This window comes from Pristiophorus japonicus, chromosome 10 (genome assembly GCF_044704955.1).
Source record: "Pristiophorus japonicus isolate sPriJap1 chromosome 10, sPriJap1.hap1, whole genome shotgun sequence".
Classification (NCBI taxonomy): domain Eukaryota; kingdom Metazoa; phylum Chordata; class Chondrichthyes; family Pristiophoridae; genus Pristiophorus; species Pristiophorus japonicus.
In genome coordinates this window covers 118553051-118796843 of record NC_091986.1, presented here as the reverse complement: position 1 = coordinate 118796843, position 243793 = coordinate 118553051, and the positions used below count along the sequence as shown (strand labels likewise).

The 243793-nt window shown below is 46.3% G+C and overlaps 2 protein-coding genes across 6 annotated transcripts; one reads left to right on the top strand and one right to left on the bottom strand.

Annotated features, from left to right (window-relative positions):
- Positions 1-10726: 10726 nt before the first annotated feature.
- Positions 10727-80264, top strand: LOC139274614 (ankyrin repeat domain-containing protein 42-like). The gene is made up of 12 exons (XM_070891292.1): positions 10727-10733; positions 11820-11983; positions 18751-18858; positions 26406-26525; positions 26905-27040; positions 50255-50455; positions 57965-58090; positions 62032-62137; positions 64793-64962; positions 71327-71453; positions 72652-72793; positions 80009-80264. The coding sequence occupies exons 1-12, from the start codon at positions 10727-10729 to the stop codon at positions 80129-80131; spliced, it is 1530 nt and encodes a 509-aa protein (XP_070747393.1). The 3' UTR covers positions 80132-80264.
- A 3087-nt stretch (positions 80265-83351) lies between these two features.
- ccdc90b (coiled-coil domain containing 90B) lies at positions 83352-148191 on the bottom strand. Of its 5 annotated transcripts, XM_070891482.1 has the most exons (10): positions 147963-148051; positions 146865-147012; positions 146433-146552; positions 120296-120399; positions 114541-114642; positions 102283-102324; positions 102102-102173; positions 100317-100370; positions 92906-93020; positions 83352-84319 (listed from the first exon to the last, which is right to left on the bottom strand). In XM_070891482.1, the coding sequence occupies exons 2-10, from the start codon at positions 146902-146904 to the stop codon at positions 84261-84263; spliced, it is 708 nt and encodes a 235-aa protein (XP_070747583.1). In that variant the 5' UTR covers positions 146905-147012; positions 147963-148051; the 3' UTR covers positions 83352-84260. The 5 variants fall into 5 exon arrangements, with proteins under 5 accessions (XP_070747583.1, XP_070747582.1, XP_070747585.1 ...); XM_070891481.1 differs by lacking the exon at positions 146865-147012 and having other exon boundaries at positions 147963-148191; XM_070891484.1 differs by lacking the exons at positions 92906-93020; positions 146865-147012 and having other exon boundaries at positions 147963-148191.
- Positions 148192-243793: the final 95602 nt, after the last annotated feature.

Genomic DNA, 243793 nt, shown 5'->3' with positions numbered 1-243793 from the left:
AGCCTCCACAGACGAACAGACCCTGGAAGAACAGGTTTGCAGGTCAGCCTCCACAGATGAGCAGACCCTGGAAGATCAAAGTTGCAGGTGCGGGCCTATTGCTGGGGTGCGGGCCGGCGGGGCGCTGCAGGCGAGAAGCGGGAGGCCTATCGATATCCGGGGGGTCCATGCGAAACAGTCGAGCGGCGATAGCGGCTGGGATGGTGACGGCCACGACAGCCGCGGGAGAGGCAGCCACGGCAGCCGCAGGAGGGGCGGCCATGGCGGGAGCGGAGGCTGCGGTGGCAGCGGGCGCAACTCGGAGAGACGTGAGGCAGAGCGGCGGATGCGGCAGCAATCACGGAGCGACTCACTATGACTGATCGAGTCCAGGGAGCCACTTCTGCAAGAGGGATTGATCTGGGCCGTTTTGCATTTTCATGTTGTGTATTGCTCTGGTACATTAAATGTATGATAAGTACAATGGTGCACTACAGAAGGCGCTGTGGTGGGAGACCTGAAAGTACCTGCATGAGGCAGTATAAAAGGCTGCCCACCACAAATGTGGAGCACTCTGAAGCTGTACAATAAAGGACCAAGGTCACAGCAGTTAGATCAACACCAGACCGTGTGGAGTCAGTGATTTATGTGCTACATACACTACAGCTATCCTGCAATTCCTACTCTGACTGGCACGTGGCATTGGTAGCAATCCTGAGATTACTACCTTTTGAGGTCCTACTTTTTAATTTAACTCCTAGCTCCCTAAATTCAGCTTGTAGAACCTCATCCCATTTTTTACCTATATCGTTGGTACCTATATGCAGCACGACAACTGGCTGTTCACCCTCCTTAAAAAGAGATTCTAGCATTTTCCCTACTACAGATGTCAGGCTAACTGCTCTGTAGTTCCCCATTTTTTCTCTTCCTTCCTTAAATCGTGAGGTTACATTAGCTACATTCCAATCTGTGGGAACTGTTCTAGAATCTATGTAATTTTGGAAGGTAACAACCAATGCACCCACTATCTCTATAGCCACCTCTTTTAAAACCCGAGCATGTAGGCCATCAGATCCAGGGGATTTATCAGCGTTCAGTGCCATTAATTTCTGCAGTACTATTTGATACGTCCTTACTACACAGTATAAATGCACACGAGGCCCATGCTTGAGAGAAGGTCAGTCTGTGACCTGTCCTTTATTCTTTAGCACTCAAGTGATGAAGGAGGGTGGAGCTTCCCCTTTTATACCTGAAGGTCCAGGTTAGGAGTGTCTCCCACCTAGTGGTCAGTGTTCTCACGGTGTACAACTTAGGTCAGTTTATACATGGGTTACAATGCTGGTTGAATAGATGACATCACCTCCCCCCCCAAAGTCTTATTGGGATCACAGGTTGAGTCTCTCTGGTGGTTTACGCTCCTGAGTTGGGGCTCCAGTTGTTGGGCGCTGGCCTGAGTGTCTGCTGTTTGCAGTGCCTCAGGCCTGTCCGGACTGCCCACAGTGACTGGGCTCTCCTCCCTTTGGTTCCGGTGTTCGGTCACCTGTGGTGGAGTGAACTCTATATCGTGTTCTTCCTCTGCTTCTTCTATGGGGTTGCTGAACCTCCTTTTTGTTTGATCCACATGTTTGCGGCAGATTTGTCCATTGGCAAGTTTAACTACCAGAATCCTATTTCCCTCTTTGGCAACCACAGTGCCTGCGAGCCATTTGGGCCCTGCAGCTTAGTTGAGGACAAAAACAGGATCATTTACATCAATACATCGCGCCTTCGCATTCCTGTCATGGTAGTGATATTGTGACTGGCGCCTGCTCTCGACAATTTCTTTCATGGTGGGGTGTATAAGGGATAATCGGGTTTTGAGCGTCCTTTTCATTAGTAGCTCTGCGGGTGGAACCCCTGTGAGCGAGTGTGGTCGGGATCTATAGGCCAACAGGAGGCGTGATAAGCGGGTTTGTAGGGAACCCCCTTGGAATCTGAGCATCCCCTGTTTGATTATCTGCACTGCTCATTCCGCCTGGCTGTTTGAGGCCGGCTTGAATGGTGCCGTTCTAACATGGTTAATTCCATTGCTTGCCATGAAGTCCTGGAATTCAGTGCTTGTGAAGCACGGGCCATTGTCGCTGACCAAGATGTCCGGTAGACCGTGGGCGGCGAACATTGCCCGTAGACTTTCTACCGTGGCAGAGGATGTGCTTGAATTTAAAATGTCACACTCGATCCATTTGTGCTAAGCGTCTACTACAACCAAAAACATTTTCCCCATGAAAGGACCTGCGTAGTCCACATGGATGCGTGACCAAGGCTTGGCGGGCCATGGCCAGGGGCTAAGGGGGGTTTCCCTGGGCACATGGCCCAGCTGGGCACACGTGTTGCACCTGCGAACACAAAGTTCCAGATCTGCGTCTATCCCTGGCCACCAAATGTGTGACCTGGCAATTGCCTTCATCGTGACAATGCCCGGGTGCCCATTGTGGAGTTCTCTGATGAACACCTCTCTGCCCATCTGGGGCATGACTACGCGGTTTCCCCACAGTAGGCAATCGGCCTGAATCGAGAGTTCATCCTTGCGCCTGTGAAATGGTTTAAATTTCTCAGGGCATGCCCTGTACGTGGCTGCCCAGTTCCCATTCAGGACACATTTCTTGACTAGAGACAATAGCGGGTCTCTATTTGTCCAGACTTTAATCTGACGGGTTGTCACGGTGAGCCTTCGCTTCCGAAAGCTTCAACAGCCATAACCATCTCAGCACCATGCTCGGTAGCCCCCTCAGTGGTGCCCAGTGGGAGCCTGCTGAGTGCATCGGCGCAGTTTTCGGTGCCCGGTGTGTGCCGAATTGTGTAGTCATAGGCAGCTAACGTGAGTGCCCACCTCTGTATGCGGGCCGATGCGTTTGCATTTATGGCCTTGTTGTTGGCCAAAAGGGACGTTAGGGGTTTGTGATCTGTCTCCAGCTCAAATTTCCTGCCAAACAGGTACTGGTGCATTTTCTTTACCGCATATACACATGCGAGCGCCTCCTTTTCTACCATCCCATAGCCCTTTCTGCCTGGGACAGACTCCTGGAGGCATAAGCTACCGGCTGTAACTGACCCTTGGCATTGACATGCTGTAACACACACCTGACACCATAGGACGACGTATTGCACGTTAACACAAGTTTCTTACATGGATCATATAGCGTTAACAGATTGTTGGAACATAACAAATTGCGTGCTCTATTAAAAGCCCTTTCCTGGCTGTCCCCCCAGACCCATTCGCAACCTTTGCGTAGGAGCACGTGTAGCGGCTCTAGCAGCATGCTCAATTTGGGAAGAAAGTTACCAAAATAGTTCAGGAGCCCCAGGAACGAACACAGCTCCGTCGTGTTACGGGGTCTGGGTGCTCTCTGGATCGCTTCCGTCTTGGATGCAGTAGGGCTGATCCCGTCTGCTGCTACCCTCATCCCCAAGAATTCTACCTCTGATGCTAGGAAGACGCACTTCGCCTTTTTCAGTCGCAGACCTACCCGGTCCAGTCTGCGTAGCACCTCCTCCAGGTTGTGGAGGTGTTCTTCAGTATCGTAACCCGTAATGAGGATGTCGTCCTGAAAAACCACCGTCCCTGGAATCGACTCGAGGAGGCTTTCCATATTTCGTTGGAAGATCGCGGCGGCCGAGTGAATCCCGAACGGACATCTGTTGTACTCAAACAACCCCTTGCGTGTCGTGATGGTGGTCAGCTTCTTCGACTCACTCGCCAGCTCCTGGGTCATGTAAGCTGAGGTCAGGCCAATTTTGAAAAAAGTTTGCCACCGGATAGCGTCGCAAAGAGGTCCTCCGCTCTCGGTAGCGTGTACTGGTCTTGGAGTGACACCCGATTGATGGTGGCCTTGTAATCGCCACATATCCTGACCGACCCATCCGCCTTGAGCACCAGCACAATCGGGCTCGTCCAGTCACTGAATTCGACTGGGGAGATGATGCCTTCCCTCAACAGGCGGTCCAATTCGTCTTCTATCTTTTCCCGCATCACGTACAGCACCGCTCTGACCTTGTGGTGTACTGGTCTAGCGTCTGGGTTTATGTGAATCACTACCTTGGCCCCCATGAAAGTGCCACTGCCGGGTTGAAATAATGAGTCAAATTTGTCCAGGACCTGTGAGCATGATACTCGCTCCACAGAGGAAATTGCATTGACATCGCCCCATTTCCAGTTCATGACAGCAAGCCAACTCTTCCCCAGTAGTGCGGGACCGTCCCCTGGGACAATCCAGAGTGGTAACCTGTTCTCCGAATCTTTGTGGGTCACGACTACCGTGGCGCTGCCTAGCACCGGAATGATCTGCTTTGTGTAAGTCCGTAGCTGTGCGTCAATCGGCGATAATTTTAGCCTCCTGGCCTTGAATGCCCACAACTTTTCGAACTGTTTGATACCCATCAGGGACTGGCTGGCACCCGTGTCTAACTCCATTGATACTGGGATGCCATTGAGGAGCACTTTCATCATTATCGGCGGCGTCCTGGTGTATGAACTGTATACATGCTCCACATGAACTCGCAGAACTTCAGCTTCCAGCGATTTCCCCCAGTGTCCATTTCTGCAATTTCTGCCGGTGTTTTGCTCATCTCTGTAAACTCCGGCTGAATGTATGCCTCCACGCCTCCAGCATGAGTTGCAGTTTGAAACAAAAGATCCCTTGCCAGTCGATCGTCCCTGACTGCCCCTGTTATTGTCCTTGAGTGCACCATTAACAGGTGTTGATGGCCCCATTACTGGCCGCATTGTCCCTTGCAATGGCGTGAATCGCTGTTCAGCTTGCCATTGTCTCTGTCGAACTCCCCTTCTGGGTTCGATTACATGTTGGGTCATGCCTGACTGCCCTTGTCTGCCTGGAGAACTGTGTGCTGCTTTAACAACGTTGAATCTCTGTCCCAACCATTCCTTAACACAGTACCTCTCGTCTGTTCTGCTAGTGGCCATGCTCGCGTGGTTTAAATCCCAGTTTCTTGTCGCCATTGATACGTCCTTGCTACACAGTATAAATGCACACGAGGCCCATGCTTGAGAGAAGGTCAGTCTGTGACCTGTCCTTTATTCCTTCACACTCAAGTGATGAAGGTGGGTGGAGCTTCCCCTTTTATACCTGAAGGTCCAAGTTAGGAGTGTCTCCCACCTAGTGGTCAGTGTTCTCATGGTGTACAACTTAGGTCAGTTTATACATGGGTTACAATGCTGGTTGAATACATGACACTTTTTTTTACGAAAACGAATTTCTTTGAGATCCCCATTCTCACTAGACCTTGGTTCTCCACTATTTCTGGGAAGTTTTCTGCATCTTCTTCCGCGAAGACAGACACAAAGGGCTCAAAATTGGCCTTGTTTGAGCCCCCCCTGTTAGCTCCCCGTTATCGCCCCCGGAGGTGCTAACGGCTTTGCGGCTAAATTCCCCTGGTGGCGGTAACCCCTAGCGCCAAGATCTCATGCGCCCAGAGATTGTGACGTCATCGTGCTGCGCATCGTCCCGGACCCGAACTTTGGTTAGATGAGGTCCTTACTACTAGGGGGATCAAGGGGTATGGCGAGAAAGCAGGAATGGGGTACTGAAGTTGAATGTTCAGCCATGAACTAATTGAATGGTGGTGCAGACTAGAAGGGCCGAATGGCCTACTCCTGCACCTATTTTCTATGTTTCTATGTTCTGCCTCCTGCAGCATCGCCGGGCGACAGCATCAATAGCTACAGGAAGCGCTGCTAGGGAGGCCGGATGCTAGGGAGGCCGGCTGCTTGGGAAGCGGTAATTAAAGGTAATGCCGCTTGTGTGCATAAAAATATACTTTTTATACCGTAGGTTGGTTATTGAAAATTTTGAAATGCCGCGATTGATCAGCCCTGCACTCTGTTCGAGTAGTTGGGGCTGATTGTCCTGGATTGCTGCTGCCACGGCAATGAGGGACATTGTTGAAATGCAAAGCCTGCAGCAATGGCCCTTTCCTTTAAGGGAGGAGAGGAGCCTCCATTCCCTGCAGTGCTGCCCTCGACATTGGGCAGCTCTGTACCTCTGCACTGCTACTGCGCCTCTTGCTGGCTTTCGCACTCCAAGGGAAGTGGCTTCCTGGCCTTCCTGGAGCGCTAAACTGGAAGTTTGTGTCAGAGTTCCAGTGATATTTTTGCGCTGCTGTAAAAGTTATCGTCCCAAACGGGTTGCTACCCAATTTCTCCCCCAAAGTATTTGTTTAATTTCTCTGCTATTTCCTTATTCCCCATTATAACTTCCCCTATCTCAGCTTGTAAGATTCCCATGTTTACTTTTGTTAATCCTTTCCTTTTTACATACCTATAGAAGCTTTTACAGTCTGTTTTAATAGAATAGTTTACACTCCTATTCTATTTTCTCTTTCTTTATCAATTTCTTGGTCCTCCTTTGCTGAATTCGAAAATCTTCCCAATCCACAGGCCTACTACCCTTTTTGGCAACATTATAAGCCTCTTCCTTTGATCTAATACTGTCTTTAACTTCTCTTATTAGCTGCGGTTGGACCACTTTTCCTGTGGGACTTTTGTGCCTTCAAGAAACGTATTGCGAATTGATTCATCTTTAATATTAAGGTTTGATTATCAGATGGATTTAAGTTGATTTCTTTTAGTTACCTTTTATTGCTGCTTGCTTTAATTTGCCTATTTCTTTCTCATATTTATATCCGTTTTAATTTAGTAAATTTTTAATTTTAGCAACTCGATGGCCCAAACCAATAAATAAAGTGGCCTTTTAACCAGTGCCAATCACTCCAACATCAAAGAAAGATTTGCTTTTTCTAGAGCACTAAAAATGTTCAGAACGTAAGGCTTCCTGATAGCTCTGTGGACAAAGACACGGGCCAAAATTACCCTTTTCTATAAGGCCTCTGGCCACCTGAAAGTGGCGGCCACAGGGCGGTGCTGAATGGCCGCCAAGTTGCAGCGGCCTGGCCGATGTTCACGGCATTGCCCTCATGGGTTTTTGCAGCGCTGTCTATATCCACCACGCTCCCCCCCCCCACCACCCCCCCACTTCCACCTGGCTCCTGCAGATGCGTCGTTAACGATGTCATCAGAGCGTGCACCGCCACAGACACGCCCCGGAAGCTAAATTCACCTCAAATATTCTTCCGGCTGCCTGTTGGTGCCAACGACAGGTTTCTGGGTCGGTACACAGGGCTTGCTCAAGACCACCAGCGGCCTTTAAAGGCGTGTTGCGTGTTTCTTGCCAGCAAGATTTTGTCGGACTTTTCCAAACATTACGAGCTGCCTTGCTGACAATAGGACTGATTGATAGTGGGCCAGGCTCTTCAATCTCTACAACAGAGAACCATGATTGTGGAGGCTGGGCTTGTGGAGGAGAACTAAATGGGGTCAGTGCTGGCAGCGCAACATCTCCTGCACATTGTGCATGGCAGGGAGGCACGCAGGAGAAGGTGTCGCCGGCTCCAACGGCTGGAGAGGCAGCGGGCAAGGGACGCAGCACATATGGCTGAGGAACATGCAGAAGGCCAGGGAGATGGCGACAGAGCTGAAGCCACAGCGATGCCCCAGGAAGGACCTCAGGAAGGACATGCCGTCAGGAGGAGGGTCAGGTACGCTCACCCCCGCACAACATAATGGGCGAGATGGACAGGAGACAGCAGGCACAGGAAGCAGATGCTTGCCAGCAGCAGGCTGCAGAGAGTGAGGACCAACAAGAGCAGGAGGGAGAAGGTAATGAGACAGCTGTGAGAGGAGGGATGTGGTAGCAGAAGGCCCTATCGACAAAGGGTCTACAGTTAGCAGTTCTCATACATTGACCTTACGGATAACCAGTGTCTCTGGAGACTGCGCTTCTGCAAGGACATCATGACTGAGCTGTGCAATCTCCTGCAGCCTCAAACCAGGTTGAGGACTGCTCTGACCATCGCCTTAAAGGTGGCCATCGTGCTCAATTTCTATGTGACTGGATCTTTTCAAGCTGCAACTGCAGATATCTCGAACATCTCCAAGTTCCATCCGTCAGGTTACAGATGCTCTGTATGAGGAGGAGGGACTACATATCCTTCCCTGTGTGCAGGGAGAAGCAAGTGGGGCAGCAGACCAGATTTGTGAGGATTGCGGGCTTCCCCAGGGTTCAGGGCACCATAGACTGCACCTACATGGCATTGAGGGTGCCGCAGAACAATCCTGAGATCTTCAGAAACCGCAAGGGATTCTGCTCCCTCAATGTCCAGCTGGCGTGCGACCACATACGCAAAATCATGGCAGTTGATGCCCGGTATCCTGACAGCAGCCACGATGTTTTCATCCGAGGGCAGACTGGTGTGCTAGGTGTCTTTGCTGGGCCAAACCAAGATTGCGGCTGGCTCCTTGGAGACAAGGGCTACCCACGCTGCACTTGGCTGCTGACTCCCCTTCGCCACCCCAGGGCTGCAGTGCAACAATCATACAGTGACGTGCATTCAGCCACCATGTGCATCAGTGACCAGACCATCGAAATCCTTAAGCAGAGGCTCCATTGCCTGGATCATTCAAGAGGAGTGCTGCGGTACTCGCCTGAGCAGGAGTTCCTATTCGTCGTCGTCCGCTGCTTATTCACAGCCATGAGGGCACAACTATTGTAGTACCATCTGAGAGGAGGACCAGGTGGAGCAGGCGCAGGAGCACAATGCACAATGTGGGGGGAGGAGGAGGAGGAGCAAGATGCCAGTCGCCGGCCATACAGGAGGCGCATCACCATCCAGACCCTGCCAGGGAAGTCCTAAACCATCTCATTGCTGCTTTTTCCACTCAGTTCATGTGCAACTTTTACCTTCATCTGTCCATCTCTACGGCCAAACCAATGAGCCCTTTAACACATCATTCTCCACAGTCAAATGAGAAACCTGTATAGATAATCAAAGCCAAAATACAGATTTATTCCACCACAAATAATGGATCCACAAAATATACACATGATCAGGTCTCACCCTTGTGCATTTCCTTATAACCCCTCTTACGCATTCCTATTCTGGAATTATGTCGTGGTGTCTCCCCTGTGGCTGCATCATGGCTCTGGGAAGGCTGCTGTGTTTCAGGTGTAGAAGCTACAGATGTCCTTCTAGGATGCCCTCGAGCAGCTCTGGCCCTGGAAGGGCCGGCTGCAGACTGGGCCACTTCCTCCTCAGCGCTTTCAGTCAGAACTGGCTCGGGTGATTCCAAGCTTGGCAGCAATGGCAGAGTGGCAGGTCTCGGCTCAGGACTACTTTGATCCTGAGAGCACATCAGGATCCTGGTCCGATGACCCTGCACCACTCTCCCGGGGTAGCATCTCACCATCACCATCACCACCAATCTGCTGGAGCACAAGTCAGCAAGGTGGCGCGACACCGGAAGGCCCCCGGTGGACCACGGTGGACCCAGCCACGATGGCAGCAGTCATATCTCGTGTGGCATCCAGCTGAGACTGCATGAGAGCAGACACAGTCTCGATGCCACCAGAGACGACAGCAGTAAGACGCTCCATGGCCTGTTGCCCAGAGTACATGAGAGCATTCTGAGCTTCCAGGGCAGCGACCATCCTCTCCAAAGCAGCACTCAGACGTTTGTTCCCTTGCACCTGTGCTGTAATGGCAGCTGCCACATCGCCAAAGACACACGGCATCACAACTGGATCCGCATGGTCACTCTGGGAGTCCACCATCGTCTGCACACTGGCAATGATGGGCTCCATGGTGTGTGCAGAGCTGTCCACAATGCAGGAGGCAGACTCCTCCATACTCCTGAACACCTGCGACAGGCTTTTGGGCACCCTTGTCATTGCCCCCAACATCTGCAAATGCATGGCCTCCAACCTTCTTTCATAAGCCCCAACATCGATGGGCTCGTCTGAGTCTTCTGCAGCAGAACTCGTGTAGGAACTCGACATCCGGAGAGATGGCACCCGAGATTGCCTTTGCCCTTGACCATGCTGCAGCCCACTAGGCCCCGGTACATCACCCAGTGCAGACTCCTCTGCTAATTCTAAATGTCCCGACCGCGTAATCCCAGTATCTGCGTTGCCACGTGCGAGTGTAGGAAGTAGTGATGCGGTGCTGGCAGCACTGTCCTCCTCTTCCTCACCCTCATTGGACATGCCGGCAATATCTGCAATGGGCTCAAGTGTCTCGTCCCGAGGCTGGCTCCCACTCGCCTCAAGGGTGTCCACCTGACTATGGCTCCCAGTTGCTTTAAGGGGCTCGGTCTCGCTCTGGCTCACACTCTGGGTCTCATCTGCAATCATAAATGGTACAAGAGGTCTCATCAGGGTGAGGTAGGGCATTGCACCATGCAGCAAGCAACTTGCACACAATCATAAGCAATTACCTAGTAGGTGCTTGGACTTGCAAGGAGAGATGGCATTAAAGGAAGGCCTTCACTTACCGATGCTGCCCTCAACGCAATCCACATGACTGACAGCCACAGGGAAGGCAACATGTGGGCCCACTAGCTGCTGCACCCTTTCTTCAATATCAATCAGCTGCTGGATATCGGCCTCGCCTCCACCAGTCCTCTGTTTCTCCAAACGGTTGTGACATAACTTGGCCTGCAAAGCAAAGAAGGGTTGTTGAGTAGCAGTGTCATGAGACCTCGGCAATGTGCAAGTCTGGGTCCATATAACTCTGATATGAAAGGGAGCCTCCATTGCGAGTATGCACACATATATATGCATGCCTCAGCAATCAAATGGTGCTTCAATGACTATATATAAAGGTGGGAAATAAGAGAAGATGAAGGAGAGGCTCGCAGATGGAAGGTGAGGTGTTGGGGGAACATGTACTCACTTTCATCAGTCGAATGATGTCGTTCAGCCTTTTGCGGCATTGTGTCGCGGTGCGGTCATGAATGGAGGTCCCCGACACTTCCACAGCAATCTCTCTCCAGACATTCACAAAGACGGGGCAAGTGGGTCTGCCTGTGTCTAGATACAGGACGCGATCCTTCCCTCCACAGCTTGGATCAGGGTCTCAGTTCCACATCAGAAAAGTAGGTGGCCCTCCTTGGACCTCTGGCATTAGCCATTCCTTCGCAAGCAACAGGGACAAACTCAGTGCTCAAGGCCTAGCTGCAAAACCTCCCCTTTAAGAAGGCCAGGGAGCAGCTGCCTCGTTATGAGTAAATCGGCAACGGGTGAATTTCGCGGCCCAATCCGCCATTCCGCACCCACACCGCTGCAAAGAGCCCATCCCCGCCACCAATTTCCCTCTAATGAAGCGGCAGTAATTAACGGCAAAAAACAGTAGGTGCGCCTCATTTTGGGCGGTGGGCAATTTTGGCCCTACAGTGTACAGACCAGGGCTAATCTCCAGCACGATCCACAATGTGTGTTGAGTTGGCTGCTCTCAGCCAGAGTGGTGGTGTGGGAGCAAAGTAAGTGTCTTCAGTGTCCCAGGGAAACAGCCAAGGTTCCAACTTATGCTCCCTACTCAGACCACTGCTAGAAAGTGTGCACATGCTGATGAGGACAGGTTTGCTTGTGATGCCCCAGTGATAGAATAGTCAGCCAGAAAATGCTATCTAAGCTCACAAATTGTCCACTTGATTGAGTTCCCATTGGATGGTCAGCATCTATGGAATTGTACCACACGATGAATCAGCGCCTTCAGGAAAGAAAGTCGGAAAAAAGGCAAAATGCTGAAAACGTCAAATGTGGAATGATGAAAATATTTTGTTTCGGTTTTATTTATTTTATTTACCAAGTGTAAGGTGCTCATTCTTCCTTTAATATCTCTAGCACTACTTGAGAAAACCAGAAGTACTAACAAGCCCAGTGGCATTAAAATGTTGTTATATTATTGCAAATTGTCTGCATTCATTTATTGAAATTGTTCCTATTTGACAGCGGCAAGGAAGAAGAAGTCTTTTGTCAGTATTCATGATGCAGTTAAAGCCAGTGATGTGGAGGAACTTGAGCAGATGGTGAAAAATGGAGCCAGCATTAATGAAGTTGATCGCATTCACAAATTCACTCCATTGCAATGGGCAGCGCATTCAGATAGTTTAGAGGTAAAGACTTATTTAACACTATCAACATATAGAGTATTTAAATGAGGAACTGTCAGGGGATTTTGGATTGAACAGTTGTGGACAGATTTCCCAGGGCTTGGATAACCCGGCAGCTAAAGGGAGGCGGGAGCTGGTAAGTGTTTTGACAGTACTGCTTGTGGGCCAGGAGAAGCAGAAGTGCTCCCCCAGTGCTTCAAGCAAAATAGCGGTGATCTGCCTCCCCGCGATCGACTGATCCCAGCGCCCGCAATCAGTCCACCGCCACGATCTCTATCTCCCCTACCCATGATAACTCTCCCCACACGCTGCTCAAAGGGCCGAATGGCATACTCCTGCACCTATTTTTCTAAGTTTCTCTCTCCTCCCCGCTCTCTGCTCCCTCTACTTCCCGCGCTCCCTCTCCCGTACCCACGATAAACCCCCCCGCACAACCTCGCTCCTCCCCGCGCTCCCTCTCTCCCCTCCCCGCGCTCCCCCTCTCTCTCCTCCCCGCGCTCCCCCTCTCCTCCCTCCTCCCCGCGCTCCCCTTCTCTCTCCTCCCCGCACTCCCTCTCTCTCCTCCCTGCGCTCCCCCTCTCTCTCCTCCCCGCGCTCCTCCCTCTATCCTCCCCGCGCTCCCCCTCTCTCTCGTCCCCGCACTCCCCCTCTCCTCCCCACGCTCCCCCTCTCTCTCCTCCCCGCACTCCCCCTCTCTCTCCTCCCCGTGCTCCCTCTCTCTCCCCTCCCCGCGCTCCCCCCCTTTCCTCTCCCCACACTCCCCCTCTCTCTCCTCCCCACACTCCCCCTCTCTCTCCTCCCCGCTCCCCCTCTCTCTCCTCCCCACGCTCCCTCTCTCCCCTCCCCGTGCCCCCTCTCTCTCCTCCCCGCGCTCCCCCTCTCCTCCCCGCGCTCCCCCTCTCTCTCCTCCCCGCACTCCCTCTCTCTCTCCTCCCCGCACTCCCCCTCTCTCTCCTCCCCCTCTCTCTCCTTCCCACTCCCCCTCTCTCTCCTCCCCGCTCCCCCTCTCCTCCCCGCACTCCCCCTCTCTCTCCTCCCTGCGCTCCCCCTCTCTCTTCTCCCCACACTCCCCCTCTCTCTCCCCGCGCTCCCCCTCTCCTCCCCACACTCTCCCTCTCCTCCCCACGCTCCCCCTCTCTCCCCTCCCCACACTCCCCCTCCCCTCCCCGCGCTCCCCCTCTCTCTCCTCCCCACACTACCCCCTCTCCTCCCCGCGCTCCCCCTCTCTCTCCTCCCCACACTCCCCCTCTCCTCCCCGCGCTCCCCCTCTCCTCCCCGCGCTCCCCCGCTCTCTCCTCCCCACACTCCCCCTCTCCTCCCCGCATTCTCCTTCTCTCTCCTCCCCGCGCTCCCCCTCTCTCTCTTCCACGCGCTCCCCCCTCTCTCTCCCCACGCTCCCCCTCTCTCTCCTCCCCGTGCTCCCCCTCTCTCTCCTCCCCGCGCTCCCTCTCTCTCTCCTCCCCACACTCCCCCTCTCCTCCCCACGCTCCCCCTCTCTCCTCCCTGCGCTCCCCCCTCTCTCTCCTCCCCACGCTCCCCCTCTCTCTCCTCCCCACACTCCCCCTCTCCTCCCCACACTCCCCCTCTCTCTCCTCCCCGCGCTCCTCCCTCTCTCCTCCCTGCGCTCCCTCTCTCTCCTCCCCGCACTCCCTCTCTCTCCTCCCCGCGATCCCCCCTCTCTCTCCTCCCCGCGCTCCCCCTCTCCTCCCCGCACTCCCCCTCTCTCTCCTCCCTGCGCTCACTCTCTCTCCTCCCCGCACTCCCTCTCTCTCCTCCCCGCGCTCCCCCTCTCTCTCCTCCCCGCGCTCCCTCTCTCTCCTCCCCGCGCTCCCTCTCTCTCCTCCCCGCACTCCCTCGCTCTCTCCTCCCCACGCTCCCCCTCTCTCTCCTCCCCGTGCTCCCTCTCTCTCTCCTTTCCGCGCTCCCTCTCTCCTCCCCGTGCTCCCTCTCTCTCCTCCCCGCGCTCCCTCTCTCTCTCCTCCCCATGCTCCCCCTCTCTCTCTCCTCCCCGCGCTCCCTCTCTCTCTCCTCCCCGCGCTCCCTCTCTCCACCCCGCGCTCCCTCTCTCTCTTGTCCCCACACTCTCTCTCTCCCTCCCCCCCCCCTGCCCCCCTCCCACGCTGGGATCGCTCCCCTCCTCAACGTCCCACTCTGAGTTCCCCCCTCACTCCCCCAGAAACTTCAGACACTAAATTTGGCAGGTCTTCGCATTCCCGGCATTTCCAGGTTTTGCTGAGAGTGACTGGCACACCCGCTCCTTCCCCTGCCTCCCTGTAAATATTGGGGCCAAAGGGTCAGAAAGAAACAATGAGAGAAAATATGCGAGAATCATAGCGAAAGTATGCTCATATGTAAAGAGTGGAAAACAACAGAAAGACACAGAGAATGAGGCAGAAATAATTAGAATGCGAGCTAAACCGAGACCGTTGTAGGAAATATTTCTTTTTACTTTTGTCCGTGAACAGCATGCAGTTAAACTTGAACCAGTTTTCCCCCCGTGCCTTACTAATTCTCATGGGCAGCATGGAGGCCACTACAAGGTACAGCACAAGCTGGTGCAGGAGGGCGACGGCTGTGAAGAGTGATGTCATCAAGATCCAGGTCGGTGATTGGAGCGTGGGCAGATATAGCAGGAGCAGCGAGAGGGGCGAAGGAACAGCGAGAGACCGTGGAGGGATGTGATCGGGGCTCAGGGGAGGCGTGAGTTCGGGGCCAGGGGCCCAGGGGCCCAGGGGCAGCACGGACCAGCCCACACTGCGATACGTGTGCGCACTAGGTTCATGCAGCAGAGCTGTGTTGGGTAATCCTTGCCACTGGACCAAGACCTAGCTCTGTCAAGCCCGTGTGGTGGCTGGTGTGCAACGGCTACTCACGTTAAAAAAATGCACACACAGGCATCTTCCACCCTTCAGGAGGTAGTTTGGATCCTTCATTGAAACACCTGTGATCTCGTCCTTTTTTTGGCGTGGAAGCAAGTCATTCTCGCTTCAAGGGATCGCCTATGATGATGACTAATTCTCATTCTCTGAGTGCCTCCTGTTTTCTCCAAGTTTCTGACTAATGATGCTAAAGAGTGCAAATAATTACTAGCACTACATTTACTATATCGTATTCATCAAGAGATTAAAGAGGATGTGAGAGAGGCACAGAAATCCATCTGCTTGTCTGTAAAATGTGTTTTTTTAAAAAGCATAACTTTAGAACATGCTCAGGATATTCAAGTTTCTGCAATAATATTTTCAATCTCAGTTTTGCCAGTCTATTTTATTAATGATTAAATGGTATTAATTTTAATAATCATCCAGATATTTGAAAAACACTCTGATTATTATAAGTTTAAAACACATTCATATGTAATCATATATAATTTAATCAGATATTTCACAACTCTCAAGAAAAATATATTCAAGTGAGGAGGAAAGGGTGCAAGAGAAAAGATAGCCATCCATGGCTAATTAAAGAAATAAAGAACGGTGCAGGCTCGAAGTGCCAAATGGCCTACTCCTGCACCTATTTTCTATGTTTCTATGTATCCAATTAAAAACAAGAGCATACAAAGTGGCCAAAACTAGTGGGAGGACAGAAGATTGGGAAGCTTTTAAAAGCCAGCAAAGAACGACTAAAAAAATGATTAAAAAAGGGAAGATAGACTATGAAAGTAAACTAGCACAAAATATAAAAACAGATAGCAAGAGTTTCTACAGGTATATAAAAAGGAGAAGAGTGGCTCAAGTAAATGTTGGTCCCTTAGAGGACAAGACCAGGGAATTAGTATTGGGGAACATGGAGATGGCAGAAACTTTGAACAAATATTTTGAATCAGTCTTTACGGTAGAGGACACAAACAATATTCCAACAGTCAAGGGGCTAAGGGGGGGTGGGGGTGGTGGGGGAGGAACTTAACACAATCACAATCAGTAAGGAGGTGGTACTCAGTAAGATAATGGGACTAAAGGCCGATAAATCCCCTGGACCTGATGGCTTGCATCCTCGGGTCTTAAGAGAAGTAACGGCAGGGATTGTGGATCCATTGGTTGTATTTTACCAAAATTCCCTGGATTCTGGGGAGATCCCAGCAGATTGGAAAACTGCAAATGTAACTCCCCTATTTAAAAAAGGAGGCAAACAAAAAGCAGGAAACTATAGACCAGTTAGCCTAACATCTGTGGTTGGGAAAATGTTGGAGTTCCTTAATTAAAGAAGCAGTAGCAGGACATTTAGAAAAGCAAAATTCGGTCAGGCAGAGTCAGCATGGATTTATGAAGGGGAAGTCATGTTTGACAAATTTGTTGGAATTCTTTGAGGATGTAACGAACAGGGTGGATAAAGGGGAATCAGTGGATGCGGTGTATTTGGACTTCCAGAAGGCAATTGACAAGGTGCCATATAAAAGGTTAATACACAAGATAAAAGTTCACGGGGTTGGGGGTAATATATTAGCATGGATAGAGGATTGGCTAACTAACAGAACAGAGAGTCAGGATAAATGGTTCATTCTCAGCTTGGCAATCAGTAATTAGTGGGGTGCCGCAGGGATCAGTGCTGGAACCCCAACTATTTACAATCTATATTAACGGCTTGGATGAAGAGACTGAGTGTAACGTAGCCAAGTTTGCTGATGATACAAAGATGGGAGGAAAAGCAATGCGTCAGGAGGACACAAAAAATCTGCAAAAGGACATAGACAGGCTAAATGAGTGGGCAAAAATTTGGCAGATGGAGTATAATGTTGGAAAGTATGAGGTCATGCACTTTGGCAGAAAAATCTAAGAGCAAGTTATTATTTAAATGGAGAAAGATTGCAAAGTGCTGCAGTACAGCAGGATCTGGGGGGACATTCGATAAGGTGCTACACAAAAGGTTACTGCAGAAGATAAAGGTACGTGGAGTCAGAGGAAATGTATTAGCATGGATAGAGAATTGGCTAGCTAACAGAAATCAGAGAGTTGGGATAAATGGGTCCTTTTCGGGTTGGAAATCGGTGGTTAGTGGTGTGCCACAGGGATCGGTGCTGGGACCACAACTGTTTATAATATACATAGATGACCTGGAAGAGGAGACAGAGTGTAGTGTAACAAAATTTGCAGATGACACAAAGATTAGTGGGAAAGCGGGTTGTGTAGAGGACACAGAGAGGCTGCAAAGAGATTGAGATAGGTTAAGCGAATGGGCTAAGGTTTGGCAGATGGAATACAACATCGGAAAATGTGAGGTCATCCACCTTGGGAAAAAAAACAGTAAAAGGGAATATTATTTGAATGGGGAGAAATTACAACATGCTGCGGTGCAGAGGGACCTGGGGGTCCTTGTGCATGAATCCCAAAAAGTTTGTTTGCAGGTGCAGCAGGTAATCAGGAAGGCGAATGGAATGTTGAACCTTCATTGCGAGAGGGATGGAGTACAAAAGCAGGGAGGTCCTGCAGCAACTGTACAGGGTATTGGTGAGGCCGCAACTGGAGTACTGCGTGCAGTTTTGGTCACCTTACTTAAGGAAGGATATACTGGCTTTGGAGGGGGTACAGAGACGATTCACTAGGTTGATTCCGGAGATGAGGGGGTTACCTTATGATGATAGATTGAGTAGACTGGGTCTTTACTCGTTGGAGTTCAGAAGGATGAGGGGTGATCTTATAGAAACATTTAAAATAATGAAAGGAATAGACAAGATAGAGGCAGAGAGGTTGTTTCCACTGGTCGGGGAGACTAGAACTAGGGGGCACAGCCTCAAAATACGGGGGAGCCAATTTAAAACCGAGTTGAGAAGGAATTTCTTCTCCCAGAGGGTTGTGAATCTGTGGAATTCTCTGGCCAAGGAAGCAGTTGAGGCTAGCTCATTGAATGTATTCAAACCACAGATAGATAGATTTTTAACCGATAAGGGAATTAAGGGTTATGGGGAGCGGGCGGGTAAGTGGAGCTGAGTCCACGGCCAGATCAGCCATGATCTTGTTGAATGGCGGAGCAGGCTCGAGGGGCTAGATGGCCTACTCCTGTTCCTAATTCTTATGTTCTTATGTTGTTATGTACTTGTGCATGAAATACAAAAGGTTAGTTTGCAGGTACAACAAGTGATCAGGAAGGCCAAAGGAATCTTGGCCTTTATTGCAAAGGGGATGGAGTATAAAAGCAGGGAAATCTTGCTCCAGTTAGACAGGGTATTGGTGAGGTCACACCTGGAATGTTGCATGCAGTTTTGGTTTCCATATTTACAAAATAATATTCTTGCTTTGGAGGCAGTTCAGAGAAGGTTCACTCGATTGATTCCGGAGATGAGGGGTTGACTTATGAGGAAAGGTTGAGGAGGTTGGGCCTCATTGGCATTCAGAAGAATGCGAGGTGATCTTATCGAAACATATAAGATCATGTGGGGGCTTGACAAAGTGGATGCAGAGAGGATGTTTTCACTGATAGGGGAGACTAGAACTAGAGGGCATGATCTTAGAATAAGGGGCCACCCATTTAAAACAGAGATGAGGAGAAATTTCTTCTCTGAGGGTTGTAAATCTGTGGAATTCACTGCCTCAGAGAGCTGTGGAAGCTGAGACATTGAATAAATTTAAGACAGAGATGGACAGTTTCTTAACTGATAAGGGAATAAGGGGTTATGGAGAGTGGGCAGGGAAGTGAAGCTGAGTCCATGATCGGATCAGCCATGATCGTATTAAATGGTGGAGCAGGTTCGACGGGCCGTGTGGCCTACTCCTGCTCCTATTTCTTATGTTCTCATAATTTAAAAGCAGAATATTTACAATTCATGTTGTATGTTACAGTGCCTGCACTGGTTGCTATGGCATGGTGCTGATATGACTGACGTAACGCCTAGGGGCTGGACAGCAGCACATATTGCAGCCATCAGGGGTCGTGATGCCTGTATGCAGGTAAGTTATCTTTATTGCTTGTTATTATGTTCAGAATAAATCCACAAGACTGTATGCTGTAAGCTCAAACTGATGTGACCTTAGTCTCTTTAATCAAACTTCAGAGTGCTGATGTAGCATGGCAGACAATCTTTTATACTTGCTTGCACGGGGTGTGCAGGTGACCCTTGGGTCTCCAACAGGTGCGCCCCCTCTGGTGGCAAGTCTTACACTATTATAAGGTTTACATACATAACATCACCCCCCCCCCCCCCAAAAGTCTTAGATACAAGTTATTTACAAATTGAGGTGATCCGGGGCTTTTCATTCCCGGTTGATCGCCTGAGTTGATGTCCTGGCATGAGTGAGTTGGTCGGATCATTGCTGCACTGCAGTGCGGCTGGTCTGATCGGACTGTCGGGCATGGTGGGTTCATCCTCGTGATTGACAGCGAGGTCGGTTCAGGTTGGGTGTGTGTTAGTGGATCAATGATGGTAATGTCCTCTTCAAACTGTTCTTGGTTGTCAGTGAATCGGCTTTCTGCAGGTTTGTCCATTCAGAAGTTTGACAACAAACACTCTGTTCCTCTCCTTGGCTAAAACAGTGCTAGCAACCCATTTGGGGCCATGACCGTAATTAAGAACAAATACAGGGTCATAGAAACATAGAAAATAGGTGCAGGAGCAGGCCATTCAGACTTTCGAGCCTGCACCACCATTCAATATGATCATGGCTGATCATGCAACTTCAGTACCTCCTGATCCCTTTAGTCGTAAGGGCCAAATCTAACTCCCTTTTGAATATATCCAATGAATTGGACTCAACAACTTTCTGTGGTAAAGAATTCCATAGGTTCACAATTCTCTGGGTGAAAAAGTTTCTCCTCATCTCGGTTCTATATGGCTTACCCCTTATCCTTGGACTGTCACTCCTGATTCTGGACTTTCCCAACATCGGGAACATTCTTCCTGTATCTAACCTATCCAATCCCGTCAGAATTTTATATGTTTCTGAGATCCCCTCGAATTCTTCTAAATTCCAGTGAATATAAGCCTAGTCGATGTAGTCTTTCTTCATTTGTCAGTCCTGCCATCCCAGGAATCAGTCTGGTGAACCTTCGCTGCACTCCCTCAATAGCAAGAATGTCCTTCCTCAGATTAGGAGACCAAAACTGAACACAATATTCAAGGTGTGGTTTCACCAAGACCCTGTACAACTGCAGCAAGACCTCCCTGCTCCTATACTCAAATCCTCTCGCTATGAAGGCCAACATGCCATTTGCCTTCTTTACTACCTGCTGTACCTGCATGCCAACTTTCAATGACTGAAGTACTATGACACCCAGGTCTCGTTGCACCTCTCCTTTTACTGATCTGTCACCATTCAGATACTAATCTGCGTTCCTGTTTTTGCCACCAAAGTGGATAACCTCACACTTATCCACATTATACTGCATCTGCCGTGCATTTGCCCACTCACCTAACCTGTCCAGTCACCCTGCAACCTCATTAACCTCAATGTCACGCGATACAACCGTGCGATCGTGGTACATGTTATGCCAGTGACGCCGGGTTTCTACACGATCATTGAATTCCGGGTGGACTAAGGAGAGCCTGGTTTTGAGTGCTCTCTTCATTAACCATTCTGCCGGGGGAACTCCGGTAAGCGAATGGTGTCGCGTCCGGTAGCTGATCAGAACCTGAGATAACCAGGTCTGCAGGGAACCGTCTGTCACGTGTTTCAAGCTCTGCTTGATGGTTAGGACTGCCCGTTCCGCTTGACCATTGGATGCGAGCTTAAACGGGGCAGACCTGACATGACGGATGCCATTGTGGGTCATGAACTCTTTGAATTCCGAGCTGGTGAAACATGGTCCATTGTCACTAACAAGGACGTCGGGCAAACCATGGGTGGCAAACATGGCCGGGAGGCTTTCAATGGTGGCAGTGGACGTACATGACATTATTACACATTCAATCCATTTAGAGTAAGCATCCACTGCTACTAGGAACATCTTTCTTAGAAAGGGGCCAGCGAAATCTACGTGGACCCTGGACCACGGTTTGTAGGGCCATGACCACAGACTCAGGGGGGCCTCCTTTGGTGCATTGCTCAACTGTGAGCAAGTGTTACATTAGTGTACGCATTGGTGTACTCCAATTCCAAGTCAATGCCGGACCACCAAACGTGCGACCTGGCGATAGCCTTCATCATGACTATGCCTGGATGGGTACTATGTAGGTCGTGTATAAACGTTTCCTTGCATTTTTTTGGCGAAACCATGTGATTCCTCCATAGGAAACAATCCAATTGGATGGACATTTCATCCTTGTGCCGGTAAAACGGCTTAATTTCGTCTTGCATTTCCCTGGGAACAGGCGACCAGCTCCCATTAAGGACGCAGTTTTTTACTAGTGATAGCACCGGGTCCTGGCTAGTCCAGGTCCTGATCTGGCAAGCTGTGACGGGTGACCCGTCGCTCTCAAAAGCATCCATTACAAGAAGCAAGTCTGCGGGTTGCGCCATTTCCACCCCAGTGGTGGGCAATGGTAGCCGACTGAGGGCATCCGCACAGTTCTCAGTGCCTGGTCTTTGGTGGATTGTATAATCATACGCAGATAACGTTAGTGCCCATCTTTGGATGTGGGACGAAGCATTGGTGTTAATACCTTTGCTTTCTGAGAACAGCAAAATGAGCGGCTTGTGGTTGGTTTCGCGCTCGAACCAAAGTCCAAATAGGTATTGGTGCATTTTCTTAACCCCGTATATGCATGCTAATGTTTCTTTCTCAACCATACTGTAGGCTCTTTCGGCCTTAGATAAACTTCTGGACACATATGCAACCGGTTACAGTTTGCCTGACACATTGGCTTGATGTAACACACAATCGATCCCCGTACGAAGATGCATCACAAGCCAGTACTAAACATTTACACGGGTCATACAATACAAGTAACATGTTAAAACATAGCAGGTTTATGGCCTTATCAAAGGCTGTCTCTTGAGATTTACTCCAAACCCGGTCGTCACCCTTACGTGGCAATAAATGCAAAGGTTCCAACAAAGTGCTCAACCTCGGTAGAAAGTTACCAAAATAGTTGGAGTCCCAGGAACGAACACAACTCAGTCACATTCTGTGGTCTGGTCGCATTTTTGATGGCCTCCATCTTAGAGTTCGTGGGTCTGATGCTGTCTGCCACAATCTTTCTCCCCAAATATTCGACCTCTGGCACCAGGAAAACACACTTGGAACATTTCAGCTTGTCCCCCACTCTGTCCAGTCACTTTAGAACCTCTTCCAGGTTGTGCAAGTGTTCGGTGGTGTCACGACCAATGATCAGGATGTCGTCTTGAAACACAACGGTGCGTGGAACCGATTCCAGCCGACTCTCCATGTTCATCTGGAAGATGGCAGCAGCCAAGCGAATCCCAAAAGAGCATCTGTGGTACATGAACAGTCCTTTGTGCGTGTTGATGCACGTCAATCTTTTCGAAGATTCAGCCAGCTCCTGTGTCATGTCAGCAGAGGTTAGATCCAGCTTGGTGAACGACTTCCCCCCGCTAACGTTGCGAACAGGTCCTCCACATTGGGTAGTGGGTACTGGTCCTGTAACGAGACTCGGTTGATCGTTACCTTGTAGTCTCCGCAGATTCTGACCGTGCCATCGCTTCTCAACACCAGAACGGTTGGACTGGCCCACACGTTGAACTTGACTGGCGATATGATCTCCCCTTGTTGAAGTCTGTCCAGTTCGATCTCGACTTTCTCCCGCATCGTATATGGAACCGTTCGGGCCTTGTGATGAACGGGCCGTGCATCAGGGACGAAATGGATCTGCACTTTGGCGCCTGTGAATTGCTGATGCCTGGCTCAAATAGCGACGGAAATTTGTTTAGCACTTGAGCGCACGAGGCGCCATCCACCGAAGACAGCGCTTTGATGTCGTCCCAGTTCCATCGGATCTTTCCTAGCCAGCTTCTGCTGAACAGCGTTGGGCCATCGCCTGGTACAATCCATAGTGGTAAATCATGCACAGCTCCATCGTACGATACCTTCACTTCCTCACTGCCAATGACTGGTATGAGCTCTTTGGTGTAAGTGCGCAGCTTTGTATAAATCGGGCTTAGTTTTGGCCTTTATGCCTTGTTGCCCCACAGTTTCTCAAAAGCCTCTGGCTCATAATTGACTGACTCGGCACCGTGTCCAATTCCATGGAAACTGGAATGCCGTTTAATTTGACTTTTAACATTATTGGTGGTGAAGGTGTGTACTCCATACACTTCTTCTTCAGCCTCGGGTTGAGTTGCCTCTCTTACTCGTTCAGAGTGATCCGTGCCGGATCGGTCATCTTCTGCCGACTCTGCCACGTGGTGAGTCGCAGCACGTTTACACATTCGCTGGAGGTGCTCTATTGTTCCGCAGCCTTTGCACACGTAGTGCTTGAATCAACGTCGATTGGCTCTATGATTGCCCCTGCAGCGCCAACATGGTGTTTATGGATTCGCATTCACGCCCCATGGCGGACTCTGAGTCATCCTAGGTCTGGCCTCTGCAGGCGTGTAGGCTCTGCCATATGCAGTTCTGCCTGCTGAAGGCATTATTTTATGCACAGTACTTGCTGGTGAGCTTTGATGCTGAGAAGATATCTGCTTAGTATTATCATTTGTGGACATGAAAGCCTGGGCTATCATGATGGCCTTGCTCAGATCTAGGGATTCGGCAGACAGCAGTTTGCAAAGAATGACCTCGTGGCCTATTCCAAGAACGAAAAAGTCCTGCAACATTTCTCCCAAAAATCCAGCAAATTCGCACGGTCTCGCAAGGCGACTTAGGTCGGTGACAGAGCTCGCCACATCCTGGCCCTCGGAGCGATGGTGCGTAAAAAATCGATACCTGGCCATTAAGATGCTCTCCTTCGGCTTGAGGTGTTCCCGAACCAGCGTGCACAACTCTGCATATGTCTTGTCTGTTGGTTTCGTCAGTGCTAGCAGATTTTTGATGAGGCCATATATCGTGGACCCACAAACGGTGAGGAGAATCGCTCTGCGCTTGACCGCGTTACTGGCCGTATCCAGCTCGTTGGCCACGAAGTACTGGTCAAGACGCTCAACGAAGACATTCCAATCGTCACCCTCAACAAATCTGTCAAGAATACCAACGGCCGCCATAACCGCGTGAAGGTTCGTGATCTGTTACTCGTCGCCAATTATTGTGTTCAGGATAACTCCACAAGACGGTATGCTGTAAGCTCAAACTGATGTGACCTTAGTCTCTTTAATCAAACTCCGGAGTGCTGAGCAGCATGGCAGATAACCTTTTATACTTGCTTGCACGGGGTGTGCAGGTGACCCTTGGGTCTTCAACAGGTGTGCCCCCTGGTGGCAAGTCTTACACTATTATAAAGTTTACATACATAACACTTGTAATCTCTGTACCATCATAAATATTTTAAACAATACAAAAGTGTGAACTACTTCAATGAAGTCTCTATATAGTATATGCCATTTTTTTGAATGAGCTATAGTTTTGGAGAGTAGAGAAGGATGGCTGCAAAGTTAGTTCTCTTTCACATCAGAAATGTTATTTTAAATCCAATAAACTGGCCATAAGGCTGCTATGACGTTTACTTTTAGTTCTTGTCTGTAACCAGCATCACGGTAAATCAACTAATTGTAGGTAAACTTGATTCAATATTCCGCCTGTGTTCCTCACTCCATTTTCCCTTTCTCTCCTTTTTTCTCCTGGTATGTGAGTTTAAGTAATCTCTGCTTGAATAATAGGCACAAAACTGACACTACTGCAACACTGATGGACACTAAATTGTCAATATAACTTAGATGATTGGCGGGAAAATTCCTACTGGTGCAATACAGAGTGCAGCTTTTGAAATTGGGATTAAGGTTATCACTGCGGCTATGCAGGGGTGTTTGTCATGTAATTAACTTGTACTATTTGTTACCTCTTTGAGTTAATCTCATTCCCAGCACTGACATTTCTTCCACTCAGCATTATGTTCACCCTTTAATATAGAATGGCGGCACATTATGAAGTCTTGAAGTGATTTCAATTTCTACCACACGAGCAGCCTATTTCACAAAGAGAATCACAGTATAATGTCATCATGTACTACCCCTATTTAAAAAAGGAGGCAGGCAAAAAGCAAGAAACTATAGACCAGTTAGCTTAACATCAGTGGTTGGGAAAATGTTGGAGTCCCTTATTAAAGAAGCAGTAGCAGGGCATTTGGAAAAGCATATTTCGGTCAGGCAGAGTCAGCATGGATTTATGAAGGGGAAGTCATGTTTACAAATTTGCTGGAATTCTTTGAGGATGTAACGAACAGGGTGGATAAAGGTGAACCAGTGGATGTGGTGTATTTGGACTTCCAGAAGGCATTTGACAAGGTGCCACATAAAAGGTTACTGCACAAGATAAAAGTTCATGGGGTTGGGGATAATATATTAGCATGGATAGAGGATTGGCTAACAAACAGAAAACAGAGAGTCAGGATAAATGGCTCATTGCCAACCCGAGAATCAGTAACTAGTGGGATGCCGCAGGGATCAGTGCTGGGACCTCAACTATTTACAATCTATATTAATGATTTGGAAGAAAGGAACGAGTGTAACGTAGCCAAGTTTTCTGATGATAAGATGGGAGGAAAAGCAATGTGTGAAGAGGACACACAAAATCTGCAAAAGGACATAGACAGGCTCAGTGAGTGGGCAAAAATTTGGCATATGGAGTATAATGTTGGAAAGTGTGAGGTCAAGCACTTTGGCAGAAAAAAATCAAAGAGCAAGTTATTATTTAAATGGAAAAAGATTGCAAAGTGCTGCAGTACATCGGGTCCTGGGGGTACTTGTACATGAAATACAAAAGGTTAGTATGCAGGTACAGCAAGTGATCAGGAAGGCCAATGGAATCTTGGCCTTTATTGCAAAGGGGATGGAGTATAAAAGCAAAGAAGTCTTGCTACAGTTATACCGGGTATTGGTGAGACCACACCTGGAATGCTGAGTGCAGTTTTGGTTTCCATATTTATGAAAGGATATACTTTGAAGGCAGTTCAGAGAAGGTTCACTAGGTTGATTCCGGAGATGAGGGGGTTGACTTATGAGGAAAGGTTGAGTAGGTTGGGCCTCTACTCATTGGAATTCAGAAGATTGAGAGGTGATCTTATCGAAACGTTTAAGGTTATGAGGGGGCTTGACAAGGTGGATGCAGAGAGAATGTTTCCACTGATGGGGGAGACTAGAACTAGAGGGCATGATCTTAGAATAAGGGGTCGCCCATTTAAAACTGAGATGAGGAGAAATTTCTTTTCTCAGAGGATTGTGGATCTGTGGAATTCGCTGCCTCAGCGAGCTGTGGAAGCTGGGATACTGAATAAATTTAAGACCGAGATAGACAGTTTTTTAAGGGGTTATGGGGAGCAGGCAGGAAAGTGGACCTGAGTCCATGATCAGATCAGCCAAGATCGTATTAAATGGCGGAACAGGCTCGAGGAGCCATATGGCCTACTGCTGCTCCTATATTTCTTATGTTCTTATGTGTTGCTCCTCAGGCCTTGGTAACAAACGGTGCAAACCTAACAGCAAAGGATGATAGAGGCTGCACTCCATCGCACCTAGCTGCAGCCCATGGACATTCGTACACACTTCAGACCATTCTTCGCAGTGGTGTGGTAGGAACTGTTAACTATTAGGGTTGCTTTTATTCAGTAAATTTAATGGTCTCTGTAGGAAAGAGACGATGGTTCTTCATGCATTCAATGTAGAAAGCAAAACAGACACACCTGGATTATAATAACATTTGAAAATAATGTTTGCTTTTATTATTGCCCAATGTAAGAAATCTTATTTGGTACATTAAAATGATTGCATAATTTGTTTGAATACTGAACAAAGTGGAAATTCTTGTCTAATTTCACTTTTTCAGGTACTTGGGCTATATATGGATGCACATATGAACATAAGAATTAGGAGCAGGTGTAGACTGCTCATAGACACAGTTTTACTGAAATTGGATGTTGTACCTCACTTTCCTTTTCTGTTTTGCTCCAGGATACAAATGTAGCAGATAAAACTGGTTGGAGGGGTGTCCACTATGCTGCCTACCATGGAAGGCTAGGCTGCTTGCAGCTTCTAGTCAGATGGGGAGCAGATGTGAATGAAGTGGATCAGGATGGCAATTTACCAGGTATACATTACTGTAATCTCTCAAATATAGAATGCACCAAATTCTACTTGGTGAGGTTTTGGGAGCTTCACTGGCATAAAGTACTCTTCTTCCACATCTGTCATTGAAAATAACAAATTGCTGCACTGTAATTGGGCTTGTGAGGGAGGGTAGATCCTGAGCCTGCAGCCAAATGTATTGAAGTCCTCTGCAATTTGTCTTGAGTCCAAATGTACTATATAGTAAAGTATTTTTTTTCGTAATGTTATTCTTTCTCTGGCTATTATTTTTACATTAAATACAGGGGTAGAAATTGCACCCCCCCCACCCCAACCCCCCGCCCAAGTTTCAATGGTTTTTACCGCAGCTTGGGTTCAGGTTGCCTCTTGAGCAACATTTGGCTCTTTGTTTTTTTTTTCTCTCTGATCTGGAACTCGACCATAATGGGCCGGTGACTGCACCTGAGGGATGGACACACGGTGGTGACAACAACTGAGGAGCGGAAGTTGGAGGTGGTGCAGAGTGGCCGCTGTGATGACGTCGTCATGAAGCCGTGTCACCATAGCTCTCCCCTTCACTTAAAGAGGAGAGCCTCCATGATTATAAAACATTGGCCCACTGGGCCACCAGGGAGGGTTTCGGCCGGGTCAGCATGTGACAGGCTGCCTGTTGGCGGCCCGGCCGAACCCGGGAGCATATTTGTCAGGCCGACATGACCAGAACCTGAACTCCCTGGATGGTGAAAGTGATGGAAAGTAAGATGAAGCAGATGTCAGATGTCAGATTGAGAATACAAGTGAGAATCAGGCTGAATATAGAAAGTTCAGAGGGAGAAGTGAAAAAGAAAATAAGAGGGGCAAAGAGAGAGTATGAGAATAGAAACATAGAAACATAGAAAATAGGTGCAGGAGCAGGCCATTCAGCCCTTCTAGCCTGCACCGCCATTCAATGAGTTCATGGCTGAACATGAAACTTCAGTACCCCCTTCCTGCTTTCTCGCCATACCCCTTGATCCCCCGAGTAGTAAGGACTTCATCTAACTCCCTTTTGAATATATTTAGTGAATTGGCCTCAACTACTTTCTGTGGTAGAGAATTCCACAGGTTCACAACTCTCTGGGTGAAGAAGTTTCTCCTCATCTCGGTCCTAAATAGATTGGCAGCTAACATGAAAGGGAACTCAAAAGTTCTATAGGCATATAAATAGTAAATGGGTCGTAAGAGGAGGGGTGGGGCCAATTAGGGACCAAATAGAGACCTGCGCATGGAGGTAGAGGGTATGGCTGAGGTACTAAATGAGTACTTTGCATCTGTCTTGAACAAGGAAGAAGATGCTGCCATAGACATAGTGAAAGAGGAGGTAGTTGCGATACTGGATGGGATAAAAATTGATAGAAGACTAGAAAGGCTAGCTGTACTAAGTAGATAAGTCACCAGGACCGGATGGGATGCATCCTAGGATGATAAGGGGAATAAAGGTGGAAATTTCAGAGGTAATGGCCATAATCTTCCAATCCTCCTTAGATAAGGGGTTGGTGCCAGAGGACTGGAGAATTGCAAATATTACACCCTTGTTCAAAAAAGGATGTAAGGATAAACTCAGCAACTACAGTTTAACCTTAGTAGTGGGGAAGCTTATAGAAACGATAATCCGGGACAAAATTAACAGTCACTTTGGGATTAATTAAGAAAAACCAGCATGGATTTGTCAAAGGACAATCCAGTTTAACTAACTTGACTGAGTTTTTTGATGAGGTAACAGAGTCATCCATCCATCATAGATGGTCCCTCGAACGAGGATGACTTGCTTCCACACCAAAAGGGATGAGTTCATAGATGTTTCAATGGAGGACCCGATATTCCAGTCCTGAACTCCAGGGGTGGAAGATGCTTGTGCGTGGATTTTTTTAATGTGTGGTGGCCGTTGCACATCAGCCACCACACGGGCTTGACAGCTTGGCCTTTATCCACTGGCAAGGGTAAACCAGGACGACCAGAGACCTGCTCTGCTGCACGGACCTAGTGCGCACACATATCGCAGTGTGGGCTGGGCTGTGCTGCCTCTGGGCCCTCGGCTCTTCTGGGCCCCGCACCCTCATTTGCCGCACCTCCGCCACGATCACTCGCCGCTCCTCCACCACAAACGGAATTACAGGACTCTCTAGGGAGCCCTGCACCCATCTATTTTAAAGCTCAAACTACGAGCAAACCCAAGAAAAATCTGGTCTCTGGGCCAACTAGTCTTGCCTCCTGCCTATTGATTCTCAAACATTACACCATCATTCACTAACCTGTGCGATGTGTGTGAACATTTATGGCAGACAACTAATTCAGCCATTTATCAGATATGGTTGGACCAAATAAAACACTATCGGGTCTCTGCCAAAACTGCTCATTATTCCAGGATCATTCTGGAATGTTAAGATAACCCCCAGCTTCTCTTCACCATTACCAACTAACTCCTTAAACCCTTCTCCCTGCCCCCTCCACTTCCCATGTGCGAGACGCCTGTGTACTGTTTTGTCACAAAGATTGATACCATCCATTCAGCTTCTTTGCACCCTTCCTCTAGCCTACCGGGTCAAACTTTCCCCAGGTTCCCCCCTGCCCTATCCCTGAACTCATATCTTTCTCTAGTTTCTCTCCTATCTCTTTGAGCTCAGCTTGTCCACAAGACCCACTTCCTGCTTTCTCGGCCCTATTCCCACTGCCCCCTCCCCTTCAAATCATCATCTCCATCCTCAAAAAATCTAACCTTGACTCCTCTGTCCTTGCAAACTACTGCCCCATACATCAAAGGCTAGAAAGCTATGTTACATTTATTTATAGTTTAGTCACAGTAAATTGGAGGATGTTTCTCTTGCCTATAGCATGTGTATGTTCACGGAGTAGTTAAGGCGAGTAGTATAGATGTATTTAAAGGTAATGTAGATAAGCATATGAGGGAGAAGAGTATAGAGGGTTTTGCTGATAGAGTTAGATGAAGAAGGATGGGAGGAGGCTCGAATGGAGCATAAACACTGGCATGGACTGGTTGTGCTGAATGGCCTGTTTCAGTGCTGTATATTCTATGCTGTATCTCCAACCTCCCTTCCCTCGTCAGAGTTCTTGAACATGTTGTCGCTTTCCAAATCCATGTCCATCTTTCCCGCAACTCCATTTTTGAAACTCTCAATTAGATTTCCACTGAAGTGGCCCTCACCAGTCACAAATGGTGCAGTATCCATCCACAATCTTCTCGACATGTCTGCAGCCTTTGATACGGTTGACCATTTTCCCCGACGCCTCTCCTCCGTTGTCCAGCTGAGCAGGATTGCCCTTGCTTGGTTCCATTCCTATCAATCCAGAATCCAGTTGCAGCCAGAGAATCTGCAATGGCTTCTCTTCCCTTTCCCGCACCATTCCCTCTGGAGTCCCCCAAGGATCTATCCTTGGCCCCCTCCTATTTCTCATCTGATGTTGCCGCCGAGGGGCAGCATGTACAAAAAATGTCAATTTCCACATGTATGCTGACGTCTCCCAGCTCTACCTCACCACCACCTCTCTCATCCCCTCCACTGCATGGTCAGACTGCTTGTCCAACGTCCAGTATTTGCTGAGCAGAAATTTACAACAATTAAACATTGGGAAGATGGAAGCCACAGTTTTCGGCCCTGCCACAAATTCTCCTCCCTGGCCACGGTCCCAGGCTGAATCAGACAGTTTGCAAACTCAACACCCTATTTGGGTTGCGCTTCCGACCCCATATCCTCTCCATCACCAAACCACCCGCATAATATCGCTCATCTCCATCCAGCTACTGCTGAAAAACGTTTCCACGCTTTTGTTATCTCTCAACTCGACTACTCCAATGCTATCGTGGCCGGGCTCCCATATTCAATGCTCCATAAACATGAGCTCATCTAAATCTCTACTGCCCGTGTTGTAACTCGCACCTGTTCATGCAGGACCCCGCTGCTCGCTTACTTTCTATGGCTCCCGGTCTGGCAATGCCCCAATTTTAAAATCATCCTCCTTGTGTTCAAATCCCTCCATGGATTCTCCACTCGCTATCTCTGTAATCTCCTCCAGCCCCACGACCCTCCGAAAACTCTGCATTCCTCCAATTCTTCGCTCCACCGTTGGCGGCTGTGCCTTCAGCTGCCGAGGCCATAAGCTCTGGAATTCCCTCCCGAAATCTCTCCGCCTCTGTACCTCCTTTTAAGATTCATTAAAACTTAATCTCTTTGACCAAGCTTTTGGTTATTAATGTCCCCTTCATTGGCTTGGAGTTGATTTTTGTTTGATAACTCTCCTGTGAAGCACCTTGGGACGTTTTAATATGTTAAAAACACTATGGGCTGGTCTTTCCACTGATGATCACTGGGCTATTGCCCATCTATCACCCAAATAGGCAGGTTATCGCCCATTTCACTTAAAAAGTGGAAAGTTGGGCCGGAACATCACCCAAAGATCGCTGGCCCAACTTTCGGCGCACAAGAATTTCAGATCGCCGAAGTGATCGCCCACCGCAACTTTCGCCACATCGCCGGGCTGATCGCTCACCGAGAAGATCGCTGGAGATCGCTGGAGAAAAGCTGCTCCTAACTGGCACTGTTCACAGGACTATGGATGCCATTTTGAATGTCGGAGGAAGTGAGAGGCTGCTTGAAGAAGGGGCTTATCAGGATAATTAATTTGTGAATTATTTTAAGGGCCTTACTGACTCATCTGCTCACATTTCTATTTATTGAGGACAAAGGGCATTTATAGCAATAGTGATGGGGTCTATAACTTCTCTAAAGCTATTTGTAAATGCTCACATGCTGGAGACTGAAGTTGGGTTTAGTGAAGAGCCCAATCAAAGAGGCAGCAGACTGATGCGGAGGAGGAGACCTTACACCCGACGAACTTACAGGGAAAAGCAATCATAACTGAACTTGTCCGAAAGGAGGTAATCGCTAAGATATGCCAGCTAATTAAGGGAGATCTGCAACCTACCAGCACCATCAGGACCGCACTGCTTGTTGAGGTAAAGGTTAATGCGGCACTTTCCTTCCACACATCGGGCTCCATTCAGGTTCAGCTGGCGACATTTGTGGTATCTCTCAGCACTCCACACATTGCTCCATTTGACAGGTGCTTAAAACCCTTTATGCACGCAAAATGGACTTTATAAGCTTCCCTGTGACCAAGGAGGCACAGACTGGGAGGGCTTTGGGTTTCTCGAGAATAGCAAACTTTCCCAAGGTGCAGGGAGCAATAGACTGTACGTACATCACCCTGATAGCACCTTTACAGGATGTGGAGGTGTTTTGTAACCAAAAGGGATTCCACTGCCTGAATGTGCAGCTCGTTGTCGATCACAACCAAATAATCATGGCAGTAAATGCTAATTTTCCAGGCAGCATCCATGATGCGCACATCTTGTGTGAGAGCACTGTCTCTGACCTGTTTAACAGTCAGCCACAAGGTCACGGTTGGATGCTGGAGGATAAAGGATATGGCCTTGCCAGCTGGCTCATGACCCCCCTGCATAATCCCCAGACGAAAGCCGAGAAGCGCTACAACAAAAGCTATATAGCTACATGCAGTATTGTCGAAAAGACAATTGGAGTTCTGAAACAGCGCTTCAGATGCCTGGACCACTCTGGAGGCAGCCTACAATACCACCCTGACCAGGTCGCTGAGTTTATTGTGGTGTGCTGCATGATGCATAACCTAGCTATAAGGAGAGGACAACAATTGCCAGATGGGGCTGCTGGTCCACCTCAGGAGAGAGTGGAGGCGGAAGAGGCAGATGAGGAAGAGGAGGAGGAGGATAATGAGGACCTCGGGGAGGACAATCAGCCTGGCGATGAACCCATACTCCCACGCACCCCCACAAGACTGGAAAAGCCCCGTGGCAGTTACGCAGCTGCAAAACTTTTGCGTCAGCAGTTCATAAATGAACGCTTTGCATGAACTTACATTGGTGACAGTTACAGTTACAGTTATGGAAAGACAACAGTTGCAGTTGCGTTACGTTTCATCCTGGCCTGGCCATTGTTTTCCAACAATTGTATTCATGTTTTACCTTACCATACATTATTATAAGATACTGCACAACAATTGTAAAATGCAATAAAAAATTTTAATAATTGAACAATTAAATTTTTTAATTTTTAAAATGTAACACCACGCCCCCCCTCCCCAAATGGTCATCCAACAATAAATTTAAAAAACAATAAGAACAATAATATAACAACAATAACAACAGAATAACAATAACACCCCCCTCCCTACCTGTGGCCACACTTCCCTCCAGCAGGTCCTCTACCTACACCTCCCGTGTCTTAGCCCCCTCCTGTTTGAATCCCCGGGTAATGGGACGAGGATGACTTGCAGCGGGCAACCTCGACTTCCTGCTGTGGGGGGGAGGGGTGACGGTAGCAGGATCGTCTCGGGTGGTGGAGGAGAAGACGTTCCTGAGGAAACGACTTCCGAGCCAGAAGGAAGTTCTTCCTCCTGACTCGCATCTGTGCTGGCGGAGTGCAGTGCCATCTCCCACCAGTCTCCCATGCTGCAAGGCATGGATGGTGGTGGTCTGTTCACGCATCTCCAGGATCATCTGCTGCATATCCTCCAATATGCGAGCAGACAGCCAGGACATGTTCCCCGTGAACGCACCAAACGCCTGGAGGAGCTCGCGACTTATCGCGACACTCTCCATGCACAGTCTGCCCTCAATGCGATCTGCCAATAGCGGCGTGTGCTGACCTCGCTGACTCGACCTCTGTGGGGTCAGTGTGAGCACTAATCGCCTTGGAGTCGTCGGCTGCAAGCCGCTTGGTCCCGCTACTTCTTCTGTCGAAGATGACGACGACCAAGTGGCCGCAGGTACGACATCCAGTGTGATGCAAGGGGCATCCTCCTCCCTTTCCATAACTTCCTCCTCTGGTTCTGGTTCGGTGGTGTCCTCCTCCTCTGCACCCGTGGTGATGACCACCTGCACATTGCCAGGGGCAGGTATGGCCTCCCTCTGTTGTGCCATCGGAGTTGTGAGACCTGCAAAACACAATTGAGCTTATTGAGCTTATTAGAACAGAAGGTTACACATGATTCTTGCGCTGCGCTGCCATACATAGGAGGAGCAGCACTACTACAATAAATGTGACCGAGAGACGTTACATATTAATGCATCATATGGTAACACATATGGTAATACATCTATGTGGAATTCACTGCCCAGAGAGCTGTGGAGGCTGGATCAGTCAGAGATAGAGAGAATGATAAGGGAATTAAGGTTTATGGGGAGCGGGCAGGGAAGTGGAGCTGAGCCCTGTTACATCTATAGATGCTTGGATAATGACTCCACGAGGCACTTGAACTGTAGTGACCTTAGTCCATTTAATGTAACTCCAGAGTGAGGATCACACATGGTGGCCTGCCTTTTATACCAGGCCTGGCACACCTCTACAGGTAACCTACAAGTCTCCCACTGCAGTGCCCTCTGGTGGCACACCTTAGTGACCATACAGCTGGTGTACAAGTTTCCCATAGTAGTGCCCTCTGATGGAACATCTTATGTTATAGTACAAGCAGTAAACGTGTTTGGATACTTGACATCACTCTCCCCCAAGTCCTTAGTGCAAATCGCCTTCATGCATTGACTGTGCTCTGGGCTTAGCTCTATCTGGTTGACCCTTGGAGGGTCGTTTCCATCTTGGGTGAGTAGGTGGTGTTTTGTTGGCAGTAGAGGTGCTGGTGGTTTCTGTTTGTGCATTCATGACCACTCCATTCTCTCCCCCCCACATATAGATTATGCCGGTGGATCATTACATTTATATACATTCAAATCCAGAAAAAAAAATGTGCATTTACATCATTACGTTTGTGGTACAGTTGTGAGACAAGTACATTTGACTGGTGAGATACATACTTGGAATATACTTGGAGTCAGTGCTGGGGTCAGCACCGGTGTGTGAGGACAAACTAGTGCCAGAACTGCTGGATGGTGTCCAGGTTGTCTGGTGGTGGCGCGGTGCCCAGTGCTGGCAGTGGGAACCCGGTTGGCTCAAGTTGCCTGCTCTCGGGGCCTTTGCCGTTGCTTCTAGCGTCGGGCAGGTTCACAGATGCCTGTGATCTCCCTGTCCTTTCCTTGCGCCCCGGGTCGCTGCTGCTCTCCGAGGAGCAGTCGTTTGGCAGTGCACAGAGAACTGCTGACTCGCTTGCCTGGCCGTTATTTGGTTTGGGATCCTGGCTGGTCCCGGTCCCATTTGGGAGAACCGTTGCAGGTGACTCTTCATTCCCGGGTGTAGCCTTGGTGGCGATAGGGTCTGGGGGCTGCGCCTTAGCGCAGTTTGCTCTTTCAGGCTCGTGGCGGTTGGTGCCATCGGGTGCCTGAGAGGTGGAGCCGATCAGGGGAACGGTATCGATACCAGTGCCATTGCCCTCTTGAGATCTCTTGCTCTGCAGCTTGTCTATATTAGCTGCTTGTGGCCACACTCCATGGTGCATCACTCTGGTCTCAGGGATGCAGGCTACAGCATTGGGTAGCTCGCTGGACCTGTGTGCTCCCGATGGGTGTTTGCCCGCTACATTAACTGAATGTAGTTGAAATCTTACATCGCACAACGTTTCATTACTCATTGTAGATAAATTGTAGCTCCGATCGCAATCGCACGACTTTTCTTTCCTTATTGCAAATATGAAACTCTGATCATCAATTACAAGCTTTACATTTAGCTGACAGTTGCTATTACATTGAGTGAGAATGTGGGACCGTCCCTTTAAGTGTGGTGGGTTGCTGGCCTCCTTTCAGAGAGCCTTGCTATCTTTACCCCAATCCTTTTCTTCGCTTGGGTCGTTCAGCCTGATTGTCCCATAGCCTCTCAAAGGCTTCTTGATTCATTACTGACTGGCTCGCCCCCGTGTCCACCTCCATGAAGACTGGAACGCCGTTTATCTCGACTTCCATCCTCAACGGGGAACATTCTGTGGTGCAGGTAAACATGTCGTACACCTCATCGTGGGGCTGAGCTGCCTCTCTGACTATCGCTTCATAATCCACGCTGGATTCATGGCCATTTGCAGACTCTTCATCAACACAGTGAGTCATATTTCTTTTATACATTCGCTGGAGGTGGCCCATTGTGCTTCAGCCTTTACACACATAGTGCTTAAAACGGCACTGGTGAGTCTGTGATTCCCTCCGCAACGCCAGCATACTCGATTAGCCCCCCTCGGCGGACTCTGAGTTAAGTGACTCGGGGGCCTGTTCTCTCTCCTCTGAGGTGATTCATGTTCTACAGTCCAGCCTCTAAAAGGCGCCATTCTGTGCACAGTACTTGCAGGGTTTGAGTCTGAGGATGAGTCATCTGCCTAGAGCCGCAGGTCGAGGTCATGAATGCCTGACTCATAGTGATGGCCTTCTGCAGTGTGACTGTGGTATCCGCAGATAGTAGTCTGTGAAGAAGGCCCTCATGGCCGACTCCGATGACCAAGATATCCCGCAGCACTTCAATGTCTGGCTGTGAGGATGCTCTCTTTAGGCTTGAGTTGTTCTTGGATCAGCGTTACAAGCTCCTCGTACGTCTTGGTTGTTGTCTTCGCTGGTACCAGCAAGTCCCTGACGAGGCCATAGACGGTGGGCCCACAACTAGTTAGCAGGATAGCTCTGCACTTATCAGCCAGTGTGGCCGGATTATTTGCTGTTTGCTGTGAAGAAATGGTCCAGCCTCTCCACGAAGGCATCCCAATCATCACCATCGGCGATCTGCTGCAACTTACAAGGTTAGCCATTTTCGTGTGAAAGTCCGTAATCTCGTCGCCAATTGTTACGTCTTGATTTCAGACATTTTGCAAAAAAGCTCTCTCTCTCTCTCTTTCTCTTTTTCTCTCTCCTCTCTCTCTCTCTCTCTCTGTCTCTCTCTCTCTTTCTGTCTCTCTCCCTGTGTCTTCTGTGCATGCCTGGATGACCCCTGACCTCCCGAATCACGGGAAAACTTCTTTGCAAAAAAACCCGCATGTGCAGAAAGTCCACATCGCTAAGGCACAATCCATATCGCTGAGCTATCGCTGGGCTATCGCTGGGAAAAAAAAGTCGAAAGTTGCGATCCGAAAAATGGGCAATCTTCTAGCGATCCTGAAAGCTGAAACATCGCTAAGGCTGGAACATCACCCATTTTTTGGACCCTAGCGATCTAAGTGGAAAGTCTAGCCCTATATAAATGCAAGTTGTTATTGATATAACTGAGTAAACATCACTGAGCCTCAATCTGCCCCGATTGTAGACCAGCTTATTGCAAAGGCTTTCCTCAGAACCATTTGACACCTCTCTTGTAACAGGCTTTAAGTTGTGAATTGCAAGTTCAAAAAATGGTTAACCCCACATGGTAATTAAAAAAAAAGTTGGAAGATGTGACAATAAGCATTAATAAAGGTCTTTTACGTGGACCCATAAAGCCACCATTTCTAAAACAGGAGGGGAGTTCAACCATAAAAGTCACAGGAAACACAGGACCGATGACTTGCAGTTCGGTATTACTGTAGCAATCATCAGAGCCTCCCATTAAAAACATTGTAGCTACCCGTGCAAAGCTAAGGAAACGGGGAAAAAAGCTTTACACTTAACAGACCAAAGGGCAAAAATTGCATTATGATATTCAAGCAGTAGACAGCTTAGATCAGACAGCAACAGATCATCCAATCATATCAATATCACAATGCCATGTCAACCCAAGTGCGCTCACTACTGGTTTTCAAGAGCACATGTTCCACCAAAGCAGAAGCTGCAGATCTCATAGTGACTTGAGAGTTCACTCACCTCCACCACTGGGGTGCATCGGACTGCTGATCTGGGGGCTAATCGGGGCAAAACCGCTCACTGTGAAATTTGTAATGTCCCTTGGCTGCAATAACAGTGGATTGATGAGGGCAATACGGCTGTTGTGGTGTACATGGACTTCCAAAAAGTGTTTGATAAAGTGCCACATAATAGGCTTGCCAGCAAAGTTGAAGTCCATGGAATAAAAGGGACAGTGGCAGCATGGATACGAAATTGGCTAAGTGACAGGAAACAGAGAGTAGTGGTGAACGGTTGTTTTTCGGACTGGACTGGTATTCCCCAGGGATCATTACCAGTGTTTTTTGTGATATATATTAATGACTTAGGTGTACAAGGCACGATTTGAAAATTTGCAGATGACACAAAATTTGGAAGTTTAGTGAACAGTGAGGAGGATCGTGATAGACTTCAAGAGGACATAGACAGGCTAGTGGAATGGGTGGACAAGTGCAGGAATTAAACGATGAAAAGTGCAAAGTGATACATTTTGGTTGGAAGAATAAGGAGAGGCAATATAAACTAAAGGGTACAATCCTAAAAGGGGTGCATGAACAGAGGGACTTGGGGGTATATGTGCACAAATTGTTGAAGGTGACAGGGAAGGTTGGGAAACCGGTTAAAAAAGCATACGGGATCCTGGGCTTCATAAATTGAGGCATAGGGCCGCATTTTTGAGAAGTTTGCGACTGGGTTTTTGCTGTGATTTGACCCTCTGTGATGAAAACCTGGTCGCAAAGCCCTTGGCTTGTTGTTTGCGGCGGTGATGGGATGTATTGCTGGGGAGAGGTGCACCGACATGCAAAGTCACGGATCGCAATACCATCGGACTTTCGGCTTACTCCCGACCTGTACGCCACACCCAGCATACCGACAGGTTAAACCTGTCGGTGCAGCCCTACCAGCAACGTTAAGTATGAAAACCTGCAAAAAAGGTTAGTTAAAGTTTTTATTTAATTTTTTTTTTTCAATGATGCAATAGTTACGTGTCTTATAAATGTTTTTTCAATGTGTTTTGGAACTTTTTTCCCCCTCCAAAGGCCTCTCTCGCAGCGCTCCTGGCCCCGGACTAAATTTGGCGAAACTCACGTTTTTGCGCCACGCTTCCTCGTGTAACGCCCCCCTTACCGCAAACTTAAAACCCGAAAGTTCGGCCTAAAAACTGTCGCGCAGTGAAAACGGTAAGTTTCATGCATTGTTATCATTTTCGTTGAAAAAACCCAAAAGCCGAAAATCCAGCCCATATAGAGTACAAAAGCAAGGAAGTTATGATGAACCTGTATAAAATACTAGTTCGGCCTTAGCTGGAGTATTGCCTCCAATTCTGGGCACCGCACTTTAGGAAGGATGTGAAGGTCTTAGAGAGGGTGCAAAAAAGATTTACAAGAATGGTTCCAGGCTTCAGGGACTTCAGTTACGTTGTTAGACTGGAGAAGCTGAGGGTGTTTTCCTTACATCAGAGAAGGTTGAGAGGCGATTTGATAGAGGTGTTCAAAATCATGAGGGGTCTGGACAAAGTGGATAGAGAAACTGTTCCCATTGGCAGAAGGATCAAAAACCAGAGGTCACAAATCTAAGGTGATTAGCAGAAGAACCGGTTTTATGCCGACGTGGTTCGGATCTGGAATGCACTTCCTGAAAGGGTGGTGGAGGCACATTCAATTGTGGCTTTCAAAACGGAATTGTATAAGTACCTGAAGGAAAAAAATTTGCAGGACTTCGGGGATAGGGCGGGGTAGTGGGGCGAGCTGAAGTGCTCTTACAGAGAGCCAGCATGGACGGGCCGAATGGCCTCCTGTTGTGCTGTAACCATTCTATGATTCTATGACGGCGTATGTACTGTGAATGGCCCCGCAAGTTCAGGGTTTCTGCATGTGTTGCGCATGTGCGAATTCTGGAACTTGCAATCTGTCAAGTTTCTCCTTGACTGATCGTACGCATCTGCTGTAAATTCACTTTCGCTGGCGCAGAGTTGGACTATTTTCCCAACTACTGCCCAGCGAATACCCATGAAACCCTTATGCCTGATAAAAGCTGGTGTAAGGTATTCTTTTATCAGTGTAAGGGTTAAAATTAATGTTAAAATAACATTTTTTAAATGATTTAAACATTCACTTACATTTAAAATTAATTTAGGAACAGTCCGGAGACACAAGGTAAGTACGTAGTTTTCTTGCAGTTCGGAGGCGTACATGGATGGCAATCCTCTGACCACAACTTCTAGCCCAATGTTTTCATTTTTTTTAATGGTAGAAAAGAGAATACATGGGTATATTTTGTTACACAAGAGATTATATTGACATATTTAGGGGTGTTGGTATAGCTCTACACATGTTGGAATCTGCACATTAAAGTTTTTGGACTGTGGCCAGGTCTTGCAGGTAGTGGAATAGCTCATGTCACTGAGGTACATTTCTCTGCCAATGGTTGCAAAGCATAACCTAGACTTTGCCAAGTTTGTAATGTGGTGAATGTATCTGGGAAAACGTCGATAGACCATGAAGGTTTGTCAAGGTGACATATACTTCATTCATGCTTGATAGTGTTATTATTACGTGGAGGTAGATTATCACTTTGGGCAGACTTCATCGGCAAGGAGGAGGAGTTGCCCAAAGTGATAATCTACACCCACATAATAATAATACTATCAGCCTTTAATGAAGTATGTCTCTTCCTACGTGAAGTACCTGCAGAAAGGGCTGAGCCATTCTCAGGGCCAGGCCTCATTTCTTTAACCTCGTTAAGCTCCAAAAGCTGTTGAGATGCTCATAAGCAGCTCACTGAATTGGGAGGGGTGGACAAGAATTTTGGTGGTTTCGCCACAGAGCCAAACTGGAAATTGTCTCCTTAGAGTGGGCCGATGTAATCGTGGGTGTTATGTATGTAAACATTACCAATGTGTAATACTTGCCACCAGAGGCGCAGCTGTGGGAGGCCCAAGGGTCACCTGCACACCCTGGGCAAGTGGGTATAAAAGGCAGTCTACCATGCTGCCTCCTCACTCTGGAGTTACAATAAAGAGACCAAGATCACAACAGTTTGAGCTTAAGATATACAGTCTTGTGGAGTTATTCTAAACGTAACAATTGACGATGAGTAACAGATCATGAACTTTCACACAGTTATGACTGCCGTTGGTATTCTTGAGAGATTTGTTGAGGGTGATGATTGGGAAGCCTTCATTGAGCGTCTTGATCAGTACTTCGTGGCCAACGAGCTGGAAAAGGCAGAAACCGTGATCAAGCGCAGGGCGATTCTCCTCACCGTTTGTGGGTCCACGATACATGGCCTCATCAAAAATTTGCTAGCACCGATGAAACCAACGGAGAAGACATATGAAGAGTTGTGTACGCTGGTTCGGGAACACCTCAAACTGAAGGAGAGCATCTTGATGGTCAGGTATCGCTTTTATACGCACCACCGCTCTGAGGGCCAGGACATGTCGAGTTAGGTCGCCGACCTAAGACGCCTTGCGCGACTGCGTATTTGCTGGATTTTGGGGGAAGTGTTGCAGGATTTTTTCGTGCTTGGAATCGGCCACGAGGTCATTCTTCGCAAACTGCTGTCTGTTGAATCGCGAGATCTGAGCAAGGCCATCACGATAGCCCAGGCTTTTATGTCCACGAGCGATAACACTAAACAGATATCATTGCAGTATCGGAACTCACCGGTAAGTACTGTGCATAAAATAACGCCTTCAGCAGGCAGAATTGAACATGGCAGGGCCTACATGCCCGCAGAGGCCAGACCTAGGATGAGTCAGAGCCTGCCGTGGGGTGTGAATGTGAATCCATTAGCACCGTCAATGTCGATTCAAGCACTACATGTGCAAGGGCTGTGGAACAATGGGGCACCTCCAGCGAATGTGCAGATGTGCTGCGATTCACCACGTGGCAGAGTCGGCAGAAGATGACTGATCCGGCTCGGATCACGCTGAACGAGTAAGAGAGGCAACTCAACCCGATGCTGAAGAGGAAGTGTATGGGGTACACACCTTCATCACCAAAAGCCCTCCGATAATGTTAAAAGTCAAATTAAATGGCATTCCAGTTTCCATGGAATCGGACATGGGGGCGAGGCAGTCAATTATGAGTCAGAAGGCTTTTGAGAAACTGTGGGGCAACAAGGTACAAAGGCCAAAACTAAGTCCGATCCATACCAAGCTGCGCACTTACACCAAAGAGCTCATATCTTCACTGCCACACTGCCAATGATTGGTATCATACAATGGAACTGTGCATGATTTACCACTATGAATTGTACCAGGCGATGGCCCAACGCTGTTCGGCAGAAGCTGGCTAGGAAAGATCCGATGGGACTGGGACAACATCAAAGCACTGTCTTTGGAGGATGGCGCCTTGTGCACCCATGTGCTAAACAAATTCCAGTCATTATTCGAGTCAGGCATTGGCAACTTCACAGGCGCCAAAGTGCAGATCCATCTAGTCCCTGATGCATGATCCGTTCATCACAAGGCCCGAGCGGTTCCATACATGATGCGAGAGAAAGTCAAGATCGAGCTGAACAGACTCCGAGAGGGGATCATATCGCCAATCGAGTTCAACGAGTGGACCAGTCCAATTGTTCTGGTGTTGAAGAGCGATGGGACGGTCAGAATCTGCGGGGACTACAAGGTAACGATCAACCGAGTCTCGATACAGGACCAGTACCCACTACCCAAAGCGGATGACCTGTTTGCAATGCTAGCAGGGGGAAGTCGTTCACCTTGCTGGATCTAACCTCTGCTTACATGACACAGGAGCCGGCTGAACCTTTGACAAAATTGACGTGCATCAACACGCACAGAGGACTGTTCATATACCACAGATGCCCCTTTGGGATTCGTTCAGCGGCGGCCATCTTCCAGAGGAACATGGAGAGTCTGCTGAAATCGGTTCCGTGCACCGTGATGTTTCAAGACGACATCTTGATCACTGGCCGCAACACCACCGAACACTTGCACAACTTGGAAGAGGTTCTCAAGCGACTGGATAGAGTGGGAAACGCTCCGTGTGTTTTCCTGGCTCCAGAGATCGAATTTCTGGGGAGAAAGGTTGCGGCGGTCTGCATCAGACCCACGGACTCTAAGACGGAGGCCATCAATAATGCACCCAGACCACAGAATGTGACGGAGCTGCGTTCGTTTCTGGGACTCAACTATTTTGGTAACTTTCTACCTGGGTTGAGCACCTTGCTGGAACTTTTGCATTCATTGCTACACTAGGGGGACGACTGGGTTTGGGTAAAGCTCAAGAGACAGCCTTTAACAAGCCCATAAACCTGCTTTGTTCCAACAAGTTACTTGTATTGTATGACCTGTGTAAACATTTAGAACTAGCTTGTGATGCATCTTCAAATGGGGTCGGCTGTGTGTTACAGTAAGCCAATGGGTCAGGCAAACTGCAACCAGTTGCATATGCGTCCAGAAGCATACCCAAGGCTGAAAGAGCTTACAATATGGTTGAAAAGAAAGCATTAGCATGCATATACGGGGTTAAGAAAATGCATCAATACCTATTTGGACTCCGGTTCGAGCTTGAAACCGACCACAAGCCGCTCATTTCATTGTTCTCAGAAAGCAAAAGTATTAACACCAATGCTTTGTCCCGCATCCAAAGATGGGCACTAACGTTATCTGCGTATGATTATACAATCCACCACAGACCAGGCACAGAGAACTGTGTGGATGCCCTCAGTCGGCTACCATTGCCCACCACCGGGGTGGAAATGGCGCAGCCCGCAGACTTGCTCCTTGTAATGGATGCTTTTGAGAGCGAGGGGTCACCCATCACGGCTCGCCACATCAGGACCTGGACTAGCCAGGACCCGGTGTTATCACTAGTAAAAAGCTGTGTCCTCAAAGGGAGCTGGTTGGCGGTCCCAAGGGAAGTGCAAGATGAAATTAAGCCGTTCCACCGACACAAGGATGAAATGTCCATCCATTCGGACTGCCTCCAATGGGGGAATCGTGTAATTTTGCCAGAAAAAGGCAGGGAAACATTTATACATGACCTTCACAGTACTCACCCAGGCACAGTCATGATGAAGGCTATCGCCAGGTCGCACATTTGGTGGCCCGGCATTGACTTGGAATTGGAGTCATGTGTATACCAATGCAACACTTGCTCACAGGGAGGCCCCACTGAGTTTGTGGTCATGGCCCTCCAAACCTTGGTCAAGGGTCAACGTAGATTTCGCTGGCCCCTTTCTAGGAATGATGTTCCTAGTAGCAGTGGACGCTTACTCTAAATGGATTGAAGGTACAATAATGTCGTCATGTACGTCCACTGTCACCATTGAAAGCCTCCGGGCCATGTTCACCACCCATGGTTTGCCCGACGTCATTGTTAGTGACAATGAACCATGTTTCACCAGCTTGGAATTCAATGCGTTCATGACCCGCAATGGCATCAAACATGTCAGGTCTGCGCCGTTTAAGCCCGCATCCAATGGTCAAGCGGAACGGGCAGTCCAAACCATCAAGCAGAACTTGAAACGTGTGATGGACAGTTCCCTGCAGACCCGACTATCTCGGATTCTGCTCAGCTACTGCACGCGACCCCACTCGCTTACCGGGGTTCCCCCTGCAGAATTGCGAATGAAGAGAGCACTCAAAACCAGACTCTCCTTAGTCCACCCGGTTCTCAATGATCATGTCGAAACGCGGCGACACCGGCATAACATGGACTACGATCGCGCGACTGTATCATGCGACATTGAAGTTAATGACCCTGTATTTGTTCTTAATTATGGTCATGGTCCCAAATGGGTTGCTAGCACTGTGTTAGCCAAGGAGGGGAAGAGTGTTTGTTGTCAAACTTTTGAACGGACAAATGTGCAGAAAGCATTTGGATCAGACCAAACTGCGATTCACTGACAACCAAGAACAGTTTGAAGAGGACATTACCATCATTGATCCACCAACACACACCCAACCAGCAATCGACCTCGCGGTCAACCACGAGGATGAACCCACCATGCCCGACAGTCCGATCAGACCAGCCACACCGCAGTGCAGCAATGATCCGACCGACTCACCCATGCCAGGACTTCAACTCAGGCGATCAACCTGGGAACGTAGAGCCCCGGATCACCTCAACTTGTAGATAACTTGTATCTAAGACTTTGGGGGGGGGAATGATGTTTTGTATGTAAACATTACCAATGTGTAAGACTTGCCACCAGGGGGCGCACCTGTGGGAGACCCAAGGGTCACCTGCACATCTGGGCAAGCAGGTATAAAAGGCAGTCTAAGATGCTGCTTCCTGACTCTGGAGTTACAATAAAGAGACTGAGGTCACAACAGTTTGAGCTTAAACTATACAGTCTTGTGGAGTTATTCTAAACATAACAGCGGGGATGGGGGATGGCTGGGAGGCGGGGGGGTGGGGGGTGGCAGGATGCTGGGAGACTTTTGTGAGACCAGGATAAGCAATCTACCAAAATAACGCCCTGTTTGGCATATTGAAAATAGGTTCTTGCCTGAAACAAGCAGGGGCTGCCCTGCTAAAGGATCTGAAGAAAATGGCGGCAGGCTAATTTCTGACCTACACTGACTTTCAGTCCTTCAATCCCTCAAATCTAAAATGTTGATTCTCACGGCCTTCATGGTCTCAGCCATTGTTATCTGTATAATCCCTTCCAGCAGACAACCAACACCACCCCCCCTCCCCCCGCCTCTTAAAGCTGCACAGCTTTGCAGCCAGGTAGCACTCTGAAGCTCCCGCTCAACTGGTGAGCTGGCTTTTAATTAGAAACACCGTGCATGCGTGGGATTTTGAATAGCCCACGTAGCCTGTTAAAGTGACTGCACAGGCAATAACAAATTAAGAGGGAACATTACCTGCCTTCCTCTCCCACTCCACCCCCACCTACCACTCCGCCCCCACCCCCTCTCTGCCCCCGCCCTCACCCACTCTCCGCCCCACCCCCACCTCTCTCTCCTCCCCCACCTCCCCCTCCCTCTCCACCCCCACCCCTCTCTCCACCCCCACCCCCTCTCCCTCTCCATACCCACCCCCCCTCTCACTCTCCACCCCCACCCCCACCTCCCCTCTCCCTCTCCCTCCCCCCCCCCTCTACCTCTCCACCCCACCCCCTCTCCCTCTCCATACCCACTCCCCTCTCCACCCCTACCCCCCCTCTCCCTCTCACCCCTAACCCCTCTCCCTCTCCCTCTCCACCCCCACCAAAAATGTATATATTTTTTAAACATATTTGAAGCCAAGTGAGCAGTCTATTATCAGCTTTGTGAGGTGGTATATATACAGACAGGCAAAGTTCTATAGCTATCTTGGAATTTCCATTATACTCCATTAATGCAAGTTATGATTAACATTAAATCAGTTCGTGTCACGATATCAAGAGTGTGCTTTCTTTTTTCCAAATTGTCTCCCTGAAGGGAGTGTTGTTGGGATACAGCTGTACAGGTGCCTCACCCATTTACATGATCTCAGCACTAAACATGCTGCTGGTTGACATAGCGTTCAACAGGTGGGCCAAAATCGGGTGCAGTCTAATGTTTGGCCCAGTCTCTCCACTACTTAAAGGGAGAGTGCTTTGGTACAGCAGCATCTCATTGACATTGGAGGTTGAAGACATGGCTCAGCAGCAATACAGAATGAGCCAGAGGATTCTCGCAGGGTGGCAGGAAGCCACCATAGCACACTTGCAGAAGGCTGTGGCAAGAGATAGCTGAGTACTTTCATGGCCAACAGTGTTGTATTGTGGACATGGATCCAGTACTGCAAGAAGTTTAATGACCTCACACGGCAGGTCAAGGTGAATGAAGACTTCAGCAAGTGCCATATCCCACCATCTGCACATTAAGCTACCAACAATCTGTAGCTATCACCACTCATACCTCACAATCAAAGCTTCACTTCACCCTTACCACTGCTGCAACACTCACATACCACGCCTTGCACACACTGACAGCTATTCAACCATGGCATGCATATCACCCAAACACATTTCACCACCCTCACTGACACACTTCCCGTTCTCTTGCAGGACAAGGTGGCTCACAACTGCCGGGAGCAGCGGCAGATGGGAGGCAGCCAAACCTATTTACAAACCTTGAGTGAACTGGAGGAGAGAGTGCTCAACATCATTGGAGGGGAAGTCACCGAGACCGTGGTAATGGGTGAAGTTGAAGCCCTTGGTGACAATGACTGTATGCTCATTCCTGATCCTTCTTCTCAAATCCCACTTCCCCCTCATCCAACAATCTCTTCTCACTTACAAGCTGCTGATCGTGTATGCATGGATATCTTGCTCCCTTTCCACCTCCACCCCCATCTCCCTCTCCGCTCCCTCACCATAACCCGACTCTTGTGACTTTCTGCTTTCAGGTGACCAAGAGCTGCCACCAGCACAGTCTGTCCCCGAAGTCATGGCAGAGATTGGAGATGAAGAAGACGACACACCGTCTCTGCATCTGACACTCGCAGACAGCAGCTCGGAAACTGGCACTGCGCGTACTTTAGAGGGGAGTATAGATGTGCGATCTTTCCATGATGAGGCACCGGACACAAGTGGGCTGCAGCAAGGCCAGGGGAAAGGGTAGCTCAGCGGCCAGTGACCTGGAGGCCGAGTTTGCTGCTGCTGCAGACAGCGCAGATGATGAGCTCGATGGGGTGACCTTCAGAAGAAGGTTGATGGGCATGCACACAGAAATGCTTGTTGCAATGAAAAGCCCGCCAGAGAGCCTCTTATCAGTGTCAAGGAGCATGGAGGAGTCCGGCTCCAACATTGAACGGGGCTTTGCACAGAGTTGGAGCCAGTGATTTCCAGGCTGGAAATGATGGACAACACTAAGAGAGACCTTGTGGACCCAGCTATGATGCTGCGTGTGATGGGCAATGTCGCGGCTTCCATTGCAGCACAGGCGGAATCTCAGTGCTGCAGTGGAAGCTCTGACGGCTGCCACCGTTGCTGGGATTGAGTCTCGACCGGGGCTTGCAGAGTGTCGCAGCAGGTCAGCAATCTGTCCTCCAACATATTGCTAGGAATGCTGAGGCGCTGCCGTGGGAGAGTGGCGGTGGGTCTGTGGACCAAGAACCTGCTGTCCTCTCTCAGGATGACAGCATTCCTACTTCCACCACTGCCACTTCACCATTGCACTTGTTGCTACCTACTAGTCAGCCAGCCCAGACTGCTGTCCCCCCATGATAAGGTGGTGCAGTCTACAGCCGGGCCCTTTAGGTCCACAGATGATTGAGGTCGTCTTGCAAGGCCATCTGCAGTGTCCCTCATGGAAACTCAGCAGCCCTCCACCAGCCATGCTGCAGCCACTGGGTGAGCATTGCATAGAGTAGGACAGGGCACATGAACGACAGGCACTAAGGGAATGCACAAGGGTGAATAGTTGATATTGTACTGTTAGTTGAATATAAATGTATAAATTTTGTTTGTTTTGTTTTGTGATGGCTTATTTCAGCTTTATGCCCAGGAGGACGCTGTGATATTCTGTGACAGAGGGAGGGTATGATGGGAATGTGGTGAGCAATGGGGATCTAGGGTTTCATTCATTGGAATCGGAGTCTGATGAGACATTCACGGACAGCCAGTCCAGAAGGGGAATTGGCTGCCTGCCTCCTCCCTTCCTCCTCGTCCTCCTCCTCCACTTGCTCCTCTTCCTCCTCTTCTCCCTCGTCCTCCTCCTAAGGTGGTCCCACAATTCCTGCTTGCAAGTGTTGCACCCTCATAATGACCAAGTTGTGAAGCATGTAGCAAACCACCATGAAATGGGACACCCTCCGAGAGGTCAATTCAGCAGCCCGATGATCTGCTCGATGCTGTTCCTGGTGGCAGCATGGTTCTCATTATATGAGTGCTGGGCACGAGTGTTGGGGTTGCGGAGGAGTGTCATTAGCCAGGTGTAGAACGGAAATCCCTTGTCTCTGAGCAGCCGTCCTCATGTTTGACATGGTGGCTGGAGGTTTGCTGACACATCTGACTGATGCAGGATGAAGGTATCATCACTGCTGCCAGGCAAGCGGGCATTCACCATCAGAAAGCGCTGGGTGTGGCTGCACAACAACAGCACATTAAGTGAGTGGTAGCCTTTGCGGTTACGGAAGATCTCAGGATTGGTATATGGCGCACGCAAAACCATGTGGGCGCAATCGATGGCACCTTGCACGATGGGGAAGCCCGATATCCTGGCAAAGCCACATGCCCACTCCTTCTGCTTCGGTCTGTTCAGGGAGAAGACAACGTAGTCCCTTCTCCTGGAGTAGAGAGCCTCTGTGATCTCCCGGATGCAGTGATGGACAGCGAACTGGGAGATGTTAGCTTTGTCTCTTACTGCAGAATGGAAGGATCTGCACGATGACCTTGAAGGCCACTGGGAGATCTGTGGTCACCCTGCTCTGAGACTGCAGGTCTGGTTACAGGTGGTGGCAGAGTTCTGTTACCAACTCCGTGGTGAAGTGTAGCCTCCAAATACACTGCTCCTCGCTTAAGTGGAGATAAGGGAAGTGCTCCCGGAAGACCCTAGCTGAGTAAGACCTCCTGTTGAGAACCCTGCTCCCTCTGCACGTATCTTCTGTTCTTCGCTGCCTCCACTCCCTCTCCCGAAGATACTCGAGTGCGAGGGGGACTGCAACTCGAGCCCCTATGACGGAGCAAGTGTTGTGAGCAGAAGCCTTTAAATAAGAATGAAGGCATTCTCCCCTTGCACCAATACTCCCCGTGACCTTAAGAATTTGAAACAAATTTAGAAAGCCAGTCAAACTGAAAAAGCATGTCAGCTGCAAGTTGTTGCTGATGATCGCTTTAAATAGCGCTGCTGGAGCCTCCTTCGAGCTTGTGAACGCTTGGTCAACTCATCGGAATTAACACAGAGCAATAAGTGGAGCAGCGAACACAAAAATGTCAGGTCCGGCGTCAGGTGAATGTTGTACACTCACTGACGTCACGCTTTGCATAATCTACATATCACCAGCGAGCATGGTCATTGACTGCGCTGCCAACCAGCCGAAAGAGCGGCCGCTGCGGGACCCACCGGCAATGAGTGGAAGTGAGGTGGCAGCCATTTTTTAAAACCAAAACATGACCTTAATGGCCAGCGTTTACACCTCCAATTTCTAGGTTTAAGTGTCAGCACATCATTCAACCATACAGGGCACCCAAGTCCTAGATCATTCAATTCTTGTGTGATATCCATACACATGCAATTTCCTGCAAGGTTCACTTGATTATCGAACAGCAGTGAGATCCTGGACAATGAAAAAAAATTTGTGTCATAAAAGCGGCAACACTGTTAAGATACTGTTGAGCAGAACTGTACTGATCACTGCAGACTTTATTTTTATGTATAAATAATTGCACTGGATATTATTGACAGTTTGGTTATTGCTTATTTGAGTTATTGTAAAAGCCAGTAATGTTGTTTACTTTTAATGTATCTTGTTCTTTCAATGGTAGCTCATCTCGCAGCAATGGAAGGTCACTTGCATTGCTTTAAGTTTCTTGTCTGCCAAGGAGTTAGCATGACCCATGTACTGGGAGCCAGGAATGACCAAGGCGAAACCCCACAGGATCTTGCAAAGAGATTCTACAAAGACAACATAGTGCAGTACATTGCAGCTGTGGAATATGAACGGGATCATCCAGTCGATCAAGAAAGTAAGCAGACAAGATAATCGGCGAGTAACTCTTCCCTTCCCCTGGCCAATGCTGTCACATTTAGCTCATCAAGCAGTTGCTGCAGCTTATGGTGCTATTTAAGGAAGTGGTTTGTTAACATCGAACACAGAAACTTTGTGGCATTTACAGAACATGAAACTCTTCTTCAATTTACAAGAGTGGTATTTCTTCAGTGATTATGTGTAATCTTGCAAAGATAGATTAATGAATAATATAACCTTGTTTTTTTTCATTACAGAACACTTTTAAAAATCATATTTAAAAAAATCTTTTGCAGGATGCTTGTCTCTATTAGATGGGTTTCCACATGACTGCTATTATTACAGTTAGCCAGCATTACACGTGCTTAAAGTCAGGCTGAATGAACAGTGAGTTTTTCAGCCTTGTTTCTGTGTGGTTAAGTTTGCATTAAGCACACCTTGTTGATATAAGCAAGCCGAAGAGAGCCCAGGAACTTAATCGTGACAGTCACATTGAGAAATAAACAAGCAGGGAAGAAGGACAAAAAAATTCTTTGTCCATAGGTTGGGAAAATCAGAAAATAAATCAAATTGGTCATTGTCATGTATCCAGACATGTTTACTGCTTGTACTATTACATATGATGTTCCACCAGAGGGCACTACGATGGGAAACTTGTACACCAGCTGTATGGTCACTAAGGTGTGCCACCAGAGGGCACTGCAGTGGGAGACTTGGAGGTTACTTGTACAGGTGTGCCAGGTCTAGTATAAAAGGCAGGCCACCATGTGTGATGAGCACCCTGGAGTTATATTAAATGGACTAAAGTCACTACAGTTCAAGTGCAATAATTTGCCTAGTGGAGTCATTATCAAAGCATCTAAAGACATAACAATTGGCGACGAGATTACGGACTTTCACGTGAAAATGGCTAACTTTGGTACGTTGCAGCAGTTTGCCGATGGGGATGATTGGAATGCCTTTGTGGAGAGGCTCGACCATTTCTTCACAGCAAATGACCTGGCAGGCGATGATCCGACCTCGCTGGCTGATAAGCGCAGAGCTATCCTGCTCACCAGTTGTGGGCCCACCGTCTATGGCCTCATCAGGGACTTGCTGGCACCAGCGAAGACAACGACCAAGCCGTACGAGGAGCTTGTTACGCTGATACAAGAACAACACAAGCCCAAAGAGAGCATCCTCACAGCCAGACACCAGTTTTACACCCACCCACGGCCCAAAGGCCAGGAAATCGCGAAATATGCTGCAGACCTCAGGAGGCTGAGGGCACCGTGTGATTTCGGCGAACACCTCACCGAAGCACTGCGGGACATCTTTGTCATTGGAATCGGCCATGAGGGCGTTCTTCACAGGCTACTATCTGCGGATACCACAGTCACACTGCAGAAGGCCATCAACATGAGCCAGGTATTCATGACCTCGACCTGCGGCTCTAGGCCGATGACTCATCCTCAGGACTCAAACCCGGCAAGTACTGTACACAGACTGGTGCTCTTTAGGGGCTGGACTGTAGAACGTGAATCTCCTCAGGGGAGAGAGAACAGGTTCCGAGTCCCTTAACTCTGAGTCCGCCGAGGGGGGCTAATCGGTTAGCACCATGCTGGCGTTGCGGAGGGAATCAAAGGGCTCACCAGTGCCGTTTTAAGGACTATGTGTGTAAAGGCTGAAGCACAATGGGCCACCTCCAGCGAATGTGTAAAAGAAATAGGACTCACCGTGTTGATGAAGTGTCTGCAGAGGGCCATAAATCCAGCATGGATTATAAAGAAGTGGTCAGAGAGGCAGCTCAGTCCCACGATGAGGAGTATGGAGTGTTTACCTGCACCACAGAATGTTCCCCGTTGAGGATGGAAGTCGAGATAAACGGCGTTCCAGTCTTCATGGAGGTGGACACGGGGGAGAGCCAGTCAGTAATGAATCAAGAAGCCTTTGAGAGGCTATGGGACAATCAAGCTGAATGACCCAAGTTGGTCCCGGTTCAGGCAAAGCTGCGCACCTACACCAATGAACTTATTCCAGTCGTTGGTAGTGCGGATGTAAAGGTACTCCATGATGGCGCGGTGCACAAGTTACCACTGTGGATTGTTGCAGGTGATGGACCAACGCTACTCGGAAGAAGGTGGATGGAGAAGATCCATTGGAGCTGGGAAGACTTCACCCCTCCAGCAATCGACGTCCTCCGCGCTCAGAGGCAAAACAAGCCCCCACCTGAGGGTGGACCCGGCACCAGAGAGCAGACCAGCACAGCACCCGAGGCATAGACCGCCTAGCACGACTGCGAGGAGATGATCCAGCTGAGATGACCCGAACGCACCTTCCAGGCTCCAGTGGCAGGACTCCGGAGGAAGAAAATCGGATCCAAAGACGACTTCCCAGCTTCGGTGGCAGAACCCGGGGAGAAGAAGATCACAGCAATCGACATCGTGGATGGAAGAAAGATGGCGACCAAAGCACGAGGTGAAGCGCTAAAGCAAAAGATGGCGGCAACCAGACCACGAGGTGCAACGCTGATGGAGCAACACGAGATACCAAGCGAAGAAGATGGTTGGGGTAAAGATAGCAAGGCTCTCTTAAAGGAGGCCAGCAACCCACCACACTTAAAGGGACAGTTCCACATTCTCAATCAATGTAACAGCAACTGTCAGTTAAATGTAAAGCTTGTAATTGATGATTAGAGTTTTATACATGTAATAAGCAAAGAAAAGTCATGCGATTGCAATCGGAGCTACAGTTTATCTACAATGAGTAATGAAACGTTGTGCGATGCAGGATTTCAACTGCATAGAAACATCGAAACATAGAAAATAGGTGCAGGAGTAGGCCATTCGGCCCTTCGAGCCTGCACCACTATTCAATAAGATCATGGCTGATCATTCACCTCGGTACCCCTTTCCTGCTTTCTCTCCATACCCCTTGATCCCTTTAGCTGCAAGGGCCGCATCTAACTCCCTCTTGAACATATCTAACGAACTGGCATCAACAACTCTCTGCGGTAGAAAATTCCACAGGTTCACAATTTTCTGAGTGAAGAAGTTTTTCCTCATCTCGGTGCTAAATGGCTTACCCCTTAGCCTTAGTCCATGACTCCTGGTTCTGGACTTCCCCAACATCGGGAACATTCTTCCTGCATCTAACCTGTCCAGTCCCGACAGAGTTTGACATGTTTCTATGAGATCTCCTCTCATTCTTCTAAACTGCAGTGAATACAGGTCCAGACGATCCAGTCTCTCCTCATATCTCAGTCCTGCCATCTCGGGAATCAGTCTGGTGAACCTTCGCTGCACTCCCTCAATAGCAAGAAAGTCCTTCCTCAGATTAGGAGACCAAAACTCAACACAATATTCCAGGCGAGGCCTCACCAAGGTCCTGTACAACTGCACTAAGACCTCCCTGCACCTATACTCAAATCCCTTAGCTATGAAGACCAACATGCCATTTGCCTTTTATTTTGCTTCGGTCTTCACAGTGGAAGACACAAAATCATGTCAAAAATTGCTGGTCACGGGAATGTGGGAAGGGAGGACCTTGAGATAATCACTATCACTAGGTGGGGTAATGCTGGGCAGGCTAATGGGACTCAAGGTGGACAAGTCCCCTGGTCCTGATGAACTGCATCCCACGGTATTAAAAGAGATGGTAGAAGTTATAGCAGATGCATTCGTTATAATCTACCAAAATTCTCTGGACTCTGGGGAGGTACCAGCGGATTGGAAAGCAGCTAATGTAACGCCTCTGTTTAAAAAAGGGGGCAGACAAAAGGCAGGTAACTATAGGCCGGTTAGTTTAACATCTGTTGTGGGGAAAATGCTTGATGCTATCATTAAGGAAGAAATAGCGGGACATCTAGATAGGAATAGTGCAATCAAGCAGACGCAACATGGATTCATGAAGGGGAAATCATGTGTAACTAATTTACTGGAATTCTTTGAGGATATAACGAGCATGGTGGATAGAGGTGTACCGATGGATGTGGTGTATTTAGATTTCCAAAAGGCATTCGATAAGGTGCCACACAAAAGATTACTGCAGAAGATAAAGGTACGCGGAGTCAGAGCAAAATGTATTAGCATGGATAGAGAATTGGCTGGCTAACAGAAAGCAGAGAGTCGGGATAAATGGGTCCTTTTCGGGTTGGAAATTGGTGGTTAGTGGTGTGCCACTGGGATCGGTGCTGGGACCACAACTGTTTACAATATACATAGATGACCTGGAAGAGGGGACAGAGTGTAATGTAACAAAATTTGAAGATGGCACAAAGATTAGTGGGAAAGCTGGTTGTGTAGAGGACACAGAGGGGCTGCAAAGAGATTTAGATAGGTTAAGCAAATGGGCTAAGGTTTGGCAGATGGAATACAATGTCGGAAAATGTGAGGTCATCCACCTTGGAAAAAAAAACAGTAAAAGGGAATATTATATGAATGGGGAGAAATTACAACATGCTGCGGTTCAGAGGGACCTGGGGGTCCTTGTGCATGAATCCCAAAAGGTTAGTTTGCAGGTGCAGCAGGTAATCAGGAAGGCTAATGGAATGTTGGCCTTCATTGCAAGAGGGATGGAGTACAAAAGCAGGGAGGTCCTGCTGCAACTGTACAGGGTATTGGTGAGGCCGCACCTGGAGTACTGCGTGCAGTTTTGGTCACTTTACTTAAGGAAGGATATACTAGCTTTGGAGGGGGTACAGAGACGATTCACTCGGCTGATTCCGGAGATGAGGGGGTTACCTTATGATGATAGATTGAGTAGACTGGGTCTTCACTCGTTGGAGTTCAGAAGGATGAGGGGTGATCTTATAGAAACATTTAAAATAATGAAAGGGATAGACAAGATAGAGGCAGAGAGGTTGTTTCCACTGGTCGGGGAGACTAGAACTAGGGCACACAGCCTCGAAATACGGGGGAGCCAATTTAAAACCGAGTTAAGAAGGAATTTCTTCTCCCAGAGGGTTGTGAATCTGTGGAATTTTCTGCCCAGGGAAGCAGTTGAGGCTAGCTCATTGAATGTATTCAAATCACAGATAGATAAATTTTTAACCAATAAGGGAATTAAGGGTTATGGGGAGCGGGCGGGTAAGTGGAGCTGAGTCCACGGCCAGATCAGCCATGATCTTGTTGAATGGCGGAGCAGGCTCGAGGGGCTAGATGGCCTACTCCTGTTCCTAATTCTTATGTTCTTATGCCTTCTTCACCGCCTGATGTACCTGCATGCCAACTTTCAATGACTGATGAAGCATGATATCCAGGTCTCGTTGCACCTCCCCTTTTCTTAATCTGCTGCCATTCAGATAATATTCTGCCTTCATGTTTTTGCCACCAAAGTGGATGACCTCACAGTTATCCACATTATACTGCATCTGCCATGCATTTGCCCACTCATCTAACCTGTCCAAGTCACCCTGCAGCCTCTAGCATCCTCCTCACAGCTCACACCGCCACCCTGCTTAGTGTTATCTGCAAACTTGGAGATATTACACTCAATTCCTTCATCTAAATCATTGATGTATATTGTAAATAGCTGGGGTCCCAGCACTGAGCCCTGCGGCACCCCACTAGTCACTGCCTGCCATTCTGAAAAGGATCCGTTTATCCTTTATCAAAACCTTCCCCGTTTTATTTTTACTCCAGACAGGAATGTACAATTGTTGAAGATCATCCATGTGATCTTTAAATGTGTGCCATTGCCTATCCACCGTCAACCCTTTAAGTATCATTCGCCAGTCTATCTAGCCAATTCACGTCTCATACCATTGAAGTTACCTTTCCTTAAGTTCAGGTCCCTAGTCTCTGAATTAACTGTGTCACTCTCCATATTAATAAAGAATTCTACCATGTTATGGTCACTCTTCCTCAAGGGGCCTCGCACAACAAGGTTGCTAATTAGTCCTTTCTTATTACACATCACTCAGTCTAGGATGGCCAGCCCTCTAGTTGGTTCCTTGACATATTGATCCCTAATGCGCTCCAGGAAATCCTCCTCCACCATATTGCTACCAGTTTGGTTAGCCCAATCTATATGTAGATTAAAGTTGCCCATGACAACTACTGTGCCTTTATTGCATGCATTGCTAATTTCTTGTTTGATGCTGTCCTCAACCTCCCTATTACTGTTTGGTGGTCTGTACACAACTCCCACTAGAGTTTTCTGCCCTTTGGTATTCCGCAGCTCTACCCATACAGATTGCACATCATCCAAGCTAATGTCCTTCCTTACTATTGTGTTAATTTCCTCTTTAACCAGCAACGCTACCCCACCTCGTTTTCCTTTCTGTCTATCCTTCCTGAATGTTGATTCAGATACATATTCAGATAATGTAGCAGGCAAACACCCATCTGGAGCACACAGGCCGAGCGGGCTACCCAATGCCGTAGCCTGCGTCCCTGGGACCAGATTGATGCACCACGGAGTGTGGCCACGAGCAGCTGCAGAGCAAACAATCTGAAGAGGGCAACGGCACCGGCATCGATACCCTGCCCCTGATCGACTCCACCTTTCAGACACCCGATGGCACCAACCGCCACGAGCCTGAAAGAGCAAACTGCGCTAAAGCGCAGCCCCCAGACCCTATCGCCATCAAGGCTACACCCGGGAACGAAGGGTCACCCGCATCGGTTCTCGCAAATGTGACCGGGACCAGCCAGGATCCCAAACCAAATAATGCTCAGGCAAGCGAGTCAGCAGTTCCCTGCACACTGCTAGATGACAGCTCCTCAGGGAGCAGTAGCGACCCGGGGTGCAAGGAAAGGACAGGGAGGTCACAGGCATCTGTGAACCTGCCCGACGCTAGAAGCAACGGCACAGGCCCCAAGAGCAGGCAACTTGAGCCAACCGGGTTGGAGAGAATGGAGTGGTCATGGACTCACAAACAGAAACCACCAGCACCTCTATTGCCAACGAAACACCACCTACTCACCCAAGATGGAAACGACCCTCCAAGGGTCAACCAGATAGAGCTAAGCCCAGAGCACAGTCAATGCATGAAGGCAATTTGCACTAAAGACTTGGGGAAGAGTGATGTCCTGTATCCAGACATGTTTACTGCTTGTACTATTACATATGATGTTCCACCAGAGGGCACTACTATGGGAAACTTGTACACCAACTGTATGGTCACTACGTTGTGCCACCAGAGGGCACTGCAGTGGGAGACTTGTAGGTTACCTGTACAGGTGTGCCAGGCCTAGTATAAAAGGCAGGCCACCATGTGTGATCCTCACTCTAGAGTTATAGTAAATAGACTAAGGTCACTACAGTTCAAGTGCAATACTTTGCCTCGTGGAGTCATTATCAGAGCATCTAAAGACATAACAGTCATAATCTTTAAAACCTCCAAACAGTTGGTTCAACTGCAGTATTGATGCCTGAAAGCACTTTCTTACCTTTCAGGTTGTGGAGTGAACTAGCAATGTGTGGAGGTATATGAACAGGTGGAGGGAAATGATCCCCTAAAAGTGTGGGAAAAATTTAAAATGATACATGGAAATAATGTTCTGCTTTTTCTGCTTATTTTTAGACCTCGCATTTCCAGCTCATGTAAGTGCATTCAAAGGAGATCTTGAGACTCTGCAGCAGCTAGTCGAATCTGGAGTGATTAACATCAACGAACGAGATGACAAGGGCTCCACCCCAATGCATAAAGGTCAGCCCCATCCCTTTCCCAATATTGGTTTGTAATAAAAATCATTTTGCTGACTGGGTGGTGTGGTGGATTCGCGTACAGGTATTTTAGTTCTACAACCTCTGCTTCAATGCTGAGGTGGTGAAGATCTCTGCCAACCAAAACATTGGTTCGTTAAATTAATCTAGACAGTCTTCATTCAGCTCAAAACCACCCACAATTCAGCAAAATTGCCACTAGAATAATTTGAGAGAGGCTGTGATGATGGTTGAAGTGGAAAGAATCCCACTGATTCACAAGATGGCGCTTTCTTGAGGTTTGGCTTTAGGCACATTGTTGAAGCAGCATATCAGGATCTGTCCTGTGTTATATCTTTCCTCGGAGTGCTCAATACTGATGTTGGGAGCTGGGAGAAAACCATCCAAAAAAATTGACCATTTGGAATTTTGTATTTTAGATTCTTTTTATTTTTTTGAATCATTTGAATTGATTTTAAAATTCTCATCCTTGTTTTCAAATCCCTCCATGGCCTCGCCCCTAGCTACCTCTAATCTTCAACCCCACAATCCCCCCCGAGATATCTGTGCTCCTCCAATTCTGGCCTCTTGCGCACCCCTGAATTTAATCGCTCCACCATTGGCGGCCGTGCCTTCAGCTGTCGAGGCCCTAAGCTCTGGAATTCCCTCCTTAAACCTCTCTACCTCTCTCTCCTCCTTTAAGACATTCCTTAAAATCTACCTCTTTTATCAAGCTCTGCCCTAATATCTCCTTATGTGCCTCGGTGTCAAATGTTGTTTGATAGCGCTTCTGTGAAGCATCTTGGGACGTTTTAATACATTAAAGGCGCTATATAAATGCGTTGTTTTTGTCTGGGTTACAGAATTTTGAAGGTATATGTCATAATTGCTATTCTGAAAGTGGGCTATAGAAGCAGCAATTTACCTTTTCAACAACCAACATCAGTACTGAGCACTCCTCGGGCAGATATAGCACAGGCCAGATCCTGATAGTCTGCCTCAAACCCTTTCTGTGCCCTCATAAAAATAGGATTTGGTTCAAATTCCAAAGTAATTGCAAAATTACAATTTTTAAATGCATTTTTTTATATCCTTGGTGAATTAATTTTGTTTCATGATATTCGATTACTGATCAGGACAAATATCAGGAAAGGTAATTTTTTAACATTGCCTGACTGAAATACCCTTGAGAGAATTCTCTGCATTATATTACCTAAATATAGATTTCACAATTTTTTTTAGATAGAGGCAACATTAACACAAGGAAAAGCTCAACATTATACATTGCTTTAGCTGTTTAACATGAAATATAGAACAAAATCGTATATATTGTCATTAGAATGTGGAAATATCTTGTTTTTTTCTGCATAATTCTTGGTGTGGATAGGAAATGGTCAATCAGGGGACCTAAAAAGGTCACCAGCTTTTAGGCAGTTTGTGCCTAGTAAGAAAGTGAAGCATCAGATTGAGTCCCCTTCCAGCAAGTGGGGGAGCACAGAAAACCCACATCATAGCACTTAATGGTGAGGGAGTGATCAGCAGGTTGCCCCATAGAGATGAGTAGACAGACTGACCTCAAGGTTCATGATAATGATGGGCATGTGTCTCGTCAGACCTGCATTACTGCCCAAAACAGGATGAATCGTACCATTTTGAGGACTGATGAGCTTCCCCAAAGTAGGCAACAGTGATGCAGAAAGAGAGGATCTCGCCCATTGGTATGTGACCACTGCAGAAGTTCAAACTGAAAATGCATGCAGTTACGCAGTCCAAAATAATATATGTAGTTAGGGAGGGCTACTCCACACCAATCAATTGGCCACAGCAACAACTGCAGAGATGCCATTTATTCCAGGTAAACTGTAGGATCTTCCAATCCAATTCCCCCAAATATGGGACAGGGAGCATTTCAAATAAATTGAATAAACAAGGAAGAATATTCATATTTAAAACATTTGAATGTGCCGAGGAGGGAAAAGGGAAATCCATATCTTCTTGCCCTCATCCTAAGTATCTTAAGGGAAACCGTTATTAATGATATAACCGGCATAGATGCAGGAGTGATTTATACTCTTGCACTGATAATTTCATCCAGTCTGAAGAGATTTGGATTATAAAATGCATGCAAAAAAAAAAAATTTATGTTGTTTGCTTTGTGTTGCAGCATTGCATAGTCATCCATCCCAAATGCGTGAGGTGACATGATTATTTCTAAGTAATTATTAGAATAGGTAACAACATAATGAGTTAAAATAAACACACTAATTTTTCTTAATGATGGGAGACTAGGAGCTGTGGAGGAGCAAAGGGATTTAGGTGTCCATGTACACAAATCACTAAAGGCTAGTGCACAGGTACAAAAAGTAATCAAAAAGGTTAACAGAATGTTGGCCTTTATCTCAAAGGCATTGGAAATAAAGGTGACAAAGTTATGCTTCAGTTGTACTGAACATTGGTCAGACCCTATCTGAGCATTGCATTCAGTTTTGGCATTAAACCTCAGGAAAGATACAAAACCCCCCCAGAAAATTCTGAAAATACTCAGCAGGCCAGGCAGCATCGGTGGGGAGAGAAACAGAGTTAATATTTTGTCAGAACTGGAAAAAGTTAGAGACATTGGTCTTGGAGGGGGGACAGTGCAGATTCACCAGAATGATACCGGGACTTAAAGGGTTAAATTATGAAGCTAAGTTGTATAAATGTGGCTCGTATTACCTTGTGTTTAGAGGGTGATCTAATCATGGTGTTTAAAATGGTAAAGGGATTTGATAGTATAGACACAGAAAATGTCTATCCTCAGAACAAGAGGGCATTATTTTAAAATTAGACCTAGAAATGAAATCAGGAAGCACAATTTCACACAAAGGTAGAAAAAGTCTGGAACTCCCTCCCACAAAAGGTTGTGGATGCTGGGTCATTCAAATGTTGCAAGGTTATGATTGATAGACTTTTGTTGAGTAAGGGTATTGAGGGATATTGTGCAAAGGCAGGTAAATGGAGTTGGGGTACTGTTTGAACAGGCTCGAAGTGCTGAATGGCCTAGTCCTGTTCTTATATAACTTTTGTAGTGATGGGAAGGGATAATGTTAGACAGCTCCATTCATCAGGTAAGTAATCAAAATTTGAAACAAACTTTCCCTTTATTTTCTGTTACTGTAATCACATAAACTATAAACATTGTTGCCACAACAATTGTAGACCACTTTTCCTACAAAATGTACAAAAGGGGAAATTTTAACTCCTGGGTAAGTCCGTTCTAATGGCCAAGCCTCATCCCGCCAACCAGCTTTGCACTCAAGCAGGTGTCCAGAGGCAACTCACCAGTTTTGGGACTACTAACATTGGGTGGCTGGAGTCTGCAGGGCAGTTATATCAGCCAAAGGAGTGTTGTACAGGAGACTTTGGCGGGTTGGGGTGGGGGGAGTTCGGGCAGCAGTGGCTCAAACTTTCTTTGTGGTGTCCAGGGAAGTACTCCTGATCCTTCGGGCCCTACAAAAATATGTTTTACACACCTTACAGGGCCTCTGCTGGGTGCATGCTAGGGGCATCATCCCCTGCCCAGTAAGCAGTTAATGTCTCATTGGGATCGTTCCTATTTAAATGATAGGATCCTGATTTGCATATATTGTGAGGCTTCTCAGCTGTCCAAGAAAACAGTGGTATCAAAATAATTGCCGGGCAGTAAACAGGCAGTAATGTACTAGTAGGATTTAAATTCCCGTTCCATCTGGTTTCCAATAAAAGTTTGCCCTGGAGAGTCCACTTCTGCAGGCTGGGTTGCATTAACGCTGGTTTGAATACCACTAATGTAATAAATACAAATTAGATACTGTAACAAAAGGAACACCGCCAATAAAAGAACTATGGATACAAATTAAGCGTTTGGTTTTTTTTAATGGCAAGATTGAATTATATGTGACTGACACTTGTATGTACAATTCTTAGCTGCTGGACAAGGACACCTTGGCTGCCTGCAATGGCTCATAGAAATGGGAGGAGACCATCACATCAGAAATGATGCTGGAGAGATACCAAAGGACGTGGCTAAGAGGTAATCAGCATTAGTTGTAGAAAGTGTAGTGCTATTAGAAATGTATGGTCTTCTAACTTCATCTGCAATGATAGGCCAAATTTTCACCTTGTGAGACCATCGGTTCAATTTTCCCCAATTATCTGCGCCGGTTTTTTGTCATACACTGTTTTTTTTGAGCAAATTAAAATCTCCAAGTTTCCCCAAAGTTTCTGCACCAGCATAATTCACTTAGGCACAATTTTTTTTAACCTCATTGGGGCTGTCACTTGCCACCCGCGCCAATTCTGGCTATTTATGCAAGTTTGGCAAACTACAATTTTTCTTAAGAAGGCATATGTGTCCGTTCTGAAAAACCTTCTGGGCAGTTAACAAAATGAGCGCAGGTAAGTGAATCAGCACAGAAGATCCAGTTCCACGGCCGGGACAGCAGCAGCAGAGGGGAAGAGAGAGTGGGTAATTATAACCTCTTTTATTTATGGGTTCTGTAGTGCAACTCCATTGCTGTAACAATCTCCTTTTTGTCTTTAATCTCTGATGAATCGAATTAATTTTAATCTGGGGCTTTTGGTCTGGTCTGTCTCCCCTTTCGGCCTGGGCTAGGAATGGCACCGGCGCCGGGGGGAGGGAAGCCTTTTGGCCCGGGCTAGGAGTGGCACGGGGCACCGGCGGGGCTAGGGATGGGGGGTGGGGGAGGGGTCGGAGAGAGGGGGGCCTTTCCAATTCAGTTTACAGGATAGACTTTTGGCACAAAGATTCTCTCATATTTTCATGTTGGTAAGCTGCTGCCTTAAATAACTGCAAGGTGCTTGTGCAGGTTGCTGTGAGCTGGCCAGAATGTCTTGTATGTTTCACTTTCCAGCCTCAATCCACAGTGTGTCCCTCGTTACCCTGGCAACCCGATCTTTTTGCCGCACATCTTAGGCTCCACCCGCAGAGCTTAAGGACAATGTGCGTGGGGCCACATTCACAAGTTAAAATGGGAAAACTTTCAACTTTTTTTTTGGCATAATTGGGCGCAAAAAAAAACAAGCGTAACTCTTCAAATATGCCAAAAAATGGCATTGTGGAAAATTGTGGGTGGGGGTTGGGGGCGTGGGGGTGTGGGGGGTGGGGGTTAGTGTGGGGGGATGGGGTTGGGAGGGTGGGTGGGGGGTGTGGTGGAGGTTGGGGAGGTGGGGTGGGGGGTCCCCGCTGAGGAGCAGTTCAGGCAAGCCAACCCCTTCGATGAGGTCGTCGGATGGGGTCCCGGCGAGAAGGAGCTGTTCGGGCGGGTCGACGAGGAGGTCCCGAGGTAAGGGCAGCGTTGGTGAGGCAGGGCCCCGAGGTCGGCAGCGTGGGTGGGACCTGATTCCGGAACATTTTATGAATTCCGGACGACCCTGTAACCGATCGGTCAAGATTCCAGAACATTCCGGATTCCGGAACTCCACATTCTCAACGCTGCACCTGTACACTATCCTCTCACTGTAAGCCTTCTGACACAACTTGAAGTCCTTATGGATTTCTCTCTGATACAAAATCCATGTAAAAACACTCAGTAAAGTGAATTTGTTATCACAAATGCTACATGTAACATTTAAGAAACTGGCATAGAAACATCGAAACATAAAAACATAGAAAATAGGTGCAGGAGTAGGCCATTCAGCCCTTCAAGCCTGCACCACCATTCAACAAGATCATGGCTGATCACCCACCCCAGCATCTCCCCCCCCCACGCCCCTTCCACACCCCCCAACCCCCCCAGCCGCAAGGACCACATCCAACTCCCTCCCAAACACATCCAGTGAACTGGCATCAACAACTCTCCGCGGCAGGGAACCCCACAGGCCAACAACTCCCCGAGTGAAGAAGTCTCTCCCAATCTCACCCCAAACAGCCCACCCCCGGGCTCCGGACCCACCCAACACCAGGAACACTTCCCCCGCACCCAACCTGCCCCGTCCCGTCAGAATCCTTCCCAAATGCCAAACGTCCCCAGATGTCGAGCCCCCAGCCCCGGCCACCCAGAGCCACACCCCCGCGACACCAACCACACCACATCCACCAACCGCCATCTGCGCAGTCAACCCGTCCACCCCACTCTGAAGACTCCCCACACCGAGGCACAGAGCCCCCAGGCCCGACCCTCCAACACACTTCGCCCCCCCAGACCTCCGCTGCAATGTGGCCCCTCCTGACTCCCACCCTGGGTTTCTCCGCCCCCCATCTCCACCACTCTCCCCTCCATCCCCCGCCCCCGTCTCCCCTCCACTTCCCTCTGCCTCCCCGCACAGGCTCCCATCTTGGGGGCGGTAACCTTCTGGGGCAGGGAATTTTAGCCCCCAGCGTGGAAGACCTGCTCCCGCCGCAGAATTGGCCTTACCACCCCTCAATGGAAGCGGAGTACAATTTCCCACACTCCACTTCTTTTGGTGGCAGTTACCGAGGCACGACTGGATGCTCCTGTGACAGTTGGAACCGGCGCTCTCCACTTTCTCTCCTGTGACAGTTGGAACTGGCATAGAGGTCGGGAGAGAATATCTCAAATCCAAACATTGTTCCAGATTTGAAAGGAAATCCCAAAGCGATTGCAAGAGTTGGGCTCAAACCAGAAACAGTTGTTATGCTTGTATAGATCTATTATCTTTCTGGACAGATCCAGTACAAACTCACCCTTGGATTGCTACAATGCAGATTTTCCCAGTTGGCTGCTGTTAAACTCCTGGGAGGAGGCATGCATGATGATTCTGATGAAGAGCTGAATAAAGACAATCCCAGCTTCTTTGACCAACACGGTATAGAAGGGAGCACAGATAATCAGGACAACATTAACCTGAGTGCTGGTCAGAAGAGGGAGGCGAGGAGTAAGTTAACATTCTTTGTGTGCTTTACATTAAACAATATGTAAACCTGCAGAATGCATTGCAATACTAACAACAACCTGTATTTATATAGCACATTTAACATAGTAAAATGTTCCAAGGCGCTTTACAGGAAGATTATAAAACAAAGAAATTGACACCGAACCACAGAAAGAGAAATTAGGGCAGATGACCAAATGCTTGGTCAAAGAGGTAGGTTTTAAGGAGTGTCTTAAAAGAGAAAAGGGAAGCGGAGAGGTTTAGGGAGTGCATTCCAGAGCTTAGGGTCTAGGCAACAGAAAGCACAGCTACCAATGGTTGAGCGATTATAATCGGGGATACTCAAGAGGACAGAATTAGAGGAGTTCAGATATCTTGCGTGTGGAGGGGGGGGCGGGTGGAGGCTGCTGGAGGAGATTACAGAGATAGAGAGGGTCGAGGCCATGGAGAGATTTGAAAACCAGGGTGAGAATTTTTAATTGAGGCATTGCGAGCACAGGGGTGATGGGTGAGTGGGACTTGGTGCGAGTTAGGACATGGGCTGCCGAGTTTTGGATGACCTCAAGTGTGCGTAGGGTGGAATGTGGAAGGTCAGCCAGGTGCGTGTTGGAATAATCAAGAATAGGGGTAACAAAGGCATGGATGAGGGTTTCAGCAGCGGATGAGCAGAGACGGGCAATGTTACGAAGGTGGAAATAGGAGTCTTAGTTATGCTGCGGATATGTGGTCAAAAGCTCGTTTTAGGGTCAGATATGACACCAAAGTTGAGAACAGTGTGGTTCAGCCTCAGACAGATGTTAGGGAGAGGGATGGAGTCAGTGGATAGGGAACGGAGTTTGTGGTGGAGACTGAAAATAATGTCGTTGGTCTTCCCAATATACAGTTGGAGAAAATTTCTGCTCATCCAGAACTGGATGTCGGACAAGCAGTTTGATAATTCAGAGACCGTGGAGGGGTCGCGAGAAGTGCTGGTGAGATAGAGTTGGGTGTCATCAGCGTACATGTGGAAACTGACGCCGTGTTTTTGGATGGTGTCATCAAGGGGCAGCTGTGGTTGAGAAATAGGAGGGGGCCAAGGATCATTCCTTGTGGGACAACAGGGGTAACGCTGCTGGAGCGGGAAGAAAAGCCATTGAAGGTGATTCTCTGGCTATGATTAGAGAGATAAGAATGGAACCAGGCGAGTGCAGTCCCAACCAGCTGGACGACGATGGAGAGGCGTTGGAAGAGGATGGAGTGGTCAACCATGCCAAAGGCTGTAGACAAGTCAAGAATGACAAGGAGGGATAGTTTACCTTTGTCACAGTCACAAAGGATATCATTTGTGACATTGATGAGACCCATTTTGGTACTGTGGCAGGGGCGGAAACCTGATTGGAGGGATTCAGACATGGAGTTGTGGGACAGATGGGCATGGAATAGAAACATAGAAACATAGAAAATAGGTGCAGGAGTAGGCCATTTGGCCCTTCAAGCATTCACCACCATTCAATATGATCATGTCTGATCATTTTTGCAACTTCAGTACCCCATTCCTGCTTTCTCTCCATATCCCTTGATCCCTTTAACCATAAGGGCCACATCTAACTCCCTTTTGAATATATCTGACGAACCGGTCTCAACAACTTTCTGTGGTAGAGAATTCCACAGGTTCACAATTTTCTGAGTGAAGAAGTTTCTCCTCATCTCGGTCCTAAATGGCTTACCCCTTACCCTTAGACTGTGACCCCTGGTTCTGGACTTTCCCAACATCGGGAACATTCTTCCTGTATCTAACCTATCCAATCCCGTCAGAATTTTATATGTTTCTGAGATCCCCTCGCATTCTTCTAAATTCCAGTGAATATAAGCCTAGTCGATGTAGTCTTTCTTCATATGTCAGTCCTGCCATCCCAGGAATCAGTCTGGTGAACCTCCGCTGCACTCCCCCAATAGCAAGAATGTCCTTCCTCAGATTAGGAGACCAAAACTGTACACAATATTCAAGGTGTGGCCTCACCAAGGCCCTGTACAACTGCAGTAAGACCTCCCTGCTCCTATATTCAAATTCCATAGCTATGAAGACCAACATGCCGTTTGCCTTCTTCATTGCCTGCTGTGCCTGCATGCCAACTTTCAATGACGGATGTACCATGACACCCAGGTCTCGTTGCACCTTCCCTTTTCCTAATCTGTCACCATTCAGATAATATTCTGCCTTCCTATTTTTGCCACCAAAGTGGACAACCTCACATTTATCTACATTATATTGCATCGGCCATGCATTTTCCCACTCACCTAACCTGTTGAAGTCACCCTGCAGCCTCTTAGCATCCTCCTCACAGCTCACACTGCCACCAGCTTAGTGTCATCTGCAAACTTGGAGATATTACATTCAATTCCTTCGTCTAAATCATTAATATATATTGTAAATAGCTGGGGTACCAGCACTGAACCTTGCAGTACCCCACTAGTCACTACCTGCCATTTTGAAAAAGATCCGTTTATTCCTAGTCTTTGCTTCCTGTCTGCCAACCAGTTCTCTACCCATGTCAGTACATTCCCCCCAATACAATGTGCTTTAATTTTTCACACTAATCTCTTGTGTGGGACCTTGTCAAAAGCCTTTTGAAAGTCCAAATACACCACATCCACTGGTTCTCCCTTGTCCACTCTACCAGTTACATTCTCAAAAAATTCCAGAAGATTTGTCAAGCATGATTTCCCTTTCATAAATCCATGCTGACTTGGACCGATCCTGTCACTGCTTTCCAAATGCGCTGCTATTACATCTTTAATAATTGATTCTAACATTTTCCCCACTACCGATGACAGGCTAACTGATCTATAATTCCCTGTTTTCTCTCCCTCCTTTTTTAGAAAGTGGGGTTACATTAGCTACCCTCCAATCCATAGAAACTGATCCGGAGTCTATAGAATGTTGGAAAATGACCACCAATGCATCCACTATTTCTAGGGCCACTTCCTTAAGTACTCTGGGATGCAGACAATCAGGCCCTGGGGATTTATCGGCCTTCAGTCCCATCAATTTCCCTAACACAATTTCCTGACTAATAAGGATTTCCTTCAGTTTCTCCTTCTCGCGAGACCCTTGGTCTCCTAGTATTTCCGGAAGGTTATTTGTGTGTTCTTTAGTGAAGACAGAACCAAAGTATTTGTTCAATTGGTCTGCCATTTCTTTGTTCCTCAGTATAAATTCACCTGATTCTGACTGCAGGGGACCTACATTTGTCTTCACTAATCTTTTTCTCTTTACATATCTATCGAAGCTTTTGCAGTCAGTTTTTATGTTCCCAGCAAGCTTCCTCTCATAGTCTATTTTCCCCCTTCTAATTAAACTCTTTGTCCTCCTCTGCTGAATTCTAAATTTCTCCCAGTCCTCAGTTTTGCTGCTTTTTCTGGCCAATTTATATGCCTCTTCCTTGGATTTAACGCTAATTTCCCTTGTTAGCCACGGTTGAGCCACCTTACCCGTTTTATTTTTACGCCAGACAGGGATGTACAATTGTTGAAGTTCATCCATGTGATCTTTAAATGTTTGCCATTGCCTATCCACCGTCAACCCTTTAAGTATCATTCGCCAGTCTATTCTAGCCAGTTCACATCTCATACCATCGAAGTTACCTTTCCTTAAGTTCAGGACTCTCGTCTCTGAATTAACTGTATCTTAATAAAGAATTCTACCATATTATGGTCACTCTTCCCCAAGGGGCCTCGCACAACAAGATTGCTAATTAATCCTCTCTCATTACACAACACCCAGTCTAGGATGGCCAGCTCTCTAGTTGGTTCCTCGACGTATTGGTCAAGAAAACCATCCCTTATACACTCCAGGAAATTCTCCTCCACCGTATTTCTACCAGTTTGGTTAGCCCAATCTATGTGCAGATTAAAGACACCCATGATAACTGCTGTACCTTTATTGCACGCATTCCTAATTTCCTGTTTGATGCCATCCCCAACCTCACTACTACTGTTTGGTGATCTGTACACAACTCCCACTAGCGTTTTCTGCCATTTCGTGTTACGCAGCTCTACCCATACAGATTCCACATCCTCCAAGCTAATGTCCTTCCTTACTATTGCTTAATCTCCTCTTTAACCAGCAACGCTATCCCATCTCCTTTTCCTTTCTGTCTGTCCTTCCTGAATATTGAATACCCCTGGATGTTGAGTTCCCAGCCTTGGTTACCCTGGAGCCATGTCTCTGAAATCCCAATTACATCATATCCGTTAACAGCTATCTGCGCAGTTAATTCATCCACCTTATTATGAATGCTCCTCGCAGTGAGACACAGAGCCTTCAGGCTTGTTTTTTTAAAACTTTTTGTCCTTTTAGAATTATGTTGTAATCTGGCCCTTTTTGATTTTTGCCTTTGATTTCTCTGCCCTCCACTTTTCCTTATCTCCTTTCTACCTTTTGCTTCTGCCCCCATTTACTTCCCTCTGTCTCCCTGCATAGATTCCCGTCTCCCTGCATAGATTCTCATCCCCCTGCCATATTAGGTTAAACTCTCCCCAACAGCACTAGCAAACACTCCCCCTAAGACATTGGTTCCGGTCCTGCCCAGGTGCAGACTGTCCAGTTTGTACTGGTCCCACCTCCCCCAGAATCGGTTCCAATGTCCCAGGAATTTGAATCCCTCCCTCTTGCACCATTCCTCAAGCTACGTATTCATCTTAACTATCCTGCTATTCTACTCTGACTAGAATGTGCCACTGGTAGCAATCCTGAGATTACTACCTTTGAGGTCCTACTTTTTAATTTAACTCCTAGCTCCCTAAATTCAACTTGTAGGACCTCATCCCATTTTTTACCTATATCGTTGGTACCTATATGCACCATGACAACTAGCTGTTCACCCTCCCCCTCCAGAATGCCCTGCAGCCGCTCCGAGACATCCTTGACCCTTGCACCAGGGAGGCAACATACCAACCTGGAGTCTTGATTGCGGCCGCAGAAATGCCTATCTATTCCCCTTACAATAGAATCCCCCACCACTATAGCTCTCCCACTCTTTTTCCTGCCCTCCTGTGCAGCAGAGCCATTGGCTGCTGCTGCCTTCCACTGATGAGTCATCTCCCCCAACAGTACCCAACACAGTATATCTGTTTTGGAGGGAGGTGAACGCAGGGGACCCCTGCACTACCTTCCTTTCACTGCTCTGCCTGATAATCACCTATTCCCTATCTGCCTGTGTAACCTTTACCTGCGATGTGACCAACTCACTAAACGTGCTATTCACGACATCCTCAGCATTGCGGATGCTCCAGAGTGAGTCCATGCACAGTTCCAGTGCCACAATGCGGTCTGTCAAGAGCTGCAGCTGGACACACTTCCTGCACACATAGTAGTCAGGGACACTGGAAGCGTCCCTGACTTCCCACATAGCACAAGAGGAGCATGAAATGGGTCTGGGCTCTCCTGCCATGACTTAACCCTTAAATTAACTTAATTTGGCAACAATGCCAAAGGTTACCTACTGATAAGAAAAGGAAAAGAAAACGAAAAAGATTAAATACTCACCAATCCACCAGCCAATCACTTATCCACTTGGCTGTGATGTCACACTTTGATTTCTTATTACTTCTTTGTTTACTCTTGTCCCTGCACCAGCTAGCTGCTCTGACTATCCGAACTCCTGGCCTTTTATCGGCCTCGATTCTCGACCTCCCGCTGCTATCCACTGCTGCCTTGATATACCCTTCTGTTCAGGACATGACTACTTAACTTATTGTATTCTAAAATGGGCTGAAGAGATTGACAGTGGCTGATATGACACTTAAATGCTGCACCAGGAGAAAAATGCAAAGCATATAAGTAATCAATTTGTAGTCTTTGTAATATAGGTACAGCCCCCTCAATTTCTTGTGCAGGAGCTATGTTCCCTCTCCTCTCTTCTCCGCCCATTTCAAATTCTGTAATGGGCCCTGATGTTCTTGCCTCCAACCTCCCCCCTCCAACCACCTCTTCAACTCTCCACAGAGCAGACATCCAGATGATGGTGGGTATCTGGAGTGCTGACAGTGCTTAAATTGACCAGAAGCCGTTGTTTATCCCTAACATATATACTTCCCTATCAGCTGCATGATGCATTTTACTTTTGCTTTGAAGGAAAAATCCCCCAAAATGGAGTAAACAAAATATCACTCAGTTCACAGTGGCATTAATTAATACTTTACAGTAGCATTATTTTTCTGGCGTGATATTTCCATATACTGCATATCAAATATATACTTCCTTATCTTTCTTCAATACTTATTGATGTTTACCTTAAAACCCAATTCCAGCCTTATCCTACTTCATATGGAGAAACTGTAAATCTATATTTTTCTGATAATTAACATCTTGTATTCATCAATGCAGTGAGGGCCTACAAAAAGATTGAAAAATTTGAACGGTTATTAGAAATTGCAAAAAGCAACTACAGACAACTTGGAGGCATGCTGGAGGAAGACCAGCTCACACGGAAGGAAGTGAAAGAAGCTGAAAGGTAGTTATCATACACAATGTTTTATTACTATGGAAATTATTTTCCGTATGCGTGCTGTCAACGGAGAATCTCGCTCACCACGTATCAGAAAATTGTGGCTGTGCTGCCCTTGAGTTTCCGTCCATTGAAATAAATAAATGGAAAATTGCAGGTTAGCTTTTCAACCATCAGCATGTAGCCTGAAAATATATGTGAAGCAAAAATTGATTTAATCATTCTCCTGTTGTTTAGTGTGGCAGTTTGGGAACAAAACATATGGTACCTTTCCTGGTGACAAAGTGATCAATTGTAATTGAGCAGATTAGCTTTCATTTAAACTGAATTACAGTAATATGTGGAAACGTTGCCTCTCTTCATTGTACTAACTCAAACTTACAGAATTAGGTGGCATAAGGGCACAATGTACAGCAGCACTGCTGTATTTTTCAGCTAGAAGACTGATCCCTCTCACCAAAGTGTAGAAAGAGCTTTACCCTACGTTGGACCCACTGAATGTCACTTGCAGTGCTGCAAACTACCGCTGGGTAAAGAAACAAGTCAATATTAACATTACACCACTGTCAGATAGAACTGCATTAGTCATTGAGCCACCTGAAGTAGAGACTTCTATAATTTCAAAAGCACCAGGTTGAAATTAGTTACGAGCTTGAAATCTCGATTGGAAGAATGCCACTCATGGGGGTAGAGAGAAATACTTGCAATCGAAGCCCGTTTTTAACCAAGGTTACTTCTGTTTTTGCAAGGTGAGCAGGTAGACTGATTTCTGACCTGCCATGGTGGATCTCTCAGATATAAAAGAGCCATTTATTCTCCATTTCTTCTCTACCAATCTGGAGCCTTCCTTTTCTGTAAGGCACAGAGAGAGTCTGTGCTGAGTTAGATGATCTCAGCCAGGATAGCAGTTAGGATTTTGCAATTAGCAGCAGCATCCCTCGGTTAAGGAAAAGAAAATCAGCCGGGGCTTCTAGCCCTGATCATTGTATAGCAACCTTTGCTCAACATCCACACGGGTGGAGGTTGGGTGAGAACTGGACTGCAGACAGGTGTTACTTTCTCCATAGATGTAGAGGCTTGCTGGCACTCACTGCCAAGGCTCACACAGTATTTAGAAAGTGTTTTTCTTGGATGGGGAACAATGCTTTGAAAGTATTTCTTGTGTAAGGAAAGTGATAATGTAGAATGGCATTTGCCTTTGCAGAATGGTGCAGGAGTTGCAGGCTCAACTGGAGTATGAGCGTTTATGCCGGGAGAAGCTGGAGTCTCAGCTGGACGATTGTCGAGCAGAGATAGGCCACTTGAATCAGTGTCTGGAAAAGCAGAAGATGTCTGATGGCTCTGTGGTGAGTGGGTTATACTAGTTCTTCTGGTTTGAAGATAATTGTATTTTAGGATAATTTTGACAAAGTAGGTACATGTAACATTTGTTAGTTGTGAACCCAATGGATATTCTGAAAGGACAGTTACTCTCGCCTCTCCTCTGGCATTCAGTTCGTGCATCCATGTCTGAACCAAGGCTGTGATGAGGTTTGGAGCCGAGTGGTTCAGGCAGAACCCAAACTAACATGTTGGAGAGTAGGTTATTGGTGAATGGGCCACCCCGACCTGCGAGAGGATAACACCGCAGGTTGGGAGCGTCATGAATGTACTTTTGGGATCACTAGATGGCGTAACTGTTGGAGGCCATTGGGCTGCACGCAGGTGTGTGCAGCCCAAGTATAAAAGGCCAGTCATTTTGTATATTAGTCACTTTGGGCCTTAATAAAGCAGAGCCAAGGTCATACCTCTTGGAGTTAAACAGTACTCAGTCTAACAGTTATTGCATACACAACATTTGGCGATGAGGCAACAAGAACCTTTGCATGCAAAAATAAGCACAATTGGATTGTTGGAGCGATTCATGGAAGGAGAAGATTGGGCAGACTTTGTGAGCTCTTTGAGCCAGTTCTTCGTCGCCAACAAAATGGAGGAGGTCAGCGACGCAGATCGGCGCTGGGCGGTGTTCCTCACGGTTTGCGGTCCAAACATTTATGGTCTGATAAAGAATCTACTCCTGCCTGTGAGTCCAACAGAGAAGACGTATGAAGAATTGTGTACACTGGTACAGGACCACCTTAAGCCAGACGAAGACATTATCATCTCGAGATACAGATTTTACACGCACGTTCGCTCAGAGGGCCAGAATGCGGCGGAATTCGTTGCCGACCTGAGACGTCTAGCGGGACCGTGTAAGTTCAGGGCTGTGTTGGCAGACATGCTGTGGGACTTCTTTGTAATCGGCATCAACCACAAGGTGATCCTGCGTAAACTACTGGCGATGGAGACGTTGGGCTTGAACAGGGCCATCATGATCGCTCAGTCATGCATGACGACAGATGGAAGTCTAAAGCAGATATCAGTGAAAAATTGAAACTCGGCAAGTACTGTAAATATGATTGATTCAGCGTTCGGCAGAGCAGCACATGGCAGGGCCCACCCGACTGCGTACGCGAAATCTGTGGCTGCCCAAAATGCGCCAGCGGGATTGCATCCGATTTCTCCGTGTTGGCATTGTGGGGGAAATCACCGGCACCAACAGTGCTGATTTAAGCAATATAGTTGCAAAGGCTGTCTGAGAGTGGGGCATCTCCAGCACAAATGTCTGCAGATGAGCAAGCGTGCTGCGATATACCACATGGAGGATGATGGTCAGACTAGCGCGGATCCGGATACGCAATCCGAGATACCAGAGGAGGAAGTGTATGAACTGTACTCGTTCCTAACTAAGAGCAAACCGATAATGATCAACGTGAAATTTCATGGGGTGCCAGTATCGATTGAACTGGACACGGGGGCGAGTCAATCGATAATGAGCCAGAGGGCATTCGACATGCTGTGGGATACTAAAGCTGTGAGGCTCAGGCTGAGTCCAGTCAATGCCAAGTTGCGCATGTACACCAAAGAACTCATAACGCTGATTGGCAGTGCCACAATTATAGTGTCGTATGACGGTGAGGTTCACGAGTTACCGCTATGGATTGTCCCAGGCAATGGCCCAACGCTGTTCAGCAGGAACTGGCTTGAAAAAATCAGGTGCGATTGGAACAACATCAAGGCGTTGTCATTGGAGAAAGATACATGTGCCCAAGTACTGAGCAAGTTCTTCTCGCTGTTTGAACCAGACATCGGCAACTTCACGGGAGCCAAGGTGCAGATCCACATGGACTCGGATGCAAGACCCGTCCATCATAAAGCTCGAGCAGTTCCATATATGATGAGAGAGAAGGTCAAAATTGAACTGGACAGACTCCAGCGTGAAGGGATCATATCACCGGTTGAATTTACTGAATGGGCCAGCTCCATTGTTCCTGTGCTGAAAAGTGATGGCACAATCAGAATCTGTGGAGACTACAAGGCTACGATCAACAGGGTTTCAAAACAGGATCAGTACCCGTTACCGAAGGCTGATGACTTGTTTGCAACGCTAGCCGGGGGAAGTCATTCACCAAACTGGACTTGATGTCGGCCTACATGACACAGGAGCTGGTCGAGACGTCGAAGAGACTTACGTGCATTAACACGCATAAAGGACTGTTTATTTATCACTGGTGTCCTTTTGGAATTCGCTCGGCTGCAGCAATATTTCAGAGAAACATGGAGAGTCTACTGAAGTCCGTTCCCAGAACCGTTGTGTTACAAGATGACATCCTGATCACAGGTCGTGACTCCCGACGAACACCTGAACAACCTGGAAGCGGTTCTACATCATCTGAACAAAGTGGGACTCAGACTGAAATGCTCGAAGTGCATCTTCATGGCACCAGAGGTCGAATTCCTGGGGAGAAAAATTGCTGCTGACAGAATAAGGCCCACGGACTCAAAAACCAAGGCCATCAAGAATGCACCCAAGCCGCAGAAGGTGACGGAGCTGCGTTCGTTCCTGAGTCTACTCAACTACTTCGGTAACTTCCTACCTAAATTGAGCACCTTATTAGAACCACTGCACATGCTGCTAAGAAATGGCGACAACTGGGTTTGGGGTGCGTCTCAAGACAGAGCTTTTGAGAAAGCCACTAATCTGCTTTGCTCTAACAAGCTGCTGGTACATTATGACCCATGTAAATGTTTAGTATTGGCCTGTGATGCTTCGTCATATGGAATTGGTTGCGTATTCCAACAAGCTAATCAGTCGGGTAAACTTCAACCAGTCGCGTATGCTTCAAAAAGTTTGTCTAAAGCGGAAAGAGCCTACAGCATGGTAGAGAAAGAAGCACTAGCCTGTGTGTATGGGGTTAAAAAGATGCATCAGTACCTGTTTGGTCTTTGGTTTGAACTGGAGACAGATCACAAGCCGCTCATTTCACTGTTCTCTGAAAACAAAGGTATCAATACCAATGCTTCATCCCGCATCCAGAGGTGGGCACTGACATTATCCGCTTATGATTGTGTCATTCACCATAGACCTGGCATCGAGAATTGTACCAATACTTTGAGCCGTCTGCCGTTGCCCACACCGGAGGTGGAAATGCCACAACCGGTGGACCTATTGTTAGTTATGGATGCTTTTGAGAGTGAAGGAACCCCTGTCACGGCTCAACAAGTTAAGACCTGGACCAGCCGGGACCTGATTTTATCGGTGGTGAAGAGTTGCATCCTCAAAGGTGATTGGTCTGCCATACCCAAGCAAATGTGTGAGGAGACCAAACCTTACATTCGTCGCAAAGACAAATTGTCTATTCAGTCGGATTGTATACTGTGGGGCAATCGTGTTGTTATGCCCAAGAAAGGGAGAGAGAAATTTGTACGTGAGCTACATAGCACACATCCCGGCATTGTAATGATGAAAGCCATTGCCAGGTCTCATGTATAGTGGCTGGGAATTAACTCTGAGCTGAAATCATGTGTGCATCAGTGCAACACTTGCATGCAGTTCAGCAAAGCACCAGCAGAATCGCCGCTGAGTCTGTGGTCGTGGCCGTCCAATCCATAATCCAGGATCCACATAGACTTTGCAGGTCCCTTCATGGGGAAGATGTTTTTAGTTATGGTGGATGCATATTCGAAGTGCATAGAGTGTATAATCATGTCATCCAGCAAATCCACAGCTGCCATTGAGAATCTCAGTGTCATGTTCGCGACACATGGTCTGCTTGACATCGTTGTTAGCGACAACAGATCGTGCTTCACCAGTCAGGAGTTTGAAGAGTTCATGAAACTCAATGGTCTCAAACATGTAAGTTCAGCACCGTTCAAAACCGCATCCAATGGGCAAGCAGAACATGCTGTCCAAATCATAAAGCAGAGTATGGGTCTGCAAGGGTCACTGCATACCTGCCTGTCATGCATACTGCTGAGTTACAGGACAAGACCACACACGCTTACCGGGGTCTCGCCTGCTGAACTAATGATGAAGAGAGGTCTTAAGACCAAGCTATCTCTTGTACACCCTGACTTGAATAATCATGTTGAATATAGAAGACAAAGTCAGCAAGGGTATCACGATCGCGCAGCTGTGTCACGCGATATTTCTGTAAATGATCCTGTATATGTTCTGAAATATAGTCAGGGTTCCAAGTGGATCGTTGGTACTGTTATGGCCAAGGAGGGCAACAGAGTATTTATTGTCAAGCTCAAAAATGGGCAAACATGCAGGAAACATATGGATCAGACAAAGCTGCGGCACACAGACGAACCAGAACAGTTGGAGGAAGAGACAATCGACGACCAACCAACCTACCCCCAGTCATCAGAGGATTCAGTGGTCATCAGTGAATCAGGACTTTCAATCACTGACATGGTCAATGAAAATGGACTTTCAATCCCTGACATGGCCATTGTCACTCCCACCAGTTCAGCCACCCAGTCACCAGTCACAACAGACTCTGAACACTCACCCAAGGCTGGAGTTGAACTGAGACGGTCAACCTGGGAGTGTAAAACACCGGACTGTCTCAATTTGTAAAAGACTGTGTTAATATCTCAGAGTGGGATATCGTCATGTATGTACTTTTGGGATCACTAGCCACTAGATGGCGTCACTGTTGGAGGCCATTGGGCTGCATGCATGTGTGTGCAGCCCAACTATAAAAGACCAGCCATTTTGTATATTAGTCACTTCCGGCCTTAATAAAGTAGAGCCAAGGTCATACCTCTTGGAGTTAAACAGTACTCAGTCTGACAGTTATTGCATGCACAACAGGGAGTATAAGGAGGAAGCTACTCCAGCTTCCAGCGTGAGTCGTCCCAAGTGTGCGATGACTTTGAGGTGGGCAACTGGGTGATGGCGTCAAGGCCCAGGTCGCCGGTGAGAGCGTGGGCAGAACATCGGCGGGGCGGATGAGCAGCAAGAGATCGTGGCGGTGGTGCAGTGAATGATTGAGGCGGAGGATCGGTGAGAGATCGTGGCGGATGTGCAGCAAATGTTTGGTGCAGAGGTGCGGTGAGAGATTGTGGCAGAAGTGTGGAGAATATTTTGTGGTGGAGGAACGATGAGAGATTGTGGCGGAAGAGCAGTGAGAGATCAGTGGCGAGAGATCATGGCGGAGGAACGGTGAGAGATCGTGGCGGAGTTGCGGCAACTGAGGGCACGGGGCCCAGAAGAGCCAAGGGCCCACGAGCCATATTGCGATATTTGTGCACACTAGGTCCGTGCAGCAGAGCAGGTTGCCAGTCATCCTGGTTTACCCTTGCCACTGGGTAAAGGCATAGCTCTGTCTAGCCCTTGTGATGGCTGACGTGCAACGGTCACCACACGCTAAAAAAATCCACGCACAGGCATCTTCTACCCCTGGAGTTCAGGACTGGAATATCAGGTCCTCCATTGAAACATCTATGAACTCATCCCTTTTGGTGTGGAAGCAAGTCATCATCGTTCGAGCGACAGCCTATGATGATGATGATGATTGGTGTGAAGGTATCATTTGATGGCATTATCGGTGACGCTTTTACTGATGATTGGCCAGGTTAGATTTCTCATGATTTTTTATGTGGATGAGACTTACCTGGTCAATCTTCCACATTGCCAAGTCGATCTAGTGTCACAGTTGCACTTGAACAGCATGGCTAGGTGGGGCGGTTAGTTCCTGCCTCAGTTCACCTGTTGCTGAAACCTTCATTCATCCATTGTTACCTCTAGACTTGACTCTTCCATTGCTCTTCTGGCTGGCCTTCCAGCTTGCACTCTCCATAAACTTCAAAAGCATGGCAGGGTGGTTAGTTCTGATGCACAGGTTGTCGACAGGGAAGCTGAGAATTTTTTAGGGTACATAACCATCACTGTATCCAGTGCACTCAGCCGCCTCTTAATGTCATGTGGAGTGAACCAAATTGGCTGCACACTGGTATTATGATGGTGGGACTTCGGGAGAGGGCCGAGTGGCATTATCCACTTGGCACTACTTTCTGAAGACCTTTGCAAACACTTTATCCTTGTTTCTTGCACTCACATGCTGGACTCCATTATTGTGGACGATGGGAATGTTCATGGAGCCTCCTTCTCACTCTAGTAGTTGTCCGATTATCTATCACCATTGGATGTTGTTGGGCTATAGAACTTTGTTCTGATTTTTGGTTCTGGTTCTATAGCCTGCTGCTTTTACTGTTTATCTGGCTGGTATTCCTGTGATCTAGCTTCACTGGGATGGTGAAGGACGGCTTCTGACATGTTCCCCCTGCACAAATCATAGGTAGGTTGGTGAGGATGAGGTCAAGTCGGTTACTCACTTGTGTTAGTTCACTGACCATGTGACAGAGGCCAGGTTTTGTAGCTATGTCCTTCAGGATTCAGTCAGCGGTGGTACTGCTTAGCCATTCTTGGTATTGGACATAGAAGTCACCCACCCAGGGTACATTCTGTGCCCTTGCTTCCTTCAGTGCTGCCTCCAAATGGTGTTCATCATGGAGAAGCATTGATTCATTAGTTGGGGGGATTGTAGGTGGTAATTGGCCTTGTTTGACCTGAAGCTTTGAGACTTCATAAGGTTTAGAATCAATATTGAGGACTCCCAGGGCCAAGCCCACCCAGCTGTATATCCCTTTGTCCCCGCCTCTGGTAAGTCTACCTTACTCATTGGACAGGACATACTGATGGAGGCGTCTGGGATGTTGGTTGATAGATATTAGTGAGAGTATGACTGTCACTTGGGTGAACTGTGGGACAGTTCTCCCAACTTGGGCAGCAGTCCCTAAATGTTAACCAGGAAGACTTTGTAGAGTTGACCTGGTTGGGATTGTCTGAGATCTGTAGTGATTGCTTACAACTGAATGACTTGCTAGGCCACTGAGAGTCACCCAGATATGGTGGGACTCCAGCCCGGGTAGGTGTGGCAGGGTCAGTTACCTGAAGGGCATGAATGAACCAATTGGATTTTTATGATAACCTTGCAGCTTTGATGGTCATTTTTCCAGGTACTAGTACATCATTTCCCAGATTTTCTGTTGTACAGTGCCAATTATGCAATGTCATTGCTGTGCACAGGACTTGCAAACAGAGAGCATTTACCAGAGCCCTGTATTTTTTCTAACTTCATTTTTTTTTTGTCTAGTTCAGTTTATACCTTTTTTCCCTTTTGCTTTCACAGGAAACAAGTTTTGAAGCGCCAGTTAAAGAGAAAAAAAAAGTAAAGAGTCAGACGGTCAGTGCTGGAGGTGTGTTTGTGCGACGTATCCCCGTCACGAACCGTGCCAACCCCAGGCCTCTCTGACAACACAGAATCCTTTCCCACTAGCTTCTTCAAATTTACCATCAATTCCAGATTATAGACCCACCTGCACATCAATTGCACCCTTATTTTAGTCTCTCTCTCAAAAAAAAAGTCACTGTTCTATTTTACAATATCGGTGTGAATTTTGGAACACATTAGTGGTGTTAATATATCTGTTATTTTCCTGATCATTTTATTTTACTTTAAAATTGGTTTATATCTGTATATATTTAGTAACTGTTCCATTTCTAAATCAGGATTTTACACTGGGTTAATGGAGTTTATTTGAGAGTGTGAAATATGATTGACTTCTATGTCAGGCTATTCGCGTTCATCATGTGAACCAAATATGGCATGCACTACAATATGAACTGTGGTGCTGAATATTAATTGTTGTGCTTAATCTAGATGCAGAATGACTTCACAGAATAGTTATGATTTGGTATTGGCATTTGCAGAAATGTATTAATACTTCCAATTATGAAGAAAAGCAGTTAAATTTGTATGTAAAAAAATTAAACAGTCACATTTCCTTTTAACATGTCAGGTACTTTTAATGCTTCAGCAATGTTATTCTAAATATGTCTTTGAAACAAAACATGCCAAGTTTAGGCTAGAGATTGCTGATGGTGTAAAGGTCTCTGGTTGGTTCTTGCTCCATTCTATATTGTTGGCCCTGAGTGAAGGTTCTGTACTGAGGGGGGCAGTGGAACGTGGGAAAAAAAAGGGGAGGAGGGAGAAGGAGGGTAGACTGGGGGGGGGGGGGCAGGGGAGAGGAGATGGGTGGTTGAGGGACATGTTCTTTTGGCAATTATTTTAAATCGGCATCCTCTGGTTATCGACCCTGTTGCCAGTGGAAACAGTTTTTCCCTATCTTATCAAAACCCTTCACCTCTTAAATCCCCCCGAAACCTTCTCGGCTTCTCTAGTCTCTCCCATAGCTGAAGTCCTTCATCCCTGGTGGCATTTTAGTAAAGCTCTGCACCCTCTCCAAGGCCTTGCCATCCTTCCTAAAGTGGAGAAATGGAGAAAGTTTTTGACTGGTGGCTGGGGGTTTGGTTGCCATTCTGTTGCTCAGTTCAAGCAAGGAGCTAGAGATTTAGGCTGGAGTGAGCATTGTTGGACAGGCCAGTACAATTAACAAGAGGATTAAGATAGTCCTGAAATAAAATCTACTCATAAATTACATTAATATTTAGTCCAAAGAATAACCTGGCTGATATGGCAAAAGCATTGATGCAGAGCCACCTGGTGGCCAAGCAGTGAAATTGCAATGTAGATTCAAACTTGGTATTGCTAACATTAGCTACAACCTTAACACTGAAAATCCCATCATTGCACCACCTATAAGTGTCACGGGAATTGCAAGTCAATCCAATGGAAAAATGTCATGAAGGCAGTTGCCATGGGTTTTCAATGTAATTTATCGGGGGGTCTGCATGGAGTGGGGATGAAGATTAGCTGCAGCCTGAATACTGTTGGAGTAAAGGTAAAATTACATTTTTAAAATGGTGTTTGAATTTGGCTGTGACAGCAACATCCAAATCCCAAGAAAGAATAATAAAAAATAAGTTACGCCAGGGAGCCAGCATTACTCAAGTGGAAAATGCAGGCCATAATGGGTTTGTGTTTGTATCTCCTGTGGTATTGTACATGGGGAGTGAAGATCACACAGGCTCTTCTGGTAATGTTAGAGGGCAGGGAATAATTGAATCAGGGTGCATGACCTAATTGAGTTTTATAAGTCCTAAATTCTGCCCTTATTTTTGTAATGCCATTATAAAATGCCTGTGTCTTCATTGTTTATGACCCTGGATCTAGATGGACCAAATAAACTGTTTTAGTTTTACTCCTAATCATTGTGATGACAAATAAAATACAATGTATAAAATTAAAAACATGATGGTAGAATAAATATACTGCCCCTTGTTTTGGGAGTTGTATGTGATCTGGAGTCGAGTACATTCTTGTGTCAATCATCTATTATTTTATTGTGATTTAAACCTCTGCAAGATTTTACAACACACTGATATTTTAACAAGTGAACCTAAATCCTTGTGTGTTACTAAAGGAGAAAATCCGTGTGGTGAATAAACTATATTAACAAGTGACAGCTGCATAGCTAATATCCACAGGGATTATTCAAATAAATGAATTCCCATGCAGGGAATCTTTGTAATGACAGATTGTATCTGCAGCATGTCTTTGAAACAATCTGCACACAGGCAAACTCAAGTGAAAATTCATTGTGATATCTGTACTTGAATTGGGTAGAGGGGATGTCCATGCAAACATCAGAGTTATTTAATGAGAGTTTGTGAATCTCTTTAGAAATAGGATTAGAGCTGTCACACACTTTTTGCTGTAAAAAAAAATTAAAACCACAATAAAGTCCCAAGATGCTGTACATTAAGAATAACAGGAGGCAGGTGTGGAGCTATGAGGTGGGGTGGGGGAGGGCACACTTGTCTGTGCTCTGATTGGTCCATAGGAACAATGACTGAAAAGTATTCTGTCATTGGACCCCATAACTACTGTTCATTGGGCCCTGGTGACTGTAAAAATTAATTACAGCATGAAGCAAATTCAGATTTGTTTTGGCTGAAAAAAAAAGTCCAGCAGGTAAGTAGAATATACATAAATTGGAAAGGAAAGGGTCACAATTTCTGTCAATTTATTATAATTTAAAAGGGAGATGAAGTTAGATTTTATACTTCAGCGTAAAGTCAGCATGTTCGGTCTTGTGCCTTTCCCCGAGAGCCTAATTAAGAATTTTGGTAGGCTCCTGGTAGGGGATTCTGCCTGCTCCAGGGAGCCCGGAAAGAGGGCTGTAAGGTCAGAGGATTAACCAATCCAAGCTTTCTTGTATACCTCTCAGACCACGCACTTAGTGGAATTGAGAGAGGATTGGGGGGTGGGGGTGGGGGATCACTTGCGGATTGTTATTGCCCAAAAATGGAGTGCAAGATCCTGCAATAGTATAATAAAAACACTATCCATGTGGATGGTAGTAGATACTGAAGTTACTGTCTTTCACCCCTTCCTTTTCTTCTACTGGTTTGTAGTTTTTATGAACATATAGTAGAACATATTAAATAAGCCCACGGTTTGTTTTAAAAAAAAGGAATGCTAGTCTTTGGTGACATAATCAAATGTGGTAGTGAAAATATAACAATTATTCAAGTAAATGTCATTTACTGTGACAGTTTCTCTACAACAAAGGACTCATTCATATACTGATTTTATTCCAAACTGTTCATCTTTGCTGATGCTCCAAAGAATACATGGCAACACAAAGGATTCGTTGTATAATCCAGTACTTTGTAGCAAGATAAAAACAGAAAATGCTGGAAATCTCAGCAGTCAAGCAGCATCTGTGGAGAGAAAAAGAGTTAACGTTTCAGGTCTGTGACCCTTTGTCAAAAACAGACCTGAAACATTAACTTTGTTTCTCGCCACAGATGTTGCTTGACCTGCTGAGATTTTCAGCATTTTGTGTTTTTATTTCAGATTCCAGCATCCACAGTATTTTGCTTTTGTATCTTTGTAACAAGATAACGGGCTATTTATTTCCACATATACATTGTAGCTGTTTCCATAGTTACCTGCAAACTGTTGCCACACGCTGGCCTGTCAGTCTTTTCTAACTTGCAATATTGATTCAAGATTTTAAAATATATCCAAATAAACACTTGGCAGGTCAAGGTGCATACGTTCACCCAAGTGTCAGCATCAAGCACAACTGGGTCAGATATAAAATAGACAAGAGGCTAAAAGTCCCTAAGCCTCAAAACAACACCACATACTGAGTCTTACAACACACTTATGGTGCTCGAAGAAGCTGCAAAATAATGATGTTCTGTGCTGTGAACCCACTCTCACTAGGCAATGGGTTAAGAATACTCAAACTCATTTCATATGGGGAGCAGGATTGTATCCCAATCACTGCCCGGTTTTTGGAATCTTTTGTAAATATATTAATGCAACATAAATTTCCCAAAACTACAGCAGACAATGTTATCTCCAGGAAAATCCTAATCTTTTATCTGGTATAATCTTCAAGATCATAATGCAAGGATCCATTTCCAGAACCTCGCGCTGCTTGTTGCTGAAGGTCAACTTTCATTTTCTATTTTTGCCACAAACGATAAAATCCTAAGGCTATTGCAAGGCAGGTGAAGACGGATGCTGTAAAATAAAGCAGAAAACAGAATTAGATACATTTACACTTTTCTATAAAGTTGAATTGCGAATCATATTTCGGGATGTACAGATGTGTACGTTAGGAAAAGCATAGGGAAAAAGCACTGAAATAAAAATTAGAGCACATTCTGTTGTGGATTCCTTGCCAGAAAGAGATATATCTGCATTAGAAACATGGGTTAAAATGGGCTGGACTGTTCCATTTCTTCTAACATCATTGAAGTCAGTCTTTTTTCACCATTGGCTACTCCTGATCTTGAGATTAGCAAAAAGCTGAGATATGCTTTACAGGAATGGTAGCATAGTGGTTATATTACAGGACTAGTAATCCAGAGGCCTGGACTAATTATCTGGAAACTACTGGATTGTGGTTAAAAAACCCATCTGATTCACTAATGTCCTTTAGGGAAGGAAATCTGCCATCCTTACCTGGTCTGGCCTACATGTGAATCCAGACCCACAGCAATATGGTGACTCTTAACTACCCTCTGAAATGGCCCATCAAGTCAGTCAGTTGTACCAAACTGCTATGAGAGAGTACCTTCACCACATGGACTGCAGCGGTTCAAGAAGGCAGCTTCTCAAGCGATGGGAAATAAATGCTGGCCTTGCCAGCGACGCCCACATCTCATGAATGAATTAAAAAAATGCTTTAGCTCAATTGCAGTTCTGTTTCGCAAATGCTCCCAGCTTCCCTCCAGTGCTTTTATTTAGTTTAAATATCACATTTTTAAACTTTAATCTCTCACTCCTGACTGGGACCCTCTCCTCCTGGTCCTGCTGGCTCAGATCCTGTGGTTTTGTTGTTCCTGCATCCACCATTGGCTTGGACCCTCTGGCTGTGCTGCTTCCACTCCACACTTCTGATTCAGATACAATGGTTTTGTTATTCTCAGTACACTTGCCGGCATCAAAACCATCAATTACTGCACCGGCCCCAGCAATGGTTTGCAGCCCATTGCCTCACTGTTCCTGTTGGCTCAAATCCCTAAGGCCTCACCAACGATTACTTGCATTTAAATAGCACCTTTTAATATAGTAAAACTTTCCAAGGCACTTCAAAGGAGCATTATCAAACAAAATTTGACACTGAGCCATATAAGGAAATATTAGGACAAGTGGCCAAAAGCTTGATCAAAGAGGTAGGTTTTAAGAAGCGTCTTAAAAGGAGGTAGTGAGATGGGGAAGTTTAGGGATGGTCTCTGCAGCTGAACCCACGACCACCAATGGTGGAGTGATTAAAATCAGGATGCGCAAGAGGCCAGAATTGAAGTAGCAGTGATCTTGGAGGGTTATAGGGCTGGAGGAGGTTATATGGATAGGGAGGGGCGAGGCCATGGAGGCGTTGATGGAACGGGAGCCAAAGTAGGTCAGCGAGCACAGTGGTGATGGGTGAACGGAATATGGTGTGAGTTAGGATATGGAAAGCAGAGTTTTGGATGAGCTCAAGTTTATGGAGAGTGTAAGCTGGATGGCCAGTCATAAGATTTTGGGTGAGTGAGAAAATAGAGGAACTTGGGCATAAATACAAAAAGAGCCATACCTAATATAGACATTTTAAAATTTACGTCCTTATTTCCAATAAAATCAAAATGCATTATATGCTCCGTGGTCTACTAAAAAATATATTAAAGCAAGTTTATTTTAATTATTGAAGAATGTACACCACAGCAGAGTTCAGAATAACAAGAACTAAGCCTAATTGACTTTGGCAGATACTGATCATGTTCAACCACCAACTGACATAAGAACACAAGAAATAGGATCAGGAGTAGGCCACACGGCCCCTTGAGCCTTCTCCGCCATTCAATGAGATCATGGCTGATCTTCGACCTCAACAACACTTTCCCGCCCGATCTCCACATCTCTTGATTATAATCCCGGACAAAAGTGAACTTGCTGAAATCTGCCCTCCACAGGCGAGGCCATGGAGGGATTTGAAAACAAGGATGAGCATTTTAAAATTAAGGCGTTGATAGACCAGGAGTCAATATAGGTCAGCGAGCACAGAGGTGATAGCTGAATGGGATATGGTATGAATTAGACCACCAGATGTCCCAAAGCACTTTACAGCTAATGATGTACTTTTGAAGTGCAGTCACTGTTATAATATAGGAAACACGGCAGCCAATTTGCGCACAGCAAGCTCCCACAAACAGCAATGTGATAATGACCAGATAATCTGTTATTTAGTGATGTTGATTGAGGGATAAATATTGGCCAGGACACTGGGGATAACTCTGCTGCTCTTCTTCGAAATAGTGTAATGGGATCTTTTACGTTCACCTGAGAGGTCAGACATGGCCTGGATTTAACATCTCATCCAAACGACAGCACCTCCAACAGTACAGCATTCCCTCAATACTACATTGGAGTGTCAGCCTAGATTTTTGTGCTCACGTTTCTGGAGTGGGACTCAAACCCACGGCCTTTGGCTCAGAGGTGAGTGCTGACACCAGTCTAGTGGTTTAGTTACTTGGCCTTTCACCTCTAGGACCTGGGTTCAAATCCTGGGATGAAAGTCTCCTGTTTTCTGGCTGTAAAAATCTTAGATGAAATGAGTTTGGGCAATCTCAATCCAGTTCTTATTGAGCATAGGCCTACAATGCAAAACTGTCCTTGAACAAGTGCTAATTAGCAAATAACTCAGGTTAGTATGGAAAATAGAAATGGAAAAATGCCACACTTTTGCTATTGGGGTTGAAGTCCATTGTTAAGGCAGAGTGGGTGAACTTTGCCATGCATCTGGTTGTGCTAGACCTGACCTGGGGTACTTAAGCTGACAATGGGTGTCTGAAATGGAAGATGTTCCAATTTCGAGGACTGAGATTGCTCACCTTGTTAAGCACAATAAAAAACAAAGCAAACTAGGTGTGGGATACCAATTTAGTGTTAATTAGATACCAGTTTCATATCAATTTAGTAGTCAACTGGGTATAATGGATACCCAGATTTGATGATGTATTTGGCCCATTTTGTTTGCAACATCCATTTGGTGCTGGTTACTACATTAATAAATGCTTTTTCATTTGCACGAGTGCAATATTGCATGTGTCATCAAAATGATCCATTTCAGTGTGTGAATTGCCTTATTAACAGCTAGCAATGTAAAACATCCTATTCCTCACAATCCGTTAGAGGATTTGCATGCTGATCATTGAGTAAGAATTTCAAACAGATGGAATTTTATCTCAAAAATTTAATGATTGCTTTTAATTCCATGCAACAAATGCTTATGATGACATTTGAAAATGTTAAATATTGACTGACAGAATGAATAAGGTAAATGCAGGTGAGGGTCAAAGATATCAAGGCCTTCAGAATAAATTCACTTTAACCATGAATGATAGAATAGAAAGGAGAATAAAAGGCTGATTTGAGGTATGAGCCATGAGGAAATATTACAGACGCTTCATCTTTACAGCCTAGAAAGGTGGCGCTTAAGGGAGAGCAGGGAGGGGAGGGGAGGGAGGGACATCACAGAAGGATATTAATTATTCAATGGTATAACAAAAAGAAATCCAGATTACGACTTCAAAGTAAACCAGAAAAGTAGGACCAAAGGGCATAAATGAAAACTAATAAAAATAAATTTGTAACAGATATCAAGAAAAACATCTACTCAAAAATGATCAATGTTTGCAATAATCACAAGTAAGGCAGTACAGACAAAGACATTAGTATTATTTAACAAAACAATTAGTTGCGATGATGGGACAGTTGATGAACCCAATGGATAAGCTTCAATGGGCCGACATATTTATATTCTGATCTAATACCACTGCTGATGGACAAATTTAATTTAAAAAACATTGTTTATTAAATCTATGACACCATGTCTATTTGGATACTTCCTGCTCTACTGTTGCAGTCAGTACACAGCATCCAATTTTCTTATCTCCTCTCGCACTCTCCCTCACCCCACTCCCCTCCCCCCCCCAAAAAAAACATGGGCTCCCTGGAGCCCGCCAATTTATGATATTTCGGCTCTTGGGAAAAGACCTAACACGCTGGCTTTATGCTGAAGTATAAAATCTAGCCTCACATCCATTATATTTTATAATAAATTGACAGGAAATGTGAACTCTTCCCTTTCAATGTATATAGATTTTACTTATGGGATACGGTAGCATCGTGGTTATGTTACTGGACTAGTAATCCAGTGGCCTGGACTACTGATCCATAAATGTAAGTTCAAATCCCACCACGGTAGCTGGGGAATTTTAGTTAATTAAATAAATCTAGAATAAAATACTAGAATCAGTTATGGTAACCATGAAACTACCAGATTGTCATTAAAAAAAACCCATCTGGTTGACCCTTTAGGGAAGGAAATCTACTGTCCTTACCTGGTCTGGCCTATTTGTGACTCTAGATCCACAGCAATGTGGTTGACTCTTAACTGCCCTCTGAAATGGCCTTGCAATCCACTCAGTTATACCAAACTGCTGCAAAAAACAACATCATCACTGGACGGGCCACCTGGCATTAACCTAGGCACCAGCTTCGGACACGACAATGGCACATCCAGCCCAGTCGACCCTGTAAAGTCCTCCTCATTAACACCTGAAAACTTGTGCCAAAATTGGGAATGTTGTCCCACAGACTTGTCAAGCAACAGCCTGACATAATCATACCTTTCAGCCAATGTCCCAGACCCCTCCATCACTATCCCTGGGCATGTCCTGTCCCAACAGAATGTGGCATCAAGAAGCCCTAGTAAAATTGAAATCAATGGGAATCCAGGGGGAAAACTCTCCACTGGCTGGAGTCATACCTAACAAAAAGGAATATGGTTGTGTTTGTTGGGGGTTGATCATCACAGCCCCCCTAGGCCCAACCATCTTCAGCTGCTTCATCAATGACTTTCCCTCCTTTATCAGGTCAGAAGTGGGGATATTTGTTGATGACTGCACAGTGTTCAGTTCCATTCGCAACTCCTCAGATAATGAAGCTGTCCATGCTCACCTGCAGCAAAGCCTGAAACACTTACGAAATCCCAAGTGTCCAGCCTTTGGCCCTCCATTCACCACAATACTTCTGCAGCTACCGATCTGCTCAACCACACCCTCATCACCACCTCTAATCACGATTAAAACAATTACTCTCGCTCACCTAGACTGTTCCCCCTGGTACGGTCCTCATCTTCATTCCCTTAAGTTCACGCGATGCAGACTTGAACAGATATGGTGGACAACTGGTTTAGCCATTCACCGCCAGATCTGACTGGACCACAGAAAGCACTATCGGGTCCTGCTCTCGTCTGCCAAAATTGCTCACTATTCCAGAATCATTCTGGAATGCAAAGATAACTCCCGGCTACTATTCTCTACTGCTAACCGTCTTCTTAAACCCCTCTCCCGTTTCCTCCACCTTCACCTCTGACAACAAGTGCGAGGAACTTCTGGATTTATTTATCTCTAAGATTGAGACCATCCATCCAGCTGCCTCTGCCACTTCCCTTCTTTCCCTTAGCCCATCAGGTCAAAACTCCTCTGTCGTTCCCCCCCCTGCCCGAGCCCTGAACTCACATCTTTCTCCACTTTCTCTCTGATCTCCCCTCATGAACTCTCCGAGCTCATCTTATCCATGAGACCCACTTCCTGCTCCCTTGACCCTATTCCCACCAAACTGCTGACCACTCAACTTCCTTTTCTGGCTCCCATGTTAGCTGACATTGTTAACTGTTCTGTCCCCTCAGGTACTGTCCCCCTCTCTCTCAAATCTGCCGTCATCACCCCTCTCCTCAAAAAGTTAACCCTTGACCCCTCTGCCCTTGCAAACTCCATCTCCAACCTCTCTTTCCTCTCCAAAGTCTTTGAACGTGTTGTCACCTCCCAAATCCGTGCCCATTTTTCCCGCAATTTCATGTTCGAATCCCTCCAAGTCAGGTTTCCGCACCTGCCACAATACCGAGATGGCTCTCATCAAAGTCACAAATGACATCCTTTGACAAAGGCAAACTATCCCCCCTTATCCTTCTTGACTAGTCTGCAGCCTTTGACACAGTTGACCACTCTATCCTTCTCCAACTCCAGCTGGGTGGGAATGCATTTGCCTGTTTCCATTCTTATCTATCTAATCGTAGCCAGAGAATCATCTGCAATGGCTTCTCTTCCCGCATTGTTACCTCTGGTGTCCCCCAAGGATCTATCTTTGGTCCCCTCCTATTTCTCGTTTACATGTTGCCTCTTGGCGACATCATCCAAAAACACAGCATCAGTTTCCACATGTACACTCACGACACCCAGCTCTAACTCACCATCTCTTCTCTCGACCCCTCCATGGTCGCTAAATTGTCAGATTGTGTCCCCGACATCCATTTCCGGATGAGCAAAAAGTTTCTTCAATTAAATATTGGGAAGACTGAAGCCATTGCTTTCGGTCCCTGCCACAAACTCCGTTCCCTAGCCACTGACTCCATCCCTCTCCCTAACATTTGTCTGAGGCTGAACCACACTGTTCACAACCTTGGTGTCCTATTTGACTCTGAAATGAGCTTCCGACCACATATCCACTGCATAACTAAGATCGCCTATTTCCATCTATGTAACATCGCCCGTCTCTGCCCATGCCTCAGCTCATCTGCTGCTGGAACCTTCATCCTTGCCTTTGTTGCCTCTAGACTTGACTATTCCAATGCTGGCCTCCCATGTTCTACGCTATCTGAACTTGAGGTAATCCAAAACTCGGCTGCCTGTGTTCTAACTCGCACCAAGTCCCATTCGCCCATCAGCCCTGTGCTCGCTGACCTATATTGCCTTGATGTCAAAATTCTCATCCTTGTTTTCAAATCCCTCCATGGCCTCGCCCCACCCGATCACTGTAATCTCCTCCAGCACCACAACCCCCCCCTTCCCCCCACTACCCTAGAGATATCTGCGCTACTCTAATTCTGCCCTCATGAGCATCCCTGATTTATAATCGCTCAACCATTGGTGGCCGTGCCTTCTGTTGCCTTGGCCCTAAGCTCTGAAATTTCCTTCCTAAACCTCCCCGCCTTTCTTTCCTCGTTTAAGACGCTTCTTAAAACCTACTTCTTTGACCATGCTTTTAGTCATCTGCCCTAATTTGTTTTTATATGGTGTCAATTTTTAAATTCTATAACACTCCTGTGAAGCGCCTTGGAATGTTTTACTATGTTAAAAGCACTATATAAAAACAAGTTGTTATTGTTATCGAATGTCATTAAAAAATCCGCACAATATCCTGAAAAGTTCCACTGGCTTTAAGTGTAATCCACATCACTTTAAAGATAATTTATTAGTCATGGAATATTTATCTGAGGTACCAGCAAAATTCATAATAAGGGTACAGCGGGAGAGACAGTTTGTCAACCCTACAGTACAGTATTTAGGGCTAGTTTCCCGAACCGCTTTTTCTGGCAGCCTCACCTGAGGTGCACCGCTTTTGTCCGCTTCCAAGAGCGCCGAAAAAAGACGTCCGTATTCTGGCCGCTCCCCAGCCTCTCCTTGGTCGTGGTACAGCATGGCCCAATGGATTGGGGGTGGACCTCTGCGCATGCGCGCTAGAGTCTGCGTGCATGTGCAGTAGCTCCTGGCAGGCCGTTTCTGCAAACTCGCGCTGCAGCTGTGTGGGAGGGGCGCGAAGCACGCTGTCCCCAGTCCTGGCTGAATGGGCTTCCTCATTGACGGCCCGCTGCGTTCCCTAAGGTAGGACTTCTATTTTTTTATTGTTATTTACTGATTGATTTTGGTGCTTTAGGTGCAGGGTTCCTTCTATTTTTTTATTTATTGATTGATTGATTGCTTATTACTTTGGTCTTGGTGCTTTAGGTGCAGGGTTCCTTCTATTTTTTTATTTATTGATTGATTGATTGCTTATTATTTTGGTCTTGGTGCTTTAGAGGCAGGGTTCCTTCCATTTTATTTGCTAATTAATTGCTTATTACTTTTTGTGCTTTGTTTGGTGCTTAGTGGTGTTTTAAATGTAGTTACTTGCGCCGTTAACTCTAGGTAAGGTTTTTCTGTGCGGACAGAAGTGGCAACATATGCTGGCCTAAGTTAGTTTGGAGCAACTATTTGCTGGCCAAACACCTAAAACAGGTGTAAGTGACTGGGAACGTCCCCTTTTGGAAAAAAAAAAGCCCAACTAACTCACTTACACAGGTGCAAATTAAATGGCCAGAATTGCAACTAAAAAGATAATCCAGAAAAATCAAGTTGCTCCAAAAAAAGAGCAACTCCTGGGGAAACTTGGGCCCTTAGTCTTTCTGACTCACAGAGCAAACTATTTCAGTTTGTTAAATACTTTGAGGACTGCACAAAGGTTACACCTACTGCATGCCAAACAATGTAGTCAAACTCACAAAACTAGTTGAAGAGCACTGTCTGTATTGGAAAATATTTGGCTCTTTGCCAAAACACTGCAATGAAATCATGCAATTTACTTCAAAACACAGCATCTGTGTTTTGTATAACCGTATATGAGAAACACTGTTAGCAATTGTTCTCTATCCTCCTCCTCATCCTTTCCCCATAAGAAAATCAAGAAGATAGTAACCGTTGAAAGTTCTAGTTCATAACTTCAACCCCCTTTTCATGATCTTACCTGCAAGATATCTCATTGTTTCCAGTTTAAGAGATTCCAACATGGTCTTAAGCAAAGCCACATCTGTGTCAATTTTTTTGTTTGTTTCTGTGACGGCACGGTCTGTGTCTGACTTCTAAAAAGGGTCCACAAAAATCACAATAAATAAATCTGCAAGGATTGTATTGCATTCGCAGATTATTTTTCTGTGCTCCCAACAGCAGAGTAGGTAACAGTAGGCAGCTAACATCACTAAAACAGATTATCTGATCATTATCACATTGCTGTTGGTGGGACCTTGCTGTGCACAAATAGGCTGACGCGTTTCCTAGATTACAACAGTGATTACACTTCAAAAGTACTTCATTGGTTGTAAAGCACTTTGGGACTTCCGGAGTTTGTGAAACGTGCTATATAAAAGCATGTCTTTCTTTCAGTGATATTTTGAGGTGATTCTGCCTCTCCTTCCCATTGTACCTGGCAGTAAAACATAGGATTCCTTGGAGGATTGGGGGCAAAGAAGGAGTCTGCAAATATTTGAAAAGTTGGAATATAACAAGATCTAAGGAGAATGGGGTTACAGGAGAGAGCTTCAGCACCGGCACTGGAGACCGAATGGCCTCCTCCCGTATGGCCATTTCTATCATTCTATAAAAACTGAATCTGGGTCATTAGATTTTGTAACTTCATGAATTAAAATGATTATTTTTACACAAGCAAAAACACTTTAGTACATCACTGCATTATTTATGTGGGCTGTGGTGATCATGAGCTACTGGAATCAAGCTTCTTATTGCTGTTGTTATGGCAACTACAGAAATAAGTAGCTGAGAACCAAGGTTTTTCTAGATGATTGGATTCTAGTCATCAGGCCCCAAAAGGAAATACATTCATGGACTCCTATCCCCTAGTCGAGGCAAGAAAAAGTTTACAATTCAGGACTTTTTATCCACTTAAATAGGATACAGATGACTCAACTATCTCCGCTGTGCACAATGTGTAGAGAATAATGGATAATCAACAGTGACTGAAAGATCAAATCACAAGGCCAGGCCTTCAGCACTTTCTAATCATCATTTGAACCTGAGACCACTGCCTCAAAATCACTGCCATGTATCTACTATTTTTAAATTGCTCGCAGACTCATGTGGCATTGCTTATGCCAAATTAGAGGATAAGATGGTTTCTAGCAATATGGGTGACCATATAATACACCACTAATTTATTCATGTTTGGGGATTGAAAGCTATGACTTTCCAGGTTTTTGTGAAAACTGTAAAACAATAACCTTCATTATTCTTATATTTATAAATTGATTTTATGAAATGTAAATCAGGAGGGTTCGGTAATCCACTCTGCCAGATTACTACTGAGGCAGAGGAGAAATAAATCTACCCAATTAAGTTGAAGACCCAAGCTTTTGAGCAAGGCTAGTGCCTTGATATAAAATATTAATGAAGCTACACAAATATACAGAAGACAACTTTATGTTTATGTGTAATCACGCTATTGAGAATATGTACGGGTAGAGTTTCCGTATTGGGCGCAATCCGAAAACTGGGAGCAAATTGTGCTGTTTCTCCAAAGTGAGCTCATGGTGCAAGTTTCTGCCAAATGCATTTGCATAATCACAAACGTAAGCAGCATAATCAGTCAGTGTAAAACAGAAATAATTAATTTTTTTCCTTTGCAATTAACAATTATTCATTGATGTTTATAAGGGCCCAAGTTTCAGATCCCCGGTAGAACAGCACACCTCGGAGAGGCCCGCCTATTTTCTAGAACTCAAAAAGTGCCTAAAACTTGCCTCGCGATTCTCCGATATCTGTAGGCCCGTTTCCAGCTCAGCACGGCGCAGCAGGAGATGCTGGGAGCGGAACAAACGTGTTCTGAACAAGCACTGCCGGCAGGGGGGCGGGGCTAGGGCCCAGCGTCAGTTTGAATGCCGGCAGCGTTGCGTATACGCGATGGAGCGGGCGGCATGCACAATGGCATACAAATATTGGCAATCAGCTATCTTTAAAGGGACATGCAGAAGAGTGATTTTTGGGTGTGTGGAGGTGTGCAAAGCCTTGACTGATTTTTTGTGCCTGAAGGAGTGCTGTTAGCAGTACTGTGGAAGAAATCAGCTGCTGGAATCAGTGAGTGCTGGTTGTTGCTGCTAAACTTCGAGAACAAGTGCTGCATAGGTGAATGCAAAATAAGGTCTGTGTGTTTTGAAAATTCACTGAGTGTCAATTTAATAGAGCAATGGAACAACGTCCACCAAGAACAAAGAATTTCTTGCATGAGGAAGTGGAGACACTAGTTAATGTCATTGAGCAGAGATGGCAGGAGCTGGATACCAGCAACAGTGGTCACACAAAAGTGCCACCCAAAGAAATGAAGAAACGCTGGAACCTAGTTGCAGAAGATTACTGCGCAGTGGTGCATACCAGGAGATCTGGAAGCCAGCGTAAAAAGAAATGGCACGACCTTGGTCAAGTAGTTAGTATAAGTAATATTTTCATTTTTCAATAGAATCTCAATTGTAAATTGGATTATCTGTATATGTCCCACCCCTGCAGAAAGACGCAGTCTGTAAAAAGTTATATTTTAATCTTTGCAGAAGAAATTGGCCCACAACAAAAGGGAAAGAGCTCGAACAGGAGGAGGCGTGCCAAATCTGCATCCACTGACACCCTTGGAACAGAGGGTCATTGCTTTGATGAGTCGTACATGGAGAAAAGCAATCAGTACTGCACAAGCTGGGCCCACACGTGAGGGAGGGGCTAAGTCCTGAAAATGCATCGTGGCCCTTCAAATCAACCTGCTGCCTGGCCTGCTATGTGTGAGACTACTCATGCCACCCATCCTGCCCCCTCCTGTGCTGCTAACCATTTGACTGTTGTGTTATATTTTGCAGATGATGATGCCAATCCTGAAGATACAGAAGAAGAACCAGAAGAACCAGATGCGGATGATCCAGAACAAGGGTGGCTACAGGGATGACTGAAGTGTCTTCAGGGGAGACTTTTGAACTTAATATGTATCAGTCCACATCAACAGACATCAGTGTTTCAAACACTTGCATAGGTTCTGGTCCGACATTCTATGGTTTCACAGATTCCGACGCTGCGGGTCCCATGGGTGCTGGTGGTGGTTGTGGTGTAATGCAGAATTTTACACCCAGTGGCCCACCATCCCAGCCTGTGCCTCCCACTAGAGTGGTGGAGGCAGCAACACTCAGGGCCCCACCATCCCAGCCTCTGCCTCCCGCAACACCCAGGGTCCCACCATCCCTGCCTGTGCCTCCCACTGGAGTGGTGCAGCGAGGCAGACCCAGGCAGAGGAGTAGGAGAATCGAAATACGCTCTACTGAGATGCAGCGTGCAACAGATTTGGGTCAGATTGTGGCATTGGGTGTGGAGAGCAATGACATTACCCGATCACTCGTGGGCAGAGTCAATGCAGTGGGTGAAGAGGTAACAGTACTGACGGGAGAAATAGCAGTAATGACACGGGAAATGAGGGAGGGAGTGTCAGAGGGAGTGCAAAGTGACAGCACAGGCCGTCAGGGAGGTAGCTGCTGCAATAAGGGCACAGAGCCCAGCCAATCAAATTACACTCCCATGAAGAAGTGAACTTTCACCGAGATGTGGATGAGAGATGATTGCAGCCTTTCTTTGCTGCTTTTGTTCTTGTTCTTGATGTAATTGTAGTAACATTTTTCAAATTTAAATTGTTTTGTAAGTTTTGTAACTTTACAACTTATAAGTGATCTTAAAGTTTTTAAGTGATCTTAAAGAGTCATATTAAAGTAAAGTTTGATAAAAACAAATATTTTATTACACTAACGTGCAGTACATTGTGAACTTTTCAATAAAATATTTTTACATTAAAACTGAATCATGTTCCATTAACACCACACAATGCAGGAACAACTCCAAAAAATAAACATGTCCATGCGGAACAGTTGTCGCAGAGCCCTCAGACATCAGTAATTGAAGCGTTCACGGATGACTTGCTGGTGCAGAGCTCGAGCAATCGTTAAAGGAGCACGATGGATCGCCCTCCTCCGACCTCGTGCTCCGGCATCAGGCACTTACATGTTTTCCTGATCGTCGTCGTCATCATCCTCATCCTGCTCTTCCAAATTACTATCATCAGGCACTGGCCCCTCATATGGGTCTTCTGGTTCCACTACCAGCTCCTGCTGCCTCATGATGGCTAAGTTATGCCGCATGCAGCACACAATAATGAACTGACCGACAATCTCAGGGCAGTAGTACAAGTAGCCTCCGGAATGGTCCAGACATCGGAAACGCTGTTTCAAGATGCCAATGGTCCTCTCTATGATGCTCCGTGTCGCAATGTGTGACATGTTGTATTGACGGTCAGCTTCCGTCCGTGTCACGCGTATGGGCATCATGAGCCAGGTGGCAAGGCCGTACCCTTTGTCTCCCAGTAGCCAGCTCTGCCCTTCTGGCTACTGCTCAAACATGTCAGATATAACGCTGTCACGTAGGATGAACGCATCATGGGTGCTGCCAGGGTATCTCGCATCGACTGACATGATGCGATGCATGTTGTCACACACGAGCTGCACATTAATGGAGTGGAAACCTTTTCTATTCCTGAACTGCTCGGCATCCTCCACAGGTGCTCGCAAGGCGATATGGGTACAATCAATGCAGCTCTGTACCTTTGGGAAGCCAGCAATCTTTGAGAACCCCAGAGCCCTGTTATGCATTGCTTGTGCAGTCATTGGAAACTTGATGAAGTCATTCCTCCGCGCATATAGTGCAGCCGTGACCTGGTAAATGCAGCCATGTATTGCACGTTGAGAGATGGCGCACACATCTCTAGTTGTAGCTTGAAATGATCCCGAGGCATAGAAGGAAAGTGCAGCTGTAACCTTCACTTCAACAGACAAGGCAGTCGGCGTTCTACTTCGCGGCTGTAAATCTGCTCTCAGCATATCACAGATCTCTTCTCTGTGGAAACGCAGTCTTTTGACACAATCAGCCTCACTCATGTCCAGGTACGAACACCTGACTCGATATTGCCGACGTGGGTAAGGCCTCCTGCCCATCAGCCTACGGGCTATGACGTTCCTGGTGTGGTGAGCTCTAATCAATTCTCTCCTATGCAGTGAATTGATGGAGAACCATTGCATAATCCATGATGTTGATAATGCAGCATCCATACTTGAAGTAAAGCTTAAACTTTCAAAGGTGCATGCTGGCTGGCTGGCTGGCCCTCCCGGTGTTTTCAAGGCCGCCCCTATCCCCCTGGCTGAATGGCCAAAAGATCGCAGCTCGGTGCCTGCTGCCGCTGCTTCGATGGTGAGGTAGGAAAATTTAGTTTTTTATTTATTGATTTATTTATCATTTATTATTAATGATGGCTCTTTATTGGTAAAAGTGAAGTGTTTAATGCTTTGTAAAATCCCCTAATTTCCCTCTAACATCCTTTCACCCTCTATCTCTCGCTTCCTGCACCTAATTTCTAAAATGTAGGCAAGGTTTTTCTGAGCGTACACAAATCGACACTTACTCCGTTCTAAGTTAGTTTGGAGTAACTTTTCGCTGCCTAAACTTGCAAAACAGGTGTAAGTGGCTGGTAACGCCCCCTTTTGAAAAAAAAAACTGTACTAAAACAAAACTATTGTAACTAACTAGAACTGGAGCAAACTAAATGCCGATAATTGCGATTTCTAAGATACTCCATATTAAACTAGTTGCTCCAAAAAAATAGGAGCAACTCGAGCCGAAACTTGGGTCTGTAACCAGGTTTTATTAATACAGCTGAAAATGGGTTAATCACAATAAGAGTGTCTAAGTCCTCCACCTGTGAGTAACCTGATTTTAAATTACTGAAAATGACTTTAAAAAGCAATACTGACTCATTTGCTAGTTACATTGATGTACACGAGTAAACTTCTTAGTAAATTAAATACTTTTTATTTGTTAAAAAAACTTTTAAACGTGGCGACTAGTGCCCATACGACTAAAAAAATGAGCTCAATTTGAAGAGCCTCATCCTACGGTCGCGATAGGTGGAAACTCATTGTCCTCATTATTTCGACCTGGGGGCTTGGCCAGTTTTGTGGGCGGGACTGTCTTTGAGCAAAAACATTTTTAATCCAGCATTGAAGATTGTGGAAACTCGATTTACACTTGACATAACTTGCGTTTAAAATTCCACAATCTTTTACGCTGGTTTGGCCGATTTCAGCTGGCTATGCGCTAGCAGAAACTCCAGGCTGGCATTTTTAATGGGCCAGAATTTGATGGAGCGGGGCATCTCACGACGTGCCCCATTAGTTAGATTTTTTCCTGCACCCATCAGCTCAAAATTCTTTTGCCCTGCCAGTTGCTGGAAGTGCAAATTGATAATGGTGAAGACAACAGGGCATCTGTGACCTTGGTGAACCTACAGGACCAAAAGTATATCTATCTTCTTAACCAATGAGATTTAAGGATTGAGAAATAAATGGAGGAAGGACTGAGAAGGAGGGTGAATTAGAGTGGGTGAATTCAATGTCCAATCAGGTACAGAAAGAGAAATAAAGAGATGGAACGAATAATTGGATTAAGAGATAGAGAAAAAAAAAGAGACAGAAAGGAAAAGTAATAAAACAAAATTAAAATATGACATTTTAAAAATCTCCAACAACAATTCTCTGCCAGAAGAAAAGAAACTCCACACTTATAATTGTTCCCTTTCTGGGCCAGAGAGGTTGATTGGCAGTCATTAACAATTATCAAGTCATTAAAAGGGTACTTATGCTATTAATTATTAGACTCAACTTTCTGTTGTGAATTTAATGGGCAATTAACATACAAATGTAACAACTTCATGAAATTCACAGGGAGATTAAGGGTGAGATGCCGTTTTCATGAAAGTAATGGTGGAGCGGTGCAATTGCCCAGCACCTTGTAGCAATGCGCAATTCATGGGTTATCTCTTCTGCGTCACAGGTTGCTGGCAGATTTGCACATTAATAATGGCGTGCGCCATTCACAAGTTGTTATTTTCAGCAAATTCCGGCCCCATTTGTCTTTTTATATTACAAATTATACCTTGGACATTAGTGACTTCAATTACCGACGGGGGGGGAGATGGAGCAGTAGAAAATGCTTTCAAAGAGAGAGTTTCATCTTTTCTTGTTAGGTTCTCCTGACTGAAGTTAGCAGTTTCTTGTTGATAGTTTTTGAGCCACCTTCCTCACTTCTGTTTTGTATATCTCTACCTGTCCAGTACTGATTTGCTGCAATTTTATTTTGCATCAATCAACAAGGTATGATGAGGTATGGTGTTACAGGAAGTGTGAGTGTTCACACCAAAAGATTGCAACATTGTCACTATAAGTTTTGAGTGATAATCCAAATTTCATTGCCAGAAACTAACTCTTTGCATACATATTAATAATCTTAAAAACACTTACCAGTTCAGTAAATTCATTTTTAGATGTCATTAACTGCTTCTCTCGCTCTCTAAACTAATGAAAAATGAAATGATCACAATAGATGTGAAATATTAACATTTTTCCTCAATAAAAAAGTTTATCAAGCAGATCATATTTGTTGAGATAATTCCATTATATATATATACATTTTTTTTGAGATAGTACCATTATGGACTAGACTTTCCCTAAAGCCCCCCACTGCCGGATTGCCACCCAAAAAGACCGCTAAGATTCTTCAAATAACGCTGGCAAAAAATTCCATAAAAAAGGGATAAAATACCGGATCTTACACGTAGATTCTCGGCGGTTAAACACGATCCTTGGCAAAATGGGCAGTTCTTAACCAGAATGGGTGGTAAGTACTCAAATTTAGACTGAGGCTGCGGTTGGGCCTAGGGAGGGGGGAAAACTCAAAAAATATTTTTTCAATGAAACAAAAAATAAAAATTTAAAAAACATTGTTAAGATCTTTTTCAACTTAATCGTCATGAAAGAATTTTAAAATAATTATAAAAAAACCTTTAACTTACTTTTCTTTGCAGGATACTTACCTACTGCCCTGGTCCGCAAGCTTTTCGTGGGCAGTTTTTTCGATCTTACCTACAGGTCACCACTGAGGCAAAACTTGGGCGGTGCATGCAGGTGCACGTGGGCGGGCTGCTCCCCAGCGTTATTTTGAAAATGTCGGCGGAACTCTTTAAAAAATGAAGTGGAAACTTTCGCCGGGTGGTTTTCTGCCGAAAAAGAGCAGTACTGTCGAGAAAACCACCGAAAATTAAGGGAAAGTCTAGCCCTATATATTTAAAACGGTTAGGTGGGTCATTACATTCCATTTCAAAATACATGGAAGATCGCTTGTGAACTACCTCTGAAAAGATTTTCCATTCCAATAGTGTTGACAATATTCTGCAATACCTGTTACACACGTCGGTGACACTGGGATAGCTGGTTTCATTGTTAACCGTCACATAGCATTACCTGCTAAGACAATTGTTTACATTGTACAGTGGTAGTTTAAGTCTGTATACAATCATTAGGTAGTTCTGCAACAATCTGTTCAGCCTAACTGATGTTTAAATAAGAGGTTTTTGTTTTTTTGGAGTTTTTTGATTTAAAACAATTAGTTTTTTTGGATCACATTTATTGTGAGTAACCTAATTTAATTATTTTAAAATTCCTTTTTCTTGATCTTCACCCTCTCAACTAATTCTATACTTAGCTCCGGTTGCTCTTATATTTTTGTGGTCCTGTGAAGTTACAATGTTACACAAGAATATATCCAGATTCAACACCCGATCATTCAAAGGCCAATCGTCTGCTATTGTCCAGAACTGAACATTTCTTATTGTTTCTGCTGATCCCCTTCCATTAAGAGAATTTCAAAAGCACGTGAACCCATGACCATTGAATACTGCCATGAAAGTCATCGCCCCCACCCACTGAGATTGTTTGCCATGGTTCCCTTCCACTGACTTATTTTTAACCACAATTGTCCTCTTTTGATATGTTTCTCATCCACAGCTGAGTTCCTCTCGCTTGGAATTGTTTTACCCTCCTTTCTCCCTCTCCCCATCTGACTTCTTCCTCTCCCCTTGGTCCAATTCTCTCTCCACCTTCTAAATCTGCTGTACCTGAATGCAGCACTTTCCCCATGCACACCATGGAAAATTGATTATTTAAATTAAAATGGAACGTTTAATAAAGCTGGCAGTGTATAAACAAGAAATTAGCAACAAGCTGACAGAAGTATCAAGCCTACATTACCATGTCCATGATTCTGCTCTTCTCCAAGTTCATGTCCAGTTTTGTATCACTTCTGATTTTCTTAACTTCATCCTATAAAACCAACAGGATAATGACCCCCAGCTCAAATGAAATCAGGAAAGTACTTGAGAAACAAGGCTGCGCTTATGATAATTCAACATCTGTCCACATGGCAACTTACTACAAGCTGTTGTTTCATATGCTCCAATTCAATTTTTATTTTCTAATGGGAGAAAAGGAAAAAAAGAACTAAGTTACAATGAAAATTCTTTGAAATGTCATAATAATAATTGAATCACTTGTTTTATTAATATAATTGGGGTACAGTTAGAATCAACAGGAACATACACAGATACATCAACATTTGATCCTTTTGGTTGCTGGGAACACAAAGATGCTATTGGTGTAATATCTCTTTAGCAGAATAGAATGATGGTTTTAAACACTAACTTTCATTCACGCATTTCGAGACCAGGTTAGGAAGGTGGTATTGGCCGAGGGACAAATGCTGGACAGGGTACCCTGCTTGATGCCCCAGAATATTTGACTTCCACTTGAACAGGCAGAAGGTAATGTCTCATCTGATAGGTGGCAGCTTTACCAATGTAGCACTTCCCCAGTACTACACTGAAGAGTCACCCTAGATTGTATCAGAATTACTGGAGAGGAGTTTGAACCAACAATCTTCTGATTTAAGAGACAAGAGTGTTGCTAACTGAGGCAAGCTGACACTTAGCATTGAATCAAGCTCAAGTCAAGTCTCAGATCTGAATCTAAATGGAAATGTTTAACATTCATAGAATCATAGAAATGTTTGTATGTAGTGGGGGAGGCCATTTCGACCCATCGTGTTCGGGCCAGCCGACCAAGAGCTATCGAGCCGAATCACACTTTCCAGCTCTGTAGGTTACGGCACTTTAAGTACACATCCAAGTATTTTTTAAATGTGGCGAGGCTTTTTGCCTCTACCACCTTTTCAGGCAGTGAGTTCTAGACCCCAACCACCCTCTGGGTGAAGAAATTTCCCCTATATCTTCTCTATACCTCCCCCTAATTACTTTAAATCTATGCCCCCTGTTGTTGACCCCTCTGCCAAGGGAAACAGGTTCTTCCTATCCACTCTATCCAGGCCCCTCAACATTTTATACACCTCAATCAGGTCTCCCCTAGCCTCCTCTGTTCCAAAGAAAACAGACCCAGCATCTCCAATCTTTCCTCATCGCTAAAATTCTTCAGTCCAGGCAGCATTCTTGTAAATCTCCTCTGCACCCTTTCCAGTGCAATCACATCTTTCCTGTAATGTGGTGACCAGAACTGTACACAGTACTCCAGCTGCAGCCTAACTAGTGTTTTATACAGTTCAAGCGTAAGGTCCTTACTCTTGTATTCCATGCCTCGACTAATAAAGGCATATATTCCATATGCCTTCTTAACCACCTTATATACCTGGCTTGCTACCTTCAGGGATCTGTGGATCTGCACTCCAAGGTCCATTTGTTCCTCTACACTTTTCAGTGTCGTACCATTTAATGTGTATTCCCTTGTCTTGATAAACTTCCCTAAATGCATTACCTCACACTTAACAGGATTGAATTCCATTTGCCACTGTTCTGCCGACCTGACCAGTTCCATTGATATCTTCCTGCAGTCCGCAGCTTTCTTCTTCATTATCAACCACACGGCCTATTTTAGTGTCATCTGCAAACTTCTTAATCATACCCCCAACATTCAAGTCCAAGTCATTGATAGATACCACAAAAAGCAAGAGACCCAGCACTGAGCTCTGCAGAACCGCACTGGATACAGCCTTCCAGTCACAAAAACACCCATCAACCATTACCCTTCGCTTCCTGATTTTGGATCCAACTTGCCACTTTGCCTTGGATCCCATGGGCTTTTACTTTTGTGCCATGTGGGACCTTATCAAAAGCTTTGCTAAAATCCATATACACTACATCGTACGCACTGCCCTCATCGACCCTCCTGGTTACCTCCTCGAAAAATTCAATCAAGTTAGTCAGACACGACCTTCCCTTAACAAATCCATGCTGACTGTCCTTGATTAATCCATGTCTTTCCAAATGAAGATTTATCCTGTCTCTCAGGAATTTTCCCACCACTGAGGTTAGGCTGACTGGCTCAGACTTACTCAGTCTATCGCTTTCTCCCTTTTTAAACAAAGGTGCAATATTAGCAGTACTGGAAAATGATGGTCAGAACCTCTGCTATTTCCTCTTAACAGCCTGGGATACATTTCATCCAGGCCTGGGGATTTATCCACTTTCAAAGCTGCTAAGCCCCTTAATACTTCCTCTCTCACTATGTTTATCTCGCTTAATATTTCACAATCCTCCTCCCGCATTGCAAAGTCTGCACACCCCTCTCTTTTGTGAAAACAGATGCAAAATATTAAGAATCATACCCACGTCTTCTGCCTGCACACACAGATTTCCTTTATGGTCTCTAATAGACCCCACTCTTTCTCTAGTTATCGTCTTGCTCTTGATGTATTTATAAAACATCTTTGGGCTTTCCCTGATTTTACTTGCCAACATTCTTTCATGCTCTCTTTGCTTTCCTAATATCCTTTTTAATTGCCCCCTGCACTTTTTATACTCCTCTAGATTTTCTGCAGTATGGAGTTCTTGGTATCCGTCATAAGCTTCTTTTTTAAAAAAAACCTTACCCTTGACATTTAGGGGGCTCTAGATTTGTTAGCCCCACCTTTTTTCTTTAAGGGAACATACTTGTTCTGTATCCTCAGGATCTCCTCCTTGAATGCCTCCCAATGCTCTGACACTGATTTGCCATCAAGTAGCCGTTTTCAGTCCACTTTGGCCAAGTCCCATCACAGCTCAGCAAAATTGGCCCACTTGAGAACTTTTTTTTCCTGGTCCACCTTTGTCCTTTTCCATAACTACCCTAAATCTTACTGAATTATGATCACTAGCACCAAAATGCTCTCCCACTGATACCCCTTCCACCTGGCCCTCTTCATTTCCCAAAACCAAGTCTAGAACCGCCCCCTCCCTTGTTGGGCTTGTTACATACTGGCTAAAGAAGTTCTCCTGAATGCATTTTAGGAAATCAGTATCCTCTATACCATTCACACTACTTTTTTCCTCGTTAATATTAGGGTAGTTGAAATCCCCACTATTACAGTTCTATAGTGTTTGCACTTCGCAGCAATTTGCCCAAATATTTGTTCTTCTATCTCCCTCTGACTGTTTGGGGGTCTATAGTACATCCCAGTAGTGTGATCGCCCCTTTTTAGTTCTTCAATTCAACCCATATGGCCTTGTTTGATGACCCCCTCTAACATATCATCCCTTCTCACAGCTGTAATTGTTTCTTTAATTAATACTGCGACCCCCCTCCTTTTTTACCCCCCCTCTCTATCCCATCTGAAAACTCTGCAACCGGGAATGTTGAGCTGCCACACCTGCCCTTCTTTCAGCCATGTCTTAGTAATAGCTATAATATCGTACTCTCACGTATCTATCTGTGCTCTCAGCTCATCTGCCTTATTCCCTAGACTCCTTGCATTGAGGTATATACCATTTAGCACTGCCAAACTCCCTTGTTGTATATTTTCCAGTCCTGGTTTCCTCTGTCTTCCAAATTCACTTTCTACTTTTCTGCTGTCCCATTCCAGCTTTGCTTCTCTTCCCACTAAATCTATTCTCCAGTTTCCATCCCCTGCCAAGCTAGTTTAAACCCTCCCCAACAGCACTAGCAAACCCTCCCGCGAGGATCCTGGACCCGGCTCTGTTGATGTGTAACCTGTCCGGCTTGTGCAGGTCCCACCTCCCCCAGAAATGGTCCCAATGCCTCAGGAATCTAAACCCTCCTGCTTGCACCTTCTCTCCAGCCACGCATTCATCTCTATTCTCCTATTTCTGTACTCACTAGCACGTGGCATGGCAGTAACCCGGAGATTACTACCTTTGAGGTCCTGCTTTTTAATTTCTCTCCTAGTCCCTAAACTCTGCCTGCAGGACCTCATCCCTCTTTCTACCTATGTCATTATCATCCTACTTTACATAAGTAGAAATCTAGAACATGGAAGTCTGTTGATAGCAGTACATTAACTTGTTACAAACATCGCTTCAACAATTCAGTATCAAAATAATAAAAATATATTGTTTGTTGCATTATACACATCCATCAAGGTTCTATTTGATAAAAGCCAAGCAGTACTTCTTTATTGCCACTTGAGGTCACTGATTTCAGTATCACATAGGACCAACAGACTAGCCAGTCACAGGATTCAAAGCAGAGTTCACGGTAATCCTTGTTATTGCTTTATTTCTGTTATGTTTTATTTCTGTTCAGCTACAAAATGTTAAGGGTCTGACAAAAGCTGCTTTTCTATATTAAAGGGAGTGCAGCGCAAACAATCTACAGCCAATCATGATAGCAGAGGCTGTTTACTTTACTTGAACCTGAGCCAGGACTCCTGCATTAGCCAGCGATCCTGCCTCGTGCTTTCTTAGTCTTTGGATAACTGAAGAATAAACAGACCGTGTGACTTAGGTTATAAACTACAAATTAGGTTTATTAAAAGAAAAAGGAAAAAGTAGACCGTGGCAGAAAATCAATACAGAAGAGATCACTTGATTACAGAAATTTGGAACTTAGGCTTGCTTTAGTGCTAAAAAGTAATTAAAGACACAACACTGGCATTAATATAGTGTCTTTAACGTAGTAAAACATCCCAAGGCGCTTCAAGAGATAAGTTTTAAGGTGCGTTTTAAAGGAGGAAAGAGAGGCGGAGAGGTTAGAGAGGAAATTCCAGGCTTAGGGCCAAGGCAGCTGAAGGCAAGGCAAGGTGGAGTGATTCAAATGGCAATTGGCTGAGGCTGAACCAGACCAGTTGCATCGCGGTGTCGTCTTTGACCCCTAGATGAGCTTCTGACTACATATCTGCCCCATCACTAAAACTGCCTACTTCAACCTCCGCTCTTGCCTCAGCTCATCTGCTGCTGAAACCCTCATCCATGCCTTTGTTACCTCTAAACTTGACTATTCCAATGCTCTCCTGGACGTCCTCCAATCTTTCACCCTCCATAAACTAAAGCTCATCCAAAAGTCTGCTGCCCGTGTCCTTACTCGCACCAAGTCCCGCTCACCCATCACCCCTGTGCTCGCTGACCTACATTGGCTCCCGGTTAAGCAAAGCCTCAATTTTAAAATTTTCATCCTTGTTTTCAAATCCCTCCATGGCCTCGCCCCTCCCGAACTCTGTAACCTCCTCCAGCCTTACGACCCTTCGAAATCTTTGTACCTCTCTAATTCTGGCCTCTTGTATCAGATTCAACAGATTGATAAGTACAGATAGGGATCAGCAACACCAACAGCTTTGCAATTAAAAACTGACAATAAGTCTAGCGTGCCACATTCATAACTAGCCACGCCTCTAGCCAAGCTGTTCCATCTCTGGGATCTACCCGACAATATGGAAAACTGTCCAGGTATGTCCCGTCCACGTATGTCCCGTCCACAAAGAGCAGGACAAATCCAATCCAGCCAATTTCTGCCCCATCTATATACTCCCAATCAGCAGCAAAGTGATGGAAGGTGTCATCGACAGTGCTATCAAGCAGCACTTACTCACCAATAACCTGCTTACCGATGCTCAGTTTGGGTTCCACTACGACCTCTCAGCTCCAGACTTCATTACAGCCTTGGTCCAAACATGGACAAAAGAGCTGAATTCCAGAGGTGAGGTGAGAGCAACAGCCCTTGACATCAAGGCAGCATTTGACGGAGTGTGGCACCAAGCAGTCCTTGAAAAGTTGAAGTCAATGGGAACCAAGCGAAAACTTCTCCACTGGCTGGAGTCATACCTAGCACAAAGGAAGATGGTTGTGGTTGGAGGTCAATCATTTCAGCCCGAGGATATCGCTGCAGGAGTTCCTCAGAGGAGTGTCCTAGGCCCAAACATCTTCAGCTGCTTCATTAATGATCTCCCTTCCATCATAAGGTTAGAAGTGGGGATCTTCATTGATGATTGTAGTGTTCAGTTCCATTCACAACTCCTCAAATAATGAAGCAGTCCATACCCGAATGCTGCAAGATCTGTACGACATTCAGGCCTGGGCTGAGAGGCGGCAAGAAACATTCATGCCACGCAATTTAAAAAAGGAGGCAGACAAAAAGCAGGAAACTGTAGACCAGTTAGCCCAACATCTGTCATTGGGAAAATGCTGGAGTCCATTATTAAGGAAGCAGTAGCAGGACATTTGGAAAAGGATAATTCAATGAAGCAGAGTCAGCATGGTTTTATGAGAGGGAAATCATGTTTGACAAATTTGCTGGAGTTCTTTGAGGATGTATCGAGCAGGGTGGATAGATGTGATGTATTTGGATTTCCAGAAGGCATTCAATAAGGTGCCACATAAAAGGTTACTGCACAAGATAAAAGTTCATGGGGTTGGGGGTAATATATCAGCATGGATAGAGGATTGGCTAACGAAAAGAAAAGAGAGTCGGGATAAATGGTTCATTCTTGGGTTGGCAAACAGTGACTAGTGGGGTGCCGCAGGGACCGGTGCTGGGGCTTCAATTATTTACAATCTATATTAGCGACTTGGATGAAGGGACCGAGTGTAATGTTGCCAAGTTTGTTGATGATGCAGAGATGGGTGGGAAAGCAAATTGTGAGGAGAACACAAAAAATCTGCAAAGGGATATAGACAGGCTAAGTGAGTGGGCAAAAATTTGGCAGATGGAACATAATGTGAGAAAATGTGAGGTTATCCACTTTGGCAGAAATAATAGAAAAGCAAATTATAATTTAAATGGAGAAAAATTGCAAAGTGCTGCAGTATAGAGGGACCTGGCGTCCTTGTACATGAAACACAAAAAGTTAGTATGCAGGTACAGCAAGTAATCAGTAAGGCAAATGGAATGTTGGCCTTTATTGCAAGGGGGGTGGAGTATAAATGCAGAGAAGTCCTGCTACAACTGTACAGGGTATTGGTAAGGCCACACCTGGAGTACTGCGTACAGTTTTGGTCTCCGTATTTAAGGAAGGATATACTTTCATTGGAGGCTGTTCAAAGAAGGTTCACTAGGTTGATTCCGGAGACGAGGGGGTTGACTTATGAAGATAGGTTGAGCCTAATACACAATGGAGTTCAGAAGAATGAAAGGCGATCTTATTGAAACATTTAAGATAATGAGGAAGCTCGACAAGGTGGATGTAGAGAGGATATTTCCACTCATAGGGGAAACTAAAACTAGGGGACATAGTCTCAGAATAAGGGGCCGCCCATTTAAAACTGAGATGAGGAGGAATTTCTTCTCTCAGAGGGTTGTAAATCTATGGTATTCTCTGTCCCTTAGAGCTGTGGAGGCTGGGTCATTGAAAATATTTAATGCAGAGATAGACAGATTTTTGAGTGATTAGGGAGTAAGGGGTAATGGGAGTGGGCAGGGAAGTGGAGCTGAGTCCAAGATCAGATCAGCCATGATCTTATTGAATGGCGGAGCAGGCTCGAGGGGCCAGACGGCCTACTCCTGCTCCTATTTCTTGTGTTCTTGTGCAGTGACCACCTCCAACAAGCGAGAGTCTAACCACTGCCCCACAACAGCATTACCATCGCTGAATCCCGCACCATCAACATCCTGGGGGTTACCATTGACCAGAAACTTAACTGGACCAGCCACATAAATACTGTGGCAACAACAGCAGGTCAGATGCTGGGTATTCTGTGGCAAGTATCTCACCTCCTGTATCCCCAAAGCCTTTCCACCATCTACAAGGCACAAGTCAGGGATGTGATAGAATACTCTTCACTTGCCTGAATGAGTGCAGCTCCAACAACATTCAAGAAGCTCGACACCATCCAGGACAAAGCTGCTTGATTGGCACCCCATCCACCACCTTAAACATTCATTCCATCCACCATCGATGAATCATAGCTGCAGTGTGTACCATCCACAAGATGCACTGCAGCAATTCACCAAGGCTTCTCCGATTGCACTTCCCAAACCTGCGATATCTACCACCTAGAAGGACAAGGGCAGCAGGCACATGGGAACACCATCACCTGCAAGTTCCCCTCCAAGTTACACACCATTCTGACTTGGAAATATATCACCGTTCCTTCATCATCGTTGGGTCAAAATCCTGGCACTCCCTCCCTAACAGTACTGTGGGAGTACCTTCACCACACGGACTGCAACAGTTCAAGAAGGCGGCTCACCACCACCTTCTCAAGGGCAATTGGAGATAGACAATAAACTCAGGCCTTGCCAGCGATGCCCACATCTCAAGAACGAATATTAAAAAAATCTGTAGAATTGGTTTACCCCAAAGTACAATTTCTACCCTCAAAGAAAGTAGATTCTACCCCAGCCCAGAGATAGTAAGCCTGCAGTAAAACAAATAACAACATAAGAAATAGGAGCAGGAGTAGACCATTCGACCCCTTGAGCCTGTTCTGCCATTCAATAAGATCATGGCTGATCTACCTCAACTCTGCTTTCCTGCACTATTCCCATATCCCTTGATTCCCTTAATATCCAAAAATCTGTTGATCTCGGTTTTGCATATAGTCAACAACTAAATCTCCACAACCCTCTGGTGTAATGAATTCTAAAGATTCACCACCCTCTGAGAGAAGAAATTTCTTCTTATCTCAGTCCTAAATGGCCGACCTCTTATTCTGAGACTGTGACCCCTCGTTCTAGACTCCGAGCCAGATGAAATACCTTCCCAGCATCTACCCTATCAAACCCTGTAAGAATTTTGTATGTTTCAATTAGATCACTTCTCATTCTTCTAAACACTAAAGAATATAGGCCTAGTCTACTCAATCTCTCATAGGACAATCCTCCCATCCCAGGAATCAGTCTAGTGAACCTTTGTTGCAGTCCCTCTATGGCAAGTATATCCTTCTTCAGGTAAGGAGACCAAAACTGTACACAATACTCCAGGTGTGGTCTCACCAGGGCCATATATAATTGCAGTAAGACATCTTTACTCTTATACTCAAATCCCTTTGTAATAAAGGTCAACATACCATTTGCTTTCTTAATTGCTTGATGTACCTGCATGTTAACTTTCAGTGATTCAAGGACACCAGGACACCCAGCTCCCTCTGAACACCAATGTTTCCTAATCTCTCACCATTTAAAAAATACTCTGCTTTTCTATTTTTCCTACCAAAGTGGATAAATTCACATTTCTCTACATTATATTCCATTTGCCATGTTCTTGCCCACTCACTTAACCTGTCTATATCCCCTTGGAGCCTCTTTGCATCCCCCTCACAACTTACATTCCCACCTAGCTTTGTATCTAAAGTGACCAGTCATACCCCACAGATAGATATTAATATAGAGGCACACTAATGATTTGAAATACTATGGATCTCTATATCCATCATGTCTAAAAAAACCACATCCATTACCAGTAACTCCATGTACTAAATAGTAAGCTTAGACCACAAATTACAATCATTAGTGAAAAAGAAAAATCAAAGTCTGAGATGGAGGCGGTCATGCAGAAAAGACATAGGGGTAGAAATTCCGACGTTCCGGGCCCGTACGAAGTTTCTATGGACCTGGGAAGGCATTGGAAAAGCCGGTTTTCAGCGCGCAATGTGCATGCGCTGAAAACCAGCTTTCCCGAGCTTGACAGATCGTAGACATCTCGGGAGCGAGGACAGTTGTACGGGCAAGATTGCGGGATTTACGCATATCTTGCCCGGCAACTGTCCTGAAAAATCTTGCGCCTGAAAAAGGAGGTGCATTGCCTACTTTTACAGGCGTAAGAGTTTAAAAACCTATAAAAAAACATGATTAAAATAAAAATAAAAAAAAACACATTTATGTTAAAACCCTGACCACTCAGGTAATGTGATTTTAAACCCTAACCCTAACTTTTTTTTTAAATCGGCAATTTTTTTTTCTTCAAAAAAAAACATGTATAATAACTTTAATTTCTATTAGTCTATTTTGAGAAGTGTATTTTAAATGTCTTATGTCGTGTTTGTGCGTTTTGGGGTTTTTCTCATTCATTGTAATCGGAGATTTGTAACTTACGAAACTCCTATTACAATGAATGAGAAAATACTTACCTGTGATTGGGTGTCCAGGCACACGTGACTCTTGCGCACGTCCCTACGAGCACGATCTGCGACGCATAAGGAGAGGAGGCCTGTGGGTCGGGATTTCGAGCGGGCACAGCAGCTTCAGGGTAAGTGCGCATTTTATGTCTATTATTTAGTGCTTTGCCCGCGGGAAGTTCCATTACTTTAGCCAAATGTAAAAAGGAAATTGTGAAAGTTAAAAAAAATTTCAAGAACATTAGTCATATGAAAATGCGCCTTTGATGTCCTCAGTATTCCCCAAACTGCTTCAGAGCCAATGATTAATTTTGAAGTATGATCACTGTTGTTGTGTAGGCGAAGATGTCAGCGACAACAAGGCCTCACGAACAGTAATGAGATAATGATCAATTCATCTGTTTTGATGATAATTCAGGGATAAATGTTGGCCAGGACACATGGGGAAATGCCCTGCTTGTCTTCAAATAGTATCATGGAATCTTTTACATCCAAATTGAACAGGCAGACAGGCCCTTGGTTTAATGTCTCAGATGAAAGACGGCACCTCAATACTGCACTGCTGTGCTGGTCTAGATTACGTGGTCAAGTTCCTGGAGTCAGATTTTAATGCATGACCGTTGAACTCAGAAGCAACACCGACACCATATGAATATAATTATAGGCATACAAATTACTTAAGATATACTGTACCCTCTGAAGTGAATGAGTTATAGTAAATACATTCAACACGTGAATTTCCCATTATACCATGATTTCAGTCTTGTTTAATACTGCTCACTCTAAATTATCAAGCGCAATTATTTGTTGGGAAAAACTTTTTTCGGGTCCCTAAGCAGAAGTGTCTGCAAGGCCTCGCCTCTTACTAATATCAACCAGTGTCGCTGCTCCATCTATTTTTCAATCACGCCTTTAAATATTGAAATGTCACTATCCCAGATATTCAGGTGTTTTATTCTTGAAATAATGAATACCATGGGAAGAATATAACTAGAGAGATGTTTAGTTCAACTGGTAGGAGTTCTACACATAACTTGTTTTGTGATATCTGATCATTTATGAGGCAATCCAATATTTAGTACATATAGTGCAAATATCTACCAGAAGCAGAAGTCATTTGTTTAGACAATACTGCATGCTGGCCCTAATTCATTATGATATTGATGTATTCACTGTACAGGAAATTAATCAGAATCATAAAAAAAATGTTTGAATAGCCTCGTTGTCATGATTCAACATTGGTCGACAGTCAAGATGAACTTCTCTTTAAGAGTCCTGCTGACTAGGAGGCTTCAACTTACCAATGATGAAAGAGACATCCACTGCTGATTCTTTGCTAATACATTTAGTTGCCATTTTAAGTGTAACAGAATTAAATTACAAATATATTAAGATTCTTGTTTAGTATTTAGTACCAATTCTTGTTATGATAATGGACATGTTTGTGGCTCCCACTAAAGAAAGGAAGAACTTGCATTTATGTAGAACTTTTCATGACTTCAGATGTCCCAAAGCGCTTTACAGCCAATTAATTACTTTTGAAGTGTAGTCACTATTGTAATGTAGGAAACACGGCAGCCAATTTATACACATCAAGGTCCCACAAATAGCAATGTGATAATGACCAGATAATCTGTTTTAGTCGTGTTGATTGAGGGATAAATATTGTCCATGTCACTGGGGAGAACTCCCCTGCTCCTTTTTGAATAGTGCTTATAGGATCTTTTATGTTCACCTGAGAGGACCTTGGTTTAATATTTCATCCAAAAGACGGCACCTCCGACAGTGCAACTCTCCTTCAATACTGTATGGAAGTGTCAGCTTAGGTTATGTGCTCGTCTCTGGAGTGGGACTTGAACCCACAACCTTCTGACTCAGATGTGAGGGGGCTACCACTGAGCAATGGTTGACACTAGTAACTGGGCTGAGAGTAGTCTCGAAAGGAAAAATGCTGCATCAATGCGACACAATATGGTACTAACACATAGAGGCGTTGAACTGCTCTCTTCAATTCCCGATCTGAGCCACACCGAATATAGAGAAATCAAGGTAAAATTAATTACATGTCTCTGAAGAGGAGAACAATAGTCAGAGGGGGAATCATGTCTAAATGGTGGCCTTGGGCTAAAGAGACAGTAGCAATAGTCTAGGAGTTGGGTCTGTCTACACACTTAGCAGCAAAGGCCTCATGGCTGGCCAACGTGAAGACAAGGATAATTTGTTTTTCAATTTTCTCTCCTCCTCTCCTACAGGCACCGGCACATGTTGGAGTATGATGCAATGGGAGACAACGCCTTTTCTAACCCCCAGTCTAATTTCATGAGGTACTTCTATTATTACACTGCTGTTTGGAGTCGTACCTCATTTTCCATCCTCAGATTTGAAAATTCACTTTTCTCCAGAATAACCATATCCTTTCTTATCGAGTCTAAATGGGCCATGATTTGCTGCAGCATTATTTCCTGAAAGAAAGAAATATTCCAAAACAGTAACATCGTTTTTCAATTCTGCAGAGTGAGAATGAACAGTCTTGCAGTTTTTGCACTCTGCTTTGTCCTGTACGTTAGTCATCTCTGCCAATGTTAAAAGTTTTGTATCCCCGCCATGTATTCAATATATACAAATTATCTACAATAGAACATATTTAAACAAAATCTTGTCAAATTGCATAATTTAGAGTCAATACAAATTGCAGAAAAGCTCTTTATTCACTATATTCTTTCCTTCTATTACCCCTATGAATTTTACACAGCATATTGACAAAGGAGAGAAACAGAAAATGCTTCTACACTGTGGTTTTCTTTTAGTGCTTTTTACGAAAGTTCTCTCTCCCCTCCGCCACTCGCACTCATTTTTATTTACAGACAGCTGTTGCTCTCAATAGGCCTGTTAAAGTTGCTTGGTGGGTTAAGAGTGAAGGGGCACGACGTTCTCCCAATCATCAGCATAGCGATGAAAGAAATCATAACTAGTGCCAGGAACTGGTTTTGGTGTCGGCCAGAACCACTCCACGCAAGATCTTGTCACAGCCTTGATCCAGGCATGGACACAAGAGCTGAATGCCGCAGGAGAGGTGAAAGTAGTCGGAATAAAGTGGACAAATTAACTGCGCAGACAGCAGTTAATGGATATGATGTAATTGGCATCACAGAGACATGGCTCGAGGGAGACCAAGGCTGGGAACTCAACATCCAGGGGTATTCAACATTTAGGAAATATAGACAGAAAGGAAAAGGAGATGGGTGGTGTTGCTCGTTAAAGAGGAAATTAATGCAATAGTAAGGAAGGACATTGGCTTGGATGATGTGGAATTGGTATGGGTGGAGCTACGGAATACCAAAGGGCAGAAAACGCCAGTGGAAGTTTTGTACAGACCACCAAATAGTAGTAGAGAGGTTGGGGACAGCATCAAACAAGAAACAAAGGATGTGTGCAATAAAGGTACAGCAGTTTTCATGGGTGACTTTAATTTACATATAGATTGGGTTAACCAAACTGGTTAATTTCCTGGAGTGTATTAGGAATGGTTTTCTTGACCAATATGTCGAGGAACCAACGAGCGAGCTGGCCATCCTAGACTGGGTGACGTGTAATGAGAAGGGACTAATTAGCAATCTTGTTGTGCGAGGCCCCTTGGGGAAGAGTGACCATAATATGGTAGAATTCTTTATTAAGATGGAGAGTGACACAGTTAATTCAGAAACTAGGGTCCTGAACTTACGGAAAGCTAACTTCGACGGCATGAGGCGTGAATTGGCTAGAATAGACTGGCAAATGATTCTTAAAGGGTTGACGGTGGATAGGCAATGGCAAACATTTATAGTTCACATGGATGAACTTCAACAGTTATACATCCCTGTCTGCAGTAAAAATAAAACAGGGAAGGTGGCTCAACCGTGGCTAACAAGGGAAATTAGGGATAGTGTTAAATCCAAGGAAGAGGCATATAAATTGGCCAGAAAAAGCAGCAAACCTGAGGACTGGGAGAAATTTAGAATTCAGCAGAGGAGGACAAATGGTTTAATTAGGAGGGGGAAAATAGAGTACGAGAGGAAGCTTGCCAGGAACATAAAAACTGACTGCAAAAGCTTCTGTAGATATATGAAGAGAAAAAGATTAGTGAAGACAAACGTAGGTCCCTTGAAGTTGGACTCAGGTGAATTTATAATGGGGAACAAAGAAATGGCAGACCAATTGAACAAATACTTTGGTTCTGTCTTCACGAAGGAAGACACAAATAACCTTCCGGATGTACTAGGGGACCGAGGGTCTAGTGAGAAGGAGGAACTGAAGGATATCCTTATTAGGCGGGAAATTGTGTTGGGGAAACTGATGGGATTGAAGGCCGATAAATCCCCGGGGCCTGATTGTTTGCATCCCAGAGTACTTAAGGAAGTGGCCCTAGAAATAGTGGATGCATTGGTGATAATTTTCCAACAATCTATCGACTCTGGATCAATTCCTATGGACTGGAGGGTAGCTAATGTAACACCACTTTTTAAAAAAGGAGGGAGAGAGAAGGCGGGTAATTATAGACCAGTTAGCCAGACATCAGTGGGGAAAATGTTGGAATCAATTATTAAGGATGAAACAGCAGCGCATTTGGAAAGCAGTGACAGGATTGGTCCAAGTCAGCATGGATTTATGAAAGGGAAATCATGCTTGACAAATCTTCTGGAATTTTTTGAGGATATAACTCGTAGAGTGGACAAGGGAGAATCAGTGGATGTTGTGTATTTGGACTTTCAAAAGGCCTTTGACAAGGTCCCACATAAGAGATTGGTGTGCAAAATCAAAGCACATGTTATTGGAGGTAATGTACTGGCGTGGATAGAGAATTGGTTGGCAGACAGGAAGCAGAGAGTTGGGATAAATGGGTCCTTTTTGTAATGGGAGCCAGTGACTAGTGGAGTGTCGCAGGGCTCAGTGCTGGGACCCCAGCTCTTTACAATATATATTAATGATTTGAATGAAGGAATTGAGTGTAATATCTCCAAGTTTGCAGATGACACTAAACTGGGTGACGGTGTGAGCTGTGAGGAGGATGCTGAGAGGCTGCAGGGTGATTTGGACAGGTTAGGTGAGAGGGCAAATGCATGGCAGATGCAGTATAATGTGGATAAATGTGAGGTTATCCACTTTGGTTGCAAAAACACAAAGGAAGAATATTATCTGAATGGCGGCAGATTAGGAAAAGGGGAGGTGCAACGGGATCTGGGTGTCATGGTTCATCAGTCACTGAAAATTGGCATGCAGGTACAGCAGGCAGTGAAGAAGGCAAATGGCATGTTGGCCTTCATAGCTTGGGGATTTGCGTATAGGTGCAGGGAGGTCTTACTGCAATTGTACAGGGCCTTGGTGAGGCCTCACCTGGAATGTTGTGTTCAGTTTTGGTCTCCTAATCTGAGGAAGGACGTTCTTCCTATTGAGGGAGTGCAGCGAAGGTTCACCAGACTGATTCCAGGGATGGCTGGACTGATATATGAGGAGAGACTGGATTAACTGGGACTTTATACACTGGAGTTTAGAAGGATGAGAGGGGATATCAGAGAAATGTATAAGATTCTGACGGGCGGGACAGGTTAGATGCGGGAAGAATGTTCCTGATGTTGGGGAAGTCCAGAACCAGAGGACACAGTCTTAAGATACGGGGTAGGCCATTTAGGACTGAGATGAGGAGAAACTTCTTCACTCAGAGAGTTGTTAACCTGTGGAATTCCCTGCCACAGAGAGTTGTTGATGGCAGTTCATTGGATATATTCAAGAGGGAGTTAGATATGGCCCTTAGGGCTAAAGGGATCAAGGGGTATGGAGAGAAAGCAGGAAAGGGGTACTGAGGTGAATGATCAACCATGATCTTATTGAATGGTGGTGCAGTCTCGAAGGGCCGAATGTCCTACTCCTGCACCTATTTTCTATGTTTCTAACCTATTCAGGGAGACAGAGGGAAGTAGAATGGGGGCAGAAGCAAAAGATAGAAAGAAGAAAAGTAAAAGTGGAGGGCAGAGAAACCGAAGGCAAAATTAAAAAGGGCCACATTACAGCAAAATTCTAAAGGGACAAAGTGTGTTAAAAAGACAAGCCTGAAGGCTCTGTGCTTCAATGCAAGGAGTATTCGTAATAAGGTGGATGAATTAACTGCGCTGGCAGCTATTAATGAATATGATATAATTGGGATTACGGAGACATGGCTCCAGGGTGACCAAGGCTAGGAACTCAACATCCAGGGGTATTCAACATTTAGGAAGGATAGACAGAAAGGAGAAGGAGGCGGGGTGGCAGAGCTTAATGGGGGTCAATGGGAAAAACCTGAGATGTTTGAATCATAGCTGACACACAGCAAGATGGTGGTGGTGATCGGAGGCCAATCGTTGCAGCTCTGCGATACTGCTGCACGAGTTCCTTAGAGCAACGTCCTTGGCCCAACCATCTTGAGCTGTTTTATCAATGGTGTTCCCTTTGTTATAAGGGCAGAGTTGGGCAGTTCACTCACAATTTTACAGGTCCGTTCACAATTTCTCCGATAACAAAGTGAACCATGCCACCCTACAGCAGGACCTGGATTACATTCAGGCTTGGGCTGACAAGGGGCAGGTAACCATAAACGTTCTCGGAGGTAGGAGTCGCCTTTAAGCTTAACTAGATCAGTAATATCAACATCATGGTTACAAGAGTAGGGCAGAGGCTGGGCCCTCCCCAATGGGTGGTTCACCTCCTGACTCCTCAAAGCCTCTCCACCATCTACAAGGCTCAAATCAGGAGTGTGATGGAATATGCTCCACTCAGCTGGCTTGGCACAGCCACAGAAATGCTCAATAAGTTTGGCACCACCTAAAACAGAGGAGTCCACTTTATCGGTGTCCCTGCCATTGAACTCAGTATCCACCCATAGTACCCCCAGTACACTGTGGCCACAGTATGTGATTTATAGCATGATCTGCAGCAACCTGCTGAGCTTAATTCAGCACTCCCAACTTTAGGACCTATATCACTGAGAAGAACAAAAGCAGCAACATCATGGGAACATCACCACCTCTAAGTTTCCCATCCTGACTTGGACATATATCACTGTTCATTCATCATTGAGTAGTCAAAATCCTAAAGTTCCCACAACACCATTGTGATAGCATTATCAGCCTAAGAACTGCAATGGTTCAAGGCGAAGGACCACCAGCACCTTCTCAGGGAAATTAAGAATGGGCAATAAACGCAACCTTGCCAGCTTTACATACATCCTGAGAATAAAACAAAATTCACATATCATGATGCAACTGTGCATCTTGACACTCACATCTGTAGGAGCCATTAAAGTAGGCCAGCCTCTTTGTGTTAAAACTGGTCAAAACTATTAGATGAGAGAGTGAGTGATCTGATGCCAAGAGAAATTATGTTTATATTTATTTCTGCCTTTTTGGAGAACAGTTTGCAGTTTACTCAACACTGAGCTATTGCTCTGCATCAGAACCAGCTCAGCACGGTCAGGGAAGCAGGAGTGGAGGTACAGCAAATCACTACAACCAGGATAATCGAGATTTACACCGCTGTCAAACAAAAGAGATTGGGCCATTTATATCATTGAGTGCAGTTGACTGGGTGAGAAACAACCCAGCAGTTACCTTCAGGTACTCTAGTAAAGGCAAAACACCCAGAGAAAGGCACACACATTCATACTCAGGAGACCGTGAGAGTATACAGAATATCAACAATAAAGGGAGAACAGCTAAGTCACCAGAAAAAGTAAAAATAGACTCGAAGATAATGTATGAAGGAAAAACAAAGCAAGGAAAGGGAAAGATTAGACAAAGAGCCTATGAAATTGAGTTTCTAAAAGGAATTCAGGGAGTGGTTTAGTTATCTAAATCACTGATTTCCCAGACTCTTGTCCCAGCTTTGTTTTGCTCATTGCCAGTATTTTAAAAGGAAAAGTGACACACTTTGTGCATTTCTCATCACGTTCTTTCAGCAAATTCAGAGAATTTCTTTTGCTTTCTTAAAATATTCAGAAGCAAATGTACCCATAATAGTTTTCACATTATTTAAAATTGATTTGAATAGTACCAGAAAATAGATTTAAGTGATCAGTTTCTAGAATATACTCACAGAAACTGTACCTACCTGCTGTGCTTTAGTTACCATATCTCTGTATGTGGATTCCATATTAGTGCAGGTTAAATTCGCTATGACTGTAACTACAGCCTCTGCTTGCTCTTTCGGAAAACCTTACCACAAAAAAGAGAAAATTATAAAACAAATAAAGTAGACACTTTTAAAATAGTTCTATTTCTAACCCACCTACTTCCTCTCTCCTTGCTGCCTAAAAACAACAGGGAGAACTCCCCTGCTTCTTTCAATTAGTGCTATGTTTTTTTTAATGTCCACCTGAGAGGGCAGACATGGTTTCAGTTTAATGTCTCATCCAAATGCTGTTGGTGTAGAGTGGAGGCTAATCACTTCTCAACAAGGAGCTAGAAAAGCAAAGGATAGCTGGGCACATTGCCCGGGCTGATCACAGCTCATTATAAAACGCCAGAGATAAACTCAGAGCTGCTCAACTGCCAAATCCTCTTGGCTAGGCACCATAAACAGGAGGTAAAATAAATCAGCAACACAATTTTTTTTAAAGTGTGGAGCAGCACACTGACTCATGTAGAGAACACAGTTCAAGTGGTATTCCAGCTTCAACAGGTTCTCAGACTCAAGGACCTTGGAGAAGGGAGCCTCTCAAGATTCTCAGCCAAGCCATTAGAGAGACCAACAAATATTCTATCACGCGAGGGGGGCAAGAAATAGGATTGAACCTCCAGTCATACTTGGATGGACTCTGCTTAGGGGCAAAGACTAGCTGCTATCTCACCACATCTTAACCCCTTTTGTTTTAGGTTACAGTCTGTTAATGTACTTATTGCGTTCAAAATTCTGTCTATTTGTACTCTTCACTGAAGCGAACAACAACAATTTGCATTTCATCATCATCATCATAGGCAGTCCCTCGGAATCTTAGGTCTTAGATTCCGAGGGACTTAGATGGCTGAACAGTCCAATACGAGAACCACAGTCCCCATCAAAGGTGGGACAGATAGTCGTTGAGAGAAAGGGTGGGTTGGACAGGTTTGCCATTTATACAGTGCTTTTAACATAGTAAAATGTCCCAAGGCGCTTCACAGGAACATAATCAGAAAAAAACTGACACTGAGCCAAAGAAGGAGACATTAGGACAAAAGCAAAATACTGCGGATGCTGGAATCTGGAATAAAAACAGAAAATGCTGGAGATCTCAGCAGGTCAGGCAGCATAGAAACATAAAAAATAGGTGCAGGAGTAGGCCATTCGGCCCTTCGAGCCTGCACCACCATTCAATATGATCATGGCTGATCATGAAACTTCAGTACCCCATTCCTGCCTTCTCTGCATACACCTGATCCCTTTAGCTGTAAGGGTCAGATCTAACTCCCTTTTGAATATATCCAATGAACTGGACTCAACAACTTTCTGTGGTAGAGAATTCCATAGGTTCACAATTCTCTGGGTGACAAAGTTTCTCCTCATCTCGGTCCTTTATGGCTTACCCCTTATCCTTAGACTGTGACCCCTGGTTCTGGACTTCCCCAACATCGGGAACATTCTTCCTGCACCTAACCTATCCAATCCCGTCAGAATTTTATATGCTTTTATGAGATCCCCTCTCATTCTTCTAAATTCCAGTGAATATAAGCCGAGTTGATCCAGTCTTTCTTCATATGTCAGTCCTGCCATCCCGGGAAACATTCTGATGAACCTTCGCTGCACTCCCTCAATAGCAAGAATGTCCTTCCTCAGATTAGGAGACCAAAACTGCACACAATACTCAAGGTATGGTCTCACCAAGGCTCTATACAACTGCAGTAAGACCTTCCTGCTTCTATATTCAAATCCTCTCGCTATGAAGGCCAACATGCTATTTGCTTTCTTAACTGCCTGCTGTACCTGCATGCCAACTTTCAATGACTGATGTACCATGACACCCAGGTCTTGTTGCACCTCCCCTTTTACTAATCTGTCATCTGTGGAGAGGAAGCAGAGTTAATGTTTCAGTCGATGACCCTTCGTCAGAACTGGAGAGTGTTCGGAAAGAACAGATTCTTAACAAGCACTGAAAGGAGGAGGGGAAGAAAGAACAAAAGGGAAGGTCTGTGATAGGTTGGAAGACAAGAGAGATTAGGTTGGAAGACAAGAGAGATTAGAGAGACAAAAGGGATGATGGGTCAAATTCAAATGCTACTGCCAGGAGTTAGAAAAACATTAGTAGAGATAGGGTGTGAATGGTGGGATTATGACCAACTGCCATTAGAGACAAGGAGAAAAAAAGAAACAGGCTCTGGGGCTGGGGCTGGGGCTGGGGGGGGGGGGGGGGCAGGGGAGGGAGCCAAAGATTGGCAGCGACATTAGGACAGGTGACCAGAAGCTTCGTCAAAGAGGTACGTGTTAAGGAGGGTCTTAAGAGGAGAAAGAGGTGGAGAGTTTTAGGGAGAAATTTCTAGAGCTTAGGGCCTAGACAGTTGAAGGCACAGGCATCAATAGTGGGGTGAAGGAAATGGGGGATGGACCAGAGGCCAGAATTGGAGGAACGCAGAGTTCTCGGAATTGTAGGGCTGGATAGGGCGGGATGAGACTATGAGGATGAGAATTTTAAAATTGAGGCATTTGGGGACCGGGAGCCAATGTAGGTCAGCGAGTAAAGCGGTACTGGTGAACAGAAACATAGAAAATAGGTGCAGGAGTAGGCCATTTGGCCCTTCGAGCCTGCACCACCATTCAATAAGATCATGGCTGATCATTCACCTCAGTATCCCTTTACTGCTTTCTCTCCATACCCCTTGATCCCTTTAGCCATAAGGGCCATATCTAACTCCCTCTTGAATATAGCTAACGAACTGGCATCAACAACTCTCTGTGGTAGAGAATCCTACAGGTTCACAATTCTCTGAGTGAAGAAGTTGCTCCTCATCTTGGTCCTAAATGGCTTATCCCTTATCCTTAGACTGTGACCTCTGGTTATGGACTTCCACAACATCGGGAACATTCTTCCTGCATCTAACCTGTCCAGTCCGGTCGAAATTTTATATGTTTCTAGGAGATCTCCTCTCATTCTTCTAAACTCCAGTGAATACAGGCGCAGTCGATCCAGTCTCTCCTCATAGGTCAGTCCAGCCATCCCGGGAATCAGTCTGGTGAACCTTCGCTGCACTCACGCAATAGCAAAAATGTCCTTCCTCAGATTAGGTGACCAAAACTGAACACAATATTCCAGGTGAGGCCTCACCAAGGCCCTGTACAACTGCAGTAAGACCTCCCTGCTCCTCTACTCAAATCCCCTAGCTATGAAGGCCAACATGCCATTTGCCTTCCTCAACGCCTGCATGCCAATTTTCAATAACTGATGTACCATGACACCCAGGTCTCGTTGCACCTCCCCTGTTCCTAATCTGTCACCATTCTGATAATATTCTGCCTTCCTGTTTTTGCCACAAAAGTGGACAACCTCACATTTATCCACATTATATTGCATCTGCCATGCATTTGCCCACTCATCTAACCTGTCCAAGTCACCCTGCAGCCTCTTCGCTACCTCCTCACAACTCACACCGCCACCCAGCTTAGTGTCATCTGCAAACTTGGAGATATTACACTCAATTCCTTCATCTAAATCATTGATGTATATTGTAAATAGCTGGGGTCCCAGCACTAAGCCCCGCAGCACCCCACTAGTCACTGCTTGCCATTCTGAAAAGGACCCGTTTATCCCGACTCTCTGCTTCCTGTCTGCCAACCAGTTCTCTATCCACGTCAATACATTGCCCCCAATAACATGTGCCTTAATTTTGCACATCAATCTCCTGTGTGGGACCTTGTCAAAAGCCTTTTCAAAGTCCAAATACACCACATCCACTGATTCTCCCTTGTCCACTCTAATTACATCCTCAAAAAAATTCTAGCAGTTTGTCAAGCATGATTTCCCTTTCATAAATCTATGCTGACTTGGACCGATCCTGTCACTGCTTTCCAAATGCGCTGCTATTTCATCTTTAATAATTGATTCCAACATTTTCCCCACTACCGATGTCAGGCTAACTGGTCTATATTTCCCTGTTTTCTCGCTCCCTCCTTTTAAAAAAAGTGGTGTTACATTAGCTACCCTCCAGTCCACAGAAACTGATCCAGAGTTGATAGACTGTTGGAAAATGATGACCAATGCATCCACTATTTCTAGGGCCACTTCCTTAAATACTCTGGGATGCAGACCATCAGGCCCTGGGGATTTATCAGCCTTCAATCCCATCAATTTCCTGAACACAATTTCCTGACTAATGAGGATTTCCTTCAGTTCCTCCTTCTCGCTAGATCCTCGGTCCACTAGTATTTCCGGAAGGTTATTTGTGTCTTCCTTAGTGAAGACAGAACCAAAGTATTTGTTCAATTGGTCTGCCATTTTTTAGTTCCCCATTATAAATTCACCTGATTCTGACTACGTTTGTCTTCACTAATCTTTTTCTCTTCATATATCTATAGAAGCTTTTGCAGTCAGTTTTTATGTACTCAGCAAGCTTCCTCTCATACTCTATTTCCCCCCTCATAATTAAACCCTTTGTCCTCTTCTGCTGAATTCTAAATTTCTCCCAGTCCTTAGGTTTGCTGCTTTTTCTGGCCAATTTATATGCCTCTTCCTTGGATTTAACACTATCCCTAATTTCCCTTATTAGCCACGGTTGAGCCACCTTCCCCGTTTTGTTTTTACTCCAGACAGGGATGTACAATTGTTGAAGTTCATCCATGTGATCTTTAAATGTTTGCCATTGCCTATCCACCGTCAACCCTTTAAGTATCATTCACCAGTCTATTCTAGACAATTCACGTCTCATACCATTGAAGTTACCTTTCCTTAAGTTCAGGACCCTAGTCTTTCCATCTTTTTAAAGAATTCTACCATATTGTGGTCACTCTTCCCCAAAGTGCCTCATACAACAAGATTGCTAATCAGTCCTTTCTCATTACACATCACCAGCGGCAGTTGGTGAGAGGGGAGCGACCTGTCAAAAGCCCAGCGGGAGATCGAGAGCCAGCGGCAGTTGGTGAGAGGGGAGCGACCTGTCAAAAGCCCAGCGGGAGATCGAGAGCCAGCGGCAGTTGGTGAGAGGGGAGCGACCTGTCAAAAGCCCAGCGGGAGATCGAGAGCCAGCGGCAGTTGGTGAGAGGGGAGCGACCTGTCAAAAGCCCAGCGGGAGATCGAGAGCCAGCGGCAGTTGGTGAGAGGGGAGCGACCTGTCAAAAGCCCAGCGGGAGATCGAGCCAGCGGCAGTTGGTGAGAGGGGAGCGACCTGTCAAAAGCCCAGCGGGAGATCGAGCCAGCGGCAGTTGGTGAGAGGGGAGCGACCTGTCAAAAGCCCAGCGGGAGATCGAGCCAGCGGCAGTTGGTGAGAGGGGAGCGACCTGTCAAAAGCCCAGCGGGAGATCGAGCCAGCGGCAGTTGGTGAGAGGGGAGCGACCTGTCAAAAGCCCAGCGGGAGATCGAGAGCCAGCGGCAGTTGGTGAGAGGGGAGCGACCTGTCAAAAGCCCAGCGGGAGATCGAGCCAGCGGCAGTTGGTGAGAGGGGAGCGACCTGTCAAAAGCCCAGCGGGAGATCGAGAGCCAGCGGCAGTTGGTGAGAGGGGAGCGACCTGTCAAAGGCGTACCGGTGCAGCTACAGCGGGAGAGAAAGCAAAATAGAAGTAGAAAGTAATCAAAAAGTGACGTCACAGCCAATGGGGTAAGTGATTGGCTGGTGTTGGGTGAGTAGCTTTTCTTTTATTTTTTATATCAGTAAGTGAACTATAACATTGTTATTACCAATTTAAGGGTATCTAAGGTTAAGACATGGCAGGAGAGCTCAGTCATGTGATATGCTCCTCCTGTACCATGTGGGAACTCGGGGACACTTCCGGTGTCCCTGACGACTACGTGTGTGGGAAGTGTATCCGCCTCGAGCTCTTGACGGTCCGCGTTGCAGAATTGGAGCTGAAGGTGGATTCACTCTGGAGCATCCACGATGCTGAGAATGACGTGAGTATCACGTGTAGTGAGTTGGTCTTACCGCAGGAGAAGGGTCCACAGCCAGATATGGAATGGAAGACCAACAGGAAGAGCAGTGCAAGAAAGATAGTGCAGGAGTCCCCTGTGGTCATCCCCCTGCAAAACAGATACACTGCTTTGAGTACTGTTGGGGAGGATGACTCATCAGGGGAGGGCAGCAGCAGCCAAGTTCATGGCACCGTAGGTGGCTCTGCTGCAAAGGAGGGCAGGAAAAAGAGTGGGAGCGCGATAGTGATAGGGGATTCGATGGTGAGGGGAATAGATAGGCGTTTCTGCGGACGCAACCGAGACTCCAGGATGGTATGTTGCCTCCCTGGTGCAAGGGTCAAGGATGTCTCGGAGCGGGTGCAGGACATTCTGAAATGGGAGGGAGAACAGCCAGTTGTCGTGGTGCACATTGGTACCAACGACATAGGTAAAAAAAGGGATGAGGTCCTACGAAAAGAATTTAAGGAGCTAGGAGCTAAATTAAAAAGTAGGACCTCAAAAGTAGTAATCTCGGGATTGCTACCAGTGCCACGTGCTAGTCAGAGTAGGAATCGCAGGATAGCGCAGATGAATACATGGCTTGAGCAGTGGTGCAGCAGGGAAGGATTCAAATTCTTGGGGCATTGGAACCGGTTCTGGGGGAGGTGGGACCAGTACAAACTGGACGGTCTGCACCTGGGCAGGTCCGGAACCAATGTCCTAGGGGGAGTGTTTGCTAGTGCTGTTGGGGAGGAGTTAAACTAATATTGCAGGGGGATGGGAACCTATACAGGGAGACAGAGGGAGACAAAAAGGAAGCAAAAGCAAAAGACAGAAAGGAGATGAGGAAAAGTGGAGGGCAGAGAAACCCAAGGCAAAGAACAAAAAGGGCCACTGTACAGCAAAATTCTAAAAGGACAAAGGGTGTTAAAAAAACAAGCCTGAAGGCTTTGTGTCTTAATGCAAGGAGTATCCGCAATAAGGTGGATGAATTAATTGTGCAAATAGATGTTAACAAATATGATGTGATTGGGATTACGGAGACGTGGCTCCAGGATGATCAGGGCTGGGAACTCAACATCCAGGGGTATTCAACATTCAGGAAGGATAGAATAAAAGGAAAAGGAGGTGGGGTAGCATTACTGGTTAAAGAGGAGATTAATGCAATAGTTAGGAAAGACATTAGCTTGGATGATGTGGAATCTATATGGGTGGAGCTGCAGAACACTAAAGGGCAAAAATCGTTAGTGGGAGTTGTGTACAGACCTCCAAACAGTAGTAGTGATGTTGGGGAGGGCATCAAACAGGAAATTAGGAGTGCATGCAATAAAGGTGCAGCAGTTATAATGGGTGACTTTAATATGCACATAGATTGGGCTAGCCAAACTGGAAGCAATACGGTGGAGGAGGATTTCCTGGAATGCATAAGGGATGGTTTTCTAGACCAATATGTCGAGGAACCAACTAGGGGGGAGGCCATCTTAGACTGGGTGTTGTGTAATGAGAGAGGATTAATTAGCAATCTCATTGTGCGAGGCCCCTTGGGGAAGAGTGACCATAATATGGTGGAATTCTGCATTAGGATGGAGAATGAAACAGTTAATTCAGAGACCATGGTCCAGAACTTAAAGAAGGGTAACTTTGAAGGTATGAGGCATGAATTGGCTAAGATAGATTGGCTAATGATACTTAAGGGGTTGACTGTGGATGGGCAATGGCAGACATTTAGAGAACGCATGGATGAATTACAACAATTGTACATTCCTGTCTGGCGTAAAAATAAAAAAGGGAAGGTGGCTCAACCGTGGCTATCTAGGGAAATCAGGGATAGTATTAAAGCCAAGGAAGTGGCATACAAATTGGCCAGAAATAGCAGCGAACCTGAGGACTGGGAGAAATTTAGAACTCAGCAGAGGAGGACAAAGGGTTTGATTAGGGCAGGGAAAATGGAGTACGAGAAGAAGCTTGCAGGGAACATTAAGGCGGATTGCAAAAGTTTCTATAGGTATGTAAAGAGAAAGAGGTTAGTAAAAACAAACGTAGGTCCCCTGCAGTCAGAATCAGGGGAAGTCATAACGGGGAACAAAGAAATGGCAGACCAATTGAACAAGTACTTTGGTTCAGTATTCACTAAGGAGGACACAAACAACCTTCCGGATATAAAAGTGGTCAGAGGGTCTATTAAAGAGGAGGAACTGAGGGAAATCTTTATTAGTCGGGAAATTGTGTTGGGGAAATTGATGGGATTGAAGGCCGATAAATCCCCAGGGCCTGATGGACTGCATCCCAGAGTACTTAAGGAGGTGGCCTTGGAAATAGCGGATGCATTGACAGTCATTTTCCAACATTCCATTGACTCTGGATCAGTTCCTATCGAGTGGAGGGTAGCCAATGTAACCCCACTTTTTAAAAAAGGAGGGAGAGAGAAAGCAGGGAATTATAGACCGGTCAGCCTGACCTCAGTAGTGGGTAAAATGATGGAATCAATTATTAAGGATGTCATAGCAGCGCATTTGGAAAATGGTGACATGATAGGTCCAAGTCAGCATGGATTTGTAAAAGGGAGATCATGCTTGACAAATCTTCTGGAATTTTTTGAGGATGTTTCCAATAAAGTGGACAAAGGAGTACCAGTTGATGTGGTATATTTGGACTTTCAGAAGGCTTTCGACAAGGTCCCACACAGGAGATTAATGTGCAAAGTTAAAGCACATGGGATTGGGGGTAGTGTGCTGACGTGGATTGAGAACTGGTTGTCAGACAGGAAGCAAAGAGTAGGAGTAAATGGGTACTTTTCGGAATGGCAGGCAGTGACTAGTGGGGTACCGCAGGGTTCTGTGCTGGGGCCCCAGCTGTTTACATTATACATTAATGATTTAGACGAAGGGATTAAATGTAGTATCTCCAAATTTGCGGATGACACTAAGTTGGGTGGCAGTGTGAGCTGCGAGGAGGATGCTATGAGGCTACAGAGTGACTTGGATAGGTTAGGTGAGTGGGCAAATGCGTGGCAGATGAAGTATAATGTGGATAAATGTGAGGTTATCCACTTTGGTGGTAAAAACAGAGAGACAGACTATTATCTGAATGGTGACAGATTAGGAAAAGGGAAGGTGCAACGAGACCTGGGTGTCATGGTACATCAGTCATTGAAGGTTGGCATGCAGGTACAGCAGGCGGTTAAGAAAGCAAATGGCATGTTGGCCTTCATAGCGAGGGGATTTGAGTACAGGGGCAGGGAGGTGTTGCTACAGTTGTACAGGGCCTTGGTGAGGCCACACCTGGAGTATTGTGTACAGTTTTGGTCTCCTAACTTGAGGAAGGACATACTTGCTGTTGAGGGAGTGCAGCGAAGATTCACCAGACTGATTCCCGGGATGGTGGGACTGACCTATCAAGAAAGACTGAATCAACTGGGCTTGTATTCACTGGAGTTCAGAAGAGTGAGAGGGGACCTCATAGAAACGTTTAAAATTCTGACGGGTTTGGACAGGTTGGATGCAGGAAGAATGTTCCCAATGTTGGGGAAGTCCAGAACCAGGGGTCACAATCTAAGGATAAGGGGTAAGCCATTTAGGACCGAGATAAGGGGAAACTTCTTCACCCAGAGAGTGGTGAACCTGTGGAATTCTCTACCACAGGAAGTAGTTGAGGCCAATTCACTAAATATATTCAAAAGGGAGTTAGATGAAGTCCTTAGTACTCGGGGGATCAAGGGGTATGGCGTGAAAGCAGGAAGTGGGTACTGAAGTTTCATGTTCAGCCATGAACTCGTTGAATGGCGGTGCAGGCTAGAAGGGCTGAATGGCCTGCTCCTGCACCTATTTTCTATGTTTCTATGTTTCTATCACCCAGTCTAGGATGGCCAGCCCTCTGGTTGGTTCCCCGACATATTGGTCTAGAAAACCATCGCTAATACACTACAGGAAATCCTCCTCTACCATATTACTACCAGTTTGGTTATCCCAATCTATATGTAGATTAAAGTCGCCCATGATAACTGTTGTATCTTTATTGCACACATCCCTAATTTCTTGTTTGATGCTATCCCCAACCTTACTACTACTGTTTGGTGGTCTGTACACAACTCCCACTTTTTCTGCCCTTTGGTGTTCCGCAGCTCTACCCATACAGATTCCACATCATCCAAGCTAATGTCCTTCCTTACTATTGTGTTAATTTCCTCTTTAACCAGCAACGCTACCCCACCTCCTTTTCCTTTCTGTCTATCCTTCCTGAATGTTGAATACCTCTGGACTTAGTGTGAGAACCCAAGCAGTAGATACCTACCACAGGTATTCAGAGATGGGGGTGGGAATAAAGATCAAGAGCCAACAAATACAGATACTGAAGGTCAATGCTGACAGTAGAACTGCTCCTTACTGCTAATGTCAATATATTTTATCACCTATGATAACTATTACATCAATAATTAGTTTTCCTTCCGAATGCTGACCTGTTTCATCAGCTGTTATATAACCAGAGTCTGCCACAGCAGTATCTCTACTCGGCCAGTCTTGAGTTCAGTAGCAGAGTTGAAACTTGCGCTGCCTCCATCCAGCAATGGGGCATTAGAGAAGCTGGGTGCAACTGAGGCTGCACAGGTTAGAACAGAACAATATTTTCACACTGGACAGTAGTGAAGGCAGAATGGAGGTATAAGGCAGAGTGTTATGAGAGCTCTTTCCAAATTGCACCGAAAACCAAAGCACACTATGCCAGTTCAATCTCTTTATAACTGAACCACAATGTTTTATATGGACATTTGTGGTTTCTGCGAGAAATTAGCGCTCCATGTGAAAAAGAGAGACTTTTAATAACTAATTTTATTACTTGACTGAGTTGGTTGTGAAGACGCTATTCGATGCCGCAGAAGCCGTGTACAACCCAAGATGAAATATTCCATCTCCTCACTGTTAATGTGGATATGTTTACACATCCTTTTAGATGTTAAAAGCCTTGTGTACTGCTGTTGCACTACAATTAAAAGCACTTTCAAGTTGCTCTTGATTGTAAGTGATTTGTAGCACTTCAGATGAAAACATGGAACGATGAGATAAGTTCAGCCCATACAACATACTTGCCTCTTTATAGAAACACTTCTGACTTCAAACTGTTAGGAGACTGCAGGCAGCTTCCTCCCAGTTCTGCGGGATAATGTAATTGCCAGCAAAATTCAAGCAGTATTTACAAGCCACAGTACAGATGCTCTCTGAAATCTAAATTCATATATACAGGGACCATTATGGGTTTCTCTTGGGTTCTGCTGTATGTAAATACTGAGGCAGTGCCTGCAAAAGACTTCCATTGAACGGGAGTGGTCTTAAAAATACAAACAGCATTCCTGAGGAAGCGCTCATGAGTTGTTAATAAAAACCAACTGATATTTTACCCAGCATCCTTTTTTCATTCACAGTGGAACATCATAATTTCAGTTTGTGCAAGTCAAATGAGATGGTCACACACTTCAGACTGAGTTAGTGCAGAAAGGAAGTGGGTGACTTGACTTGAAATGTGTATCACTGAACTACTAGTCATTGCTCTGTGGGACAGCAGTGCACAAGTCTTTGAACATGTAAAATGATGTGTAAAAATATCTACATTTACAAACCTTCTGTAAACCCCTCAAAACATCTTAGTAACCAAGTGAGAAAATACTTTATTCAAAACCTCGCTTTTATTTATCATTGACTGCCAATTTCTCACAGAAACCGCAATTATTCACGCAAAAAATGAACTGGCTCAAATATAAAAATATTGAACTGTCAGTGTGCTTAAGCCTAATTTTGTTATAGAATGCTATGTTAGTTATGATTTAATAACTGCCTATGCTTAACTTTCATGGGAATTACAAATGTGGATTTAAAAAAAATCTCCAACAAAATATATTTACTAAAATTAAATTCTTCCTCAACACATGACTTGCACACACTGGAAATGTGCTCCACTGCGTTACTTGGGAATGGAAGGAGGATGCTGGGTAAAATATCAGTTATTTTTAATATGCAAATCTTTTATCAAAAACGCATGAAGGAGCAAGACAGTGAAGAAGGGGAGTGTGTGATATAGTCACAGAGCACAAGCACAACCAGCTTCCAACATGGCAGGCAGCTCTCTTGGAAGCCTCCGGAAATCTGCCTGGTTCTGTTTATTATTAACCCTGCACTTGCAGTACACAATACATCCACATCCACGATGTGGAGCTACAAACATTACAAGCTTACAGACATTACACTTCTCCCTCCTTAATGAGGAAGCCATCATAATAAACATCATACATAACTTTCATGTTTATACATAACACAGGATATAGACTTATTTTTTTTCCATATTTACAAATTTAACTTTACCACTTGTTTTCTGTTTCAAAGAGGATACCTTCGCTCTCGAACAGAACCTTCCAAACTTGGTGTCGAATCTAACCTCATTCGAGGCTCATCCCGAGGAACATTTTCCTCCACGGAATTTCCTTGATTTTCATTTGAACTCACTCTAACTTCAGGCTCTTTGTTTTCCTGACTCGGACTCAGACTTTCATTCTGATTCTCTCCTGGATTTGTTTCCAGTACATTGGATTTAGGATTTGCTACTGGTGTATCAAAACTATCTGATGAGTCAAAAATAATTGAATCATTCCCACCTTCAACTCCTTCCATGTCTGTAGGTAAAATATGATCAATATGAACAAATCTAACCTGTCCATTATCAAACATCTTTACCAAATATGTGCAAGGACCACATATCTTCACCACTCTTCCTGGTAACCACTTTAACCATTTATGGTGATGGCTCTTCACTCTCACCTTCTGGTTTAATTTCACACTTCTCTCTTTTACTCTACCTCGATCATGATTCTCTTTCTGTCTTAATTGTGTCTCTTCTATGAACTGTGCCAAATTTGGCTTTAACAACGAGAATCTGGTTCATGGTTGTCGTTTGAGAAACAACTCTGCTGGTGTTCTACCAGTAGTTGTATGAGGAGTATTTCGATATGTAATCAAAAAATTAGCCAATTTGTGATCCAATGACAACTGTCGTTTCCTTGGATTTGGATCTAACATTTGTTTTATGAGGGCACGTTTTACAATTTGTACAGTGCGCTCTGCTGCACCATTCGAAGCAGGATGGTATGGTGGAACCTTGGTATGTTTCACACCATTTTTGCTCGTGAATTGTGAAAATTCTTCTGAACGAAATTGTGGTCCATTATCTGAAACAATTTCTTCAGGGAGGCCAAATGAAGAAAATAATTTTCGTAAAATGTCCAAAGTTTTACTTGTTGATATTTTCCACATTGGGAACACCTCAACCCACTTCGAATGGCTATCAATCACAATGAACAACTGTTGTCCTTCTAACTCAGCAAAATCAATATGTAGCCTTTGCCACACCCTGGGAGGCCATTTCCATGGCTGTAATGGTACTGGTGGTGGTTGCTTGCTTACCGATTGACATGTCGTACACTGACTCACGATGTACTCTATATCTTTATCAAGACCTGGCCACCATAAATAACTGTGTGCAAAACTCTTGGTCAAGCACATTCCCAGGTGCTGGTCATGGAGGTCTCCTAATAACTTGGACCTGAATTTATTTGGTATAACCACTCTTGCACCCCACATGATACAATCTTTATCGACTGATAATTCATTCCTACGAATGAAGAATGGAATTGTACCTTTGTCTGTTACCTGGTTTGGCCATCCATTTCCAATATACTCATACACCTTTGACATCACGGGGTCACGTTTGGTTGCTCTACCAATCTCTTCAGCTGTGACTGGCAGTTCATCAATGTATGAAAAATAAAACACTTCTTCCCTATCGGGTGTAACTTGTGATGGGGAAGGCAATCTAGACATTGCATCAGCATTACTGTGATCAGCTGATCATCTGTATTCAATATCATATGTATATGCTGACAAAATCAAAGCCCATCTCTGCATTCGGGCTGCAGCTAATGTTGGAACTGGGGACTTTGGATGGAGGATTGCTGTTCGAGGCTTATGGTCCGTAATGATGGTAAACTTACGACCTTACAAGTATTTGTGAAACTTCTTAACTCCAAAAATTAATGCCAAAGCTTCCCTTTTAATTTGTGCATAATTACTCTCACTGGCACTGAGAGTGCGTGAAGCAAAACCAATTGGTCTCTCCTCCCCACTACTTAATACATGAGAGATTACTGCCCCAACTCCATACGGAGGCATCACATGCTAGCTTAATCTCCTTAGATATGTCATAGTGAACTAACATGGTGCTCTCTACCAATTTGCTTTTACGGTCCTTGAACGCTGTATCGCATTCTTTTGACCACTTCCAATGGACCTGTTTTTCAAAAGTTCATTCAGTGGATGTATTACTGCAGCCAAATTTGGTAGGAGCTTCCCATAATAGTTTAAAAGATCCAAGAATGAACCAAATTCAGTGACATTCCTGGGAGTGGGTGCATTTCTAATTGCATCCAATTTTTCCATGGTTGGATGTAAACCATCTTTGTCTACTCTGTACCCTAAGTACTCCACTGAGTTTTTAAATAACTCACACTTATGAGCAGACACTCGTACTCTGTGCTTCTCGAGCCGATTGAGAACTTCATTCAATATGTTATTATGAATTTGCTGAAATTAGTATGTCATCCAAATAACATACTACCCCTTCAATACCTTGCAAAATCTGGTTCATCACCCCTTGGAATATGGCAGGGGCGGAAGACACTCCAAACAGTAGCCTATTAAATTGATATAGGCCTAGATGAGTATTTATAGTCAAACATGACTTGGATTCCTCATCTAGTTCAAACTGTAAGTAGGCATTCGTAAGCTCCAGTTTTGAGAAGATCTGACCACCTGTCAATGTTGTGAACAAATCTTCTATATTCAGCAATGTATTGGGAACATTACCCTCTAGAACCTGGTTTACAGTTACTTTATAATCACCACACAATCTTACTTTACCATCAGACTTAGGTACAACAACAATGGGTGTAGTCCAATTACATCGATCTATCTTACAAATAATGTCCTCAGTCTCTAGTCTTTTGAGTTCTTGCTCAACTTTCGCCTTGAGTGCATATGGTACAGAACGTGGCTTGTAGTAAACCGATCTAGCATCCTTCTGTACCCTGACACTTGCCTTGAAGCCTCGGATCGGACTGCCCGTTTCGCAGAACACCTTCGGATACTTCTTGATAACCTCATCCGTTGATGAAAATCTCGCTTCCACACAGAAAATCTTACTCCAATCCAGCTTCAGTGAGCTCAACCAATTTCTTCCTAGTAAAGCAGACTTGTCACCTTTCACTACTATTAGAGGCAAGTCCTGAAATTGATCTTTATATTTCACCAGTACGGTGATACGACCTACCACAGGAATTTTCTCCCCCGAGTAGCTTCGCAGCTCTATCTTGGATTTCTCCAGTTGGAAATCACACAATTTGTCGCGGTATAGTGACTCCGGTACTACACTCATGGATGCACCCATGTCAATTTCCATTGGTATCTTGAATCCCGCAACATCTATGTGGATTTTGATGCTTTCCGAATCGCTGTCCATTAACCTCGTGCTCCTGATGACGTGTAACTCTAACATCTCCTCGTCCTGTTGTTGTTCTTCCATGCTATGTAGTCACTTGGGATTTCTACTCATAGCTTTGAACGCTGGACTCATAGCTTTAAAAACTGGTTTACCCTTCAGTCGGCATGCCTTCGCAAGATGCCCAGTCTTTCTGCAGAAGAAACACTCAGCCTTCAAGTATGGGCAACTTTGAGCAATGTGTTGTCCCAGGCACCTATAGCACGACTTCGACGCTCTGTTAGAATTTCCAGTTTCTGAGACTTTGGGCCCCCACCGTCTTTTACTTTGAACCTGCAGGTGATTTACCTCGGTTGACTGACGACCGTAATTATTATTTAATTCTCGGGAATATTGTTCGGCCATGCTCATCGACCTCGCTGTCTGACAAGCAATCTCAAAAGTTAAGTCATCCGTCGTCAATAACTTCCTTCTGATCGCATCATTTTTCACCCCACAAACAAAATGATCCCGCAATGCTCGGTTTTGAAAGTTTCCAAAATTACAGTGCATTGATAGCTTTTTCAATGCTACGATGTAATCACTGATACTTTCATCAGACTTTTGATTCCGAATTCCGAAACGATAGCTTTCAGCAATTTCTAACTGTTTGGGATTATAGTGCTGCTCCAGCTTCATTAAAGTCTCTTTAAGCGTTGTGTCCTTTGGCTTGTCAGGCACAAGCAGATTTACAAGGGTTTCGTACAATGCCGGACCTGCCTCCGATAAGAAGATCGCTCTCTTACGTTCCAACACAGCCCGGTTCTGGACTGCATTGTCTGGAACTTTGATTATGTTATTTGCAGTGAAATACATTTCTAGCCGATCCACATACGCTTTAAAACGTTCCCGGTCGTGTCTATATTCACCCAAATGTCCCATTACACCTGCCATTTTAATCTCTAGCTGTTCACACCATGTGCTGTATTTCTCCTCTGATTTTGTAGCTTTTTCCAAAGACAGAAACTTCCAAAGTCTCTCTGTCGGCTGGCTGAATCCTTCCCCAACAAAATTTAAGCATTAAATCTTCCGAAAAATCCCATAGTCATCGCCAAATGTGATATATTCACAGAGTACAAGCACACACAGCTTCCCACATGGCAGACAACTCTCTCGGAAGGCTCCGGAAATCTGCCTGGTTCTGTTTATTATTAACCCTGCACTTGAAATAGACAATACGTCCACATCCACAGTGTGGAGCCACAAACATTACAAGCTTACAGACATTACAGAGTGGGAAGCCCACTATCAGGATAGGAGGAGGACTCAGGAGGCAGTGCAAGGATCCTTTGAGAATTCTGATATAACAAACAGGTATTCAGTACTGAATATCTGTGACAATGAAACAATTTGGAGGAGGGAAACCACAAACCATGTCAGGACACTTAGGGCAAGGGTGGGAAGTGAATGGTCGGAATGCATTAGTAATAAGTGATTCCATGGTCAGGGGAACAGATAGGCACTTCAATTGTCACAGATGAGAGCCTCAAATGGTGTGTTGCCTCCTGTAAATCGGGGTAAGGGATATAATGGAGAAGGTGCAAAAGATTTAAAAGAGGGTAGGGGAGCAGCTAGAAGTTGTGGTTTACGTTCGAACCAATGAAATAGGAAAAAAATAGAACTGTGGTCCAGCAAAGGGAGTTTCAGAAATTAGGTGATACATTAAACAGCAAGACCTCAAGGATAGTACTGTCAGGAATTCGCCAGCGCCATGTGCTAGTCTGCAGAAATAAGGGATGTGGCTAAAAGATGGTGTAAGAGGGAAGGCCAATTTGTGGGACATTGGGACCAGGTCTGGAACAGAAGTGGCCTGGACAAGGTGGACAGGTGACAGAGGAGACCAGTTTCTTTGATGAGGTGCGCTATGGGGAGTGAAAAAAACAAGACAAGGAAGTAAAGAGAAAAACAAAAGGAGCAAGCTAAGAAAGGAAATGGAAAAGGGACAAACAGGAAATTAATAAGCGTTAAAAAGCAAAAGTTTCTAAATAGAGGCAGGTTTGAGTTTTAGTTGTATAAATGCACAAAGCATTCTGAATACAGTTGATGAACTGGAAGCACAAGTTGCTATGGAGATGGAGTGATATCACAGCAGTAACAGAGACGTGACTTAGGCCAGGCCAGGGCTGGGAGCTAAATATTCAGATACAAGACATCAGAAAAATACAGTTGGAAAAAGGGTGTGTGTCAGATTCAATCAAAGATTCGCTTTCAGCAATAGAATACGAGTATGATACAGGGAAGAGTAAAAAAGCTGAATCTATTTGGTTCGTTAAGGACAAAGAAAGGAACTGTTACTCCTTTGGGAGTTTATTATAGACCACCAAACATTGGAAAGAAGATAGAGGAAGAAGTATGTAGACAAATTAGAGAAAAATGCAGGAGCATCAGCCATAGGTGACGTTATTTATCCAAAGAGTGAGGGAAAGCAACATAAGGAGCAAAGCAAGCGAAAAGTGTCTACAATGTGTTCAGGTTTGCTTTCACTGTAACAAGAAAGTGGCAGTGGTGAATCTAGTTCCAGAAAGTGAAATGGAACAAATAGGTCAGGTAGGAATCTGAGAAACAGAGATCATATGTTCAACATAAAAAAAATGAACAAACATAAAAGTCCCTGACTGGAAAAAAACCCAAATTTCAATGTGATTAAAAGGGAACTAGCCCATAAATTGGAAAGAAAAAAATGGCACATCAGAAACTGGACACATTGGGAAACTTTCAAACAGATGATTAGGGGATAAGCCAGACATATTGCCACAAAAGGTAAAGTGGGTGCAACAAAAGATGAAGTTCCTTGCACGAAGTTGGAGCTGGTGCTCTCCACTCTCTCTCCTGCGACAGTTGGAACTGGTGCTCTCCACTGTCCCGTTCTGTGACAGTTGGAACTGGTGCTCTCCACTGTCCCGTTCTGTGACAGTTGGAACTGGTGCTCTCCACTCTCTCTCCTGCGACAGTTGGAACTGGTGCTCTCCACTGTCCCATTCTGTGACAGTTGGAACTGGTGCTCTCCACTGTCCCGTTCTGTGACAGTTGGAACTGGTGCTCTCCACTGTCCCGTCCTGTGACAGTTGGAACTGGTGCTCTCCACTGTCCCGTTCTGTGACAGTTGGAACTGGTGCTCTCTACTCTTCTGTTGGTGTAGGAGGGAGGGCTTTAGTTTCCTGAACAATTGGGACTTCTTCTGGAGAAGATGGGACCTATACAAGTCGGACAGGTTACACCTCAACAGAGACGGGACCAATGTTCTCGCGGGTGGTTTTGATAGTACAGTTGGGAGGGCTTTAAACTAGCTTGGCAGGGGGATGGGAACCCAGGAGAGGGCTCTGAGCTAGTTAGAGTGGGTGAGAGCTCAGATGAACAGAACCCCAAGAAAGAATGCAAAAGGCAGGAGGCAACAGAGCAGATTAGCACTGGGGTAAGTGTAAACCACAAGGTGATAGGAAGGGACAATATGTATGAATATAAAGGGGCTGCTGGAGGGGTGAAAACTAAAAATCATGATTTAAAAACTAGTATTAAAACACTTTACCTAAATGCACGCAGCATTCAAAATAAAGTAAATGAGTTGACGGCACAAATCATTACAAATGGGTATGATGTGGTGGTCATTACAGAAACGTGGTTGCAGGGTGGCCAAGACTGGGAATTAAACATACAGGGGTATCTGACAATTCGGAAAGATAGACAAGAAAGGAAAGGAGGTGGGGTAGCTCTGTTAATAAAGGAAGATATCAGGGCAGTTGTGAGAGACGATATTGGCTCTAATGAACAAAATGTTGAATCATTGTGGGTGGAGATTAGAGATAGTAAGGGGAAAAAGTCACTGGTGGGCGTAGTTTATAGGCCCCCAAATAATAACTTCACGGTGGGGCAGACAATAATCAAGGGAATAATGGAGGCATGTGAAAAAGGAACGGCAGTAATCATGGGGGATTTTGACTTACATATTGATTGGCCAAATCAAATTGCAGGGGATAGTCTTGAGGAGGAATTCATAGAAATGCATACGGGATTGTTTCTTAGAACAGTATGTTACAGAACCTACAAGGGAGCAAGCTATCTTAGATCTGGTCCTGTGTAATGAGACAGGAATAATAAACGATCTCCGAGTAAAAGATCCTCTCGGAATGAGTGATCACAGTATGGTTGAATTTGTAATACAGATTGAGGGTGAGGAAGTAGTGTCTCAAACGAGCGTACTATGCTTAAACAAAGGGGACGACAGTGGGATGAGGGCAGAGTTGGCTAATGTAGACTGGTAACACAGACTAAACGGTGGCACAATTGAGGAACAGTGGAGGACTTTTAAGGAGCTCTTTCAGAGTGCTCAACAAAAATATATTCCAGTGAAAAAGAAGGGCGGTTAAGAGAAGGGATAACCAGCCGTGGATAACCAAGGAAATAAAGGAGAGTATCAAATTAAAAACCAATGCGTATAAGGTGGCCAAGGTTAGTGGGAAACTAGAAGATTGGGAAAATTTTAAACGACAGCAAAGAATGACTAAGAAAGCAATAAAGAAGGGGAAGATAGATTACGAATGTAAACTTGTGCAAAACATAAAAACAGATAGTAAAAGCTTTTACCGATATATAAAACGGAAAAGAGTTACTAAAGTAAATGTTGGTCCCTTAGAAGATGAGAAAGGGGATTTAATAATGGGAAATGTGGAAATGGCTGAGACCATGAACAATTATTTTGCTTCGGTCTTCACAGTGGAAGACACAAAAACCATGCCAAAAATTGTTGGTCACGGGATTGTGGGAAGGGAGGACCTTGAGACAATCACTATCACTAGGGGGGTAGTGCTGGACAGGCTAATGGGACTCAAGGTAGACAAGTCCCCTGGTCCTGATGAAATGCATCCCAGGGTATTAAAAGAGATGGCAGAAGTTATAGCAGATGCATTCGTTATAATCTACCAAAATTCTCTGGACTCTGGGGAGGGGCCATCGGATTGGAAAGCAGCTAATGTAACGGCTCTGTTTAAAAAAGGGGGCAGACAAAAGGCAGGTAACTATAGGCCGGTTAGTTTAACATCTGTAGTGGGGAAAATGCTTGAAGCTATCATTAAGGAAGAAATAGCGGGACATCTAGATAGGAATAGTGCAATCAAGCAGACGCAACATGGATTCATGAAGGGGAAATCATGTGTAACTAATTTACTGGAATTCTTTGAGAATATAACGAGCATGATGGATAGAGGTGTACCGATGGATGTGATGTATTTAGATTTCCAAAAGGCATTCGATAAGGTGCCACACAAAAGATTACTGCAGAAGATAAAGGTACGCGGAGTCAGAGGAAATGTATGAGCATGGATCGAGAATTGGCTGGCTAACAGAAAGCAGAGAGTCGGGATAAATGGGTCCTTTTCGGGTTGGAAATCGGTGGTTAGTGGTGTGCTACATGGATCGGTGCTGGGACCACAACTGTTTACAATATACATAGATGACCTGGAAGAGGGGGCAGAGTGTAGTGTAACAAAATTTGCAGATGACACAAAGATTAGTGGGAAAGCGGGTTGTGTAGAGGACACAGAGAGGCTGCAAAGAGATTTAGATAGGTTAAGCGAACGGGCTAAAGTTTGGCAGATGGAATACAATGTCGGAAAATGTGAGGTCATCCACCTTGGGAAAATAAACAGTAAAAGGGAATATTATTTGATTGGGGAGAAATTACAATATGCTGCAGTGCAGAGGGTCCTGGGGGTCCTTGTGCATGAATCCCAAAAAGTTAGTTTGCAGGTGCAGCAGGTAGTCAGGAAGGCGAATGGAATGTTGGCCTTCATTGCGAGAGGGATGGAGTACAAAAGCAGGGAGGTCCTGCTGCAACTGTACAGGGTATTGGTGAGGCCGCACCTGGAGTACTGCGTGCAGTTTTGGTCACCTTACTTAAGGAAGGGTATACTAGCTTTGGAAGGGGTACAGAGACGATACACTCAGCTGATTCCGGGGATGAGGGGGTTACCTTATGATGATAGATTGAGTAGACTGGGTTTTTACTCGTTGGAGTTCAGAAGGATGAGGGATGATCTTATCGGAACATTTAAAATAATGAAGGGGATAGACAAGATAGAGGCGGAGAGGTTGTTTCCACTGGTCGGGGAGACTAGAACTAGGGGGCACAGCCTCAAAATACGAGGGAGTCAATTTAAAACCGAGTTGAGAAGGAATTTCTTCTCCCAGAGGGTTGTGAATCTGTGGAATTCTCTGCCCAAGGAAGCAGTTGAGGCTAGCTCATTGAATGTATTCAAACCACAGATAGATAGATTTTTAACCAATAAGGGAATTAAGGGTTATGGGGAGCGGGCGGGTAAGTAGAGCTGAGACCACGGCCAGATCAGCCATGATCTTGTTGAATGGCGGAGCAGGCTCGAGGGGCTAGATGGCCTACTTCTGTTCCTAATTCTTATGTTCTTATGTCCTTATTAATGTTGGGGAAGTCCAGAACCAGGGGTCACAGTCTAAGGATAAGAGGTAAGCCATTTAGGACTGAGATGAGGAGAAACTTCTTCACCCAGAGAGTGGTGAACCCTGGGAATTCTCTACCACAGAAAGTTGTTGAGGCCAATTCACTAAATATATTCAAAAAGGAGTTAGATGTAGTCCTTACTACTAGGGGGATCAAGGGGTATGGCGAGAAAGCAGGAATGGGGTACTGAAGTTGCATGTTCAGCCATGAACTCATTGAATGGCGGTGTCGGCTCGAAGGGCCAAATGGCCTACTCCTGGCACCTATTTTCTATGTTTCTATGAATAGAGAAATTAAAATGAAATTTAAAAAATGAATATGGCAAATCTAGGACTAATAATGGAAAAGAAAAATAAGCAGAATATAGTAAATATAGAAAGGAAGTTTAAGATTAGAAAGGTCAAGAGGGAGTATAAAGGAAGACTAGCAGACAACAGACCCACATTTTCTAAACGCATGAAAAGTAGAAGGAAGGCATGGATCAATTAAATATGCAAAAAATACTCTTGTCATAGAGGATCAAGGAAATGGTGGAGACACTAAAGGAGGACTTGGTTTCAGATTTTACAAAATATGCTTAAATTGGAACAAAAGAGCTAAGTTGGAACAAAAGAGTATAGGAGGAGGAGGTAGAACTGTAGATAGGGTAACTATAAAGGGGGTAGCACTGAAAATGTTGGTGGAATTCTTCCATAAAGATGTTTTTCTTCACAGAAAGTAAAACACTAAGAACACCAAAATTAAAGTTAAGAACATTAGGAGCAGGAGTAGGCCATTTGGCCCCTTGGGCATGCTCTGCCATTTAATAAGATCATGGCTGATTTGATCATGGACTCAGCTCCACTTCTCTGTCCGCTCCCCATAACCCTTTACTCCCTTATCACTCAAAAATCTGTCTATCTCTGCCTTACATATATTCAATGACCCAGCCTCCACAGCTCTCTGGGCAGAGAATACCATAGATTTACAATCCTCAGAGAAGAAATTTCTCCTCATCTCAGTTTTAAATGGGCGGCCCCTTATTCTAAGACTATGTCCCCTCGTTTTAGTTTTCCCTATGAGTGGAAATATCCTCTCTGTATCCACCTTGTCGAGCCCCCTCATTATCTTATGTGTTTCAATAAGATCACCTCTCATTGTTCTGAACTCCATTGTGTATCGGCGCAACCTACTCAACCTATCCTCATAAGTCAACCCCCTCATCTCCGAAATTAATCTAGTGAACCTTTTCTGAACGGCCTCCAATGCAAGTATATCCTTCCTTAAATACGTAGACCAAAACTGTACGCAGTACTCCAGGTGTGGCCTCACTTATACCCTGTACAGTTACAGCAGGACTTCTCTTCTTTTGTATTCTATCCTCCTTGCAATAAAAGCCAACATTCCATTTGCCTTCCTGATTACTTGCTGTACCTGCATACTAACATTTTGTGTTTCATGCACAAGAACCCCCAGATCTCTCTGTACTGCAGCACTTTGCAATTTTTCTCCATGTAAATTATAATTTGCTTTTCTATTATTTCTGCCAAAGTGGATAACCTCACATTTTCCCACATTATGCTCCATCTGCCAAATTTTTGCCCACTCACTTAGCCTGTCTATATCCCTTTGCAGATTTTTTGTGTCCTCACAATTTGCTTTCCCACCCATCTTTATATCATCAGCGAACTTGGCTACATTACACTTGGACCCTTCATCCAAGTCATTAATATAGATTGTAAATAATTGAGGACCCAGCATCGAACCCTGCAGCATCCCACTAGTCACTGTTTGCCAACCGGAAAATGACTCATTTATCCCGACGCTCTGTTTTCTGTTAGTTTACCAATCCTTTATCCATGCTAATATATTACCCCCAACCCTGTGAGCTTTTATCTTGTGCAGGAACCTTTTATGTGGCACCTTATCGAATGCCTTCTAGAAATCCAAATATACCACATCCACTTGTTCCCCCTTATCCACCCTGCTCGTTACATCCTTAAAGAACTCCAGCAAATTTGTCAAACATGATTTCCCTTTCATAAAACCATGCTGACTCTGCTTGATTGAATTATGCTTTTCCAAATATCCCGCTACTGCCTCTTTAATAATGGACTCCAGCATTTTCCCAACGACAGATGTTAGGCTAACTGATCTATAGTTTCCTGCTTTTTGTCTGCCTCCTTTTTTTTTTTACATAGGGGCATTACATTTGCGGTTTTCCAATCTGCTGGGATCGCCCCAGAAGCGAGGGAATTTTGGTAGATTGCAACCAATGCATCCACTATCTCTGCAACCATTTCTCTTAAGACCTTAGGATGTAAGACATCAGGTCCAGGGGACTTGTCCACCTTCAGTCCCATTATTTTACCTCATGGTGACTGGTATGCAACGGCCACCCCACGTTAAAAGAATCCATGCACAGGCATCTTCCAGCCTTCAGTATGTAGTTCGGGACCTAGAATGTCAGGTCCCTCATTGAAACACCTATGAACTCATCCCTTTTTAGTGTGGAAGCAAGTCATCCTCGGTACGAGGGACTGCCTAATACTATATACTATTTTACCTAGTACTACTTCATTAGTGATAGTGATAGGAAGTTCCTCCCTACTTATAGCCCCTTGATTATCCACTATTGGGATATTTTTAGTGTCTTCTACCATTAAGACCAATACAAAATATTAAAAGTTAAAATGTAGTTTTGCAGTAATTTAACTTCTTGTAATTTAAAAAAATATTAACTAAATTCACAGCAACCAAAAGCAACTCACATACAGTTTGGGTTCCGCCAGGACCACTCAGCTCCAGACCTCATTACAGCCTTGGTCCAAACATGGACAAAGGAGCTGAATCCAAGAGGTGAGACGAGTGACTGTCCTTGACATTAAGGCAGCATTTCAGTGAGTGTGGCACCATAGAGCCCGAGTAAAATAGAAATCAATGGGAATCAGGGGGAAAACACTCCACTGGCTGGAGTCATACTTAGCGCAAAGGAAGATGGTTGTGGTTGTTGGAGGCCAATCATCTCAGCCCCAGGACATCGCTGCAGGATTTCCTGAGGGCAATGTCACAGGCCCAACCATCAGCAGCTGCTTCATCAATGACCTTCCCTCCAATACAAGGTCAGATGATGATTGCAGTGTTCAGTTCCATTCCCAACTCCTCCGATAATGAAGCAGTCTGTGCTCGCATGCAGCAAGGCCTGGACAACATTCAGGCTTGGACTGATAAGTGGCAAGTAACATTCGCGCCACACAAGTGCTAGATAATTTTCAGCACCAACAAGAGTCTAACCACCTCCCTTTGACATTCAATAGCATTACCATCATTGGATCCCCCACCCTCAACATCTTGGGGGTCACCATTGACCAGAAACTTAACTGGACCAGCCACATAAATACTGTCGCTACAAGAGCAGGTCAGAAGCTGGGTATTCGGTGGCTAGTGACTCACCTCCTGACTCCCGAAAGCCTTTCCAACATCTATAAGGCACAAGACAAGAGTGTGATGGAATACTCTCCATTTGCCTGGATGAGTGTAGCTCCAACAACACTCAAGAAACTTGACACCATGCAGGGCAAAGGAACCCGCTTCTATGGCATCCCATCTACCACCTTAAACATTCACTCCTTCCACCATCGACGCACCATGGCTGCAATATGTACCATCTACAAGATACACTGCAGCAACTCACCAAGGCTTCTTCGACAGCATCTCTCAAACCTGCGACCTCTACCACCTAGAAGGACAAGATCAGCAAGTGCATGAAACAGCACCACCTCCAAGTTCCCTTCCAAGCCACGCACCATTCTGACTTGGAAGTATGTTGCCGTTCCTTCATCATCGCTAAGTCAAACTCTTGGAACTTTCTCCATAACAGCACTGTGGTAGGACTTTCACCTTACGACTGCGGCAGTTCAAGGAGGAAGCTCACCACCACTTTCTCAAGGGCAATTAGGGATGGACAATCAATCTTGGCCTTGCCAGCATTGCCCACATCCCATGAATGAAAGAAAAAAAACAAATACAATATTTAGTTCCATTTGCACAGAATGAAATAACAAATTTGAATGGATCGACCTTCTTCAACAAAATATTGAAAATGGATAATGGATAAAATGAAGCTCAAACATTTGGAAGGAATGCTGCTTTCTTCTCACCATTATTCTGCAGCTCCAGAACCAGAGCATGGGTATCAAAACACATCCTCCTCTGCTCCTGGGACAATAATTCAACTCTTCTAACATCATAAGTACGCAACAAGGTAGCAGTAAAAAAACCTGCAAACAGAAAAAAATAGATCAACTTCATCTGATTTATCCCACCTGGTGTTCTAGATAACACTGCCTGGAAATATCTAAAATATGCAAACCAGAAATTAATTTGTTTAAAAAAAATGCCATATACCATTTATCTGTGTCTTCTGATATGGGAGCATTAGTTATTAAATGAAATAGTCTACAGGAAGTACTTTTGTTTAAAGTACTCACCATTGCATATTGAAAATAAATATAGCCATAAAAAGATTCAATAACTTTTTAAGAAAACATTAAATATGTTACCAAAATATATACCACTTTGACTCTTCTTACCTCCTGTCCTCTTCAAGGCATCACTAACAGGGAAGGTCATCAAGTTCACAACTCTGAATGGGTCTGAGAGCCAGTCTAGAGCTGACTGACACTAGGAGCACCTGTTATTGACAATGGACTGTGCCTCTTCAGCTGGTTGTGTGTTTCCCTGAAGTGAGACAGCACAAGATCAGCTCTCAGGTCAAAGCCTTCAATGAAGCCAACCTGGCATGCAAAACACTCCTTCTCATGAGGGACATAACTACAGCAGACAAGGAAAGGCAGTAAAGAGGTTCTTTTCTGGTAAATCAGTAAAACATTTTTTTTTATTGGGTTCTCAGGAATGAACGTTTGAATTTTATTAAGCTAAAATACACATAGGTATAATTAGACATATTTTGTGTCATCATTGTACCTGTTCTACATTTACATGAATATTTTTTGCCGTCATTGAACATTTGTGTGTACAATCACAGTGCAAAAGAGTGTAGACTCTCATACATAGTTTATGTAACACTGCACTTCCTGACTGCATGGTGCCTGCTCTTTTGGGGGAGGGTGATGTATTGCATTGACACCAATGTGGGATGTGCGGAAGGGGAGGTCGAGGCAGTTCGTTTGGCCCTGGGTTCCGGAGTTAGTTCGGGTTGAGGACAATGGGGAGGGGTCCCGATTACTGGTTGTCATGTTGGTTTGAGGTTGGTGGTCATCACCCACTGCAATTTATTATTTTTATGGCTACATAATTTTTCAGTGGGAAATGATTTAAAGAAGTACTCCCGCCGGGTTTCCTTTCTCCCAGCAACTTTTATGATTCGCAAAACAAGTATCACAACTTTCAGCTGAGATCCCACTTCCTGGGCGCTGCTCGGTTTTCTACTTTGCAAAAAAAGTGGTAACTCCCTACCTAAAAGGACTGGAAGGAAAATATGTTCCGGTTATCTGAGCGATTGAGAGGATTACTGCGAATCTGTCAACCCATTCAAATACATTGCGAGGGGTAGGCTAATGTTTTAAAGTGCCATTCAGCGCAACAACGAAAATAGATTTATTGACCCAAATGATGCGTCTTGACAGTTCAAATCAATCTGCTTTAGATTTTCGTTAATTCACACTCACCACGTTTTAACAGCGCGCCAGGACTTTGGGCTAAAGAATGCTGCGGGATGCTGGGTCGGAAGTTGCACGTTTGTAACAATGTTTTACAATGTTGTATCCGTTTCATGTTCTTTCTGTGTGCTCAGTCTTTACTATTTGTTTCTTCTGAGCAGTGAGCAAGTAAACTGCGCCTGCTACTTCAATTTGAATAAAGGCTAAAAGCTGATTTAACAAAATTACACTGCCCTATTTGTCCTTGATGTCATTTCCACCCATAAAACTACAAGCCTCGCGATCTCATCGAGGAAGTCTAAGGACTGAGAATAGCATCACCCTGTGGGCCGCAGCTACAATTACAGTCCTGCCTGTGAGCAGACAAGAATTGTAGTATTTTTGTAATTGCACTTTGAATTTTTACCCCCTCAATTCTCTTCCCTTCTTTTGACTTGTGCTGGGATGTGGTTTCACCAATTGCAATAGTCCTTCATATCTCACCCAAGTGAACGTTCTTCATGTGTGAGGTTAAACAAAAAAGAAAGACTTGCATTTATATCGCGCCATTCACGACCACTGGACGTCTCAAAGCGCTTCACAGCCAATGAAGTACTTTTGGAGTGTAGTCACTTATAATGCGGGAAAGGTGGCAGCCTATTTGCGCACAGCAAGCTCCCACAAGCAGCAATGTGATAATGTGATAATAACTGTTATGTTGATTGAGGGATAAATATTAGCCAGGACACTGGGGATAACTCCCCTGCTCTTCTACAAAATAGTGCCATGGGATCTTTTATGTCCATCTGAAAGAGCAGAATGGCCTCAGTTTAACGTCTCATCCAAAAGATGGCAACACCAACAATGCAGCATACCCTCAGCACTGCACTAGATTTTTGTGCTCAAGTCCCTGGAGTGGGACTTGAACCCACAATCTTCTGATCCAGAGATGGGTGTGCTACCCACTGACCCACAGCTGACACTAAAACATGGCTAGGCTTCCTCTCTCAGCAGTCCCACCATTTCATTTTAAGGTGTGGAAAATTGAGGGCTGGCAAGCAGACACGTGGAAAATTTAAGCTTAAATTAGGTTGACCTCGTTTCTGGGGACAGGCTTCCAATGAGGTAATGTGTCCCTCTGCAATCAATGTTCAGGAAACTCGTCCCCGAATAGAGCCAAATTCATTGGTTCACTGAAATGTCAATCTTTGACACGCCTCAGACAATGTTTTCCCAAATGTTTATTTGGGTACACAGCTGGGGCTGTGCGGCCCATTCACAGTTTCACGTAAGTGCAAAATTTAAGATTGAAAAAGACAGCCCCGGACTACACGGGACCGGGGCTGCGCAACGAAGAGGGAACATTGGCTCAGATCTTCTAGACCAATCAGAGTGTGGCATTCATTTATCAGGGCGATGCGTTCCTGTTATTGGCTGCTGCGGCGGCATAGGTGGGACACGTGGATTAGGTTTCATCCTATAAGGAGTAAGGTGTTTCAGCCAATAGTGACTGGTGAGAGGCCGGACCCTTTAACATGAGCGGGAAAAAAAATCGGAGGAGACGCCAAAGACGCGGTGAGTGCTGGTGTTTTTTTTAATTTATTGCTCCCAGGCTGTGGATGTCGTTGGCAAGGCCAGCATTTATTGCCCATCCCTAATTGACCTCAAAAAGGTAGAAATGAGCTGTTTTGAGCCGCTGCAGTCATTGTGGTGAAGGTACACCGGGCTGGATATTCGGCTATTTTGCACATTGTTTAGTGCCCCGGTGGGGCATTAAATGCTGTTTCTGGGCGTCCAGGATTAACGTCTGGCCGGCAGATTCGGCTATTGGTTTGCGCCGATGCAAAAACTTACACTCCTGCCCTCAGTTTTCAGTGTGATTATGACACCAATCGCTGTGCAAGGCTGCACTCGTGCCCCGGATGGAACTTTCGGTCCTAACGCCTCATTTAACGACCGCCCCAGGAAACGCCTGAAGTTCCCGAGGGTGCAGCAGGCGTTACTGGCAGCATATTTAAAGGGAGGCTGGAGGATCTTGTATCGCAGTCGTCAGTTACTGCTATGGTTGCGCGCAGAACACTGCATGAGGCTGCAAATGGCACTGTTACATGCCCTGACACTTTGCTTATAAGGTCAGTGAGAGATTTCAATGGGGGCAATACTAGTTCACCAGCGTATCATGCTAGTTACTATTGGCAGGCGGCTTCAAGCTGGAAGAAGGGTTCTTGGCCATGTTGGGCCACGGATTCGAAAAGGTCGCAGACATATAGGGGGGAGGTCATACCCCCCCCCCCCCCCCCCCGGGTTTACAGGGAACATTGCTCATACCTCCACATCTTTGATGCGCAGTGCGTTAGAAGGTTGCGCTTCCGAAAAGAAGTGCTGACAGAGATATGCCAGCTCATACAGCCAGACCTACAACTTACCAGTGCCAACAGGACTGCGCTGCCCGTCAAGGTGAAAGTGACTGTGGCGATGGCCTTTTATGTCTCCGGCTCCCTCCAGGCAGCAGCAGGGGACATATGCAGCATCTCTCAGCACGCTGCACATTGCTGCATTCGGCAGGTGTACGCACGCAGAATGAACTTCATTAAGTTCCCAAGGAGCAGGGAGAGCCAGAATGAGAGGGCTCTAGGGTTTGGACGATTTGCAGGCTTCCCCAAGGTTCAAGGTGCCATTGACTGCTCACACGTTGCCTTGCGAGCACCATTACATAATGCAGAGGTTTTCAGAAACTGAAATGGATACCACTGCCTAAACGTACAGCTGGTCTGCGACCACACTCAGCGCATCCCCACAGTGAATGCCCGCTATCCAGGGAGCAAACATGATGCTTTCGTCTTGCGTAAGAGCAGTGTCTCACAAATGTTTCAGCGACAAAGACAAGGCCAGGGCTGGCTGATCGGGGATAAAGGATACGGCCTGGCCACCTGGCTCATGACCCCCCTCTGGAACCCTGCCACAGAAGCCGGGCAGCGCTATAATGACAGCCATGCAGCCATCTGCAACATCACTGAACAGACAATTGGTGTGCTCAAGCAGCGCTTCCGATGCCTGGACCGCTCTGGAGACAGCCTTTAATACTCTCCTCAACAGGTCTCCAAATTCATTGTTGTGTGCTGCATGCTATACAACTTAGCCATCATGAGGGGTCAGGTATTGCCAGTGGGGATTGTAGGGCCACATCAAGAGGAGGATGAGGAAGAAGAGCCTGGCGAGGAACCCATTGTGGTGAGACTACGATAACGGGAGGCAGCAGGAGATGTAGCTGCAGCAAGAGCCAATGGTGGCAGCTTATCATTGACCGGTTTGCTTGAATGAGGAAGGCGGGGTTGCAGCTTTGACTCGCTACTCTATGCCTCCATGCCGGCTAATCTACACTGAATTCTGCAATGAGACACAAGACACCAATGGCAAAGATCAAACAAACATTTTTATAGACATCAATAATTAACAATGTTTCCCCCCTCCCCAAAAACCCCAAACTATACAATAAATGTAAATAAACACAAAACTGCTTCCTGCAGTGAACAAAATGTAAATACACAATAAAATGCTTCCTGCAGCAAGACAATTCAATATGAGTCAATTGTTATCACGCAACTATGAACAATTTTTACAATGCTACATACATCCATAAGCTCCAATTTGTGCCAGGCCTTAATGGCTCTTATCTACACTTCCGCCCCTCTTCCCTTCAACACCCTCCCACGCCTGCTGCTCCACTTCAATGAAGCCTCTGTGCTTACAGCAAGGCTACTAGAGGGCTGCTTGTTGGGGGCCAGACAATGCAGACGCGTCTGAGGATGCCCTGGACTAGCTCTTGATCTGGAAGGCCCGGCCGCGGATTGCTGCACCTCATCATTGGCGGGAGCAGTCAGTGGTGGCTGGGGTATCAACCATGTATGCATGGTTGGCGATTCATTGGTGGGAGCCGGAATGCTGTCAACCTGAGGAAGGACAGAACCTTCCATTTTCTGGGAGCCACTGACTCTCCGACAGGGCTGGGCCTCAGCATCCGGAGCACGATGTGTCTCTACAACTTGCTGCACTGCTTCGGCACCCTCCCTTCGCCATTGGACAGTGGGGAATGTAGAGATTATGGTTGCAGACATCAACTGCATCACTCGACCAAGCTGAAGCAAAGCTTGTGCCTGTGATGTGCCCGAGTCTGCGACGTGATCAATGGCATATGCCACTCACTCTGGAACTCCCCTGTCGCTGCTCGAGGCCACCGGCCTCTGTGTGTGGGCAATGATGGCCTCGCTGGACTCCCGAGTCACACTGACAATCTGGCTCCGCAACAGTCACAGTAAACTTGTCTATGCTCTCTGGGATCTATCCCAATGCATCCATAAGATCACGGTGCATTCCTGTGGTTTCCCTGGACATTTCCATCAAGTCCAGTTCCATGTCTGCCTGTCTTTGAGCAGACCGACTTTGCCGACTCATCCTCTGGAGAGCTGGCCTGTGAGATTCCTCTCTTGCGCTGCGTTGCTGTATGTGACTGGGGCCAGGAGCCTCCAACTCCTCAAACCCTGGGAAATCCGCCTCGTCCCCAGATGTAGTGAGGCGAGATGGGGCAACTGGTGGGCTCTGAGGCTCAGGAAGAACATTCTCTTCCCCTCCTTCGTCGTCTTCCCCATGGCCAGATGTAGAGGGCTCCCTTGAAGATTGTTGCACTTGTGGCTGGTCAACTGCAAGTAGAAAACAACAGATGTGTGGTGAGCAGCAGGGGAGGGGGGCAGGGTGACTTGAGGAAGGTGACATTGCCGATGTTCATTTGAAGGCCTGCCGCCACTTCATTATATGTCTCAATGCAGTCTTTTCAGTTGTTCTAACCATTTATATACCCTCACTACCCAAAGGGAGCTCAGCGTCGCTCCAACAACTGTCCAAGCTGGTACACCAATGAGGGCAGACACCCGTTCCCCGACATCAGTCAGTGGCAATAATTGGGGCGGCCCTCCACCTGTGTGCAGCTGCTCCCTCCTGTTGTGGGAGTGCTTCGACATAGTGTGTGAGATTCATGTTAGAAGTAATGGAGGCATACATAAATGCAAATGATACTCACCTTGATGAGTCTGGTTAGGTCATTGAACTTTTTAAGACACTGTGTGGCAGTTCTAGCCACAGTGTCTGCAGCAGACACCTCCTGAGCAATGTCCCTCCACTATCTCTTAAAAATAAGTTGGAGTGGTCTGGCTCCCCCAGCAAGATGGAGTGAGGACCACCTCCTCTCAACTGCTTTCACTAAGGCCTCACTTGCCTCATTGGTGAAGTGCCTGGCACTCTACCTTCCCTCCTGCTCCTGCATCTCTGCAGAAGTGGCTGAAATGGGGTGTGCCGCACCCTGCATTAGCATTTGCGACAGGCAGAAATTATTCACTGTGCATGTGCAAAATGGCCGCCTCCTTTAACACCGCACAAAGTCGGTTGTGCAACGCCTGACTTAACGCCACGCTCCTCCAACTAACATTTTTGCCGGAACTTGCAGTCGAAGGCACAAACTATTTTCAGGTGCTAACTTTAACGCTTCACCACAATTAACGCCCCGAAATACAAATACCCAAAATCCAGCACACAGTGTTGTTAGGGAGGGAGTTCCAGAATTTTGCCGCAGCGACGATAAAAGAAAAGTGATATATTTCCAAGTCTGGATGGTGTGTGACTTGAAGGGGAACTTGCCCTTGCCCTTCTAGGTGGGAGAGATCGCAGGTTTGGGAGGTGCTGTTGAAGAAGCCTTGGCGAGTTGCTGTAATGCATCTTGTAGATAGTGCACACTGCAGCCACGGTATGCCAGTGGTGGAGCGAATGAATGTTTAATGTGGTGGATGGGGTGCCAATCAGGCCGGCTGCTTTGTCCTGGATGGTGCCGAGCTTCTTGAGTGTTGTCGGAGCTGCACTCATCCAGGTAAGTGGAGAGTATTCCATCACACTCCTGACTTGTGCCTTGTAGACGGTGGAAAGGCTTTGGGGAGTCAGGAGGTGAGACACTCATCGCAGAAAACCCACCCTCTGACCTGCTCTTGTAGCCACAGTATTTATGTGGCTGGTCCAGTTAAGTTTCTGGTCAATGGTGACCCCCAGGATATTGATAGTGGGGGATTTGGCGATGGTAATGTCATTGAATATCAAGGGGCGGTGGTTAGACTCTTGTTGGAGATAGTCATTGTCTGGCACTTGTATGGTGCAATTGTTACTTGCCACTTATCACCCCAAGCCTGAATGTCATCCAGGTCTTGCTGCATGCGGGCATGGCTGCTTCATCATCTGAGGAGTCACAAATGGAACTGAACACTGTGCAACCATTAGCGAACATCCCCACTTTTGACCTTATGATGGAGGGAGGGTCATTGATGAAGCAGCTGAAGATGGTTGGGCCTAGGACATTGCCCTGAGGAACTCCTGCAGCGATGTCCTGGGCTGAGATGATTGGCCTCCAACAACCACAACAATCTACCTTGGTGCTCGGTATTATTCCATCCAGTAGAGAGTTTTCCCCCTGATTCCCATTGACTTCAATTTTACTAGGGCTTCTTGATGTCACACTTGGCCAAATGCTGCCTTGAAACCGAGAGCAGTCACTCTCATCTCACCTCTGGAATTCAGCTCTTTTGTCCATGTTTGGACCAAAGCTGCAATGAGGTCTGGAGCCAAGTGGTCCTAGCGGTACCCAAACTGAGCATCGGCGGGCAGGTTATTGGTGAATAAGTACCGATTGATAGCATCTTCGATTATATGTTCCATCACTTTGTTGATGATTGAGAGTTGACTGATGGGGCGATAATTGGCCAGATTGGATTCATCCTCTGTTAGGTCTTGAATAAAGAGTCAGACTAGATACTGCAAGCTCAAAGTAAGGTGTGACCGTAGTCCTTTTTTACAGATCTCAGAGTGCCTCTCCAGCCTGTGGGACTGGTAAGACATGGTAAGAAGTTACCAAAATAGTTCAGGAGTCCTAGAAACGACCGCAGCTCCGTCACGTTCTGTGGTCTTGGTGCGTTCTTGATTGCCTCCGTCTTCAAATCGATGGGCCTGATGCTGTCCGCTGCGATTCTTCTCCCCAGGAACTCCACTTGAGGTGCCAGGAAAATGCACTTCGAGCGTTTTAGCCTGAGTCCCACACAATTAAGCCGACTAAGAACCTCCTCCAGGTTCTGCAGGTGCTTGACGATGTCTCGACCTGTAACCAAGATGTCATCCTGGAAGACCACAGTGCACAGGACCGACTTCAGCAAGCTTTCCATGTTCCTCTGGAATATCGCCGCGGCCGATCGAATCCCAAACGGGCATCTGTTGCAAATGAAGAGTACTTTGTGCATGTTGATGCAGGTGAGGCCTTTCAATGATTCCTCCAACTCCTGCGTGATGTAGGCCGAGGTCAAGTCCAGCTTCGGGAACGTTTTTCCTCCTGCCAGCGTTGCAACTAGGTCGTCTGCCTTCGGTAGCAGGTATTGATCCTGCAATGAGAAATGATTGATAGTTACTTTGTAATCACCACAGATTCTGACGGTGCCATCTCCCTTGAGGACTGGAACAATCGGACTGGCCCACTCATTGAATTCGATCGGCAAAATGATGCCCTCTCGTTGTAGCCTGTCCAGCTCGATCTCCAACCTCTCTCTCATCATGTAAGGTATCGCTCTCGCCTTGTGATGAATGGGTCGCGCCCCAGAATCAAATGGATCTGCACTTTTGCTCCTTGGAACTTCCCGATACTTTGAACAGTGAGGGGAACTTGTTTAGGACCTGGGCACAGAGGTGTCGTCGACGGACAAAAGCACTCGGACGTCGTCCCAATTCCAGCGTATCTTTCCCAGCCAACTCCTGCCGAATAGCGTGGTGCCATCGCCCGGTACCACCCAGAGTGGTAACTCATGCACCGCTCCATTGTAGGAGACCTTTAATGTAGCACTGCCAATTACGGGAATCAGTTCCTTTGTATATATTCTAAGTTTGGTACGAATGGGAGTCAGAACTGGCCTTGAAGCCTTGTTGCACCGCAATTTATCGAATGTCTTTTTGTCCAGCTCCATGGACACTGGGAGTCCATTTGATTCAACCTTCAGCATTATCGGGGGACACCTTGTGGTAAATGTGTGCACCCCATATACCTCTGCCTCCTCGGTCTGAGGCTCTGGTTTGTCGTGATCCACCGTGGATCTGTCCTCCTCTGCAACATGGTGGTTTGCAGGATGAGCAGGGTTTGCAGCTCGCCTGCACATACGTTGGAAGTGTCCCATTGTTCCACAGCCCTTACAAACGTATCCTTTGAAGTGGCTTGAATGGAAATGATGATCACCCTCGCAGCACCAACAAGGTGTTAATGGCCTTGTATTCACCACCCTTGATGGTGGACTCTGTGTCATCTGCGGGCGTGCAGCTGCAGGCGTGTAAGTCCTGCCCTGTACATTTCGATTCGAAAACAATGTTACTTTGTTCACAGTACTTGCAGCAGCACTCGTGTGCTGAGAAATTTGTTTGGTATTGTCACTGGTGGCCATAAACACCTGGGCTTTCGCTATGGCTTTACTCAAGGTTGGGGTCTCTACAGTCAAAAGTTTGAGAATTATTACTTCATGGCCAATGCCAAGTACAAAGAAGTCCCTGAGCAAGTCCAAGTATCCTTCAAATTCGCAATGTCCTGCAAGATGCCTTAGCTCGGTGACGTAGCTCTCCACTTCCTGGACTTCAGACTTCTTGTACTTGTAGACCTGATACCTCGCCATCAGAACGCTTTCCTTTGTGTTTAGATGTTCCCGGACCAGTGTGCACAACTCATCGTATCATTTGCCTGTGGGTTTCGCTGGAGCAAGCAGATTTTTCATGAGGCCATACGTTGGTGCCCCACAAACGGTGAGGAGGATCGCCCTTCGTTTGGCAGTGTTCACTTCTCCTTCCAGCTCGTTGGCCATGAAGCATTGGTCGAGTCGCTCCATGAAGGTTTCCCAATCATCTCCCTCCGAAAATTTCTCCAGGATGCCCACGGTTCTCTGCATTGTTCATTTGTATCTCGTCGCCAGTTGTTATGTCTTGAATAAAGAGTCAGATTAGATACTGCAAGCTCAAAGTAAGGTGCGACCGTAGAACTATATTACAGATCTCAGAGTGCCTATCCAGCCTGTGAGGCCTCCTTATGTACAGGTGCTCTCAAGGGATTATGGGATCCCTTGGGGCTCCAGGGTATAAGCCCTCTGGTGGTTAGACATGGTATTTACAGGTTTACATACATAACATCCTGCTGTTTGTGGACAGGACATACTTGGGCAGTTTTTCACATTGTTGGGTAGATGCCAGTGTTGTAGCTGTACTGGAACAGCTTGGCTAGAGGCGCGGCTAGTTCTGGAGCACGACTGCCAGGATGTTGTCGGGGCCCATAGCCTTTGCTGTATTCAGTGCGCACAGCCATTTCTTGATATCATGTAGACTGAATCGAATTGACTGAAGACTGGCTTCTATGATGCTGGGGACCTGGGGAGGAGGCCGAGATAAATCATCCACTCGGCACTTCTGACTGAAGATGGTTGCAAACGCTTCAGCCTCGTCTTTTGCACTTGCGTGCTGGGCTCCGCAATCATTGAGGATGAGGATATTCATGGAGCCTCCTCCTCCTGGTAATTGTCCACCTCCATTCACGACTGGATGTGGCAGGATTGCAGAGCTTTGATCTGACCCGTTGATTTTGTGATTGCATAGCTCTGTTTATAGTAGCACGCTGCTTCTGCTGTTGAGCCTGCATGTAGTCCTGTGTTGCAGCTTCCTCAGGTTGACACTTCATTTTTAGGTACGCCTGGTGCTGCTCCTGGCATGCTCTTCTGCACTCCTCATTGAAGCAGATTTGGTCCCCTGGCTTGATGGTAATGGTAAAGAGAGGGATATGCTGGGCCATGAGGTTACAGATTGTAGTGGAATACAATTTTGCTGCTGCTGGCCTATAGCGCCTCCCGGATGCCCAGTTTTGAGCTGCTAGATCTATCCCATTTCGCACGGTGATAGTGCCTCACAACACAATGGAGGGTGTTCTCAATGTGAAGATAGGACTTCATCTCCACAAGGACTGTGCAGTGGTCACTGCTACAAATAGTGGCATGGACAGATGCATCTGTGATAGGTAGATTTGTGAGGACGAGATCAAGTAGGTTTTTCCCTCGTGTTGGTTCTCTCACGATCTGCCGTCGGCCCAGTCTGGCAGCTCTGTCCTTCAGGACTCGGCCGGCTTGGTCAGTATTGGCACTACCAAGCCACTGTTGGTGAAGGACATTGATGTCCCCCACCCAGAGTACATTCTGTGCCTTTGCTACCCAACTGATGTTCAACAGGGAGAAGTACTGACTGATCAACTGAGCAAGAGCAGTAGGTGGTAATCAGCAGGAGGTTTCTTTGCCCATGCTTGACCTGAAGCCATAAGATTTCATGGGGTCTGGAGTCAATGTTGAGGACTCCGATGGCCACTACCTCCCGACTCCATACCAATGTTTGCCATCTCTGGTGTGTCTGTCCTACCAGCTGGGCAGGACATACCCAGGAATAGTGATGGAGGAGTCTGGGACATTGGCTGAAAGGTATGATTCTGTGAGTACGACTATGTCAGGCTGTTGCTTGACTCATCTGTGGGACAGATCTCCCAATTTTGGCACAAGTCCCCAAATGTTAGTGAAGCGAACTTTGCGTGGTCAACTGGTCTGGGTATGCCTTTGTCCTGTCAAAAGCCGGTGCCGAGGTCGATGCCGGGTGATTCAGCCAGTTTTATTCTTATTGTTTTTCGTAGCGGTTTGGTACAACTGAGTGACTTGTGCGGCCACCAACTGCCCGGTATGCAAGAGGGGGGTGCCGGATTGTCTGTTGGCGGCCCGGCCGAACCTCTGGCTGCTATTGTCGGCCCAGAGTCGGATGACAATTAAAATAAAATGGTGGCTGCGGCAGAGCACCCTTCCCTTTAAGGGCAGACGTGCTGCCCAGCCACTGGCAGCTTCCCGCTGGGAAAAGCTGTTGGGAGCACCGAGCGGCGGCGGCTCCCCTCCTGCAGGGCAATTTCTCTCGCAGGACGGAAAGGGGTCACCACCGGATGGTAAGGGGTTGGCGTGTGCCTGACGGGGCAATTTCTGCTGCTCCCGGCCCGGGGGCAATTTCTGATTGGTCGGACCATCCGCCTGCCCCCGGTCGGAAAGGCCTTACTGCCCTATTACCACCACTTGGAGGCGGTAATAGACATTAAGGAGGGGGCCATTTAGGCCCCAAAATGTTGTCAAAAAAGTGTGTCTGAATGTGCCTCACATCTGAGGTAATATGCACATTTGTTTTCACATTTATAGTGTATATGTGCAACTGTTAAAATATAGGCTGCCAAAAAAATTTGTCTCGCTATGCTGCGCAACCTACATTTTCCATCCTGGCTACTTTGCTGTGCTCTCACCCTGCGTATCCCCGGATTCGGTTTCGAAAATATGGGCCCTGAATTTGAGGTTTCCCACATGGAAATGCCTCCAATCCGCAAATAAAATGCCTTTGTACCTGGTAGTCTGGGATGTACGGAGATTCCTGTTTATGTGCCTCTCCGGGTACTCGCAGTTCGCAAGCGCCCCTGGGATCATGTGGCCCAATGAATGAAAGAAGCAAATCCCCATTTATGTTTATGGGGATTCTGTATGTCCGAATTCCTGTAAGCATGAATTGGAATATCCCCAAAATACATCTACATATCAAATTTTAAAAAATACATATTTAAAATTAGTTAAAATGTCTTTCATTTAATTTTAAAACAAAAATGTAATTTTTTGGTTAAATAAATTTTAATGTTTTAACGGAACTAAAAATAGCCTTACCTTATTGCACTGATTTTTTAATGTTTAACTGATTGAAAAAAAATTATTTTGATTTTTTTTAAACTCTTACGATGGTAAATTACCAGGCATAAGAATTTCACGGGCATTCGCCGGACAGAAGTTGGCCAAATAGCCTAACTCCCCGCCAATTGGTGCCCTTTTCCCGGGTAAGGCTACGATTTGTCAAGAAAATACTTGACAGATCACAAGTTCCGGGTCTTGGCGCATGTGCTTTGCGCGCGAAAACCTGGAACATGCGCAGCCCTTACAGACACGTACACACCTTGTATGCACCCACAGGGGCTGCAAATTACGGCCCATAGTCACCCTATCCTAAATGTATGACAATTCGATAGTTCCATCACAACTGGGCCCTATCCTAACCTCACTCATTATCAGAAGAATATTTTCTATTGGAGTGATTAACTGCATGATCACTTCTGTGTCCTGTCCTTCTGTGCATGCGGGCCCTGGACTGCGCCCCTCTTTGCGCGTCCGCGCATGATCCGGTTGCGCATGCGCAGTACGATATATGAGGAATCCAGAAGTAGGGTCGAACCACGTTGCCGAACCTGGAGTGCATTGAAGCTCAAGCCTGAGCCTGCTACTGGGTTATCTCCAGGATCTTTGGTTAGAGAGTGTGAAGGAGAGTGAATGAGGGAGAGGGAGAGAGAGAGAGACTCGGGAGGAAGAGTGGGGGAGAGTGAGAGAGACAAAGTGGGGGAGAGTGAGAGAGAGAGAGTGGGGAGAGTGAGAGAGAGAGAGACTAGAGGAGAGAGAGAAAGAGTGGGGGAGAGAGAGAGTGGGCGAGAGTGGGAGAGAGAGAGAGTGGGGGAGAGAGAGTGGGGGAGAGTGAGAGTGGGAGAGAGAGAGAGTGGGGGAGAGTGAGAGAGAGACTGGGGCAGGGAAAGAGAGAGAGACTGGGGTGAGACTGGGGAGAGAGAGAGAGTCTAGGAGAGAGAGAGAGACTGGGGAGAGAGAGTGAGAGAGAGACTGGGGGGAGAGAGAGAGAGACTGGGGGGTGTCATGTTTGTAACTACAACGTAACACCACTGTATTACTGTATACACTCAACTTAGATACACACCTTGACCACAGGGGGTGAACTTGTGGGAGACACTCCTTACCTGATGACACAGGTATATAAAGGGAGGTCCCACGCAGAGTCCTCACTTCTGGAGTCCTATAATAAAGAGTTAAGGTCACAGAGTGGCCTTGCCCCCGGAATGTGCCTCGTGTGGTTTAATGCTGTAGAGTAAGGACTTTACATTGGCGACGAGAAACGGGAATTCACAACCCACGAGAATGGCCACCGGTAGCACAGAGGAACGGTATTGTGTTGGAGAAGACTGGGATGATTTTGTTGAGAGGCTTCAGCAAAGCTTCGTAACTAAAGACTGTCTGGGGGATGCAGCGGCCGACAAGCGACGGGCTCATCTCCTGACCAGCTGCGGGCCAAAGACTTATGCGCTCATGAAGTACTTACTGGCACCTGAAAAGCCATTAGACAAAACCTTTGAAGAGCTCAGCAAACTAATCGGGGAGCACCTCAAACCGGCGAGCAGCATACACATGGCTCGACACAGATTCTACACCCACTCACGGGGGTCCCGCCCGCAGAGCTACTCATGAAACGGACACTCAAAACTCGGGGCCTCTCTGGGGGCATTACCCAGCCGTGATCGAGTGTGGTCGGGATCTATTGGCCAACAGGAGGCGTGATAAGCGGCTTGGTAGGGAACCCCCTTGGATTCTGAGCATCCCCTGTTTGATTATCTGTACTGCTCGTTCCGCCTGGTCGTTTGAGGCCGGCTTGAACAGTGCCGTTCTGACATGGTTGATTCCATTGCCTGCCATGAAGTCCTGGAATTCAGTGCTTGTGAAGCACGGGCCATTGTCGCTGACCAAGACATCCGGTAGACCATAGGTGGCGAACATTGTCCGTAGACTTTCTACTGTGGCAGAGGATGTGCTTGAATTTAAAATGGCACACTCAATCCATTTGGAGTAGGCGTCTACTACAACCAAAAACATTTTTCCCATGAAAGGACCTGCGTAGTCCACATGGATACGTGACCATGGCTTGGCAGGCCAGGACCAGGGGCTAAGGGGGGCTTCCCTGGGCGCATTGCCCAGCTGAGCACTCGTGTTGCACCTGCGAACACAAAGTTCCAGGTCTGCATCTATCCCTGGCCACCAAACATGTGACCTGGCAATTGACTTCATCTTGACAATGCCCGGGTGCTCATTGTGAAGTTCTCTGATAAACACTTCTCTGCCCATCTGGGGCATGACTACTCGGTTTCCCCACAGTAGGCAATCGGCCTGAATCGAGAGTTCATCCTTGCGCCTATGAAACGGTTTAAATTCCTCAGGGCATGCCGCGTACGTGGCTGCCCAGTCCCCATTCAGGACACATTTCTTAACTAAAGACAGTAGCGGGTCTTTATTTGTCCAGACTTTAACATGATGGCTGTCACAGGTGAGCCTTCGCTTCCGAAAGCTTCAACAGCCATGACCATCTCAGCAGCATGCTCGGTTGCCCCCTCAGTGATGGCTAGTGGAAGCCTGCTGAGTGCATTGGCGCAGTTTTCAGTGCCCGGTCTGTGCCGAATTGTGTAGTCATAGGCGGCTAACGTAAGTGCCCACCTCTGTATGCGGGCCGATGCATTCGCATTTATGGCCTTGTTGTTGACCAAAAGGGACATTAGGGGTTTGTGATCTGTCTCCAGCTCAAATTTCCTGCCAAACAGGTACTGGTGCATTTTTTTTTACTGCACATACACATGCTAGCACTTCTTTTTCTACCATCCCGTAGCCCCTTTCTGCCTGGGACAGACTTCTGGAGGCATAAACTACCGGCTGTAACTGACCATTTGCATTCACATGCTGCAACACACATCCGACCCCATAGGACGACGCATCGCACGTTAAAACAAGTTTCTTACACGGGTCATATAACGGTAACAGTTTGTTGGAGCATAACAAATGGCGTGCTGTATCAAAAGACCTTTCCTGGCTGTCCCCCCAGACCCAATCGCGACCTTTGCGTAGGAGCACGTGTAGTGGCTCTAACAACGTGCTCAATTTGGGAAGAAAGTTACCAAAATAGTTCAGGAGCCCAGGAACGAACGCAGCTCCGTCGTGTTACGGAGTCTGGGTGCTCTCTGGATCGCTTCTGTTTTGGATGCAGAGGGTCTGATCCCGTCTGCTGCTACCCTCCTCCCCAGGAATTCTACCTCTGGAGTTAAGAAGACGATTTCGCCTTTTTCAGTCGCAGCTCTACCTGGTCCAGTCTGCGTAGCACCTCCTCCAGGTTGTGGAGGTGTTCTTCAGTATTGCGACCCGTGATGAGGATGTCGCCTTGAAAAACCACCATCCTTGGAATCGACTTGAGGAGGCTTTCCACATTTCACTGAAAGATCGCGGCGGCCGTACAAATGCTGAACGGACATCTGTTATACTCAAACAACCCCTTGTGTGTTGTGACGGTGGTCAGCTTCTTTGACTTACTCGCCAGCTCCTGGGTCATGTAAGATGAAGTCTGGTCCAATTTTGAAAAAAGTTTGCCACCAGATAGCGTCGCAAAGAGGTCCTCCGCTCTCGGTAGCGGGTACTGGTTTTGGAGTGACACCCGATTGATGGTGGCCTTGTAATCGCCACATATCCTGACCGACCCATCCGCTTTGAGCACCGGCACGATCGGGCTCGCCCAGTCACTGAATTCGACTGGCGAGATGATGCCTTCCCTCAGCAGGCGGTCCAATTCGCATTCTATCTTTTCCCTCATCACGTACGGTACCGCTCTGGTCTTGTGGTGTACTGGCCTGGGTTTATGTGAATCACTACCTTGGTCCCCATGAAAGTGCCGATGCCGGGTTGAAATAATGAGTCAAATTTGTCCAGGACCTGTGAGCATGATACTCGCTCCACAGAAGAAATTGCATTGACATCGCTCCATTTCCAGTTCATGACAGCAAGCCAGCTTCTCCCCAGTAGTGCGGGACTGTCCCCCGGGACAATCCAGAGTGGCAACCTGTTCTCCGACTCTTTGTGTGTCACGACTACCGTTGTGCTGCCTAGCACCGGAATGATCTCCTTTGTCTATGTCCGTAGCTGTGCGTCAATCGGCAATAATTTTGGCCTCGTGGCCTTGGACACCCACAACCTTTTGAACTGTTTGATACTCATCAGTGACTGGCTGGCCCCCGTGTCTAGCTCCATTAATACTGGGATGCCATTGAGGAGCACTTTCATCATTATCGGTGGCGCCTGGTATATGAACTGTATATGTGCTCCACATGAACTCGCTGAACTTCAGCTTCCAGCAATTTCCCCCAGTATTCATTTGGCCTTGTAGGGCTTACATCGGGCCCGTCATCCTCGTACATCAACCTGGCTGCAAGCTTCCTGCACATATGCGCCAAGTGACCTCTGACGTTGCAGTTTCTGCAGGTATATTGCTGATACCTGATACCTGCAAGCTCTGGCTGGGTGTTTGCCTCCACACCTCCAGCATGAGCTGGAGGCCTTGTTGTTGGAAACAAAAGGTCCATTACCAGTTGATCGTCTCTGACTGTCTCTGTAACTGTCCTTAAGCGCACCATTAACAGGTGTTGATGGCCCCATTACTGGCCTCATTGTCCATTGCGATGGCATGAATCGCTGTTCAGCTCGCCATTGTCTCTGTTAAATTCCCCCTCTGGGTTCGACCCTACATGCTGGGGCATATCCGATTGCCCTTGTCTGCCTAGAGAACTGTGTGCTGCGTTAACAATGTTGACTCCCTGGTCGTTTGCTGCATTTGAGCCAAGATTTATGTTATACATCATTCTGGTCTCTTCCTCCCCTGAGATAAATGTCTGGGATATCAGAGCCGCCGCTTCCAAGGTCAAGTCTTTGGTCTCAATCAGTTTCCTGAAAACCCCAGCGTGCCCGATGCCCTCAATAAAAAAGTCTCGCAGCATCTCCGCTCTGCATGCATCTGGGAACTTACATAGGCTCGCCAGTCACCTGCCACGAAGTCTGGAACGCTTTTCCCTTCTCGCCGCCGGTGCGTGTAAAACCGGTGTCTCGCCATGTGCAGCTACTCGCCGGTTTAAGGTGTTCCCCGATCGACTTACTGAGCTCTTCGAACGTCTTGTCCGCCGGCTTCTCTGGCGCTAGAAGGTCCTTCATCAGGGAGTACGTTCTGGATCCACAAACCGTCAGGAGATGAGCCCTGCGTTTGTCGGCCAAATCCTGTCCCAACCATTCCTTAGTGACAAAACTTTGCTGTAGTCTCTCAATAAAGTCATCCCAATCATCACCAACACAGCTGCTCGTAGCCATGCTCGCGTGGTTTCAATCCCAGTTTCTCGTCGCCAATGATATGTCCTTACTATACAATATAAATGCACACAAGGCCCATACTTGAGAGAAGTTCACGCTGTGACCAGTTACCTTTATTACCAAGATCTCAAGTGATGAAGGTGGGTGGAGCTTCCCCTTTTATACCTGAAAGTCCAAGTTAGGAGTATCTCCCACAAGTGCACCCCTTGTGTTCAATGTTCTCAAGGTGCACAACTTAGGTCAGCTTATACATGGGTTACAAAGATAGTTGAATACATGACAGAGATGGAGAGAGAGAGAGAGTCGGGGAGAGAGAGAGAGACTGGAGTAGAGAGACAGAGAGACTGGGGAGAGAGAGAGCAAGAGAGAGAGAGAAAGACTAGCGGAAAGAGAGATTGGGTCAGTGAGAGAGACTGGGGAGAAAGAGAGAGAGACAGACTGGGAGAGAGAAAGAGAGAGTGAGAAAGAGAGAAAGAGAATGGGGGAGAGAGTGGGGGGGGAGAGAGCGTGGGGTGGGGCAGAGAGAGAGCGAGAGTGGGGGAAAGAGAGATTGGGGCAGTGAGAGAGATTGGGGGGAAAGAGAGAGAGCGAGAGACAGGGGAGAGAGTGGGGGTGAAAGAGAGAATGGGGAGGGGGAGAGAGAGAGGGGGAAAGAGAGAGTGGGGAGAGAGAGTGACTGGGGAGAGTGAGAGAGTTAGACTGGAGAGAGAGAGAGAGAAAGACTAGGGGAAAGAGAGACTGGGACAGAGAGAGTGGGAGAGACTGGGGCAGAGAGAAGAGACTGGGGGGAGAGGGACTGGGGCAGAAAGAGAGAGAGAGAGAGTCTGGGGCAGAGAGAAAGAGAGAGAGGGAGAGAGAGACGGGGGTGGGGGGGGCAGAGAGAGAGCAAGAGAGAGAGAAAGACTAGGGGAAAGAGAGATTGGGGCAGTGAAAGAGACTGGGGAGAAAGAGAGAGAGACAGACTGGGAGAGAGAAAGAGAGAGTGAGAAAGAGAGAATGAGAATGGGGGAGAGAAGGAGAGAGTGGGGTGGGGTGGGGAAGAGAGAGAGTGTGTAGGGGGGCAGAGAGAGGGGGAGAGTGAGAGTGGGGGAGTGAGAGAGATTGGGGGGAAAGAGCGAGAGAGAGACTGGGGAGAGAAGGGGAGAGAGAGAGTGGGGGAGAGGGAGAGAGTGGGGGAGGGAGAGAGAGTGGGCGGGAGAGAGAGAGAGAGAGAATGGGAAGAGAGAGAGAATGGAGAGAGAGAGAGACTGGAGAGAGAGAGAAAAACTAGGCGAAAGAGAGACTCGGACAGAGAGAGAGAGGGAGAGACTGGGAGAGAGAAAGAGAGAGTGAGAAAGAGAGAATGAGAATGGGGGAGAGAAGGAGAGAGTGGGGTGGGGTGGGGAAGAGAGAGAGTGTGTAGGGGGGCAGAGAGAGGGGGAGAGTGAGAGTGGGGGAGTGAGAGAGATTGGGGGGAAAGAGCGAGAGAGAGACTGGGGAGAGAAGGGGAGAGAGAGAGTGGGGGAGAGGGAGAGAATGGGGGAGGGAGAGAGAGTGGGCGGGAGAGAGAGAGAGAGAGAATGGGAAGAGAGAGAGAATGGGGAGAGAGAGAGACTGGGGAGAGAGAGAGAGAGAGACTGGAGAGAGAGAGAAAAACTAGGCGAAAGAGAGACTCGGACAGAGAGAGAGAGGGAGAGACTGGGGAGAGAGAGAGAGACTGGGGGAAGAGGGACTGGGACAGAGAGAGAGAGAGAGTGACTGGGACAGAGAGCGAGAGAGAGAGAGAAAGACTGGGGCAGAGAGAGAGACTGGGGCAGAGAGAGAGACTGGGAGAGAAGGGGTGGGGGGAGATAGGTTGAGAGAGAGAGTGGGGGAGATAGATAGATAGAGAGAGAAAGTGGGGGAGAGAGAGAGTGGGGGAGTGGGGGAGAGAGAGTCAGAAAGACTGGGGGAGAGAGAGGGAGACAGAGAGAGTGGGGGTAGAGAGAGAGAGAGGCTGTGGGGGTAGAGAGAGAGAGAGCGAGAGACTGGGAGAGAGAGAGAGACTGGAGAGAGAGAGAAAGACTAGGGGAAAGAGAGACAGGGGCAGAGAGAGAGGGAGATGGGGGCAGAGAGAGAGAGAGAGACTGGGGGGGAGAGAGACTAGGAAGAATGAGAGAGAGAGAGATACTGGGGCAGAGAGAGAGAGAGACTGGGGCAGAGAGAGAGAGAGAGAGATTTGGGCCGAGAGCGAGAGACTGGGGCAGAGAGAGAGAAACAGGGGAGAGAAAGACTGGGGGAGAGAGGGGGAGATAGATAGAGATAGAGAGAGTGAGAGAGTGGGGGAGAGAGTGGGGGGAGAGAAAGAGAAAGTGGGGCAGCGAGAGAGAGAGAGAGGGATAGAGTGGGGATAGAGAGAGAGAGAGTGGGGGAGAGAGAGAGTGAGGGAGAGAGTGAGTGAGTGGGGGAGAGGGAGAGAGAGAGAGTGGGGGAGAGATAGAGAGAGAGAGAGAGTGGGGGAGAGAGAGAGTGAGGGAGAGAGTGAGTGAGTGGGGGAGAGGGAGAGAGAGAGAGTGGGGGAGAGAGAGAGGGAGTGGGGGAAAGAGGGAGGGAGAGAGTTAGAGAGAGAGAAGGGAGAGTGGGAGAGAGAGAGAGAGACTGGGGAGAGAGAGACTGGGCAGTGTCATGTATGTACATGCTGTTTGTAATCACTAGATGATGCCATTGTTGGCGGCCACTGAGCAACACGCACATGGTGCTGCTCTGGTATAAAAGGCCAGCCATTTTGTGAGTCAGACACTTTGGGCCTGATTAAAGCAGAAGCAAGGTTGTACCTTGCTTAGTTAAACAGTACTCAGTTTGAACCTTTATTGCATACATAACAATTGGCGACGAGAATACAAGAACCTTTGTTTGCAAAACGAGCACGATTGGATTTTTAGAGCGATTCGTGGAGGAAGAAGATTGGGCAGATTTTGTGAGCTGTTTGAGCCAGTACTTCGTGGCCAACAAAATGAAGGGGGTCGACGATACAGATCGGCGCCGGGCCGTGCTCCTCACTGTGTGCGGTTCAAAGATCTACGGTCTGATAAAGAATCTACTCATGCCGAGTGATCCAACAGAGAAAACGTACGAGGAATTGTGTACATTGGTACTGGAGCAGCTCAAGCCAGACAACGGCATCATCATCTCAAGGTACAGGTTTTATACACACGTTCGATCGGAGGACCAGAGCGCGGCGGAATTCGTTGCCGACCTGAGAAGTCCAAGTTCGGGACAGTGTTGGCAGACATGCTGCGGGACGACTTTGTTATCGGTATCAACCACGAGGTGATCCTGCACAAACTTCTGGCGGTGGAGGAGTTGGATTTAAAAAGGGCCATCCAGATCGCTCAATCATGTATGACGACGGACAGGAGTTTAAAGCAAATAGCGGTGAAGAACCGAACCTCAGCAAGTACTGTAAATGCGATTGATTCGGCGTTCGGCAGAGCGGCACATAGCAGGACCTATCCGGCTGTGTTCGCGGAACCTGTGGCTGTCTAAAGTCCGCCAGCGGAAATGTATCCGACTTCTCCGTGTTGGTGTTGTGGGGGAAATCATCGGCACCAGCAGTGCCGATTTAAGCAATATAGTTGTAAAGGCTGTCTGAGAGTGGGGCATCTCCAGCGCAAGTGTCCGCAGATGAGCAAGCAAGCTGCGACACACCACGTGGAGGATGAGAGTCATACTAGCGTGGATCCGGATACGCCAGAGGAGGAAGTGTATGGACTGTACTCTTTCATAGCCAAGAGTAAACCAATTTTGATTAATGTAAAGTTTAACGGGATACCGGTATTGATGGAACTGGACACAGGTGCGAGTCAATTGATCATGAACGAGAGGGCATTTAATAAGCTGTGGGATACTAAGACTGTGAGGCCCAGGCTGAGCCCTGTTAATGCCAAGCTGTGCACGTACACCAAAGAACTGATAAAGGTGATTAGCAGTGCACAAATTAATGTGTAGTATAATGGTGTGGTTCATGAGTTACCGCTGTGGATTGCTCCAGGCAATGGCCCAACGCTGCTCGGCAGGAGCTGGTTGGAGAAAATCAGATACGACTGGAACGACATAAAGGTGTTGTCGTCGGAGGAAGATACATGTGCCCAAGTATTGAACCGGGTATCGGCAACTTCACGGGAGCCAAGGTGCAGATCCATGTGGACTCAGATGCAAGACCCGTCCATCATAAAGCTCGAGCAGTGCCATATATGATGAGGGAGAAGGTCGAAATTGAACTGGACAGACTCCAGCGTGAAGGGATCATATCACCATTGGAATTTAATGAATGGGCCAGCTCCATTGTCCCTGTGCTGAAAAGTGATGGCACTGTCAGAATCTGTGGAGACTACAAGGCTGCGATCAACAGGGTTTCGAAACAAGATCAGTATCCATTACCGAAGGCTGATGACTTGTTTGCGACACTAGCCGGAGGGAAGTTGTTTACCAAACTGGACTTGACGTTGGCCTATATGACGCAGGAGTTGGTCGAAATGTCAAAGAGACTTACGTGCATAACACGCACAAAGAACTGTTTATTTACCACAGGTGCCCGTTTGGAATTCTCTCGGCTGCAGCAATATTCCAGAGGAATATGGAAAGTCTATTGAAGTCCGTTCCCAGAACCGTCGTGTTCTAAGGTGACATCCTGATCACCGGTCGTGACTCCAAGGAACATCTGAACAACCTGGAAGAGGTTCTACTGCATTTGGACAGAGTGGGACTCAGACTTAAACGATCGAAGTGCATCTTCATGGCACCGGAGGTCGAATTCCTCAGGAGGAATATCCGTTGATGGCATCAGACCTACTGACTTGAAAACCAAAACCATCAAGAATGCACCAAAGCTGCAGAACGTGACGGAGCTGTGTTCGTTCCTGGGTCTACTCAACTACTTTGGTAACTTCCTACCTAAATTGAGCACCTTACTAGAATCACTGCACATGCTATTGAGAAAAGGCAACAACTGGGTGTGGGGCGCATTGCAAGACAGAGCTATCAAGAAAGCCACCAATCTGCTTTGCTCGAACAAGCTGCTGGTACATTATGACCCACGTAAACGTTTAGTTTTGGTCTGTGACGCAGTGTCATATGGAATTGGTTGCGTGTTACAACAAGCCAATGAGTCAGGGAAACTTCAACCTGTCGCGTATGCATCCAAAAGTTTGTCTAAAGCAGAAAGAGCCTACAGTATGGTAGAAAAAGAAGCTTTAGCGTGTGTGTATGGTGTTAAAAAGATGCATCAATACCTGTTCAGTCTGAGATTTGTGTTACGTCCATAAAAAATCATATGATTGAGTACTGTAGACCTGAGTAAGTGTGACCTTAGTCTCTTTATTCTAACTCCAGAGTGTTGGTACAGCATGGGAGGTCTGCTTACATACAGTGCTCCCAATGGATGCTGGGATCCCTTGGGACTCCAACAGATATGCCCTCTGGTGACGGTAGAATGCTGGTTACATAGGGTTGGATACATAACATCATTCCCTCCCAAAGTCAATAATACACTTATTTACAGGGTGAGATGATCTGGGGCTTTTTGCTCCCAAGTCGATCGTCTCGGTACAAATGCAAGTGCAGGTGAGTTGGTTGGTTCTTCACTGGGCTTCGCTGGGCTGCTGTGCAGCTGGCCTTGCCGGGCTGCCGGGGATGATGAGTTCAGCTTCGTGGTCAACCGTAATGTTGGTTGCCACTTGTGTGTGTGTCGGAGGGTCGAAGTTGGTGGTGTCCTCTTCAGATTGCTCATGGCTGTCTGTGAATCGCAGTTTGCTTTGGTCCTAATACTTTCTGCAAGTTAGTCCATTTGCGAGTTTGACCTGAAACAACCTACTCCCTTCTTTGGCAATGACAGTGCCAGCAAGCCATTCAGGACCATATCCATAATTGAATACAAATACAGGGTTATTGAATTCAATATCGTGTGACAAATTTGCGTGATTGTGGTACATGCTTTGTTGATGCCGCCTGCCTTCGACGTGATCATGGAGATTAGGGTGGACTAGAGACAGCCTTGTTTTGAGTGCCCTTTTCAAGAGCAGCTCGGCTGGGGGAACCCCGGTGAGCGAGTGGGGTCTGGTGCGGCAGCTGAGCAGGACTCGGGACAGGCGGGTCTGCAGAGAGCCTTCCGACACGTGTTTCAAGCTTTGCTTGATGGTTTGGACTGCCCGTTCTGCTTGGCCGTACGAGACAGGCTTGAACGGGGCAGATGTGACTTGCTTGATCCCATTGCGGGCCATGAATTCCTTGAATTCAGCGCTGGTGAAGCATGGCCCATTATCGCTGACAAGGACATCAGGCAGGCTGTGCGTGGCAAACATGGCTCGTAGGTTTTCGATGGTGGCAGTGGACGTGCTTACAGACATTATTACAAACTCAATCCACTTAGAATAAGCATCCACAACAACCAAGAACATTTTGCCTAGAAATGGGCCAGCGAAGTCAACGTGGATCCTACACCACGGTTTGGAGGGCCAGGACCACAAACTTAGCAGTGCCTCCCTGGGTGCATTGCTCAGTTGAGAGTAAATGTTGCATTGGCGCACGCAAGACTCCAAATCTGAGTCGATGCCGGGCCACCACACATGGAATCTGGCTATAGCTTTCATCATTACTATGCCTGGGTGGGTACTGTGTAGGACGCATATGAACGTTTCCCTGCCTTTCTTGAGCAAAACCACGCGATTACCCCACAAAAGACAGTCCGCCTGTATGGACATTTCATCTTTACACCGCTGGAACGGCTTGATCTCTTCACGCATCTCCGCTGGGACGCTGGACCAGCTTCCATGGAGAACACAGTTTTTTACAAGGGACAGTAAAGGATCCTGGCTGATCCAGGTCCTGATCTGGCGGGCCGTAATGGGTGACTTTTCGTTTTCAAATGCATCCATCACCAAGAGCAAGTCTGCAGGCTGTGCCATTTCCACCCCGGTGGTGGGCAATGGTAGCCGACTGAGGGCGTCAGCGCAGTTCTCTTTGCCTGGCCTGTGGTGACTTACATCATCATCATAGGCAGTCCCTCGGAATCGAGGAAGACTTGCTTCCACTCTTAGCATGAGTTCTTAGGTGGCTGTGCAGTCCAATATGAGAACCACAGTCTCTGTCACAGGTGGGACAGATAGTCGTTGAGGAAAGGATGGACAGGGAGCCTGGTTTGCCGCAGGCTCCTTCCGCTGCCTGCGCTTGATTTCTGCATGCTCTCGCCGATGATACTCGAGGAGCTCAGCGCCCTCCCGAATGCACTTCCTCCACTTAGGGCGGTCTATGGCCAAGGACTCCCAGGTGTCAGTGGGGATGTCGCACTTTATCAAGGAGGCTTTGAGGGTGTCCTTGTAACGTTTCCTCTGCCTGCCTTTGGCTCGTTTGCCGTGGACGAGTTCCGAGTAGAGCGCTTGCTTTGGGAGTCTCGTGTCTGGCATGCGAACTACGTGGCCTGCCCAGCGGAGCTGATCAAGTGTGATCAGTGCTTCAATGCTGGGGATGCTGGCATGGAGGAAGACACTAAGGTTTGTGCGTCTGTCCTCCCAGGGGATTTGCAGGATCTTGCGGAGACATCGCTGGTGGTATTTCTCCAGCGACTTGAGGTGTCTACTGCACATGGTCCATGTCTCTGAACCATACAGGAGGGCGGGTATTACTACGGCCCTGTAGACCATGAGCTTGGTGACAGTTTTGAGGGACTGGTCTTCAAACTCTCTTTTCTTCAGGCGGCCGAAGGCCGCACTGGAGCACTGGAGGCGGTGTTGCACCTCGTCGTCAATGCCTGCTCTTGTTGAAAGGAAGCTCCCGAGATAGGAGAAGTGGTCCATGTTGTCCAGGGCCATGTCGTGGATCCTGATGTCTGGGGGGCAATACTGCGCGGCGAGGATAGGCTGGTGGAGGACCTTTGTCTTACTAATGTTTAGCGTAAGGCCCATGCTTTCATATGCCTTGGTAAATACGTCGACTATGCCCTGGAGTTCAGCCTCTGTGTGTGCACAGACGCAGGCCTTGGAGTGGTCTTGGACCTGGCCTGGAAATGGCGAAGGTTGAACAGCTTCCCACTGGTTCTGTAGTTTCGTTCCACTCCAGCGGAGAGCTTATCAACTGTGAAGTGGAGCATGGCAGCGAGGAAGATTGAGAAGAGGGTTGGGGTGATGACACAGCCTTGCTTGACCCCAGTCCAGAAGTAAATTGGTTTTGTGATGGATCGGTTGGTAAGGATCACAGTCTGCATGTCGTCGTGGAGCAGGCGGAGTATGGTGACGACATTTTGGGGGCATCCGAAGCGGAGAAGGACTCTCCGTAGACCCTCGCGGTTGACAATGTCAAAGGCCTGTGTAAGGGCTGGCGCTGTTCCCTGCATTTTTCTTGCAGCAGTCGTGCTACAAAAATCATGTCCGTTGTGCCTCGGAGGGGATTAAATCTGCACTGCGACTCCGGGAGGAGCTCCTCGGCCATGGGGAGAAGATGGTTGAGGAGGACTCTAGCGACGACTTTCCCAGTGGTTGATAGCAGGGAGATTCCTCTGTAGTTGCCGCAGTCGGATTTGTCCACTTTTTAAAAGGTGGTCACGACCACTGCATCTCTAAGATCTCCCGGCATGCTCTCCTCCCTCCAGATGAGAGAGATGAGGTCGTGTATTCGTGCCATCAGTGTCTCTCTGCCATACTTCAGTGCCTCAGCAGGGATTCCATCCACTCCCATAGCCTTGTTGTTTTTTAGCTGTCTTATGGCCTTTTCTACCTCGTGCAGTATTGGGGTTTTACTGAGGTGGTGGCGGGTAGCATGCTGCGGAATGGAGTTGAGAACACTCGAGTCAAAGGCGGAGTTTCGATTGAGGAGATCTTCGAAGTGCTCCTTCCAGCGGGCCCTGACAGCCTCGGTGTCCTTAATGAGTGTTTCCCCGTTCTTGTCGAGGAGTGGGGTGGGTCCTTGGGAATTTGGTTTGTATGTGGTCTTGACTGCGGTGAAGAATCCTCGCACATCATAGTTGTCGGCCAGCTGCTGTATCTTCTGTGCTTTCTCCATCCACCACCTGTTCTTTAAGTCCCGGGTTTTTTGTTGGACCTTAGCCTTTAGCCGTTCGTAATGCTGCTTTGCTGTTCCCAAGTTGGGTTGTTGTTTAAGGCTCAGAAATGCCCTGCGCTTGCAATGAATTAGTTCTTGAATCTCCTGATCATTCTCGTCAAACCAGTCCTGGTATTTCCTGGTTGAGTGACCGAGCGTCTCCTTGCAGACACTGGTTATGGAGGCCTGAAGAGCAGACCAAGCACTGTGGGCATTCTGCGTCTCGGGGTCATCAAGGCACGCCAGGTTAGCTGTGAGGCGCTGATTGTATAGGGCTCTCTTAGCTGGGTCCATAAGTGCCCCGGCATTGACTTTTTTGTGACACTGCTTCTGCTGCCCCCTTCACTTTGGGACTATGTTGATGTCAATGATGTATCGGATTAGGCAGTGGTCTGTCCAGCAGTCATCATAGTTATATGCAGACAGCGTAATACATCCTTACTATACAGTATAAATGCACACGAGGCCCATGCTTGAGAGAAGGTCAGTCTGTGACCTGTCCTTTATTTCATAGCACTCAAGTGCAGGAAGTGGGTGGAGCTTCCCCTTTTATATCTGAAGGTCTACGTTAGGAGTGTCTCCCACAAGTTCATTACCTAGTGGTCATTGTTCTCAGTGTACAACTTAGGTCGGCTTAGACATGGGTTACAATGCTGGTTGAATACATGACACAGCGTGAGCGCCCATCTTTGGATGCGAGCAGAGGCATTGGTATTGATACCTTTGCTCTCTGAGAATAGCGATATGAGGGGCTTATGGTGAGTTTCTAACTTGAACCTAAGCCCAAACAGATACTGGTGCATTTTTTTTACCCAGTAAACACATGCCAGAGCTTCTTTTTCAATCATGCTGTAGACCCTTTAAGCCTTGGAGAACCTCCTGGATGCATAAGCGACCGGTTGCAATGTTCCCAATTCATTTGCTTGTTGCAACACACACCCGACCCCATACGAAGATGCATTGCAAGCTCGCACTAAACATTTACAAGGATCATATAGGACAAGCAGTCTGTTGTATCATAAGAGAATTCGGGCTTTCTCAAAAGCTGTCTCTTGTGATTTCCCCCATACCCAGTCATCTCCCTTGTGTAGCAACACGTGTAGAGGTTCGAGCAAGGTGCTTAACCCGGGTCGGAAATTACCAAAGTAATTGAGGAGTCCCAGGAACGACCGCAGTTCCGTCACGTTCTGTGGTCTTGGTACGTTCTTGATGCCTCCATCTTGGTGTCAGTGGGTCTGATGCCATTTGCCGCAATTCTTCTCCCTAAGAACTCGACCTCTGGCGCCAGGAAAACACACTTCGAGCGTTTCAACCTGAATTCCACACGATCTAGTCGACTTAGAACCTCTTCCAGGTTCTGCAACTGTTCGATGGTGTCCCGACCTGTGACCAGTATGTTGTCCTGGAAAACCACGGTGCGCGGAACCGACTTTAGCAGACTCTCCATGTTCCTTTGAAAAATAGTCGCGGCCGATCGACTCCCAAACGGGCATCTATTGTAGATGAACAGACCTTTGTGCGTGTTGATGCAGGTGAGGCCTTTCGAAAATTCCGCCAGCTCCTGCGTCATGTAGGCCGAGGTCAGGTCCAATTTGGTGACCGTCTTTCCTCCTGCCAGCATTGCAAATAGGTCATCTGCCTTGGGTAGCGGGTACTGGTCCTTCAGCGAAAAACGGTTAATCGTTACTTTATAGTCCCCGCAAATTCTGACTGTGCCATAGCCCTTGAGAACCGGAACAATCGGACTGGCCCACTCATTGAACTCCACCGGCATGATGATGTCCTCTCGTTGCAGCCTGTCCAGCTCGATCTCCACTTTCTCTCGCATCATATATGGCACCGCCCGTGCCTTGTGGTGGATGGGTCGTGTACCGGGAACCAAGTGGATCTGCACTTTCGCCTCCGAGAAACTGCCGATGCCTGGCTCAAACAACGACAGAAACTTGCTCAGAACCTGGGCACATGAGGCGTCGTCGACGGACGAGAGCGCTCGGATGTCGTCCCAGTTCCAGCGGATTTTTCCCAGCCAGCTTCTGCCGAACAGTGTGGGGCCATCTCCTGGTACAATCCATAGTGGGAGTTCATGCACTGCTCCATCATAGGAGACTTTTACTGCTGCGCTGCCAATTACAGGGATCAGCTCTTTAGTGAAAGTTCTCAGCTTGGTGTGAATGGGGCTCAGCTTGGGCCTGTGTGCCTTGTTGCACCACAGCCTGTCAAAGGCCTTTTTGCTCATGATGGACTGACTCGCACCCGTGTCCAATTCCATGGATACTGGAATTCCGTTCAGTTCAACTTTTAACATGATCGATGGACATTTCATGGTGGAGGTGAGTACCCTGTACACTTCTGCCTCCTCAGTTTGAGTTTCTAGTGCAGTTTGATCCGCCATGGATCGGTCTTCCTCTGCAACGTGGTGGTTTGCAGCTCGTCTGTACATTTGCTGGAGGTGTCCCATTGTTCCACAGCCTTTGCACGCATAGTGTTTGAAGCGGCATTGATGGGCTCGATGATCACCTCCGCAGCGCCAACAAGGTGTTAATTGCCTCACATTAACGCCTGATGCCAGACTCTGAGTCATCTGAGGTCGTGCAGTTGCAGGTGTGTACGCTCTGCCATATGCATTCCTGCCTGAAAACGATGTTACTTTGTGCACATTACTTACCGAAACATCTTTATGCCGCAAAATTTGTTTGGTGTTATCGCTGGTGGACATAAATGCCTGGGATATTGTTATGGCTTTGCTCAGGTTCGGTGTTTCAACAGTCAGTAGTTTGCGAAGGATAACCTCATGGTCAATGACAAGCACAGAAAAGTCTATTAGCATTTGCTCCAGGAATCCACCGAATTTACAATGTCCTGCAAAGCGCCTTAGTTCGGCGACGTAGCTCGCCACTTCATGGCCTCCAGACCGTTGACATGTATAAAATCGATACCTTGCCATCAGAACGCTCTCCTTCGGATTTAGGTGTTCCCGGACCAGCGTACAGAGTTCTTCATAGGATTTGGTTGTTGGTTTCACCGGAGCAAGAACATTCTTCATGAGGCAATAGGTTGTTGCCCCGCAGACGGTGAGGTGGATCGCCCTTCGTTTAGAAACATAGAAACATAGAAAATAGGTGCAGGAGCAGGCCATTCGGCCCTTCGAGCCTGCACCACCATTCAATAAGATCATGGCTGATCATTCACCTCAGTACCCCTTTCCTGTTTCTCTCCATATCTCTTGATCCCTTTAGCTGTAAGGGCCATATCTAACTCCCTCTTGTATATATCCAATGAACTGGCAGCATTCTCATTCTCTTCCAGCTTGTTGGCCACGAAGTATTGGTCAAGTCGCTCCACAACGGTCTCCCAATTGTCCCCTTCTGAGAATTTCTCCAGGATACCAACAGTTCTCTGCATTTTCGCGTGATGGTTCGTTATCTTGTTGCCAGTTGTTACGTCCATAATAAAGTAATGTGATTGAGTACTGTAGATGTGAGTAAGTGTGACCTTAGTCTCTTTATTCTAACTCCAGAGTCCTGGTACAGCATGGGAGGCCTGCTTATATACAGTGCTCCCAAGGGATGCTGGGATTCCTTGGGACTCCAACAGATACGCCCTCTGGTGCCGGTAGAATGCTGGTTACATAGGGTTGCATACATAACAGTTTGAATTAGAGACCGATCACAAACCGCTCATTTCGTTGTTTTCCGAGAGCAAAGGTATCAATACCAACGCTTCATCCCACATCCAAAGGTGGGCGCTGACATTATCTGCCTATGATTATGTCATTCGCCACAGACCTGACACAGAGAATTGTGCTGATGCTTTGAGCCGGTTGCCGTTGCCCACACCAGAGGTGGAAACGCCACAACCGGCAGATTTAATGTTAATCATGGATGCTTTTGAGAGTGAAGGTACCCCTGTCACGGCTCAACAAGTTAAGATCTGGACCAGCCAGGACCCGATTTTATCGGTGGTATAGATTTGCATCCTCAAAGAGGATTGGTCTGCCATACCTAAGCAAATGTGCGAGGAGGCCAAACCGTACATTCGTCGCAAGGACGAACTGTCTATTCAAGCAGATTGCATATTGTGGGGCAATTGAGTTGTAATGCCTAAGAAAGAGAGAGAGAAGTTTGTGCATGAGTTACACAGCACACATCCTGGTATAGTGATGATGAAGGCTGTCATGTATTCAACTGCCATTGTAACCCATGTATAAGCTGACCTAAGTTGTATGCCTTGAGAACACTGACCACAGGGGGCGAACTTGTGGGAGACACTCCTAACCTGGACTTTCCGGTATAAAAGGGGAAGCTCCACCCACTGTCTGCCTCTTGCGGTCTTGGTAATAAAGGTAACTGGTCACAGAGTGATCTTTTCTCAAGTATGGGCCTCGTGTGAATTTATACTGTATAGTAAGGACATATTATTGGTGATGAGAAACTGGGATTTAAACCACATGGGCATGGCCACTAGCAGCACAGGAGAGAGGTACTGTGTTGGTGATGATTGGGACGACTTTATTGAGAGACTAGAGCAAAGTTTTGTCATTAAGGAATGGTTGGGACAGGATTCGGCCGACAAACGCAGGGCTCATCTCCTGACGGTTTGTGGATCCAGAACGTACTCCCTCATGAAGGACCTTCTAGTGCCAGAGAAGCCGACGGACAAGACGTTCAAAAAGCTCAGTAAGTTGATCGGGGAACACCTTAAACCGGCGAGCAGCATGCACATGGTGAGACACCGGTTTTACACGAACCGGCGGCGAGAAGGCCAAAGCGTTCCAGACTTCGTGGCAGATCTCAGGTGACTGGCGAGCCTATGTAAGTTCCCAGATGCATGCAGAGCGGAGATGCTGTGAGACTTTTTTATTGAGGGCATCGGGCACGCTGGAGTTTTCAGGAAACTGATTGAGACCAAAGACTTGACCTTGGAAGCGGTGGCTCTGATATCCCAGACATTTATCTCAGGGGAGGAAGAGACCAGAATGATCTATGGAAAAAATCTTGGCTCAAATGCGGCAAACGATCAGGGAGTCAACATTACTAACGTGGAACACAGTTCTCTAGGCAGACAAGGGCAATCGGACATGCCCCAGCATGCAGTCGAACTCAAAGGGGGAATTCAACAGAGACAATGGCTAGCTGAATGGTGATTCATGCCATCACAATGGACAATGTGGGCAGTAATGGGGCCATCAACGCCTGTTAATGGTGCGCTTAAGGACAGTTACAGAGACAGTCAGAGACGATCGACTTGTAATGGACCTTTTGTTTCCAACAACGGGGCCTCCAGCTCATGCTGGAAGTGTGGAGGCAAACACCCAGCCAGAGCTTGCAGGTATCAGCAATATACCTGCAGAAACTGCAACATCAGCAGTCACTTGGCGCATATGTGCAGGAAGCCTGCAGCCAGGTTGATGTACGAGGAGGACAGGCCCCTACGAGGCCAAATGAATACTGGGGGAAATCGCTGGAAGCTGAAGTTCAGCGAGTTCATGTGGAGCACATATACAGTTCATATACCAGGACGCCACCGATAATGGTGAACGTGCTCCTCAATGTCATTCCAGTATTAATGGAGCTAGACACGGGGGCCAGCCAGTCACTGATGAGTGTCAAACAGTTCGAAAGGTTATGGGTGTCGAAGGCCAGGAGGCCAAAATTATTGCTGATTGACGCACTGCTACGGACATACACAAAGGAGATCATTCCGGTGCTAGGCAGCGCCATGGTAGTTATGACCCACAAAGATTCGGAGAACAGGTTGCCACTCTGGATTGTCCCGGGGACGGTCCCGCACTACTGGGGAGGAGTTGGCTTGCTGTCATGAACTGGAAATGGGGCGATGTCAATGCAATTTCTTCTGTGGAGCGAGTATCATGCTCACAGGTCCTGGACAAATTTGACTCATGATTTCAACCCGGCATCGGCACTTTCATGGGACCAAGGCAGTGATTCACATAAACCCGGACGCCAGGCCAGTACACCACAAGGCCAGAGTGGTGCCGTACGTGATGTGGGAAAAGATAGTATGTGAATTGGACCACCCGCTGAGGGAAGGCATCATCTCACCAGTCGAATTCAGTGACTGGGTGAGCCCGATCGTGCCGGTGCTCAAGGCGGATGGGTCGGTCAGGATATGTGGCGATTACAAGGCCACCATCAATCGGGTGTCTCTCCAAAACCAGTACCCGCTACCGAGAGCGGAGGACCTCTTTGCGACGCTATCCGGTGGCAAACTTTAAAAAAAATTGGACCTGACCTCATCTTACATGACCCAGGAGCTGGCAAGTGAGTTGAAGAAGCTGACCAGCATCACGACACACAAGGGGTTGTTTGAGTATAAAAGATGTCCGTTCGGGATTCGTTCGGCCGCCGCGATCTTTCAGCGAAATATGGAAAGCCTCCTCAAGTCAATTCCAAGGATGGTGGTTTTTCAAGGCGACATCCTCATCACGGGTTGCGATACTGTAGAACACCTCCACAACCTAGAGGAGGTGCTACGCAGACTGGACCGGGTAGGGCTGCGACTGAAAAAGGCGAAATGCGTCTTCTTAGCTCCAGAGGTAGAATTCCTGTGGAGGAGGGTAGCAGCAGACGGGATCAGACATACTGCGTCCAAAACGGAAGCGATCCAGAGAGCACCCAGACCCCGTAACGTGACGGAGCTGCGTTCGTTCCTGGGGCTCCTGAACTATTTTGATAGCTTTCTTCCCAAATTGAGCACGCTGTTAGAGCCGCTACACGTGCTCCTACACAAAGGTCACGATTGAGTCTGGGGGGACAGCCAGGAAAGGGCTTTTGATAGAGCACACAATTTGTTATGCTCCAACAAACTGTTAACGTTATATGACCCGTGTAAGAAACTAGTTTTAACGTGTGATGCGTCGTCCTATGGGGTCGGGTGTGTGTTGCAGCATGTGAATGCCAATGGTCAATTACAGCCGGTAGCTTATGCCTCCAGAAGTCTGTCCCGGGCAGAAAGGGTCTACAGGATAGTAGAAAAGGAAGCGCTAGCAGTAATAAAAATGCAGCGGTACATGTTTGGCAGTAAATTTGAGCTGGAGACAGATCACAAACCCCTAACGTCCCTTTTGACCAACAACACGGCCATAAATGCGAATACATCGGCCCGCATACAGAGGTGGGCACTTACGTTAGCCGCCTATGACTACACAATTCGGCACAGACCGGGCACTGAAAACTGTGCCGATGCACTCATCAGGCTACCACTAGCCACCACTGAGGGGGCAGCTGAGCATGATGCTGAGACGGTCATGGCTGTTGAAGCTTGCGAAAGTGAAAGCTCACCTGTGACAACCTGTCAGATTAAAGTCTGGACAAATAAAGACCCGCTACTGTCTTTAGTTAAGAAATGTGCCCTGAATGGGGACTGGGCAGCCATGTACGTGGCATGCCCTGAGGAATTTAAATCGTTTCATAGACGCAAGGATGAACTGTCGATTCAGGCCGATTGCCTACTTTGGGGAAACCGAGTAGTCATGCCCCAGAAGGGCAGAGAGGTGTTTATCAGAGAACTTCACAATGAGCACCCGGGCATTGTCATGATGAAGGCAATTGCCAGGTCACACGTTTGGTGGGCAGGGATAGATGCAGACCTGGAACTTTGTGTTCGCAGGTGCAACACATGTGTTCAGCTACGCAATGCACCCAGGGAAGCCCCCCTTAGCCCCTGTCCTGGTCCACCAAGCCATAGTCACGCATCCATGTGGACTACGCAGGTCCTTTCATGGGTGAAAATGTTTTTGGCTGTAGTAGACGCCTCCTCCAAATGGATTGAGTGTGCCATTTTAAATTTAAGCACATCCTCTGCCACGGTAGAAAGTCTACGGGCAATGTTCGCCGCCCATGGTCTACCGGATGTCTTGGTCAGCGACAATGGCCCGTGCATCACAAGAACTGAATTCCAAGACTTCATGGCAGGCAATGGAATCAATCATGTCAGAATGGCACTGTTCAAGCCGGCCTCAAACGACCAGGCGGAACGAGCAGTGCAGATATTCAAACAGGGGATGCTCAGAATCCAAGGGGGTTCTCCACCAAGCCGCTTATCACGCCTCCTGTTGGCCAATAGATCCCGACCACACTCACTCACAGGGGTTCCACCTGCAGAGCTGCTAATGAAAAGGACACTCAAAACCAGGTTATCCCTTATACACCCTACTATGAAATAAATTGTTGAGAGCAGGCGCCGGTCACAATGTGACTATCATGACAGGAATGCGAAGGCGCGATGTATTGATGTCAGTGACCCTGTTTTTGTCCTCAATTACGCTGCAGGGCCCAAATGGCTTGCAGGTACTGTGATTGCCAAAGAGGGGAATAGGGTTTTGTTAGTTAAACTTAACAATGGACAAATCTGCCGCAAACACGTGGATCAAACTAAAAGGAGGTTCAGCAGCCCCATAGAAGAAGCAGAGGAAGAACACGACATAGAGTTCACTTCACCACAGGTGACCGAACATCGGAACCAAGTGAAGGAGAGCCTAGTCACTGTGGGCAGTCCGGACAGGCCTGAGGCACCGCAAACAGCAGACACTCAGGCCAGCGCCTAACAACCGGAGCCCCAACTCAGGCGCTCTACAAGGGAGTGTAAACCATCAGAGAGATGTGATCCCAATAAGCCTTTGGGGGGGGAGGTGATGTCATGTATTCAACTGTCATTGTAACCCATGTATAAGCTGACCTAAGTTGTATGCCTTGAGAACACTGATCACAGGGGGCAAACTTGTGGGAGACACTCCTAACCTGGACTTTCAGGTATAAAAGAGGAAGCTCCACCCACCGTCTGCCTCTTGATGTCTTAGTAATAAAGGTAACTGGTCACAGAGTGATCTTTTCTCAAGTATGGGCCTCATGTGCATTTATACTGTATAATAAGGACATATTAAAGGCCATCGCCAGGTCCCACGTATGGTGGCCAGGAATTGATTCTGAGCTGGAAGCATGCGTGCATCAGTGCAACACCTGCATGCAGCTCAGCAAAGCACCAGCGGAATCGCCGCTGAGTCTGTGGTCATGGCCATCCAAACCTTGGTCCAGGATCCATGTAGATTTTGCAGGTCTCTTCCTGGGCAAGATGTTTTTAGTGGTGGTGGATGCTTATTCAAAGTGGATAGAATGCATAATCATATCATCGAGTACGTCCACATAGAGAATCTCAATGTCATGTTCGCGACACATGGTCTGCCTGACATAGTGGTGAGCGACAATGGGTCGTGCTTCACCAGTCAGGAGTTTCAGGAGTTTGTAAAACTTAACGGCATAAAACATGTAAGGTCAGCATCGTTCAAGCCTGCGTCCAACGGGCAAGCTGAACGTGCAGTACAAATTATCAAGCAAAGCATGAGGAGAGTAACCCAAGGGTTACTGCAGACACACTTGTCTTGCCTACTGCTGAGTTACAGGACAAGACCCCACACACTCACAGGGGTATTGCCTGCTGAACTCATGATGAAAAGAGGTCTTAAGACCAAGTTATCTCTTGTACACCCAGATTTAAGTAATCATGTTGAATATAGAAGACAGAGTTGTAAAGTCCTGTCCCTGCAGTACAGATTCACATGAGGTTAGTTTGCAGGTGCAGCAGGTAATCAGGAAGGCAAATGGAATGTTGGCCTTCGTTGCGAAAGGGATGGAGTACAAGAGCAGGGAGGTCTTGCTGCAACTGTATAAGGTATTGGTAAGGCTGCACCTGGAGTACTGCATGCAGTTTTGGTCACCTTACTTAGGGAAGGATGTACTAGCTTTGGAGGGGGTACAGAGACGATTCACTAGGCTGATTCGAGAAATGAGGGGGTTAACTTATGATGATAGATTGAGTAGACTGGATCTTTACTCCTTGGAGTTCAGAAGGATGAGGGGTGATCTTATAGAAACATTTAAAATCATGAAAGGGATAGACAAGATAGAGGCAGAGAGGTTGTTTCCATTGGTGGGGGAGACTAGAACTAGGGGGCACAGCCTCAAAATACGGAGGAGCCAATTTAAAACCGAGTTGAGAAAGAATTTCTTCTCCCAGAGGGTTGTGAATCTGTGGAATTCTCTGCCCAAGGAAACAGTTGAGGCTGGCTCATTGAATGTTTTCAAGTCAAAGATAGATAGATTTTTAAGCAATAAGGGAATTAAGGGTTACGGGGAGCGGGCGGGTAAGTGGAGCTGAGTCCACGACCAGATCAGCCATGATCTTATTGAATGGCGGAGCAGGCTCGAGGGGCTAGATGGCCTACTCCTGTTCCTAATTCTTAGGTTCTTATGTTCTTATATTGAAGTCAAAGTCACTCAGAACCTGCACCTTTATTACACAGCTCTCGAATGCCTTACTTGCCTGAGACCTGTCCTTATATACCTGTCTGGGACAGGTATCCAGTGTCTCCTGCAAGTGCACCCCTGGTGGTAAGGTAAGCTTGTGGTTACAGGTCATCTCTAGTTACAGTCATGTATAGCATGGTAAGATACAGTTATGTACAGTAGTGTGAGATACATGACAAGAGTCAACAAGGGTACCACGATCGTGCAACTGTGTCACGCGAGATTTTTTTTTAATGATCCTGTGTTTGTGCTGAATTATGGTCAGGGCCCCAAATGGATCGCTGGTCCGGTCATGGCCAAGGAGGGCAACAGAGTATTTGTTATTAAGCTCAAGAATGGGCAAACTTGCAGGAAACACATGGATCAAACAAAGCTGAGGCACACAGCTGAGCCAGAGCAGTCGGACGAAGAAACCGTCGATGACCAACCAGCAGCCTTCAGTGGACTCAAGGGTCATCAGTGAACCCGGAATTTCCATCATGGACTTGTTCAATAAAAATGGACTTGCAATTCCTGACATGGCCACTGCCACCCCCAACAAGTCAGCCATCCAGCCATCAGCCACAACAGACTCTGTACATTCACCCAAGGCGGGAATCAAACTGAGACGGTCAACCCGGGAGCGTAAAGCACCGGACCGTCTCAACCTGTGAAAGACCGTGATAAGATCTCAGAGGTGGGTATTGTCATGTATGTACATGCTGTTTGTACCACCAGATGGTGTCATTGTTGGAGGCCACTGAGCAGCACACACATGGTGCTGCTCTGGTATAAAAGACCAGCCATTTTGTGAGTCAGGCACTTTGGGCTGTAATAAAGTAGAACAAGGTTGTACCTTTGTAAAGTCCTTACACAATACCACAAATCCACACGGGGCACATTCTATGGAGAAGGTCACTCCATGACCTGAACCTTTATTCACAGGACCAAGAAGTGATGACCCTGCGTGGGACCTCCCTTTATTTACCTGGATGACCAGGTGAGGACAGTCTCCCACAAGTTCACCCCCTGTGGTCAAGGTGTGCATTTCTTACGTATATACAGTATTGCAGTGTTGTTACATAAAGGTTACATACATGACAACCTTGTTCAGTTAAACAGTACTCAGTTTGTACCTTTATTGCATACATAATAGGATTAAACCCCAATAACTGAAAGGGAAAGTGCTAACAACTGAGCCAATTTGACATTTGTCGTAGCTAACTTCGACTAACTCACCATAGCTAGAGGTTGTCCCTAGGCCCTGCAAGAGCTGTATGGCTCAGTACCACAGGTGGTATAATTACTGATTGAGCCATTCAGGGAACCTAGTGTATTGTAATGACATTTCCTTCCACTTCTGAATGTCAGAGGAAAAAGGCAATTTAACAGCTGCTGTGGCCCAGACAGTTATTGCTTTGGTGCAGTGCATGACACTGCATTTATTTCCCCGTGCAGTACCTCACATTGAATCCTTGTTCTCATCCCACACCATCTGGTAGAGCAGCATACAGAAAGTGCGGAATTCTCTCAGACACAGCCAAGCAGGCAAAATTGCAGCTAATTCAACCTGTATCACTTGTATGCGCTTCTTACTGGAGTGTTACAATGTAAGGCCATGAGAGTGTGAAAGATCAGAAGAATGTGGAGTGTAGTCTCAGGAGGAGTTCAACCTTAGAGGGTCTTCAGTATTGAGGTGCTGTTGGACAGGATTTAAAAAATATATAAATAATAGCTATGTGAAGTACTTAAGAGTTTTTATTCTTACTAGTGTTTGGCACTAGTGGGAGTTCAGGCTACATTTATCAGTCAGACACGGAGGAATGGCAGTGGACTGAACCCTCAAAAAGTGTATGGATTGCGATATGTGGTCCGTCATGGATCCTCAGTGTATCCAGGGACAGCACATTTGAACAAAGTGTTGGAAACTTGAGCCTCTGGAAAGAGGATATCTGTGCTTGAGCAGCAATTGGCTATATTCTGCTGCATCAGTAAGAGTGGGTGGTTTCTGGATCACACTCTCCAGTTCAGGACACAGGGATAATGTAGATGGAGAGAAGAGGGTGGACATTCTCAGGGCAACAGTGGGAGATGGAACTCCCAGGTATAAGAAACCGTTGAGTTGCTGGAAGTATCCAATAGATACTGAGCGTTAGAGTCCTCTGGAGTTACCCAAATATCTATCCTTGGCACCCTTTTTCTCATCTACATGCTACCCCTTGGTGATATCATCCAAAAACACATCAGGTTGCTCATGTACACTGATGACACTCAGCTCTATCTCACCACTAGCTCTCTGGATCCCACCACTGTCTCTGATTTAAGAACATAAGAAATAGGAGCAGGAGTTGGTCATTCGGCCCTTCGAACCTGGTCTGCAATTGAATGAGCTCATGGCTGATCTTCTATCCCAATTCCATCTTCCTGCACTATCCCTATAACCCTTGGTTCCCTTAGTATCCAAAAATCTATCGATCTCTGTCTTAAAAATGCAACAACTGAGCATCCACAGCCCTCTGGGGTAGAAAATTCCAAAGATTCACAACCTTCTGAGTATAGAAATTTTTCCTCATCTGAGTCATAAATGGCCGACCCCTTATTCTGAGACTGTTACCCCTCGTTCTAGACTCCTCAACCAGGGGAAACATCTTCCAAACATCTACCCTGTCAAGCCCCTTAGAATTTTGTACATTTCAATGAGATCACTTCTCATTCTTCTAAATTCTAGGGAATATAGGCCTTGACTACCCAATCTCTCCTCATAGGACAATCCCCCCATCCCAGAAATGAGTCTAGTGAGCCTTCGTTGCACTCCTTTTAAGGCAAGTATATTCATCCTTAGGTACGGAGATCAAAACTGTACACAGTACTCCAGGTGTGGTCTCACCAAAGCCCTGTACAACTGCAGTAAGACTTCTTTACTCTTATACTCCAATCCTTTTGTAATAAAGGCCAACACCATTTGCTTTCCTAATTGCTTGCTGTACCTGCATATTAACTATCTGTGATTCGTGTACTTAGGAGAACAATATCAACATTTCCCAATCTCTCACCATTTAAAAAATATGCTGCTTTTATATTTTCCTATCAATTTTCTCCATATTATATTCCATCTGCCATATTCTTCCCCACTCACTTAACCTGTTTATATTTCTTTGCAGCCTCTTTGTATTCTCCTCACAAATTACTTCCCACCTAGTTTTGTATCGTCAGCGAACTTGGATATATTACACTTGGTCCCTTCAACTAAGTCATTAACGTGAGAGTGTAAATAGCTGAAGCCCAAGCACTGATCCTTGCGGTACCCCACTAATTACAACCTGCTAACCTGAAAATGATCCGTTTATTCCTACTCTCTGTTTTCTATCTGTTAGCCAATCCTCATTCCATGATAATATATTATCCCCAATCCCATGAGCCATAATTCTATGTAATAGCCTCTTGTGTGGCATCTTAGCGAATGCTTTCTGAAAATCCAAATACATTACATCCACTGATTCCCCCTTAACTACCTTGCTGGTTACAACCTCAAAAAACTCTGATAGATTTGTCAAATAAGCTTTCCCTTTCATAAATCTGTGTTGACTCTGTCCAATCATATTATGGGTCCGAAATGATCACCTTACCGCCCACTGCCGCCGACATTCCTTGTGAAGATCTGCCCAGTGCCACTTTAGATGTGGGCTGGAGCGGGCGGGAGGGGAGAGCCGCCAGGAACCGCCCACTGACGTCAGCGGATGGCCAAGTGGCGTAAGTGGACTCCCGCCCACTGCGATGCCAGATTCATGCGGGCGGGAGTTGGCGCCAGAACGGGGATAGACTGCTGCGAGGAGGCTGGTCTGTTCTCGATGGTAGGTATGAAGATCCTGAAAAAAAGGTTAGTAAACTTTAAAAAAAAATTTCCACAGCGACTTACCTCAATGGTATCCCATGAAGGTCTTCCGATGGATTTTTTTTCCTGATGATTTTAATTTTCAGGTCTTCGACACTCCGTGGGCCCGACTCCAACCTCAGCGGCACTTGGGTGGCAAGCGCCTTTGCCGCCGAGAATGAGAGCTCCTGCCAGCTGCCGCCCAGATTGGCAGCGTACGTCGCAGATTTGCTGCCCGCCGACCTTCGAAGGGCCTGGGTGATGAAAACCCCGCCCAAAGAACCGCCAGGGACCTCGGTGATACTTTGGGCGGCACTTGGGCAGGCGGGGGCCTTCATCAAATCCACCCCTATGACTTTTTAAGTACCCTGTTACCATATCCCTAATATCAGATTCCAGCATTTTCCCTACTATAGGTTGAATCTCTCTTATCCGGCACCCTCGGGACCTGGCCTGTGCCGGCTAAGAGGATTTGCCAGACGACGGGAGGTCACGCTGACCCTCGACTTGCCCGATCCTGATGACAGCGCTCGTGAGGCCAATTGTGAGACTTTTCCTCATCCAGATCATAGACAGCGTGATAATTAAATCACGGCTTGGCCTTTACATATTGGAGATAGCATGGCGTTGTAACTTCTATGTAATTTTCTGCTATCTTGCTCCTGCTACCTCATCATAGCTGCCATTTTCAAAGCCCCTGGTCCCTCTCCATGTAACAGGTTTTACTTAGTACATCAAAAGCAGATACCCTGTACTGCAAAACTGCTAATCTTCTAAGCAAAGAGTAGAACCATTTCTCCTTTCCATGACTAGACCTGTCCTGACATCTTCAAGTGACCGGTGGCCAAACTGATGATCATCCAAAGTCTGTTGAATCTTTAGATGTCTTTTCTGTTAAACTAGGACCCATCTGACCTAGCCAACTGCAGTGAAAAAGCTAGATATCCTGTGCTGCAAAGCTGCTAAACTTCTAAGCAAAGAGTACAGGTGCACCGTCCAGAATCCGGAACCCTTGGGGGGTCATTCCAGATTCCACGTTTTTCCGGACTTTGGATAGTCTTTCTGACGTCACGAATCCGGAAACACCCGAGCTCAGGTTCGTGTATTTCCGGATTTCGGAACGTCAGAAGGGGGGGTGGTTCCCCACCGAGGAGCTGTTCGGGCGGGCCCTGTCGTGAGTGGACCGGTGAGGAGACCCCGAGGTAATGGCAGTGGGGGCGAAGTAAGGGCAGCGGCGGCGAGCACAGCGAGGCAAAGGGGGGTGAGACGAGGCCCGAGGTCAGGCAACGGCAGGACCCCGAGGTTGGCAGTGTCGGCGGGTCCGGATTCTGGAACATTTTACGGATTCCGGACGACCCTGCCACCAATTGGTCCGGAGTCCGGATTTTGGACGCTGCACTTGTATAACCATTTCTCCTTTCCAAAGGACACACCGTGAAATTGCCATGTTCTTACCTTTATTACTATAAATATTTTGGCATCCAAAGAGGATGAGCATTATCGCAGCTGTGCCAAGAAGGTACTGCCTTTTCCGCTTTCATTTCCCTCAGCCTAAAAAAGTAAGAAAAGTTATTTTCTGAAATTCATGTCAAGCTTCCAATCTTTTTAACATCTTGTTGTTTCGTGTGGGCAGAGTAAGAATATCAGAAGATCGTCCTTATGCTGTGTTAATTATGTAACTGGTTTGAAACAGACCCGAGTTGCATTGTTTTATGAAGCATTGTTCAGAAGTAGAGACATGGGAATGATGCCGGCCAAGGGAGGTTGCCGGATAAAGGAGTACTAGATAAGAGAGGTTCAATCTGTACTGATGTCAGGCTCACTGGTCTATAGTTCCCTATGTTCTCTCCCTTGAATAGTGGCATTACATTTGTACCTTCCGTGGGGACCGTTCTGGAATTTAGAGAATCCTGGAAGATCAAAACCAATGCATCCAAAATCTTTGTAACCACCTTTAAAACTCTGGGATGTAGACCATCAAGCCCAGGGGATTTGTCAACTTTTAGTCCCATTAATTTCTTCAGTACTATTTCTTTACTTTACTAAGTTCCTCATTCTCACTAGACCCTTGGTTCCCCACTATTTCCGGAATGTTTTTTGTGTCTTGTGATTTGTCCAACTTCCAATATTGGATGAGCAGAAATTTCCTCCAACTAAATATTGGGAAGGCAAAAGCCATTGGGCTAGAAATCCGGTATCGCCCATCTTGAGCCGTTAATCCTGTTGGGGCGGTAACAATAGTGCCCCCTGAAAGTTTGCGCCTCCTATTTAAAATTAGGTTTCTGTGCCCCAAGAGGGAAAGGGAGCGTAAAATCAGTCGTTGCACAATTCTCTTAGGGCGGTGTAACCGAAAATCTCAGCGGTAAATTTCCAGAAGGAATGCGCTTGCTGCGAAGGCTGCTATACATCCCGTAGACAGCCGATTTGTCAAGGTACGGTAAGATAAATATGCGCATGCGCAGTTCCAACTTCTCAGTCCGCTCAGAGTGGGAAAGTGGAGGAGGAAGGAGATCGCCATTGTGCCCACCGCTTTTCGACCACTGCCGTCGACGCATTAGTGGAGAATGTGCTCCAACCTTCCAGTGAAAGGAGGCCGACTCCTAGAATATTCAGGAGGCTATGGAGGGAGGTGACCCAGCACGTCAATGCCAGGAATACGATGGTCAGAACTGCAACACAATGTCGCAAGAAGTTAAACAACTTCACTAGGGTCCTGAGGGTGAATACCCTTCCTATTAATGTTGCAATGCCATAATGTGAACCTTACTGTCTCACACAATGTAAAGCCTTTGCAGTACCTACACCTTCACTATGTGTATCAGGCCATGGTCTACGTTGGCGAAAACACCATAAAAGTTCAGGCACAGTTCAGCAGCCATGCCCTGTCCATTCAAGCGGCACTGACCACCTTCTTCCCTACTCAGCCCGACCCCTCCATGCACTACCGTTCCATGCTTGTGAGTTCGCAACATTTTAGCCTCATCCTTCATCTTGGGAGGTTGTCACCTCATCCCACACTTCACACAGCCACTCTGCGCAGCCACACACATTCAAATGGAGATCTGCACACTTCCATATAGTAGCAACTATTCAACTATGAAAGGCACATGTGACACACGATGAGCTGCACACTCACTCACACCTTCTTGTGTTTGCTCTTGCAGTCAAAACTGGCTCATAACAGACGCGAGCTGAGGTGCACTGGAGGAGGGGAGCCTGACATCCAAGACCTCACAGAGGTGGAGGATCGAGTGTCCGCCCTCATGTCCGTAACTGTTGTGACCAAGTAGTAGCTTTAACAATGCACGTCGAAGCAGGCTTCTAGCACCAGCTCAAGACTGCCGTAGCATTCATGGACCTGTCAGCGGCCTATGGAAGCATGGATTGCTATTCAAGCTCTCCACCATTTTACGTTTCAGAACAATGATCCATCTTCTCAATTCTATGCTTAGCAACCATCACTTCTGTGTGTACTCTGGAACCTAGAAGAGCCATAGGACATTGAACAACTGATTCCCACAGGGTTCTGTACTGGCACCCTGCTTACACCAGTCACCTGCCCGAAACAGAGTCCCGCAATTCCGTATACGCTGATGACATTGCCACAGGCCAGGCAAAGCATGAATCTGTCCATCATCGAGGAGACCCAGTAATTTGCATAGGCTGGAGGCCTACTTCTGCTGATGGTGATGCCTGCCAAACCCGCAAACGACTGTCACCTTGACAATCCACCTCAACACCCATTAAGCAAACCAAGCTTTGAAAGTCTTTTTTTGCGGCGCACAAGTAAACCATGCCAAAAAACCCGATCTATTTAGGCGTCACGCTTGATCGCACCCTATCATATAGCCACAACATCTCCAGAACCTTGGGAAGAAACTAAAGAGAAGGGTCAACTTGATCCAGAAACTCGCCAGATCCACACGGGGAGCAGATACTCAAACCCTCCGTATGGCAGCACTCACCCTGGTGTACTCTACAGCAGAGTACTGCTCCCCGGCATGGCTATCAAGTCCGCATGTCAAATCCATTGATGACCAGCTGAATTCTGCTATGAGAATTATCACCAGTACGCTTTTATCGACATCGACACCTTGGCGGCCTGTGCTTGCAAACATCGCACCACCATACCTACACCGTGAATATACAGTCTCCAGAGAATACAATCGCTACACTAGCAAAGACATGTTGACCTAGGCCGACTTGAAAAACCTACCACCAACCCGTCTCAAATCTAGAAGGCCATTTTGGACCGTCGGCGAAACCCTTGAGTGATCTCCCCTTAGCCTTGATGACCGATGACAAAATGCTTGGAAGAACTGCGACATACCCAATGGATTCCTTATAGAGGACCCCACAGTACAACCTGAAGGATCAAACCTTCCTCGAAAACACTGGACAAATATAAACCACCTCAGAACTGGTCATGGTAGATGCTGCGACTTTCTCCATAGGTGCAAGATTAAAGCATCCCCATCATGCAATTGTGGAGCTCCTAATCAGATCCTGGAGCACATCATCGAGCACTGCCCTCAGAGGAAATTTTCAGGCAGCTTACAAGATATCTACGCCGTTATACTGGAAGCTTCGGCCTGGATATCCAACTTAGATATTGACATTTGATTTGCTTTGCTACTACCATATGAAAGAAGAAGGTTAAGGAGATAACGATTTAGAACGTCATTGCATGTCTGCCGGGCTGGTGCAAGAGGGAAGGGTTTACATCCTTGTGGCATTGCAGAGGCTTCTGGAACAAGGGAAGGCTATGTTGAAGGAAAGGCCTTCACCTGAACCAGAATGTCTTTGCAGAGAAGGTAAATAAAGCAGTGGGGGTGGGGGGATTTAAACTAATATGGTAGGGGGTGGAGAACGTCTGGTTTATTACTGGAGAGGGAGAGCAGGATTGATAAAGCCTTTGGAATAAAAGCAGAAGGTTGAACTGAAATAAATAGGAAGAAAATAGTTAGGGGAAAATTGTAGCGGGAGGCTTCCTTCGGATGAAAACCTCCGACCTGAACATTTTTAAAGAAAATACCTGGTGGTCACACTGGCACCTACGATTCCGATCGGAGGCCTTCATTCAATGCGTAGCGTATGGGGAGGTAACTTCCCCGTACGTACGGAAATGCTGGAGTCACGTGGGCCTGGACCACCAATCACTAGGTAGTATTCTCATTGATAAAAATGGGACACAAAAACAAAATACTGTGGAAGCTGGAGTCTGGAATAAAACCAGAAAATGCTGGATATCTCAGCAGGTCAGGCAGCATCTGTGGAGCGGAAACAGAGTTAACGTTTCAGGTCGATGACCCTTCGTCAGATCTCCGTTTGTACGGACTCCCATTACTATCAATGAGAAAACCCTCCTAAAACAAGAAACACAGCATAATAAATACATAAAAAAACATCTCACATATTTAAAATTAACTGAAATTAAATGTAATTAAATGTTTTAGAAAAAAAAATATTTGGGGGAATTTTTTTTTATGTGTTTTACTACAAGATAGACTGGAATAAAGGCAATGTAAGTGGTTGAAGTGGGGAATGCATCAGGATTGCTTCCTAGATCAGTATGTTTCCAGTCTATCAAGTGTGCATTTATGGATGTGTCATTATAGAAAGGATATTAAAGCCTTAGAGAGAAAACACCTTCGATTCACCATGATGATGCCAGCGATGAGAAACTGTAATTGTATGATACTAGAACTATTTCCATTGGAGCAGAAAATGATAAGAGGAGATTTATTAGAGGATTTCAAAATTTTGAAGAGTTTTGACAATTGGAATAAAGAAAAATGTTTTCACTGGTTTGGGAATCAATGATGAGGAGTCAGCTTTCTAAAATTATTAAGAGAGTAAAGAGATAGGTTAGGAGAAATTTCTTTAGAGAGATGGGTGTTAGAAGCAGTGAATGTATTTCCACAGGGAGTTGTGGACACAGAGATCATTGCATCCTTTCAGAAAATTGGATACATACGTGAAGCAGAGGAAGACACAGAAAAATTTGCTGACCTTGCGAAGGGTTTTTCGGTGATATTTCGCCGTTTTTGGTGAAAAACGGTGTGGCGAGAAATTCGGAGAAGTCTTGGGGTGGCGCTTTTCAAATTCCGCTGGAGAGAGGAGCGCCGTCCTGCAAGACTCGAAATATCGCTTTCGCCAAAAATATGGCTCTGAGTTAGGACCAAAAAAACGCCCAGGAAAAAGCTGCATTGCAGCCCTTGAAAGAGCGGTAGGTATGAAAACGTGCAAAAAAGTAAGTTAAAGTTTTTATTTTTTAATTATTTTGCAGCGATTCGATAGTTAAATGTCTTGTAAATGTTTTGTGATTTTTTTTTTTGCAATTTATTTTTAGGTGTTTTCCCTCCCTCCAAAGGCCCAACTCGCAGCGGTATCGGCCTCGGAGTAAAGTTGGCGAGGATCGCGGTTTGCGCCATGAATCCTCGTGCAACGCCGATTTTTAGCGCTCGATTCCCGCGATTCAGGAGGTCAAGGATCATCATGATGTGCGCAGAAAAGGCGAGGGAGAGAGAGGGAGCTCAGAGGCACTGAAAGCGTGAGTGGCTGTGGTGTGTGCTTGTTTGACTATTGTGGGAAGAACGACAGAGATTCACCAGCAGCAAAAAGCCTACTAAGCACCAAGAACATAGTTGGCACCGAGTTTTTTCCAACAAATAAAATATAACATGGAAGGGATGGAGGAGGCCCTGGAGCTGGTAGCCAGGAATATTGGTGGCAGAGGGCTCCCAGTGGTCCCGGAGCACCACACTGCACCCCAAGGTGACGCACCCCCATTGCCAACCACACATGAGAGCCAGCAGCAACATCTTGCTTAAGGCTCGGAGCACGTTCCCACCTCGGGACTGTCCTCTCCCGTATCTGTCCAAGCAGCGGTCCGGCCGTCACACCGCCCACGCCCCCCATGAAGCATCGCCTGTGGACCTCCTCGGCCAGGTGGTTTGGAGTCAGGTGGGTGAGGGGAAGGGGTAGAGGTGGGGAGGAGAAGCACGGGGGTTGGGGGTGGGGGGGAAGGCTTGGTTTGTACAGAAATATTGATGATTTCAGACTAATGGTCGGTTTAAATGTTTTTTATTTAACAAAACCTTGTAGCACATTGGCTCAGATAGCTGCACCGTTACACGCTGGTGATTCCTTAACATCAAAGGGTATAATGACACTTAACTTCAATCAACTTAAACTTTAACTGTCACCAAGGTGATGCCCACCATTGATGTATGACCCACACACCCAGCAGTGTGTCAGCCTTGTAAATAACACCAACGTTCTTTCAGGCAAAGCGATCATTGATGAATTCCTGATATAAGGCTCTTGCAGCTATCATGGGCCCTTTCATGCGGTCTACAGGGGGGCGGGGGCATGGCTTCAGCAACAGCCTGATTGTGTGGCCCGATGTCAGCATCCGCCTCCTCGTCCTCCTCTTCCTCTCTCTGGTGAGGTGGACTGTCAGACTCATCAGGCAATTCTTGTCCCCTCCTGATAGCCAAGTTGTGCAGTATGGAGCATACCACCACGAACTGAGCTACCTGCTCAGGGTGGCATTGGAGCTCGCCTCCTGAGTAGTCCAGGTATCTAAAGTGCTGCTTCAGCACTCCAATGGTTTTTAACCACGAGATTGCGAGTGGCTCTGTGGCTCAATGCGAGGAGTATTCGTAATAAGGTGGATGAATTAACTGTGCAGGCAGCTATTAACGAATATAAGAGAATTGGGATTATGGAGACATGGCTCCAGGGTGACTAAGGCTGGGAACTCAACATCCAGGGGTATTCAACATTCAGGAAGGATAGACAGAAAGGAGAAGGAGACGGGGTAGTATTGCTGGTTAAAGAGGAAATTATGCAATAGTAAGGAAGGACATTAGCTTGGATGATATGGAATCAGTATGGGTAGAGCTGCGGAATACCAAAGGGCAGAAAATACTAGTGGGAGTTGTGTACAGACCACCAAACAGTATTAGTGAGGGTGGGGACAGCATCAAACAAGAAATTAGGGATGCGTGCAATAAAGGTACAGCAGTTATCATGGACGACTTTAATCTACATATAGATTGGGCTAACCAAACTGGTAGCAATACGGTAGAGGATGATTTCCTGGAGTGTATAAGGGATGGTTTTCGAGACCAATATGGCGAGGAACCGACTAGATGGCTGGCCATCCTAGACTGGGTCATGTGTAATGAGAAAGGACTAATTAGCAATCTTGTTGTGCGAGGCCCCTTGGGGAAGAGTGATCATAACATGGTAAAATTCTTCATTAAGATGGAGAGTGACACAGTTAATTCAGAGACTAAGGTCCTGAACTTAAGGAAAGGTAACTTTGATGATATGAGGTGTGAATTGGCTAGAATAGACTGGCGAATGATACTTAAAGGGTTGACAGTGGATAGGCAATGGCAAATATTTAAAGATCACATGGATGAACATCAACAATTGTACATCCTTGTCTGGAGTAAAAATAAAACAGGGAACATGGTTCAACCGTGGCTAACAAGGGAAATTAGGGACAGTGTTAAATCCAAGGAAAAGGCATATAACTTGGCCAGAAAAAGCAGCAAACCTGAGAACTGGGAGAAATTTAGAATTCAGCAGAGGAGGACAAAGGTTTTAATAGGAGTGGTAAATTAGAATATGAGAGGAAGCTTGCTGGGAATGTAAAAACTGACTGCAAAAGCTTCTATTGATATATGAAGAGAAAAAGATTAGTGAAGACAAACGTAGGACCTTTGCAGTCAGAATCAAGTGAATTTATAATGGGGAACAAAGAAATGGCAGACCAACTGAACAAATACTTTGGTTCTGTCTTCACAAAGGAAGACACAAATAACCTTCTGGAAATACTAGGGGACTGAAGGTCTAGCGAGAAGGAGGAACTGAAGGAAATCCTTATCAGTCAGGAAATTGTGTTAGGGAAATTGATGGGATTGAAGGCCGATAAATCCCCAGGGCCTGATAGTCGGCATCCCAGAGTAATTAAGGAAGTGGCCCTAGAAATAGTGGATGCATTAGTGATCATTTTCCAACAGTCTATCGACTCTGGATCAGTTCCTATGGACTGGAGGGTAGCTAATGTAACCACACTTTTTAAAAAAGGAGGGAGAGAGAAAACGGGGAATTATAGACCGGTTAGCCTGACATCGGTAGTAGGGAAAATGTTGGAATCAATTATTAAAGATGAAATAGCACGCATTTGGAAAGCAGTGACAGGATTGGTCCAAGTCAGCATGGATTTATGAAAGGGAAATCATGCTTGACAAATCTTCTGGAATGGACAAGGGAGAACCAGTGGATGTGGTGTATTTGAACTTTCTAAAGGCTTTTGACAAGGTCCCACACAAGAGATTGGTGTGCAAAATTAAAGCACATGGTACTGGGGGTAATGTATTGATGTGGATAGAGAACTGGTTGACAGACAGGAAGCAGAGAGTCGGGATAAACGGGTCCTTTTCAGAATGGCAGGCAGTGACTAGTGGGGTGCCGCAGGGTTCAGTGCTGGGACCCCAGCTATTTACAATGTACATCAATGATTTAGATGAAGGAATTGAGTGTAATATCTCCAAGTTTGCAGATGACACTAAGCTGGGTGGAGGTGTGAGCTGTGAGGAGGGTGCTAATCTTTTTCTCTTCACCTATCTATAGAAGCTTTTGCAGTCAGTTTTTATGTTCCCTGCAAGCTAACTCTCATATTCTATTTTCCCCCTCCTAATTAATCCCTTTGTCCTCCTCTGCTGAATTCTAAATTTCTCCCAGTCCTCAGGTTTGCTGCTTTTTTTGGCCACTTTATATGCCTCTTCCTTGGATTTAACACTATCCCTAATTTCCCTTGTAAGCCACGGTTGAGCCACGTTCCCCGTTTTATTTTTACTCCAGACATGGATGTACAATTGTTGAAGTTCATCCATGTGAACTTTAAATGTTTGCCATTGCCTATCCACCGTCAACCCTTTAAGTATCATTTGCCAGTCTACCTAGCCAATTCACGTCTCATACCATCGAAGTTACCTTTCTTTAAGTTCAGTATTCTAGTCTCTGAATTAACTGTGTCACTCTCCATCTTAATGAAGAATTCTACCATTTTATGGTCACTCTTCCCCAAGGGGCCTCGCACAACAAGATTGCTAATTAATCCTCTTTCATTACACAACACCCAGTCTAGGATGGTCAGCTCTCTAGTTGGTTCCTTGCCATATTGGTCGAGAAAACCATCCCTTATACACTCCAGGAAATCCTCCTCCACCATATTGCTACCAATCTATATGCAGATTAAAGACACCCATGATAACTGCTGTACCTTTATTGCACGCATGCCTAATTTCCTGTTTGATGCCATCCCCAATCTCACTGTAACTGTTTAGTGGTCTGTACACAACTCCCACTAGCGGTTTCTGCCCTTTGGTGTTCCGCAGCTCTACCCATACTGATTCCACCTCATCCACGCTAATGTCCCTCCTTACTATTGCATTAATCTCCTCTTTAACCAGCAATGCCACCCCACCTCCTTTTGCTTTCAGTCTATCTTCCCTGAATATTGAATACACTTGTATGTTGAGTTCTCAGCCTTGGTCCCCTGGAACCATGTCTCTGTAATCCCAATTACATCATATCCGTTAACAGTTATCTGCGAAGTTCATTCATCCACCTTATTATGAATGCTCCTCGCATTGAGACGCAGAGCCTTCAGGCTTGTTTTTTTAACACTCTTTATCCTTCGAGAAACATGTTGTAATGTGGCCCTTTTTGATTTTTGCCTTTGATTTTTCTGCCCTCCACTTCAACTTTTTTCCTTTATACCTTTTGCTTCTGACCCCATTTTACTTCCCTCTGTCTCCCTGCATAGGTTCCCATCCCCCTGCCCTATTAATTTAAATCCTCCCCAACAGCACTAGCAAAACCTCCCCCTCGGACATCAGTTCCAGTCCTGCCTAGGTGCAGACCATCCGGTTTGTACTGATTCCACCTCCCCCAGAACCGGTTCCAATGTCCCATGAATTTGAATCCCTCCCTTTTGCACCATTCCTCAAACCACGTATTCATCCTAACTATTCTGCTATTTCTACTCTGACTAGCACATGGCACTGGTAGCAATCCTGAGATTACTACCTTTGAGGTTCTACATTTTAATTTAATTCCTAGCTCCCTAAATTCAGCTTGTAGGACCTCATCCTGCTTTTTACCTATATCGTTGGTACCTATATGCACTACGACAACTGGCTGTTCACCCTCCCCCTCCAAAATGTCCTGCAACCGCTCCGAGACATCCTTGACCCTTGCACCAGGGAGGCAACATACCAACCTGGAGTCCCATTTGCGGCCGCAGAAATGCCTATTTATTCCCCTTACAATAGAATCCCCTACCACTGTAGCTCTCCCACTCTTTTTCCTGCCCTCCTGCGTAGCAGAGGTACCCATGGTGCCATGAACTTGGCTGCTGTTGCCCTCCCCTGATGAGCCATCACCCCGAACAGTACCCAAGGAGGTATATCTGTTTTGAAGGGAGATGACCGCAGGGGACCTCTGCACTTTCCTTCCACTGCTCTTCCTGATGGTCACCCATTCCCTATCTGCCTGTGTAACCTTTACCTGCAGTGTGACCAACTCACTAAACGTGCTATTCACGACATCCTCAGCATCATGGATGCTCCAGAGTGAATCCATGCGCAGCTCCAGTACCGCAATGTCATCTGTCAGGAGCTGCAGCTGGATAAACTTCCTGCACACATAGTAGTCAGGGACACTGGAAGTGTCCTTGATTTCCCACATAGCACAGGAGGAGCATGACACGGGTCTGGGCTCTTCTGCCATGACTTAACCCTTAAATTTTTTAATTTGGCAACAATGCCAAAGGTTTCTTACTGCTAAGAACAAGAAAAAAGATAAAGATAAAGAAACGACTCACCGCTCAACCAGCCAATCACTTACCCTCTTGGCTGTGACGTCAGCCTTCGATTACTTTTTACTTCTTTCTTACTTTTGACCCTGCTGCGGCTGCAGCTAGCTGCTCCTGAACTGCCGCCAACCCTGGAATGCCGCTGGGCCTTTATAGGCCGCCGCTGCTCCTCCTCTGGCCGTTGCTCCCGAACTGCTGCCGACTACGGACTGCCGCTGGGCCTTTATAGGGTGGACTAGACAGAGCCTGGTTTTGAGTGCTCTCTTCATTAACAATTCTGCAGGGGGAACCCCAGTGAGCGAGTGGGGTCACGTCCAGTAGCTGAGCAGAACCTGAGATAAGCGAATCTGCAAGGAGCCTTCCGTCACGCATTTCAAGCTCTGCTTAATAGTTTGGACTGGCCGTTCTGCTTGACTGTTGGATGCGGGCTTAAATGGGGCAGACCTGACATGCTTGATGCCATTGCGGGTCATGAACTCATTGAATTCTGAGCTGGTGAAACACGGTCCATTGTCACTGACAAGGACGTCGGGCAAGCCATGAGTGGCGAACATGGCCCGGAGGCTTTCAATGGTGGCAGTGGATGTGCTGGATGTCATGATTATGCATTCAATCCATTTAGAGTAAGCGTCCACTGCAACTAAAAACATCTTTCCGAGAAGGGGGCCAGCAAAATCTACATGGATCCTGGACCACGGTTTGGAGGGCCATGACCACAGACTGAATAGAGCCTCCCTTGGTGCATTGCTCAATTGTGAACACGTGTTGCACTTGTGTACGCATGACTCTAAGTCCGAGTCAATGCCGGGCCACCAAACATGCGACCTGGCTATAGCCTTCATCATGACTGGGTATTGTGTAGGTCGCGTATAAACTTTTCCCTGCCTTTTTTTGGCAAAACCTCACGATTACCCCGTAAGAGACAATCCGATTGGATGGACATTTCATCTTTGCATCGGTGAAACGGCTTAATTTAACCTTGCATTTCCCCGGGAACGGCCGACCAGCTCCCATTGAGAATGCAACTTTTCACAAGTGATAGTACAGGATCCTGGCTGGTCCAGGCCCTGATCTGGCGAGCAGTGACGGGTGACCTCTTGCTCTCAAAAGCATCCATGACCAGAAGCAAGTCAGCGGGCTGCGCCATTTCCACCCCAGTAGTGGGCAATGGTAGCCGACTGAGGGCATCAGCACAGTTTTCAGTGCCTGGTCTGTGGCAGATAACATAGTCATAGGCGGACAATGTTAGTGCCCATCTTTGGATGCGGGATGAAGCATTAGTGTTTATACCTTTGTTTTCTGAAAACAGCAAATGAGCGGTTTGTGGTCGGTTTCAAGCTCAAACTGAAGTCCAAATAGATATCGGTGCATTTTCTTAACCCCATATACACATGCTAATGCCTCTTTCTTGACCATACTGTAGGCTCTTTCAGTCTTAGACAGACTTCTAGAAGTTTGCCCGATACATTGGTTTGCTGTAACACACAACCGGTCCCAGACGAAGATGCATCACAAGCTAGCACTAATTGTTTACACGGGTCATACAGTACAAGTAACTTATCAGAACAAAGTGGGTTTCTGGCCTGCTTAAAGGCTGTCTCTTGAAATTTACCACAAGCCCAGTCATCACCCTTACATAGCAACATGTGCAATGGTTTCAGCAAAGTGCTTAACCAGGGTAGAAAGTTCGCAAAATAGTTGAGGAGTCCCAGGAACGAATGCAGCTCTGTCACATTCTGTGGTCTGGGTGCATTCTTGATGGCCTCTGTCTTTGAGTCCATGGGTCTTGTTATATATTTAAACCTGTACATAACTTGTACAGCCACCAGAGGGCTCATCCCCTGGAGTCCCAATGGATCCCACAATCCCATGGGAGCACAGGTACTTAAGGAGGCCTCACAGGCTGGAGAGGCACTCTGGGAGATCTGCAATAAAAGACTAAGGTCACACTTTATTTTGAGCTCACAGTATCCAGACTCTTTATTCATACACAACAACTGGCGACGAGATACAGATGATGAACCAAATGATGTAGAGAACAGTGGGCATCCTGGAGAAATTCTCAGAGGGAAATGATTGGGAAAACTTCGTGGAGTGACTCGACCAATACTTCGTGGCCAACGAGCTGGAAGGAGAAGCGAATGCTGCCAAACAAAGGGCGATTCTCCTCACCGTCTGCGGGGCACCAACATATGGCCTCATGAAAAATCTCCTTGCTCCAGCGAAACCCACAGAGAAATCGCACGATGATTTGTGCACACTGGTCCGGGAGCATCTGAACCCGAAGGAAAGCATTCTGATGGCGAGTTACCGGTTCTACACCTACAAAAGGTTTGAAGACCAGGAAGTGGCGAGTTATGTCGCTGAGCTAAGACACCTTGCAGGACATTGTGAATTTGAAGGACATTTGGAGCACATGCACAGAGACTTTTTCATACTTGGCATTGGCCATGAAGTGATACTTCACAAACTTTTGACTATAGAAACCCCAACCTTGAGTAAGGCCATAGCGATAGCCCAGGCGTCCATTGCCACCAGTGACAATACTAAGCAAATCTCTCAGCACACGAGTGCTGCTACAAGTACTGTGAACAAAGTGATGTTGTTTTCAAATTGCAACATACAGGGCAGGCCCCACATGCCTGCAGCTGCATGTCCGCAGATGTCTCAGAGTCCACCATCAAGGGTGATGAATGTAAGGCCATTAACACCTTGTTGGCACTGTGGGGGTGATCATTGTTTCCATTCATGCCGCTTCAAAGGATATGTTTGTAAGGGCTGTGGAACAATGGGACACCTCCAACGTATGTGCAGGCGAGCTGCAAACCCTGTTAATCCTGCAAACCACCATGTTGTAGAGGAGGACAGATCCACGGTGGATCACGACAAACCAGAGCCTCAGACCGAGGAGACAGAGGTATATGGGGTGCACACATTTACCACAAAGTGTCTCCCGATAATGCTGAAGGTTGAATTAAATGGACTCCCGGTGTCAATGGACACGGGTGCGAGCCATTCCATTATGAGCAAAAAGACTTTCGAAAAATTGTGGTGCAGCAAGGCCTCAAGGCCAGTCTTGACTCCCATTCAAACGAAACTGAGAACTTACACAAAGGAACTGATTCCCGTAATCGGCAGTGCTACTGTAAAAGTCTCCTACGATGGAGCGGTGCACAAGCTACCACTCTGGATGGTACTGGGCGATGGTCCCATGCTGCTCGGCAGGAGCTGGCTGGGAAAGATACGCTGGAACAGAGATGACGTCTGAGTGCTCTCGTCTGCTGATGACACTTTGTGTGCCCAGGTCTTAAACAAGTTCTCCTCGCTATTCAAACCAGGCATCGGGAAGTTCCAAGGAGCAAAAGTTCAGATCCACCTAATTCCGGGGGTGCAACCCATCCATCACAAGGCAAGAGCAGTACTGTACATGATGAGCGAAAGGTTAGAGATCAAGCTAGACCGGCTGCAAAGAGAAGGCATCATTTCGCCAACTGAATTCAGCAAGTGGGCCAGTCCGATTGTTCCAGTCCTCAAGAGAGATGGCACCATCAGAATCTGTGGTGATTACAAAGTAACTATCAATCATTTCTCCCTGCAGGATCAATACCCACTACCAAAGGCTGACGACCTTTTTGGCAACGCTGGCGATAGGAAAGACGTTCACGAAGCTGGACTTAACCTCGGCCTACATGACTCAGGAGCTGGAGAAATCATAGAAACATAGAAACATAGACTTAGAAAATAGGTGCAGGAGTAGGCCATTCGGCCCTTCGAGCCTGCAACACCATTCAATAAGATCATGGCTGATCATTCACCTCACTACCTCTTTCCTGCTTTCTCTCCATACCCCTTGATCCCTTTAGCCATAAGGGCCATATCCAACTCCCTCTTGAATATATCCAATGAACTGGCATCAACAACTCTCTGCGATAAGGAATTCCGCAGGTTAACAACTCTCTGAGTGAAGAAGTTTCTTTTCATCTCAGTCCTAATGGCTTACCCCTTATCCCTGTGTCCCCTGGTTCTGGACTTCCCTAACATCGGGAACATTCTTCCTGCATCTAACCTGTCCAGTCCTGTCAGAATTTTATATGTTTCTATAAGATCCCCTCTCATTCTTCTAAACTCCAGTTATTAAAGGCCCAGTCGATCCATTCTCGCCTCATATATCTGTCAAGCCATCCCAGGAATCAGTCTGGTGAACCTTCGCTGCACTCCCTCAATAGCAAGAACAACCTCACCTGCATCAACACGCACAAAGGTCTCTTCATTTATAACAGATGCCTGTTTGGAATTCGATCAGCCGCGGCGATATTCCAGAGAAACATGGAAAGTTTACTGAAGTTGGTCCCGCGCACGGTGGTCTTCCAGAATGACATCTTGGTTACAGGTCGGGACACAGTCGAGCATCTGCAGAACCTGGAGGAGGTTCTTAGTCGACTCAACCACGTGGGGCTCAGGTTAAAATGCTCGAAGTGCATTTTCCTGGTGCCTGAAGTGGAGTTCCTGGGGAGAAGAATCGCGGCGTACGGCATCAGGCCCACCAATTCGAAGACGGAGGCAGTCGAGAACGCACCGAGACCACAGAACGTGACGGAGCTGCGGTCGTTTCTAGGACTCCTGAACTACTTTGGTAACTTCTTACCGGGTCTCAGCACACTGTTAGAACCACTGCACGCCTTACTGCGTAAAGGAGACGAATTGGTTTGGGGCAAAAGCCAAGAAAATGCCTTTGTAAAAGCTAGAAAATTATTATGCTCAAACAAATTGCTTGTGTTGTATGATCCATGTAAGTGTTTGGTACTAGCATATGATGCGTCGTCATATGGCGTCGGGTGTGTATTGCAAAAAGCGAATGATTTTAGGAAATTGCAACCGGTTGCTTATGCATCCAGGAGTCTGTCTAAGGCTGAGAGAGCCTACAGCATGATTGAAAAAGAAACGTTAGCGTGTGTCTATGGGATAAAGAAAATGTATCAATATCTGTTTGGGCTCAAATTTGAATTGGAAACTGACCATAAGCCACTAATATTCCTATTTTCCGAGAGTAAGGGGATAAATACGAATGCATCGGCCCGCATCCAGAGATGGGCGCTCACATTGTCCGCATACAACTACGCCATCCGCCAAAGGCCAGGCACAGAAAACTGTGCAATGCTCTCAGTAGGCTGCCATTGCCCACCACGGTGGTGGAAATGGCGCAGCCCGCAGATTTAGTCACGGTTATGGAAGCATTTTGAGAGTGAGCAACCACCTGTCACAGCCCGACAGATTAGAACCTGGACGAGCCAGGACCCCTTACTGCCCCAGTAAAAAATTGTGTGCTTCACGGGAGCTGGTCCAATGTCCCAGTGGAAATGCAGCAAGAGATAAAGCCGTACCAGTGGCGCAAAGATGAAATGTCTATTCAGGCAGACTGCCTTCTGTGGGGCAATCGGGTAGTAGTCCCCAAGAAGGGCAGAGACACTTTCATCAGTGACCTCCACAGTACCCACCAAGGCATCGTAATGTTGAAAGCGATAGCCAGATCCCACGTGTGGTGGCCTGGTATCGATGCAGACTTAGAGTCCTGCGTTCACAGATGTAACACAAGCTCGCAGTTAAGCAATGCACCCAGGGAGGCGCCACTACATTTATGGTCTTGGACCTCCAAACCGTGGTCCAGGGTCCATGTCGACTATGCAGGCCCATTCTTGGGTAAAATGTTCCTTGTGGTTGTAGATGCGTACTCCAAATGTATGTGAGATAATGTCGGCAAGCACATCCGCTGTCACCACTGAAAGCCTGCGGGCCATGTTTGCCACACACGGTCTACCTGATGTCCTTGTGAGCGACAACAGGCCATGTTTTACCAGTGCCGAATTCAAAGAGTTCATGACCCGTAACGGGATTAAACATGTTACATTTGCCCCGTTCAAACCAGCATCCAATGGTCAGGCAGAGAGAGCAATGCAAACCATCAAGCAGGGTTTGAAGAGGGTAACAGAAGGCTCACTGCAGACTCGCCTATCCCGAGTCCTGTTTAGCTATCGCACGAGACCCCACTCGCTCACTGGGATTCCACCTGCTGAACTGCTCATGAAAAGGACACTAAAGACAAGGCTCTCGTTCATTCACCCTGATCTACATGAACAGGTAGCGAGCAGGCGGCTTCAACAAAGTGCATATCATGATAGCGCAAATGTGTCATGCGAAATTGAAATCAATGATCCTATATTTGCATTAAATTATGGATAAGGTCCCAAGCGGCTTCCTGGCACCATTGTGGCCAAAGAGGGGAGCAGGGTGTTTCGGGTCAAACTTTCAAATGGACTCATTCACCGGAAACACTTAGACCAAATAAAACTCAGATTCACGGACTATCCTGAGCAACCCACCTTGGACCCTACCTTCTTTGACCCCCCAACATACACACCAGTGGCAACCGACACTGCAATTGGCCACGAAGCAGAACCCAGCTGCACAGCAGCCCAGCGAGGGCCCAACAAACGATTCACCAAAACCAGCATTTGCACCGAGACGATCAACCAGGGAAAGCAAGGCCCTAGATCGACTCACCTTGTAAATAGTTATACTGTTGACTTTGGGGGGGAGTGTTATTATACATGTAAACTTGTACATACCTTGTACAGCCACCAGAAGGCTCATCCCCTGGAGTCCCAAGGGCTCGCACAATCCCTTGGGAGCACAGGTATTTAAGAAGGCCTCACAGGCTGGAGAGGCACTCTGGCAGATCTGCAATAAAAGAGTCTGACTGGATACTGTGAGCTCAAAGTGTCCAATCAGACTCTTTATTCATACACAACAGGTCTGATGCCATTTGCGACAATCTTTCTCCCCCAAAATTCAACCTCTGGTACCAGGAAAACACACTTGGAGTGGTTCAGCCTGAGTCCCACTCTGTCCAGTCGATTTAGAACCTCTTCCAGGTTGTGCAGGTGTTTGATGGTGTCACGACCGGTGATCAGGATGTCATCTTGAAACACAACAGTGCGCAGAACCGATTTCAGCAGATTCTCCATGTTCCTCTGGAAGATGGCAGCAGCCGAGCGAATCCCAAAAGGGCACCTGTGGTATATAAACAGTCCTTTGTGCATGTTGATGCATGTCAATCTTTTTGAAGATTTAGCCAGCTCATGTGTCATGGAGGCAGAGGTTAGGTCCAACTTGGTGAATGACTTCCCCCCTGCTAATGTTGCGAACAGGTCATCTGCCTTGGGTAGCATGTACTGGTCCTGTAACGAGACTCTGTTGATCGTTACCTTATAGTCTCCGCAGATTCTGACTGTGCCATCGCTTTTCAACACCGGAACAATTGGACTGGCCCACTCGTTGAACTCGACTGGTGATATGATTCCCTCTCATTGAAGTCTGTCCAGTTCGATCTCGACTTTCTCCCTCATCATATATGAAACCGCTCGAGCCTTGTGATGAACGGGCCTTGCATCGGGGAGTAGATGGATCTGCACCTTGGTGCCTGTGAAGTTGCCGATGCCTGGTTCAAATAGTGACGGAAACTTGCTCAGCACTTGGGCGTGCAAGGCATCATCCACTGAAGATAGTGCTTTGATGACATCCCAGTTCCATCGAATCTTTCCCAGCCAGCTTCTGCCGAATAGTGTTGGGCCATCACCTGGTACAATCCACAGTGATAAATCATGCACAGCTCCATCGTACGATACCTTAACTACTGCACTGCCAATGACTGGTATGAGCTCTTTGGTGTAGGTGTGCAGCTTTGTCTAAATCAGGCTTAGTTTGGGCCTTTGTGCCTTGTTGCCCCACAGTTTGTCAAAAGCCTCCTGGCTCATAATTGACTCTCGCCCCCGTGTCCAACTCCATTGATACCAGAATACCGTTCAATTTGGCTTTCAGCATAATAAGAGGGCTCTTGGTGGTGAAGGTGTGTACCCCATACACTTCTTCCTCGGGTTGAGTTTCTCTTGTTTGTTCTGCGTGATCCGCGCCGGATCGATCATCCTCTGCCGACTCTGTCGCATCACTCTTGCACATTCGCTGGAGGTACCTCATTGTTCTGCAGCCTTTACACACGTAGTGCTTGAATCGATATTGATGGACTCGATGATTACCCCCGCAGCGTCAACATGATGCTGCTTGCTGGTGACCTTCGATGCTGGGAAGATATCTGTCTGATATTATCGCTCGTGGATATGAATGCCTGGGCTATCGTAATGGCCTTGCTCAGGTCTAGGGATTTGGCGGACAGCAGCTTGCGAAGAATGACCTCGTGTCCGATGCCAAGCACAAAAAAGTCCCACAGCATTTCCCCCAAAAATCCAGAAAATTTGCAAGTTCCTGCAAGGTGTCTCAAGCCAGCGACATAACTCGCCACATCCTGGCCCTCGGAGTGGTGGTGCGTGTAGAAGCGATACCTGGCCATTAAGATGCTCTCCTTCGGCTTGAGGTGGTTCCGAACCAGCGTACACAACTCTGTCTATGACTTCTCCGTTGGTTTCTCCAGTGCTAGCAGATTCTTGATGAGGTCGTATATTGTGGACCCACACACGGTGAGGAGAATCTCCCTGCGCTTGGTCGCTTTATCGCCCCATCCAGCTCATTGGCCACGAAGTACTGGTCGAGGCGCTCAACGAAGGCTTCCCAATCATCACCTTCTCCAAATCTCTCCAAAATACCAACGGCAGCCATGACCGTGTGAAAGTTCATAATCTGTCACTTGTCGCCAATTGTTAAGTATGGAAGAACTCCACAAGACTGAGTACTGTGAGCTAAAACTGATGTGACCTTAGTCTCTTTAATTCAACTCCAGAGTGCCTAAGCAGCATGGCAGACAATCTTTTATATTCCCTTGCACGAGGTGTGCAGGTGACCCTTGGGCCTCCGACAGTTGTGCCCTCTGGTGGCAAGTCTTACAGTTAAAATGTTTATATACATACCATCTATCACATTCCTGTTTGTGGGAGCTTGCTGTGTGCAAATTGGTCGCCACGTTTCCTACAATACATCAGTGGCTACACTTCAAAAGTACTTCATTGTCTGTAAAGTGTTTTGGGAAGTCCTGAGGTCATGAAAGATGCTATATAAATACAAGTCTTTTTTTAGGGGAGATGAGGAGAAATATTTTTATATAGCGAGTTGTTATGATATGGAATTCACCCTCTGAAAGGATGGAGGAATCAGATTCAATAGTAACTTTCATTAGATATATATGAGAAAATACTGAGATCTACTTAAAGATACTGAAAATACTTAACGATACTGAGGGGGCTCGACAAAGTAGATGCAGAGAGGATGTTTCCACTCATGGGGGAATCTAGAACTAGGGGGCATAGTTTAAGAATAAGGGGTCACCCATTTAAACTATGAAGAGGAATTTCTTCTCTCAGAGGGTTATAAATCTGTGGAATTCTCTGCCCCAGAGAGTTGTGGAGGCTGGGTCATTGAATATATTTAAGGTGGAGATAGACAAATTTTTGAACGATAAGGGAGTGAAGGGTTATGGGGAGCGGGCGGGGAAGTGGAGCTGAGCCCAAGATCAGATCAGCCATGATCTTATTAAATGGCGGAGCAGGCTCGAGGGGTCAAATGGCCTACTCCTGCTCCTATTTCTTATGTTCTTATGTTCTTAAAAGGAATAATATGCATGGCTATATGGAAAGAGCAGCGGAGTGGGACTAATTGGATAACTCTTTCTAAGAGCCATTTAGGCACGATGGACCAAATGGTTTTCTATATACTGTGTGATTCTATTATTTTTAATTAATTATCGATTTGTTCTCAAATAGTATTTTGGCTCTTATGTGTGGCAGTGTCAATCCAGTAAAATACTGTAATACCACTTTATATTTTAAGTGGGGTGCTATCCAAACTTGTGCAGAGTCTGGAGTTTAAGATCAGTTCTTGTGTATTTCCCAATTATAAAAATGAAGCTAGTGTTGGTTGAATCGTGCTGCTTGCTTTATTTTGCTGGGTGCCACAATATAATTGTGATTAAGATGCTTGCTTATGTAATCCAACTATCTAATTCACTTATTGGAATCTTCAAGTGAAACAAAAAATATTTTTTAAAGCTCGTATGAGAACATTTAAAGGATATTTACTGGCTATTGAAAAGGCCGTATTTCCTGCTGCCTGAAATCATGCATTGCTAATTGATGGTTACAGAGGATTTATTGCATCTTTCCCTTACTGAAGTCTAAGTGACTATAACTGCACTTGATAAACAGTTTTGCATCAGAAGTGAAAAGGGTGGCTGAAGGGTATCATTCAGATAACTTATATGCCAACCTTGAGGAGTTAGTTATGTCATGGATTTGGGGACATCACAGATGAAAAGATTAGCATCCAGCTAATGAGAAAGACATGTATGCTTCCAAAACTTGAAAGATTGCTTCTTGAGTTAGACTTGACCATTGAAAAAGAGCAGCTTGTTGAAGCTAGCATTTGCAATGTGAATGCTATTGCTGAGGGAGAGTTGATGTCATTCATGAAAACAAGAACATTGAAATAATTATAAAGTTGGCAGTAATGCTAAGGAAATGATAAATAATAAAAACGGAAAATGCTGGAAATACTCAGCAGGTCAGGCAGCATCTGTGGAGAGAAACAGATTTAATGTTTCAGGTCTGTGACCCTTCGTCAGAACTGGAAAAGTTAGAGATGTAACAGAATTTTAAAGCAAGTGTAGGGGCAGGGAAAGGGGGGAGGGGAGGAAAGAACAAAAGGGAAGATCTGTGATAGGATGGAAGGTGGGAGAGAATAAAAAACAAATGGGATGATGGTGCAAGACAAAAGGAGATGTAATGAGACAAGTAAGAAACAAAAGATGAGTCCAGATGAAGTGGAATTGGGAATGGCCATGTGAGAAAGAAAAATAGTGGCAGAGGTTATGGTCTGAAATTGTTGAACACGACGTTGAGTTCAGAAGGTTATAAAGTGCCTAATCGAAAGATGAGGCGTTGTTCCTTGAGTTTACGTTAAGCTTCGTTGGAACAGTGTAGGAGGCCAAGGACGGAGAGGTCAGAGTGGTTGTGGAGCGGAGAATTAAAAGGACAGGCACTTGGAAGCTCAGGGTCACACTTACGTACTGAACAGAAATGTTCTGCAAAGCGGTCACCCAATCTGTGTTTGGTCTCCCTAATGTAGAGGAGACAGCATTGTGAGCAGCGAATACAGTACACTAAATTGCAAGAAGTACAAGTAAATCGCTGTTTCACCTAGAAGGAGAGTTTGGGGCCCTGGATAGTGGGAAGTGAAGAGGTAAAAGGGCAGGTGTTGTATCTCCTGCACTTGCACAGAAGGTGCTGTGGGAAGGGGAAGGAGTGTTGGGGGTGATTGAGGAGTGGACCAGGGTGTCGCGGAGGGAGGGGTCCCTTTGGAATGCTGAAAGGGGAGGGGAGGGGAAGATATGTTTGGTGGTGGGATCACGCTGGAGGTGGCGGAAATGGCGGAGGATGATCCGTTGAATGTGAAGGCTGGTGGGGTGAAAGGTGAGGACAAGGGGAACCCTGTCGTGGTTCAGGGAGGGAGGGGAAGGGGTGAGAGCAGAAGTGCGGGAAATAGAACAGCCACGGTCGAGGGCCATGTCAACCACGGTACAGGAGAATCCTTGTTGAGGAAAAAGGAAGACATATCAGAAGGACTAGTATGGAAGGTGGTGTCGTCAGAGCAGATGTGATGGAGATAGAGAAATGGGGAGAACGGAATAGAGTCTTTACAGGATGCGGGGTGGGAGAGATTGTAGTCCAGGTAGCTGTGGGAGTCAGTGGTCTTATAGTGAATGCTTGTCAATAGCCTATCCCCAGCAATGGAGACAGAGAAGTCGAGGATGGGAAGGGAAGGGAAGAGTCGGTGATGGATCATGTGAAGGTGAGGGAAGCGTAGAAATTGGAAACAAAGTGAATGAAATTTTCTAGTTTAGGGCAAGAGCAGGAAACAGCAGCAATGTCATCATGTACTGGAAAAGGTATCATGCAAGGAAATAATAAATAAGCTTGCAATATTTCAAGTGCAGATCTACAACAACAACTTGTATTTATATAGCTAGTGCCTTTAACATAGTAAAACATCCCAAGGCACTCCACAGGAGCATTATCAAACAAAATTTGACACCGAGCCACACAAGGAGATATTAGGACAGAAATTGGTAGGTTTTAAGGAGCATCTTAAAGGAGGAACAAGAGGTAGAGGCAGAGAAGTTTAGGGAGGGAATTCCAGAGCTTAGGGTCAAGACAGCTGAAAGCACGGTCACCCATGGTTGAGTGATTATAATCAGGGATGCTCAAGAGGGCAGAATTAGAGGAGCGCAGATATCTTGGAGGATAGTAGGGCTGAAGGAAATTATAGAGATAGGGAAGTGCGAGGCAATAGTGGGATTTGAAAACAGATGTTGCTTAACCGGGAGCCAATGTAGGTCAGCGAGCACAGGGGTGATGGGTGAACGGGACTTGGTGTGAATTAGGACACGGCTAGCCGAGTTTTGGATGTCCTCACATTTATATAGGGTAGAACGTGGGAGGCCGGCCAGGAGTGCGTTGAAATAGTTAAGTCTAGAGGATCTACTAAGCACCTGACAAAAAGTTAATTTGTTCCTGCTAGGAATGTTAAATATCCATCTGCATGTGCTAGGTGAATGGAAATATGTAATAAATCAGTGTGTTAGCATTAACAAAAATTAATGCGTTTTTGCTTGCAACCTGAGTATTTCATCGAGTACCAAACTGTTTTAATGCATGTGAACGCACAGATCTGATGTTCATGATCTTTTGACTTGTTAAGGACCAACTAAAAGTGATGGTTAAATTTTGCGTATGATTACATTCCAGCCCACATTGTGTTAATGCCACTTGCTATAAATGTGGCATTAAGTTAGCAGAGAGACTGTCAGCAAAGGTTCAATGCAGGAACAGAGCAGCAAAAGTCTAAAAAGCTGCTCAATCATTTCAGTCCACATAGTGGCATAGGTGTATCAGCAAGACTTCCTTTACTGAATATACTGGAGAAGGAAATGAAAAGGCTGTCCCTGGGTAGTGAACTAGAACTTTGGCCGAGCATGCACCCATTGTTTGGCCGCTAAAAGGCCTCCTAAACCTAGAATATGGTGTGCAGGAATTGCAAGCTCATTACGAGCCCGGACTTTGCCGTCCGCCATAGTGGTAAAAACCAACAGTGATGTGCAATGCCCATGCCTGAAGCAGGCATTAGTCCCTTTGCATATGCAAATAAGGCACCTAATGCATGTTGAAGGCCCACATTGCGAGATTGGTTTGCCCTGAGGCCTTTAAAGGGACCGCCTATTAGGCTGCAACCAACAGGTAAGTTTTAAAAATATACTTGTCTGAATGTGGAAGTGGGTGGAGTTCCCGACCCCACATTCAACGAATGCAAGCTGTTGTCGGACACTAATCACCCCACCCTCCCCCTGATTACCCCCTGCCAATCGCCGCCATTTCTCACTTGGTCACCGCTAATCCCGCACTGCCCGATCACCATTACCTCCCCTCCGGCTACCACTACCTCCAATTTCCCAGTTGCCCCTGCACCGCTCCCTCACGTATCTGAAGGCCACTGCGACGTCAGCAGCGGCTTGATTTTCCATTGCGCTTTACCAGCTAGCTGCCTATTGCTCTTTGCAGCTCATCCGCTCCATGGAAATGAGATCTGTGGCCCAACACTGGGGGCGCCTTGGGCCTCACCAATCAGACCTGCGCCCCCAAGGTGCCTAAAAATGGTCACGCACGAATTTCATGTGTCTACCACCAAAAACAAAGTTACCTCAACTTGATAAAGGAGCAATGTATCACTTTTAGATCCAAGATTTTTTTTTAAGAGCAGCGAGTGTCGGCCCCTGGACAGCGTGGTGGGACCCGGGAGAGGCGTGAGTTCGAGGCCAGAAGAGGCGAGGGCCCAGGGGCAGCACGGGCCAGCCCACACCACGATATGTGTGTGCACTAGGCCATGCAGCAGAGCAGGTCGCCAATCGTCTGGGTTAATCCTTGCTGTTATGTTTGTAATAACTCGATAGACTGAATACTGTAAACTAACACAGGTACAAACCTGGCTCTGCTTTATTGGGGCCCAAAGTGATTACATTACATGATGGCTTGCTTTTTATACCTGGGCCGCACACATGTGCGCACAGCCCAATGACCTCCGACAGTGGCGCCACCTGGTGGCTAGTAACCCCAAGCATACATACATGACAATATCCCCCTTTAAGATATTAGTAACAGTCTTTTTACAAATTGAGATGGTCCAGGGCTTTCCGCTCCTGAGTTGATCGTCTCAGTTCAACTCCAGCCTTGGGCGAGCGCTCTGAGTCTGTTATGTCTGACGGCTGGGTAGCCAATCTGATGGGAGTGGCAATGACCATGTCAGGGATTGAAAGTCCAGATTCATTGATGACAGCGGAGTCCTCTGATGACTGAGGGTAGGTTGGTTGGCCACTGATTGTGTCTTCCTCAGACTGTTCCAGTTCATCCGTGTGACACAGCTTTATCTGATCAACATGTTTCCTGCATGTTTTCCCATTCTTGAGCTTGACGATAAACACTCTGTTACCTCCTTGGCCGTAACAGTACCGGCGATCCACTTGGGACCTTGACCATAATTTAGTACATACACAGGATCATTAACAGAAATGTCGCGTGACACAGCAGCGCAATCATGATACCACTGCTGTCATTGACGCCTGTATTCAACATGATCGTTCAAGTCAGGGTGGACAAGAGAGAGCCTGGTCTTGAGACCTCTCTTCATCAATAGTTCAGCAGGGGGGACCCCGGTAAGTGTGTGGGGTCCTGTCCTGTAACTAAGCAATATGCATGACAAGCGAGTCTGCAGTGAACCTTGAGTTACATGTTTCATACTCTGCTTGATGGTTTGGACAGCATGCTCTGCTTGACCATTAGATGTGGGTTTGAATGGTGCTGACCTCACATGTTTGATATCATTGAGTTTCATGAACTCTTGAAACTCAAGACTAGTGAAGCAAGGTCCATTGTTGCTTACAACAATGTCGGGCAGACCATGAGTGGCAAACATGACATGAAGGCTCTCAATGGTAGCTGTGGATCTACTGAATGACATGATTATACACTATCCACTTGGACTATGCATCCACCACAACTAAAAACATCTTTCCCAGGAAGGGACCTGCAAAGTCGATGTGAATCCTGGACCATGGTTTAGATGACCACGACCACAGATTCAACGCCGATTCCGCTGGTGCTTTATTTAGCTGCATGCAAGTGTTGCACTGATGTACACATGATTCCAGATCAGAGTCAATTCCAGGCCACCTTACATGAGACCTGGCAATGGCTTTCATCATGACAATACTGGGATGAGTACTATGTAGATCATGTACAAATTTCTCTCTGCCTTTCTTAGGCATAACAACAAAGTTACCCCACAGTAAACAATCTGACTGAATGGCTAGTTCATCTTTGTAAGGTTTGGTCTCATCACCCATTTGCTTGGGTATGGCAGACCAATCACCACTAAGGACACAATGTTTCACAACTGATAATATCGGGTCCTGGCTGGTCCAGGTCTTAACTTGTTGAGCCGTGACAGGGGTTCCTTCACTTTCAAAAGCATCCATAACTAACAGTAGGTCTGCAGGTTGTGGCGTCTCCACCTCTGGTGTGGGCAACGGCAGGCGGTTCAGTGCATTGACACAATTCTTGGTGCCAGGTCTAAGGCGAATGACATAATCATAGGCAGATAATGTCAGCGCCCACCTCTGGATGCGGGATGATGCATTAGTATTGATACCTTTGTTTTCCAAAAACAATGAAATGAGTGGCTTGTGATCTGTTTCCAGTTCAAACTGAAGACCAAACAGGTACCGATGCATATTTTTAACCCCATACACACAGGCTAATGCTTCTTCTTCTGCCATGCTGTAGGCTCTTTCCACCTTTGACAAACTTTTAGAAGCATACACAACAGGTTGTAGTTTGCCCGACTCATTAGCTTTTTGGAGCACGCAACCAACTCCATATGACGAAGCATCACAGGCCAATACTAGATGCTTACACAGATCATAATGTACCAACAGCTTAGATTAGTAGCTTTCTCAAAAGCTCTATCTTGAGACGCACCCCAAACCCAGTTGTTGCCTTTTCTTAGCAGCGGCTCTAATGAAGTGCTCAATCTAGGTAGGAAATTACTGAAGTAGTTGAGTAGACCAAGGAACGAACGCAGCTCTGTCACATTCTGAGGCTTGGGTGCATTTTTGATGATCTTGGTTTTCGAGTCCATAGGCCTGATGTCGTCAGCAGCAATTTTCCTCCCCAGGAGTTTGACTTCCGGTGCCATGAAGACGCACTTCGAATGTTTCAGTCTGAGTCCAGACGATGTAGAACCTCTTCCAGGTTGTTCAGATGTTCGGCAGTGTCACGACCTGTGACCAGGATGTCATCTTGGAACACGACGGTTCTAGGGATGGACTTCAGTAGATTCTCCATGTTCCTTTGAAATATGGCTGCAGCCGAGTGAATTCCGAAAGGACATCTGTTGTAGATAAACAGTCCTTTTTGAGTGTTGATGCACGTAAGTTTCTTCAATGTGTCAACCAGCTCCTGTGTCATGTAGGCCGATGTCAGATCCAGTTTAGTGAATGACTTCCCCCTGGCTAGTGTTGCAAACAGGTCATCAGCCTTCGGTAATGGGTATTGATCCTGTTTCAAAACTCGGTTGATTGTAACCATGTAGTCTCCAAAAATCCTGACAGTGCCATTACTCTTCAAAACAGGAACAATGGGGCTGACCTTCATGCTGGAGACTGTCCAATTCAATTTCGACCTTCTCCCTCATCATGTACGGAACTGCCCGAGCTTTATGATGGATGGGTCTTGCAACCGAGTCCATGTGGATCTGCACCTTGGCTCGCATGAAATTGCTGATGCCTGGTTCAAACAGCGAGGGGAACTTGCTCAGTACTTGAGCACATGGAGTATCATCCTCTGATGACAACGCTTTGATATCATTCCAATTCCATTTGATTTTTTCTAGCCAATTCCTGACGACCAATGTAGGACCATTGCCTGGAACAATCCATAATGGTAAATCATGAACCGCACCATCATACGACACCTTGACTACTGCACTGCCAATCACCGTTATGAGTTCTTTAGTGTATGTAAGCAACTTGGCATTGACTGGACTCAGCTTAGGCCTCACAGTCTTAGTATCCCACAGCTTGTCGAATGTCCTCTGCTCATTATTGATTGACTCGCACCCGTGTCCAATTCCATCAGTACCGGCACACCGTTAAGTTTCATATTAATCGTTATCAATTGGCTCTTTGTTAGGAACGAATACAGTCCATACACTTCCTCCTCTAGTACCTCGGATTGCATATCCATATCCGCGCTATACAGGTCATCATCCTCCATGTGATGTGTCGCAGCATGCTTGCTCAGTTGCGGACACATGCGCTGGAGATGCCCCAATCTCGAACCGCTTTTACAAATGTACTGTTTAAACCGATACTGATGAGGCCGATGATTGCTCCCACAACGCCAACACGGTGAAATCGGATTCATTCCCATTGGTGGACTTTGGGCAGCCACAGGTTTCGCATACGCAGTCGAGTAGGCCCTGCCATATGCAGCTCTGCCAAACGACGATACAATCTTGTTTATAGTACTTGCCGAGTTCTGATTTTTCGATGATATCTGCTTTAAGTTTTTGTCCGTCGTCATGCATGCCTGAGCAATCGTGATGGCCTTGCTCAAATCCAGCATCTCCGCCACTAGTAGCTTACGCGTGGTTGATGCCAATTACAAAGAATTCCCGCAGTATGTCCCTCAACGTGTTTTTGAACTTACAAAGTCCAGCTAGACGTCTTAGGTCGGCAACGAATTCCAACACATCCTGGCCCTCAGAATGAACGTGCGTGTAGAATCGATATCGTGAGATGAGGATGCCTTCTTCTGGTTTGAGATGGTCACGTACCAGAGCACACAATTCCTCATAGTCCTTGTCCGTTGGACTTGCAGGCGAGAGAAGATTCTTTGAGTCCATAGATTTTCGGACCGCAAACCATGAGGAAGACCGCCCTGCGCCTAACTGCGTCAGTGGGTTCCTCCATTTTGTTGGCCACGAAGTACTGGTCCAAGCGAGCTACAAAATCTGCCCAGTCCTCTCCCTCCACGAATCTCTTCAGAATTCCAATTGTGCTCATTTTCGCATGCGAGAGTTCTTAAGCTACCTCGTCGCCAAATGTTATGTATGTAATAACTCGATAGACTGAAGACTGTAAACTAACACAGGTACAAACCTGGCTCTGCTTTATTAGGGCCCAAAGTGATTCCATTTCATGATGGCTTGCCTTTTATACCTGGGCCGCACACACGTGCGTACAGCCCAATGACCTCCGACTGTGGCGCCATTTGGTGGCTAGTAACCCCAAGCATACATACATGGCACTTATCACTGGACTAAGACATAGCTCTGTCAAGCCCGTGTGGTAACTGGTGTGCAACGGCCACCACACGTTAAAAAAATCCACTCACAGGCATCTTCCACCCTTCAAGATGTAGTTCTGGATCTGGAATATTAGGTCCTTCATTGAAACATTTGTGAACTCATCCTTTTTTGGCATGGAAGAAAGTCATCCGCATTTCGAGGGACTGCCTATAATGATGATGACCAAGATTATGGAGGCCGTGTTTTGATCTGCTAGTGAATACATTAAATCAGCACCAGCAGCAGAAGCTGACCTGGTTTTTCAGTGATTGGCATTCAGAGGGTATAGAACGTCAATATGCTATTCATTGAAAGAATTATATTAATCCGTAGGTGGCTGGCAACTCTAGGAAAATCCCAGGCTATCTGGGATGACCATGTTTTATGAAACATTTTCAGTTCACACACTGTGCTGAGGTAAATGAGAGACCTGATTTAAAGAACATTTGGTTGTTTATTTTGTTATAAATTGGAAATAGATTACAAAGATGGTTTACTTTTTACAGAAATAAATCAAAAAGTAATAATTTGTGACAAATGATGTTACAGCAGTTAAAATGATTTGTAAGTGCAGTGATGTTGACATTGTAGAGAAAAACGGCTCATTTTGCAATCTAAGGCCTAGAAATTTGGCTGCACCCCGTTTTGGGGTGGTAATACTCATGAGAAATTGGGGTTACCATTCCCAATTTGAAGTAGAGTGCTAAATCAAATGCTCCACTTCCTTTCTGGGGTGATAGCGGGGCGCTCGGCTCAGGAGCACTACGCATTGGGCCGTGTAGCACTGCCGTGTAGAAAGAAGAAGAAAGAAAGACTTGGATTTATATAGCGCCTTTCATGACCACCGGACGTCTCAAAGTGTTTTACAGCCAATGAAGTACTTTTGGAGTGATGTCACTGTTGTAATTGTAGTATATGCAAGCACTCCAATAATGACTCCACGAGGTAAAGGTATAGTATTTGAACTGTAGTGACTTTAGTCCGTTTATTGCAGCTCCTTGAGTAAGGACACAATGACGTGAGCTCCCTTTTATACTTGGTTACCTGCAGTGTGCAGGTGACCCTTAGGTCTCCACCAGTAGCACCCTCTGGTGGTACAGGTACAGTGTGAAGATACATTCAGTGGTCAAGAGTTACAGTACATACATTATACATATATAACAACACTCCCCCCTAAATCTTGTGCCACAAGCTTTTGCACTGTGTGCTCTGGCCCCCGACTTGAGTGCCCAAAGCCCTCGCACTTTGTCTTTCTTGGGAATGACTCTCTCCCTGTGGACCCCCAAGTCCTTATTGCCACGACATTGGGAAGTGGTCAGCAGTGGACGGTTGGAGGTTGTGGTGAGGGTTGTGTGGATCCATGTGTCCATGGCTACATACATCCATTTCCCTCCCCCCCCATACATAGACCATGTGTGTGGCTCAACATAAGAACATAAGAATTAGGAACAGGAGTAGGCCATCTAGCCCCTCGAGCCTGCTCCACCATTCAACAAGATCATGGCTGATCTGGCCGTGGACTCAGCTCCACTTACCCGCCCGCTTCCCGTAACCCTTAATTCCCTTATTGGTTAAAAATCTATCTGTGATTTGAATACATTCAATGAGCTAGCCTCAATTGCTTCCTTGGGCAGAGAATTCCACAGATTCACAACCCTCTGGGAGAAGAAATTCCTTCTCAACTCGGTTTTAAATTGGCTCCCCCGTATTTTGAGGCTGTGCCCCCTAGTTCTAATCTCCCCTACCAGTGAAAACAACCTCTCTGCCTCTATCTTGTCTATCCCTTTCATTATTTTAAATATTTCTATAAGATCACCCCTCATCCTCTGAACTCCAACGAGTAAAGACCCAGTCTGCTCAATCTATCATCATAAGGTAACCCTCTTATCTCCGGAATCAGCCTAGTGAATTGTCTCTGTACCCCCTCCAAAGCTAGTATATCCTTCCTTAAGTAAGGTGACCAAAACTGCACGCAGTACTCCAGGTGCGGCCTCACTAATACCCTATACAGTTGCAGGAGGACCTTCCTGCTTTTGTACTCCAACCCTCTCGCAATGAAGGCCAACGTTCCATTCGCCTTCCTGATTACCTGCTGCACCTGCATTGCATTGGCATACATGTACAGGGAATAAAGATTCGGATTGGTTATGTCACTGTTTTAGAGTTCAGCAGTGGTGGAGCAAGTACATATTACAGGTAGGGTACATACGTGGTATTGCTGTCTGACCCTTGGGGTTTGGGTGCAGGTGCGTGAGGACGTTTAGTGGTGGGCAGAGCCACAGGAGTGTGTGGCCTCCCTGTCCTTTGAGGGCTGCAGGGTCTCCCTGCTGCCCTTTAGCTGTGGTGGAAGTCTGGTCATCCCAGGTCCCGCCGGGAGGGCTAGAGGGTGCCTCTTGCTCCCGGTGCTGACCCTGGTGGCCAGAGGGGGTAGGGCCGGTCTGGGGCGGGGTGCCAGTGGTGGTCCCTGTGCCGACCATTGGTTGCTGGCCCTACAGTGGGTGTGCTCCCACTGTGTGTGTGGCCACCCTCCTTGGGGCATCACATTGGTCCCGGAGGCGCAGGCCACATGATCGGGTAGCCCACTGAACCTGGGTGCTTCCCAAGGGGGTTACCTTTGGCTTTGTCGGCGTGCATGTAGAACCTGGCATCATAACTCATTTCATCATTAGCATTCATGATACATTGGCTCCAACCGCAATCAGCCGACTTTACATTGTTATTTGTCTTTACACTTTCGCATTTGTCAATTACATCACTTTCCCATGTACTATCAGCATCTCGGTACAAGGTTGCATTCAGATAGCTGAATTTGTCAATTACATCACTTTCCCATATACTATCAGCATCTCTGTGCAAGGTTACATTTAGATACCTGCATTTGTTAGTTACATTTTTTGTTGTTGATTGCATCTTTCACATTAGTGTCACCAGCATCATCGTTCAACAGTACATTTATATACTTGCATTCATTAACTACATCTTTATCATTAGTGTCACCGGCATCGCTGTACAAAGAGTGGAACTGTCTCTTTAATTGTTCTGGGCTGCTGGTCTCCTTTAAAAGGGCCTTGCATTCTTTACCCTAATCCGGTTCGCTGCTCGGCAACACGTATTGCTCCCTCAACACTGCCCCTCGTGGCCTGGTTGCGGCCATCTTGATTTCAGGTGCTTCACCTTGTGGTGCGGGTGCCATCTTCTTTCTCTCCACGAGGTAGGCTGCGGTGATCCTTTTCTCCCCAGGTTCTGCCATGGAAGCTGGGAATTTGCCTTCTGCACCGATCTTCTTCCCTCAGAGTCCTGCCACTGGAGCCCGGAAGGAGAGGTCTGGTCGTTCAGGTTGGATCATCTCGCTGTTGAGTTGTGCGGTCTGTGTCATCGCTGCGCAGTCGAGTCGGATGGTAGGATTTCCAGGTGCTGTGATTGATCCAAGTTTGGGGCCGCATAGCACATCGATCGCCGGGGCCTGGAGGCTTTCCCAGCTCCAACCGATTTGGATTTGCTTCATCCATCTTCTTCCCAGCAGTGTTGGACCATCACCAGCAAGGATCCACAAAGGTAGCTTGTGCATCGCGCCGCCATGGGACACCTGGACACCCATGCTGCCAACGACTGTGATGGTGTCTTTTGTGTAAGTGAGCAGCTTCACCTGGATTGGGAGCATTTTGGGTCGTTTGGCAGGATTGTCCCAGAGTTTCTCAAAGGCCGTCTGATTCATCGGTGATTGGCTCGCCTCTGTGTCGATCTCCATCGAGACTGGAACACCGTTGATTTCTACTTCCGTTTTCCACGGCGAACTCTCGGTGGAGCAGGTATACACTCCGTACACCTCTTCCAGGGGCTGAACTGCTTCATAGACTCTCTCTTCGTCTTCATCAGCGCTGGAGCCTGGGTGATCGGTGAGTAAAATTTCTTCTACACATTCGCTGGAGTTGACCTTTCGTGTTGCAGCCTTTGCAAGTATAGTCTTTGTATCAGCACTGGTGGGCCCTGTGATTTCCTCCTCAGCGCCAGCACGGGGCTAGCCGGTTGGCCCCATGTGGCGGACTCAGGGTTGCGGGACTCGGGGTAGCAGCCTTGCCTCTGAAAGGCGCCATTCAATTCACTGTATTTGTCGGGTTAGCGTCCTGGGGGTGAGCCATCATCCTCTTGGAATCTCAGGCCGAAATCATGAATGCCTGGCTCATTTTAATTGCCTTCTGCAGGGTGACCATAGTGTCCGCAGAGAGCAGCTTGTGGAGGAGGCCCTTGTGGCCGATCCCAATAATGAAGATGTCCCTCAGTGCTTCGGTGAGGTGGTCGCCAAAATCACAAGGTGCAGCCAATCGTCTCAGGTCTGCAGCATATTTTGCAATTTCTTGGCCTTTGGTCCGCTGATGGGTGTAGAACCGGTGTTTGGCTGTGAAGATGCTCTCTTTAGGTTTGAGCTGTTCTTGTATTATTGTTACGAGCTCCGCGTAAGTTTTGGTTGTCGTCTTCGCTGGGGCTAGCAGATCCCTGACGAGGCCATGGACAGTGGGCCACAACTGCTGAGCAGGATAGCTCTGCACTTATCAGCCAACGAGGTCAGGTTGTCTCCTGCTAGGTCATTTGCAATGAAGAAGTGTTCGAGCCTTTCTACAAAGGCGTCCCAATCTTCCCCATCAGCGAATTGTTGAAAGTTGCTTAGGTTAGACATGTTGTGCGTGGAAATTCGTAACTTCGTCGCCAGTTGTAGGATATGCCGCGCGATCAGGCCAGCACTCAAGCAGAGTGCCGTGCTGTGCCAGGTTGAGCGATCACGGCACAGACCCCATGTCCAAAGCCGCAGCAGTGAGGAAAGAAAATGAAAAATTTTTTGACGAGCAGCCGGCCACCTTCCCTTTAACTTTCACCCCGTTAGCGGCCGGCCACTCAGTACGCGTCCCCTGAAACTGTTGCTGTCACCTGGCGGAGCTTCAGGGGGCGATTTAGGATCCGGGGCGCTAACTCAGAGTTGCGCACGGCGATGATATCACGATCTCCGAGTACAGGAGATTGGAGCACAGCACTGTAGCGCCGCCACTCCCGTCGAATTTAGCGGGAGTTGTTAGCGGTGCCGCACCCGGCACTAACGGGAGGCATAAATGATCCCAATTTCTCTCTCGAAATGATTAGTGAACCTAGTCATCCATTATATGAAAGATAAGTTGAGGGTGCAACTGAAAAGAAAGTAAAATGAATTGCTTCAAAAAGACAGCATCAGTGCCCATCTGTTCTTCCTGCTTTTTACTGTACATGCCCTAAATTTAAGCTGAGCTTTAAGCTGAAGTAACTGCATATATAATCTAAACTCTTTGTGTGACAACATTTTTGATTGCATTGAAGGTCATTACTGTCACAGCATTGCTTTCAGAGATTTCTTTCAGCCCTCTAATGTCTGGCTTCGATCTGCTGTCTCCTTTCCTCTATCCTTTCGGTTCAGATGGTATGTTTAATTGGTGCTTTGTGTTAATAACCTGCTGAAATCTTAAAAGGCTAGCAAAGATACCAGCTGCTGTAGGCATTAAGATCAACATTTCTTAGTTTATTAAGGAAGCAGACTAGGAAAGGATTTTCTGCTTCAATTGTTTTCTGTTGTCACTTGATGTACAAAGGAGAGAAAGGTTGTTATTATCACTTTTACCTCGCATTGTTGCTGCCAAAATTCCAGCTATAACACCTGCGGTAAATGGCTTGATTATGGAGAGTCATCATGGCTATTTCTCATTATTCATTAACTCAGTTGAACATCTCCTGCCTGACCTGCCTTTGAATTAATTCACCTATTTCCATGTGGTCAAAGAAGTGCTACATGTGAGCAATTAATAGAAACTACTTATGCACTTTTATTCTTTTATTTTTCTGTATTACCAATTCTGGGCTGCTGTAGCATTAGTTGCTTGTGTAAGTGCACACCCCTTACATGCCATCTTCCACCCAAGGGTAAAACTGACATTGTGGATACACCACTCATTATAAAAACTGCTCAATTTTCATTTCCATAAATTTCAATAGAAATGAAAATCAGTTGGTTTCTGTGATGGACAGTCAATTTACAATGCCAATTTTATGCCCAGACAGCAAGCTGAAAATCTAGCCCCCACTGTCCAATATGTACTCATACGATAGTATAACCTGGGGGTGTAACAGTAATACCCTTGCTTGTGATTTTTCCTACACGCCGCATCCCATCTCTCCAATGTTTTCAAAGGTGGATTGAGAAACACCAAGCAAGTAGAGTCACGACATGATTTATTAGCTGCTTTATTTTATATCAAGTGAATTTACGGAATAACAGTTATGATCAGACTCACTTAATTCAGTCAGTACAACTTGTCTTCACTTAATACAACAAAAAAAGTGAATATGCTACACTTCCTCACATCGGGTGGGTCATTTTGTTTGATTTAAACAAAATAACTCTTAACAATTCTGTTGCATTCTTCTTTTAGGCCAGGCCAAAGCTTGCAATCACAGCTTCTTGTTTAAAAGGGCCCAGGTTTCCACATGATTCGCGCCTGATTTTTAGGAGCAACTGGTGGGGAACGGACTATTTTAGAAATCGCAATTCTCCACATTTTTTTTTCTGCAGTTCTAGTCAGGTAGAACAGTTCTAGTTTAGAACAGAATTTTTTCTTCAAAAGGGGGCGTGTCCGGCCACTGACGCCTGATTTGAAAGTTTCCACAGTGAAAATGTACTCCAAACTAAAGTAGAATGGAGCCAGTGAAGATTTTTGTAGAACTGAAAAAACCTGTTCTACACATTAAAAAATTAGGCGTCCAGAACGAGGTGGCGGGGGGGGGGAGGGAACTCATTAAATTCGACAATAAATCCTTATTTATACTTCTACAAATATTATACAAATAAATCCAACCTGAATAAACATTTATAAGCGAAGAAAAGATTAAATAAAACCATCTTCCTACCTGTGTGAAAGTGCTTCAGCCAGGGAGAATTCTGCAGCCGTTCGTGCCGCTGAGCGGGAGGGAGAGAGAGAGAGAGAGAGAAAGGGGGAGGGAGGGAGAGAGGGGAGGGAGGGAGAGAGAGAGAGGGGAGGGAGGGAGAGAGAGGGAGAGAGGGGAGGGAGGGGGAGAGAGAGAGAGAGAGAGAGGGAGAGAGGGAGGGAGAGAGAGGGGGAGGGAGGGAGACAGGGGGAGGGAGGGAGAGAGAGAGAGGGGGAGGGAGGGGGAGGGAGGGAGAGAGGGGGAGGGAGGGAGAGAGAGAGAGGGGGAGGGAGGGAGAGAGAGAGAGGGGGAGGGAGAGAGAGAGGGGGAGGGATGGAGAGAGAGAAAGAGAGCAGGGGGAGGGAGGGAGAGAGAGAGAGAGCAGGGGGGGGAGAGAGAGAGAGACCGGGGGGGGCGGAGAGAGAGAGCGGCGGGGGGAGAGAGAGAGAGAGCGGGGGGGGGAGAGAGAGAGCGGGGGGGGGCGGGGAGAGAGAGAGAGCGGGGGGGAGGAAGAGAACGGGGGGGGGAGAGAGAGCGGGGGGGGAGAAAGAGTGGGGGGGGAAGAGAGGGGGGGAGAGCGTGGGGGGGGGTCGGGTTGGGGAACAGGAGCGCGGGTCGGGTCGGGTCAGTCGGGGGGGTGGGGGAGCGGGTGTCGGGTCTCGGGTCGGGGTGGGGGGGAGCGGGTGTCGGGTCGGGTCTGGTCGGCGGGGGGGGGGAGCGGGTGTCGGGGCGGGGTGGGAGCAGGTGTCGGGTCGGGTCTGGTCGGCGAGGGGGGGGGCGAGCGGGTGTCTGGTCGGCGGGGGGGGGGGCGGGTGTCGGGTCAGGTCGGGTCGGCGGGGGGGGGGCACGGGTGTCGGGTCGGGTCTGGTCGGCGGGGGGGGGCGGGGGGGAGCGGGTGTCTGGTCGGCTGGGGGGGGAGCGAGTGTCGGGTCTGGTCGGGGGGGGAGCAGGAGCTGGCCGTGGGAGGAGCCCCAGTGAGGCCATTGGGCCAGGGCTAGGGGCTGCGTGCTTCGGGCCCCTCCCACACAGTTCGGCGCCTGGAGCTACTGCACTTGCGTGCCGACTGTAGCGCGCATGTGCAGAGGTCCTGGCACTGTTTTCAGCGCCGGGACCTGGCTCCGCCCCCCCCACAGCTCGTGCTGGCTGCGCCGAGGGCCAGAGGACCTGTAAGTAGGTGGAGAATACCGAGGATATTTTTAGGCGCCGTTTTAGGCGCGAAAAACGGGCGCCCAGCTCGGAGGGGCGCCCGTTTTTTTTCTTGTGGAAACTTGGGCCCAAAGTCACTGGACCTAATTGTCCGTGAGTGTTTCTGTCACTGTTTTTAATTCCCAGTCAGACAGCCCCTATCGAGCATCTGAGACCAGAGATTTCCCATAACAGTGAGTATGAGGTGTTTACCAATCATTCAGACATGCCAGAAAATGTGTTTACAGTCTTAGCTCATGAGCGTTTACCATCTTCTTTTCCCCATTAACTTTACTTTATAACACAATCATTAGCGATTTTTCTCCTCAAATCCTTTCTGTGGAAAAATGGTCAAACAAATCCTGAAGTTTGACACTCTTACTAGGATATATGTTGTATTGTCTCAGAAACGATTGCCCAATATCTAACTATATAATTGCGTAACCCAGAAGTATAACAATAGTATCTCCTTATGCTCTGAACTAGATATTCGTGCATTTCGCACATGTGCTTCTTCAATTCTCTGAACCAGACCAAGCGAGCACTTGATGTGATGAGGAGAGATACAAGCTATTAAGTTGTTTAATTTCACTATACATGAACATACAGAGCAACAATTATGATCAGATTGATTTACTTCAATCAGTACAGCTTGTACTCATGTAATGCAAAATAATGAACATGCTTAAAGTGGCCATTTGGCCCATCGAACCTCCGCCCACTCCCCTGCCCTTTCCCCATAGCCCTGCAAATTTTTCATTTTCAAGTATATATCTAATTCCTTTTTGAAAGTTACTATTGAATCTGCTTCCACCACCCTCACAGACAGTGCAGTCCCGATCAGAACAACTTGCTGTATAAAAAAAATTCTCATCTTCCCTTTGGTTCTTTTGGAAATACCTTAAATCTGTGTCTTTTGGTTACCGACCCTCTTGCCAGTAGATACAATTTCTCCTTATTTATTTTATCAAAATCCTTCATAATTTTGAACCCCTCTATTAAATTTGCCCTTAACCTTCTCTGCTCTAAGGAGAACAATTCTGGCTTCTCCAGACTCTCCACATCTCTGAAGACCCTCATCCCTGGTATCATTCTGGGTAACAACACTCCAAGGCAGCAGTTCCTAGAACAAGTCCAACTCCAAAACCGCTGGCTTGAAATGGAGACAAATATTACACACTTCTCTCTTCATAAGTGCCCATAAAAGGTCAATAGATGCACAGAAGCACCCAATTGCATGTCTGGCCCTGGCAATCTGTAAAGAAGCTTGTGCCACATTGAAGGGACTAATGTTGGCTCCCTCTTCACTATGGCACAACAGATACTTACTGGACAATCTCTGTGCCAGCAACTTGGAGATGTAGCATGAGAAGAGCTTCAGTGAATTGGGAAAACTTTACCAGGACAGAATCTTATTCTTCCAGCAGCGGGCCGATAATTTTCACATTACCCAACATGAATTTCACCATTATCTCCAGATCTACCAATTCATCCAGGACCATAAAGTACTCTGTAAGATAACTAACCCTAATTAGAGCTGGTCTTCTTTCTCATACACCTTCCTCTGTCTCCCTCTCACACTTATACACACATGCCTTCACTCTCTCATATAAAAAGCCATTTTCATCTCTCTCCCTCATATATACACCCTTTTCCACTGTCTCTCAAACACACGCGCATACTTTCTCTCCTTTATACACACAACTGCTCTCTCTCCCTCACATGCACCCACTCTCCCTTGATTTTCAACGTATTGCCTGGGTGTAACACCGGCATTGCTGATTAGCCACCAGGCAGTGACTAGTGGGGTGCCGCAGGGCTCAGTGCTGGGACCCCAGCTATTTACAATATACATTAATGATTTAGATGAAGGAATTAAGTGTAATGTCTCCAAGTTTGCAGATGACACTAAACTGGGTGGCAGTGTGAGCTGTGAGGAGGATGCTAAGAGGCTGCAGGGTGACTTGGACAGGTTAGGTGAATGGGCAACTACATGGCAGATGCAGTATAATGTGGATAAATGTGAGGTTATCCACTTTGGGGGCAAAAACACGAAGGCAGAATATTATCTGAATGGCAGCAGATTAGAAAAAGGGGAGGTGCAACGAGACCTGGGTGTCATGGTACATCAGTCATTGAAAGTTGGCATGCAGATACAGCAGGCGGTGAAGATTGCAAATGATATGTTGGCCTTCATAGCTAGGGGATTTGAGTATAGGAACAGGGAGGCCTTACTGCAGTTGTACAGGGCCTTGGTGAGGCCTCACCTGGAATATTGTGTTCAGTTTTGGTCTCCTAATCTGAGGAAGGACGTTCTTGCTATTGAGAGAGTGCAGCGAAGGTTCACTAGAATGATTCACGGGATGGTTGAACTGACATATGAGGAGAGACTGGATCGACTGGGCCTTTATTCACTGGAGTTTAGAAGGATGAGAGGGGATCTCATAGAAACATATAAAATTCTGAGGGTCTGGACAGGTTAGATGCAGGAAGAATGTTCCCAATGTTGGGGAAGTCCAGAACCAGAGGACACAGTCTAAAGATAAGGGGTAAGCCATTTAGGACTGAGATGAGGAGAAACTTCTTCACTCAGAGAGTTGTTAACCTGTGGAATTCCCGACCGCAGAGAGTTGCTGATGCAAGTTCATTGCATATATTCAAGAGGGAGTTAGATATGGCCCTTACGGCTAAAGGAATCAAGGGGTATGGAGAGAAAGCAGGAAAGGGGTACTGAGGTGGATGATCAGCCATGATCTTATTGAATGGTGGTGCAGGCTCAAAGGGCCAAATGGCCTACTCCTGCACCTATTTTCTATGTTTCTATTATAGAAACCGCCCGATTTTCATTTCTATTGGCAATCGCAACATCGGTTTTATGTCTGGGCAGCAAGTTGAAAATTTACCCGCTCTTTCCGCCACCCCCCCCACCACACACCCACTTACACCATCTCCTTCATAAGATACCCTCTTACACACACCGTCTTTCAAATTGTGCATTTTGAGAATCATCCCACTGTATGCTGGGACAGTCTGTATTTTGCACAAACTCAAACTGCAGCATCTGAGAATTGCTAGCACAGAGTAATAGTTGTGGGAACAGTATTTACTGCAAACTCAAGTTTTTGAGAGAGGCCAAAGACTTCATATAAAAATCTTAATGACAGTTATCTAAAGACACAACTATTTTATAAGTAAGTTTAGTCACATTCTTGTGAAATATATAATTGTGAATGTTTTTGTTATGTTAGAAGCTGATAATCAACTGATATGAGATTAATTACTGCTTACTTCTTGTGTACTGGAACCTTAATTTGGTCTAGAATGGGACATATGCCTGTTCACAGCAGATGTAGCACTGCTGGGCCTATCAGGATTGCTTTGGGCAGGATCCCCAGGGAAGCCTCCAAATTGCCAGGTCAGTGCAGTTGGGATGGCCATAAAAAACACACACCTCCACAGGAGTGGAATTTATTGCCGATCGTTAAAGGAGTGTAATCCTGGAAGATCTTGGTTTCATCTTAAATTACAGACAAATTTGCCAGAGTAACAGCCCAATTGCGGTTCCCCCAATTCATGCAATTTCTAGGCTCTAGTTTTGAACCTGTAGGGAGACTGAAGGGAAAAAACATATCAGTCAGAAACATTTTCAAAAAGTGTTTTGAGCAATTTGATTGGATTCGTTAATTTGTTTTCTTTTTTCTAACAAATTTGCATGAATTTATTGAAATCAGAATATATCAATCCTGTGTTCTAGGAGGCAGTCACACCCCTTAGATTCATTAATTCAAATTTGGTCCGTGGTCAGGGACAGGAGGATGTGACTACAAGCGAGGCAGGCATGGGGACTCAGGAGGTAGTGATGGAGGAGCCTCAGCCCCTGCTCTTGTCCAACAGGTTTGAGGCTCTTGCTCCCTCTGTGGATGAGAGCAGGGACTGCAGGGTGGATGAGCAAACTGACTCCAGCACCGTGGTACAAGGGCCATTCAAGTGCGGGGAGTAAAAAGAAACATTGTAGTGATAGGGGACAGTATCATTAGAGGGATAGATAAGGTTCTCTGCAGCCGAGAGCGTGAGTCCCGAAGGTGGTGTTGCCTGCCCAGTGCCAGGGTTAACATAGAAACATAGAAACATAGAAAATAGGTGCAGGAGTAGGCCATTCAGCCCTTCTAGCCTGCACCACCATTCAATAAGATCATGGCTGATCATTCGCCTCAGTACCCCTTTCCTGCTTTCCCTCCATACTTCTTGATCCCTTTTGCCGTAAGGACCATATCTAACTCCCTTTTGAATATATCCAATGAACTGACATCAACAACTCTCTGCGGTAGGGAATTCCACAGGTTAACAATTCTCTGAGTGAAGAAGTTTCTCCTCATCTCAATCCTAAATGGCTTACCCCTTATCCTTAGACTGTGTCCCCTGGTTCTGGACTTCCCCAACATCGGGAACATCCTTCCTGCATCTAACCTGTCCAGTCCCGTCAGAATTTTATATGTTTCTATGAGATCCCCTTTCATCCTTCTAAACTCCAGTGAATACAGGCCCAGTCGATCCAGTCTCTCCTCATATGTCAGTCCTGCCATCCCGGGAATCAGTCTGGTGAACCTTCGCTGCACTCCCTCAAAAGCAAGAACGTCTTTCCTCAGATTAGGAGACCAAAACTGAACACAATATTCCAGGTGCGGCCTCACCAAGGCCCTGTACAACTGCAGTAAGACCTCCCTGCTCCTATACTCAAATCCCCTAGCTATGAAGGCCAACATACCATTTGCCTTCTTTACCTCCTGCTGTACCTGCATGCCAACTTTCAATGACTGATATACCATGACACCCAGGTCTTGTTACACCTCTGCTTTTTCTAATCTGCTGCCATTCAGATAATATTCTGCCTTCGTGTTTTTGCCACCAAAGTGGATATCCTCACATTTATCCACATTATACTGCATCTGCCATGCATGTGCCCATTCACCTAACCTGTCCAAGTCACCCTGCAGCCTCTTAGCGTCCTCCTCACAGCTCACACCGCCACCCAGTTCAGTATCATCCGCAAACTTGGAGATATTACACTCATTTCCTTCATCTAAATCATTAATGTATATTGTAAAGAGCTGGAGTCCCAGCACTGAGCCCTGCGCCACCCCACTAGTCACTGCCTGCCATTCTGAAAAGGACCCGTTTATCCCGACTCTCTGCTTCCTGTCTGCCAACCAGTTCTCTATCCATGTCAGTACATTACCCCCAATACCATGTGCTTTAATTTTGCACACTAATCACTTGTCAAAAGTCTTTTGAAAGTCCAAATACACCACATCCACTGGTTTTCCCTTGTCCACTCTAGTAGTTAGATCCTCAAAGAATTCTAGAAGATTTGTCAAGCATGATTTCCCTTTCATAAATCCATGCTGACTTGGACCGATCCTGTCACTGATTTCCAAATGCGCTGCTATTTCATCTTTAATAATTGATTCCAACATTTTCCCCAATACTGATGTCAGGCTAACCAGTCTATAATTAAGGACATCTCCTCAGGGCTGGAGAGGAACTTGGAATGGGAGGGGAAAGATCCAGTTGTCGTCGTCCATGTGGGTACCAACGACATAGATACGACAAAGAAAGAGGTTCTGCTGAGGGAGTATGAGCAACTAGGGGCAAATTAAAAAGCAGAACCACAAAGGTAATAAACTCTGGATTACTACCTGAGCCACGAGCAAATTTGCATAGGGTAAATCATCATCATCATCATCATAGGCAGTCCCTTGAAATCGAGGAAGACTTGCTTCCACTCTAAAAATGAGTTCTTAGGTGACTGGACAGTCTGATACGGGAATTATAGTCTCTGTCACAGGTGGGACAGACAGTGGTTGAAGGAAAGGATGGGTGGGACTGGTTTGCCGCATGCTCCTTCCGCTGCCTGCACCTGGTTTCTGGTAACTAAAATCAGAGATTTAAACACGTGTCTCAAAGACTGGTGTGGGAGAAATGGGTTTTGGTTCGTGGGACACTGGCACCAGTACTGGGGTAAGAGGAAGCTGTTCCATTGGGACGGGCTCCATTTAGACCGTGCTGGGACTAGGGTCCTGGCAAATCAAACAACTAGGGCTGTAGAGAGGGCTTTAAACTAACTAATGGGGGGGAGGATTCAGGTGAGCGAAAATTTAAAAAGTCAAAGAATAAGGAGAAGGTAATAGAGCAGGGTAGCACTGGGTGAAATGAAAACCAGAGCGTGCCAGGAAGGGACAGAATCTATAAACATAAAGGTGAATCAGAAAGTGGGGTCAAAGCAGGAAAAATTGGTAAAAAAACAAATGTAAAAGCTCTTTATCTGAATGCACGCAGCATCCATAACAAAATAGAAATGCTGACGGCACAAATAGATACAAATGAGTATGATCTGATAGCCATTACAGAGACGTGGTTGCAAGGTGACCTGGACTGAGAACTAAATATTCAGGGCTATTTGACAATTTGGAAGGACAGACAGAAAGGAAAAGGAGGTGAGCTAGCAATAAAGGATGAGATCAGTGCATTAATGAGAAACGATACTGACTCAAAAGATCAAGATGTTGAATCAGCTTGGGTGGAGATAAGGAATAATAAGGGGAAAAAGTCGCCGGTGGGCATAGTCTATAGGCGCCCTAACAGGAGCTACACTGTTGGACAGAGTATAAATCAAGAAATAATGGAGGTTTGTAAAAAAGGAATGGCAATAATCATCAGCAATTTCAACCTTCATGTTGATTGGACAAAGCAAATTGGCCAGGGTAGTCTTAAGGAAGTCTTCATAGAGTGTATCCGGGATAGTTTCCTTGAACAGTACGTTGCAGAACCAACCAGGGAGCAGGCTATCTTAGATCTAGTACTGTGTAATGAGACAGGATTAATCAATGATCTCCTAGTAAAGGATCCTCTAGGTATTAGTGACCATAACATGGTTGAATTTCAAATTCAGTTGGAGGGTGAGAAAGTTGGATTTCTAAGCTTAAATAAAGGACACTACAAAGGTATGAAGGCAGAGTTGGTTAAAGTGGACTGGGAAAATAGCTTAAAGTTTGGGACAGTTGATGAGCAGTGGTAGACATTTAAGGAGATATTTCATAACTCGTAACAAAAATATATCCCAATGAGAAGGAACGACTGTAAGAGAAGGGATAACCATCTGTGGCTAACTAAGGAAATAAGGGATGGTATCAAATTGAAAACAAGGGCATACAATGTGGCCAAGACTAGTGGGAGGCCAGAGGGTTGAGAAACTTTTAAAAGTCAGCAAAGAATTCCTAAAAAAATGATAGAGGGAAGATAGATTATGAAAGTAAACTAGCACGAAATATAAAAACAGTAAGAGTTTCTACAGGTACATAAAAAGAAAAAGAGTGGCTAAAGTAAATGTTGGTCCCCTAGAGGATGAGACTGGGGAATTAATAATGGGGAACAGGGAAATAGCAGAGACTTTGAACAAATATTTTGTATCTGTCTTCACGGTAGAAGACACTAAAAACATCCCAATAGTGGATAATTAAGGGGCTATAGGGAGGGAGGAACTTATTACAATCACTATCACTAAAGAAGTAGTATTCGGTAAAATAATGGGACTAAAGACGGACAAGTCCCCTGGATTTGATGGCTTACATCCTAGGGTCTTAAAAGAAGTGGCTGTAGAGATAGTGGATGCATTGGTTGTAATCGACCAAAATTCCCTGGATTATGGGGCAGTCCCAGCGGATTGGAAAACGCAAATGTAACACCTTTATTTAAAAAAGGTGGCAGACAAAAAACAGGAAACTATAGACCAGTTAGCCTAATATCTGTCATTGGGAAAATGCTGGAGTCCATTATTAAGGAAGCAGCAGCGGGACGTTTGGGAAAGCATAATTCAATCAAGCAGAGTCAACATGGTTTTATGAAAGGAAAATCATGTTTCACAAATTTGCTGGAGTTCTTTGAGGATGTAATGAACAGGGTAGATAAGGGGAAACTAGTGGATGTGGTGTATTTGGATTTCCAGAAGGCATTCGGTAAAGTGTCACATAAAAGGTTACTGAACAAGAGAAAAGTTCACGGGGTTGCGGGTAATATATTAGCGTGGATAGAGGATTGGCTAACTAACAGAAAACAGAAAGTCGGGATAAATGGGTCATTTTCCGGTTGGCAAACAGTAACTAGTGGGGTGCCACAGGGATCAGTGCTGGAGCCTCAACTATTTACAATCTATATCAATGACTTGGATGAAGGGACCGAGTGTAATGTAGCCAAGTTTGCTGATGATACAAAGATGGGTGGGAAAACAAATTGTGAGGAGGACACAAAAAATCTGCAAAGGGATATAGACAGGCTAATTGAGTAGGCAAAAATTTGGCAGATGGAATATAATATGGGAAAATGTGAGGTTATCCACTTCGGCAGAAAAAATAGAAAAGCAAATTATAATTTAAATGGAGGAGAATTGCAAAGTGCTGCAGTACAGAGGGACCTGGGGATCCTTGTGCATGAAACACAAAAAGTTAGTGTGCAGATACAGCAAGTAATCAGGAAGGCAAATGGAAGGTTGGTCTTCATTGCAAGGGGGATAGAGACAGGAATAATAAACGATCTCCTAGTAAAAGATCCTCTCGGAATGAGTGATCACAGTATGGTTGAATTTGTAATACAGTTTGAGGGTGAGGGAGTAGTGTCTCAAACGAGCGTACTATGCTTAAAAAAAGGGGACTACAGTGGGATGAGGGCAGAGTTGGCTAAAGTAGACTGGAAACACAGACTAAACGGTGGCACAATTGAGGAACAGTGGAGGATTTTTAAGGAGCTCTTTCATTAGTGCTCAACAAAAATATATTCCAGTGAAAAAGAAAGGCGGTAAGAGAAGGGATAACCAGCCGTGGATAACCAAGGAAATAAAGGAGAGTATCAAATTAAAAACCAATGCGTATAAGGTGGCCAAGGTTAGTGGGAAACTAGAAGATTGGGAAAATTTTAAACGACAGCAAAGAATGACTAAGAAAGCAATAAAGAAAGGAAAGATAGTTTACGAAAGTAAACTTGCGCAAAACATAAAAACAGATAGTAAAAGCTTTTACCGATATATAAAAAGGAAAAGAGTGACTAAAGTAAATGTTGGTCCTTTAGAAGATGAGAAGGGGGATTTAGTAATGGGAAATGTGGAAATGGTTGAGACCTTAAACAATTATTTTGCTTCGGTCTTCACAGTGGAAGACACAAAAACCATGCCAAAAATTGCTGGTCACGGGAATGTGGGAAGGGAGGACCTTGAGACAATCACTATCACTAGGGAGGTAGTGCTGGACAGGCTAATGGGGCTCAAGGTAGACAAGTCCCCTGGTCCTGATGAAATGCATCCCAGGGTATTAAAAGAGATGGCGGAAGTTATAGCAGATGCATTTGTTATAATCTACTAAAATTCTCTGGACTCTGGGGAGGTACCATCGGATTGGAAAGCAGCTAATGTAACGGCTCTGTTTAAAAAAGGGGACAGACAAAAGGCAGGTAACTATAGGCCGGTTAGTTTAACATCTGTAGTGGGGAAAATGCTTGAAGCTATCATTAAGGAAGAAATAGCGGGACACCTAGATAGGAATAGTGCAATCAAGCAGACGCAACATGGATTCATGAAGGGGAAATCATGTTTAACTAATTTATTGGAATTCTTTGATGATATAACGAGCATGGTGGATAGAGGTGTACCGATGGATGTGGTGTATTTAGATTTCCAAAAGGCATTCGATAAGGTGCCACACAAAAGGTTAGTGCAGAAGATAAAGGTACGCGGAGTCAGAGGAAATGTATTAGCATGGATCGAGAATTGGCTGGCTAACAGAAAGCAGAGAGTCGGGATAAATGGGTCCTTTTCGGGTTGGAAATCGGTGGTTAGTGGTGTGCCACAGGGATCGGTGCTGGGACCACAACTGTTTACAATATACATAGATGACCTGGAAGAGGGGACAGAGTGTAGTGTAACAAAATTTGCAGATGACACAAAGATTAGTGGGAAAGCGGGTTGTGTAGAGGACACAGAGAGGCTGCAAAGAGATTTAGATAGGTTAAGTGAATAGGCTAAGGTTTGGCAGATGGAATACAATGTCGGAAAATGTGAGATCATCCACCTTGGAAAAAAAAACAATAAAAGGGAATATTATATGAATGGGGAGAAATTACAACATGCTGCGGTGCAGAAGGACCTGGGGGTCCTTGTGCATGAAACTCTTTTGGAGTTTACCTGTAAAACATAAACATTAATCGGTGCCACCCGACCTGGATGACACACCAGATATTTACAAGGCCCATTTTTTTTCTTTTTTGTGTTTTTTTTGTGTTTTTCTTTTTTTTTGGTTTTTTTTTTTGGGCACTAAAATCAAATTTTTTTTTCCTCCAGTGCACCCTATAAAAGGGGAGGGGGACACTAAAAGCACCGGCAATTAAAACAAATTAAACTTTAAAACGTAAAATCAAATTAAAATTTGGTTGCTGGGTGTGATGATGCACTCCAGTCCCTCCGGTGCCCACCTCTCGCGGAAGGCCGCGAGCGTACCGGTGGACACCGCGTGCTCCATCTCCAAGGATCCTTGTGCATGAATCCCAAAAAGTTAGTTTGCAGGTGCAGCAGGTAATCAGGAAGGCGAATGAAATGTTGGCCTTCATTGCAAGAGGGATGGAGTACAAAAGCAGGAAGGTCCTGCTGCAACTGTACAGGGTTTGGTGAGGCCGCACCTGGAGTACTGCGTGCAGTTTTGGTCACCTTACTTAAGGAAGGATATACTGGCTTTGGAAGGGATACAGAGACAATTCACTAGGCTGATTCCGGAGATGAGGGGGTTACCTTATGATGATAGATTGAGTAGACTGGGTCTTTACTCGTTGGAGTTCAGAAGGATGAGGGGTGATCTTATAGAAACATTTAAAATAATGAAAGGGATAGACAAGATAGAGGCAGAGAGGTTGTTTTCACTGGTCGGGGAGACTAGAACTAGGGGGCACAGCCTCAAAATACGGGGGAGCCAATTTAAAACCGAGTTAAGAAGGAATTTCTTGTCTTAGAGGATTGTGAATCTGTGGAATTCTCTGCCCAGGGAAGCAGCTGAGGCTAGCTCATTGAATGTATTCAAATCACAGATAGATAGATTTTTAACCAATAAGGGAATTAAGGGTTATGGGGAGTGGGCGGGTAAGTGGAGCTGAGTCCACGGCCAGATCAGCCATGATCTTGTTGAGTGGCGCAGCAGGCTCGAGGGGCTAGATGGCCTACTCCTGTTCCTAATTCTTATGTTCTTATGTTCTATAAAAGCAACAAAGTCCTGCTACAACTGTATGGGGTAATGGTGAGGCCACACCTGGAGTACTGCGTACAGTTTTGGTCTCCATATTTAAGGATGTATAGGGGCCTGTTCAGACAAGGTTCACTGGGTTGATTCCGGAGATGAGGGGGGTTGACTTATGAAGATAGGTTGAGTAGATTGGACCTCTACTCATTGGAGTTCAGAAGAATGAGAGGTGACTTATTGAAACATATAAGATAATGAGGGGGCTCGACAAGGTGGATGCAGCGAGGATATTTCCACTCATAGGGGAAACCGAAACTAGGGGACTTAGGGCCCGAATTTGGTCAAACCTAAGTTCTGCCCATTTACCGTCGAAAAGACTGCTGAGATCCTGACGGTACTTTGAGCAGAAGTATCGGGAAAAAAATAGGGAAAAAAAGCCTGGCGGAAAAAATGGGTGTTACACAGCGATTCTGGATGGCAGCGGGCGGTAGGTCGGATTCTGGGCGGCAAATGCGATCCTCGACAAGGTAATGCTGAGGCTTGAGTCGCGCTCAGGGAGTGGGGAACGCAAAAAAAAAATCTTCAACAAATAAAACTCAAAACATGCCAAAGCCTTCAGAGGACACTTTCAAACAAAATCGCTGCAAAAGAAATGATGCTTAACATATCGCTAACCTTTTCTTGCAGGTCTAGCGCCCAGGTAAGACCTGCTTCCCTGCAGCGGTCTTTTGTCCTGCTGGAGCAGAGAACCGCTCGGATGGATCTTAGGCGGGTGGAAGGACTTTTTTCGGCGTTGTATGCCAGCGCACACCAGCGGAAGCTCCTCAGCAGTCTTTTTAAAACCGTCGCCGTGAGGGCCTCGACAAACTTGCTCGGAGGTGAGAGTGCCGAAAAAACAGGGAGACCGCCGAGAAAACTCGGCAGCAGCCTGCGGTAGGTTGACTAAACCCATAGTCACATAATAAAGGGCCGCCCATTTAAAACTGAGATGAGGAGGAATTTCTTCTCTCAGAGGGTTGTAAATCTATGAAATTTTCTGCCCCAGAAAGTTGTGGAGGCTGGGTCATTGAATATATTTAAGGCGGAGATAGACAGATTTTTGAGCAATAACGGAATAAAGGGTTATGGGGAGCGGTCAGGGAAGTGGAGCTGAGTCCATGATCGGATCAGCCATGATCTTATTAAATGGCGGAGCAGGCTCGAGGGGCCAGGCGGTCTACTGATGCTCCTATTTCTTATGTTCTATGTTCTTAATCAAGTGGAAGACATTTGAATACACTTCAATGCAAACTAACTTTCTATTTTTAAATGTCTACATGCATAACACATTAAAAAATTCAACTTCTTCCAACCCACGTGGGCTAAATCTAAGCAACACCATCATCAACTATCATAGTTACACACATTTCAGACCAGCATATCAAAGTACTTCTGCATATTTGAGGATCTCTGAAATCTAAATGTACAGTAAGGCAGGTTACCATGGTGACTGCCTTTAGCTTCAGTTGCTACAGATTGCACTGATAGCTATTAAAATGGTCCAAGTCTGGTTCCTTACAGCTTTATATTAAGAGATGATTAAATTGGGAGAACAAATAGGCTGGAATTTTCTTGCCAGTGGTGGTGTTCTGGTGGGGTTAGACTTCTACCCCTCCTTCCAACATTACAGCAGCTGCAAACTGAGTAGAGGTCATTCAATATGCATGATGGACTCCCTGAAAGTTTGCCACCACAAGGAAGAAGCCTGTCATTGCTTGGGAGCAAAATTGTGGGAGTGGGACTGATACTGAGGTCACAGAAGGGATGGCCAGACAGTTAAAGAGGTCGAAGCAGCCTCAAAAGGTGCATATTGGCTGCATTGTAGGCCTTGGCTGAAAGTAAGGACTGCCAAGCAAGGTAACTTGGGGCCACTATAAGACCATCTCACTCCGTGGGGCGACTTCCTGGGAGCTACCACCATATTCCTCATGGTGGCCCCAGGAAGCAGCTGTAATGTGGGCAGACAGAAGGGTTCCAGGCCACGCTCACCAGGCTAGGAACGAGCGGTCAGTGGCAGCCCTGGCAAGGATGTGAGACGAAAGATACAGAGTGGGCGGTGAGGTGGCAGTAGGCCTGTATTTTCCATCATGCCCTTTTGCCAACCCCTCAATTTTAAGGTGGGATTGCGGAGGAGAATCCAGTCCATAATTTCCGATATGTCATAGGAGGGATGAGTTAAATATATGCCTGGAATTTGTGTGGGGGTTCTTCTGACCTTCCACAGTAACACCGCCGGAGGAATGGCGGAAACCCCGGAGAAACGGCATAAACGGTTTCTTCAGGGACACCACCAATTGCCCGCTGAAGTTACAGTGGGACATTGCAGAATCCCTGCAGAAATTCTCCCCTTTCAAGAGGATTCGTTATTTCCCCCTCAATTGTCATGCATTGTCTCTATGAACTATCTCTTGCTTGATGAACGCTGCTGCAGTTTAAAAATTCTAGTTTACCAGCATAAAAATTAGAATGCAGTCACATTCCCTGGGGTTCTTTAATGTGGAATGATAACTGCACAGTCAACCATGAAATATTGAATTTGAAGATGGCAGGAATTTTGCATTTTGAATGATATTTTGCAAGGCAGTGCAGAGCCTCGCTGTGGGCAAGTGTATGTTATGAATTCAGCCACATAGGCCCATGGCAGATTTGCAGAAAGCCGCATTTCACATTGAAGAACAATTTCAAAGAGAGGGTCTGCCGATGGCTGGTGCTCGCTTCATTATAATCAAATCCTGTGCCAAATTTCATTACAACAGTGACTACATTTCAAAAGTACTTCATTGGCTGTAAAGCGCTTTGGGACGTCCTGAGGTTATGAAAGCCGTTATATAAATGCACATTTTTTATAGACCAAGTTGCTCCTATTCCATCTGAGCAATCAGCGACACTGGTGGCATTAACGCTTCACTTGTGAAGCAATACAGTAGTTACACTGAAGGCCACGTTTACAGGTACTGCACAACCAATGTCTGTGAAGGTCACCACTGCATTTACCTTCATACAACAGGGTCATTTTAGGCTGCTTCTCAGAACATTTGCAACATTAGCAAATTGGCAGCGCGCAGATGCATTAAGAAAGTACCATTCGCTAGTAATTTCCGCAGGTGTTCTCCTGATCTGCCATTACTTAGGCAAAAGATTGTCAGAATTCCCTGAGAAACAGCGTAAATGGCCATCAGTTGGTAGCATTCTCACTTCTGATTTAGAAGGTTGTGGGTTCGAGTCCCACTCTGGAGATTTGAGTATAAAATCTAGTCTGACACTTCAGTGCAGCACTTAGATAGTGCTGCACTGTCGGAACTGCCATCTTCTGGATGAGACATTAAACTGAGGTTCTATCTTCTCTCTCAGGTGGACATAAAAGATCACATGGCACTATTTTGAAGAAGAGCAAGTGAGTTCTCATGGCCAATATTTATCCTTCAACCAACATCATTAAAAATCAGATTATCTGGTCATTTATCTCATTGCTGCTTATGATATCTTGCTGTACTAAAATTGGCTGCCATGTTTCCTACATTACAACAGTGGTTTCCCCGTTTTTTTGGCGCTCTCCCCTCCGTGGGAGATTGGTGAGGCCCTCACACCGACGGTTTGGAAGGACCGCTGGGGAGTGTCTGCCAGCATGTGCCGGCGTGCAACACTGAAAAAAAATCTTCCACTCCCGCCCGAAATTCATCCGAGCAGTTCCCCTGTCCCTGCAGGAGAAAAGACTGCCGCGTGAAAGCAGGTCTTACCTGGACGGTAGGTATGAAGACCTGCAAGAAAAGGTACGTTTATTTTTACTTATTTTGCAGTGATTTTATGTTAACGGGTCCTCTGAAGGTTTTGTGATTTTTTGTATTTTATTTTTTAAGCATTTTTTTAATGCGTTTCCCCCTCTCTGGGTCTGACTCCAGCCTTGGTGTAACTTTCTCCAGGATTGCATTTGCTGCCCAGAATCCCACCTACCGCCCTCTACTGCCCAGAATCAGCATATAACACCCATTTTTGCCGCCGGGCATTTCTTTCCTCCTTTTTTGACCAAAGTTCCGCCCAAAGTACCGTGAGGATGTTAGCGGTCTTTGCGACGGTAAATGGGTGGAACTTGCCTTTGATCAATTTCGACTCCCAGAAACTACACTTCAAAAGTACTGCAGTAAAGCATTTTGGGACATCCTGTGGAAATGAAAGGCGATTTCGGAATGAAAGTTCTTTCTTTATTTCTCCAGGGTTTCCCCATTATTGGATGGAATAGCTCAGTTTGTCAACTTTGTTGTGGAAATTCATAATCAGGGTTACAGGCCCCTGCACTTTTATCATGTGGTAGAACTCCCCAAAGTGTCAGGTGCTCAATTTACCCAGTGAGGACAAAAGGGGGTAGTAAGGAATGGAGAACATGCTTATTACAATGTATCATTACAAGGTGTGACTGTCTCCTCTTATCTTGTCTGCCTTGGATAGATCATTGAAATTCAGGTCCTGAGTTTTTGTCCAGGTTGGTGAAGATACCACTAACTGCTAGGTCACCTCTTTCCACAGCACCGCCACCATTCCTGTCATTAGTTTGTTTTCCTCAGTCCCAAGTAGCTGCCCCTTCTTTCCCTGATTAGGCCCAACAAAGCCTCTATGGAGATCTTGGAGGCTCTACGTCCTGTTGGAGCACCCTCAGATATCTATCTTTGGTCCCAATATTGTAAATCATCGATGTCAGTTTTGGAATTGCGGGCTGACCGCTTCAAGCTGCCGCAGCCATTTAAATAGTGTAGCCGAACTGGATTTCCTGCCACGACTCGTCCCCCACCTAGAGGTGAGCTTCCAATAGAAAATACAAGTAGTGCTGGAAGTCCATCCTGAATATGATAATCAATCTTACTCTGAAAAACTCACTGGGGTCAGAGTGGGATCACGCAGGAGTGGAAATCTCACCTTGTTGCAATTCCAGTGTGAACCCTAACATATTAGAAAATTCAGCTCATTTAGGAGTCTTAAGTAGATCTTAAGATTGAGTCAGCACCTTGTTTTAAATCTTGTAATTAAGCATCTAGACTTTAAGGGGTTGAAGAGTTGGCTAAAGTGGACTGGGGAAATAGATTAAAGTATAGGATGGTTAATGAACAGTGGTGTACACTTAAGGAGATATTTCACAACTCTCAAGAAAATTATATTCCAGTGAGGAGAAAAAGGGTGCAAGAGAAAAGATAGCCATCCGTGGCTAACTAAAGAAATAAAGGACGGTATCCAATTAAAAACAAGGGCATACAAAGTGGCCAAAACTATTGGGAGAACAGAAGATTGGGAAACTTTTAAAAGCCAGCAAAGAATGACTAAAAAAAATAATTAAGAAAGGGAAGATAGACTATGAAAGTAAACTAGCACGAAATATAAAAACAGATAGCAAGAGTTTCTATAAGTATATAAAAAGGAAAACAGTGGCTAAAGCAAATGTTGGTCCCTTAGAGAACGAGACCAGGGAATTAGTAATGGGGAACATGGAGATGGCAGAAACTCTGAACAAATATTTTGTATCAGTCTTTATGGTAGAGGACACTAACAATATTCCAACAGTAGATAGGCAAGGGGCTATAGGGGGGGGGGGGAACTTAATACAATCACAATCACTAAGGAGGTGGTACTCAGTAAGATAATGGGACTAAAGGCAGATAAATCCCCTGGACCTGATGGCTTGCATCCTAGGGTCTTAAGAGAAGTAGTGGC

Coding starts and splice junctions, on each gene's coding strand:
- LOC139274614 (XM_070891292.1), top strand. Junction 27,041..50,254: donor TCAGGATGGCAATTTACCAG/GTATACATTACT, acceptor TTTCAATGGTAG/CTCATCTCGCAGCAATGGAA. Junction 64,963..71,326: donor TCAGAAGAGGGAGGCGAGGA/GTAAGTTAACAT, acceptor TCATCAATGCAG/TGAGGGCCTACAAAAAGATT.
- ccdc90b (XM_070891481.1), bottom strand. CDS start 148,068: ATGAAACGGATACAACATTGTAAAACATTGTTACAAACGTGCAACTTC. Junction 100,371..102,101: donor AGAGCAGAATCATGGACATG/GTAATGTAGGCT, acceptor ATTTTTCATTAG/TTTAGAGAGCGAGAGAAGCA. Junction 93,021..100,316: donor AAAATGAATTTACTGAACTG/GTAAGTGTTTTT, acceptor GACCCTTTTTAG/AAGTCAGACACAGACCGTGC.